Raw genomic sequence first — 288,358 nt, 5'->3', positions numbered from 1 at the left:
GAAAGAAGTACTTCCTGTGAGAACCAGTCCGCTAGGGTGCGCTTTTTTAAAACTTCCGACGAAACTTTTCAAATCCATCACCAAGTGTGAAAGTATACTTGCGTTACCGTAAAGCTCGATTCTCGAGCAGGCCCTTTGGGCCTGCTCTTCGAGCTCGCTATAAAACAAACTATCGATGTACGTCGGATCAGTTCGACTATCTATCTCTTTAAAGTACTGCCTCGCGCCTCTTATTACTAGGAGTATAGTATCACTGTATGTACAAATTCTCTCTGACACAGAGGCGGTCTCAAATTAATAAATTAAAATGCCTAATGTTTAGGTAACTGCAGGACATTGGGATATATTTATAAATAGCTTCGTTTAATAATTGGAAAAACCTTACACAGCGCCACCTGCCAAAAGTAGCATATGTACATGTATGTGTAGTAAATTCGCGCCAAACGTCACGTGGTCTATTGTTGACACTATTCCGTCTTCAAAAACTTCACATTTATACGCATTAAAAATGTTACTTTGACTGCAACTCACCTCTATAAACCTATTAAAATGCGTAACTAAGCAAAAAGTCTTCTAAAGCATGCTATTCATTTATGTTTCCTACTGATAGTGTAAGGAGGTCATCACTTGGGGTGACTCGCTAGGAGTTTGGTTTATTCTACAATTTAGATCAACGCATGTGAATTGGCACTCAAAATGCAATGTTGCCAAAAACAAAATTGTTGGTAACTTACCTTGTTCTTGACAAAATCCACTTCAAAATATTTTAATAAAAAAAGACGTCACACTGACATGTACAGCAAGAATGACATAGTTTTCACTGCGCATGCGCGAATAACTTGAAAGGCTGAAAATGATCAAATCCGATTCAATATAATGCAAATTCTACAAATATTGCAAAATATTAACCTGAAGGAACAGTATCAAATAATATCAATTCCATTATTGTTGCGATTACATGTTAGAATATTCACTTTCCGAGTGCCAAACGAAATTTTAACAGAAAATATGACTCGAAGGGAAAAAATTGTCAAAACCGAACCCATGGCACATTCTTAAACCACCTCTATATGCCCGGCCCTGATGGGCCGTGCAATAATACACATCCACAACAGTGTCGAGGAACGGTGATGAAAAAATCAATAATCTATCGGCTTATCAGTGGCGTTGTATTTCCTTAGTAGTTGCTTTTTTCACGCAGAATCATGAACACATGTTTTTTGAGCGTATTGAAGCTAGTTATTGGATTTCAGAATAGGTCACATGATCAAAACAAGTGTCGGTTTCAGAAGCGATCACGTGATCAAATCAAGCGTCTTTATTATTCTTACGCTTAAGAAGATCTATTATAATTTATATTTATAATGCAGTTTAGTTTTCTTCACATACTGTTGTTGATATAAAATGTGTAGATCTATTTAATCATATCTGGATCGAAAATATAATTGCAAAATGCAACATGAAAGTTATATTTGGTAAATACTTTGGAACTTGTTTTCTGTGTGTTGTCAGTTTGGTCATAAGCTCGACAAGAAAATTGAAAGACGGTTTGTTTAATCTGGGGGCATTGCCCCCAAAAACTTAAAAACTGGTGAATTTTGATATTTTTTGTTCTTTTTGTTTTAATTTATATTTTCTAGATAATATAAAGTGCTATCTTGAAAACATTTATTACAATCATGTCTTATTATTACATGTAACAGTCAGAAAAATATCAAAACCAAACCTGATCTACTTTAATAGATATTTGAAATTACCTACCCATACCCCATTGTAAATCTTACGTCAATTTTAGGCAAATGCCTGCCAAAATAAGGGTGAAAATTTTTTTCGCAAAAAGTAGAATATATATTGGTTTAATGGTACATTATTAGCCATATTTTAATTATTTAGCATTCATTTTTTGCAAAATTTGTTAGAAAGCAATATTCGAAGAAACATTTTTCAAAATGGCGGATATCCTGAAAAAGCGCTCGTACATCCTTAACAACAGCTAAACACGCAAAGTTGAAACGTAGGAATGTAATAAACATCAGGGACTGCTGGCATCGAGTGCTCATTAATTTTGAAACATGATCTACATTTGGCTGGAACATGAATAAAAGTTTGGCATGATGTATGTTTCTGTGAAAAAATAGTATACGGGGAAAATTGGTACCGTGAAGGAACTGATTTCATTTCAATATTATTTTTAAATTATCTTCCTTAATTTGGTATACTGTTTTAGATTGTTTTGCTTGTTTTTGTTGCGGTTCTCTGTCCAAAATATATCTTTCAATTCAAAATGACAGAGGTGGAGTTGAAATAAAAGAAACTAGATACAACAACACAACGAAATATTAACAGAGATTATAATTTGAAAAATCCAAATTAAAAAGATACGTAAATAGACTGGGATTATCTTAACTGGTTTAGATATTAGAGAGTTTGAGATTTCAACCTTCGCCTTCCCCTTCAACGTCTCTTGCGAAGTTAACGTATGAAGTAGAAGTCCGATTAAAATTCCTTGAGATTTCAAACATTAGAATGAACCTCACTTCTTTTAATCCGCCCATTCAATTTATTCGTAATTATGATTGTTTTTTTCCTGCATTTTGATACCAATTGTTCGAAAAGGCAGGAATTTTACAAGAGGTTTTAAAAATGAAAAAATGAAAATTAAATAAAAAACATTTCAATTAATATATTCATCGCATGGATATTAGAGCGATTACCAAAAAAATAATAATAATAAAATAAAACGATAAAACAATGTGAACAATGTAAAAACTCGTTAGTGTTGCTCCAAACATTTAGGTTTTATATAAAATTGTGTCGTAAAGTCAGTATACAATGCACGATTGTAAATCATACATGAGAGGAAATAAAAATGATTATTACATACATAAAATTATTTTCCATTGGATTTCTGTGGACCGCGATCGTGCAATATTTTTCCATATCATGACGTTGAACGCTTTCATATCGGACTAGTCCCAATCCGTGACTCTAGTTACCTCCCCTAAAGGTCTGTCCATTGCGGATCTCGTTTCTTTAGATTTTTGTTGCTATTGTGTGTTTGTTTAATTTGTAATTTATGCAACATTCTGTTTACTTTTACACCTTGGTTAATCTGACCTATTAGATACTGGCACGTAGTAATTTATCAGACTGAAATGAAATGAAAGTTATAACTAGAAAATGCTTTTGTAAAAAAGCGCATGTCTCCCCCAATGCAAAGTCCTATAGGCAAGAAGTCAATAGGGGTCAGGAGCGAAAGTCAAAGAGACACTGATGGTTGGCTGCAATAGGGATCATCTACTTGGCATGTCCAGTCATCCCACTAAATTTCAACACTCTTGGCCTAGTGGTTCTCAAGTCACTGTTCAGGCTCCTGTGACCTTGCCCTTTGATCAAGTGACCTCAAAATAAATAGGGGTACTCTACTCTGCATGTCCAATCATCCTATTAAGTTTCAACATTGTAGGTCAAGTGGTTCTCAAGTTATTTCCAAAAAAATGATTTTACATGAACAGGCCACTATGACCTTGACCTTTAATAGACTGACCCCAAAATCAAAAGGGGTCATCTACTCTGCATGTTCAATCATCCTATGAAGTTTCAACATTCTGGGTCAAGTGGTTCTCAAGTTATTGATCGGAACTGGTTATCAATGTTCAGGCCTCTGTGACCTTGACCTTTAACGGAGTGACCCCAAAAACAATAGGGGTCATTTACTCTGCAAGAACAATCATCCTATGAAATTTCAACATTCTGGGTCGAGAGGTTCTCAAGTTATTGATTGTAAATGGTTTTCCATGTTCAGGCCCCTGTGGCCTTGACCTTTAACAGAGTGACCCTAAAATCGTTAGGGGTCATCTACTCTGCATGACCAGTCATCCTATGAAGTTTCATCATTCTGGGTCAAGTGGTTCTCAAGTTACTGACCTGAAATGGTTTTCAATGTTCAAGCCCCTGTGACCTTGACCTTTCACAGAGTGACCCCAAAATCGTTAGGGGTCATCTACTCTGCATGATCAATCATCCTATTAAGTTTCAACAAGTTTCAAGTGGTTCTCAAGTTACTGACCGGAAATGGTTTTCAATGTTCAGGCCCCTGTGACCTTGACCTTTGATGGAGTGACCCCAAAATCAATAGGGGTCATCTACTTTGCATGTACAATCATCCTATGAAGTTTCAACATTCTGGATCAAGTGGTTCTCTAGTTATTGATCGGAAATGGTTTTCCATGTTCAGGCCCCTGTGACCTTGACCTTTGACGGAGTGACTCCAAAATCAAAAGGGATCATTTACTCTTCATGACCAATCATCCTATGAAGTTTCAACATTCTGGGTCAAGTGGTTCTCTAGTTATTGATCAGAAATGGTTTTCCATGTTCAGGCCCCTGTGACCTTGACCTTTGATGGAGTGACCCCAAAATCAATAGGGGTCATCTACTTTGCATGTACAATCATCCTATGAAGTTTCAACATTCTGGGTCAAATGGTTCTCTAGTTATTGATCGGAAATGGTTTTCAATGTTCAGGCCCCTGTGACCTTGACCTTTGACGGAGTGACCCCAAAATCAATAGGGGTCATCTACTCTTCATGACGAATCATCCTATGAAGTTTCAACGTTCTGGGTCAAATGGTTCTCTAGTTATTGATCGGAAATGGTTTTCCATGTTCAGGCCCCTGTGACCTTGACCTTTGACGGAGTGACCCCAAAAACAATAGGGTTCGTCTACTCCAGCAGCCCTACAACCCTATGAAGTTTGAAGGTTCTAGGTCAAATGGTTCTCCAGTTATTGCTCGGAAATGAAGTGTGACGTACGGACGGACGGACGGACGGACGGACGGAAGGACGGACGGACGGACGGACAGGGCAAAAACAATATGTCTCCTGGGGGAGACATAATTACGTCATGAGTTGGACTAATATAGGACGTGGAATGTTTTCTTAAAGTTGTAATGGAAAGAATCGCGTGACGTCCATGGCATCCACGCGCACGTTGCGACAACAAGTTGACGTCATTTTCGCGGAAAATATTAATGCACGTCAGTTTGGGTAGGGTCACACCGAGTTTCAAGACCGACTTTCTTTGTAAAATGTAAGAAATAAAGGGGGAATTAACCCACAATGTCCTTCTGTCAGGCTCTGGTTCCGTGCATTTAGAGAATGGCGTTATCCCATACGGCTAACAGGAAACGTCTCTCATCATGATATCATAGATCTGAAATTGTCTGATACTTCAGAAGAATTTTCCGTCTTACTAGTACCATTTTATGTTTATAATTAAAACTCAATTGTCGTAGGCCTATTAAGTGTCCGACAGAAGCAGATTGATTTTATTTGGATGTGAAAATAAATGTTTCACCAAATGATAATCGCGCGTAATTATTTATTTTCAAGTAAAATGACTGTCATGCCATGTGCCTCCATCCAGATTTCAGTCTTTGATGCCAAGTATGTGGACAGAGTAGATGTAAAAAGAATGAAGTTTCGACTTCCGTGATATCACATCTTCGGACGTTCAAAACTTCACTTCATACAACAAAAAGGCCCATCTGGTATAATCGATATCGCCTGGGGACACAAATATGCCGTAGAAGTTAAAGTTTGAACAAAATCTCAAAGTTTCTCAAAATCAATTGATAACTTCATACTTCCAGGTTCAATTCAATGTATTTAGTTAAAATGATTAGCCATACAAAACTTCATTATTCTTATACCTATTGATAGTGTTTCGCATCAAATTTAGTCTAATTATATATATGGATAATCAAATAACTTAATAAGCAGAAATACTGAAACTAAGCTTTTTATTTCGCATAGTAATAAAGGGAAGTCTTAGGCTTACGTGATATTACATGGAAAACTTCAGTAGCAACGTGTGATATAAATAAAATACACGCATATCAGTGACGTTTTACCCAAAATATATAATAGAGACGTTGAAGGGGAAGGCGAAGTTTGAAATCTCAAACTCTCTATTGACATGCAAGCGACGTATAAAAACAAAGGGAAGTAACTTTCAGAATCTTAATGTAAAAAATAAATTCTACACTATCTTCAAATTATTTCCTGGACACAAATCTTTGTTTGGAATAAAGGTATTGCTACTATTTTTCTTTACCTGAATTTAAAGTACACTTACGTTTGTATTTAAGTACAATATTTAAAGGTTAGAAATAATTTTACATTAACACTTTAAACAAAGGAAAATATTTACTTTGACTACAAGAGTCTCAAGGGTCTGTGAGTATTTTGTTCTTTTGTTTTTCTTGGATAGAGAATGTTTCATAAAGGTAAATAAACTATGGTCGTGTTTTTCTTTCATTAATAACATAATTCCGTAAAAGGAAATTATCAATTAGAGAATATTGGTGTTTGTTTTGGTCCGGATGCGTCAGCAGTTCGTATTATTGAATGCCGTAACAGCGCCACCACTACTGTATAGCGCCACCACTAGAGTTATAGCGCCACCACTTTTAAAAATCCTGGTATATTTCTTCTTACTCTAATTCTATTATTCATGGCGTGTGTTTATATAAGTATTTATCATTTCTACACTATTTGCATGTGCAGGTATGTTCTTACAGTGTGTCTATTCATCCGAATGGTGTTCGAATACTGGCCGATATGAAAATGTGCTACTGTCAGATTCGAGAAAATAGCTCCTGACACCACAATTTGCATATTTTTTTAATGAAATTACAGCCAACCTGTAGTAAAAGTGTTGTTACACGAAACTACATTCTCCGATTTTCAAAAAAAGTTCTATCAATAAAAATATAAGATGAAATATAAATTTTACTCACGTGTTTACAAGTGGAAACGGGCGATAGCTGCACCACGGAAATGTCGATAGCTCTTTTCCTGATCACCACAATTTGGTGGTGGCGCTAGCGTTTAGTAGCCGTGATGTTGTTTGTCATATAACTAGCATGTTTCGTGGTAGTTACATGTATGTTTACCCTTCTCAGTTACATATAAGATTTTAGTTACATTTGTGTCCGATTTATTACATTTATTCCGTGTCGTTCTTTCATAAATAGTTACAAATGTGCCCTTTTATTTACATTATTTATTTATTTCATTGTTGGGTTTAACGTCGCGCCGACACGATCATAGGTCATATGGCGACTTTCCAGCTTTGATGGTGGAGGAAGACCCCAAATGCCCCTCCGTGCGTTATTTCATCACGAGCGGGCACCTGGGTAGAACCACCGACCTTCCGTAAGCCAACTGGATGGCTTCCTCACTTGAAGAATTCAACGCCCCGAGTGAGGTTCGAACCCACATCGATAAGGGGCAAGTGATTTGAAGTCAGCGACCTTAACCACTCGGCCACGGACGCCCCTTTATTTACATTATGTTTCCCTTAAGTCGCATATGCACTTAAGTAACATAAGTGACCTCTACACACGACAGAAAGTAATGTTCGATCTGCAAAGTAAATCTACCTGTTTTTATGTGAGAAATGTGCGATTGAAATGTGCTAATATATTTTACCGCTTGATACAGTAGGTTCTCAGTAGGAAGGCTATAGTAGCGATGGGCTATACCATGTACAATTGCATTTTATTTCTGGCTAAATGATTTCTCGTCTCCTCGTAGCATCTACTCAATACTAAAAATTGGGCACATTTTGACTCCTATGTTATGAGTATATGTAAAGGTTGCTAGACATTCAGGACAAAAAGATAAAAATATTCAGTTCAAAAATTCAAACGTGTTTTAGCATTTTGTATTAAATCAAATTCCTATCAAAATATCTTGAATTTATGGGTGTTTATATTTTTTTAAATTATTTTTTTTCTATTACAGAGCAGTTCAACCTTCAGCAGGTGATTGACGAACCTACACATTTTACCGACGTACCTGTGTCTGTAATTGAACTTATATGGTGCCTGCTTTTTAATTTTGTCTTTTGGCAGTTCCTGTGATATGCAGGCTTCATAACCTCAGATCCCCTTTCTAAATTCCAGTTTGTTTAGTTCTGCTCATTGTTTTCTCGTTTAGGGCAAACCCATTATTTTAAATGGGGACCATACGCCGCTTTTCATGGAATTACACGCTAGTGTAGCATTGAAGGTTCCATGTGCACCGCCATATGAACACATCTGCGAATGTCTCTAAATTGTTTTTTGTACTTTTAACATGTGTAAATGTTGAGTTCTGCTCAAACCGGGGCTAGAGGGCGTGGACGGTAGCATGCATTTTAACTAGCGTCCATGAACAGGCTCAATCAAACCAAGCCTGCAACATTTTCGTTTTTGTTGTGTTGAGCGACCTGTGGAGTTTCCACTTTTTCTATTTTATAATGGTCTCCAATACTAACAATGTTCTACATTCTGGTGTTGATCATTTTCTTGAACAAGACCAGCGCTATCACTGTCCTGTCTATGGAATACTTAAATTCAAAAAGCCAAAACAAAACTTTGATCGACAATCAGGGTAAATATGATCAATTTCGCTCAGACATCTCCAACTACAACTGGACTATTTGTATTGACAAATATGCTTCTAATATTTCCTCCAAAGTTTCATCATTAGCAAAACAAAATATACCTACTGGTACATTACAGTGAGACCAAATGTCCAGCCATGGATTACCAGCACCATCAAGAGGAACACACGCACTAGAAAAAAAGGGCAAATCGAAAGGCGAAGAAGACACAGTCAGCATACCAATGGCAAAAATTTAGAACTCTTCGAAACACAACCAATCTTCTTATTCGCGAAGCCAAAATGATTACTTTTCTAAACTTGCCTTCAAGCTCAAGGATGGATCCTTTTCCACAAATGACTGGTGGAAGACTCTAAAATCCTTTATTTCTACACAATCGAGTAATACAATATCTCCCTTACACCATCCTATTGCCCAACAGCCTACTTTCTCTGACACTGATAAGGCGGATCTTCTGAATGACTATTTTCAAAAGCAGACTTTCATTGAGGATGACAACCGTGAAGTACCCGACCTCGGTCCTCCCATGTCTAAGTCTCTTCTCTCTGAAATAACTCTCAATCCAGATGAAATAAAGGAAGTGCTGAAGTCACTAGATGTCGACAAGGCTGCAGGTGAAGATGGCATTAATATTCGAATTCCCCATGAAGCATCTAATGAGCTTTCACTTCCTCTTTGTGATCTTTTCAATGCATCGAAGAAGTCCCAAATATATGGAAAGAAGCTCATGTCTGTGCTGTTTTCAAAAAAAGGTGATGCTTCCCTACCTAGTAACTACCGTCCAATTTCCCTTTTGAATACAATGGAAAAAGTTTTCGAACGCCTTATTTTTAAATACATCTTCAGTCATTGAGAGATATTCAATACCTCACACCTGCCAAGTCTTGTTTTATACCAGGTGACTCTACTGTAAATCAATTATATATAACACATTTTCTAAAGCACTAGACGATGAACTTGAAGTACGAACTGTCTTTTTTGACATAAGTAAAGCATTTGACAAAGTATGGCACAAGGGCCTTCTATCAAAACTCGTACCCGCAGGAATAAGTGGCTCTCTTCTAGCTTGGATATCGGATTATCTTTCAAACCGACGTCAACGCGTTGTTCTTCATCGGTGACTGTGAGAGCAGGTGTTCCTCAGGGATCCATCTTTGGCCCTCTTCTCTTTCTCGTTTTCATAAATGACATTGTTGTTGAGATTGATTCGTCTGTAAACTTATTTGCTGATGATACTAGTCTATATATGGTCATTGATGTGGCTACAAACCTTCCTCAAAGAGACATCCACAAAATTTCATCACAGGCAGAAAAATGGTTTGTAACATTTAACCCTTCCAAATCGGAGTCTGTCATTATCTCTCGCAAAATCAGTCAACAACACCACCCTGCTCCGTTTATGTTTGGTCAGCAGATTCTCGAAGTACCTGAACATAAACATCTTGGTCTCTTTCTTTCAAACGATTGCAGCTGGCATTCTCATATCGACTACATCACGAGTAAGGCTTGAGAGAGTCCATATTATGCGTAAATTAAAGTTCTCTCAGGTCATATATACCTCTTTTATAAGGCCAGTCTTTGAATATGCTGATGTTGTCTGGAGTAATTGTACTCAATATGACAAAATTCAGAACGAGTGCACCCGCATCTCGACTGGCGCTACAAAAGTTGTTTCTTTAGAAAACTTAAAGAACGAAACAAAATGGGAATCACTCGCAGAGAGAAGGTATAAGCATAAACTTATTCTCTTCTACAAAATGTTGAATAATCAGACACCCGACTACCTCTCCTCTCTTGTTCCCTTCTCAAATGAGCCTCGATACAACCTTAGAAACTCGGAAAATGTCCGTGGAGGTCAAGCCCGTACCACACTTCATTTTAATTTATTTTTACCTTCGGTAATTTGGGAATGGAATTTACTGCCACTAAATGTTCGACAATCTGCATCACTTTCTTCTTTTAAAAGTTACCTGAACAAAGACAAAAACAAAGTCCCATCCTACTACTATGTTGGTACTAGGAAACTGCAGGTCCTTCAAACACGTCTTCGTACAAAATGTGTTCTCTCAACTATCCTCTGTTTCAAAAAACATATCCCCTACATCTTTGTGCAACTGTGGTGAAATTGAGGCAAACTTTCACTTCTTCTTCGACTGCAGGTTTTATAATGACATTCGTACAATTCTGCTTGGCAGTCTTCAAAATGTTAACATAAACCTGGATACACTGCTATTTAGGGACCCAGCATTTACAGACCAAGATAATACTTTAATTTTCACTTTAATACAATTATGTGTATGAAACAGCAAGAGATTTGCCCAATGATTCGAACATATCCAATACACCGGTAATAAGTCATTGCTTTTCCTTTCCTTTTTTCTTCCTTTTTCAGTCAGTCACTATCATACATTTTGTAAAGAATTTCTATCGTTCGATTTTTGGTCATTTTCATTTTTATTTTATTCTCAATCATAGATATTCCATAATTCGGAAAATTTTAAAGCTCAGGGCAGTACAAACAAAATAATATAAATATACCAGACATAGGAGAAGAACTCTATAAGACATTGTCTTTTTCGTTCTAATCCTATCCATACAGATGTAATACATGTTTATATAACTACATGTACATTTATTGCGGAATAAATATGTTTAAGCAAAAGCTAGTGAAAATGCTGCTGCATTTAAAAGCGATTCAAATTGGGACCTACAGACTACTTTTAAGACTTTATTATTTTAACAAGAATATCGTGTGTAATGAGGTCTCTTGTATCATTTCGACCTTTTTTTACGATAAACTGCTTCGTATCGTAAATCACTTTGTAAATTTTGTTAATATAGCTAATGGTTGATAGGTGGATATTCAATAATGAGTAGGACTGTTGGCTTAGTTACAGGAATGCTACATATTGGCAAATTACGTCCACGTGTGGAGGCCAAATGTCTGTATAATCAATATTTATGCAGAAAGCCTGGTCCTTGACTTGTAGTCCGGCAGTAGTCTGTGAAGTCTTTGCCACTGCATGAAAACAACAAATAGCTTCTGGCCCCGCCCCCTAATTTTAGAGTTATGGCCCCTGAAAAAGTCAAAAATGCACATTTTCACCTTGTGACACGTCTAACTCAAAAAGTATTTGATATAATTTGATTACACCTTGCATGAGTCTTTATCATGGTATGAACTTGCGCACCTTCTATTTTTCATTTGGCTCCGCCCCCTATTTTAAGAGTTATGGCTCCTGAAATAGTCAAAAATGCACATTTCACCTTGTGACACGCTTAGCTCAAAAAGTATCTTACATAGATTCATGAAACCTTGCATGAGTCTTAGTCATGGTATGAACTTGCGCACCTCCTATTTTTTATCTGGGTCCGCCCCATATTTCTGGAGTTATGGCCCCTGAAATAGTCAAAAATGCACATTTTCACCTTGTGCCTAGCTCAGAAAGTATTTGATATAAATTGATGAAACCTTGCTTGAATCTTTATCATAATATGAGCTTGCGCACCTCCTATTTTTCATCTGGGTTTGCCCCCTATTTCAAGAGTTATGGCCCCTGAAATAGTAAAAAATGCCCATTTTCACCTAATTATGTGCCTCACTCAAAATGTATTTAATGTAAATTCATGAAACTTTGCTTGAGTCTTTATCATAATGTGACCTTGCACAGTTGGCATTCGTCTTGAAAATTTTAGCGTTTATTACAGAGTTATGGCCCTTGAAATAGCCAAAATAGTGGATTTTTGTTTGTGATGCTCATAGCTCAAAAGTATATTGTATAGAATAATGAATCCATTTCATTTTTTTTTTGTACCAGTGGGGGTCACACCCTGTGTCCTACAGACATATTCTAGTTTTCCAAGAATTGTCCCTAGATATGAAAAGCCAGTAAATTCGGGACAAGTTCTAAATATGTAATGTCTACAAAGACATTTTCTTCCCAGTGTCGAAGCCATTTAAATACAGCCCATGAACCGTTGAAATAGCAACCACAACCCAAATATTTATTGCCTGCAGCATCCGTAAATAGCTCAAGGACGTCATTTCCCGACCATTCAGATTCATTAAATATTCATTAAACTCTTCAAGAAATTGTAGCCAAACATATGCGTCCTCTCTCATGTCTTTGGAACCCTAATAAAGTGAAATTACTTCTTAACTTGAGAAATTCTGTCATAGAACCTACGAGTGAACGCCCTACCGGACGGTAAAGCTTTTGGTAGAGAATTTAACAATCCTGTAAGTGCCTGTAACTGTAGAAGCGTAACGTTTTTCACTTTCAACCAACGACAATAGGGCCGTTTTTTGCCTTTTCGATTTTATCCTGCGGTACACGTATCATTTGTTTAAACGAGTCAACATTCACAGTCCAGTATTTTCACCATTTGCACGTGCACCCACAGGTGTGGCATATCAATGGAAGGAGTATTGATTGTTCTGTCCAACTGACCGGAAATGGCATTAAAATCACGTGCAAAAGCACATTTAATTAGCAGTTAAATTACATGTAGTATATAAAATGGCTGAATCTAGCTTCATTTTTTGCGAAGAGCAGAGGGCGTATTGTAAAGATACGCTGACTGCTTGGCATCGGCGCATCAGAATTAAAGCCGACTTGGACAAAGTGTACGGGGACTGTGCGCTGCCATACGGTACTATTGCCCGATGTTTATCTCTCTTTAAAGAGGGGAGATGCACAATGGAGCAGATAGGAGAAGTGTCGGGCCTTAATTTAGAGACCGTACCATAGCTCTTCGCATACTTTGATTTTTCAAACTAAAGTGATTTTTACAAGTGCACCGGTTACGATAAAAAATGTAAACAACGGACTCTGTCTATGAAACTTTGAAATGAATGAATGACAGTCGATCTTAGTCATAATACTGATTGACAGTGAATGCTAATGACTCCATGTGTTGCAGAAAGGTATTTAGTTTGTAACTGTAATTTCCCATTAATTGAAATTCTCTCAAAACTGGTAAAATAATTACTTATATTTGGACAAATCTTATCGTCTTTGCCGTTCGGCAGCTGCAAAAAGGGCAAATATAAAATATTCAGTGTAAGTAATATTTCACTGGTACTGCCAGTTAGTAAGTTCATACTCTGAACAACACGTCAGAGAAATTTGGGCAGATTTGACCGATTATGACGTTGGCAGCATTAGATTATATTTTTTCTTTACACAAAAAATGCCGTTAGGTAACAAAGCGAATACGCCGATAATCCGGAGTTCACCGATTATTGTTCCAGTTCACGCAATCTAATCCAGCAGTTAATCTGCATAGCTATTAGCTACTGCTGTTATAGGGAAGTGGTAGAGTATCTGCCTTAGGTGTGAGAGGTCCTGGGTTCGAGTCCCAGTTAGAGCTTAACTATTTAGATTCTGCTAAAGCATAGTTTTTCTGTTAATAGACTGTTCCAGATGTTCTAAATTTTTAGCATACAGTATCATGGATCAGTATTTAGCAATCCAGATCAAAGTTGAATGTTAAATCAAATGCACCCAATTAGAAAATAATGACTATATTATGTCCCTTTGATGTTTATGCTCTCCATGTTCAAGAAGAGTTACATGTCCTTGATCACAAAATTTTCGTTATCATGAAAATATTAAATGCTCATAACTCCGCACTTCTGGATAAAATATTGTCTATATTTCTGTTTTTGAGAAATATATGGACATTTGTCTTCATTTCAAAGCTTTTTAACTTCAAACCTATGATTTGAAAAACTTAGGTACTATCTCTACTTAATTCGTCAGCGGTTTTTCTGATTTTTTAAAAAAAAACTAAACCTCTGTAAGGTTTGTGCACGCTGGATACCGCATTTATTGACCCCTGAGCAAAAGAGGGAGAGGGTAGAAAAAGCTTCCGCCCTGCTCGTCAAATATAAAAACAAAGAATCTAGGCGTATTGTCACAAATGACATACGGGCCTCAATGTATCTGTAGTTTAAATGCAGGTATTGCATCATCGTTTTGTAAATTTTTGAGTTATTGAGGTAAATGGCAGATTTTACGCATAAAATACCTCATGTTTTTCTGTATTTTATAACTTAAATTTCCATGTAAATTTTATTAAATTCGGTTCAGTAATAAGGAAGTTGATATTTTCTAAACTTCAGTAATCTATGTTTTTATCCCCAAAACCACTATAACGGGCCTTAAATTGTTCACATCCGCGCCAACGTAATCGGATTTCACGGCCAAGTTCGATAACTAGCCAAATCGGTCCAGGCGTCTTGGAGTTATGGCCCTTGAATTACCAAAAATCGGTCTTTTTACTCTTGTCCGCACTCTAATTCGAATATTTCTCATCCAATCTTCACCAAACTTAAACAAAATGTGTTTGACCATGAGACCTCGACCAAGTTCGATAACTAGCCAAATCGATCCAGGCATTTTGGAGTTACGGCCCTTGAATTATCGAAAAATCGACCTTTTTACTCATGTCCGCACTCTTAATCAAACATTTCTCATCCGATCTTCACCAAACTTGAACAAAATGTGTTTGACCATGAGACCTCGGCCGTTCGATAACTAGCCAAACCGGTCCAGGCATTTTGGAGTTACGGCCCTTGAATTATCGAAAAATCGGCCTTTTTACTCTTGTCCGCACTCTAAGTCGAACATTTCTCATCCGATCTTCACCAAACTTGAACAAAATATTTTTGACCATGAGACCTCGGCCAAGTTCGATAACTAGCCAAATCGGCCCAAGCATTTTAGAGTTACGGCCCTTGAATTACCGAAAAAATCCGTCTGTTTACTCTTGTCCGCTCTCTAGGTCGAACATTTCTCATCCGATCTTCACCTAACTTGAACAAAATGTGTTTGGCCATAAGACCTTACCCAAGTTCGATAACTAGCCAAATCCGCCCAGGCACTTTTGATTTATGGCCTTTGAATTACTGATTGGATCCACTCATCCAGACCATCTAATTGGATCCACTCGTCTAAAACATCTAGAGAAACAAACATTTTTCATAGGGGCAGTTGTGGGAGACATGCGCTTTTCTCAAAAGCATCTCTAGTTATTTTCAAATCCCTTGATAAATGGCAAAGTTATGGACCAGACAACTTCTAAGTGTGACCTTGACCTTAGAGCTAGGGTTCCGGATCTTGCGCATGAAACGTCGTCTCATTATGGTGAACGTTTGTGCCAAGTTATTTTAGAATCCCTTTGTTGATGGCAGAGTTACAGCCCGGACAAGTATTTACACGGACGCACGCACGGACGCATGCACGCAAGGACGGTCAGTGCGATTTTAATAAGTCCACCTTCGGGAGAATAAAAAACATAACAAAACATCACTATAAATGTGCATAAGACAGCAGCTGCAATCGGAAATGTTTTATATTTTCTTAAAGCACGGCCACCAGTTCATCAGACAGGTTTAGATAATTTTATCTGCTTGTTATTCTAGATTTTATTCAAATCGATATTTGAAATATTTCAGTTATGTTGCAAAATCGATGTTTACGCGAAATCGTGACGTAACTTTTAGAATGTCCAATTCGAAAATATTTACTTTTAAATGTATTTTAGCCAAAAAATAAAAGGCTAAAGTTATTTTCTGGGAGACCAATATGCCAGCGAATACAAAGTGCACTTTAAGTCAAGACAATTGTTTCAACAAGCAAGTATTTAAGTAATATTGAGCATTGAATTAATGGTTGAGTTTCATTCTTATGTTTAAGAAAGTTCAGCATGATCACAACACGGAGTATTACGATAAATAATGATAGTCGGGTAAGCTCTTTTGGTCAGGAAACATAACAATACCAGTATTTATGTAACAGACTGAAAATACTTCAGGCCTGACCGAGAATCGAACCCGGGACCTCTCACACCTAAGGCGAACACTCTACCACATCGCTATAAAATCTAGCTCAATAGCAAGGAAGTATAAGTGCACCCTTATACTCTACCCTACTACATACACACCTCCATTTTAAAATTCGTCTTCGAATTCAAGGAGTTTGAACCTCTGTGGGACGTTCCAAGGTGTCCATTCATATCTACTCGTAAGTTATTTACGTTGAGCGCCAAATGTAACAGACTGAAAATACTTCAGGCCTGATCGGAAATCGAACCCGGGACTTCTCACACCTAAGGCAAACACTCTACCACGTCGCTATAAAAGCTAGCTAAATAGCAAGGAAGTATAAGTGCACCCTTATACCACAGGACCATAAGCCAACACAAATATACATAAAAAAGACCCCCTCTATATAAAAAAAACATAGGGGGGGGGTCTTTTTTATATAGACTTGCGTTGGCTTATTGATAGAATTTCAGGTTCCTGTGCTTATACTCTATCTTACTACATTTACAACATATATTGGAGACTATTACAACTATATATTACAAACTGTACAATCGAAAAGTATAGTACACACAGCATAATGCATGTTGTTTGTCATAAATCTAGCATGTTTCGTGGTAGTTACATGTATGTCTGCCCGTCTCGGTTACATATAGGATTTTAGTTACATTTGTGTCCGATTTGTTTTCTGTCGTTCTTTCAAACATAGTTACAAATGTTCCCTTTTAATTACATATGTGTCCTTTAAGTCACATATGTGCGTTAGTTACATATGTGACCCCTACACGATAGAAAATAATGTTCGATCTGCATAGTAAATCTACCTGTTTTTATGTGAGAAATGTGCGATTGAAATGTGCTAATACATTTTCCCGCTTGATACCGTGGTTCTCATAGTGGGTAGGGTATGTACAAGCGCATTTTCTGTCTGGCTAAATATTTTCTCGTCTCCTCGTAGAATCTACCCCAGTACTAAAAATTGGGCACATTTTGACCCCTATGTTATAGTATATGTAAAGGTTCCTAGACATTCAGGACAAAAAGATAAAAAAAATATTCAGTTCAAAAATTCAAAGGTGCATTTTGCATTCAATCAAATTCCTATCAAACTATCCTGAATTTTGGGGTGTTTATTACATTATTTCCTGCATTATTTCTTTATTTCAGCATTAACAGTTAATTTAACCTTAATTTTCACTGCTTAAAAAATGCAGCCTTCAGATACTTTTCTAAGATTGAAATAAATCAGCAGTTTTCTTTTCAAATCTGGTGATAATGATTGTTCGTTCATTCCATTTTTTCTACAAAAACTCCTGTTCTGGCTTTGAGACCTTTCTCTACTACGAGGTACCGATGTAAAGAGTCAGTGTCAACTTTGATTGGGATATTTCTTGTGAACATACAGACAATGCAAAAAAAACTTGATGAGATTTATGTAGAAACAGCTACGTAATTCAATCTTTATACGGCCGTCCGTCTGTCCGCGCGTCCGTCATTTTTCTTGTCCGGAGCATAACTCAATAACCATTCAAGGTATTGACTTTAAATTTAGCTTATTAGTAGATGCTGATGAGACAATGTGCAGAGCACATGGACCAGGACGGTAGATCATAGGTCAAGGTCACAAATGGACCTCAAAGGTCAAATTTAACCATAATATTACTTGTGCGTAGCATAACTTCTATAACTTCTTAACTATTCAAGGTATTGACTTTAAATTTAGCTTATTAGTAGATGCTGATGAGACAATGTGCAGAGCACATGAACCAGGACGGTAGATCATAGGTCAAGGTCACAAATGGACCTCAAAGGTCAAATTTAACCATAATATTACTTGTGCGTAGCATAACTTATATAACTTCTTAACTATTCAAGTAATTGACTTAAAACTTGACATATAAGTAAGTGGCAATATGACGATGTGCAGAGCGCATGTCAACGGCCAAGGTCACATATGGAGCTAAAAGGTCGAATTAGTCCGTCCTATTTCGTGTCCAGAACAAAATTTGATAACCATTCAAGGTATTGATTGCAAAAGTGTGTGGTGATGAGATGATTTAAGAAGTGCAACATTCCTCATTACTCCCCTCCCCTACATCCCCCAATCCAAAAAAGAAAAAAAAAAAAATTTGTGCGTTAGTATTCTAGCGCATGAACCGATGGTCAAATGTCAAGGTTATAGCTAGGTCGAATGTGTCTATGATATGTTGTGTCCAAAGCGTAACTTAAGAACCATTCAAGGCATCGACAAAGCCACAAATTTAGTTCAAATCTGTCCTTTGTATTTTGTGTTCAGATCACAACTTCAAAACTATGCAAGGTATTGACTTTAGACTTGTAATACAGGTATGTGGAGATGGAGTAGTTTGAGGAGTGCAACAAGGCGCGTTACTTACCCAAAACTACCCTCAGCACACACACACATTAACCCAGTCCCCGCTTCCCCCGCCCCCTACCTCTCTTAAAAAAATCGCTTTCAGTTTTACATCTCCCTCCCGCACTCTTACCACCAAAAAATGTTTCTTTAAATTTTACTTCCTCCTCCTCTGATACAGAACTTTGGGCGTATATTACCCCGCTCTTGATGGTTATGTATTGTAGAGATCAACTACATTTTGTTACGTGTCTATTAATAAAATCACACTGCTTAATCGTACTTAAGTAGCAAATTTATGTAAGTCTCATTCCGGCGAAATTTGTATTCAATATAACTAAAACGGCAATCTTTACAAATGTGTCCCAATCCTTTACCTGTTAACTAACTTAAAAGATGAACAATTGTGAAGACTGATCACGTGACTTGTTGGTAGAGCATACCTGCTTGATTTCACTCTCTGAAAATGTAAAATTTCTCGGATTCAATAATTTTTCATCGAGATTATTTCGCTTATTTTACTGATAAACGTATGCCGAGTGTAACTGGACATTTAAAGTGTAAAACATATTGGACTAAACATAAAAATATGGACACAAATACACAGGCGCATGTGAGCACAGATAATGCAAATCAACATGGCAGTCAAACGGACACGTGGACAACTTTCAGAAGTAAAAGAAAAGGGAAGTCGACATCTTACATTTAACACAAAATCTTGTCCTTAAAATTGAATTTGTTGTAATGAACACCGATGAAAAATTTATTTCTGCAGTACAAAAGTATTGACCAAGAGGCGTGAAAGGGCAGAAATAAATTTTATAATCAGAGGAAGTGAGGAAGTTTATTCTGACCAGAACAATGAATAGGTACTCTCTGACTTCTTAGATCAATGCCTAGGACTTGACACTACCCATATCGATGTGGAGGAAGTTCACCGAATCGGCGCTCTTAAAAGAGATAAAAGTAGGCCTATCAAAGGCAGATTCAGTTAAAAGAGGGTTTGTTGAATATATTCTGTTCAAAGCGCATCTTATTAAGGTATTTTTTTATTTGCACCTGCTTCCTTATCTTCCAAACATTGACCTAACTGTAGTACCGAAATATTGTGCATTCTTTCATTTGGCATTGGAGGCTAAATCCACGATTCTGTCATCCCACTCATCGAGATATTTTTCCGAGTTTTTCTGTGACATTCTGAAATTCAAGAAGCAGAGTGTCTGTGATATATCTGTAGTCAAACCTATTCTTGAATTTCCTAATGAGCTCTATAAAATCAATATCTGGCTCTCTTTCAACTATGTTAGAGTAGAAATCACAGGCATTACCAATTAAGCACCAACACAAACGTTTTTTCCCGTTATTGTCCATTAATTTCTTCTACATAGGTGGTAAACTTAATGAAAAAGGACCGCCATTTACCGGTACCATCACAAATCAAAGCTTTTGGGATATTGAAAGATCTAACTCCTCCCGTCTATCCCGGTATTCAGCATTCTTATTTTCATTTTCATTCTCATGCTCCTCCCCACTACTATCAGACTGCAGTTTGCGATCTGGTCTTCTTGCAGGCCTTCTGTCTGGCCTTTCATTGGCAACCCCGGGTTGCCAACCCGCCTAGGATACATACCACCAACCCGTTCCTGTTCACTTTGTGGGGCTTGAATCGGATTGTCCGAATTATGCCTGCTAGTTAGTGTGTTGGTATATTAACAATGGGCTGCGGAGCTTACATATGTTTACCTACGGAGAGGCATTGTTTAGTTCCAATTTTATTGGAACTCCGCCTACTTGTGGGGAGTATACCAGCATCCTAAACGAATTAGGATACCCCGGATACTGTAGTTGCATATAACATGGAACATATTGTGGAGACATTGGAGGCCTTCTATATGACAAACCGTACATTTGCTTAAGTGGCATATTAGGCTTACCATAGACAGGTATAAGTTGTGACCTTGGTCCCATGTCTTGTGTAGTAGGCATGTGGATCATTACCAAATCTTTGAAAATCACCATTCCCGTTATATCTGGAATATGTGTTTCCTTTCAAAATGCCTAAGATCGTGAATATGGTATTCATCAGGATTTTGGTAGTCCCCTTGTAGAAATGACTGAAAATGTGTCACCACTGTGGATATCAGAAACCTGTGAAAAATGTGAATTGGGTAAAAAAAACCTGCTATCCTTGGTCATGATAGTAGCTTTGGTTTGTGACATTGCAACAAATGTTGATGTCGTTGCAGGATTAGCATAAGCGCCGGCAACATTTGTAATAGTTGTTGTTTTAGTTGTTTTAGCATTCGTTGTTACTGTAGGAGAGTATCAGGCGCAGAATTAATTACAGATGATGCTTCAATCTCTTCTTGGTCTGCTAAATAAAAAATCCGTCTCCTACTGAGTAATCTGCCTGAGGGCCATCCACTCGTGAGAAGTATGTAGCGAAAGTGTAAGGCGTAATAGATTTGTCTTGCCTTAACTTTACAATTTTCTTAGCGCGTTTTGCCCAATATGTTTAATCTTATATGGTTTTCGAAGGGAGACGTATTAAACTTGAAAAGTGTCCGATCGGGTCCTAAATAATTGTTGGAGTTTATAATCAGAGTCAGTAGAAGAGGTCTGGTCAGACATTTTTAATTTTCAGTTACTAGTAACAACCACAAGTATTACAAATAAGGTGTAATTTAACTTTTATTAAATGTTCTGGCTACAAAATTATTTATGCTTTTCCAAATGTATAGAAAAAACTATTCTCTAAGCAAGTACAAAGAGCAGTAATAATTTTGTGTATAGAAATATTTCAAACTTTATGGAAAATATATTCCAAGTATATGGGAAAAGAACAATATTCCAAGTAATTATAAGAGGCAATATTTTTATTTGATTGATAAATTTCTTAATGTATGGAAAATATATTCCAAGAGTATAGAAAAACAATGTTCCAAGTAAGTATGGAAAACAAAATACTTTTGTGTGCGCGTGGAAACAAATGCCAAATGTATGAAAATGTATTCCAAATATATGGAAAAAGAAAAATATAACTTAGAAATACATTAATATTAAAGATGAAAATGAACTCCGGTGGATATTAAATAATCATGCAAAGAACCCACTAAAAGAATTTAATAAATTTCTGCCATTTAAACAACACATGAATTATAAAATATTTTTTAAGAAAGTTTGAACAACATTCTCATGGAAGACAGACCACTCTACACGAGTTCAACCTGACAAATACAAGTTTACAGTCTGGTATTGAGACATTTCATGCTAATCAAAAACGAAAATTTTAACAAAGAGGCGACATGGTGCTTTCTTAATATTATCACTACCTGAATGTTCTTTGAAACAAATGTACAAGATGTATAAGACAGTATCGCTTCCTGACAATAATGCTTTTTAAACAACATGACTAGTTTTATAAGTTCCACCACTCGAACTCCAAACTCGAACTCCCGGACATCCAACTCCCGAAGAAAACGAAAGTACAGATACAACTTCTGATGTTCTGCTACTGAATTTCTAGAACTTGGAAAACATTGTATCCCTATACGTATATGACATTGACCAAAATACAAGCCCTGGTTCAATTCCGAAATTCGCAGAACATCGCTTCAAAAAGTTTCATAAAACATTGAATTGTAAGAAAGCATCAGACTGGCTTCAACACAAACAAATAAAAATCGCATCAATGAAATAAAATACCTTGCAAAAGAAGTCTTCTAAAACAATCTGAAACTTTCACTGAATAAATTGAATAAATTTTTTGATAATTGCAGGTTGAACAAGTGTCGTTACTCTATTTGCAACATTTATATGTGAATATTGTTTTACAATATAGTTTATACACAGTTAATCAATGTCTCCCAGCATGCATTAACAGATAAGTGCATTGCCCCATTACACTAGGTGAAAGGTGTCTAAGGTCATTAACAAAGAAATGTATTCAAGTCATTAACAGTGTTTAAGTAGTCGTAGGAGCAGTGCTGGTGTAATTTTTTAGCTCAGGTGAGTTTTTGTGATCGCTGGATGTCCGGCATCTGTCTGTCTGTCGTCTGTCAACTGATCTTTATGAAATTTGGTCAGAATGATTATCTTGATGAAATCTAGGCTGGGTTTGAAAATGGGTCATCTGGGGTAAAAAAATTGGACACTAGGTCAGATCAAAGAAAAAACTTGTGTATGCGATAGAGGCTGTATTTTTCAATTAATCTTCATGAATTTTGGTCAGAATGATTGTCTTGATGAAATCTAGGCCGAGTTCGAAAATGGGCTATCTGGGTTCAAAAACTAGGTCACTAGGTCAAATCAAAGAAAACCCTTGTGTATGCGATAGAGGATGTATTTTTCAATTAGTCTTCATGGATTTTAGTCAGAATGATTAGCTTGATGAAATCTAGGCCGAGTTTGAATATGGGTCATCTGAGGTCAAAAAGTAGGTCACTAGGTCAAATCAAAAGAAAACCTTGTGCATGCGATAGAGGCTGTATTTTTCAATTAATCTTCATGAAATTAAGTCAGAATGATAACCTTGATGAAATCTAGATCGAGTTTGAAAATGGGTCATCTGAGGTCAAAAAGTTGGTCACTAGGTCAAATCAAAGAAAAACCTTGTGTATGCGATAGAGGCTGTATTTTTCAATTAGTCTTCATGAAATTAAGGCAGAATGATTGCCTTCATGAAATCTAGGTAGAGTTAGAATATGTGTCATCTAGGCTTAAAAAGTAGGTCACTAGGTTAAATCAAAGAAAAAGCTCGTGTGTGCGATAGAGGCTGTATTTTTCAACTGATCTTTATGAAATTTTATCAGAATGATAGCCTTATTGAAATCTAGGTCAAGTTCGAATATGGTTTATCTGAGTTCAAAAACTAGGTCACTAGGTCAAATCAAGGAAAAACCTTGTGTATGCAATAGGAGCTGCATTTTACACTGGATTTTCATTAGATTTGGTCAGATTGGTTGCCTTGATGAAATCTAGGTCAAGTTCGAATATGGATACTCTGGGGTCAAAAACTAGGTCACTAAGTCAGATCAAAGAAAAACCTTGTGTATGCGATAGAGGCTGTATTTTTCAATTGATCTTCATGAAATTTGGTAAGAATGATAGCCTTGATGAAATCTAGGTCAAGTTTGAATATGGGTCATCTGGGGTCAAAAACTAGGTCACTAGGTCAAATCAAAGAAAATACTTGTTTATACTCAAGATTTTTGCTCCAGTTTTAATGATAATTGGTCAGAAAATTTATTTCCATGAAATCACTAGGTCACACATGTTTACACTGTTATAGTTTGTTTCTCATGTGAACGACCTAGGGCCATCTTGGCCCTCTTGTCTGTTTGGGAATGGGTGTCCAAAGAGTTTCAGGGATATATAGATAGGTTCCGCTGATCTCCCATAGCACCCCTACACCTCCATCTGCCAGCTGATCTCCCATAGCACCCCTACACCTCCATCTTCCAGCTGATCTCCCATAGCACCCCTACACCTCCATCTGCCAGCTGATCTCCCATAGCACCCCTACACCTCCATCTGCCAGCTGATCTCCCATAGCACCCCTACACCTCCATCTGCCAGCTGATCTCCCATAGCACCACTACACCTCCATCTTCCAACTTAAAGATCGCTCTGTCGATAATGTTAGTTCATACAATACATTACAAAATTGGTTGAATTTATCAAAAACATTTAAAAAGAGTGCTTTAATTTACGTCTTTGATCTAGAGAGGTATATTATTATTCAGCAAGTTGTGCATCTGTGGTTTAGTATAGAAGTATAATTTGGCCAAATTATACTTCTATACTAAATTTCTACCGTTCAGTTTTTTTTTAATGTATTAACAAAATGTTTACTTAACTTTTACTCTCCTTAATTTCAAAGTTTCCCAAACAGGAAACGTTACTTCCCAATTGGGAAACACGAATATGTATATCTACATTGCATTGCATTGAGTCAGAATTATCACGCCTATTCCAGTCTGAAAATTCGTTCTTTGTTGTTGTTATTGTTGTTTTCATGTTTTTGTTCAGATCCGTTTGAAGCTTTCAAGGAAGCATGCTATTGAATAAAATAATTTTCGGCCGGTATGATTTCAAGCAACTTAACATTTAAAACAAGAGCTGCATGTGTATGAGTATAAACTGTATATTTGTAAGAAATAAGTGTTCAAACATCTGGAAATATTATTTTGTTTTAACATCATCAAACAGGGCAGTGTTTTATTAGTGTTATTTGTGTAACTTAAGTACTCTATGAAAGACAATCAATTCAATATAGATCAATATAATGAGCTTCCCGATCGGGAAGTTAAAGTTATAATCCTGTTCAAATAGGTTATAATAATAATAACGACTTTATTTATAGTGGGTAACATATTTGGCTAAGCCAATTTACAATATGGCCCACAGAGATTCCATAGCGAATGTAATAGAAAGGTCATTTTTTCTACAGCAACGCATAAAACTTCCGTTAATGAAGACATTGGCTGGATAATTTTACTTGTAAATGGATAGATTTCGCCGATGGAGACGGATATACAAATGTTATGACACAACCGCCATCATTCGGATACGTCCGTAAGATTTCTGTAAGGAGTCGGAAACGGCTAATTTGCATACGCTAAATCTACTTTAAGAAACACAACAACAAATGTTAGTTATTCGGATGATATAAACCGGGCCCCATTAAATCGTCAAAGGATTTTAATTGAATTTGTAGCTTTAGGTGCTTTTGGTGGAAACTGATATAACAGAGGTTTTCTCAAATATCTGACACAGCAGATCTAGTTTATGTATTTTTTTTTTGTAAATATATTACAATTTATAAGAAAAAATAATGGCTAATGCATAGAAATTTTTCATATTAGAGTTTAGCAGAGGAACGGTAAGAAAGCAGCAGCAGGTCATCAAGCCCAGTTGAAAGAGGACGGGGGAAGGAGCAGATCTGGCAGATCAAGAAGTAGAGGCAATCTTGGAAGAGGGAGAGGCATGGTTAGCGACAGGAGGGCAGTAGTGACAGAACCAGAGGCAGAGGAAACAATCTTATAGAGACAGAAAGATGAAATGAAGGTACATGTCTGCTAATAATATCACAGGCTAGAAAAGTGTAATTACCCAAAACAAAATTTGATCTAGATAAAACTTACGACATTTATAAATATTTATAAATTTTATGCTAACCTTTCTTGTAGAACATAGGTTACATACAAGAAATTGGGACGGCTATGTATGTTGCGCACAACATCACAGAACAATCTGAAAAACATTTGTTTTGCATGCAACACGTGTTACTTACATTGTAGTTGGAACATTTTTTCATTGAATAGATTTTAATCTCGTAGTCTTATAGAATGAGGTGAACAGTGTGAATGTAGAAGAGTTGAGGAGAGTATTATGCAGAACGATAGAAGTGGATACCCGTGTTATGTTAGAGGTTTTACGGCCCGCTTCACGTCAGCTAGGAGGCTACCACGACAAACTGTGCGAGACTGGTGTGTCTGTAGTTTTTTTCCGCGAGATGCCAACACAGATTGAGCGCAAATGTTGCGAAAAAGGCAGATGTGTGTCGCAGCAAGCAAGACGTTCTAGATACATATGAAGGAAAAAGGTTACCTGTCAATAAACTCAGCACCATTAACTAAGTAGCTGGGGCACTGTCTTGAAATGACCTTCAAATATTACAGTATTATGAAGAAAACAAAACAATCATATTTTGTCATAAGATGTTTTGGTAAAAGTATCCTTGTGATGACAAATATGATAACTGTAACAAATTTATATATAAGAATTTATCATCAAATTTGGTTGTTCAAGCAATATCAGATGATCATTTGGTTGGATGATTACAGTTTGAAATTATACTTCTGGAAATAGTTTTTCTAAATGATCATAGTATATACATTTATTATTCAGAACTTTGATGTAGAGCGTCTTCCTCCTAACTCAGAAGTTGTGGGGTTCACATTTGACTTTAATTTCTACAGTCCCTTTTATCACACAAGTACTGGTTAATTTCCAGGAAGCAGTCATCAAGAGTATTTAACATAAGTTGTGAGAACCTGCTGTACAATCGATATTAACTGAATATGTTTTACTAAACTAAATTTATTTTTCAGAACTTCAATGTACTGATATTAGATGAGGGTGTGTTGGCTTTGGCACGGCTTTACAGAAGGGATGTGCTTGTTTTTGAGGACGATGTTTTGATGTGAGAAAGGCCAATAGGCACCAAGCCTACAGACAATTTATTTTCTGGACCTATGGACAGTTGGGTGCAGGTGACAGACGTGTCATTCCTTCTTGTTGTTGCGTCTGGAAGATCTGATCCTTTTTGGCAATATACGGGATTTGTACCATCTAGAATTGGATGAAAAAAAATGCTGCATTTCTGCATTTCTAGTTTCTCAACGTGTTTGTCTACAATTCGTGAAATTTTGCAAATTAAATTTTATTAGAATGGTTAAAAAATTGAATGGTAGAAATTTAGAAATATTTCTCAACTTTACAATTTTATTGATACCATGCATTTTCTTATTCAAAAAAGGGTGATTCTCGAACGGGAAACAAGCTACTATATTTAGAATCAAGTTTCCCTTTCAGGAGATAGGGAAAACCCCAGAAAAGTTGATGTGGCTTAAGAAAAATGATCCAATGATAAAACCATATGTGAAAACAATTAATTAATATGCTTTGAGTTAACTAAACATAAAAATGGTCGGCCTTTATTAAATATTGTACAAATGTACATAATTTTAGTTCTTTTTGCCTAGACATTTACTGATATTTTACTTCTTTCAAACCCCTAGCATTTCATCGTAAAAACAAAAAAGTCCGTTGTACCATTAATTAAAGATAGCTTAAGACAATTTAAATAACTAGTTTATTGAAAACATAGTTTGTGTCCCCAACCCCTCAAGTCTCAGTCACACTACACCGTATAGCACTAACGGACGTCCAACGTATAACACAATTTTCAATCCGTTCGTGTCCGTTCGCATGCGTTTCTTTCCCGTTTCTTATGCGGCGTCTGCTTTCCATGTCCGGCGATGTTCGTTCCATCCGGTGAAAGGTTTTGAGCATGTTCAAAATTTAGAACGTACACCACCGGACAAAGTTGTCCGTTAGATGTACGGTAGCAATGCGCTGATATGCGTTTTGTTCGTTACTTGTGCGTTCCCTATTCTGTACTTGACCGGTTCGCATCAGTTCTTGTCCGGTTCGCATTCGTTCTTATCCGGTGGACCTGATTCACGGCCGGACTCCTACCGGACATGCAACGGATGTAACGTATGTTCAACGGACAATAACCTTTCGTCACCGGATAACTTTCTGCCGCAACTTTTCTATTCGTTTGGCGTCCGTTAACGCTATACGGTGTAGTGTGACTAATTTATTTTCGGTGAACATAAATTTACGGAAGATAAAGATTATCGATTTTTCAAATAAGGCTTATTGGCAGAGGCGGTTAGTACCCTGTTGTTGGAAAAGGTCAAAGTTATAACTTCATTTTAAAAAAATACTGTAAAAATATGCATAATTGGTCTTACCGTTTGTTTCGCACGTATCAGAAAAAGTACCTGACTTAGAGTTAGAAATATTAGAGAATTGCTATGCAACATGCGGTTTGTGGGTGGGGGATTTCGCTCCACAAGACCTGAATAATGGTCCTTGACTTCGGAAAAAAATGGGTATGAATGTCAATTCTATACTGAATAACTGTTGTTTAAAGTACCTTTGTCACCAGTCACAAGAAAATAAACGTTTTCGGCAAATTCAGAAGATATGGCAATGCCGTTAGTAACGTGATTAGTCAATTACCACTAATGCATTATTCTGGACCATGGGTCGAGCTTCTTGTATAGAAATTACGAGAAATTACGGTATTTTAGTTATAGTCGAAAGCTGTTTCCAGATTTGCTAAAAATGGTTAAAACTGCTTTTATTTACATCAGAAATTTTCTTCAAAATACAATAAGACCAGACCAAATTGAAAAAAATTGAGGCGGTGAGCGAAAAAATAATTTAAATATTTTTTTTTGAGAAAATCAGGAGCGAGCGAAGAGCGAAAAAATATATTTGTCTTATTTTGGCTCTCGATTAACTAATAAAAACCTTAAAATAGAATTTACAGCCCTTTTACATTAAACAAACAATCACCAGGGATTGAGAAAACATGGGTACATTTTGGTTTGGGTACATTTTGACCTGCAGGCGCACAACAAAGCGAACTTGTGAGAAAAAAAAAGGTTATAACATTGGCATACAGTACAGTGTAATCAAATAATGTATGCGTTTGAAAATGCTGTTAGAAAATATGTAATGTACAACAATGCATAACCTTAAACCATAATCATGACATAGATACGTGACTTGAATATTTACTGCTATGAAAATGTAGCATTTTTAGCTTGACTTGTCGAAGTTTTTGATAAAGTGAACTTTTGACTTGAAACTTAAAACAGTTATATATTATCAAAGTCTTCTTCAGGAGAAACATTCCCCATAACTCTGGTTTGAATTTTGATAGAGTTATGCCCCTTTCTTACTTAGAATATTTTTGTTTTAAGTTTTATATAATGTCCAAAATCTCTGTTATTTTCAAAACTATTGACTATTATGCCCCTTTTACTGGCAAAGCTCTGATTCAGAGTCAGAGAAAAGGCGAGCGTGCTGTTTTACGGACAGCATTTCTAACTTTAAACTTTCTTAACGGAATAAATTTGTTGAAACAAAGTCTCAATTAAGGTTTGAAATGGAGATTAACTTGCATTAACATTATTCTACTCGAGGATTGGAAAATTTTAAGATCTAAATTGGTCTTAACACAACTACTAATGTAAATTCCTTACCCCACCAACTTACAAATGCTGATCATTTGGACAGGAAAACCAGAAAACAGAAAAGTGACATGCATCAATACTTACATACCTCTTCCCTTGTCTAGACCCAGAGGTCTATGTTTTTCTGAAAGACCTCTTTGAACAAAAGAATTCTCGTGCAGAGGTCTAGTTGTTCTGACCCAGACCTGAGCACGTGAAAAAGTGACATCTAGCATCTATTAAAAACATAAATATGTTTCAATAACATGCTTTTTATGGTGATTTTATCACGATTGCTCATGATTTCCTCATAAAATAGTCAGTGTCAAATAAACGGATTTTCAAGAAAAGCGTACATAATTTTATTAACATTTCTTGTTACTAAATACACCTTACATGTATGCATAATTAAAAACATAAAAACATAAATAAAATCCTAATTTCCATATAAAGCCGCAAAAGATAAGAGGAAAATATATGTATGTGAAATGAAAATGATAAGTCAACATTAAGATTAACCTCTCTACCACTGAGGCAGACAAAAAAGTGTTACAATTCACCATTTTCCAGCATATTCCACTCAAAACATTATTTTCAGTTGAATAAATTTGAGCAATTGTTTATTCAGCAACACAGATTTTAACAAACAAATTCAATTAATTGGTATCCCACGCATTTTTTTATGGTGAGGAATGGCAAAGAAATATATCCGGCAAATAGTTAAGAATGTTACTAAGAAGCAAATTATTTCTTTAGTCAAGATCAATTAACAGAAAACGAATGTTTTAAGTGTACATAATAAATGTATGTTAGAACAACTTCATATGTTGATAAATATTCATGGAAGGTTTTAATTTGTTTTATGTTTTAGGTGGAAGGTGGGGAGGGAATGGGGGCGGGTGAGGGTACAAAACTTCACATGTTGATAATAAATACTCATAGAAAAAAAGAAAAACAAAATGGGGTGGGGTGCATGATCGGGGTGCAGGGGGTGACTGGTTGGGGGAGCGAGGTGGGGAGAGGGTACAACTTTGCATGCTGATAAATGTTCATGGAACGTTTAAGGTTAAAACATGAAAAAAAAAAATTGTGGGGTAGGGAGGGGGACGAGGTGTGACCAGGGCGGTGGAGTGACCGGATACACAACTTCACATGTTGATAATAAATGTTTATTGGAAAAAATAAAAGAAATGTAATGAAATTCTACCAATTGGTTAGTTTGTTATGTACAAATATGTGGCTTATTAAACAGTTAAAGGGCAATAACTCTGAAGTTGCTAAAATATGTTATGAAGCAAACATTTCCAAATTTATAGTATCCTATATAGTTAACACCAGAGTCTACTAAGGGCCCTAACTCCGGTGTTATTTGGGCAGTCTGATTGAAACCTGACGGACCCCATTTCCCTGTTGTGGTGAACATGTACATTTTGTATAATAAAGTTTTACTTAAATATCCCAAACCACTTCCTAGATATGGCTCCGGACGGACGGATTTGTCTCAAATTATATCAAGTTTCTTCATGGACGCTTTCAGTAAAAGGTTTTAGAAAACAGTTTTGACAATGTCTTTTGGTGTTTTTTGACCAAAGTGTCAAAAATATCGATGTACTGTTTTTGTAGGCAGACGATTATTATCTTGCATAAACCTTTCATGTAATATTTCATAGGGTAACATATCTTTCCGGCCTTACATGTACCATTTTTCCACTTCCTACACTTATATAAACTAAAGTACGACAGCGATTATCACAACATAACTTTACGGATAAACGTAATTTTCTAAAAGTAACATTAATTCCTTACATGTATATATGTATCCTGTGTCAGGAAAGTCTGTCAAGATCTATATAGATCTAATGCCTGGTCAGAATCGTAACCGCTGGACATTTTGAGAAGGAATGACTTTATGTTGATCTTACAGGCATTTACCTTTGACCGATAACTATGTGGGGAACATTTCTGTATTCTTTCAATGCAATTAAGTAATGAAGCAGAATGCTTTATAATCGATCTTCATTGGTAAACCTTGACCTCATTGATAGACATGGGTAATGCAAGCAACACAAACAACTCAACGTCTGGTTATGGGGAACATGTGTGTGAATGTATATAAAATGCTTCAATGTATTTAGAAGCTAAGGAACAAAAACTATTTTTAATTTCAATAGTTGACTTGACCTTTGACCAGGGGACCTTCGTAGCCGGGTGGTTAATGTCGCTGACTTCAAATCACTTGCCCCTCATCGATGTGGGTTCGAGCCTCACTCGGGGCGTTGAATTCTTCAAGTGAGGAAGTCATCCAGCTGGCTTACGGAAGGTCGGTGGTTCTACCCAGATGCCTGCACGTGAATGAAATAATGCACGGGGGGTGCACCTGGGGTCTTCCTCCACCATCAAAGCTGGAAAATCGCCGTATGACCTAATATGAATTAAGGCACCGCCTAACATGCGGATTTATCTTTTATACATCCACTTACAAAGAAATATTCAACACTCAAAAGAAAGTGAAAGTTCGCTCTAGGTCACAATCAGGTAAATAGTTTTGCCTATATATTCTATATAAAACTGACATTTTTTTAAAGAGCTACCAAACATAGCTAGGCCCATTTCACAGAACAAAGCCTTACCTCATTTTAAAGATTTATGATAAAACTGATATAAAATGAAGAGAACGGTAGGGCTTATTATCTTCTACGAGAGATTTCTCTGGTCACATTTGTATACTGTAAAATCACACCAAAATCACACTGCTGTGACCTGGAAGTACTACTCAAATCAAATTCAAATCAATTCAAAATTTATTTATTGTCGGAGATATTTTAACAAGTTAACATAAGCTATGTATAGCTTTTTTACCGACACAATAGCTTTTTACCGATCATAAAATTGAGCTTCACTTCACCAAATACAACCTGCTCTCCCATTTTTTCTACTAAAATGTCAAAGATACAGCTACAATGAAATTTAAACAGAAACTAGCTTTAATTTAGACCTCTGTTGCTATGCCAAGTGAAAAATTAGTGTTCAAATACCTGGCAGCCATTACGCGACTAGACCAGATGGCTCCCACGCTGGTTCCTTTACTTTAGTTAGGCCTCTAACAGTGAAGTTTTATATTTAGTGTCATTATACCGCTTACAGCAAATATCATACTTCGCATACTTTACGGGAAGCCATGACAATGACGTCATTTACCGCATTCTTGCACTGGCTTTAGGATTTTTTTGTTTATTTGCACTACACGCAGAATCTTGACGGCCTTTACACTTCCTTACTGTTTTAAAGTGTTTTTCAATTGCATGTACAGTTTTCATTATGAAAAAAAGTAAAAGAATCATATTGGCGCGGTTTACGAATTTCTGTGACTGATTCGAGGTGTTCGGGTGTTCATGCAGACAACCAGTCTGCGTTGTGTAAACCGGAACCGGAAAACATCGAAAAAAATTGGAATGTTTCTCATTGCAGAGTTGGTGCAGCCGTTCTGCGCTTGCGCGGAATTATTATCAAATGGAACGCACGGCAAAAATACTCATTTTTTTGCATGTCCGCACGCATTTAGTGTATAATGTGCATAATATACTGACTAAAGATTAGGGTTAGAGTCACATGTTACAAATTATACATTTAAGTATTTATTGTTCAAATTTAGTTATCCGGTATATACGAGTCTGTGATATATCACGGGCGCACAACTCTGTATTTAGACACAGCCAAAAAATTGCCTATATGCAAACAACAAAGACGAATAACTGTATACGGACGTTACCGTCTCGGGGATTTTCATCCCCTATAATTGTGTTGGTGCGACGTTAAACCCAACAAATAACAAATAAATATGACATTTGGCCACCAGGTATGGGCCATGGATGCGACATATTGTCTGGTCACGAATAACATTTGCTTGTAGTGGTAAAAAAATCCGTCAATGCAATAAAAGATATGGAGTTTTACTTGACCTTAAACAGTGATCTTGACCTTTAATCGACATCATAGATCATGTGTTGACACATTGTCTATCATTGGGAATATTTGTGTGTAATAATAATAATAATAATGATATAATAATAATAATAGCTTTATTTTAAGAAGATGACATAGTATACATACAACTTATTTTCTATATGGCCTTCTGTATGTAAATACATAGCATCTACAACAATAAGAGTAACAATAGCACAATTTTTACGACAAACACACTAAAAAAAACTAGATTTGAAATGATTATACCAGGGATTGTACCAGAAGTATAAATCAGTAAAATTCATTTTGCATACATGTACACTCATCCATCAATATCATAAAATTTAAAAGCTAACATATGTTCCAAATAAATGCATGATGATTGTCGATCTGAAAAATACCATCAGAACAATATGTAGCACTAAGATAATCAATCAATGCATATAAAAGCTATAGAGCGGAAACAATTGACCTTCAATAGTGACCTGACCTATGACCTCTAAGAATAAGTCATGTACGTGCATAATCTACACTACATATTGCCCTCATCACATACCAAGTTTTATGAACCTAGCTTGAATACTTTTTGGGTAATTGCAGGATCCAGATTTGTAGAAGGACAGACGGAGGGAATTCCTAAAAAGGCGAATCAGTAAAAGTGAACTGTTCAAAGTCTTTATTGTAAATCGATATTAAAATTGGAGGGATGCAATATATGATCTGTGTGCGAGTTCAGTCGACTTAATTAACTCTGCTTGAGAGATGGTCCAGAAGTGTATTAGCAAAACGAAGGTTTTCGCTAGGACTATGTAATTAAGTAAAGGTGGTGAAATATACGACGATGTTGATCGAACTCGAGTAGGCAATGTATGTCAAATGACGTTGCTGGGGTAGAAACTTAGTTTTGTTTAGTTTAGTTAATCGAACAAACTCTATTTAGGTTAGAACTCGTCCTATGATTTCGTAGATTCTACTTGGAAAATAACGCTTTCAAAAATAAGACGACTTTTAGAAAAATCACTATTTAATATATTACATAGATCTATATACATGTCATTCAAATGCAACAAATGATATTTACAAAATATAGCACATTTTTCACAAAAGAAATAGTGTTCGTTCATCACCAGTTTTGAAACTGTAAACTTGACGCTAATTGTTGTTGTGCGAACGCTTGCATTGAAAGAGCTGCCGAGTTCGTCTGATCAGCCAAAAGTTTCTGTGCAGATGCAGAAAAGCCTTGCGATGATTTTCCCTGTGGACCACTAAAGGCACACCCTGACAAATAGCTTGACTGCGCCTGTGATTGATTCGTGTGCAAGAACGCGCTTGATGACGTAGTTTGTGGATGTGCATGTGCCATTGGCGGGAAAACGCGGGATTGCGGGTAATACATGGATGAAGCTGCTGTCGCGTTGTTGTATGGGTGGTAAGCGATGTGTGATGCTGTCATGGGCACGTACCCTATGTTGTATCTATATACAGAAGATGGGGCATGTTGTTGATTCGTATCCTTCAAGCTCTTCCTTGCCCGACGTCTCGCCTGTCGTCTGCGGAAATCTCCGTTTGCGAAATCTTCTATACATGCTGGGTGAATACTCCAATAGTTTCCTTTACCTAGAGAAAAGAAAATAGATCTATAAAAATATGATAGACATGTATTTGGTCATATCAGTTGTGTATATATCCCGCTAAAAAAAGATACGATCCGGTTTTCGCTTTCTCTAGTAAAACAGTGATCATTGATATCATCTGTCTTCCTGAATAACCGAGTATAGGAACTGTAGGAACTACGACGGTTAGTCATGTATAGTCATTATACATGCGAGAACAAACAAACAAAAAAGTCACAGTAGAAATGTGTTAAGATAGTATCTTAAAAAAAATAGTACCGTGAGTCTATTAATTAGCGTATTAGCCTCTGTCTACGTGTTCAAGTCATGCGTACGTGTCAGCATTTGATTACGTGTAATAAATTAACATATTCTGGCAGAGTAAAAATATGTTGGAAATCATTAATTTAATTCAACAATATGATTTGATACAACTGATGATGTTGTTCTTCGATCACGTGACCTTCCTACGTCACGTGACCTACCATAACCGGTCAGTCAGTGCTGAAGAAGGCAGTGAGACACTGTCGAAAACTACACTAGGTAAATGTTTGCTCTGAGTATGGAATTTCTTCATCAAAATATGATTTGAGTTTTACAGACTACATGTACATGTATGTTTAAATAAATATTGTCAAGAGTGAACTGAACCACAATGTTTATACCTTTCATTTCGATTAGACCTGCTAACATACGATTTTCGTTTATATAAAATAGAGCTATACACCTTTTTGCCCATAGAACATTTATGGGTACGATCCCATATGGACAGTAATATGTGAAAACTAAAAACTAAAAAAAACTAAAGACTTACCATTGTCAGCTCGTCCTGCTTTCACGAAGCACTCGTTCAGACTGAGATTATGACGAATGCTGTTACGCCATGCTTTTTCGTTGTTGTTGTAGTAGTCAAAGTTATCCATCACGTACTGGTATATGTCGCTTAGCAGCATACGTCGCCCGGGTGTACTAAGAATCGCCATGGAGATAAGGGCAATGTACGATTGTGTTGGCTTGTCGTCTGCGTTGCTGTCTGTGACCTTTGCCTTTGAACCGGATGCATTTTTCTCCAAAGAAAGGAGTACCTGTAATAAAAATTGGGATTACGTTTAGGTATGATGTCCCACGTGCTGTCAACACACTTCTGCGTCTCCATATTAGTACATTATAGTATCTAGTAACTGACGCTAAAATGTGATTAGCAGAGTGATTTTATGATTTTTCTTTTTTTCTATATTGAACCTAATTTAAATATTAATTTCCAAAAGAGTTCGCATCGTAAAACATTACGTGTGACTATTACCCTCTTACTATTTGGATCGAAATAGTAAGATAAGCCCTTTATTTATTTCCTTTTTTCCCAGTTATATCCAAATTTTCACTTCGTTCCATTTCAAAGACGATAATTATAACCATATTTCTGTTAATTATTTTTTTTTTGAGATTTTATTCAACAAAATCAATCAATCAATTGTCCGCCTCGGTCAAACTGAGCAGCAGGTGGTGCGGGTTGTCATATATTTCACTATGGGTTTTCTTTATTTTTCAAGAACAAAGTGTAAATCAGAGAATCGTTAGAAAATGTAAAATACATTACATAATTTAAGTCCGACCACAAAACAATCTTTCGGACATGTATCTCTTATGCCAAACAAAATGTAGGTAATGTAAGATTTAAAAACTTATCGATATTCTTTGGAAAACTACAATGTTCCTGTTATCAACCTAACATTTCTTTAGAAAGATTTATAATATGAAAATTTTGCTAAATATTTTACACCAATAGGGGTAGAATCGCTAGTTACGCGGCGTATCGATCAGCAAAATTGTTTTTGCTTTTTTTCTTCATGAAAAAATATATATGTTTTTCATTTTCTTCTTGATAGTTTTCACGTGTTTTTAAATTTTGCAGTTTTTTACCAGAATAATTAGAATATATGTTTGATAAGACAAAAGAAATAGAGTTATGATTATTTATAATAATCATTAATGTTTATAATTCCTTACCTCAGCAATCGAGTTGTCTTTCGATGCATTGTGAGTCTCTAACCGCGACGGCGAGTGGTCGGACTCTAGTCCGCTGTCCGTCGGTGACGGTGTCTGTCGACAGTTGTTTATCGGCGCTTTTTCCATATTGTCAGCCAGCTGGTCAGGGTTGTACATATTTAACCCGAGGTCATCATTTTCACTCCTCATGGCTTCTCCCGTAATAAAATCAATGCTGAATGGGTGCTGAGTTTTAGTATTCATGTTGATGTTATTAAAATGCAACGATAATACTCTAAAGTTTAAAATGTTCAAATAAAATCCGTTTACAAAATGTTTCACTTGCTCTGTCTTTTCCAATGGTCAATGAGCGTTTGTGACCATAATATCTGCAGAAACGTATATATACGGATGTCCTTTGACATGACGGTGTTCACCTTTAGGTTATTCACAGCTTGCGCGGCTTGGCAGATCCGCTAATCACAACAACTGACATATCTTACACTCGTCACTCCCTTTCTTTTACGGCAAGACACAGACAGCAATTTTAGCAGTTACCAACTTTATTTGATTATTTCATCAAACATATTTGCATTTGTTCTTTTTAATGGTCAACACTATCTGGCAGCTTATTTTGTCCTGAAAATGAAATTATTTATCAACCATATTTTAGGGAAAACGCATTTTGCACTAAATTGTATCAAAGACAAATCATTGTATGTATGTAACTGCATTTGTTAGTATTATTTTACATGTCTACAAGAAGTAAACAGAGTGAAAAAAAACTTCCAATATGACATCTGTTAATTACATACAATTTGGCTTTTAAACATTTACGCCGGAAAACACCATTTAGCAATAAAATAAGCTATATATTTGCAATAATTTTGTTCTCACTACGAAATTTAAAAAAAGAAAAAAACTAAAATTTATTTAATACAGTTGCATCCGTAATATAATATACCACAGCTCTTATTTGTTATTGTAAACAGCTCGTGAAATTAGAATATCCACATATATTCTTTATCTTGATTTTCAAAGAGGCAAACGGGAGTGTTAAAACCGTAATTCAATATATGTATTCTTAAATTCCGCATTGTTATAAAAAATGATGTGCAGATAATTCCAGTTGTAGATCCGTCCGTCCGTCCATCCGTCAGAAGCATGTATTTAATGCATTCCTCAAAAACAGAACTAGACCATCATAGAATTAATTTCATCTCTTTAAATTAGATTTGCAAACTTCTTGACCAAAGCGTTTTAGAAAAGAAAAACGCTCCTCAATGCAGATTAGAATTGTAATTGGGATACGATACCATAATAATAATAATATTGTCATGCAACATCCAGCGGATATACAGCCATTGTCAGTTGATAAAAATTTGTTTGTTGTATTGTGTAATTACTTTCATTATGTTGTGTTTGCCCTCGTTACAAACATACTTACGCACATCTCTAGATTTAAGTTTGTCTTTGCGATAATTTTCTGCGGATGTGAACGGCCAAAGGCAATTTATATTTTTATATTGCCAAAGAATTTCAAACCTTGAAATCTTGATGTTATTTGTTTCTAAATTCTTAATAATTGCGTAGGTTGCATACTCGTTATTAATATTATGTTGTTATTAAATTTAGTTTTTTATGTAAGGAAATGAGTAAATGCTGCTCTTTAATCTATACATCTTTTTGCCAGTTTCAAGCTGGAAAATTTATTCTTTATGGCCGTTGGAACGAGTTATGATAAAATGAACGTTTTTTAGCTCGGTTGCATCGGCTTTTACAATATAAAATTCTCGGTCTGTGACAAAATATATAGTTTACAATGACGCATCATTTCTGCTTTCCCGCCCTTCTTCGCGCAATATTAATTTACCATGAAGAAAAATAAAGTCAGACATGTTTATTGGCATATTTGTGAATATGTCACAAACTGTGAAAAACTCCGACAATCATTCGTTTACCTGTCACTACCCAATTTTCGATTCCCATTGTCTGATAAAGCAATGCACAAACAAATTATGATAGTCCCAACATTTCATTAAATCACAAAAGCGTTTGCTAATGTTTTATACAGTTTTTTATTGTGATATTACAGTCAAGTAAAAATCAATCAAACAAGTAATAAATACATTATATTTTCTGCTTTAGTGGTTAAAGAACTCGAAATATGTTCCAGTTAAAAACAGATAGATGTTCAATTTATAATCAGTATTTTTATACATGCTTTTCTGTGAATGGTCGAGAAAACCAACATAGTGCCAACATGTCTGGATCCATGCTGGTCGCAGATGCACTATGTTGGTTTTCTCATGGTGCGGCTCAGATGTTCTCCATATATTCTCCATGTAACAGTTGCCTGTTGGTCCATTAAAATAAATAACATCAACAAATGCCCTGTTAGCAAAACTGATCGGCGAAAAGTGTAAAAAAATAACCCTTTTTGATGATAAGAATATGCACTAATGACTTAAGTTCACCAATGTACATGATTAAGTCGCGAAATGTGCTAATGGACAGTCAGCTTCAATCGTTATTTTATTGCTAGTGGTTTGTAATGACCTAAATAGTTTTCCCTCTCTATTCTATATAAAATGTACAGTTATCAAAGAGCTGTCACTCATAGCTAGCCCCATTTCAGAGTATACAGATCTTTAACTTATTTTGCAGACTTATGAAAAGGCTGTGTTACACCTTAAAATGGTAGCAACGCATTTTGGTAGTCACTACCAAAATTCGGTCGAGTTTTGGTAGCGACAAAATGCATTGCAAGGGTACATATGATGTGTTAAGGATCATGGAATTGAACGTATTTAGGTAGTTTTTTTTTTTTTTTATTTGTCAATAGTAGGTTACAGCATATAGCATATATATAAGAAAATTCTATAAGTAGGTAATTACATAATGAGTTATTTGAAAAAGATTGTATTATATAGAACTCGTATAATGCCCTGACCCTTGCCATGTTAGATTTCTTTAATTCGAACAGTACTATGGAGATTACAAGATGTTTACCAAAAAAATCTGACCAATAGGCGTAAAAAACAGCACAGATCTTGATCAGACTGCACTGCAGTGCAGGCTGATCAAGATCTACACTGGTCTCAATAACAGAAACCAATTATATTAAACAAAACAAGGGTCAAAGCAATACCATAGTGTAATAAGTACTATTGAGCTACATAAAGGGAGATAATTCCTACAAGTATAATAAGCTATAGTAATCAAAACACAGTTATTCATCTTTCTTGTTTGTAATACCTACTTCTTATAACCTTAATAAAGAACAAAAATAAAAGATACCAGATCGGCATGAGAGGCTATGCAAAAAGCATGAGAGAAAAAAAGGGGGGTGGGGGAGAGAAGGGACAGAAACAAAGTAGGGGTTGGTGGTGCAGCACTGGGGAGATTTCGAAATGAGCTGTACATATGAAAAATCAGTTGTCTAGTGAAAGCAGAGCTAGACAATCACTCCATTTTACATTAAATTTGTTTAATTTGTTTTCTTTCTTAGCATTAAAATGTTCAAGTTTCAATAGCATTTCCATTTGTGTTTTGAAAATCTGAAAGCTTGGAAATATGTTTCTAGTTCTACATTGATATATAGTAAATTTCGCATTTAGTAATATGTTCATTAATGCAATACTAAATTTTTCGTTACCTAGAATAATATCTGTCTTTGACCATTCAGTGGAAATATTCGGACAAGTTTCGTTTATCCATCTTTTGACCTCAGTCCAGTATAGGTTACTATAACGGCAATCATAAAATAAATGTTGTAAAGTTTCAGTTTCTGTATTACAAAAAGAACATAACGAATCATTTCTTAAACCCATTTTTTGGAGAGAGTAATTTGTTGCAATGATTCTATGATTCAGTCTGAACTGAAACCATTGCAACTTTGTATCTTTAGTTGCAATGAAAGGGAATTTATATATATATTTCCAGTTAAAAAGCGCATTTAAATTTAATTTATCAGTCCATTTTCTCCTTGAAGAGAGGATTATTTTTGACCTGGCAAGTAGGGAAGCATAGATTTTTCTACATCTTTTTATTTGACTATTAATTATTTTTACTGCAAATGGTTGTAAAGGTGAGGTTTCCCTTCTTGCATAATGTGGAAATCTAACCTTGTCAATGAACTCTCTTATTGATGCGATGATACTTTGGTATTGTAAAAAGTTTGTTCTAACTTCATATTTATCAATAAAATCATTATACAACAGAAAATTTCCATTTCTATCTAGAAAATCGTTGACTAATAAAACTCCTTTCCTTATGAACATGGGATAGTAAAAACTAGCACCACCAATTTTAAAATTACTGCTGTGCCATACTGGCAGTGCACAAAAATCACTCCAGCTTTTTGGGTATTGATCATTTATTCGTATGATTCCTTTAAAGACATCATTCCAAAAGTAATTTCCAACAGTGTTTAGTTTATTTTTCATAAAATTCATCCCATATTTACTATAGGCTTGAAGAAAAGGGTAGATATCTGTAATAAGTTCAAAATATGTAGTATTATATCTCATATATCTGCGAAGCCAAGTCAGTTTTAAAGCGGTAATGAAAGTATCTAACTCTATCATTTTTATACCTCCATTTTCATAGGACTGAATAATAGTACTTCTTTTTACCTTATCCTGGCCATTCCATAAAAATGTATAAAAAGAATTTTGCAAAGTTTTTATGATGTCATTATTTGGATTTGGCAAACTCATAATAAGGTGATTAATTTTGGTAAAGCTAGTGTTTTTATGACTGTATTTCTACCTATTGGACTGATAACCCTTTTATTCCAGTGAGCAAAGAGCCTTTTAATTTCTTCAATTTCTGGTAAATAGTTAGTATTTGCCATATTTTTGAGGTCATTTGTGAAAGTTACTCCTAGTAATTTAAAACTGGGACTCCCACTGAAGTCCTAGTTCTGGACAAGGTAAAAACCTGCTATTTTTTAAAGATCCAATCAGAACAGCTTTTGTTTTATCTATGTTTATTTGTAATCCTGATATTCTTGCAAAGAAGTCTAATGTTTGTATTGTGTTTTTTAAGGACTTTTCAGTTCCGTCTAATAATACAGTCGTGTCATCCGCAGACTGTGACAGGAGAAATTCTATATTATTTATTCTTATCCCTTTAATATTTTTGTGTTGTTTCAATATTGCTGCTAATACTTCCGCACACAGAATAAAGATATAAGGGGACAGGGGGTCCCCCTGACGGCAACCTCGCTGGACCCTAAACCAGTCTGACAGGTGACCATTTATATTGACACAAGATTGTATATCATTATAAAACAATTTAACCCAGTTTATAAAGTTTTCACCAAAATTACAATACTGTAACACTTTGTACATAAAAGACCATGAAAGGGAATCAAAAGCTGTTGCAAAATCTACTAACAATAACATTCCTGGTATTTGTTGTTCTTCTGTGTGGAACATTACATCATACACTAGTCTTATATTATCTGCAATAAATCTTCCAGGAAGAAAACCAGTTTGGTCTGGACTAATCAAATTTGGCAAGACATTTTTTAATCTTTGAGCAATGCTAGCAGAAGCGATTTTGTACGAAACATTCAAAAGAGAAATGGGACGCCAATCTTTAATGTAACGTTTATCTTTATCTCCCTTTGGGATACAGGTTATAACCCCTTGTTTAAGAGAAACCGAGGGATCCCCCGAATCAAAGGCGTAATTAATTGATCTTACTAAGAAATGGCCAATATCCGACCAGAAAAATTTTAAAAAGGCAGTGGTAAACCCACTACTGCCGGGCGCTGTGTCATTTGACATTTTTTTAGACTATTCAGCATCTCACTGTATGTAAGATGTCCTTCTAAACCTTGTTTCTCATTTTCACTTAATTTTGGGATACTACCATTTTGTAATATATGGTCTAATTCTACTGTTTCAGTCTGCTGAATATAAGTTTTTATAATGGTTAACAACCTCATTCATAATTTCCTCTTGCTTTTACAGGAGAGCTCCTGATGTAGAGTACAAAGAGTTCATTAACTTAGAAACAAAATTCCTTTTTTCTAGACCGCAAAAGTATTTTGTGGGTTTTTCACCCTCAGCGATCCACTTAGCCCTAGACCTTATATAGGCACCCTGCAATTTTTTTGATCTCAGCTCTACCAATTCTGTTTTTTTACTCTGTAATAAATCAAAGTTAATATTATTTTGTTTTTCAAGGGTACTAATCTCTTTTATAAGTTTCTCTTGTTTATTATCTTCTTGTTTTTTCTTAAAGGAGGAGAAAGCTATACTTTTTCCCCTAATCTCCATTAAAAGAACCTCAAAAAAAAAGTCTATCATTTATGGGCAATATTAGATCTTCATTACTTATATTTTCTAATTGTTCTTGTGAAGATTGTTCTTCTGAAGCGTATTGTCTTTTAATCTGCATTATAAGTTGCTTAGTTTGTTCAACAAATTGAATATCCCTTAACAAAGAGTTGTTGAATTTCCAGTATGAGGTACCTTTCTTAAACTTTCCGAATTCAAAACTTAATAAAATCATTGAATGGTCAGTTCTATAGCCTGGTAAAATTGACGCATTACTCAAGTCTGTGTATAAATTACTGGAAATTAGGAAAAAATCTAGGCTTGCTTTTTTAATAGGATTTCTCTTAAACCATGTATACTGTTTTTCCTCAATGTTTTGTTCTCCCCATGCATCAATTGAGTTACATTCGATCATCATTTGAAGCACTGTTTCTCTTGCTTTAGGATTATTTACATTTATATAATTAAAACAATCAATGTCTGGGTTTAACACTATGTTATAATCTCCAACAATTAAACAATGATTTCCAGTTTCTACCACTTTTCTTTCAATATATTTATGAAAATCAGGGTCATCTTTATTTGGGCCATATATACAAAACATCGAAAGATTAACATCTGCAATACAAGCATGAAGAATAAGAAGGTTGCCATTGTGGTCGGTTTCCATACTAGAGAATTTATAGCTAAAGTTATTATTTATAAATATTGCTACCCCCCTAGACTGACTATTAAAGTTACTAAAATAACATTCATAGCCCCATTGTGCGCGAATGTACTTAATTTCTCTATCTGTAAAATGTGTATCTTGGAGAAAATAAATATTATATTTTTTCTCTTTCAGGTAATTTATAACATCTTTCCGTTTTCCCCTGTCACCTAGTCCTTGTGCATTCATTGAGACGAAAGTTATATTCTCAACCATAGAAAAAAACTAACATATCATGGATGAAAAGAAAGAATAATAAAAATACTCTGCTTCTTATGTAACAGCAAAAAACATATAAAAAACCCACAGTGCTGCACCTGAATAATAGTAAAAAAAATTAAAAAATAGCAAAAATTCAGTTTACAAAAATGTAGTTTGTTTTTGGAGTGAAAAAAACTGAGGGAAAGAACATAAATTTTTATTTATGTACGCAATACTTAGACATAAGCCTTAAAAAAGACAGTCTATCATGATGGTATATATAAAGACGGCTAGTAATAATTGATTTTGACTTTTTACCTTAACCAATAAAAGCCAAAAAAATCACAAAATATCTAAGAAACTAAGATACATGTAGGTGTCTGAAGATATTTTCCAATGTTTAGACATTATCTTTTGAACAAGGAAAGGAACAGCCTTTCATAAAGTTGTATATAAAAATAACTATTGGTAGTCAATTTTTGGATTTTTTCTTTTTTCTTTGCCTCAGCAAAGGAAACAAGAAAAAAACACGGAATATCCCGAAACTAAGATACCCGCAGGCTTCCGATGTTACCCTCTAGTGTTTAAACATAATTATAATCATTTTGATTTTTTTTTCTTTCCTCAACAAAGAAAACCAATTCACAAATACCTAGAAACTAAAATACATATAGGTTTCTCCGCAAAATGGGTATGTGCAGCTAGATCTATATCTCTTATTTTAATCCAACATTATCTTCCTTGTAAAAGAAAGGAATGACAAAAATCTAATGTTTTTGTTTTTGTTTGCTTTCTTCTCTCTTCCCAATTTCACAATAACGGAAAAAGAAAACAAAACACCTTCTGCGCGCAGAAAGAAAAAATCACATAACTCTTCAAGAATACAAAATGCTGACACATAGAAAACTCTTACTGCAAAAGTGTCTTTAATAGAGTATTTGCGCGCATTCTGTGCGCCAGAAGAAGAAGTCACATGACTCCTTCAAGAATACAAAAATATTTTTTACTTAATTTCGTAAAAATGGAAAAAGATACGACACCCTCTGTGCGCAGGGAGAAAAAGTCACATCACTCCTTCAAGAATACAAAAGAGAAAATTCTAAACATAAAAACGTCTTACTGCAAAAATATTCTTTAAGAAAAGTATTTACGCGTGTTGTGTGCGCAGAAAGACGAGTCACATGACTCTTTCAAGAAAACAAAATTCAAAACATACTTATTACATAGAAACGTCCTACTCCCAAAGTGTCTTAAAGGAAGTATTTACATCTTTTGGGTAATTAAAGTTAACTTTCTTCAGAAACTCAGAAAGGACAAGGGCAGCTGTAAGAGGCAAACGCGCGAAAACCCCCATCAAAAGTAGCACAGAAACAACCACTAAATTTTCTGAGCTATATCTTTAGGTTTTTATCCTCACAATGGCTGAAACACAAAGGAAGTATAAATGGCAGACTTTTCTGACTGCCTAATAAATGTACAAAAAAAATTAACATGAAAAAATATTAGTAGCAGCTCTCTACTACAACGCGTAACTATTTCAATAATGATGTTTGATAATACCACCCATCTAGATGACCTGTCCTTCTTGACCTTTAGAAAAGAAAAAAAAAAGAAAAAAAAAATCTTTTTTTTTTTCTTTCCCCTACCCTCTTTCTTTTTTCCTTGAGACCGTCCACGAAGATAAGTCTGAAGAATGAAAAACTACAGTCAAAATTGTTACATTGTGACAGTCCATAAAGATAATTCCGCAAAGAAAAGACTAGACTATTCTTTCTAAGAGAAACATATTTGAAAAAAGAAAAACCTACATAATATTCTGTGCTGCATAATAGAAAGGATTTTTATGCAAGCTCCGTAGCATTAGCTCCATATAACCAAGGTATATATCTTACACTCACTTTATGAGCTCTGTTTGATGATGTAGCAAATCAAATCAAAACCCAACACGTATCTTTGATTGAAATCTGTCATTTAATATCTAAATGACGAATTTGAAAACACAATTAACAATAAATGGTTCTGTTACAGCATCATACATAATATGTGATAGGTGACTAATTTTATCAAGAAAAGACAAATATTAACAATTGATATGCATCATCAAAGGTGGGGATCTAACCTTTATGCCAATAAGCAATGAATGATAGTCTTACATCTAGGAAAATACTGAAATACATATCCATTAATTAACAATGATCAGTATAATATTACGTTGAATGTCAGTTTTATGGTCAAAAAGAAATGGCACAATAACTAGCATAATAATAATAGCACGCTGAATGTCAGCCTTACAGTTAGGCCATACCAAATTGATTAATAGTTCTTCGGAAGATTTTCAAAAAAAATTGGAGCGAGCGAGCGAAATTTTTTTTTTTTCTCAATTTTGATTTTTTCAGAGGCGGGTAGCTTTTACATGGAGCGAGCGGGTATTTTTTTTTTTTTTTTTTTTTTGCAGTTATGATTATACATGAAGTTAACATTTCTTTAAGAATAACACAGAACTTAAACATTTACAGTGTGTCCAAGACAGTAGATAGCTTTTCTGTATATTTTAAAGACTACATGAATGGTTTTGCAAATAAATTCTTGCTAAAACTCACTGAATCACTTTGTTTTTATTTTGTATTTATAATTACTGAGGGATAAGTGTCTTATTTCTAATTTTGATTGTTCTACATTAATCTGAAGGCGTGCCCATTTAAAGGCAGAGGATGAGGAATATTTAAGACAAAACAGGCACCCAAGTGGAATAACATATCTTCTGAACCCCAGTTAGATGGCTTCGACACATGAGCAACTTTGTGCCCCTAGTGAAACTCCAAACGGTAGAGGTGAGGGGAAAGTAATAAATCACTTGACCAATGAGACCAAACGGAGTTGGGCACACAAATGCTTCGACATTGCTCGAATCCATTGGAATAATTTCTTAACAGATAAGCTTAGCTTAAGTTTTTGTGGTAGAGGTTCATTTCAGTCAAAAATGATAACAGACGGACAAAAAATGATTCCAATATGGCCACTCTTTAGAAGTGTTATTTGTTGGGGTTACAATACGACAGAAATTATTTTTTTATATCTACACAACCTTTTTGAAAAGCTAAACATTTTTTAAAAATGAATATATGCATTTTGATAGAATATCTGACTGCCGTACTAAAGAAGGTACGTTCAAAACGATTTGGGCCCGAGACAATTAATGTGATGGATTAGTCAGGATCTGTGAACAAACTTTTTTTTCAAGAAAGCACTGGCTTTGGCTCTAGATCTAAAATATTTAACTAAACACACTGATAACAAATGGTTTAAAAACTTTATCTGAACAATATTTCTATGTTTAATCCAAATATTTTCAATTTGAATGCCGTGCACGTCTTACAAGTCGGGCTTTGTTCTTTCCACTGTATAATTTGAACAATCGTAGAACGTGCCTACTTCATCACCTACCGGCACATCGACGGCCATGTGTGGCACTAGCACAGACACTTCGGATTTAAAACAAATGATGAACAACACCATAATTCCTGACTTTTTGAGTTTGTGTCATCAGCTACATGTATTACGAACGCATGGAATCCGATCAATATCACTTTGACGCATTAAAACTGCGATAAAACCTGTTTACCGTTATCATTCCGGACCGCGTAATCAGAAAAAAAAATTTTTCGGCGATTTTTACGACGTGCGGGCGGGTGAATTTTTTTTTCTTTTTCTCGGGAATGAAATCATTGATGCGGTAGTTCCGACGAACGACAAATCAATTTGGTATGGCCTTAAAAGTAATGATATCAATATATTTATATTTACATGTGAAGTATCAATACAGCATTTATAAATGTATCTTGAATGTCATGCTAACAATTAAGAAGTATGAGAAATATCTATTATAACAATGACTACCATATGTTGAACATCATTTTTACAATGAAACTGTAATGATATATCTATCAAGACACCAAAAAATGACTGGCACATGTTGAACTATCTACAACTATAGGTATACTGAGCATACCCGGGATGGGAGGGAGGGTTTGAAGTTCTTAATAATTTGCGCGTAAGCTTTTCGTGCTCCGCAATTGAATATTATTAAAACCCGTACCGTCCCGTACTTGCATAAATATATTTATTTTTCAATAAATCTGTATGTATGCAAGCTCGGTAGCATTAGCTCCATATAACCAAGGTATATATCTTATATCTTACACTCACTTTATGAGCTGTTTGATGATGTAGCAAATCAAATCAAATCCCAACACGTATCTTTGATTGAAATCTGTCATTTAATATCTAAATGACGAATTTGAAAACACAATTAACAATAAATGGTTCTGTTACAGCATCATACATAATATGTGATAGGTGACTAATTTTATTAAGAAAAGACAAATATTAACAGTTGATATGCATCATCAAAGGTGGGGATCTAACCTTTATGCCACATATTGCAAAAACATAATAAATGGATTTCATTTATTAAATTATTAGCAATAACCCCATCCGAAGAAAGTGAGTGTATCATTTATTTATCAACAGCTTACTCATGAGTTGTGTTACACCCTCTAACTAGCAGAAATTGTAGAAACTAGTATATTTAACATGACAAAATAGAGGTGAGCAACCCTTGGCACCATCACTCAAGCAAAGTATCAGTAACTCACAAAAACATGCAAAATTGCCTACTATTAAACTTTATGTAACATGATAAAATAAGTGCGAGAGACCCATGACCCCATCGCACCATTAGCAATGAGAATTATAAACATAAGAGAACTAAATATTTACTTGATAAAAATCATCCATCCCAAACAAAGGTGTATGATTTCTAAATTCCAATACTGATATTGTCTAAAGAGGATAACAGAAGAATACTTGTTAAAGTGTAACACTCTCTAACATGCAGAATTGTAGAAAATGGTATTTATATTTGACTGACAAAATAGAGGTAAGCATCCTTGGCACCATCACACAAGCAAAATATTAGAAACTCATGAAAAAAAAAAAAAAAAAAAAACATGCAAAATTGCCTACTAATAAACTTTATGTACATGTAAAATGATAACATTAGTGCAAGAGACCCATGACCCCATCGCACCATTAGCAATAAAAATTACAAACATAAGAAAATTAGATATTAACTTGATAAAAATAATCCACCCCAAACAAAGGTGTATGACTTCTAAAATCCAATACTGATATTTGTCTTAAGAGGATAACTGAAGAATACTTGTTAACATGATAATCACAAGTTGAGAGACCCTTGACCCCATCATATTTGTGACCATGATGTACCTATATTATTGGAGCTTTGACCCCATCTAATTTTTCTCCCATAGGAATGCGAATTTACTTTTTATAAGCGTTAGAAAACCACCTGCCAAAAGGTCTATTTTCTGAAACTCCCCATAAACCTCTTTGCAATGCCGCACCAATGCAGAAACTATGACCTTTGTAAAAGTCATTACTATAACCTAACCGAGTGAGTGACATTTGAAGCTTGGTACAAAAGAAATATCTTGTCACTGGATGATTATCAAAAACGAAAATAGTGGGCCAGATGGAGCGTTACTTAATGTATAATACGAGTACAATGCATGCAATGGGCACATACCTAATTCATAGTAACAACATGAAATATGCACTTTATGGGTCTTGCCTCGACTATATTTATAGCTTTTCAGAACCAAGTCAAAGCCATTTAGTTCGATTGAATGTTATATATACATGTTCTACTACTATAATATACGAGTCAGGAGAGGAAGAAGTAAATTCTCCAACTCGAAGGAAAACATGAAAGGTCAATAAATAAATGGCTGTTAGCAGTATACGTAGAAATTGCGAATTGCAAACTACGTCCATTGACCGTATTAAGTTATGCAACTGGCAAACGTGTGCCTGTTTTAGGAACTGAATTATGATAACCTTGCAATGCTTTTAAAATGCGTGTCTTAAAACAAAAAGATATATTTCAAACATTGTAGAACTAATCTTTTGACCAGGCATATAATACTTAGGTCCTGAGATGTTTACCAAGCCTACAACTGAATTGGAATGATTTTAAATGCATTTTGGACATAAATTTGACAGAAGCGCACCAGGTCCAATAGTTTTCACAAGTTCTACTGCATCATCAATATTTTGATATTGAACAGAACACAATTCTGATGGGATTCCAGCCTTAACAGTTGACCTTCTGAAAATGATAAATAATGTATTTCACGAAATTCACTGGGTTCCTGATTTGGTACTAAACCCAGAGTTGAGGTCATAAAGTTGCTAAAAGGTGGTTCATTCAAAGGACCCGGAACACGACCGCATCAATTTCAACAGTGATTTTATGCCCTCTAAATTTTCAGTCGCAGATTTGAAATTCCCAGGAAATTTATAAGAATGAGTACCTGTAAAAGGTATTTCAAAGCCCTTTTTGAAGCCATTCATCAAATATTTTGTTAATTTCAAGTCGTACCTTGGAGCCAGTATCGTAAGTTATCAGAATTAATTGGTGTAACAATATGAAAAGTAGCCTTATTTAAGACTGCAGGCACCTTGCATAGGGTTTCGTTATCAGTTCTTTGACTTGAAATTTGATTGCACCTTTTTAAAAACACACAATTCGTCCATGAGGACCGGGGCACTTTTGACATCTGTGCTGAAAGATGCACGATTTTCTGGCACTAGACCCGTTGTTAAAATCAAAGCACGGTTTGTTTTGGTAGGATCTTGCGCCAAGAAAGGACTGTTTTTGTTTTGGTTTAATTAATCCCATGACCAGTGCCTGGGTATCGATTTCCCCATATGAAATCGAAGCCAATTTGCTTCTTTTAAGACACTAAATTGTCTATCGTAAAAATGGCAGCGGAATCCCCCGATTGCTTTGCAAGTTTATGAACTGTGTCGCAATGTTTCATTAAAGTAGCAGCAGATGTTGGGTGTCTGTCTGTGTAAACACTTGTAAAAATATGAAATGTATTAAACCTTTGATCCAGCGTTTTTATACTGGTCGACGATTTAAAACTTTTTTGAACAAGAGTTCCCCACTGCCATTTTCGACTAAATGGTATTGATAATCGCCTTTATTTTATATGGAATCTAACTCCACAAACTGATCTGATACAATCTTAGCTTTGATTTTTTCATCAATACCAAGAAGAAGTGGATGCAAAAATGTGGCAGAATTTTGATTCATAACTGAAGCTGGCAAAGTCGGTGTTGGAGCAGATGTTGAAGTGCTTTGTGTGGATTCCAAAGGTATCTGTTCTTTTCCGAAGTTTTGGTTCTGAATAGTCAGGCGGTAGTACCTTCAAGTCTTTTAAAACCTACAACATACCTTGCGTAACAGCAGGAACAACATTTGATATAATTGTGTTCAAGTCTTTTTCTGATAAATTGGATGTGTTAGCTTCTAAAACCTGCTCAATTTGGTTTGTTCTTCGTTCGGTTTTAGCAGCTTCCCCAGCTGCAGCAGCCTTCGCTGTCTTGGTGGCATATGAAATAGAAAACCATATACGAGAGCATGTAAAGATCAACTTCCACAAGAAATACTGTATTTACAACAATCTCTTCTTGTAACATTTTAGAAGTGTATGGCAGTCATCCTGTGTTTAACCATACAGTAAAAATAATCCATCGACTAAATAAAGTAGTCCATATGACTACATATAGTCCATTTGACTATACGAAGAAGTCCATCTGACTATACAAAGTAGTCCATCTGACTACATCAATACGGACATAATATCTGAGTAACATAGACTTAGTAGCCCATTTGACTCCATGCAGCCCATTTGACTACATAAATGTAGACAGCTGTCAAGTACAATCATTTTTTGTTGTCCATTTGACAACTTGCGGTGTATTTGACTACAGATTGTCTGTAACCATTATTTATATAGTGGAACAGAATATAAGAAAATAAAGACAATGTGTCTAGATTTTATAATTCTAGTAGACCATTTAACTACATTTAAACTAATCGGCCACAAACGTATAAACAGATACAGACAATCTGTTTAGATTTTATAATTTTATTAGTCCAGTTACTTACATTTAGTCTTTTACTACAAACGGGCAGAACATTTGTGATATACAAGATCTGCCATGTTCATAAGCCTGCAGAAAGTCTTGTTTATCTAACTGAAATGGTTCTATCATATATGACAGGCTAATATACTTACTATATCTATACTTATTAAAAGAACACGTAAAGATCAGCTTCCACGAGATAATACTGTATTTACAACAATCTCTTCTTGTAACATTTTACAAGTGTATGGCAGTCATCCTGTGTTTAGCCATACAGTAAAAATAATCCATCGACTAAATAAGTAGTCCATACGACTACATATAGTCCATTTGACTAAACAAAAAAGTCCATCTGACTATACAAAGTAGTCCATCTGACTACACTGTTGTCCATTCGACTACATCAATACGGACAAAATATCTGAGTAACATAGACTTAGTAACTCCATGCAGCCCATTTGATTACATAAATGTAGACAGCTGTCAAAAACGATCATATTTTGTTGCCCATTTGACAACTTGCGGTGTATTTGACTGCAGATTACTTGTCTGTATTTTATAATTCTAGTAGACCATTTAACTACATTTAAACTATATAAACAAATACAGATAATGTGTTTAGACTTTATAATTCTATTAGTCCATTTAACTACATTTAGTCTTTTACCACAAATGGACAGAAAATTTGTGATATACAAGATCTGCCATGTTCATAAGCCTGCAGAAAGTCTTGCTTATCTAACTGAAATGGACCCCATATGGGTTTGGTTCTATCATATATGACGGCTAATATACTTACTACATGTATATCTATACTTACTGTTATATGATAATATAGATAACAAATGTGCCACCAATTAGAATACAGTATCTTCCAGTACATGTGTGAATTACATATCTGCAATGCACTTCAAAATCATTTCTCTCACATTGTGGAAAAAATTCAAATCCTAGGTTGTTGAAATGAACACCATCTATCTGTAAAATGTTAGCATTAGAATGTTTCATTCCTTTCAAATTCCAGTACGTTAAGTATTCCAAGTTCTTGCTTAAACACCCTGTTTGCTTTTCTCAATAATAATAAAATCATTGTATATATACGCTGGGATGTGGCGGGTGTGTTGCCTTAGAATAAATTGGCAAATAAACATGCTTCACTAATCAATCTTGAAAGAACAGGACATGGTTCGAGTTTGTTAAACAACCGCCACTAATTCCACAGAACTTCACGTCAATTGCCGAATCAACATTAAGTAAATCATATCTTTGCAGTTTATCAATATACGCCACAAACTGAGCTCTATGAGAATCTTCCATGAACAGCAAATACATCTCTAGCACCAAGTAAACTATATTACTGGGTCGAAAATGACCGAGTACGAATAAAGAAAATTAAAACCATACAAATACGATTGTCCAGTGTTGTACACTGCGGCGATGTCTGCAGCATAACATTACATTGTGTTGGACATCAAATTGTAGTAAAACATCAGAACTATACGTGCTAGAACCTCTTCTATTGACAATTTTGAAGTTCTTGATAATTTGCGCGTAAGCTTTTCGTGCTCCGCAATTGAATAATATTAAAACCCGTACCGTCCCGTACTTGCATAAATATATTTATTTTTCAATAAATCTGTATTTAATTTTAATATGGAACTATCTGACTGTCTAAAAAAATCTACATAAAAAAGAAACACAATTCCGCAAAGAAAAGACTAGACTATTCTTTCTAAGAGAAACATATTTGAAAAAAGAAAAACCTACATAATGTTATGTGCTACATCTCTGCATAATAGAAAGGATTTTTAATTTATGGAACTATCTGACTGTCTAAAAAAATCTACATAAAAAAGAAACACAATACCATATTAATAATAGCTTATGTTAAAGACAGCTGTCTATGACATGTGACTATTACAATATTAATACATTGTATATAGAAATAACAATTAATTACTGTCTTGTCATTTTTGACAGTTATGAGACAATTCTAAAAGGACCTAAATCCTTTTCATTTCCTTTATAACAAAAAATTGAAAAACACCCCTAGGGGGTCGTAAAAATCTTGACTCAGCTGAGATAAGGAATATAAAACATATTTGAACAAGAAACATATGAAATTCAAAATTTATAAAAGTATTCTGTACTACTAAGCTTTATCCTAACATGACTACCCTTACATGTAATATTATCAGATTGATTACTGACATGTCATTTTTGACAGTTAGAGGATATTTTGAGACTGTCCATTAAATTGGTACTCAAGACAGAAAATTTAAATGTCCGTAAAGATAGTTCAAAAGGGGAAAAAAACTTAACAAAATTGAGGATAGAAAAAAAAACCTTTTAAGAAAGCAAACATCTAAAGCCCAAGCTCAAAGTTCATAAAGATATTCCGGTTTATTGAGGTTTTATCCTAACAGTGACTACACAAATAAGAAAAAAAACAAATCACTCATTGACAAAATTTTTCTGATTATCTAAAATAATCTGCCTAAAATTAACATGAAACCACGTTAATAGTGGCTATTTATAATAGTTACCTTTGTCAGGTGACTATTTCAATAATAACTGTCTTTCTGACCAATCTTATGCAAACACCTTATAGCTATACATGTACACTGGTTTGAGCAAAAAGAAAATTTACATAATTTTTATGTAAATAAACACTGAAAGAAAGGAGAAAAAAAAAGGAAACAGGAATAAACACACCTGTAATAGCACTAAAGCACCTATGAAGTTTGTAGTATGTTGAGATTATTTAAATTCGATTAGTCATCATTGATCAGTCTCTCAGTAAAGGTTTTGACAAATCTGTATACATGTCAATTTTGATCTTTCTTCCGTTTTTCAGTAGTGCCACAACTTTACCATTATCCGACCAACAGTTTTTAACTTCTTCTTTCCCGGACAAAGTTTCCAGTAGTTTCGCGTTTTTAGAGTCAAATCCTCTCTGATGACTACACTTTTACCCTTTAGTTTCTTCCTAGCACCAATAATGAGAAACTTTTCTGTTCTGCGCAGGAATTTACAAATTACAGGTCTATTGGCGTCTACAGTAAACTTGCCCAATCTATGCGCCACATCTATAGAACTTTCATCTATCGTAATGTCTAGATTGTCTTTCAGGAACTTGACAATCTTTCCTGTTGTATCTGATGGAGTTTCGTTCTTGTTGACGTCTTCGAGCCCGTAAATCCGAATACTGTTTCTCCTTGTATATTGTTCTAGGTTATTTATTTGGAATTCAGTATATTTGACTCTATCTGAAGTACTCATGACCATCTCTTTTAAATCTTTGTTTTTTCTCTTTAATTGGTCATTTTCTTCTTTTATTTGCTCGATTTCAACTTCTAAGCCTCCCTGTGTGGTTCTTCTTTTTTTTACATCAGGGGCTGTACTCATTTTTTACATTACGCACAAAAGAGAGAGATAAAAGGAGGGAATATCTCCTATAAAAATGGTTGGGGAGGGAGTTCGGAGTTCCCCTCCCGAGATATAGTTTTCGTATAAAACAACCAGCAATAGTAATCCCTCGAATAACTCAAAATTGCGAATGTTGACAGTTTCCGCTCTCTTACTTCAGCAGTTTTTTTTGTCCAGTATTCACCAAACTTGGTCAGAATATTTATGGACATAACATCTCGCGCACGTTCGATAACCAGTATCAAAAGATACTTTCCTTAAGCTTTGGGATAGTTTTAATGTGTATTTGTGATTGTTCCTGCATTACGGGCGTATTCTTGAAAGGTAATATACAACCCGTCTTATGTGACCTTTTCTGGTGAATTTTAATCTCAAACAGTCTATACTTACTTATAGGCGTTTGTGAAACCTGTCCCAGGGTCATGCGAACGACGCATCAAATAATTGTGGTGAACAGTTTTGCAAAGTTTCTTCAATATCTCTCGTTGTATGTCAATGTTAGGGTTACATTGACCTCTCTCACATGTGTTCCAATGATCCTGCTTGACTGAATCTAGGGCCGTTATATTTTCAAGGTCTATAGGTCAAGGTCGGATGAGCGACTAAGTTCCATCATGACTCTCTTTGAAATAATATTGTCCATTCGTCTTGTAAATCATGAGATTTTTGCGTTGTATCCAATGCATTTTGGTACTACATTTTTGTAAACTACCAAATTGCGTTGAGTGAAAACTACCAAAATGCTTTAATACCATTTTGAGGTTTAACAAAGCTGATATAAAATAAAGAGAAGTAAAGGTTATTATCCTTCAAGTGAGATTTTCCTGTCACAATTGTTAGCTGACAATCACATTAAAATCACACTGCTGAGGTCGGGTATTACTACAGGTACTAAAATTCAGTTGTACTTCAATATATACAATCTTCATTTCCATTTTTCGATACATTTACAGTAAAATTTCTACAAACAGTTGCCTTAATTTATGCCTCTTTAACAACCCTAGACAAAAAAAGTGTTCCTTAACCTGTTTGCAATTACGCGACTCGACCACATGGCTCCAGCGCTGGTCCCTTCAGTACAGTTAGGCCTTAAGATGAAAATGGCGAGAATTATCAAAAAGGAGACGGCTGTAAACACGCAATTATCTCCATATCAGTATATCCTAATGTAGGTATAACGCATGTTTTTTTTTTCGTGTTATAATATCTGCAGAATCTCGAGGGATCGGTTGGTGCCTGAACCCGATAGGGCGAGGGTACCAATGTATCCCGAGGGATTCTGAAGATGTTATAACACGAAATGAACATGTTCTAACGCTATTCTAGCATAAAACACGTAAAAACGAAGAAATGAATATATTGTCCCTCGGCGTCATTGAATTTCTATGAAATGCACGGGAAATGTAAGCGTTGTTTCATCACGTTGACGTCATTTTGTTTCGATAATATAATATAATATAATATAATATAATATAATATAATATAATATAATATAATATAATATACCAGGTCTTTTAATGATGATTGATTTTGAGAAGGCGTTTGATACCTTATCGTTTGATTTTATTAATAACACTCTTGATTTCTTTAAGTTTGGTCCTATGAATGGATTTCATTGTTTTATACAGATACGCAAACTTCCGTGCAGTTAAATGGTTTTCTGTCTGATTTCTTTAGGATTGAACGTGGTTGTCGTCAAGGAGACCCCATAAGCCCTTACATCTTTATATTATGCGCAGAGATTTTAGCACATAAAATTCGAAATAATAAAGACATAAAAGGTATTGTTATAGACGGCGTTGAATATAAAATAAGTCAGTTTGCTGAAGATACCTCTAAACTCTTTGATGGAACAGATAAATCATTAAACTCTACTTTAGACATTTTGAATGAATTTGCAAAATATTCAGGGTTAAAGGTAAATTTTGAAAAGACACATGTTGTTTGGATAGGAACTCTCAAGTATACTACAAGATCAATTAAAACAAAATGGAAATTGAATTGGAACACACAAGCTTTTAAACTTCTTGGACTTACATTCCATATAGACTTAGAAAAAATGATTGAAAGTAATTTCAAAGAGAAAATTGACAAAATAAAGAGCAGCATTCAATACTGGAAGAAACGACAACTTACTCAAAAAATAACAGTAATAAAATCCCTTCTTTTACCGTTACTAACGCACCTTTTTACATCCTTACCAAATCCTTCAGCACAGAGGTTGCAGCAAATCCATACCTTATTCTATGAATTTCTTTGGCAAGGACCACCGAAAATAAAAAGCTCAGTTTTAGTTAAAAGCTATGCCGAGGGTGGTCTTAAAATGGTTGATACTGTAGTTTATAGGAAAAGTTTAAAACTAACTTGGTTATGTAGAATATTGACAGTTCAATCAAATAAAGATTATAGTCTAACAAATAATGTAGTACATTTTGAAAAATTGTTTAATTTTGGAAAAGATTACGTTGATATATTAGTAAACCAAATTAAAAACCCTTTCTGGAAAGATGTTCTGTGCGCGTACTCTCATTTTATTGATGTCCTTCCAACTGACACAATGACTAAAATTCTAGATACGCCGCTGTTTTATAATCATTTGATACAAATCGATAAGAAACTTGTTTATATGAAATATCTTTATCAAAGAGGAATAAGGTTTGTGAAAGACATAATAAATTGTTTTTGAAATTCATAATTCAGAATGGGAAGTAATCCATGGCTGGGTTTTTGAAATTAGTAATGACCCTTACTTACGAACAAACGTTCTGTTGTATAAAATGATGATATCCAAAACAGAATTATGTTCTTTTTGCAAATTAGAAAAAGAAACTTTGCTTCATTTGTTCTGGGAGTGTACCCATATACAATCTTTACTTGGAGATGTAACGGATATAATTAAACGCTTTGATGTAACATTTTACGTAGATAATAAATCTTTTATTTTAGGATAAACGAAAAAACAACAAGAAAGTTTTAACTTTTTGAGTCTAGAAATAAAAAGATACATATTTTTGTGTAAAAGAAAAGAAATAATTCCATCGCTGCAAGGGTTAAGACATTGCTTACTGAGTTTGCCTCTTCAATTAATAGAAAAACAGATAAAGCTTGAAAAAATAAAGCTCACTGGTCACTTATACAAAAGCTAATTTGTGAATAATTGTAAATAAATATAATTATATAAATACCATTATAATGAATTGCGTGTCTGTACGTGAATATGGTTATTTTGTCTATTTTATATATTAGTAGTTTATTTTTTGTACTATGTGTTGAGGTCTCAGACCATAAACATAATTACATAATTATCTTCCCTGAACATTGACATTGCAGAATCTGTTTTTCATATGTTCTTCATATATTTTACATTTAACTCATTTGTATGTGTGTATTTATAAGGTTAGCATGGGATGGTTCCCCGACCCACGTCTAACCATGTGACGGGGAGAATAAACGGGGTTACCCATGGGGGCCTCAAACGAAAAAAAAATGTAACAGTTCGCAATCCAAAGACAGCAAAAAGAATGCAAAGCAACAAAAAGTATACACTGAGAATAGAACTACATGTATGATTAGCTAACCTGTCATTTACTTTTTTTTGCCAGTATCTTTAATAATTGAAGGTTATGTTTTGTCTCTGAAATTCAACACACATTTAGATGAACATATTGTTAATAAGATATCAAAATTAAAAAAGAAATGAGCCGTGCCATGAGAAAACCAGCATAGTGGGTGTGCGACCAGCATGGATCCAGACCAGCCTGCGCATCCGCGCAGTCTGGTCAGGATCCATGCTGTTCGCTTTTAAAGCCTACTGAAATTAGAGAAACCATTAGCGAACAGCATGGATCCTGACCAGACTGCGCGGATGCGCAGGCTGGTCTGTATCCATGCTGGTCGCAAAGCCACTATGTTGATTTTCTCATGGCGCGGCTCAAATAAAAAATGGGATACGCAACTATGTAATTTACTTCCTTTTGCAACCACACCCCTTCAAGGTATTTGACTCTTCCCTTTTTACGTAAAGCATTATTATTACTACACAAATCTACTACGCATGCGTAGTTCGTTATATGCCATTTACAGCACGAGAGTCATCTTACACCATGGGACGTAAGATGAAGTTTTCCAGCACCAGTGAAATCACCAGAAAACCTAGTCTGGTATGCAAGAAAGATTTTTCTTTAACGTGGGTAGTCGACGAAAGTCCCAACCTGGAGCAACTTATTTCCAGCCGAGCCCACGACAGGCGTCATATTTACCTCCCAATCATCCAGTCTAAGCCAATACTGCTGCTGGAAACAGTACCCATTTGAGTAAATCACCCTGCACTGAACACTAGGCGACCGGGAATCGAACCCGGACCATTAGGCGTAATAGTCCAACCTGCTAACCACTGCGCCACTGATTCTCTTATAAAAATTGTGTTTAAAGAAAACGGACACAATACAGAAATGTAGATTTGACAAAAGGGTTTATTTTGTTCTTGTTGTCATTTTCTTCCCTGATTACGCTTATCGGTAGTTTGTAAATTTTTGTTTAGGTGTATTTTTCTGACTTTCCAAAAAATGGACTGAGATCAGGAAATGACAAAATTTAATATGATTTCATTATTTAATTCTGTTGAAATTTTGAAATGTTATCAATAAAATTTTGTCCTAAACGAACGTTCTTTCGGCAATTTTTGAGATATTTGGAAAATTACAAAAAGGCGGGATAGCTCTTTTGTTCAGTATATGTAGCAAAGCGACACTTTGTACATAAGTAAATTGTGAACAATCTCCCAAACTTTCAGTTTAATAGAAACGCTATTGTTGAAATTAGATTTGCCTCTTGAACACAAATCGTCCATACATGAAAATAACGTGCTAAATGCACTGTATATGCCAATCTTTTCTTAATTAACTGAAGCATCCTGCAAGGAATAAACACAAAACCCGAAAAGTCACTTAGTTTGAGTCATTCATATCTAAAATGATGCCATTAATGCGAAACCAAGTTGTGGAGAATTAACTTGTAAGTCAGGATTTAGATTACGTTCTTTGTAAATCTCACTTTGTCCAAAATATACAAATGATATGCACAATTTGCCTAAAAATAATGCTTATCAATCTGATCGTTTTATTTGGTTTTGAAGCAATTTGGCACAAAGTACATCTTTTAGCTCACCAGAGCACGAAGTGCTCAAGGTGAGCTATTGTGACTGTTATTGTCCGGCGTCCGTCGGCGCCGTCATGCGTCGTCAGTCGTCCGGCGTTCGTCAACATTTGCCTTCTTAACACTCTAGAGGCCACAGTTATGACCCAATCATTGTGAAACTTGGCCAGATTATTTGTCTTTATGATCTCTAGGTTAAGTTCGAAACTGGGTTATGTAGAATTAAAAACTTGGTCAGTAGGCCAGATCAAAGGAAAATCTTGTTAACACTCTAGATGCAACATTTATAACCCTATTTTCATGAGACTTGGTCAGAATTTTTATCTTGATGATCTTTAGGCTAAGTTTGAATCTGGGTCATGTGGATCAAAAACTAGACCACAATGCCAGATCAAAGGAAAATCTGTTAACACACTAGAGACCACATTTTAAGTTTGAAACTCATTAGAATTGGTCAGAATGTTTGTGTTGATGAAATCTCAAAGGAATTTTTATCTAGGTCACATGGGATTAAGAACTAGATCATCAGGTCAAATCAAAGAAAAAGCTTGTTTACACTCTATGGGCCACATTTTTTTTTAATCTTCATAAAACTTGGTCAGAATGTTTTGTATCATGAAGTCTTGTATGATTTTGACTCTGGGTTATGTAGGGTCAAAAACTAGGTCACTTGGTAAAATCAAAGGATATTGTTTACACTCTATAGAGGCTACATTTTTTGCTACCAATATTCACGAAACTTTGTCAGAATGTTTGTTTTTATGAAATCATGGAGGAGGAGTTCTAATCTGGGTCATGTGGGATAAAATACTTGGTCACTAGGCCAAATAAAAGAAAAAGCTTGTTTACACTCGGGCCACATTTGTTGTCCAATCCTAATGAAAACTGATCAGAATATTTGTCTCTATGCAATTTCGGATGGGTTAAGATTGGGTCCGGTTGGGTAAAAACTAGGTCACTATGCCAAATCGAAGAAAAAAAACACGAAAGGCCACATGTTTGCTCCAATCTTTATAAAAAAGAAAAAAAAAAATTTACAGATCCTGCATATTCCACGTTGGTTGCTAGTCATTTTAATCAAGATGACCATAGTATTGATGACTTCACATTTATGCCTATTGATGTGGTAAATAATCAAATTAACCGGTTATGCAAGGAAACATTCTGGATTCATAAGTTAAAACACTCAATCCTGATGGACTTAATTCAAAAACATTGTTTAATGTGTAATGAATTTTACATGTATATGTGTTTGTTTAATACTATTGCGTTTTTTCCTATTTATGGTTTTTTATATATACTGCTATAGGAAATCCTGTATTCTCATATCCGTAATGTACTAAACTTGCTATTTATTATTCACATTAATTTATGTAATATTTTAAAAAAACAGTAGATCTATACGTTTTTCCGCCATTCAACGTAACGTTTACTTCATGACGTCACGTCCGTTGTTTTATTATGTATTTATCCTGATGAAGGCGTAAGCGCCGAAACGTTGATAAAAGATAAATATTCACGTGTTGTTGTTGAATTTTACCATCGTCCTCCAATCTTTATGAAACTTGGTCAGAATGTTTATCTCCTTGAAAACTCACCCAGACAAGTTTGAAACCGGGTCATGTGGTATCAAAAACTGGGTCACTAGGTCAAACATGTTTGTTCTGGTGTGTTACTCTGGTGAGCGACCTAGGGCTATCATGGCCCTCTTATCTCATTAGAGGTCAGACAGCACAGAATGCCTGCGATATTATTTTTTTACGTAAATGAGCAAAATACAGAAAACGCTTCAATTCAAGAGACTTTCATGGTTCTTTTGCGCCCCAGGTGTAAAGCACGCATAAACGGTGCTCTTGCCCCATAGTATTTAAATTGGAGGAGTGGGGCATCGAACTCACAACCCCTGGTATCCTTAGTTACCAGTGATATTTGGTTCAACTAAAGGGAAAGCAATGTTTTTGTTGTTCTTGTTGTTTTGGGGGGTAGGGTAGGGTATGTAACGGCGGGCAGTTAACATAACCAGTGTTCCTGGATTATGTACCAGTACAAACCTGTTCTCCGCAAGTGACTGCCAACTTCCCCGCTTGAATCAGAGATGGGGGGGCGAATTATATCAGACACAATGTCTTTTATCAAATCGTCTTCGAGAACATGCGCCCCGCCCGGGGATCGAACTAACGACCCTGCGATCCGTAGATCTGCGCTCTCCCTTTTGAGCAAAGCGGGCGGGCTAGGGCTCATCTTTGTCCAATATATTTAAAAAACTGTCGATACAAGTGTTAATGTCCTAACTATCATCAACTGAATTCATTTAGCAGTTTTTTAAACTAACATGATCGGTTCTGAAGCAAGAAGTCAGTAAATCTCGCTCAAAAGATCTTGCGAATCTCTAACATAGTAAACTAAACTAAAGCCTTCGTGTATCGTATTAGTCCACATGACCATCACAGGCAAGCCTGATTACAACGATCAAATAAAAAAAAATTGTTTTTCGTTGAACATTACCTTATACATAACGTTTCATAACGATATTGAGCACATATTCAAATTACAATGTACTAAATTTTATAAAATTATCACCCGTTATATTATGTACTTTGTATATGGTATCCTAGGAAGATTTAGTCGTGCTAATCATAGATGCATAAGAATTATCAGATATTGGTTTAAACTTATATGTAGCAGTGATAATAAGTATAATAAAATTGTATATAGCATGTTTAGGGCTAATGTAGATGAACATCCAAATAATTACTGTCTTTATTGGGTTTCCATGATGTATGGCTTGCACAGGGAGTTGGTAAGTTTGATGTTTTCCTTTTTTTTATTGTTTAGAACACTCAACTCGAGCAACGTTCTTCAGAAAGATTATCGATTTTGATTTTCATTTTTTTTCTAAAATGTTGAAACGTACCGAAATTTAGGGTAGCGTTCAGCAGGTTAGTTTTTTATTCTCACAACCTTAAAATTCAGTCTTGCAGGTGGCACAGACCAAGAAGTATTGCAGTCAGATAGAAAATGCACTGTTTGTGAAAAAACTTGAAGATGAGTTTCACCTCATTTTAGAATGTTCATCCTTTTACGATTTACGTAAACAATACATCAACAGGTACTTTTGGATTAGACCAAGTATGTTTAAATTGAAGGAACTTACAGTGTAAAAATGAAAATGTAATTAAGCGTTTAAGTATACACATACTTAAATCGTTTGAAATTAGAAACACTATAAATGGCATATAATACTTGTTTGTAGCTATACCTTGTATCTGCATATGTTGAGTAAGATATGTTTGTAATATAGCGATGTAGTATTGTATCTACATACGTCCAGTAAGATATGTTTGTAATATAGCGATGTAGTATTGTATCTACATACGTCCAGTAAGATATGTTTGTAATATAGCGATGTAGTATTGTATCTACATACGTCCAGTAAGATATGTTTGTAATATAGCGATGTAGTATTGTATCTACATACGTCGAGTAAGATATGTTTGTAATATAGCGATGTAGTATTGTATCTACATACGTCGAGTAAGATATGTTTGTAATATAGCGATGTAGTATTGTATCTGCATATGTTGAGTAAGATATGTTTGTAATATAGCGATGTAGTATTGTATATTCATATGTTGTTCAAATATGTGACTTTGTGTTGATATAATCTCATACTCAGTTATTTAAAACTTGTGCAAACAAAAAAGAAATGACACTTTCTCCGCATAGAGTACAGTTGAACCATTAATCCTTCCTACTTTAACGCTACAGTTTTTGCTAGCTTAGAATATCCTATTGCTTTTTATTCTAAGCAGAATGTTTTTGCTTATACGTGCGTTTTTAAAAGCTGGTTTGTATCAACACAAACTCTTGTCATGTGACTTGCTATTGTTATTGTTTTATGTACATGTTCACATCGGCCTCTGAAATAAAATCTTCTTCTTCATAATGTGGCCTGTTAACGTACGAGCGTTCATGTCTCCACAAAGTAAAATATTAAAGTTATTTTCGTATTTTGAATAAAGGCAAATTATAAACATAGAATATCAACCTGCAAAAAACCATACAATGTCTGTTACTACTAATAAGCTTTGAAAATGTGGCAGTTGAGTCCAGTTAGTCCAGGGGTGTTCAAAGATAATCCGTCACAGATCTATTGTAAAGCAATTATTGGATTTCCCCTGTATAGGAAAATAAACAGTGTCGATTGTATTGAGGTCAACTGCCACATTATCAAAGTTTATTAGTATCATCTAGAACAACATAGCATTAAAAGAACGAGAAATATTTTAATTGGCATGTTGCGTCTGCCATAACGACAAATATTGGCGCGCTAATTTGTAGTTAGTCGTAGTATTAGCGCTCTTCAAACGCGCCAACATACAAGAATCGCGTGGCAGAAGTCAGATTTGCACACTACTATGACACGTGACCAGCGTCTGGCAGAAGTTGTAAGATTTTGAATACAGATGTAAACTTTTTGTTTTAATAAATGGAGAGCTAATTTAGAATACAGTTTACTTAGAAATAAAAATATTAACAGTTAGTATATTAGAAAAACATAGCATTTTATTACCGAGACATTTTTCTGGAGCGTTTTGAGATGTAAAACTTTCAAATTACTTCCCTTTTTTGATAAATAAGCTTGCAATACCAGTTGTTGTGTTGTACAATGAGAACTGAGAGTGAAAATGAATTTTATCATAACTCGTGCCAACACTTAATATGTGCTGACGGTACCTCATCAAGTAATTATCAAGTTTCCTTTAAATTGTTATAGCTTTTTGAAAACGTCAATGGTTTTGCATATTAGAAAGGGCACTGTGAGCAACTGGCCTTTCGGCACCACCGAGTGTTTGAACTTCCAATTTCAGTCAGTTTGAAAATACCTACTTTCATTCAATTTCATGGGATACATGCACATGTTGCAAGCGAATGCCAGCAATAACAATCAAATTTCTTCATTATAAAGATGTTCTGTGTTATAAGCTCAACTATTCATAGAATAGTAGAGCTACTGGACTCGCCCGTGCGCCGGCGTCCGCGTCCGCGTCCGCGTCCCGATTCGGTTAAGGTTTTGTATGTAAGCTGGTATCTCAGTAACCACTTGTGGGAATGGATTGAAACTTCACACACTTATTTACTGTGATAAACTGACTTGCATTGCACAGGTTCCATAACTCTATTTTGCTTTTTACAAAATTATGCCCCTTTTTCGATTTAGAAATATTTGGTTAAGGTTTTGTATGTAAGCTGGTATCTCAGTGCTCACTAATGGGAATGGATTGAAACTTCACACACTTGTTCACTGTCATAATCTGACATGCACAAAGCAGGTCCCATAAATATATTCATTTTGTTTTCAAAATTATGCCTCTTTTTCGACTTAGCAGTTTTTTGGTTAAGTTTTTGTATGTAAGCTGGTATCTCAGTATCCACTAAGGGAAAGGACTGAAACTTCACACACTTGTTCACTGTGATGATATGACATGCAATGCAAAGGATCAATAACTCAACTTCGCATTTTACAAAATTATGCCACTTTTTCAACTTATTATATGTTAGCTGGTATATCAGTACCCACTAATGGGAATGGATTGAAACTTCACACACTTGTCCACTATCATGAGCTGATAAGCACTATGCAGGTTCCAAAACTCTGTTTTGCTTTTTTACTAAATAATGCCCCTTTTTCGACTTTCGTATTCATTCAATTGACAAGGCTGTTGAATAGTCGAGCGTTGCTGTCCTCTGACAGCTCTTGTTTTTTTCGATGGTCACTTTTTGTTATTCCTTTAATTTCCAATCTTATGCAATATCAACTTTTCAGGAGATATTATCGCTAAAATTATGTTACTAAATACACGTCACAGTTCCTATATACCCCGGATGGCTGCAAATCAAAAGGGAAATAAGAAGATGGGTTGTTTTGGTAAATGAAAGTAAAGGCAAATTAGTATATGTGCATTTATAGTTTTTCTGATATTTCTTTCATAACCTAGGGGTATCATCCTCTGCAAGAGGTTATATTCTACGCGGAAAGTATTTACATCTTAATGTGCGTGTTCCATCCAAAGTACTGGTCTAATTCAAAACACCTATAGTAGACCAACAAGTGATATAGTTCCGTCAAAAACCGGTTTTATCTAAAACATCAATGGGAGACAAACAAGTGGAATAGTTCCATCCAAAACAACGGAGGAAAACCAACAAGAGTAATAGGCCCATCAAACACCTGTCTCATCCAAAACACAGGTGTGAGACAAACAAGAGAAACACTCCCATCCGGTCTCATCCAAAACACAGGCGTGAGACAAACAAGAGAAACAGTCCCATCCGGTCTCATCCAAAACACAGGCGTGAGACAAACAAGAGAAACACTCCCATCCGGTCTCATCCAAAACACAGGTGTGAGACAAACAAGAGAAACACTCCCATCCGGTCTCATCCAAAACACAGGTGTGAGACAAACAAGAGAAACACTCCCATCCGGTCTCATCCAAAACACAGGTGTGAGACAAACAAGAGAAACACTCCCATCCGGTCTCATCCAAAACACAGGTGTGAGACAAACAAGAGAAACAGTCCCATCCGGTCTCATCCAAAACACAGGTGTGAGACAAACAAGTGAAACAGTCCCATCCGGTCTCATCCAAAACACAGGTGTGAGACAAACAAGAGAAACAGTCCCATCCGGTCTCATCCAAAACACAGGTGTGAGACAAACAAGAGAAACACTCCCATCCGGTCTCATCCAAAACACAGGTGTGAGACAAACAAGAGAAACAGTCCCATCCGGTCTCATCCAAAACACAGGTGTGAGACAAACAAGAGAAACAGTCCCATCCGGTCTCATCCAAAACACAGGTGTGAGACAAACAAGAGAAACAGTCCCATCCGGTCTCATCCAAAACACAGGTGTGAGACAAACAAGTGAAACAGTCCCATCCGGTCTCATCCAAAACACAGGTGTGAGACAAACAAGAGAAACAGTCCCATCCGGTCTCATCCAAAACACAGGTGTGAGACAAACAAGAGAAACAGTCCCATCCGGTCTCATCCAAAACACAGGTGTGAGACAAACAAGTGAAACAGTCCCATCCGGTCTCATCCAAAACACAGGTGTGAGACAAACAAGAGAAACAGTCCCATCCGGTCTCATCCAGAATACTGATGAGACACCAACAAGTGAAATAATCCCATCAAAGAACGACTCGCTTTGGATGAGAATCTTCATGTAAGAAAGCCTTCCAGATGGCTTACGGGAGGTCGCTGTTTCAACCTAGTTACCCACCCAACGTTTTCCTACATCATTTAAAGGTGGAAAAATCGTCATACGATATGACGTAATTGACATGGTTCTAAACCCAACAAAAACAAAAAAAAATCTTATACCAAATTTTGCATAAGTTATTCAAACCCAATTAATAGGATAATATATACCATATACAATGGTTTAAACTTTTTATCTGAAATAAAAACATTCTGTTGATAACGTAAAGCACTCTTTGAACATAGAAATTAAGCATTATATCCAAATTTTTGGAACTTGAAAGCTTTGTGCATCAGAAGCACAATTAATTACTTAAATAAAGTACTATAACAGACACAGCAATCGTTAGCATTTTGGTCATGACCTTGATCTTAATCCATTATAACCTGAAAAGTTATCTCGGCAAGAAGATTAAATGGAATGAGAGACCCTTTAGGTCAAGTGGGGTTCGGACGCCCATAAAGGATTGAAATTTGTGGAAGCCATCCAGTTGTTTTAATAAATGTTGGTGGTTATATCTTTGTACTTGTACCTATCTTACCCTACAATGCCTGGTATTGCACCTTTGGTCTTCATCCATCGGTAGAAAAACTGGGTAGTCACCATATGACAGTATGGTGTTGAACTTAAGGGAACAAATAAAACAATAGGATGGAAAAATCTCGTCCTCGGCCTATTTTAACCATGACATTTTTGTATTAATCCGACGCGAATTGAAGCTATGCGCGTTGATTCAATAAAGTGAATATAAAGGTAAAGATTTATCAAAATAAAAGATATGGCGATGTTATGTACTTAGTGGACTGGCAGACATACACATGAAATGGCAGACATATAATGGACTATCAGCATTCCTATAGCTGTTTCTGCTTCGAGATTGAGACAAAATGACCTGCAATATTTCTATGTTTACGCCATGTATATTACATCAATAAGTGAAAGATTTTACTTCACAAATAAGCGTACCGCCAAGTTTGCAGCCATTTTTTAACTTTCGCAATAGACTTTTAAAATCCTAATATATTTGAACTTTTTACATATTATATGTACTAACTCATCTATTCACAAATGATTTATAACTACATACTTATGTGCAAGGTTCCCGAAAAAACACCCAACCTTGTAATATAGCCACATGTTCACAGTACAAAGAGCTGTCAAGCACTGTGGTGTATAAAAATAAGATGGAGTACGCAGGGGCAGTTTTACCTTCGTCAGTGACATAGCTGCAAATCGCCTAAAACGTTGGACGTTCTTTGGTGATTTTACGCACCGTCACTGTAAGACTGATTGCAGTTTTCTTTGTGATAACCATTCAAAATTGTGCATGAGCTGATCAAATAATAAATTTTAGAAAACTTCAAAATAAGATAATTGAACAAAATCTAGCTATTTTTTCTTGTAAAACCTCGATGGGTTTCAGATAAGATTTGGTCTCTGCAGAGTCTGAGATGTGATATTTTCAAATTTGATAACAAATTTTACTAGAACTGCAAGGTTAAATTCCAAAAGAGACTGACCATCATTACTGAATAATCAAATGTAAATAGACATTAACTTAACATTAATTTTGACATGCAATTAAATTAAGTTTTATTATCAAACTAAGCAGAGTTTCAAAATGTTTTAGAACTCAGACCTTTGCTTTTCGACCCAAGAGTGCAATTAAATGTCGTACGAAAGGAAAATGCTACATATATGTTAAACCTTTAGTCGGAAGAAAGAAAAATCAATAGGTATTAGTACTTGTTCTATAACACGTGGAACTTATGGTGTTGTTATCACTATGCAACGGCTATCGATCCATCAAAAGAGTGCGTCAAACTATATCGATCACCCAAACGTTATACATGTACATGCAGTGGTCTCTCATAGGTACCCGTACCTTCTTTACCTATGTCCCAAATCATATGGAAATCTTAAGACACTTTTACTGTTTCAATTTAATTCATCCTTGTTTTCTGTTTCTTTCTTTATGTTTTATGCGTATGTTAATCATATACATATACATGTACATAGATCTATATACACTGCTATGAAGGTTGCGTTTTTGGAACTTGGCTTTACATGTAAAAAGTTTTTTTTGCATCATGGTCTATACCCTACATGATATTCATTCGACCGATTTTTGTCAGGACATATAAACGATGGCCCTTCCTTATAATTATTATTTAACTTTCTAATCCTGATCGAAGGACTGCTATCAGAACATTCCTTCAAAATACCCGCAGTTGACATAACTGTTTATTTTTTAATGTTCCATCCATTTTTGTGTGATTAAATGTAGCAGTCTGTATGTAATATTGGCATATACGAGAAAAATTCAGTCTCAACTGCCTTCATTAGAGTAAAATGACGTCCCTCAGCGTATATGATTTTTTAAAGGCCATTTCATATATACAGCCAACTGAAACCAAACCAACAAAATAGAATGCATTATTTCAAAGATACGCGGAAATGGAACCGAGAAGTAAACAGAAACTGAAACAAAAACATGCACAAATTGAAATCCTACTTAGGTTACCTAACTCAAAATGAAAAATGTAAAAATTGAAAAAAGTAAGGTTTTTTCAACAAGCTAGTCGATAATTTCTTTGACAATGTAAAACAAAATCTATTTAAAAATGGTCCAAGATCTTCATGCAAATCCCAAACAAGAATCGACATACTCTCTAAACTTCTTCTCTGTTTATGCATGGCATGTTCCAGTTTTATTCCAGATGCACACCGGAGACGTCAAAGTTTTTCATTATAAAACGGCAACGGCGTACTTTTAGTGGTGAGACAAAATTTATATTGGCACGAAATGCTAATACAAATTATGAAATGCTAAAACCACTAGCTGTTTTGCCTAGACATAACTCGATTATTAGCACGGCACGCGACGTAATAAATAAACAATAATTGTACACGTTTCCGATTATTGATTTTGTCACGTATATAAAAAGGAAGATTCCAATAAGAAATCATGTTTATTTTCATTTAAACACGACAATATTGACGCCACATTGACATTTTATTTGGCGCAATAACCTTAGAGCTACCAGCACATTTTATGCAATCTCGCCAGGCGTACGTACGTTTTTGACAACATAGAAAACAATGTCAGATAGCTTTTTCGGAAGTAAAGAAAATGAAAGTAAACATTCTAAACTTAAAAACGAAAGTCGCATTTGCATTGGTCTATAGTCAGGGTTTTTTGCTAATGCGTTGTCAATTTTCAGCACTTTCTAACGATTTGAAAATACCTGGGCTTTAGCACGACATGTCAGCTTTTCATCTACGAAAAAATATTTGAATATTCTCTGAAATGGGTCTAGCTATGTTTGGAAGCTCTTTAAAAATGTCAGTTTTATATAGAATATATAGGGAAAACTATTTAGATGGTTGTGACCTAAACGGTTGGGTGGGTGGAGGGACGACATATAACTGAATCGGAGTGTTTGATCATATTATTTAAAGCGTGGATATTACATGTGTGTCTTTTCATATTGTATTTATTAAACGAGTTGAATAAAATAATAAAATGCGAGGCTCTGCCGAGCATTTTATCAATTTTATTCAATATGAAGATTTGCGCTCTACTAAAATTAAAAGAAGTCTTAAAATCTCAAAGGACTTTATATTCTTATTAACATTTTGACTTTATGATTTTGCATGGTAGAGGTAAGGTTAGAAGGATTCATTCTTACGGAAAAACGGCTCGGAAAGTGAGAAACAGGATGGTTTTAAATAGCGACTCACGTTTAATATATTACTTGATATATGCATTTGTATTTGATGTGTGTTCAGACGCGTGTTTTGATAAGCGGTATAAATATCATCTTAATGATCGCAAGTGCTATGAAACTGATCCATTTGTGCTCGAAGTCCATTCATTATTTCCTTTTAATTCATATATCAAAGATAGAAATTCATTTAAATCATACTTTCAAAACCGAAAATGTGTCATTCCGTCCATTCTGCGTAAAACAGTTAAGGTAGGAGGGTAAACTTAGATTCGAAAATTTTGGGCACGGGTAGTCTTACATGTAGCCAGTCGCAATATTGCACTTCCCTTATGAGCAGAATCAGAGTGGCCATTTCATAAATTGCGTGCATGTTTTGTGCTTTTAAATAATGGCAAGATCAGGATTCTCATACAAGAATAAAGAAAGTTATCAAAACGATAATTTTACACCATCCATGAAAAATAGCATGCCAAAATCATCAATTTTGCACTTTTTGAACAGCCTGCAATGATCCCGCTGCAAGAACAATACCCAATTTTATTGCATTTCTCAATTTAATAGTCCTTGCTGAACTTCAGGATATAAACGGAATGGGGGCCCATCCAGCTCGTTTTTTTTTTCACAAAATAGCGAAAATGTTCCGGAGTATCAATCAACAAGCACAGAACCCTTCCGTGATTTGAATTTTCCGCGAAAAGGCGCCTCACTGATTCATACAAAGCTACCAGCAGTTAGTTTTACAACTGACATCAGAATTTTACATGTGTCGGCTGTATAAATTTTCTAAAGAATTAACAATCATTATCTCTCACCTTAATTTACAGACATCCAAAATCACGAAGTTCTAATAATAACAAATATTGACGGGGGCCAAAATTTGAAGTGTACCCTGCTACCTTAAGATTTTTCAGTTAATGAACAAAAGAGGGTTTTACTAGTTCTGAACTTTTATATGTCTTTCGCAAATTAAACCAAATAAAAATGTTTTCAATAGCATGAAAAGAAGTCTGTATGAAAGAGTCTAAACTTGCCCACCTCTAATGCGCAAATTTAGCTAAAAATTTACAAATTGTCGCCACGAGACACAGAATGTAAAATACATCCGTTTTTACCATTTTTTGGCATGATTTGACGTATTCTGTCATTAGAAACGATATAAGGGCAATTTTGCATCATTTTGCGAAAATAAAATGTCCTCATCCCCTGTTTTCCTATTTCATGGGGTCCCCACCGTCCGAACATCCCCTGATTGACGAAATGCATAGCTGGTGGGCCAGATATGCGCTGTGTGGGTTAATAATGATAAAAATGTTGTTTTTAGTGTACCAGAAACCTGTTATTTGAGCTAGAATCTAAAAAAATCGTATGCGTGTATATTGACTTTTATGCTTTTATGTGTCCTCACCGTAACGTTTTTGAGCTGCAGTGCCGTCAGGTAGCGTTTTAAGTCCCCAGAAAGTTTAGAATATCAAAGAAGAGGTTATAAACTATGTGAAACCGCACAAATCTGAGAGTTCTTTCGAAATTTAATTTTGGCAGATTTCCCTTAACGTAGCAGGGTACACTTAGATTCGAAAATTTTGGGCACGGGCAGTCTTACATGTAGCCAGTCGCAATATTGCACTTCCCTTAGCAGAATCAGAGTGGCCATTTCATAAATTGCGTGCATGTTTTGTGCTTTTAATTAATGGCAAGATCAGGATTCTCATACAAGAACAAAGAAAGTTATCAAAACGAAAGTTTTACACCATCCATGAAAAATAGCATGCCAAAATCATCAATTTTGCACTTTTTGAACAGCCTGCAATGATCCCGCTGCAAGAACAATGCCCAATTTTATTGCATTTCTCAATTTAATAGTCCTTACTGAACTTCAGGATATAAACGGAATGGGGGCCCATCCAGCTCGTTTTTTTTTTCACAAAATAGCGAAAATGTTCCTGAGTATCAATCAACAAGCACAGAACCCTTCCGTGATTTGAATTTTCCGCGAAAAGGTGCCTCACTGATTCATACAAAGCTACCAGCAGTTCGTTTTACAACTGACATCAGAATTTTACATGTGTCGGCTGTATAAATTTTCTAAAGAATTAACAATCATTATCTCTCACCTTAATTTACAGACATCCAAAATCACGAAGTTCTAATTATAACAAATATTGACGGGGGCCAAAATTCGAAGTGTACCCTGCTACCTTAAGATTTTTCAGTTAATGAACAAAAGAGGGTTTTACTAGTTCTGAACTTTTATATGTCTTTCGCAAATTAAACCAAATAAAAATGTTTTCAATAGCATGAAAAGAAGTCTGTATGAGAGAGTCTAAACTTGCCCAACTCTAATGCGCAAATTTAGCCAAAATTTACAAATTGTCGCCACGAGACAAAGAATGTAAAATACATCCGTTTTTACCATTTTCTGGCATGATTTGACGTATTTTGTCATTAGGAATGATATAAGGTCAATTTTGCATCATTTTGCGAAAATAAAATGTCCCCACCCCCTATTTTCCTATTTCATGGGGTCCCCACCGTCCGAACATCCCCTGATTGACGAAATGCATAGCTGGTGGGCCAGATATGCGCTGTGTGGGTTAATAATGATAAAAATGTTGTTTTTAGTGTACCAGAAACCTGTTATTTGAGCTAGAATCTAAAAAAATCGTATGCGTGTATATTGACTTTTATGCTTTTATGTGTCCTCACCGTAACATTTTTGAGCTGCTGTGCCGTCAGGTAGCGTTTTAAGTCCCCAGAAAGTTTAGAATATCGAAGAAAAGGTTCTAAACTATGTGAAACCGCACAAATTTGAGAGTTCTTTCGAAATTTAATTTTGGCAGATTTCCCTTAACGTAGCAGGGTACACTTAGATTCGAAAATTTTGGGCACGGGCAGTCTTACATGTAGCCAGTCGCAATGTTGCACTTCCCTTATGAGCAGAATCAGAGTGGCCATTTCATAAATTGCGTGCATGTTTTGTGCTTTTAATTAATGGCAAGATCAGGATTCTCATACAAGAACAAAGAAAGTTATCAAAACGAAAGTTTTACACCATCCATGAAAAATAGCATGCCAAAATAATCAATTTTGCACTTTTTGAACAGCCTGCAATGATCCCGCTGCAAGAACAATGCCCAATTTTATTGCATTTCTCAATTTAATAGTCCTTACTGAACTTCGGGATATAAACGGAATGGGGGCCCATCCAGCTCGTTTTTTCACAAAATAGCGAAAATGTTTTTGAGTATCAATCAACAAGCACAGAACCTTTCCGTGATTTGATTTTTCCGCGAAAAGGTGCCTCATTGATTCATACAAAGCAGAATGACAGAATATCAAGCAATACAAGAAACAAGAAGTGGGGAAGTGTGAGAGCTGATCGGACGTTTATTAAGAAAACAAGAAACTGAAAGTAGAAAACAAATATGTTTTGGTGGGATTTGGGTGTGGGATTGGGGTTGTCGTGGTCGGGAAAGGGTGTTATAGACGCGATAGTATCATACTAAGAGACAAAATCAAGAGACAATACCCGTATAAAAACAAGCTTTAAGATTTCTTTTACACTATTTGTAAACAAAAACTCAATGACAAGACCATGTTTTTTTAAAAAGAACCTTAGTGATCTCATTCGTGGGATCCACTGTAATTATGTATAAAAATCTACTCTTCTACGTATATGTACAAGAAAATAGTATAAAAGTCCCTTTTTGTAGAACATTAAAATGTTCGGTTAAAAATCGTTATTATCATTATTGTTTATAGTGCTTTTATGACGTCCGTTGGGCTTGGCCCAACAACACATGGTTAAGCTTCACTATTAAAGACTGAAGTTAATGAATTTAAAAAATGAACAAGCAAACAAAAAACAACAATTTAACTGTTTGTATATGTCTTAATTCTGAATAGACAGTGTATTCTTGCATGCAAGACAGGATTTCCCCGTGTTTTTGCCGGTGCTAGAAAAACACATCTTACACCTCGGGGTAAAAAGTGACTCGCGTGTTTAAATTTATGAATGAATGCGTGAATTCATACGCATATAATAAATTAGTGCTTAAAAGAAAAGCAATTGTTTTATTTATTTTCTTCTATTAATTGAAGAATGCAGCATGCAACAAAAGAATCTATCACTAGTTGAAAGTGCTAACGGATATGTCTGGATCTCGGGTAACTGTTTCGCGGTAACTTGGCAGAGCCTCGTTACCGCTTAAACAGTTACCCTCGAGCTAAATATTTCCATCCGCACCTTCAACCATTGAAGGATTTTTATATCATTTAGCGTTGGTATTGTGACATAAAACGATGGTTCAAGTTCATGCGACATTTAATATTTAAGGTTCGACATAAGGCGGCAGATGGCAGTGGTGGCGGCATAACTATAAAATGCACGCAGTTCATTGCATGCCAGTCAGGATTTTCCCGTGTTTTTGCCTATGTTAGAAAAACTCGTCTTACATCCCGATAGCCTAGTGGTAGACAGCCCGCTTCGAGTGCGGGAAGTCGTGGGTTCGATTCCTGGCCGCGTCATACCGAAGACGTAAAAATGGTACCAGTAGCTTCCTCGCTTGGCGCTCAGCATTAAGAGGGTAGTGCTAGGACTGGTCAACCCGGTGTCAGTATAATGTGACTGGGTGGGATATCATATAACATGTCTATGGCGTGGTATTCCAGTGAGGCAGGACTATAAAGTTGGGCATTGTGCTCACTGCTACAAGTAGACACCGTCGTTTATATGACTGAAAATTGTTAAAAAAGACGTTAAATCCGAACACACACACACACCATACACCCCGGGTGTAAGATGACTCACGTGCTGCAATTTATTAATGAATGCGAAAATTCATATGCTACTATAATAAAATAATGCTCTAAAAAGAGTTTTTTTTATTTAATAATATGCCATGCAAGCAAATTAATATGTCACTAGTTGATGGTGCGAATGGAAATATCTGGCTCTAGGGTAACTGATCTGCTAGTTGATGGTGCGGATGGAAACATCTGGCTCTCGGGCGACTGTTTCGCTGTTATTCGGCTTACCTTCAGCCAGAGAAAGATTCTTACAAAATGGACCTGCAATATCAATATATTTCAATTTTGTTGATATTCTAACGTGTTTAAACCTATTTTGTTTTCTGTATAATAAGATAGATAATGCATGCTAAAGAGGGTGATATGAAAAAATGTCACCCAAAATGTCAACAAATGTTTCTACAATAACAGTTAAATAAATTTAATTTAGACCTCTGTGGCCAACCCACGTGAAACATTCAAAACGAAACCCTACAGATATGAGTGCATGGATGAGTATATTATTAAACTATACACAAAATAAGTAAACGAACTATAGACTTAAAGATAACTTAGATTAACTAAACAAACAGTTCGGTATCGCCGTGGAACTTCCATTAGCAAATCCACTACTGGGGTGTATAAACCTTTTAGCACATACGGGAAAGGTGCTAAGGTAAACAAGTCGGCTGTTACCTATGAGCAACCACTAAATATTCAGCATATAGCTTAATGTATGTCCTGCAACGTAAGGCACTTGTAATGTGTTCGTCAAGGGTATAAAACCTAACCTTGCCATAGCATCCATTGAACTTTTCAGTTGTAAACCAAGACTTCAGGTCAGTTGAACAGTATTATTCAATATTAACCATTTTCAAAACTTTTTGAAAATACTGGCTCCAAAATTGTCAGTAGTAACATCTGTTTCATAAAATACACTAGTAAAATTAGAAATATTCATATTAATCAACATATGGATATTTCTTTGAAAATATACCTCAGTGTTTTATTAGCACACACATTTACAATAACCAAACAATGAATGCTTGATGGCCATGCTAAAGGTAAAGATAAAGGGAAAGGTAAGCTTTATTAAACGTCGCAACAGACAACATGAGCTATAAAACTCATGTCCGACAAACATGCTATCCAGTGACAGATACTTGGGATTATTTCATCTCTTGGTGCAACGTTTAAATACTATATGTCAAACAATAGAGCTACAAGAATTATTTTTCACGTCTTTTGAATAATGCGTCCACGACGAATTCCAACCCCTGAACTTCCGAACTCAAAGTTGAGCTATTGAGGCGGTCTATGAGCTATGGTAACGGTTTGTTTGTTTGAAGATATAATTTGAATATGTGCATCTAACCTCTATGTTATGAAAATATTACTTAGAAACAAACATTATTGTCTCACAATTAGCAGTTAAAAATGTTAGTCCAAACCGCAAACATGTAAAGAGATTAAGTTATCCAAACCGGTGTACACTTGTTTGGATTGAGCGACAAACATGGTATCCTGTAACAGATACTTACCTAAGATTATTTTACCTTCTGGTAGAACCCTTCAAATACTGACTGCCAAACAAGCGAGCTACCAGAAGCTACCGTTTTTGACGTCTTTGGTTTAACGCGGCCAGGAATCGAACCCTCGACCCCCGCACTCAAAGCTAAGCTATTGGGGCGGTCTGTGAGCTATGAAGGAGGTCTGTTTGTCGGAGAATATTATTTGAACTTGTGCCACTAGCCTCTATGTTTTCCATGTAAGCTTAGAAACAAACATTATTATCGCAAAATTAGCAGTTAAAATGTCAGTCAAAATCAAAAACATTAAAAGACATAAGATCATTCAAACCGGTGTACACTTGGTATCCAAACCATTGCATTTTTGTTTCTTACACACTCCTTATGTGTCCTTTTGAATCTTTAGGCACTTCGTTAGGGGGCTATTCAATAAATACCCGAAAAAACTCTCTTATTTCTTAATGTAGCATCAAAAATTAAACATTCATATAATGTAGATTGGGGAATACTTGGTTGATATGTTTAAGTCAAATTCTCTTCGGACAACTGATAAGTAAATGTTAGTCCCTATGGCAACGTCGTCATCTGAAGTTATCTGACGTTATCCGGTCCAGTTTTGTCTCGTTTTCTATTTTGCATTCACTAAAAATTAACTCTCTCTTCGCTTTTTTAAGCTGCTGTTTCTTTAATTGGATGAATCAATATCAGTGTGTTTGTAGTAAGGTGTAGAAGTTAATGGCAAGAAACAAGACGAGGAGACATGTGAAAGGCAGACAGAACAGTTGCAAGAATCCGACATGTTATAGTGTGATCTAAAGTAATCATCAGTCTATTCGTATAAATACATATGACATCGCACTTCTACGTCAACATATCAGTTGAAACACACAAAAAACTGCGCAAAATGTATAAAGTTATCTTTTCCCACCAATTAGATGTCACAGAGCAATATTCATAACAAGTGCTGTGCTGTAAGGGGCTGACATTTACTTACTCCCAGAAGAGCACAGTTAGTACTGTCTATGAAACTGTTGAAATTAAGGGAACGTGGGTTCGATCCTTGATTGAAAAAAAGACATGTTTAAATAAAGAACTTAAACAAAGATCAAACTTGCGCAAACAATAAAATTACAGTTTTCATATTTAACACTGAAGTATAAAATACCATTTTCCAAATCGTTCGATCAAATTTTAAGAACTGTACGGAGAATTGTCAGACTCCATAAATACACGGATTATCTTTCAGTTCAAACCACGAGTAATTTTTGGTGGCATGTTCCAGGAAGACAACATTGTTAAATTGTTTTTTTTTTTAATAAAAACCGGCCCCTACTCCACCAGATTTACGTTTACAGACTTCCTTGTTGATATGTTTGAAAGTATAACCGTTTACACTTATGCTGTCAAAATTGTCTGATTTGGTTTCTGTAATGCAACAAATATCAAAATTATTTACAAAATTAAGAAAATCTTAAATAATCAACCTGGAAGCTGAACCGCAAACATTTATAAAAGTGAATTTAATAATTTTTTGAATGACAGGATAAACAATAAACATGATAAACATGATCATTGTCGACATTGGTGACAGAATTGTCTATAGACCATATCAACGAAGAATCACGTGGTCTGTTCCAGGTAAACAGATAAACTGTAGCTGAACCCTAGGCAGTATTTACAATAGCAATACACTGGCTAGTAGGAGAGTGGTTTTGATAATTAGCAGTTAAACCTTAGATAAATTCCTGATAAGCCCAAAATAAATAAACAATTTGCATCATCAAAAAATTTACAACACTTGTTTTCTGCATTTATTCACATGTTTACTGCATTTCTCACAATTTCTAGAGTTTCCATTCCATCATTGTATTAAAACAGAAAATGACAATTTCTGTTGAATGGACTAAAAAACTGTGTGGCATTGATCTGCTGATGCGTCAAGTGTGGTGTGCTGTGTGTTACGTGCTTGTCACCTTCCACTTTCAGCCTCCACCGCTGGCTAGCCTTCTGGTGAAAAAGGAGCCGAGTGCGTAAGTCTTCCCTGCCAGTACATAGCCTCTCTGCAGACAAGCCCTTTTGCAGTGCCTCCGAGTTGGCGCTACAAGGTAACTGAGCACCTTGCGGCCTCAGGCAGAACTGCAGGGGTCTCGGAGGAGGTCTGCCCCGAGACATGTGGCATGCCAGGCCCACCGGTGGGGCCCTGATACCTATGAACAGACCCCCAGCTATGGGACAAATAGCTCCTGTGTTCCCAGGATAGGGTTTTAACTCGGTATCAAGGATGAGGTAACCCCGAAAGAAACCTAGAGAGTTGAAAACAGAGGTGTTGGGCCATTGGCACTCTCTTAACGAACCACAGCACCATGCAATATCGCTATGACTACACAGCCATCCGGTATTCAACAATGTGGTGCTTAATCTCTGAGGTCCCTCCAGGGGGATTCAGTGCCGGGCTCTGAGCCTCGACAGAGTCCACCCACAGCTACTGGGGGTCCCTCCTTCAATCCACAACATGCAAAGAGAAGGAGGAGGAACATACCAAGGAGAAGAACCAATCCGCATCAACCTTTCAGGCTGATGCATTAGAATGCGGAGGCTGTCTTCAACAAGAAAGCTTAACTTGAGCATATCCTCCATGAGAAAGACATCAATGTCTGTTGCATTCAGGAAACTCACCTACAGCCGGAGAAATCCTTCAAAGTCAGAGGATACCAGTGTTTTCGCTGTGACAGAATTGGCAGACGAAAAGGAGGCATAATGACATTGGTCAGGAACAACATCAGCACTGTCCAGACCAACACGCATATGGATGACTCTGAGTTCCAAGTTCTGAGCCTCACAAAGAACGAGTTCAATTTGAAACTTGTGAACATATACTCTCCAAGCGACAAAGCTCTATCCCTTGACAAATTTACAACTGATGAAACCAGGTTCATCATTGTAGGAGACTTTAACAGTCACTCACAAAGCTGCGGATATGACCACCTGGATAAACGTGAAGAGGAAGTGGAGACCTGGCAAGATGATAACAAGCTAAACCTCATTAACAAGCCAGATGATCCCCCAACCTTTTACTCCAGAAGCTGGCGAACAACATCAACCCCTGATCTTGCTTTATGTACTGATGACATACATGGACATGTCAAGCGGGAAGTCAATGAACAACTAGGAGGTAGCGACCATCGCCAAATCCAACTTACTATGGACCGTATTGCCTCTAATTCACCTAACATCCCCAGATGGAACTACAAGAAGGCCAGGTGGACCTTTAACCAAAGTCTGAGTGATGAGCTCTGTAAAGACAATAGAGTGGAAGGTAGAGACATCAACCGGATTGTCAAAGACTTCAACGCCAGTATACTTAAGGCTGCTTACAGCGCCATTCTAAGGGGAGCAAGAAAGGACTATAATCACTACTGGAGTGATGAGTTGGAGAATCTACAGGCAATGTTATCAGAAGCCAGGGAGGAAGCAGAAAACAATCCCTCACAAGAAAGCAACCTCTCTCTAAAGCAAGCCAAGGCCAAATTCCTCAGGCACAAACGGGAAGCACAGAGGAAGAGCTGGAGAAACAAAATAGCCTCTCTCAACCTAGAGCGAGATGGCCAAAAGCTGTGGAGATTGACGAGACAGCTGAACGATGAAGAAACAGAAAGAGGCTCAGTAACTTTGGAAGAGAATGGTGAACTGTTGACGGGTAAACAAGCGGCAACACTTTTGCCTCTAACTACAAAGATGTTTCCAACATTCCCATCAACAGGGAACGGCAAATGGAAGCCCGAAGAGAAAAAAAGGGAAAGACAGACAAGCCAAGTGACACCAGAATGCATGAAGCAGAGTCTTAAACTGCATGAGCTACAGACAGCTCTTAGGCAGTTGAAGACAAAGAAGTCTCCTGGACCAGATGGAGTCACAAATGAAATGCTGACCCATCTAGGCACTGCAGCAATTTGCAAACTCCTGGAAATTTACAACTACAGCTGGACACAAGGACTGCTTCCACAGATATGGAAAGAGGCAGTCATGATCCCCATCCACAAGAAAAGGAAGGATCCAAAGAAGGATGCAAGCTATCGCCCAATCAGCTTACCAGCTGTGTTGGAAACACCATGGAGAGGATTGTGAATGTACGTCTAAAGTGGTACATGGAGACTAACAACCTATTTGCAACGCAACATGCTGGCTTCAGACAATTCCACTCCACTAAGGACCAGACCACTTATCTATCGCAAGAGATAGAAGACGCTTTCCAATAGCAGAAAGTTGTGCTATACAGCAGTGCATCTGACTCAAAACCTGCAGAGGGCGTTTGACAAAGTCTGGACGTGTAAAGGACTACTCCTCGATCAATGTGATGAGGGTACTGGGAGTAGGAGGCTCAATGCCATGAGGTGCAGGCATCTAACTCTTGGGCTGAAGATTGGTATGTATCGATCAATACAGAGAAATCGCCCACCACACTATTCTCCATGTCGTCAAAGCAGAGGGCGGGTAAAATCAAGATGGGAAATACTTCGCTGATTGAAGCAGATGAGGCTAAATACCTCGGAGTGACCTTTGACAAACGGCTAACCTGGAAGCCCCACATTAGTCAAGCAGAAGGGAAGGCCCGTAGGAAGCTTGCCATGATGCGCAAACTTGCTGGAACAACGTGGGGAGCAAATGAGCAAATACTCAAGACAGTATATCAGGGAACAGTGAAACCCCATTTTGAGTATAGCTCAACTGCCTGGTCCACTACTGCCAAAACTAACCAACAGGCTTTAGACAAGGTTCAGAAACCAAGCACTGCGGATTATGACAGGTGCTACAAAGTCTACACCAATCTCCTTCATGGAGAAGCTAACAGGCACACAGCCGTTACAAGACAGAAGACATGCAAAGGTTTTGCTTAAAGCAGAGAGGTTCAGGTCTTTTCAAGACCATCCCATGAAAGCGAAGCTAGATGGCTACACAAAAAATCGGCTCAAACGTAGCAGCTTCGTACATGAGGCAAAGAAACTCAACCGAGAGTTCAAAACTGAGCTGAGCATACCAACGACTCCCCTAGGTAGTGAAGACATTATAAACCCACTAGCGAATGATCTGTCCTCAGTGACTGTGAGACTTGCTGTTCCTCATCTTGACCGCGGGAAGCAAGAGGATGGAGGCATTCGGAAGAGCCTCACACTTGCTATGATCAATGAAGACTATCCTCCGGAATAATGGACTCATGTCTATACAGACGGATCAGCCACATGCGCCGTCAAAGATGGAGGAGCAGGAGTTTTCATTCAATACCCATATGGCAAGAGAGAAACACTACATGCAGCCACTGGAAAACACTGCAGCAATTACAAGGCAGAGACTGAAGCACTCATGAAGGCCGTCTCAATGGTTGAAGACTCGGCAGAAGAAAGCTCCTCAGTCGTCTTTCTCACAGATGCACTGCCTGAGTATAACCTGCAAAGTAGCACTTCAGTGGATTCCATCCCATTGTAGACTTGCAGGCAATGAAGAGGCAGACAAACTGGCTAAGCTAGGAGCTCAGTCAGAACAACCAACAGAACCTGTGAGTTACAAGGAGAAAGTCACCATCATCAAGGCACTAACGAGACCAAGGATGGAGGAAGATGCTTTTCATCTCTTTGATCGGTCTGAACAAGTGATGATGGTCAGGCTCCGCTCAGGGCACAACAAGCTCAATGCTCACATGTACAAGAAATACAGACTGGCATCATCGCCAGCTTGTCCATGTGGTGAAGAAGATCAGACTGCGGAGCATATACTTCAGAGATGTAATAGGCATGACCAGGAGCGAGCTGCGACTTGGCCGATAGATACCTCAATCCACCAGAAACTGTATGGAGGCATTGAGGATCTGCGGCAAACTACAAGTTTCATCGAGGCTACTGGTCTGACAGTGTAGTCGCGAACGACGAGAAGAAGAAGACTAAAAAACTGTCTCGGACACCAAAGTTATTTTCTATTATTCAAATTCCTGATTACAAAAAAAGGAAAATGGTAAAAACAGGGCATTTGATAAAGGATATGATTTCTTTATCAAAAGTTACATTCATGACGCATTTGTGTGTAAGACAATTAACAAGTTCCATATCAAAGCAAAATGTTGGAGAAACCAAAGGAAGAATGAAAAACCACATGAATTGTTTACAGAAATAAATTGAGCACAATTTTACATTAATGTTGCAGTTCCATACTTGAAAAATACAGACATAAACTAATCAGGTTCATCATGTGCTGTAGTAATGACAGGATCCTGAAAATTAGACAGCAGACAATAAACAGTCCAAATTTGGTTGACAACACCAGCAGATTTCATCGGTAGCTTTCGGCCAAATATGCGGAAATTTCGCACTTCCAGTTGCTCTTTCGACGTTTATGCAGAGTTGTGCAATAACATGTGTGTCTTGAACATCACCCATAGATAATGGTTTCCGTTTTCCCAAAATATGGTGGTATATTCAGTCGAAGTCCAATTTCAGACAGTTCGTTTCCAATGGTAAAACCTTTATCTGCCGTAATGGCGTCACCTTGTATTAAATCTCATTTTTCCATTTTTAGTTTTAATAGTTTGTTGACATAAAGTTTTGTCTGATATACCTCCTGTGTACAGGTGAGACATAAACATGATTCCACCTCTGCTATCCACACCAATAAGACTTTTAAATGTATTAGTTGTATAATCCGAATATGTCTGAGATTTTCTTACTAATGATGATGGCATTTCAATGATTAGTTCTGTACAATCAATTATGAGCATTGTACTAGGATATTACTTTTTAAATTCAGGTGTCATATACTTAGAAATAATGTCTCGATGAGGAAATATCACTTTGGAGCCGAATACAAAGTACATTAAATTCACCAAAGTATTAAATATCTTTGTTACAGTCGCCATTGAAATGTGAAAGCGCATGATTAAATCCTTATTAAGTAATCTCAATCTTAATTTCATTAATGTTAACAAACCCTCATCTTCAAGCGACAGATTGTGTAATCTGAATGGTTGCTTTGAGTAATCTTCTTCATCATCACTGTCCATGCTCACACCTTCTTCATCATCGGAATCAAAATAATCAGCACCACATGTAAATTGATTTGGATTGCGTCTATCACAATAAATTATTTGACTCCTGTCTTTATTTTGAACAAGCAGCTGTAGAACAGTATTGAACATAAGTTAAGTTTGGAAAAAATCCTGTGTAGAACTGCATTAATTTCGGGTATGAATTAGTAACGTTTTTCAACGAGAACTGAAATACAGATGGTGTTGCACTGTGTAACAGGGTTCCTCTTGGTGTGTTATAGTTGTCAAAAATTATCTTCTTTTTTGAAGTGTTTGCTGCAAATTCTTGTTGATTTTTATAACAAACTCGTCCTTTGATATTTCACCCGCAAGACGTGTTCTTTCCTTCCAAGCCTATTTAAATATGATAACATTATTATCTTTTATTGTTATCCGGTGTATACATGTAATATTTTTAGATAGTGCAACATAACTATACATGATACAATTTGATAAATTTATACGTTTTACTTTGATAAAATTTTGCTGGAAGTTAGTGTTAAAATGTATAACTAGTATATTTCATTATGTTTCGGCTGTAAATAAAGATAAAACATATGTTTTGTTGTTTTAAATCATTTAGAAATTGATGCATAGATACATTTCCTTTATAACCAGAGCCTTTACAATTTGGCACACAGCAATATTACACTATAATAATTAGTATCCTGCAGTTGTGTAATTCATAGAATGTAACTATACTGAGAGCTCAGCTGATAAGCCCCTTGGATAGTTTACCTTCATAAGATCACGTGACTCTCTACGCTGATATCGTCTATAGGACTGTTGTCATTAGAAAACGAAATCGGGACACTGATAAACTGTCGCTGAATCATTATAACTAGTGAATACCTCAGAACTTTCATTAGCAAAACCACCACTGGGGTGTATAAACCTTTTAGCACATATGGGAAAGGTGCTAAGGTAAACAAGACGACTGTTCCCTAAGAGCAACCACTAAATATTCAGCATATAGCTTAACGTATTTATGGCACATCATGTCTTGTACATATATCGTTGAACGAGGATGTTCCTTTGTGCAAGTGCTATCACAAATTGTACTTGTAATGTGTTCGTCAATGGGTATAAAGCTTAAACTGGCCTTAGCATACATTGAACGTTTTAGTTGTAAACCTATTCTTCAGGTCATCTTGAAGTGTATTATTCAATATATACCCATTTCAAAAATTCTCGGAAATACTGGCTTCAAACTTGTCAGTAGTAACATCGGTTTCATACGGTTCTTTGCATTTGCTTCCTCTCTCCTTTTACCATGAGTAAGTTACCGTGCCCACCATAATTTTGTCCGCCGGCCGTCCTTTAGCGATGCCCGACTGTTGTTTTTTCCTGCTTCTGCGTGTGCGTATAAGTATCTGTGCGTGTTCGTCATGGGCGGTGCCCCACAGAGATTTTACCATGAGTAACTTATCTTGCCCACCATAATTTTCTTCTGCTTGTGTATCTATGCGTGTTTGTCATAAGCGGTTTTTTCTTGCTTGTCTATTTGTTTATCTGTGTAACATTAGTTGTATGTGTGTGTGTTTGTCTTTTGTACGTGCGCGTCTGCGACGTGGTAGGAGTACTATGTTTAAGGAACGTGACTTTCCCTGTTTAATATTATTCCTTGCTCCTCTTTCCCCCAACATCCGACCCTTTTATCTACCCCTTACCACCCAACCCCCTTTTTCTGTATTTTGAATATATTTATGATGTACTTGTTGTTGGATGTCTACTATATTTTTCCGTTACAGCTTCTTTTGCTGTCGGCTTACTTTTCGATGAATGGCTCCATGGCTGTGTTTTGGGTACTCTGAGCTTCCGGGAAATCTAACCTTACCTTTAATCTTTCATAAATTACACTAGTAAAATTATCAATATTCATATTGATCAATTTATGAATATTTCTTTGAAAGTATACCTCAGTGTTTTATAAGCATATAAATCTATAATAATCAAACAATCAATGCGTGATGACCATGCAAAAGGTAAAGATAAAGGTAAAGGTAAGCTTTATTAAACGTGGCAACAGACAACACATGATATGCGACAAACATGATATCTAGTGACAGATACTATCTTGGGATTATTTTACCTCCTGGTGCAACGTTTAAATGTTATATGCCAAACAATAGAGCTACCAGGACTATTTTTCATGTTTTTTTGTATAACGCGGCCGGGAGGAATCCAACCCCTGATCTCCCGCACTCAAAGTTGAGCTACTGAGGTGGTCTATGAGCTATGGAAACGGTTTGTTTGTTTGAAGATTTAATTTGAACATGTGCATCTAACCTCTATGTTTTCCATGTAAATTACATTTCTTAGAAACAAACATTATTGCCTACAAGTTAGCAGTTAAAAATGTTAGTCCAAACCGCAAACATGTAAAGAGATTAAGTTATCCAAACCGGTGTGCACTTGTTTGGATTGAGCGACAAACATGGTATCCAGTAACAGATACTTACCTGGGATTATTTTACCTCCTGGTAGAACCCTTTAAGTACTGAGTGCCAATAAAGCGAGCTACCAGTAGCTACCGCTTTTGACGTCTTTGGTTTAACGCAGTCAGAAATCAAACCCCTGACCTCCCGCTCTCAATGCTGAGCTATTGGAGCGGTCTGTGAGCTATGAAGGAGGTCTGTTTGTCGGAAAACATTATTTGAATTTGTGCCACTAACCTCTATGTTTTCCGTGTAAAATAAGGAAACATAACTTAGAAATAAACATTATTGTCTCAAAATCAGCAGTTGATATGTCAGTCCAAATCACAAACATACAAAACATTCATGAACATAAAACATTCAAACCGGTGCACACTTGTTATCCAAACCATTTCATTTAAGTTTCTACCACATGCCACATGTGTCCTTTTCAATCTTTAGGTACTTTGTACGATGGGTATTCAATAAATACCCGGAAAAGTGCTCTCATTTCTTCATATAGCATCAAAAATTATGTATCATATAATGTAGGTTAGGGAATACTAGTACTTAGTTGATATGTCTAAATAATATTCTCTTTGGACAAATGATTAGTAAATGCTAGTCCCTATGGCAACTTCGTGTGACGTTATCCGGCCATTTTTTTCTCTTTTTCTATTTTGCATGCACTAAAACATTAACTGCCTCTTCGCTATTTTTAAGCTGCTGTTTCTTAAATTGGATGAATATCAATGTGTTCTTAGTAAAGTGTAGAAATTAATGACAAGAAACAAGACGAGGAGACATGTGTAAGGTCCAGGTCCTCAGGTCGGGCAATTCTGTAAAATATATTATTTTGTACTTATTGACTGTTGCAACAGAAACAATAATAAATGAAGTGCTATATATGACTTCATGTTCAGTAGTGTTTACAAGGTGACTTGTTCAACGCATCACTTCCTTTAATAGTGGCTATCAACAAGGCCGTATTAAGTATTTGGAATTCTGTTTGTGCATTGAGATCGCAGAATCTGCTAGGCATTCAAAAGTTTTAGATCTCGAGTTAGTAATTAGTGTGTTGCTTTAGTGGAGCGAAGTCAAAACTGACTTAAGTACTATAAAGATTGTTGTTCATCTCGACGAATTTATGAAATTAAAATGGCTGTCTAACTCAATATTTTGCCCTTCGGCATTTACAATAAATCGTTATTGTCCGAAGTCCGTGCATGCGAAACATTCGAAGAAGACATGACATTTCGGAAGAACATTTGCAAGAATCCCACATTTTATAGTGTGAACTGAAGTAGTCATCAGTCTGTTGGAATGATACACAAAATACCGCGCAAAATGTATAAAGTTATTTTTTCCTAGCAATTCGATGTCACAGAGCAATAATCATAACAAGTTGTATGTGCAGTGCTGATCTGAAAGTGGCCGACATTTATTTATTCCCAGAAGAGAACAGTCAGTACTGTCTATGAGATTGTTGAAATTAAGGGACCGTGTGTTCGATCATTGATTGAATAGAGACATGTTTGAATAAAGTACTTACACAAAGATCAAACTTGCGCCAACAATAAAACTATTTATAATTCTTTGACAGTCATTTTTGACTAAGCCAAGGTAAACGCGTACAGCAATTAATACACCGAGAAGTGTTTTCCAGTAACAGATAGTTCACGTCATTCTTTCAGAGTAAATTTAACACTTGAACTTGACCTCTCTTCTATAGGTAAATACGAGTATTGTTCAACAGATTGTTCAATGATTGAATCTAGTGTAGCGTGTTAAAGTATAACGTATGGAAGGGACTGTAACTATGGATAAACCGGCACGATCTGGACAATAATAAAACATAGCCGAAACAAACATTTTGTTATACATGTGTTTTCTTTCAGCTGGCAGAGATTGCTAGAAAGTCAATGCATCAGATGAAAATAATTTCATGAAAGCCGGCTGTGAAAAAATGCGTGTGTACGTTATGGTGAAAGAAAAAGTCAAAAGCAAAAAAATCAGAGTGGGATTAGCATTGCAAGGGCATAACATGACATTCTACAAAGTGAATACCTTAGTACAGGTATCTAAGATGCTACAATGGTCTGTTGGGTTAAATACATAACGTCGATCATTTGAAATTGATCTTGAAAAAAAAGTGGTTAATTTTAGTTTATTTACATGGTTTTTAATTTTCCCACGACTTCTCGGCGATTCACTGCAAAAAGTATTACTGCGCTGGACGAACGGCAACTCTAATAATAAACGGGAGACAACATAGATTACAGCACGTGTATAATTTTTTTTTTAAAAACTGTCGATGTTTATAATTTCTTATCAAATAATGAATCCTATTCAGAAAATGCATCTTCAATATCTGAAAATTATTAATTTCTATGGACCTTTATCAAAAATATTACTTACAGTGGACTATTTTACAAATCGAAGTCATTTCCGCTTTAAGTTTTGAGGCACTTCCGTTATACATTTTGACAACAATAACAAATACAAAATAAATTAAAAAATCACGTATAAACCGACTGCTACTCAGATCCATGTAAGTGTATTTGTTATTACAACATTATACTTGTTCATTACGTTATAAGATAAAGTTTTTCTTGAACTGCATTATCAATTAATTATGTTCAGATGGTATTGCATTTACAACTTGTCTGGCCCCGATTTTTTACGTGAATGACAGCAGTCTCGTGCAGCTTGTGGAAACAGGGTTATGAAAAGTATGGTGGAGAATTCAAGGACACATTGTAAATGGCATAAAAATGAGATAAATTGTATTTTTGTTGAGTTTTGACCATTGACATTCCTATCGTGTATTAGCAAGCTATGTGAATGAGATTTGAAAGTTATTTTGCGCATAAATTATTCACATTGGTTCAACCTCTCAACCAAATTCCGTACCTTATTTTAAAGATTTTTAAGAAAATACATTTTCAAAAGTTTGTTGAATGTGTTTTGATATTTAAGTGCATTGTATTCCGTGATACCAAGTTAAAAATTAATAATGGAATCATTTCTAGGCCCTCATTGGAAGCAACTCGACTTCTGTAACAATAAATGTTTAATGTATTAAGGGGAATACACTCTTTACGTTTTGGAATGTGGCCTTCCTTGACCACCATATCTTTTCATATGCACTACTTTGAAAAGAAACTAAATACTGTGTTTTAGCTTACATATGCAAAATGAAAATAAAGATAGTGAACTTATTTCACTTTTTTCTTTAAATAAGATATTGATAAATGTTTGGACAAGGTAAAGTGCTATTATTTTCACACACAAAATATTAATTGTTGACTTTGAATGTACACAATAAGTCGTATGTAATTCAATAATTACTTTCTTATTTTAGTTTTTTCATCTTTATTTTAGTGAGTATTCCTTTGTGTACTAATAACAGTTGAAACAGTATCCATTTCATGTACCAAAACTTTATTATTTTTTGCAGATTAATTTTATCATACCCCACCCACTTTTTTTCTTATTTCGAAGTCTGCGTCCCCTTAAATGCCAAGAACAGTATGAAAGTGGAAATGAGTTACTATGACCAGTGTTTAAATGACCAGAACACTGTAAAGCTGGAGCTGATTCATTATCACTAGTGTTTTAATGGCTAGAACACCGTGAAACTGGAAGTGGGTCACAATGACCAGTGTTTATATGACTAGAGTTTAAATGATTTGAGTCATGATTTGCCAGTGTTTATATGACTATAGTTTAAATGATTTGAGTCATTTATGGAGGTACCCTTATCCCCTTATCCCCCTCCCCCAATATCCCAGATAAGATCTTTAAGCCCAAATGCTTCCGGGTCAGCTGTAAGATCAATCTTGAACAGATCATCTGGCGAAGTTAAAACGACATGTTTCTTCTAAAAGGTGCAATGGACGTTACTATTTATCTCATGAACACTAGCAATTTCTTCGCTATCCTTAACAATCTGCCTCAACCTCATCCGTAGATTTCTCACGTCTTCCGTGATATAAATGCCCTTTTTAGGTTTTTAATTATTTAAATGTTTCTTCAGCAACCTTGGCTCTAGAAACGAAATATCACTTAATTCTTCTTTGCAAACTTTTCGTTACCTTTCACCGTATAAAAAAAACCTAATATCACTAATACAAAAAGGTTAACTATCCTCCAACTCCAGAGATTGCTGCGAAAACGACCAATCATCGTCGAGTTCATCATTATCGGTATCCGGTGCAGAAATCTGACCCTAAGCTTCCAACGAATCCATTGCAGAATGATGGTTCATCACTTCCAGTTGCGCTATGTAGTTTAAAAGACTAACTACTTGCCGTGGGAATAGAGCATTTTCATCGTATGTCCTATTGTGGATTCTGATACTCTTACGTCTAGTATATTGTTCCAACTTGTCATTATCAGAAGGTTAGCTTTGTGTAAAAGCTAGTCAGTGGCCCGTTTGTTATGATCAACAAAACTGAGACTGAAAGTTCTGTGAAGTACTAGTATACCATCGAGCAGTTACACAAGTAGACACACTGTTCATTTAGAAAGAATATCTTTGGATTTATGTATTACAATAGCTGGTTCTCAGCTTGCCAATGCAACTGTAATTTAGGCAATTTTATTGTTTTATTAAAATCGGCTAAATATTGGGAAATAAATTTTTCAGCCTTTAAAATCTAGAAGATTTCATTTTGTTTTGCCTCCTCTGATCGCTTTTATGTTGTTTAAATCTGTTGGTCTTAATGTATTGTATATTCACAAGTGTATTTCTGTAATTCCAGTTTTGTTGTAGTCAGATTTATTTTTGTTTGATTGTATGTAAGATTATTTAGAACCCATATAACTGAAGAAACATTTGTGTGAACGGGCCCTCCGTAAGGACTTTTATTTACCTAACATACAAAACTTTTGCATCTATTTAAAAATACAGTACAGTAATAAATTGAGGTTATAAATGAGGTCATAGAAATTTCGCAATGTGCCGTAACCATGCAAACGGCTACTGAAGCTGGTAATCGCGGAAACTCAAAAACTTTCCTTGGCCATATTTCAAAAGGTAGTATTGCTAGAAACTTTATTTTTTCCTGTTATCATTAATTTATGACTACCTATTATTTGCAATGATTATATTCTAAATATTTCATGAAAATTCTTAATAGTCGTCAGCTCGTGATTTTTTACTAATTAGCACGTGCATTTAATTGTGAAACAAAAAAGGTGATTATTTTTAATCAGGAATTTTTTTAATTAGTTACAATTATGGCTGATTTTTGGAGGGAAAATAACTTATAGTACACATGCAATTAAAATTCTAAAATTTTTGATACATCAGTTTAACCACTGGCACGAGAACAGAATGAAAATGCCTCTGTACATGTTATACCTTACCCCTAGGTATTCTATAAGAACCATGGTCATGAAGGGGAAAATATACTAACCTGTTTCAATCGCGCATTTCATACCTAAAACACGCAGTTCGGTAAATGCGTACTATGGATATCAAACAAGTGGTAATTTATCTTCCATTGTGTACCGGTCACATTTCTTCAATACTATTTATTAGCTCACCTGTCACAAAGTGACAAGGTGAGCTTTTGTGATCGCGCGGTGTCCGTCGTCCGTGGTCCGTGCGTCCGTGCGTGCGTCCGTCCGTCCGTAAACTTTTGCTTGTGACCACTCTAGAGGTCAAATTTTTCAAGGGATCTTTATGAAAGTTAGTCAGAATGTTCATCTTGATGATATCTAGGTCAAGTTCGAAACTGGGTCACGTGCCGTCAAAAACTAGGTCAGTAGGTCTAAAAATAGAAAAACCTTGTGACCTCTCTAGAGGCCATATATTTCAAAAGATCTTCATGAAAATTGGTCAGAATGTTCACCTTGATGGTATCTAGGTCAAGTTTGAAACTGGGTCACGTGCCATCAAAAACTAGGTCAGTAGGTCTAAAAATAGAAAAACCTTGTGACCTCTCTAGAGGCCATATATTTCAAAAGATCTTCATGAAAATTGATCAGAACGTTCATCTTGATGATATTTAAGTCAAGTTCGAAACTGGATCACGTGCCATCAAAAACTAGGTCAGTAGGTCTAAAAATAGAAAAACCTTGTGACCTCTCTAGAGGCCATATATTTCACAAGATCTTCATGAAAATTGGTCAGAACGTTCAACTTGATGATATCTAGGTCAAGTTTAAAACTGGGTCACGTGGAGTCAAAAACTAGGTCAATAGATCTAAAAATAGAAAAACCTTGTGACCTCTCTAGAGGCCACATTTCGCAATGGATCTTCATGAAAATTGGTCAGAATGTTCACCTTGATGATATCTAGGTCCAGTTTGAAACTGGGTCACGTGTGGTCAAAAACTAGGTCAGTAGGTCTGAAAATAGAAAAACTTTGTGACCTCTCTACAGGCCATATTTTTCATGGGATCTTTATGAAAATTGGTCAGAATGTTCATCTTGATGGTATCGAGGTCAAGTTCGAAACTGGGTCACATGCGGTCAAAACTAGGTCAGTAGGTCTGAAAATAGAAAAACCTTGTGATGTCTCTAGAGGCCATATTTCTCAACGGATCTTCATGAAAATTTGCGAGAATGTTCAGCTTGATGATATCTAGGTCAAGTTCGTAATTGGGTCATGTGCGGTCAAAAACTAGGTCAGTAGGTCGAAAAATAGAAAAACCTTGTGACCTCTCTAGAGGCCATATTTTTCACGATATCTTCATGAAAATTGGTGAGAATGTTCACCTTGATGATATCTAGGTCAAGTTTAAAAGTGGGTCATGTGCCTTCAAAAACTAGGTCATTAGGTCAAATAATAGAAAAACCTTGTGACCTCTCTAGATGTCATATTTTTCAATGGATCTTCATGAAAATTGGTCAGAATTTTTAATCTTGATGATATCTAGGTCACATGTGCTCAAAAACTAGGTCACTATGTCAAATAATAGAAATAACGACGTCATACTCAGTTCAACACTGGGTCATGTGGGGATAGGTGAGCGATTCAGGACCATCATGGTCCTCTTGTCTTAGAAAAACAACGCGTAGTTTATAGTTTTTTTTCAACGTTACACAAAAAACTTGCTTGAACTACCCTGGTGAAGTTCCGTTCTAGATTACAAAACCATTCTGATTGGCTGTGATGAAAATGTATGTCAATCGTCTTTTCACTACACGTGTTCGCTAATATGTGAAAATGCAGCATAAATGTGCAAAATGAATAAAATAAACAGAACAGATGTAGACCAATGTATGATTTCAAATTAAAAATCAGATACAAAATGAATTTCATTCATCATTTCGAGTTTTAGTGTAAAATTGTGATTTTTTTCTAATTCTGTTTTTGTTTGTTTACATTTTGCCTAACATGTGCACACTGCCGTGACCTCTAGACCGGATGTTCATTAGGGAAGGTCAAGCAAGTTTTTTCTGTAACGTTGACGAAAGCATAAAATATGTTGATAATCTCAGCAATATGGAATATTGAGACAATGTGACTGGTGCACGTTGGAAGATAAATTATCGCTTGTTCAATATACCAGATGTCCATTCACCGTACTGTACGATTGAAACGGGTCAGTATATTTTCCCCTTCATGACCATGGTTCTTATAGAATACCTAGGGGTAAGGTATAACATGTACAGAGGCATTTTCTTTCTGGTCTGGTGCCAGTGAGTTTAACATGATTTGATGCATTAATGTAGCGAATTACATGCAATATAGGTCTTTAATTCGCTTTAATTCCTTTTTCAATACAAATATGGACAATGAAGTTAAGGAATAACTCATTAACTCTCGGCTTGGAATATTTAACGTATATCCTATTAAAAAAAAAAAAAACAATGTTAATGAAATAAATTAATGGCAAAATGTAGATAGATTATGTTTTTTTCGGCGACACTGTCTTTTATTAGCTGTCAGTATTATATAGATACGGTCAACATATAATGCATGCTTTAAATTTTTCTCCTTTTTAATTGATTTTTTTTCCTGCTTCTCGATTTCGAAATCAAGTATTGTAGAACTGATAGTTCTAAAACTTTAAAATAACTAAAAACGTTGTATATAACTGGACTATTCTTCATAGTCCAGCGGTACCATAAAGGGAGTAAAGGCCTCAATGTGTGTAGGGTGGTTCTATCAATGTGGTGCTTTAGTTCGTATGCATGTATCTATGGAAGTCCGATGCGCCATACTAATTGCCATATGCTAAATACCAAATATCAATGCAAAATGCCAAATAACTTATGCTAAATGTTTTGAAAACGAAATGACATATATAACTATGGAAGGCTGGTGCACCATGCTAAATGACAAAAAGTTAATGCTAAATGCCAGTTTCTAAAGCCCGCCCGCTTAGCTCAGTAGGTAAGAGCGTTGGTCTACGGATCGCGGGGTCGCGAGTTCGATCCTCGGGCAGGGCTTATGTTCTCCGTGACTATTTGATAAACGACATTGTGTCTGAAATCATTAGTCCTCCACCTCTGATCATTCATGTGGGGAAGTTGGCAGTTACTTGCGGAGAACAGGTTTGTACTGGTACAGAATCCAGGAACACTGGTTATGTTAACTGCCCGCCGTTACATGACTGAAATACTGTTGAAAAACGGCGTTAAACCCAAAACAAACAAAACAAACATAATGCTCAATGCCAAACATTAAATACTAAATGCTACTTACCAAATGCTTTATGCCTATCGAATACCGTCGTTTATATGACTGAAAAATTGTTGAAAAAGGCGTTAAACCCGAACACACACACATATGCCTATCGAAGACCAGTGCGACATTCTCATTACTATCTCCTGTAACTCTTAAAGAGTTTTGTTTGTTTTGGGTTTAACGCCGTTTTTCAACAGTATTTCAGTCTTATAACGGCGGGCAATTATCCTAACCAGTGTTCCTGGATTTTGTACCAGTACAAACCTGTTCTCCGCAAGTAACTGCCAACTTCTCAAAATGAATCATAGGTGGAGGACTAATGATTTCAGACACAATTCGTTTATCAAATAGTCACAGAGAACATACGCCCCGCCCGAAAATCAAACTCACGACTCCGCGATCCGTAGACCAATGCTCTACCTACTGAGCTAAGCAGGCGGTCTTAGAGAGTGGCCATTTATATTTGTGATGTGTTGGTTTTCTTTACTGTTTATATGTTTCCATTGCATGTAAATGGATGAGACTGAAAAATAAACTATATATACATAACTTTGTCTCCGTTAAATACTTTTGGTCAAAACAGTTTACAACAAAAGTTTTGGTCCCGTGTTCCCACAACAGGTGGAACATGTTATTGCTTCAAATCAGACCGGTAGAACATTATATGTTTTCAAATAATTAGAAAAAGTTACATTCGTTAGTTAAAGTGATATGCCATGAATTTACAGATGGAAGACCTTATAGTGGCACAACATGGAATCACATTTTCGACCGAACCTTATTCCTATAAAACATATTTCTTTTTGAGCTTTATTTTCAAGAAAGATGTAATACCAAACATATTACCATAGTCCAGTTCTATATTTCAATAAATGTAATGAGTACATACATTTTGTTAGTATTTGGTCCAATATACCTTTTTTAGTATAATTTGGTATGCAGAGTTCAAAAATATATGTTGACCATCTGGCAAATGATTTTTTACAGGTCAAAATGGCGGACACCAAAATGGCCGCCAAATTAAGACTTTATTCAGTGCAAATATGTTATAATACCTAAATTAACCCAAAATATGCAGTGTTTTATTACAGTAATGTGTAACATGGTTATAGATTGAATGAATAACACTTTTTTAAAAGACAAATTGCTTTTAATTTCAGTTTGTATCTACTTATGAGCAATAAAAAAAATAAAAAAAAAACACTAAAAATGACATTTTTCGCCAAAATAAAATGGTGACTAAACAAGTAATGTTGGTTATCATTGCAAAGCTATGTTCTGTTGATTTAAAGCCAGTTTGCAACACAAAGGCTAAATCCATAAAATGTCCAACATATAACTTTTTTTTAATCATACCGGCAAGTCATTGGTCTATTAGAACCTTTGGTATTTCGCTTTAACAGTCGACATTCAACTGTTAATTTGCTTCCTCGAGTTCATAAGCTGTTAATTCTTTTGACGCAACAGCCCGGTCATTTTACATCAACACCTGAAGATGGTACAAATTAGTTTACGCCAGGGCTGTATTCTGTCTCCAATTTTGTTTGACTGCTTTATCAACGATCTAGCTGTACAACTGAAATCCCTAGATCTGGTAATAAGTTTAGACAATGGAACAAAACTATCAATTCTGCTCTATGCAGATGATATTGTTTTACTAGCTCAAAATGAAATGATCTTCAGAGTATGCTTAAATTTGTTGTCAGACTGGTGTTCCTCAAATAGTATGAAGATAAATTTTAGTAAAAGTAATATAGTTCATTTTAGAAATCCATCTTGTTCTAGGTCAGGTTTTGATTTTAAATGTGGCGATCAATCTGTAGGTCTTGTTGATAAATATCAGTACCTTGGACTAGTATTAAGTGAACACCTTAATTATGATTTGACAGCAAAGTATGTTGCACAGTCAGCAGGTAGAGCTCTAGGTGTGTTAATAGCTAAATATCATAGTACTGGAGGGATGCCATTCCATGTCTTCGCAAAACTATATGCTTCTGTTGTATGGCCGGTCATAAGTTATGGTGCGTCTATATGGGGCACAAAGCAGTTCTCCTGTATTGAGGCTATTCAGAATAGGGCAATGCGTCTGTATTTGGGAACTGGTCGGTATACTCCAACAGTAGCAGTAGAAACTGGCATTATAGAGTGACATCTCTTATAAATGAGTATGATTGAAATGAGTTTGTAAACATGGATGTTCCTTTGCCTAAGTCTAATTATATTAATAAGCTTAAAGATGCATGTTTAAGCAAATATATTAATAATTGGGTAAATATTATTAATGCCGAACAAGGAACTAGTGGCATTGGAGGGAATAAGCTTAGGACTTATAAATACTTTAAAAATGTTTTTGAAACTGAAAACTATGTATCTGCAATTTTGCCGTACAAACACAGGTCAGCACTTGCTAAATTCCGATGTGATGTGGCTCCTCTACGTTTAGAAACAGGCCGGTAAGAAAGGTTGCCTGTTAATGACAGAGTCTGTCCATTGTGTCTCTCCGGTATAGAAGATGAAAAACATACCATTTTGTATTGTCCAGCGTATGATAAAATTAGAGATGAATTGTTCAGAAAAGCTATTTCTTACGAGAACAGTTTCTGTAACTTATCAGATGTTGACAAGTTACGTCTTATTCTATCTGATCCAAGAATGATACAGGTAACAGCAAAATCCTGCTTTCAAATATTAAATAGCAGATATGGGTTTATAGGAAATCATTCGTTTTCTACAACTGTACTAGTTCACAACTCAGGTACACTTACTGTTTAGGTTATCTGGCTGCAGGTATATGATAAGTAACACGAACAGGTTTAAGTCTCCCGTGTTCACCCCTTTATATGAACAGGCGTTATCAAGATCGGTGCAGTTTGCTTTACTCGCGTATGCATCAGTTTGCGATAGATTATCTTTTAACATATTGGGATTCGATCCTTCGGAGACAAAGCCATTATGACGCCTATTTCATAAAATTTCCTATTATAAAAAACATATCCTGTAATAGCTTTTACAAAAATGAATCAAGCTGGGGCTGGACTGATGGTGGACTGGGCTGGGCTGGGCTGGTTTATGTCTTTGATAAAAAATCACTTGTTTTTGTTGTTTTTTTTTAATATTTTAGGTAGCGCGAGGAAGTTGTCTGCTACTATCTAAATACAAAAGTTTCATTTTAGTTTTATTACACATACATAAAGCACGGTGGTACGTTTTGGACGCACACTTTTGTTTCTTTTTAATTAAATTATCTCGAGCGATCGAAAAAGGTGGCGTGCGATCAAAATCAGATGTCGTTCGTTCGACATGAGATGTCGTGTGCTCGAAATAAGATGTCGTGCACTCGAAATAAGATGTCGTAATCTCAAAATAGGATGTCGCGCAGTCGAAATAAGATGACGTACGCTCGAGGTTAAATGTCTTGCTCTCGAGATAAGATGTCATGCTCTCAAGACAGGATGTCGCACGCTGGAGATAACATGTCGAGAGCTCTAGATAATTTTATCTTTTAACAAGAGAGTTATGATGGTCCTAGATCGATCACATGAGTTTCACAGTTTCGTCGACCTAAAATATTTTACAACACGACAATGCGACACGACGCACGACAACACAATACGGCTCACGACAATGTTACACGACGCGCGACATTCATGTCGCGTGTTTTTGTTGACCGTCTGATGTTCTAGGTCAAGGTACAACATGCGATACAACGGCGACAATACGAAACGACGCTCGACACAACGCCCGACACACCATTTGACTGGCGGTACGACGCGCGACTTGACCTAGACAGGACTCCGTAGTATTCCATACCTAAAATCATGTTTGTACTGTGGCGAGTACCGCGTCGAGGTTCTAACCTTTAAGTATCAAATCATTAACGAATGCATTGCGCATCACCATTGAAAAGCAAACATGCAGTTTAGAACAGTATGTCTTTTTAAGCCCTTCCCATAATCCACACAATGCATACTCACGCATGCCCGCACGCACGCACCTTATCTTAACTTGGAATCAAAATTATTGAAAGTAATATTTAAGTTGTAAAGATTGTTAACCTTTCCTTACTCATTGCTTCTTCTTTTGCTATGCGATGGTGGACAAATTCTTACGATATTTTGCGTTAAAGGTGCGACATACAGTGGCCAATGATTTTGCGACATTTAGCGGTGGCTGCGACATATAACGTCAATCTTGCGACATAACGCTGATTTCAATATTTAGCGGTGTTGCGGCATTTAACGGTGCTAGATCTTTCATTATTGGCGCTATCAGCACTACTGTGGGTACCATGAGTACATCAGATCTAGCATATAAATGTTCTTATATATGTGTTTCTTGTACAATATTTCTTAGTCCCTAATGAAGTGAATTGCTTCTTGTTACTCTGCCCTTCCTCCACGCCCCCTCTGTTCTCAGAAATGTTGGTCTCAAAAATACGGCTAGTGCTATTCAAAACTTTGGCCCTTAAGTCATGTCAGATTTTTTTCTCCTTTAACAGTTAGACGGCGTGGAACGTGCAAGATCCGGGCACCTTACAGGTCAAGGTCACGTTTAGAAACCAGTGATAAATCTACCATTTTGGGAACATAAAATGATCCTGTCTAAGCCGAAAATTTCTTGGAACAGAATCGCGACAATACACGTTTGTTTTGTGTATAAACGTCAGCAGAAGCCCTTGGTATATGTTTATGACCAAGATCCACCCGTGTATTGACGGGAGAAAAAGGCGATTCACTTGCTGAATACATGATTTTTAATTTTGAAATGTTTTGTCAGTGACGAATATTTATTCTTGCGCAGACGAACATCTTATTTCTTCCATATTAACCTTTTTTGTAGCATAAAAGATTCAATCAAAGCCATAGTACAGTGCTCCCTCTCTACAACAAAACCCTTTGGGAGACGGGAAATTTGGTTGTTGATCAGAGGGATTTGTTGTAGAGAGGTAAAATAAAGAACAATAAGCATATTTTGGAGTGAGTAGCGAGTGTTGTTGCAAAGCTGGAATTGTTGTTCAGGGTGCCGCTGTAGAGAGGGAGCACTGTATGTTTTGCTGTATCATTTACCAACCCGTGACGCACTGCCCACTCTCCTACAGAGCCGATAATGTGCTAACTCGCTTCTTCCTCGAGTCAAGTCAACAGTCTGGGGAAGTATCAGTCGGTAAGTATTTATGTAAATATTGAAAGTTTGTCAATATGGTCGTATTTATCCGTACTCGAAATAATTATGTAGGTACTTCTTATGTCTGTGTCGCAAACATTCCTGCGGGCTTCTGCAGACGTTAATGCACACAAAAAACCCGCATTATTCCCATATAGATATTGTGAAGTGTTATTTGATCTGTCCGTCTATTTGTCAATTACTGAGTCTATCAGACACAAAAGATTGCCTCGAGGAACAATGTTTAAAATGTCCTCTAACAATGGGTAAAAGCAATCCACTCCTATCCTCATTTTTCCCCTATAAAATACTTTTTTCAACTGCGTTATGCAACTTGGTTAATTACATTTCCTTTCAAATCCTAAGAGCTGTATCTTGAATAGTTTTAAAGGGGTATAAAGGTATTTATTAATAAGCATTAAATGTGTTTTGTGCGTTGATACGGGTAGATACTTCTTTCAAGTCCAGGAAACGCTCTTGCGATTTTTTTTCGAACGACGCTTTTTTGTTCATGCTTTTGATTTGTGAATGGCGTACAATCTCGCGGAAAGGGTCGGTGTAATGAAGTATTTCGACCCCAATAGAATAATGACCCCCCGGTCATTATTCTATAGAAAAAGTGACCCCCCTGGTCATAGTATTATGACCTCCAGATCATAGTACTATGACTCCCCCACGTGAAGTAAACTGAACCTCACGAAGAATATTGACTCCCATAAAAAATACGACCCCCGGTCATTTGGTCCAATTTAGTGATAACTCATGTATCTAAGGCCTAATTGCTGCATTTTATGCCCCCATTCGGGGGAGGGGGGCATACAGATTTGCCCATGTCCGTCCGTCCGTCCGTCCTTCCGTTTGACCATTAGCCCCAGATACCATCACTTGACACAGAAATCAGAGCATTCCGCAACGGGAAAAGGGATTCTATTTCTAGACGCTGTATCTTGGTGTATACATTTTTTTCAGGAAAATAACAATTCACAATACGTTCACAAAACACACCGGTGTCAATAATCCCTGCAAACTTCGGTATGAAGAAATTCTTCAGAAGAAAACTGCACAAGAAACTGCTAGCATAGAACTCAGTATTAATAGAAGTTGCAATACTTAGCAGTGGCAGTAAAGTACGGTAGCGGCAACAATAGAAAGTAGTAGTAGTAGTAGTAGTAGTAGTGGCAGTGGTAGTGGCAGTTGCAGTAGTAGCAGCAGCAGCAGCAGCAGCAGCAGCAGCAGCAGCAGAGGAATAAGTGACAGCAATAACAGCAGCAGGAGAAGAAGAGGTAGATGTACAAGACGTATTAGTGGAAGCAGGTATAGTAGTATCAGTAGTAGCAGTTGTAGTAGTAGTAGTAGAAGTAGTAGTAGTAGTAGTAGAAGAAGAAGTACATGTAGTAATAGCAATAGAAGTAGCGGCACCAGTAGTAGTAGTACAATCAAAATGTTAACTGTTGGCAATGGAGGGTATTAGAGTTGTAGATCTAGTAAAATTGTCCGTTAGGTTTGGTGGGGATCACTTTTTAATAGATATTATCGTCGAAAGTCTTTTTAGGAGCCGGTGTTTTACACGGAAAGAGTAACTTTTTTTAATAGAATAAAGTCCGGGAATCGATATATGAGAGTTCGAATGTAGTAATTTCGGCAGTGAGTATTTTACATGGAAGGAGTCACTTTTTCTATAGAATAATAACCGGGGTCGTTATTCTATGAGATTCGAAGGGAGTCATCTTTAGGGAGTCAGTATTTTACTTGGAGGGGTCAGTTTTTCTATAGAATAATGACCGGGGGGTCGCTATTCTATAGAGTTTTCAAAGGGAGTCAGTTTTTTATAAGGGGAGTCAATATTTTACGGGAAAGGAGTCACATTTTCTATAGAATAATGACCGGGGGTCGAAATACTTCATTACACCGGCCTTGATATCATTTCACTATTTTTGTTTAAACGAAATTGTAACATTGCTGTATTCGATTGCCATTTAAACAAAGAAGAAAGGCATAGTCTGTATATTCGGCAATAAAGAACGGTTGACACGTGGACCGGTAAGGGAGCATTAGGACGTCAATTATGACGTCAAATTTCCATATGATGCCCGGTTTATTACTACTTGGATTAGTGAAGTCCAGCAAAATGTTTCGACCATGTAAGAATGAAAACGATCAAGGTCTTCCTGTGGTTTGTCGTCTAATTTACCACGGTCCATCGTTCACATCCTTAGATAATCGATTCCTCCGCATCTGAAGTCTGAACCTGGATAAATAAGGCGAAATACGACTCGAAGGCCTTGATTTTTTGTTAAATAAACGTTGTTTTTTTTTGTGTTTTTGTTTTTTGCTTTTCCTCAAAAATTTATAATTACAATTCGAATGGATCATTAAAAGTGAATTGTCATGCTAATATATAGTTCAGTAATTGTGTTGGCATCACTTTTATTTGATCATAATTTAACAATGTAAATAGATTTTACTCCACTGCACAATGTAACTTGATATATTCAGAGTCAATTTTCCATACCAAAACAATGTATAAAACAAATTGCATTTATGACTGTAGGCAGTGCAAAAAGCGTATAGATTCTATATCGTGTTTTCATAATATAACTTGAAAAACCGTGCATCTATGGCATGTCAAACGTTGCTAAATTATATATGTATGTTATTATTATTGTATGTTTGTTGTTGTTATTCAATGTCGTGTCATTCATATTCTAAAATTTGCTATCGTTATTGTATATGTCGTTATTCTTATGGTATTTTCGATATTCTTATGATAAAAGTCATTATTGTTATTCTGTGTTTCGTTATTGTTATTGTATCTTTGATATTGTTATTCAATGTCGTGTCATTCATATTCTAAGTCTTACCATTGTTATTGTATATGTCGTTATTCTTATTTTATGTTCGATATTCTTATGGTAAAAGTCATTAATGTTATTCTATATTTCGTTATTCTTATTGTATCTTTGATATTGTTATTCAATGTCGTGTCATTCATATTCTAAGTGTTACCATTGTTATTCTATATGTCGTTATCCTTATTGTATCTTTGATATTGTTATTCAATGTCGTGTCATTCATATTCTATAAGTGTTACCATTGTTATTGTATATGTCGTTATTCTTAAGGTATGTTCGATACTCATTGTAAAAGACGTTATTGTTGTTGTATATTCATTATTGTTTTTGTAAGCTTGATATTCTTATTGCATGTGCGATTTCCCGCGATATAAATAGCACAGCGACGCTATACAAGTACAATCACATAACATAGAATAAGAATGACACGTTTGGTAAATAGAATCGTCAGATATCGAACAACAATGATGACTTTTACCATAAGAATATCGAACATACAATAAGAATAACGACATATAGAATAACAATGGTAACACTTAGAATATGAATGACAGTTGGATTTCTCATGGCGCGGCTCATATTTTTATTTTGTCTATAGGTCTACCATGCCTATCAATAGCACAAAAATGTTTTAACATGCCACTTTGGATTTCACTGAACGGCCGAGCATGAGAAATAAAGACGCGAGGATGGAATTGAAAAACTGGTATTATGTTATTTGAAAGAATAAAGGCAATTATTAATTTGTTTAATGTAGTCCCTTATATAGGAGGTTGTCCTCAAATTGAAATATGTATAATTTAAATCATTAATTGCATTGAGGAATAATGTTTTACCTTGATCGAACGGTCACAAAAAATAGTGAGCATCAGTCAGTACACAAACATGTATTCATGGTATTTAAGAACAACCTTTTAACAGACGGTTATCATCCGAACCTTTGTTCAATACGATTATAAACAACAGTAACCAATAATGAAAATGAGTTAAATGGGTTGCGCGCATCTCCGCTGTCCCCACCTCTATTACGATCTCTATGGCTGAAACAATGATACGCACTCGAGACATGTATTTATTTTACGTCAATGCTAACGAGTATTTTCAGAAAAAAAGCTGAAAACCTGAAACGGAAATAACTTTAATTTGAAGTAAAATGTTAATTCAGGGTCTTCCGTACAAGAAAATACTACAAGTTTTGGACAGAGTTTGTTTTAATTTTCTATGTCTGTTATTCAACAATAAATATGTCTGACGTCGCTAACTGTGAGCAAACCCCTAAATGACGTTTGTATGGACGCCGCCATCTTGAAATGGACGTCGCGTCATTTTACAATGCAAGTCTATGGGGAAAAACATAAAATCTTGATTTTTAACTTCATTTTACATGTTTTCAAAAAAATGAAAAAGGTGCCTAGAGATATTAACCGTCTGGTATTAACGATGTCATTTTTGACAATTTTATGTACAGTATAAATAAATTATCGGAGGTCCAAAATTAGGTGGGACAGACTACAATAAATATTTCATTTATAAATAGTAAAATCTTACTTACATTTAATTACTAATTCAGTCAGTTCCATTACAGAACTGATATACGCACGTCATTCTGGATTTTGTTGGGCGACGTTTTGCGGACGACATTTTACGGGGCAACGTTTGGCGGGATGACATTCGGCGGAGCGGCGTTTTATTTGGCGAGCGGCATTTGGTAGCTCTCAAAACGACGTTTTGCGGGGAGATATTCGGCGGAGAGAAATTCGGTGGGGTGTGTTTGCAGCGACAGAACGAAAAAACGAAAGGGCAAAATTCGTCTACCATTTATATTCGCAAGATGGGGAATTCGCATATGTACGAAGAATTTGTTTCTGTAAAATTTACACTTCAATAACGCAAATAATTTTCGCATAGGATACATAAATGTGTGACAGACATGGTAATTTGCACAATTGTCCTACTTCATTAATATGTAGTATTAAGTGCAAATTGATTTTTGACAGTTTTGACATTTTAATTCACGACAGAATATTTCTTAAGCATCATAGGGAATATAAAGGTTATGAATTATAACAAACTGATAGGCCTAAACATTGAAACGTTCATACTTTCACGCGATTTTCCGAACCGTCACCGTTTAAGTTTAAGTTCAATTTAGATCATCGGAACGCTAATAGTACTGTATTTCTTGACTATTTTTATTAATTTTAGTTTATAAATGTATGTGTAATGATGATGAAAACGAAACTTTTATCATCCGTGGTGGACAATCCGGACAGCTTAACTTTATGTATTTACCACATAATACAGCAAGATTCCCCTGAATTTTACAGTATGATAAAAAGGGTAACCCACAGCATAAGACAGAACTACGCTGATGTGTTTTCAAATATTAATTCAACGAGGGCGTCCGCATCCGCGTAAAATGTTCTACATCTAAGTATTACTAGTTAAAATTCTGCCCGAGCGATTTGTAATTATTAAAGACCTTTTAACGATGCTATTGGTTGCCCTGATGTTTTACTGGATGTTCTGATTTTAATGCGCATGCGCTCATTAAGTGTGGTAAAAGAACGCTCAACAACAAGTAAACTTACATAAAATCATCAGTATATTACGAATTGTTTTGCCACAATACAGATCATTTTAATCAAACAATTTATTATACAGAATGCTTTGATCAAAGATAGGTATGTATTATTCATATCTTACCTGAGAAGACGCGCGGCTTTATTCTTATTTTCGTCAGAAAAGAACAAGCATTCCCCCAGTCTATTTCCACACGCAATACAAACGTGTTCCTCACATTTAAAATGGCATATTTTCTTTCATTTTATCTGTAAAGGGAGTTTTTTACATAGAACTTACTGAAGCATATAAGATGTCTTTGATGTGAAATAATTAGTACGCACTCGGATTAATATATCACTTGGCAAAGCTGTTTTGTAAATCAAAAATAAATATATCACACGATATTTAAAATTTTAAAATCTATAAGAATACTATGGAACTTTGATGGACATTTCCTTTTAAAACGATATTCATTGGATATAAAAATTTAAATTCGTTAGATCTGGATCAAATCAATGACCTAAATTACAACTGGAATTTATTTACTGAAGGAAATTACTTAATATATATCTAATGTTTGCCTCTAGTGTTTATATGCTGGATCATTTTCATCGAAAATGTATCGCAAAAAAAAATAGCTCATCGTCTAACATCAGATAAAGAATGCAAGTGTAGAACACACCTCCCCGCTATCCTCCGCTATCCTCCGCTACCCTCCCCTTCTCTGTTAAATTTGACCGCTGCGGTCACCGTCCCCACCACTTTGATATTGTTAAATTAAAATTTTAAAATTTAAAGAGTCAATAGAAATAATGAAGAAAAAAAAACAATTTTAATGATGATAATTATCTTTTTGAATACGGAATGAATTGATCCCCATTTGGGTATAATAGGATACAAAATCAAAGGCGGGACTTTGCCCGTGTTTGTTAAATTTAGCATGGGGGACTGTGGGGGCTGATAGATGTGCGTATGGGGTGGGGGAACGGAATAAATCTGTTATCCAGTCGAAAATCTTCAGTGCTTAAAGTTCTATAATCCATACTTCAAATTCTCTTAATTAAACTTTTAATTTTTAATTTTGACCTTTAATGATATTACTAGTATCACGTAAGCTAGTTGCGACAGGTGGTAAGTTCTGTCAGGTCATGTTAGGAAATCAAACATAAGCTTTTTAAATTCATGGAAAATATCAATTTCTCATTTTTTTAACCTAAATTTGTTGAGATAAAAAACCAAAATTGCTGAAAATAGTTTATTGCATGTTCATTATGAATCCCTAATCATCAGTTTTGGCTTGACTAGTTAAAATGTGCATTAGTTGAAGTATCTCATTTATAACAAGGCAGCTGCGGGTGTGCAAAGATCTACATATATTTTCCTTTGTCCTGCGGTGGCAACTTTCTATAAAACAGACTCATTATTGATCGAATAGACTGAAATGTGATATAACTTTAACGTAGTTTATATTGTGCAGTCATGTCTTCTTGCTCTACGTAGAGTGCGCATGCGCGAAAAATTACTTCCGTTGCTAAGGATCTGGCGATGTGTAAATCCATCTATATCTAGTTTCCGCGACTCCTGAGTCTTTGCATCATATGAAACACAAACACATTTGAGCAAGTCATGCACCCTTTTTACTTAAACTCGTAATTAGTATTTCTAAAATCACCTGATATTTCTTGTTAGTATTGAACGACCGTGTACTATTTTCAAATAAAAACCCACTCTGTAGGTTTTATTTCGTTATTGATGTATGATTTAATCAGTTCTATATACCCTTAAATATTTCAAAACCCTTCTAAATATCCGTCGTTCAGACTCGAGGGATTAATTATTATGATATTTTGAATTTACTACAAAATGCTATCTAAATTTGGTTCCATTGATTAAACCCATATTTCAACATCATTGTAAACTAGTCAGTCCAGTTCTTCTTTGATTCAATCGTTGTTGTACTCGTTTGTAAAATGTATCTTGTGATAAATTATGAAATGTTGATACGCGAAGTCTTTTTTGTGCCACTTGTTTTTTTTTTTTTTTTTTTTTTTTTTTTTTTTTTTTTTTTTTTTTTTGTTTCTATTGTACTACATATTGTAGTATGCTGTTATTTACTACTTGTTTTGCCTATTTTGCTTATTTAACTGCTTTCCAAAAGCTTGCTCTGAGACGTATGAGAATTTGCCTATTTCATTTGTTAAAGATGTTAATTAATTTCAAACATGTTAAGACGCCTCCTTAAATTTCTGTATATTCTTACTAACCTTATTCAATAGGAATGTCTCATGTCAAGTGTCAATGTTACATAAATTAACTTAAAAGCAGGCTACTTTTAAGTCAATTTATGTATTATTCAGTCATAATTTAGTGTCTATATGTAGTTTTTTACCATATAGATACAGAATAAATACAGAATGATATACAATGTTGCTGAAGAATTTGTGCAAATTGTTTGCTATTATATAATCTGATCATTCATATGGGTTTTTTTTATCTCTTGCAGCTGTTTATATCTTCATGGTATGTAAAAGATTATTTTTTGTTGTAGACTTGCCTGATCAAAATAAGACTTGTTTATCTTACCTTTACGTTTAAAAACACGCGTGTCTCCCTATGCATTCATTTTTTTAAAATAAAATATGGGTATTTTCAAAAAATTACATATACTTCCACATTTCACAAACTAGTAAAATCCGACCAGCCGTTAGAGAAAGATGCACTAGCCAGGTGTTATGACAAAAACATCTAAGGACAAAATCTCTAAGCCTGCCCGTTTAGCTCAGTAGGGAAAGCGTTGGTCTACGGATCACAGGGTCGCGAGTTCGATCCCCGGGCGGGACGTATGTTCTCCGTGACGATTTGATAAAAGACATTGTGTCTGAAATCATTAGTCCTCCACCTCCGATAATTCATGTGGGGAAGTTGGCAGTTACTTGCAGAGAACAGGTCTGTACTGGTACAGAATCCAGGAACACTGGTTAGGTTAACTGCCCGCCGTTACCTGACTGAAATACTGTTGAAAAACGGCGTTAAACCCAAAACAAACAAACAAACAAAACATCTAGCTATTGAAAAAACCGAAGCGGAAAACAACACTTCATAGTTCATATCAATTGTTGCTGCAAACTTTCACCGAATCCGGCCATGGGTAATGAAGTTCGGACAAATATCTCTGTGCATACTTTATGTATAAAAAATCAAAGTGTCGTAACTCAGTTAAAGGCCATTGTTCCTTCTCGAAGGAACACTTAGAATCGGTAAGTCACACTTGACTGAGCAACTGACCTCTGAAAACTGTTGTCATTACAAGCTGGCCAATCAAACTCCTTAACCTGAGAAATAACCTATGACGTTAAAATTATTCTTTCTTAATTGAGGCTGAACGCGCTCCGCGGATTACATATTACTTAACCCCAGGATGGAGGATGGAAAAGTGGCGTTGTTGAAACATGCTAAATATCTTATTTTTCAAAGATTAACATACGTCGTTACCTTATTTGTGAAAACAAACCCCATTGCGGCCCTCTCATTGTGCGCAACAATTAGCAATACGTAGTATTGATATGTAGTATAAACGCATGGAGGAGTCTAGAGATTTATGACAGATACTGCTAAATAATAGCCATGAATTACTTGATCAATGACCACTAAGTTTGTTACAGTGCGAGGACGTACACTGTAAGCGCGTCAAATCACTACATTAAGATGTTAAACAGAAAACAAATGAAGCGAATATATATCAATAAGGCAGAATGCGTTCGATCCATTGGTTCCACACACTGATGACCAATATTTAAAACAGACATTGCAACCAAATTTTTACAAGATGTTCATTGTATATTTATATAGATGTGCCCTAGAAGGAACTTTTGCTATGCTTTAACTTGTTTAACTGTAAAATTTATTAGTAAAATATGCTAAACTAAACTCGGTATTTAACATTCCTATAGTTTCAGTTACAGAGGAGTCTGTACAAAAAATATTTTTAGTATATTCTGTTAGAGATTTAATTTATAAACAACAAAACCCATTACTTAGAGTTTGATATCTGTCTGTATAAATTATGTATTTTATTATTTTTATGAAATTTTACCAACACCCCCCACCCCCATCCCCCTTAATTTGAAGATATTAAAAAAGTGGATTATTTACTAATTTTACATGTGCACAGTTTTACATATACATTAATTATATATCAATATATTTCAACAATCTTAACCAAAAGGCAAGTTTTAAAACTATGGATCGAAGCTTCCAAATTCACTTTTCTAATCGACCCTGGTTGCGTAACCAAGATAGGCAATATAGTATATATTATAGGACTGATATGATTATTATTACTATATTATATGATATAATAGTTCTTATAATCATGTCAGACCTGAGGGAACATATGTTCATTAAATTTATACATATGCTAGAATAACTCTCTCTTGGTTGGGCAACCACGATAGTCAAATCAAATTTTAAAAATACCCTCAGTGAAAATCTAATTTACCAATGTACAGATCTATACTAATTAACACTTTAAGCCTTTTTCTCCGATCATTTTTATCAGAGTCTTCAAAACACAACATCAATGCATAATCACAGCTTTATTTAAATAAGGAAACAAAAATAAATCATTATGAATATTTAAATTCTGGATTAACAAAATATTTAAAACTTCCTCTGACCGTAATTTCAATAGAAACGAGCACGATCTTGGTAAGTCTGCAACATTTGATTCGTTGTCTATGAACTTAATTTCGAAAATAATCGAAAAAAAAAATTTGTAATTGAAGTCTGCTCTAAATACTCAATGCTTTTACTCTGTTTATCGGCTGATATCCTACAGTTCCGTTTCATTCATCCGTGTGGTAAGGATTTAGACGTCATGCGCCGTAATACTTTGTCACTGGTCTGCGCGTCAACCGTTCTTTATCGCAGAATATACAACACTTCACTTCCTTTCTATGTTTAACTGACAGAAAAAATCGAGTCGTGTTTCTCAACAATCCAGATCATGTTAGAATGTATAAATATCATATTTTACAAACGACTGGTAGTTTTTTAACCGTAATAAGGAGTCTGATCGTATGAGTCTTGCCAGTATTGTCCATAATTTTGAGATGATAAAGAACTGAAATGTCGTTCTAAATACGGATAGCATTCTGGCCGATTGCTCTCTGTATTACCACATACATTTACGTTTACGTTGACGTTAACTGTGGACTCCGCAGGAGATGTCACATTATAGTTATCACGATTAAAACATCGTCCATAATATGGTACGTTAGTACCGGAGTACGTCGTCTCTGCTTTAGCAGAGTCTTTATAATCAAGATTAGACGGATGGTACACTGATTTTTTGCAGTCTTCAGGCTGAGGACAAGTATTTGGGTACCAATATTCGTAGGATTTCGCTGGTTCTACTCCCATTGCTGCCAGGAAATTGGACGGCACGATCGTTGAAATCATTGGAACATAACCATCGTGGCAATTGTTTTCAGTAGACGTCGGCGTTGGTGGTTTAACAACTTCAGGGCTGTTTGAGCACAAACGTTGTAAATCTTCGTCACATTTTCTTACCTGCCGCCGGGCCCTCCGACGGCGATAATCGCCTTTTGAAAAGTCTTCGATATTGGCCGGATGTATCGACCAGTAGTTTCCCTTTCCATTTTCACTCCTTCCGCTTTTCACGAAACATTCGTTCAAACTTAAATTATGCCTGATACTGTTACGCCAACTTTTGTCCTTCATTTGATAATATGGAAAATGTTCAGATATCCAGTGGTATATCTCAGACAAGAGCATTTTCTTTGAATCCGAAGACTGTATAGCCATAGAAATAAGAGCTATATAAGACAAACCTGGTGATTTCAAGTCGCTGTCCATATTTAATTCACTGTTCAAACTGTTAGCGCTTTTATTTCCATCCATTCGCCTTTTCTTTTGCTTGTTCACGTGACCATCTTTACAAGTCTTATTGTCTATCACTGTATCTCCAGATTTAAGCGCGCCTGATGACGAACCTCCAGTACCTACATCACAGTCTATGGCTGAGCTCAGAGCCGGTAAAATGAGCTTTTCTTGGTACATATCTGATATTCTGTAACGAACGAAATGCAGTTCCGTAAGTTATTGCATCTCTGCTATGACGAAACATTGAAGACGGTTTAAAATGCAAATATTATAAAATGCCAAAAGTTTTAGGTGTAACTGTCGTCTGATTTAAGGAAATTTACATTATGCAGCATTTAAGCTTCTAAACGGGAGCAAAACGAGATCAATCATAATTAATTAAGTAATTGTAAATATGTAAAACTGTACAACCCTCACTTAAATGCAATTTAATTATGTATTCACCACGTAGGTGGTAATTATGATAAATAAGAAAAAATGTTTATATATGTTTAGTTCATTGCACCGATATGTATAAGATTGTGACGGTAAAAGACAAAATGCGTCTTCGAAATGAATTGTATCACCGCAATGTATCAACATATATATTTGAATGTATGACTCAGTTTTTAAAAAATGAAGAAAATATAACTACTTTTCAGGCATAAACATATCAGAGGATGCAATGGACGAACGATTTCTGTTGTTGTTGTATAGTTATTGATAATTTGTGACGTAAAAGTCCAGCACAGTGTGTATTTAATATTTGAACAAAACATCCGGCCGGATGGTGAGAAGAGACCTCAAAACTGACAACGTGTAAGTACAAGTACATGTAGATAAATGCGTGTATATTAACTTATTTGTAGTCGTCACCGTTAGTTATCTGCAAAACTGGCAACGGTATTCTCGTGGAACTTTATAAGATCAGTAAGCAGAGTGGAACATTGTCCAACCAACCGTCCTATCAGAATTCTATCATCCTAGAAATATTTGAGGCCGGGAATTGGGATAGTAACCACCGCGTTTATATTTCATTTCACGTACTGACTGTTTATGGATTTCCATGGTGAAATCTTTTATGAAAATCACATTAGCGATGCATTCCATTTTATATTGTTTTGCAGGCATCAATGATTATTTAGATCACAGATATTTCGCTGTGTTGTTTAGTTGTTGTTGCTGATGATGATGTAGTTGTGTTTGGGTTTTTTTGCATTTATAAAAGCCTTTACCAAAGTACGTATTAAAGATTCGAACCAGTTATGTAGTTTTTCTGTTATATAAATACATTAAAAATGTTAGATTGGTAAAATCTTTTGTTTGTCATTAAAATCTGAAAAAAGCCATGATCATAAAAATAAAAGTTAACACGTATACATCAGTTGAAATGTATAAACTTTATCCTATTTAAATGTCCGATAACATCAAATTTCAGAGTATGTATTTCCTCTGAAAATATCAAATATAACATAAAATGTTTTAATATTTATTTCATCTTATGACATAAGGCTGCTTCAAATGAATCGTTATAGTCATCAACAACACTTAAGAAAGAGTCATGAATATTGTTATATTTAAAAGATGTACAGAAAAAAATCTACCTTGTTGTTAACTGAAGTCTCCTCTAAGATCCGTAAATGTGAAGAGTGTCTAAATTTTGAAATAATTTTAATACGTGACCAGTGTCATATTCGTCGGTATATTTACGAGTTCAGTATGGTTTTCTTATGCGGTTCGGTTCTTGACAAGTTAATTCAGGCCAGTCTAATATCTATGGGAAATTGCTTGTCTAAACTGAAATATTAGAACTAAGGTGCAAAGTACTGTTAACATGCCAATATTTTTGCCAGATTGGACGTATTTGTATACGGAAAACGGGAACGCTGTGCTATAAACTGTGATCCATACAAATAATAAAAAAGTTAAGATTGAAATTATGACAGTTAATATATTTGTAATATCTTTCACGATTCACCTGTATTCTGTAATTCGAGTGAAAAACAATTTCTCCTCATAGTTTTTTTTCAAATCTTAATGATATACAACATGTACTGCAAAACAAAATAACGAATTTACGCTTTAGGAAATTTTACGCCCTCTCATTATATTTTGTAAATATATTTCATATTGCAACTAGTATAATTATGAAAGTTCTCGCATATTTAGAAAAGAGGGGCCTCCGTGACAGTGATGAAGCTCGTTGACTTTGAATCACTTACTCCTCTCCGATGTGGGTTCGAAACCGCGTTTGGGGTGTACAATTCTTCATGTGAGAAACCCATCCAGATGGCTGACGGGAGTCTGGTGGTTCTACACAGATGTTCGCTCGTGCCTGAAAGAATGCCTGGACGGGCACCTGGGTCATCCTGCACCATGGAAAACTAGCCATGCATAAAATGTGTTTTAATGACATATTCAGAAAACGATATTATAAGTTTAAATTGGTATTGTACTGAATTTCAAAAACGAAAGAATTTCATTGCACTGCACGAAAGTCACGTGACAAAAGCGAATTGACTTCTTTGGGCTGTGTTATATTAGAAAAAAAGGTAATTGTGGTTTGATATCTGATCATTTATCAGAAATAATTCAATATCTACCACTCAGTATCTTTACAAATCGAGGGCTCAGAGCGAACTAGTCTAGGCTCAGACCGAACTAGTCTAGGCTCAGACAGAACTAGTCTAGGCTCAGACAGAACTAGTCTAGGCTCAGACCGGACTAGTCTAGGCTCAGAGCGAACTAGTCTAGGCTCAGACCGAACTAGTCTAGGCTCAGAGCGAACTAGTCTAGGCTCAGACCGAACTAGTCTAGGCTCAGACAGAACTAGTCTAGGCTCAGACCGGACTAGTCTAGGCTCAGAGCGAACTAGTCTAGGCTCAGAGCGAACTAGTCTAGGCTCAGACCGAACTAGTCTAGGCTCAGACAGAACTAGTCTAAGTGTATATAGATATAGAAGCAGATAGACTAGCTTCGCTCTGAGCCCTCGAAATGGTATTTGCACGTTATTTCTTTTTGTTGTTCTTGTTATTGTTGTTGTTGTTATGTTGTTGTTGTTGATTTTTACAGCTGTTTTTGTTTTTCTTGTGGATAGCAGTTAAATAAATGCATTATATTTACGGTGCGTATTCCTAGAAATTTCTTAAAAGTGCTCCTTGTAATATGAAAGATATTGCAAAAATATCAAGGGGGTTGTTATAAGTTCCGATGTAAAAACGACATTTTATTGTCGTGTTTGATGTTTTTACTTGATTTACCCATTATGTTTCCGACATTTAACCAGCTTTATTTCTAGTATATAATTTCCATGTGTACATACGAGGTATACTAGATAGGTATAAATTTTCGAAACATCTTTGTACATTGCAAACAGGTTCAAGTCCATTGTCACGTTTGAAAAGGCATTTCCACAATATTTTCACTGGTTTATTTTGTGAATCTTAGTACGAGAATACGGAAAATAAGCACAATCCCTTTCACGCCCATCCTCTCCCGTCTACAAATATGTAGTCTTTACAGCAATAAGTAAAAGCCCGCCCGCTTAGCTCAATAGGGAGAGCGCAGATCTACGGATCGCGGAGTCGCGAGTTCGATCCCCGGACTGGACGTATGTTCTCCGTGACAATTTGATAAAAGACATTGTGTCTAAAATCATTCGTACTCCACTTTTGATTTGTGTAGGGAAGTTGGCATGTACTTGCGGAGAACAGGTTTATGCTGGTACATAATCCAGGAACAATGGTTAGGTTAACTGACCTCCGTTACATAACTGAAATACTGTTTAACCCAAAAACTAACCAACAAACAAAATTAAAGAAATAAGCATGTTACAGTGTGTGCCGGCTGAACCTATTTTTTCATATTATTAGTTACACGAAACATATGTGCACTGAGTTAGTTCTAAAAAGCAGGAAGGAATGTATATTTTTAATCGTCTTTACTAAAAGCCTAAAAGTTTGTTTGTTTGTTTGTAATTGTTTTTTGTTTTTGCTTTTTTTTCTTTTTTTTTTTTTTGTTGTTTTTTTGTTTGTTTTGTTTTTTGTTTGTTACTAAACGTAATATATCATTTCAAATGTATACAAATAAAATGTTGATAGACACTTTCATTTTTCTGGTGTACAGAGCATTTGTTGGTTGTCTGAACTCGCCGGGATTTTCCTCAGGATGTATGCACGATAAGTGGCGAGATTCTAATTCAAAATCAGAAGTTAATATCAAAAGCAATACTGGTGTATATAGAATTAGTTTAAAATGCTTTATGACCCTTACTAGTTTAAACACAGCAAAAATGCGTTTTCGCCGAATTATTTTCAGTTTTTCCATAGGCATTGTTCTTAGTACGCCCACCACTGCAATCACATGGATCGTGTTGAACAACATCCCCGTCTCACACCAGTTTTGCTGAACGGACAACCTACTGATACTTGATTCTTCTTGTCTTTCTATTCATTTACATATTCATTGACCCATTCGTTTATTTATTACTTTTTGATTTATTCATTTGTTTGTTCTAATATTCATCTATTCATATAAGATTAACTTACGATTGTTTATTACTTGTTAATTTATTCTTACGTGTTATTTGAAGAGGCGCGCCTTAATGACGCCTTTTCTACCTTGAGTGTAATCATTCAAAAGTCATATACATAGATAGTTTACATAATCGGACATTATATTAACACTGAAGGAGGTATATGATTTTTTCCTATTCTGTGTTGGTGCGCCGTAAAACCCAAATAAATAAATAAATAAATTCTCAAACGATCTTTGTAGTTTCCTAATAAAAGATGCACCTCCTCATTCAAAATAGATATCTAGACGCTTAAAAATCTATTTATGGAATATTTTGCGGTTGCGCAATAGCATGATGGATTATCTTCAGACATTTAATAAGTTCATCTTGAGCGGCTTTCCTAGAATTGTTCATTTATTTAAACTATGACCAAACAGATTTATCTTTTATATCTTTGAAATGGTACTCTTTTCTGATCCAGACACGATTGTGCGTACTCGGTAGTCTGTGATTCAATGTGATGAATAATGATTTATAAAAAAAAAATGTTTTTGCATTTCATGTCACACCGACATTTTAAATGGTGGAGAGAGACTGCTTCCGATATTAATTTCAGGTACGACCGGGCACATTGGTAGAGCCACTCCTTACGTGAAATAATTAAACATTCTTTTCGGGCTTTTGAATCCACAAATGTGCGAACAAGTGATCCGAAGTAAACGCTCTTAACCGTAAACGGCCGTGGAGGACCGACAGAGATATGTTTTGTGGCAGATGAAATCATTTACAAAATGCGATGTAGGAAAGTATTTTGGCATGAAAACTACTGTGACCTGTTGCGAAAAACAGCTTTATTTTCCATAAGTATAATGCCTAATATTTTCCATATCAATACTTGTCATAAACATTTTCCTACCCTATAATTTAATTTCCAATAACGTGTCGATAACTTGAGACAAACATTACTTCACATCGAATCTGAGAGACTTTTTTTGAACTTGCGACATTAGGAACAACGGTCATATCAGGTTATTTTAAAGTATTCATTATCAGTAAAAGTGTTAATTGAATGAGAATTCTTGAACTATGGATATTAAATCAGAGAAAAAGAAAACGCGTGATGTTAAGTACTTCGCTGTGGCACAGTGGTTACGCAATATGCCAGATGAAAAAGATCATAACCATAACGCCATGCCAGATCGTCGGGTTTCGCAGATAGATGCTCAAACGGACATACAGGCAGAAAACTTTACAAATATTACGATTAACTTGGAGCAAGCGTCCGATATTGATAAAAATCACCAAGTATTGCCGTGCAGTGGAAGTAGTTTAAATGCATGCTCCACAAGACCACTTCGGTTATACGGGAACAAATGTTCACTAAATGAGTCTGATAAAAAATCAAGATCAGGTGCTCCAGGAAGTGCAAGACGCGTGAAATTTGATATGAACTCTAGAAATGAAATCGCGCATGATAAATCAGACGATGCCGAAAAGCGTGTGAAATTTTACGACGTCGTCATTCGAACTGCTGAAGAAGATAATGCTGAACTTAAAAGAAACATGACTAAATTTCTTTTAGACCCATCGAGGAAAGACAGAAACAGCGTCGCTGACAAGAAACCTAGCAGTAAATATGTCGTGAAAACAGGTGAAACGGAAGCCCCAGTAGATACAGGTAGGAATATTTAAGACTTTCATATAGGTAAAGGGTCGGGCCATAGTTTAGGTCTTTTCTTCCGTCTTTCGGTACGTCGTTGGGGATTTTAAAGACCGAATTCAAAATATTGTTCCATTTCTTCTATGAAAAAAATGTACCAAAAGAAAATGTGCAGAAGACGCATTGTTTCAGCTCGTATTACTTAAACTGGTGACTTATATATGTATATTGCATCTAGATAAAAATACACGTAAAATAAATGCTGAACTAGGAAAAAATCGTTAACTTGACAAATATAAATACATTGACGATTGGATTCTTTTGTAAGCCACGGTGTATATATTCCAGTATCTCGACGACCTACTCCCGTTGACGACAGAAGTGTGCGCAGTAGAAAATCGTCTTTTACAATTAAAGAGTTCGACGACGTTATATTTGACAATCGAACACTTCGCACGATGACACCGGGTCAGACCTCACAAAGAGCACATTGTAAGTAAAAACAAGTTTCATAACCATTTCCGCTATCCAAAGAAAAATGAGAAAGCTAATTGTGAACAAATATGGAACTGAATGGAAAGCTATCAAAAATATTTCTTCCAACGTAACTATTATACCATTTCATGAAAAATACAAAAATACTATACGCAGAATAATATTCCTTTTATAAAGTTGTTTTAAAGGGTATTCATGTATATTGTCATGAACTAATGTGTATTGTTTTACTCCACCAACCAAAAGAAACAGAAAAATATAATTTAATTGAAGAAATCTTTATATGATAATTGGTATATAATGCGAAATCGCTAAAACATGTTTAAAATAATCCTTTCAAGAAATTTACATTTATTGAAGCTTCTTTTTTATTTAGTGACGTAAAAAAGGAAAGTGTAATATGATATTTTATAGCAATATTACGGTGCCCCTAAAGTGACATGTTACACACCTTTTTTCCAATTAGGTAATGTGAGACTTTTTTTATTTCGTTTAAAAATCATTTCATTTAAACGAAATAATCATTTCGTTTAAACGAAATAATCATTTCGTTTAAACGAAATATTCAATTCAATTCAATTCAATATATTTATTGCATTAAACATGTTACACACATTTATAGCAACACAATACATTAAATACAATGGAAGACATGGATTTCCTAAACAATATACATTTTTTGCAAAACAGCATAGATGTTTGTGGATATTAGAAAAAGGTTCTTAGTTTCGTGTCAGATTGGCATAATATATAAATTTACTCAAGTTCTGTATAATTTTCCGATTAGTCACTGTTAGTAGGTTGATAAACTTTTGTTTGGTGGGCCAAGTATAATAATAACGTTTTAAATATTTAACTCTAAGATCTCTAAATCTAGGACAGATTAGAAGAAAATGATATTCATTTTCGATTATTTCATTGTTACAATATGTACAATTTCTTTCGTTCCTTGGTACATTGTTGTAACGCCCGCGTTCTATTGCTAAGTCATGTGATGATGTACGGATTTTCGTAAATGATATTCTGAATTTAGGCTCTTGTATAATGTCAAGATATTTTTCTACTTTAAATTCATGCTTTAATAAACAATACGTTTCAAGACGAGGAGAGTTATTAATTGATGAGTACCATTGTTGGTTATACATATCTATTATTCTTTGTTTTATTGTATTGAAATTAATAAGCATATTAAACTGGTTTTGCCAGATGTAGGTTAAACCGTGGTCATCAAGGATAGTTCTAATTTTATGGGCCCAATTACTGCCGTTGTAAGTGTCACCTGCCTCTGCATCGTTCTTCAACATATTGTATACTTTAAATAATATTAACTGATTGTCTAGAGTTACTAATTTTATCCAGTATTTAATTAAAAGTATTTTTCTCTGAATAATCATTGGTGTTCTTCCTAATTCTCCATGTTTGTGGAGCGTTTAACACATAGGATTTTTCTACAAAATTTAGTATGTACAATCTCAACGTCTGGTCCGGCATGGTGGCCCCACACCTCGGCGCAATAATTAAGGGTTGACGACACAAGAGTATCAAATAAGTATACTTTCTGAGAAACTGTTAGGTCCAACTGATTATATACTGTAAATAAATTATGAAGCGAGAATTGGGCATGTTGTGCGATACGTTGCTGCGTGCGATTCCAATTACCGTTTTTAAACAAATTAACGCCAAGATTCTTAAATGACTGAACAATTTCAATAAGTGAATTATAAATGTAAAAATTAAACGATGTATGACGCCCATTTTCAAATATCATTATTTTCGTTTTATTTACATTTAATCGGAGTCCCCATGCATTGCAATAAGTTTCAACATCATTTAACAATGACTGTAATGTTTTGGGATCATGAGCAAATATGGCCCCGTCATCAGCAAATAGTAGCAAAAATAGTTTTATATCTTCAATACTAACAATTCCATTTATATTACTATTTATATTTTCTAAAATATCATTTAAGAAGAAAAGACACAAGATGCTGCTTGCAGGATCTCCCTGCTTTACCCCGATATATGATGTTATAGGATCTGAGTTTGTAGATTTATAACGGATAACAGACTTAACAACTAGATACATCGATTTAATAGCTGTAACGAGTTTTGTGCTTACGTTTGATGTTATTAAATTTTGCCATAACATTACTCGATCAATCCGGTCAAACATTTTTGCCCAGTCTAAAAAAGCAACATAAAGTTTCTTTTTCATAGATAGCGTCTTTGATATAATAGCATGGAGGACAAATATACAATCACTAGTGGATTTCGATTTTTGAAATCCATATTGGTTATCTATTAGAGCTGAATTTTCGTCTGCCCATTTTGTCAACCTAGTAATTAGCATTTTAGAGTAGATTTTAGACAAAATATTATTTAATGTAATTCCACGAAAGTTTTTAGCTTCATGCGACCCACCTTTAAAAATTGGTACTATAATACTTTGTTGCCAACTTTGTGGGAAAACACCATCAGTGAATAGTTTGTTATACATCTTAAGCAGGAAATCGGAAATAATATCAAATGAGTGTTTGAATACCTCAGCTATCAAATGATCAGTACCTGGACTTTTCGAATTATTTTGAGAGAAAACTGCATCTTTTAATTCCGATTCTGTAAATAAACTATCTACTCTATCACTATGTATTCTATCATGTTGTTGTTAGTATTTGTAGTAGGTGTAGGTGGCGCTCCGTATAACTCATTAAGGTGCGTGTACATGTCGTCTATAGTAAGATTGTTTGGGTCCCTATTAGTTTGTCTATATTGCGATTTATATGTATAGAATTGTGATCCGAAAATTCTGTAGGTTGCATTATATCAAATAGCGTAATTATATCGAAGTTCATTTGATGCGTTAACAAATAATCAACTGTTGACGATCCATTATTATTAATAAATGTGAATTCGCCTACATTTTTATCACTTAAGAGACGACCGTTACATATTAATAAGTTTGTTGATTTGCATAGTTGTATTAAGCGCTTACCATGCGTATCTAATACTTGGTCTTTATTTACTCTGGGTAAGGTATCATCATTAGCTAAAAGATCATTATCATTGTCTAAAAATCTATCATATGTTATAAAATCTGACTCATTTGATGTCCTCGAGTTAAAATTTCCAATAACAAAGACTACAAAGAAATCATTTCGTTTAAACGAAATAAAAAAAAGTCTCACATTACCTTATTGGAAAAAAAGTGTGTAACATGTCACTTTAGGGGCACCGTACAATATTCATGAATATACATACGGATCAAGTAAGCTTAGCACACGGCGCCAAGAAACGAAACCAGCATTTTTAACCATACACATGGTAATAACATGTGAGACTGAATATCGTTTCTATAATGAGTAGAAAGAATTTTGTTTTTCGTCCACCCCTTTAAACAGAGCAATGCAAACATAAATAATCATATTCCAATAAATTAGACGTCGAAGAAGTATATATATAATGTAGGGTACTTAATATTTTTCTGAATTAAGATTGTCCAAATATGAAGTGGTTGGTGCTGTCCAACAAAAAACAACACATATTATTAAAATGAATAGTTTATATTTATAAGGAAAATAAATGGATTTTTCAAAGTCACCCTTGTTTTGGGGCGACACCGTAAAATGCTAATACATGTACCAAAATGTGCTTGTTAAACGCCAGGACGATTTGAATGAAAAATAGAACAAAGAAAATGTATACAATGTATTATATAATTAAAGCTGTTTGAAATTGTTCTAAGCAGAAAATAATTTGAATGTATAAAATAAACATCGTTATGTCATTTTGCGTCTTATTTGCTTTGCCATGTAATCATTTTCCTGGATCTGAACAGTCTATATTATAAGAACCTTTCACTGGTTGCGGGTAAAGATGGAAATATCCGGCACGAGGGTAACTGTTTAGCCGGTAACGAGGCTCCTGCCGAGTTCCCGCCTAAACAGTTACCCGAGTGCCGGATATTCCCATCTTTACCCGCTGCCAGTGACTGATTCTTTTTCTTGCATGCCTTATTCTTCAATTTGTAGAAGATTTTTTAAAAAAACGAAGGTTTTTCTTTAAGGCGCTATTTTGTTATAGCGTTATAGTAGCGTATGAATTTACGCATTCATTCATAAATTATAGCACACGAGTCACCTCTGGGTGTAAGATGAGATTTTCTAGCACCGGAGTAGCACGGGAAAATCCTATCCGGCATGCAAGAAATGGTAGATATACATGTACATCGTTCTAGACTTTATGAGAAATAAAAGAAAAGGATCTTCATTTAAAAGTTTTATCTTGACAGGATACTGAATTGGTGGTAGAGGCTTTGAGCGATAATCTGGTCATTCTCCATACTTTCATAATAGAATGATTCTCATTTCATTTTTCGTTAGCTGGTTACCAGTCTACAAGATCCGGATGGTCCCCGGGTATTAAACGTGTAAACAGACAGAAGCCGAGGACAGTGTACCTGAAATATATGACTGAAACACAAGAAGTGCAGGTAAAAAATAATAAAAAGTAAACTGTTCAAAAAGCAAAAATAATTATCGTAAAGTTATAGTTTAGTGCGCCTGTAGCGTAGTATAGTGGCCTGATCGTTGTACCTGAAGTCTGTCTTGAAACACAACACTTGTATGACAGTTCAACATTTTTTATTTCTTACGGAGAGCAATGCGCAGTTAGTTACAAATGTTCAGTCTAATTTCACAGATATTATCAGTGTTCAACTAGCCTTTTAAAACAGCTCTGTTAACAACTTTATAAACACAAGTTCTTAATATTAAATGTACTTCAGCCTAGCCTTTAACAATGATAATAGATTTTTAGCAGGAGCAGGACGACCATGTCCCTTGCCCGTCACCTGGGCAGCCCCCTTCTTTTACAACAGAATATATTGAGTATATATAGGATAATACAGGAAAACATTGCAGACACATTTTTCAACTTCCGTCAACTTAGTAATTAATACACGGATGTGACCCTCAAGGGACAAGTCAAGCTACTGAAGATTGTCAAATCTTGTCTGACTTGTCAATTTATGAAATGTACAGTTTTTTATCTTCTATAATTTTTAAAGTCTTAAACTTCTGAAAGAAATACCCGAAATGAAATACAAAACAGCTAAGCATTACACTACACGCCAATACATGGAACTTTCGACGGATTGCACCAAAAGCGTCTCATTAGTAAAAAGTAGAATTTCTATGTTCGTTGGCGTGTTAATGTTGACACCATTGATTTATTGTAGTAGGGAAGCAATTTTGGAATCTGCATTGGATGAGACCTGACCCTCGGACCGCAGTATGAGTTTTAGCTTTGAGATAAGAGTTTCATTTTCAGCAAAATTAATAAAATATGGTTACTTCATGCATTTCAAAGTTACAGACCTAACAAAATCACACCCTTGACCCACCAGGCCACCACCCCATGACCTTTAGAATAAGGATTCGGGGTCTTGCTCGCGACATGCCATATTCATGTAAAAAATTCTATATACAAATCTTATAATAAACGAATGCAAACTTGCAGAGTAATTAGTATTCTTTGTCAGCTTTATAGCGTATTCTATCCTCCGAAGAGGGAAATGTCGGTTGCGAAATCGTGTACATTACTTGCCGTATAGCGACTAGCATCCAGTTGCACTCATTTGCACTCTTCTTGTGACTTTTTCTTTTTGGATTTCCTTATTGCAGCTTCCTCGGCATAATCGATTTATGCATAACTGTTATCGTTGTATTGTATGTTTAACTAAATCGTTAAACAATGTCTAATTTCATTCGAATTTGTCAAAAATTTCCATAGGTAGAACCAAACAAAAAACAGGTGTGTAGTTAGAAAGGTTGTTGCGTATATATTATGTATTCATACCTGAATGACCTATGCTCTTTTGCTATATGATAAGGTCAGCGCCAGATAACTTGACTTCGAGAATCATTAAGCAGAGTCATAACACATGTTTTCTTTCTTTTTGCACTTTTTGTAGACACCAGTTATAAAGGGGCTTGTAATAGATGTAGTGGATAATCAAAAGCCCAGTGTCGTAAGGGCATCAAAGAACGCAAACATACGAGAAGAATTTGCTCTCAGACAAAGGGTGGAAGGATACAGAGCCGCTTGCAGTCAGAATATAAATGAGGTTAATCTTGCACAGAAAAAACTTTGCGCCAATCTACTGAATATGAAGAAGAAAATGGCAGCACGTGCTAAAGCAGACGACAAGATCATTGACGACCCTTTATCTGTTAAAACTCTGTCTGAAGAACTATTTTTGCAAAGTAAAGGTTATTTTCCTGAGACAAGACCTGGATCGAGGGCCTATAATTTTCCGCCACTCACTTATCCAAAACGCCGATTACTTACCATAAGTTAGATTGATATTACGTTGAAATTTCACGGGAATAAAATGTATATATTATTTGAAGTCATATCTAATTAGAAAGAGCATGGCGAAACATTGAAACTGGCAATAAATATGAAAATTCAACTACAAACAGAAAGGGTATGGACAATATAGTAGCATTCAATGTAATGAAACGGCAGTCATTGCTGGCACAGTGATGACATCATTTATGTATTATTTGGGCATTACCATATGTGGTTAATCAATGAATAATTAGTAAATGAATGATATTTTGTTAGACATAGCATATTGTTAGTTTTAGTTTGAACTTAAATAAAATTCCGTATTTTATTGTATTTAACATAATTTTACCATTAATACCTTATTTCATCAATTTTTAAATATTTTACCAGGCCCCTAGTATGGCATGTTTTGAAACGTTAATATTCCCTTTTCAGATTGATTTTACCGAAGTCTCTATGAGATTAAATAAAAAAAAATACGTCTCGCTTTTTTGTTTCATTTTGCAAACCGAACTCTCGAACCGCAACCTCCTCACCACGTGTTCGAGCGAACGAAGTAGAACAGTATGTTACACTGAACAAAGTTAAAACAAAATATTATAAATGGCCCATTCATTAATATCAAGTTTCAGTTTCTCCCTTTTTCTTAATTTTAGAATATCTGATGATATAATAAATAGTGTTCACCATTCAAAAGCAAAATAAGTGTCTAATTTAAAGATTTACGATCACATGAGGCTTAATATTACCATCCGGACATAATATATTATAATATTTATTTGTTTTATAACAAAGCTTCTATTTTGGCTACATGTACGACTAAATTCACAAATAATAGAGTAAAATGTGCGTTATTAAATATCACTGTTTGTCATATATCATCCTTAAAGTTATGCCTTTTTGCCTATTGACATGGTATCTAATTGACTAGACACTGTAACAAATATACTTAAGAAAATATATTTAAAACTTATCCAAGTAGTAGGGTTGCTTAATTACTTTATTCACATTCCACAAGCCGCTTTGTTCTTTCAAGCAACAATGTCAGTCAGATGGTTTGTAAACACTCGTTAATTCTAGCTATCTAAGACTTCCCAAGCCGGAAAGTCACTTTACTTCCTATGGCTGTGTTTGGGGTGCTCTGTGCTTCCGTGAAATGTACCCCTACCTTTTATTTTTAAAATGCAACAGTAATACGACAAGGAATAAACATTCCACCTTCTAGTATTTTCCGTTTAATAAAAGAAAAAAATGGTTAGTAGAAGTACATCTATGCATGTAAAGCTATTCTATTTATAAAATCATCAAAAATAAGGCCGGATACAAACTTATACTGATTCTATTGTTCCTCTGACTACTCATTATCAGGCAGCATGTTTAAGTATAACTCCTAAGAACCATATTTTGTTTCGTACGCTAAATAATGTTTACAGAAAAGTCCACCTGTGATGTGAACTTTCCTGTTATACACTGGCGCCCCTCATTGCAAATCAGTAGGGCACACTGTCTTTTAATATATGGAACAAAGTCAAAATAGATACCATCATAAAGTAATGCAAAGCGCTTTCAAACTATATTATGAAATTCATACAGACTAGAACTGGTTTAAATATCATCTGGGATATTTTCAAAACTGGCAACCAACAGATTATCGACGATGAATTGCCTTCATGCCAAAGTGCCCATATATTCAATCAGCCTTGACCCACTGCATAATCATAAAGCGCCGATGACTCATGAGCGCTAAGAAAGCCCAACAAACCTTCGGATTGGGAAAAATATGTAGTTATTAGGCGTAAAACAGAGACAGCTTATAGAACAGTCTTCTGAAACTATACCAGATTCAGAAAGGACAACTTTGGTATATCTCCTTTGAAGAAATATGGCATCACCTACAACATAGCCAAGAAGAAAGCTGATTTTTTACCTATGTTCTCCAAGGAAAATGATACTTCTCATCCCACTCTGTCATCTGGTAAAATCCCATCAGCTAACACCATCATCATCACAAAGATAGGCGCATTAAAAATTGTATGGGGATTAAAACTGGACGACGCTGCTGGCCCAGTCAAAATATCCTCAAACCATTTAAGGCCAACCAAGGCTTAATAGGTTCTCCCAAATGTCTGTCGGCCAGGATAAAATACAGTCGGACTGGGAACTGCCCAAATTGCCTGTTTTCAAGAAGGACAACTACTCCAACCCTTCTATTCTCCAGTCTATCCAGAGCCACTACGATATGCAAAATTAGTCACACTCTTGCTTATGTTACCACGGATAATACACAATGACAATCAAGATCTGCCAACAATTCAGCAGTTCAACCAAATCTCCTGCAGCAAACTTTGTTACCACGTGCCTTGGCATTCCGTATGGGGCGCCTAGAGCCGAATTGGACACACTGACACATATTCTACACGCCAAACTTTGTTTTATAAGCTTTCCGCAAAGATATTGTAAGATGTAAAATCATCCTTTTTGATTTATTCGTTCAAAAGGCACGGTTCATAAGGAGATACAATGTACATGGTATCATAAAACAAAATACATGCATTACATACATTTGATTATGAATGTAGCGCTACATACACAATTAATTTAACGATAAAATACATTTGATGAAGATTTTCTACATTTGATGTAAATTTCTATTATTAAAAGATAAAATATTTTAGTGGAGATTCGAATTGAATATCTTCATGTCAACTTTAGGAATCTTAGTATTAAAAATATGGTTTAAAATGTTAGGGGTTTAGTTAAAAGTCTACAATTATCATAGGGATAATATCATTTGCACGTCTTTGATATGATGCGTTGACTATAAATAATATAAATAAACAATTCAGCTTGTGTCGAAAAGAAAAGCATTTTGACAAGTGTCGAATATCTTCCGAGCTCATATTTAAAAACAAACAATTTGTCTTTTGTATTGCTGGGATTGAAGGAATAATCTCAACTACTGCTGTTGTTTTCTCAGTTTATTGGACAGTAACAATATAGAACTGAGAAAACCCCTAAAAATATATAATATAAGAATGAGGAACATAAAACGCGAAATACGATACAACAATGCAAAAGTTGAAATACGATGTTTTCACAACACCAATAAATCAGTCGCATTTATCACCAAATGGGCTAATACTAATATAAATAAATGACAAGGCACGTCTATGTAATGTGCACTAATGAATATGAATAAATGAAAATAGAAGAGATTTCTCTGTGAATGAAGATGTCACTCATGAAAATATTGAAAATATGATCATTGGCGGAAGTTAGGAAAAGTCAAGGCCCAAGGACAGAACCTTGGGGTACCCCTGACATCACAGGTAGTACATGTACACTGATTGGTGACCTTCTACAACAGTTGTGTTCGTTTTAAGATTTAATCCACATGACTGTTTTTCTGTCAATAGCTAATTTCAATAGTTTACAGACCAAGAGATGATCGACTTTGTCAAACGCTTTGCTAAAATCCATTACCATGCAGTCTGTCTGTTTACCAGTTTCACGGTAACGTCCTTGACTAAAAGCAATTGAATGAGATTCACAACTGTGATTTGAGCAGAAACCATGCTGGAAGGAATTAAACAAGTTTTTAATATCTAGAAGATTCATGATATTTGATACTAAAATATGCTCCATCAATTTGAATGTAATGTAGTAAGAGAAATAGGTCTCTAATTGCTGGCCTTGCTGCGTGGGTCCTTTTTGTATAGAGGGGCAACGATATCCGTTCTCCAGTCTAGCGGAGCTCTGCCAGTACCAAGAGAAGACATGTAGATTTTAGTTAAATATAGGGCAATTTGTTAGTTTGTTTCTTGTAAAAGCTTTAGTGAGATTTGTAAGATTTGATCTGGGCCTTGTGAGGATTTAGATCTTTAAGAAGCTTTTCTACCCCTTCATTTTCAATGGTAATATTAGGCATGATATCTTGTAAGGGTTGGATTTTTCCTAATTCAAATATTGATTATTCAGACAAAAATTTCAGACTTAAGGGTTTAGGTTTTGAAAAAAAAACAGACTCAAGTTGTTCATTTAGTATGTTAGCTGTCTTTGTTGGACAAGTATTTGTTATTCCGTCAGAATTCAGCGGTGCTATTCCACTTTTTCATTTTTCTTAGGTTTTATGAAAGAATAGAACTTCTTATTTTTTCCTTTGTTTGAATCACTGGTAAAGATGACATTGTTTAAATAATTCCAGTAAGACTCTCTTATGTTTTACTGTTTTTCAGACTTTAAGACTGACAATTCATTTTTCAGTTTTGTATAGTTTAGATTTCTTTTTTTCTCTCTATTGACTCGACAATATAATTACTGATTATTTCTTTCGTTAGCTGGGGAAGATCACTTTTTGGTTTGGTTTCTTTTGTAGGAATATATTTGTCTGATAATTCTCTAACCATTTTTGAACACTATCCATAGATGGCTTGGGTCTGTATCAGACAGATCTTTCAAAGAAGTTTGATAGCAGATACTTAAATCTACATTGAACTGTTCCAAGCTGGCTTTGTAAAATAGATTTATCTTTCTTTAAGTCTGTAAGGGTTTACCAATTTGCATTTTTATTTCGTAAAATAACATTTCATGGTCAAATGAACCTATATTTGGATGAGCTTTTGTACAATGAACTTCGCTTGGTTGGTTTGTGATAAATAGATTTAGAGTATTAAAGTTTCTTGTTTGTACCTGAACAACATGTTCCTGATTAAAATTAGTGAGACCGTCTTGAAAATTTTCATAGAGGGACCTGAATTTACATTGGTCAGTGATTAAATAATTTGCACAGTCAAATGGTGGCATATTAAAATCACCCAAAATCCAAATAATACTAGATCTAGGATTGTCCTGATTGAGTCCCAAAGATCATTTAGACTTTTTCGTCATTTTCAGAAGGTTTGTAGAATGATGATACATATTTCTTTTAAGTCTGGTATACTGATCATAACTCATACAGTGTTTGAATCGCATATAAGTTCTGGCCTTTCTTCGCAGATGAACCTTTTTGAGACTGCAAGGAGTACACCACCTCTTTTGCTAGTTTGTCTGTTATCTCGAAACACAAGATACAGTAGTCAGAATTATCTGGAAAGATTTCAGATGTGTGTATTTATGGCTTCTGTCAAGTTTTCGTACAGGCAATGATATCATGTTTTACCTACTTTATTTCTAATTGATCTGCCTTATTTGCTTTACCTTTCTTTATTTGTGATAAGGAGTCTTTCTTTGGGGTAGAACTATCCTTTGTGCATGGTACTGAATTTTTATTTAAGAGGTATTTTCAGAATGTACAGTACATGGTTTACCTCTGTGGTGTTGATCAAGACACTGCATGTCGTTATTTGTATCAGACAATGAGTTCACGCGTTTATCTTTCTCTTCTGTCTTCCATAATCGTCGAACCCCTTGCGGGGACGTAGACGTTTTGCGCGTCAAAATCAGAAAGAGAAAGAATATAGTGATTAAAATTTAGAGTGGAAGAAACTAAAAAAAAATAACTTTGGTGAAATAAAAGGTTAAAACTTGAGTTTGCAGAATAACTAGGGCGAGACATGTTCAAGGCTGCAAACTTCGGCAGTGAACTGCTCTAGGGTAGGGAGGTGGGCGACACTGGAGGGGGGGGGGGGGGAGGAGGAGTTGGTTCCAATGGTACACCGTTCTCGGAAAATAAGAAAACTTGTAATAGTCAGCGGTTACAGTAATTAACCTATAACTTAGGGAATGGTCATAGCGGACACATCGGGTCATTGGGGTAAGGTAATCTACGATTGGGATAGCAACCAGATCATGATGAATCTTATAAAAGAGTGATAACCTAGAATCTATACGCCTTAAATCCAGTCGACGAAGGTTTAGGGAGTGTAGCATATCTGTTACACTAGAAGTACGGCCGTAGTCAGTCTTGATCCAACGGGCGGCTCTCCTTTGGACGCTTTCAATTTTGTCTTATTGGGTTTGGCTGTGGGGCGACCATACCTCGGAGGCATATTCAAGCTGGGGTCGGACTAGAGTCTGGTAAGCGATGGTCTTAATGGGTTGGGATTTGACCTTAATGTTTCTTCGTAAGAACCCTAGGGTTTGGTTAGCTTTTTTGGTTTACCTATTTATGTGATTGTCCCATGATAGGTCATTTGAGATGTCCACGCCTAGGTATTTAGTTGGACTCTATGTAGGTAATACTGGGTAGGGATAGGATGTTTCCTTCTATTGGCGTGGATCAATTGACATTTGGAGGGGTTGAACTCCATATCCCTCTCCAACTCCCACTTTTCTAGAAGTTTTAGGTCATTTTGGAGAATGACAGATTGGTCTGCAGATGACAATGTTAGATATATTGCCGTGTGATCTGCAAACAGACGGACTTTGGAACTGATGTTTTGTGGGAGGTCATTTATGTAAGCTTGGAAGAGCAGGGGACCCAGTACAGACCCCTGCGGGACACCTGATGATACTGGGATGGCATCAGAGGTAGTGCCATTTAGGACTACTGATTGGATCCTATAATCTAAGAAGCCTTTGACCCATCTTAGTGTGTTACCTCTGACTCCATATTCATGCATTTTTAGTAGGACTTTCTCATGGCTAACTTAGTCGAAAGCCTTACTAAAATCTAGAAGTATAAGATCTACTTGTTTCTTATTGTAGACTGAGGTGACCAGATCATTTACTAACATAACTAATTGAGTAACGCATGACCTTTTTTTTCCTAAACCCATGCTGTAGGTCATACAGAATACCATGGTTGGTGAAGTGCTTAACAATTGATGAGGAAACAATGTGTTCAAGAACTTTGTAGAAATTGGCCTAATATTTACTGGATTTGACCTATCACCTTTTTTTTAAAATGGGGGCAACATATGCGGATTTCTACTGGGATTGGAAGTGAACAAATGCATATGCATACTACATAAGGTAAGCGTGCGGTACATACCGATTACCATAATTTAGACGAATTAAATTTGGTCACATGATTTTGTCACATGACACAGATATGGCAGACGGTAAGCCTTGGTAGCTAATGTAGGGAGGATATGTATTTTATGTCTGGAATTCTCCCACAAGGCATATATTTGAAACTTATTTTTTTATTTTTCTAGATCAATTACCAACCTCACTGGGTCAAGTCCCATAAATCTGGCATGTATTTTGGGCAAATTATGCAGAACAAATGCAGATATTAAATTGAAATTTCGCATGTGCCTTCGGGGTTATAAAACTACGGTAGTTGATTACATCAAGTCCCATAACTCTGACATGCATTTTGTTCAAATTATGCCCCCTTTTGAACAGAAAACTTCTGGTTAAAGTTTTGCATGCAAGTTACTTTCTCCAAAACTAATGCAGATACTGGATTGAATCTCTATCGGTATAGATATTTTAACATTTGGGGTAACATTTTCCTGCTTCTGGGACAATAATTCGAATAGTTGAGCATTGGCTGTCATACAGACAGCTCTTGTTAGATAAATTCTTCTCTTCAAGAAATAAGAGCTTGCTCTTTAATTTTTATTATATAATGAGTGATATAGTTGAATAATAGTGTTTTACTTTTTTGGAAGTCTGTAAAAAAAAAAAGTGGGAAAACAGTAAAAAAAAACACATCGGAAATAAAGAAAGATATCAGATTTGTTCTGTTTTCTCACATTTTCTATTCTTTCAAACATCAGTTGAGAATAAAGTTGTTTATAACAGTGTTCGAAATTCACGGTAGTCCGACAGCCCGTGGCTACCAAATTTCAGCTCGGGCTACCGATTTTCCACAGGTACAAGCCCGACTGGGCTACAGAATTTTCCTCATTTGTTTAAAAAAAACATGCTAATTAAACGAGTACTGCATCGTGATTTTCCAGACTGAGAAACGCTTATGGAATTAATGGTTTTTGCACTCTAACGTGTTGACAATCAAACACAGTGTCAAAGACGTAACCGCAGCGCTAATTGGCTGAATACAATCACCTCTAGCGTAACGGATAATTTGATTAGCTTTCACACTTCCCGCGAAAATCTCACAAGTACCTGCAGTAGGCGGAGCTTAAATTATGCTATCAGCGTGTGTGTAAATGTGTATTCAGCACTCGGTATTACATCTTACAAATTGTCAACCGTCCGAGTTGCAGTAATTGGCGAGTGCGGATCCTAAAAAATCGGGCATAATAGTTTAGATTTCGTTTTGGCAAGGAGTGTCATGTCCGATGCTTTTGGACTCTGACGATGCTGATCTGGACTGGAGTATTTCGAGTTAAAATTTTTCAAAAACATGGCAAACATGTACTGTATGTCTTTTTTATTACTTCAAACATGCATAGAGATGTCTGTAAAACAAGATGTTATATGGTGCAAAAATTATGTATTTTAAGGTGTTAAAAGTTCGGGCTAGTGAAATTGGTGTCGGGCTTGGAAAATTTTTAATTGGATTCAAATCTGAATTTCGTACACTGTTATAAGTCATATTTGACTTAATAATTATGAAGTGAGGTGTTTTTTGGTTCTTCAATGTGTTTAGTAAGAGTTATTGTGAAATATGTGAGTCGTTCAAACTAACTAACCGTGATAGGAAAAGCCATATTATAGTTTTTCCTGTGATATCATGTTTGGGAAACATCTGTTTAAATGTTATTTTAAATCCAAATTTTATTGTGCCGCCCAGTCATACACTACCACCCCAGAAAATGGAACTCCCAACAAGAGGACACTGCTTGTATATAGTATATCAATTTCAAATCTGCTGAAAAGAATTTAATCAACAGCTTTTGTCCATTTAATTGTCGTTTTTGCATTGACCTGTAGTTTCCTTTGACCTGGTTTTCTACTTCTATATTATCAGTAGAAAGTACCCAAATATTTACTTAATTTGTAACATTAATAAATAAAGCTATACTGGTACTGATGATTAACCCGAACAGAAAATGAGGTTTTCTACCTGTAACTTTTTTATTTCTGCAAATTGAAATCAATGGTCGGTATCAAAATAAAGCTTAACCTTTGCTGAAAACTCTACATAATTCAAATTTATATTTAGTAAGCAAACTACACAAGTGAGGGCCTGAAAGGGGTATGTAAAAAGGGGACTTTATGAAAGTTGACTGATGATAAATTCGAACCCTTTGTCATTTACAAAATTTTCTTGGTATTATTATATTGAAACTTTCCCCAAAAAGCTGCAACAGTCATTCCTGATCAAGTAATGAAAAGTTAACAAATGTCAGGCCTTCCTGTTTCGACAGTGAGCATGCGCAAAAAACACCCTCTTCCCCAGTAATTTTGGATAAAAAAAATTTATACAAATTTATGTAAGTCATTTATTTATACAGAATATTTACCAATTTTGTTTTTGTTTACACCAGTTGGTGTTGTAAGTGGAAACTATTAGATGGTGTGTTCAATTTTATAAATAACCGATTGCAATCGAATATTTCCAAGGTGTTCGACTTTATCATCTGTTCGGGTTTATCATCAGTACCAGTAGTAAGGTTTTCTTGAGGTATGACTGCTTACTTAATATAATGCACACTTTATCAGTAGTGATTGAATTAGCACATTAAGCTTTTCCATATACAGCATACATGTAACTAAACCTGGTACAACATGATTAAATTAACACGTTTAGTTGATAATATGCAAGACTTCTTAACCTTTAGCCGCAGCTGGGGGCGAGGATTTCTTTTTCTTGGTAGTGAGTTTCGAGTTTAAAAAGTGAGTTTCAAGTTGAAAAAGTGAGTTTCAATTTGAAAAAGTGAGTTTCGTGTTTAAAAAGGTAGTTTCGAGTGAGTATCAGTTAAAAAAGTGTGTTTTGAGTAAAAATGCAAGTATCTAGTTAAAAAGCAAGTTTCAAGTTATATTTTAAAAAATTGGGTTTCGAGTTAGAAAAGTGAGTTTTCAGTGAGTTTCGAGTTAAAAAGTGTGATTCGAGTTTAATAAGGTGAGTTATAAAATACATACATTAAATTTGAAGTATTTGACGTTCAGTCAAATTATCCCAAGTTAGAGCCCAGATATTTCTGTCATTTCTTGTGTTATAGGTTATATTTGTTTATATATGGATTTTTGTGTTTGTTTAATTTATTTAGGTTAGAGCACAAAAACATGTCATGCTTAATAATTAGTTATGTGCGGTCTAAAACTAGGTCAGTTGGTCTAGAAATAGAAAAACGTGACCTCTCTAGAGGCCATATTTTTCATGGGATCTGTATGAAAGTTGGTCTGAATGTTCATCTTGATGATATCTAGGTCAGCTTCGAAACTGAGTCAACTGCGGTCAAAAACTAGATCAGTAGGTCTAAAAATAGAAAAACCTTTTGACCTCTCTAGAGGCCATATTTTTCAATAGACCTTCATAAAAATTGGCGAGAATGTTCATCTTGATGACACCTATGTCAGATTTGAAACTGGGTCACATGCGGTCAAAAACTAGGTCAGTAGGTCTAAAAATAGAAAAACCTTGTGACCTCTCTAGAGGCCATATTTTTCATGAGATCTTCATAAAAATTGGCGAGAATGTTCACTTTGATGACACCTAGTTCAAATTTAAAACTGGGTCACATGTGGTCAAAAACTAGGTTAGTAGGTTTAAAAATAGAAAAACCATGTGATCTCTCTAGAGGCCATATTTTTCATGAGATCTTCATGAAAATTGGTGAGAATGTTCACCTTGATGATGTCTGGGTCAAGTTCAAAACTGGATCAGTACCCTATATAGTTATCACTAGAAACTTCTAAGGGCCATAACTCTGGTGTTACATGGGCAATCTGACTGACACTTGACAGACCACATTTCCCTGTTGTTGTGAACATGTATATGAAGTTTTATTTAAATATTCCAAACCACTTCCTAGATATGGCTCCACACAGACGACGCCAAAACTATATCCCTCTGCTTCGGTGGGAGATAAAAAAAAAAAGAACATGCGCATACATTTAGACGGGGTGACCCCTGCACGTGAAGCTTGGCTGTTGGCAAATGCAAATGCGACTTTAGTTTTCAAGTTTAGCTTGTGTACTTTCATTTTCTTTACTTCTAGGGAAAGCTGAACGTCATCTGATGTCATTTTCTGTGTTGTCAAAAACATATGTATGCCTGGCAAGATTGTATAAAAATGTGCTGGCCGTCCTTAGGTTAAAAGGGATATATGCAAATTTTCATTAAGTGGAATTAAAAAGGATTTTGTAACAATTTACTGAGTAATCACCTCAGGGCTTTTAGCATTCCATGCTAAATAAGATGCAAAGATAAGTCCTATAATTGATCAGATGCAGATTCATAATTCATTTTAGAAGTACCAGCCCATTATTGGCTCTGATTTGGAAAACAGTATATATATAAATATTCTAAACACACCTTTTCTAACTAGAACCTCATATTTTCTTACTGAAAACTCACTATTATAACTTGAAACTCACTTTTTCTGATCAAAACACACTTTTTAAACTTGGTACTCACCTTTTTACTTGAAACTCACTTTTTCCGACTTGAAACTCACTTTTTAAGGTGATGTCACTTTTTGAATTTCCGGTGAATAACAAAAAACCAAAGAATATTCACTTGTTTCCAAAAACCGTTATATCATGATTCAACCAAATAGTTTCCTTTGTCTACCAGAAAGGAAGGATTCTTATATCTTAATATTGAGATTTGGTGCCTTTATATCAGACAATAAACTAAAACAACACACATTCATATGTGACATCGGTGAGCTCAACAAAGCAATTTCAAGCACAAATATTAATGTGGAATGTAAAGTAAGTTACACATTACAATACCCTTACAGAAGAAAAAGGCCTGCTGTGTACTCTTGCTGTGTACATACAGCGTATATGATGCGTACATGATGTGTACTGAAATCAAGGGCTTTAAATAGTATGCAGGATATACACCGCACATACACCGATAGTACGTTTGTAGTACACTTTTGACATGCAAATGAGCTCTGCCGTGTACTACTTGCTGCGTACATGCTGTGGACTACATAGTACACAGGATGTACGCTGGAGGAATTTAGTATGCGGGAAATAGTACGCAGCATGTACGCGGCACATACACTTTTCACATGCAAATGAGCCTGCGGTGTGCTACCCCTGCGGCGTACATGCTGTGTACTCCTGCTGCGTACATGCTGTGTACTCCTGGCCCGAGTCCTGCCACGTACATGCTGTGTACTCCTGCTGCGTACATGCTGTGTACTCTTGTGGCAAAACTGCTGTGATAATGTAAATTCCTTACCCCACCAACTTTCATATGCAAATGCTGATCATTTGGACAGAAAAAAACAGAAAAAAGATAAGTGACATGCATCAATAAGTATTTACCCTTACCAAAATAATGTAGATTGATGTTATCAAATAAATTAGTATGCTTTTCTTCATCCACTTTTCAATGAAATAAATCAATTTTTGTAGCATGTAATTTGGTAAACATTTGAAGAAAATGGCATAACTGCATCAAGGGGAAACAACTTTAATGCAACTAAATATAAGTGTTATGATTTATTATAGACGAGGTGTGCATAGTATGTATTTATTTTGATTAAAATCCATCTGAGAACAATCTAGGACTGGAATTATATAAGCATTTATACACTTTTACGTCCGTAAAAAGTAGCGCACCAAAAAATTTTGGATTGATTTTTTCCAATGGGGCGAGCGCAATTAGCCAAAAATGTTCTGAAAATATACGAGCGGCAAATCCGATGAACAACTTTTTAATTTGGTGAGGCCTTAATGAGTTAACATAATGAGCATTAAAGCCTTTATAAAACATGATAGAATGGTGTTTTGCTTAAGAGTATTCAAATAACAGTGAGAGCTATTAACTCTTCTCATTCGGGCGCTGTTGAGGCATTATCTTGGTAATTATTTCATGTATTACAAAATGTAATGCAACAAAGTTCAAAAAAGGCTTTTCAATTATCCAAGTTAGAAAGCTCCAGGATTAATTCAAAATGAAAAAGAATATATTTTTACACTGCATGCAAGGTGCAGCTCAGAAATGACTAAGATGTAAGTTTCACAAATGAACATTGCAGATAGTTTGGCAAATTTTCATTGTTCAGAATACCGGTAATCTGAACTATTCTATGCTATTAAGATAAAAGTTACTCGGAAATCAAGTTCTTGCTTCCAAAAAAAAAAAAATGTACAAATCCTTCCTGCATGAAGTGTACTTCAGACTTTTACCTAAAAAAATTCAAAGTATAAACACCAAAAGAAAATGAAAAAGTTTCTCCCCCGTATATGAAGTTTACTTCAGACTTTAACTTATAAAAAAAAAACTAAGTATAAATGCCAAAAGAAATTGTACAAGTCTTTCCCGCGTATATGAAGTGTACTGCACAAATTTCAAAGTATCTGCGGTGTACATGCAGTGTACTATTTTCTTGTACAAGTCCCTCCTGCGTACATGCAGTGTACTCCTTAAATTTTCAGAGTCTGTGCTGCGTATTTGAAGTGTACCAGTGACCTCCTGCGTACATGCTGTGTACTCGTCGAAATAGTACACGGCATGTACGCGGCATGCGGTGTATGTAAAATGTACTCCTCTGGCGTACTACTGTGTTCACGGCATATACACAGCAAATACGCAGCATGTACGTCACAGAGGCTTGCTTCTGTAAGGGTATCCGTCCAAGATACTTTCAAAAACAATGCATTTGCAGAATAGAGAGATAAAATTAATTTTGACAGCTCGTGAAAACTAATGACAAATTTTGACAGGTATATGATGACTCATGACCTAATTAATTTTTTTCTGTTATTTCTAACTTCCAGTTTGATTTTCATAAAATGAGTATTCTTTATTGTAGCTTACAACTCATACATTAAAACAATAAAAGAATATATTGTTACCTCACTGCTGTTTTGTCTATCCATCTCTCGTACGATTTCCTATTGTTTCAGTCATTAGTCAGTAATTAGAGCAACTCACAGTGTTGCAATCATACAAAACACATCCCTTATTTTCACATAGATATTGAGGATTTATCTAATGAGCACATGTATTGGAAACACAATTTCAATACCGACTGCGTATTGTAATAATGCTAAACTATCTCAGCCGTGACGTCTCCTTAAACTGAATACTCACATTTTAACTCGAACTCACTTTTTAAACTCAATACTCACATTTTATCTTGAAAATCACTTTTGCAACTCGAAACTCATTTTTTTTTACTGGAAACTCACTACTCACCAATAAATAAATCTCAGTGGCAGCAAGTGATTTTGCCTTTGCAGCCAGTGCAGACCAGGATCGACCTGCATGTCCTAAATTTTGACACCTATCAACTATTTCATGATTTTTTGTGCCAATGTGTCCACTGCTAACTGCATCTCTTCTGCATGTGTGTATTTTTTTTCACTATGACTGAGGTTCAGTGTTATTATAATTTCTGGTCCTGTGACATAAATTTAACAACCAATAGAAAATTATCAGTAGATTATAATACTTAGAAATACAACTTTTTTGCTTTTCATTCATACTTGAGTCAAATAGATTTTGTCAGTTAACAAAAGTGAGTTTCAAGATAAAATGTGAGTATCCAGTTTAAAAAGTGAGTTTGAAGTCAGAAAAAGTAAGTTTCAAGTAAAAAGGTAGAGAACTATTGAATCTGCCAATATGTAACTACTTTTTTGTGTGCGATTTCCCTCTGTAAACTTACTCCACTCTTAACATTACAATGTATCGGGTATTTTATGAAGGTCAAGGTCACTTGGGATAACTCCCATCAATTTTTTTCTGAACAATTAGTTTATTCCTGTGACCAACAGTATTTCTGTTTGTTTGTTTGTTTTGGGTTTAACGCCGTTTTTCAACAGTATTTCAGTCATGTAACGGCGGGCAGTTAACCTAACCAGTGTTCCTGGATTCTGTACCAGTACAAACCTGTTCTCCGCAAGTAACTGCCAACTTCCCCACATGAATTATCAGAGGTGGAGGACTAATGATTTCAGACACAATGTCGTTTATCAAATAGTCACGGAGAACATACGCCCCGCCCGAGGATCGAACTTGCGACCCCACGATCCATAGACCAACGCTCTTACCTACTGAGCTAAGCGGGCGGGCTACAGTATTTCTGAGATATTAATTATATATTGAAGGGTTATTGCAAAAGGTACCATAACCTTTTTTTAGTTATTAGTTGCTGGTACCTTTTTTGCATTAATAGGGTGTTATAGTGATAGAGCTCTGTAGTTTAAATGAAAAGGAGTTTCCCTTGGTTTAAATTTTAATTTTCAGATTTCGAGTACTGACCGTACAGCCAGTATTTTACCTATATTGACCAAATTGAACGTAGACCAGTAGTTTTTGCCGTACAGTACCTTAATCTATGAAGTATTAGAGTATTAAACAGGGCAGTTTTGACTGACCAATGTTACTTCCAGGGAGAAAAGTGCCAGTATATTAATCCTACTTGGTGCTGTTTAAGAGTAAATAATGTTTTAGCTGTCTTGTATATGACCAATCTAACTGGTGTTGTGATATATATACCTTTCTACATTTCTAGGAGGATAAGCTGTCGTCAGGCTGGACAGTATAATGGATACAAGATTGTTAACTTGAAGACATAGGTTGAGGTTGTCAGTGTTATGGACAAATTGATAGGGAATAGGTAAACTTTCTCCAGTATTTCTTTAATTTCAAAGTTACCATTCATTGCCAGGGCTTTACCTGCCAATCAGCAGTGTTGCCAAAGTAGACGATAAATAATCTCTGGGAAATAAAGTTGAATATCAGATGACTAAAACGCAGATTGGCCAAAATTACAAATAATTTTTATGTGTGTCTTAAAAATTTAGATGCCTGTTTAGGCAAAAGGTATTGAAAACATTTCAAAACATGGATGTACATTAATGTTCCCTAACAATATGACTTGGTAGACTGTACGTCTGAGATACTGTTCCCTCAACATCTGATTCATTTAAGAAAGTTACCGGTAAGTAAATTGAATGCAGAGAGAAAGTAAATTTTAAGTAAAGTTACCTGATATTTACACAATTACAATGAAGTTCCAACCTACATTTACCACATAGTAACTGTTAAATATAGTTTCTCATATCAGAGAACCTTATTATAGTTATACTGCACCAATTCAAAGATGATTCCTGTCCACATCTAGTTCGTATGCAAATGTCAAATATAGTTCGCTATAGCAAAAGGTTTGCCTACCCTTTAATTCATAGATTATCCCTCTTGAACAGTATCCTAATTTTTGGACAAGTCAAGTTATGTGACTGAAAAATTTCGATAAATATCTAGAGCAGTTTTGGGCATATGGCTGTGAAATTTCATAGGATGGTTGTCTGTGGTCAGGAGATGACCTATTGTTTTTGTAGTCAGTACTTCAAGGATCAACGGCACATTGAATTTGAGACTGAAAACAGCTTCTTATCAGTTACTGGAGAAAGCTTGGGTCTATGGCTTTCAAACATTATAGGATGATTGCCTGTAGTCAGTAGATGCCCCCTGTTGTTTTCAGCTCTCCTGAGCATAAAGTGCACTGGGTGAGCTATTGTGATCACTTGCCATTTGTTGTAACTATGTCTTTTGGTCATTTGTCAACTCACACTTTTCTTCAGACATCATCTCCTCTTAAATCATTTGGTGGAAGTTCATAAAACTTGACCTGGATGTTCCTAGCATGGTCCTCTACCAACTTCGATCAAAGAATTTATTCCAGTTAGATTTGTTTGCCATGGTACTTTAAAACTCTTCTTCTTAGAAACCACTTGCCAGATTTCAAAATAATTTGACAGAATGTCCCTAGGGTGACCATCTATCAAGATTGTTCAAATATTCTGATATACCAGTAATTCATAAAAAAAAACATGGCTATCAGATTGGAATGGTCACTTTTCCCTAAATGTATATGATGGGCTCTTTGAAATTCTTCTTGCCAGAAACTGCTAGACTTATTTTGAAGTAATCACCAAACTTGGTCTGTAGCTTCCTTTAAGATCCTCATTCAAATTTGTTCAGATGGTTCCTGTTGGCTAAGTTATGGGGCTACCAGAGCTTAAAATAGAACAAAACCTTTAAAGAAGTTATCCTCAGGTACATGTACCACTAAATGGCATAATAGATCATCACTAAACTTGGTCTATGACATTCTTGTAATGTCCTCTCTCAGAATTTTATAAAAATGGTTCAGCCTTGTCCCTTTTAGAGGCTGCCAGAGCTAAAAATAGAAAAGCTTGTGTTGTATTACTCACATTTCTCAGGTGAGCGAAGTAAGGGCATCTGTATAATGGCCCTCTTGTTTAAGTAATTAAGTTAAAGGTCAAGGACACAGTTTACAAAATTACATACCCAGTTGAAATTGTATGGTTTTGTCCAAAGTAGTATTTTCCTAGGGATTTGAACTTTTGAAGATAGGATCAGTGGGAATTTTAGTAATGATTGGGATTTAATTTTATGGATTGAGGCAACCATGGAATCCTTAATAATTAGTCCCTTACAAGTATTAATGATTTCGTAGTAATCCAGACATGAAGATATAAAGAAAACAGCTTGAGGACCACACTGAGATTGCTCATGTCAGCCATGGTTCATTTTGCATTGTGATTTGGAAAGTGAAACATCTATATGAATGTTACATTTAACAACAAGTATTCCACAACAGTTTTTTTTTTTGTCAGTTCTATAAATATTGACCTAGCTATATCATCTGGCACCTATCTTAAGATGGCAAAGAATGGAGTAGATACCAATGAAGTATGATTATACTGTAAGGTCACAGGTCTGTGTTTCATTATTTCAGAGTTCATGCATTATGTGGGCAAAGACTGGATTACATCTTTAAACATAGCCAATCTATAAACAGTGCAGTTCACAAACAGCGAAACCGTTCTATTAACAGCACAGTTCACAAGCAGGTAAACAAACCCTCTGCTTTAACAGGAAACAGGACATTTTGCACTATGGTGAACATTTCTTCTGCTACAGCTGGAAAAAGAGCATTTTATACCGAGATATATCTGCCAACATCTGGAAGAGTAAGTTCATCTGTAAAATTGACAGAAGTTTCTTCAAGACCACCAATGTCTGACGAGACATCTAAAATGTCAGAGAAGTTTAATATTCGTCTGGCAAATTCTTGTCAGTGCTCAAAAACACTAGTCATTATTTTTGGATTTTATGGTGCTCCAGAAAAGGCCATTGGCAATTACTGCAGACTTTATCATGGGTATGGATTTGATGCAATGTATGTGCCCAGCTTCCTCAAACATTTTGCATGGCCGAATAATTCATTAGAGCTTGCGACAGATTTGCTGAGTTTTGTGAATAGGAGTTGTGCAAAATATGAACATATCTTAATACATGCTTTTTCAATGGGAGCTTACAACTTTACACTTTGTATGAGTGAAATGTACAGAGCTCCTGAATTGTATTCTAGCATTGAAAAAAGAATTGAAGCAGTTGTGTATGACAGTTTGACAATTGGTACATTAAAAAATATGGCACATGGAGTGGGAATGGGACTGTCTAAAAATAGAGTATTACAGACAGTAATCCCACTATCAATGTCACTCTATTTCAAACTGACCAATAAGTACACTGTGCAGGTTTATGAACATTTTATTGACTTGTTTAAGCAAAAACCTCTGCAAGTGCCAACATTATTGTTCTACTGCAAAAATGATCCAATGTCGGAATATGATGTCGTTGAAGCTCTAGTCCATGACTGGAAAACAAAGTTCAGTTTCAGTGTGGTGAACAAATCTTGGGAAAAATCAAAGCATTCGGCACATTTTCTTGTCCATAAAGATGAATATTCTAAGACGTTAGATAATTTCTTAAAAGGCATCCCGGGTCTGCTTAAAATAGAGTCAAAAATTTGAAATACGCACAAATAGTATTTTGATAATGTATGGCAAAAAGGTAAATCACTTTGCAATGAATTAATTGAATAAGTGTGAAGATAGGACAGTCACCTTTGCAATGAATTAAATGAATAAGTGTGAAGATAGGACAGTAATCTTTGGGATGAATTAATTGAATAAGTGTGAAGATAGGACCATGAAAAAAATCATTTAATATGAACACGGGACAACTGTTACAGTTACTTTCAGTGAGGAATTTTCAAATACAAATGATGTAGGATGGATTAAAATTGTCAAAAGCTGTGGAATTGTGAAATAGCTTTCTGCGACTAAAAAGCAAAAATTGATTTATTTTCAAATAAATGGAACCTAAATATTGAAAATTCAATCAGCAGTATTCAAAAAGTACTTGATTGGTACTCATGAAAATATTTAAAGACTACAATTAAATTTAGAACAAAAACTCATAGAAACTAGATGAACTTGTATATATTGTCATGTGCTTTCAAATTTTATTATAACTTTGTATTCACATTTTGCTGTCACATTCCCTTGAATGTTTATCAATATTGGACCTTTTAAGATTTATTTTGATTTTTGTAGCAAACTCTGAAAATATGGTTTCATCTGGTTTGTCATATATACCCATACCACCAGGAAAGTCTAAAATGTTTAGACACATTCTTTCATATTTTTCTGTGAACTCATTGTGATTGTGCCTGGCTTTTGTTAAGTCAACATTGTGCCAAGTCAATTCTGTATGCAGCATGTTTTAAGTGCACTGTATTGTGAATTTCAAAGCTCAGCTCTGCTATGCATTCCTGTTTCAGGGCCAGATTATATTTTATCAGTATAGGGGCTGATCTTAGAGCATAGACGAGTCATCTTGACTAATCTGCAAAGTGGATGTTAGGGTTTGTCCAAAACACTTCCAAATCTGAATCCACTTCATCAAAGTACACTGTCTCTTCACTGTCACTGTCAGCAAAGTCACTGCTGTATCTAAGTATGTTTCTTTTAAATACATGTATGTTTCTGGCTCTAACTTGGGGAAGACTTTTAAGGTATTTGCTTGGAATGACTATTGTTTTGCCAGTCCATGACAACTAATCTTAATTATTATTAGTATACCAGATTTATATAGCTGATCAATTTCACGTTCAAAGGCGCTTTACATAGTTCAAATGCAGCCACACAGGGCGCATAATTCATCCTCTACTAGTACAGACACAGAGCGATCTGACCAGAGGGACAGAGTGAGACAAAGCCCCCACGACAGAGAGATCAGAAATCGGATACAGGGTTGTCCGGCTAACTTAGCCTAGCTTGTTGCGAATAGACAGCCTGGTTCTTTAACGTGCCCAGTGTATAGCACTGATACACGCAAGGATTGCCTGGGTTCCTGACCAGTACACCTCTAGTTGGGTGGGAAACACTGATAAGCATTTCTGAAAATTCCAGAGTAGCTGCCGGGGATCGAACCCCCGACCTCAGGATTGGAAGGCCAGTGTGCAAACCACTGAGCTATCCGTCCACTTAACAACAATGCTGAATATAGAAAGCTATATATGTGTATTAAGGAAAGATCTGAATGAATATTAGTAACCAGTATTAAATGGATACTGAGTAACCAGTATTAAATGAATACTGAGTAACCAGTATTAAATGGTTACTGAGTAACCAGTATTCAATGGATACTGAGTAACCAGTATAAAATGGATACTGAGTAACCAGTATTCAATGGATACTGAGTAACCAGTATTAAATGGAAACTGTGATATATAGATATACAGATATTTTTTTGTCTATCATTAGTATCATTAATACACTTTGTTTCTGTTTTGGTTAGAAATTCTCTATTGCAAGGAACATCTGAGCCGTGCCATGGGAAAACCAACATAGTGGGCTTACGACCAGCATGGATCCAGACCAGCCTGCACATCCGCGCAGTCTGGTCAGGATCCATGCTGTTCACTTTCAAAACCTATAGCAATTAGAGAAGCTATTAGCGAACAGCATGGATCCCGACCAGACTGCGCGGATGCGCAGGCTGGTCTGGATCCATGCTGGTCGCAAACCCACTATGTTGGTTTTCCCATGGCACGGCTCATCTGTCTCTACGTAACATGAGTAAATATAGGTTTTGTACACTTAGCCTCACTGATATGACTTGTCAGTATTGTATTTGCCCCATATAATCATGTTTATCATGAAATAAAAGTAATGAAATAATGGAAATTTAGTTAGTTAAATGGTTATAGCACACAGCAATATAACGATATGGCAGGTAATACAGTTGCATAGACGAATATGCACATTACTTGAAATACCAATGACTGAAATGTTACATCCCAGATGGTCATCTAATACCACTCTACTGCTTACCACATACTAGCTGTATATGTTGTCCTGATTCTACTTTCCCTGTTCAAACTCTCTCAGACTGAATTAACAGTAATATACACTTACTAAATGACTATGGCAGGCCTAAAGTGGTTATTAACACGACCATGTGCCAATGTAGGTTTAGGACTGCTATTAACATCTAAGATAAAATGTATCATACATTTTCACTCATTACAGTTTCATTCATGAAAATATTGCATCTGCTGTACATGTTATGAAAAAAAACCACTGAAAATAAGTTAACACCCCACCTTCAAAATATTGTCTCAGTATTTCACATACATTTCTTAAAGACATTGTTCTGACCTTTACATGTATTACTTCTAGGTTATGGGTAAAACTGTTCAGTGGTCTGTTCTTTAACACTTACCTGTTTCATTTCAAAATTTGTTAGAGCTTTCACATGAACCAAGGGTTCAGGGTGAGCTTTTGATATTGTCTGATGGTCCTTTGTTAACTTTTCTACGTAAACATCTTCTCCTCTGAAACTTCTGGCCAGAATTACACCAAACTCGGTCTATAGCATCCTGGCAAATTTGTTCAAATGTGGGTACTCGACAACATCCACTACATCAACATAGAGGGAAGTAGCTGTACATCATTGAAGAACGAAGTGTTCCGCAGCTTCGACTGCCCCTTCAAACTGATGTTACATGCTGCACCATAAAATAGTCCTATGACCAACATGTATTTACACTGTACATGCTGTAATCCTTTTTACACTGGAGAGCATAAGTGGGACAAGTTGGATGGAGGATTATAGGGGCCACTGGAGCTATAAACAGAACCTTTTATGCCTTTTAATGACTTCTTCTCACAAACCGTTTGTTGGATATTCTTCAAACTTGGTTTTAGAATCATTGTAAAGTCCTCTCTTAATTTTATTCAAATAACTGCACTTGGCCCCTTTAATGGGCTGCTAGAGGTAAAAACAGAAATACATTAAAAGACTTCTTTTCAGGAACTGCTTGAAAGATCATCAACAAATTTGGTCTGTAGTATCATTATAAAGTTCCTCTTCCAAACTTGTTTAAGTACAGGTGCTTGGTCCCTTTTAGGGGCCATTAGAGCTACATATAGAAATACCTTTAAACAACTGTCTCGTGAACTACTTGTTTGATATTCATCCAACTTGGTCTGTAGCATCAGTGTAAAGTCCTCTCTCATTTTTAGCTCATCTGATTTTTTGAAAAAAAATGATGAGTTATTGTCATCACTTGAGCGGTTGTCGGCGTCGGCGTTGCCTGGTTAAGTTTTATGTTTAGGTCAGCTTTTCTCCTAAACTATCAAAGCTATTGCTTTGAAACTTGGAATACTTGTTCACCATCATAAGCTGACCCTGTATAGCAAGAAACATAACTCCATTTTGCTTTTTGCAAGATTTATGGCCCCTTTTGTACTTAGAAAATATCAGATTTCTTGGTTAAGTTTTATGTTTAGGTCAACTTTTCTCCTAAACTATCAAAGCTATTGCTTTGAAACTTGGAATACTTGTTCACCATCATAAGTTGACCCTGTACATCAAGAAACATAACTCCATCTTGCTTTTTGCAAGAATTATTGCCCCTTTTGGACTTAGAAAATCAGTTTTCTTGGTTAAGTTTTATGTTTAGGTCAGCTTTTATCCTAAACTATCAAAGCTATTGCTTTAAAACTTGCAACACTTGTTCACCATCATAAGCTGACCCTGTACAGCAAGAAACATAACTCCATCCTGCTTTTTAGCTCACCTGAGCACAAAGTGCTCGGGGTGAGGTATTGTGATCGCTCACCGTCCGGCGTCCGTCCGTCCGTCCGTCGTCCGTCCGTCCGTCCACACTTTCCTTTAAACAACATCTCCTCCTAAACCAACAAGCCAATTTTGATGAAACTTCACAGGGTTGTTCCTTGGATGGTTGTCTTTAAAAATTGTTCAAAGAATTGAATTCCATACAGAATTCTGGTTGCCATGGCAACCAAAAGTAAAAACTTTAAAAATCTTCTTCTCAAAAACCAGAAGCCCTAGAGCTTAGATATTTGGTGTGAAGCATTGCCTAGTGGACCTCTACCAAGTTTGTTCAAATCATGACCCCAGGGTCAAAATTGACCCCGCCCCGGGGGTCACTTGATTTTACATAGGAAAATCTTAAAAAATCTTCTTCTCAAAAACCAGAAGCCCTAGAGCTTAGATATTTGACTTGTAGCATTGCCTAGTGGACCTCTACTAAAATTGTTCAAATCATGACCCCGGGGTCAAAATTGACCTCGCCCCAGGGGTCACTTGATTTTACATAGGAAAATCTTCAAAAAATTTCTAAAAATAAACCAGAAGGCTTAGAGCTTAGATATTTGACATGTAGCATTGCCTAGTGGACCTCTACAAAATTTGTTCAAATCATGACCCCCGGGTCAAAGTTGACCCCACCCCAGGGGTCACTTGATTTTACATAGGAAAATCTTCAAAATTTTCTAAAAATAAACCAGAAGGCCTAGGTCTTAGATATTTGACATGGAGCATTGCCTAGTAGACTTCTACAAATTTATTCAAATCATGACCCCCGGGGTCAAATTGACCCCGCCCCATGGAATTACTTGATTGTACATAGAAAAATCTTCAAAATAAACCAGAAGGCCTAGAGCTTAGATATTTCATATGTAGCATTGCCTAGTGGACTTCTACAAAATTTGTTCAAATCATGACCCCCGGGGTTAAAATTGACCCCACCCCAGGGGTCACTTGATTTTACATAGGAAAATCTTCAAAAAATTTCTAAAAATAAACCAGAAGGCTTAGATCTTAGATATTTGACATGTAGCATTGCCTAGTAGACTTCTACAAAATTTGTTCAAATCATTACCTCCGGGGTCAAATTGACCCCACCCCATGGGGTTATTTGTTTAGCTTTAGCAAAGAATTTTTTTCAAGAAAGCAATTAAACTCAGGTGAGCGATATAGGGCCATCATGGCCCTCTTGTTTCAAGATTTATGGCCCCTTTTGGACTTAGAAAATATCAGATTTCTTGGTTAAGTTTTATGTTTAGGTCAACTTTTTCTCTTAAACTATCAAAGCTATTGCTTTAAAACTTGCAGCTCTTGTTTACCATCATAAGCTGACCCTGTACAGCAAGCAACATAACTCCATCCTGCTTTTTGCAATAATTATTGCCCCTTTTGGACTTAGAAAAATCATTTTCTTGGTTGAATATTATGTTTAAGTCAAGTTTTCTCATAAACTATCAAAGCTATTGCTTTAAAACTTGCAAATTTTTTTACTATCATAAGTGGACACTGTACATCAAGAAACATAACTCTATCCTGCTTTTTGCAAGAGTGATGGCCCTTTTTAGACTTAGAAAATCATGGGTAGGACAATATTTCTATTATACAAAAAAAATCAGATGAGCGTCAGCACCCGCAAGGCGGTGCTCTTGTTAGCTCATCTGATTTTTTGAAAAAAAATGATGAGTTATTGTCATCACTTGAGCAGTTGTCGGCGTCGGCGTCGGTGTTGCCTGGTTAAGTTTTATGTTTAGGTCAGCTTTTCTCCTAAACTATCAAAGCTATTGCTTTGAAACTTGGAATACTTGTTCACCATCATAAGCTGACCCTGTATAGCAAGAAACATAACTCCATCTTGCTTTTTGCAAGATTTATGGCCCCTTTTGTACTTAGAAAATATCAGATTTCTTGGTTAAGTTTTATGTTTAGGTCAACTTTTCTCCTTAACTATCAAAGCTATTGCTTTGAAACTTGGAATACTTGTTCACCATCATAAGCAGACCCTGTACATCAAGAAACCTAACTCCATCTTGCATTTTGCAAGAATTATTGCCCCTTTTGGACTTTGAAAATCAGTTTTCTTGGTTAACTTTTATGTTTAGGTCAGCTTTTATCCTAAACTATCAAAGCTATTCCTTTAAAACTTGCAACACTTGTTCACCATCATAAGCTGACCCTGTACAGCAAGAAACATAACTCCATCCTGCTTTTTGCAAGATTTATAGCCCCTTTTGGACTTAAAAAATATCAGATTTCTTGGTTAAGTTTAATGTTTAGGTCAACTTTTTCTCTTAAACTATCAAAGCAATTGCTTTAAAACTTGCAGCTCTTGTTCACCATCATAAGCTGACCCTGTACAGCAAGCAACATAACTCCATCCTGCTTTTTGCAATAATTATTGCCCCTTTTGGACTTAGAAAAATCATTTTCTTGGTTGAATATTATGTTTAAGTCAACTTTTCTCATAAACTATCAAAGCTATTGCTTTAAAACTTGCAACAGTTTTTCACCATCATAAGTGGACACTGTACATCAAGAAACATAACTCTATCCTGCTTTTTGCAAGAGTGATGGCCCTTTTTTAGACTTAGAAAATCATGGGTAGGACAATATTTCTATTATACAAAAAAAATCAGATGAGCGTCAGCACCCGCAAGGCGGTGCTCTTGTTGTTCAGATAGGGGCACTTGGGCTGCTAGAGTTTAAAATAGAATTACTTTTAATGACTTCTAATGAACCGCTTGATGGATCTTCATCAAACTTTGTCTGTATAATCATTGAAAGGTCATCTCTCAAGTTTGGTCGAACGGGGGCACTTTAACCCTTTTAGGGGCCACTAGAGTTAGAAATATGGTCCTCTCTCAAATGTCTCCACATGAAACTCCAGGGATAAAAATAGGAATACTTTTGAACAGTCTTCTCATGAACTGCTTGATGGATCTTCATCAAACCTGGTCTGTAGCATGTTTGTAAGGTCCTCTGTCATTGGGCACTTGGCCCCTATTAGCGGCCACTAGATGTTTACAAAGAAAAACCTTTAAACAACTTCTTCTCATGAACAGCCTGATATGTCTTCATAAACAGCTTGGTCTGTTGCATCTTTATAAGGCATCTTTCATTTTTTTTTCAAACGGGAGAACTTGGCTCCTCAGAGCTAAAAGTAGAAACACCTTTAAAAGACTTCTTCTCATGAACTCATTGGTATATCTCCATTAAACTTGATGATGTAGAAGTATATGAAGGTCCTCCCTCAAATTTGTACAAATGGTCTTTATGTTTTTGTATGCTAAACACAGATATTTATAGTACCATTTATGATTGAGTGCGTTTTACTTATATTTGAGGTAAAATAAACAAGGTCAGATGAGCAACTCAGGGCCACCCTCTTGTTTGAAATACGGAAGGTTGTGAAAAAGAATTGTATTCAACAATCATGATGTTAGGTTTTTGAATCAGTGGTCAAGTCTAAGAAAATAACAAAAATGTAAATTTAAATAATATTTGCATCTCACCAGAATGCATAATTTTATGAAGTTCAAGTAATGTTCTCATTCTGTTCAAGTATAATTTTGTTTTCCTACTCAGTGGTTCATAGTTACATAACCACTTCGATTATTGTTTTCACATTGTGTATGATGTCTGCATCATAAAAATCCTAAAAAAAAATGTATTCAAATTACAGGTCAACATCTGAATGACTGATTTGCCCAGTAGACATTGAAATGTGTTTTTCTGAACTGAATTAAATGTTACAAGATTTTCAGCATTCATTCCAGGTACTATATAAATATTTCAGTACTTAATTAAATTCCATGTTCCATATATGTATGTGATAATGATGTTTATTTTATGTGTATGGATGATAATTGATACACTGATTAATCTCAGATTAACACTAAATAGATACCTAATATGTGATATATGCGCATTGTCATTTAATTAGCCAGATCACTTATATAATTTCTTGTGGTTTGATATTCAACACTGGTATGTTGATAACCAGGAATGATGTTTTAGAAATTCTACAACGTATACACTGTCAAACCTGTGCTAAATACCACCTCTGAATTAAGGCCACTACTGTAAAACCTGTTTATAAAGGTCACTGTTAGCTCGACTAAAGGAAGGTTAAAGTTTTTATGCACTTTCTCTGTATATCTGTAATTACTTGATGGATTTGTTTCAAACATAAAATAGTTATTCCTCATCATCACCCACATCATATGGCAGAAGGGATATAACTCTCACACCAATAGTGCATGAATTATCCTCCAATTTTACATAGAATTTCAGGTTAAAGTTTTCATTCGCTTTCACTTTATCTCACTAAATCTTAAAATAGTTGTTCTACCTTATCACCCACATCATATGACACAAGGTCCATAACTCTGGCACCAATTTTTCATGAATTATGCCCCCTTTTTGCTTAGAATTATACTTATTTAATGTTTTGATACATTTTATCTTTATCACTCTTTAAACTTATACTTTTTACACAGAATCAAGCTATTGTCCAGTATCTTCATCCACATTGGAGTCATTAAACACTCCAGTGACAGCTCCAGCTTCCTCAGATGTGCCCAGTTTCACTTCCCAGCATCAAGCACGCTGTCTTCTGTGAACCTCTTGTTTAATTTCCTAAGTGGGGTGGGGATGAGTCTTCTTGGGCAATAATATAAACATCGCACACTGATTCACACTATAAAATTGGGTCTTTAACACCTAGATCTTTGAAGTCTTTAACACCTAGATCTTTGCAGTGGTCGAAGAGATGGCAGTCTTCATTAGCACAATCTGGGCTAAAGACTTTCACTGTATGGTTCCAATAAACAGGGATCATTGTTTATCAGAAAGTTACATAACCTAACAATGCATAGATCCGACCTGTCAGTCAAATCAGTGATGTTGACCAATAAGATAATGCATTATCCTTCAATACGTTATCTTTGTTGCTATAAGCCGGAACGACTATACAGGGACTGGAATACGGCATTCATCTTAGTTTATCTTGTCGTCCAATCGAAGCATATGTCATAGGTTATTCCGCCATTATCCACACGCTTACGCCAAGTCATCTTTTCAGTGAATGTCCCTGAAACCATTTGTTGTATTTTTTGTTGGAAACAAAAGTTCTACCATGAGATTATATGCTAATTGCCTTGTTGATTCATGGTATTTAGATCAAAGATTTTATGACTGATAAAATTAGCAAGGCATAACTGTAAACTGTTGCCTGAAATATTTTTTATCATATTGCTTTGTTCTTCACCATTTGAAAGTGTGTTAAACCTAGTAGCCTGGCTTATAAATCCTAAAATATGGCAGAACCTTGCACATTTTAGTAGAGACTTAAGATAATACATTTCTTTAAGAACAATACCAGAAGATAAATTCTGGATATGGAACACTCGAAACAGTCAACCATGAAAGCCTGGGCAAACTGTTTTATGACGTCAGCATTAGGACAATTGAATTCGTAAAGATAATTTGTTCAGGAACATATAAAATTTTATGGCCTTTTTCTAAATTTCTTATAATCTGGTATCAAAACAATTGGGTTATGTAGAGCTTCTCAAAGTTACATTATTCTAAGAAATATTAAAGGAAGGTTACTTTGTGAATAATTTGTATGAATAGGGATAAATTATCTAAAACGACGTATCACAAATCGTAAACTTTACATCCTTTTTTCAAACAAAGATAAACTTTTAATAAAATAGTGTTGTAGAAAAGAGGAAGCATGTGTTCATAATTAGATTGTATCGCTTTAGAATTCTTCTGACTCTAAATGTCTTTTCTGGTCATTTTAAACTTGTCCACACATACAGGAGAGATGCATCATAATTTGCTCATTCTAAAAGTTGTATATTTCTTTCTTGTGGATACGAACTAAACCTCGTATTCATGTAATAATCAGTTCATACGTAGATCTTAATCCGAATTAAACACTTTTTTTTATACTTTTGCAGCGATATGTTACTTGATATAACATAATGAAGAACAATGTAGAGTGGTTAATTTCATGACTATTTCACAACAGAGCTAGTCTAAGGGATGGCATATAAAATATTAAGAAAAGCAGACCCTTTATAATTGTTAAAAAAACAAGGAAGGTATATATAAAACTGAAAGAAGAAATATTCCCTTAAGGAATATTTGTAGGGATATGTCAGAGAGATTTTGTTTGTACCGCGATGTTGCATACAGCTGGAAACATGCACTTACCAAATCTTCTAGCGTAATACTTAGACTTTTTCAAATACCTTTCAAATTACTATATGCACATATTTTTACTCATTTAGAAAAGTATATTTTTAGTTAAATGTCAAAATTACAGCTAATTGAAACAAGCAATATCAATTATACTTTTATTCACATCAAGGCCTCAACCCATTTAGAAGCGGCTCAATAAAGAAGTTAATATACATTTGTATTTATTTATCCAGCTCATATTTTATGTTATTGTAGTCATTTAAAACACTTGTTTTTTAAAAGTGGCATACGAGATAATGTTTTGACACGAACTAATGTAAGTTGATCCTGATAAGGTAAAATATCCTGAAAGAAGGTTTGTTTTGTGTGTGTGTGTGTGGGGGGGGGGGGATGGGGGAGAGAGAGAGAGAGAGGGCGGGGGGTACTCATCCGAATATACTTTTTATCTGATGAATGAAACTGAACATTTGCACTGAAACGATATCCTTACTAAATTTCATTTTTGGGGTATTTTTACCTGTCAGAGATACATTATTCTATTATATAAATTAATGAGAGAAAAAATGTACGATAGAAAAAATGTACGATTGCTAAAATGTTTTTATAGTGTAGCGACTTTGATCTTAGACTAACATATTTATATCAAACTGCATTTCCCCAGTGAGATGATATCCTGTGCTAGTCTGTCGTATGACTGTAGACAAAATATTTATAAATGTACTTTTACATATGTTTCTAAGTCAACAAAGTACATTACTATTTGGACAGGCTACCTCATTATGTATATGTTAAAATTGCTTCTGCATTATAAACGATAAACATAATATGTACCATTGCTACGACTTTACGTAAAGGTGTAACAATTGCGGTATGGTAAATGTGTATGTTACCGGATGTGACCAATGGGAAAACTGCATTGTGACACCACATCAATACATTTGCTGTAGGGTTCCCGGGAAGAATAACTCCCAAAATATGTAAAATTAGACTGAATATATATTAGTAGTAGTTATAAGATATACATCACCATCGTGGTTTAGAAATTTATATTTTGGTATGAAATACATGGTTTTTATTTAAAGTGCGTGTGAAGACTACCGGCCTCTATAAACTAAACATGCCCAAATGTTTCATACCCAGATGTGAACCACAGCCTATTTCTTAATGAAAAGGAATGTAAGATGAACATATTAAGCATTTTTTACACAACTTAATACTCTAAAATGATTGCATTTGATGAAATGAAATAAAATAAATAACTCTACCAAAGTTAATTGGCTTTCCAAAATGGGGCTATAAACATCACAATGTTTGGATGTACGATTGCTTACAGACATCGCGTCTTCATTCTTTTGTGAATACACTAGACATTAGTCATAAGACACTTTCATGATGATGCATGCTAGTATAAATATAATTAGGCCATCAGTTGAAAAGTTTATTTTAAAAAAAACTTTTAAGTAATGTGAAACTGAATCAGTGTAAACAATGTGAAAGAAAGAAAAATAAAAAATGTATTTATATGATATAAATTATAGCAAATCAGCAGTTTCCATTTTGGTATAATTACTACATGGATGCATTCGAAATACGCACCCCTAAACACTTAAGGTATAGGTCCATATTTCGGAGAAAAAAGTTCGAACGTCATCAAATCATAGAAAGAAAGCATTGTTTTACATGAAAATTTAACAGCATATAAACATTTATATTATTCAACAAAACCATTGTCAATTTATTCATGTATGTATTGAATTCCGGAAAGGGACTGCATGAAGGGGCCACACTTCTGGACAGTTCAGTGCCTTTAAAAACTCACCATTTTGAAAAAGCTGTTACATGTCTTCGTTTTGATGCATTTGCAACATCGTGCGAGTGTTTAAACTTTACATAACTAGGTAAAACATCGTTTTTGACAATTGTTTACATTTATTTCTTTACAAATGACATTCTTATTCAAAGGGGGACAACTCATTAAGACTATTTTAGGTATCCAACTCTGTGGGACAGAACATTAAAGCATGTATTGGGCAGATAAGATGTGCGTTAAGGTGCTGTTCATTTACTAAAAAAATCTGTTATTTTGTGATATACTGCTAAACCTTAAAGAACGAATACGTTTTTATTTACAATATGGCCATAGACCTTTAGGATGATAGGTCAATAATTACTCTGTAAGACTTTTTCATGTTTTGTGTGATTAAATTATGTTCTAATGTCAATTTTCTTTCAATCTAAAAATATTCATCTGTCAGATATAAACACAGTTTGGTTAACGTAAGAAATAAATCGCGGCTTAGTACTTTTCATTTGAGTATGTCTTTTATCGCGTTAGTTTGCAAAAATATACAGAATGATACACACATCATGCCGTTACAAAGAGTAAAACAGCTTTGTTAGATTTATAGAAATATTTCACTTAAAGTATTACACCCATGTCTTTGTATAAATCACGTTGTTAACAATATCGCATTTTAATTAGATATATTAAAAAATTGTTCAATTCTTGCGCATCTGAGCTCTGAACTGTGATAAATCAGGTGAAAAACCACTCGACGGCCTTCTTTATTTTTATTCTTACATGGTCATTGAAATATTATGACAAAATTTTGCTGGGCTTTATCTATCCAAGTAGTAATATATCGGATGTCATCCGACCGTTTGACGTCATAATGGACTTCATAATGCTGTCTTACCGGTCCGCGCGTCAACCGTTGTTTATCGCAGATTCTAACACAACCGAACTCATTTTCCTAGCTCATTACTGTGTATTATTATACTTCAATACATTTTGACAAAGTGAGCTATTGTGACCGCTTGATGTCCGTTGTCCATCGTCCATCGTCTGACGTCCGTCAACTATTTGTAAAAAAATCTTATTCTTGAAAACCACTGGGCAGAATTACACCAAACTTCACAGGAATGATCCTTGGATGGCCCCCTTTCAAAATTATTGAAAGAATTGAATTCCATGCAGAAATCTGGTTGCCATGGCAACTGTAAGGAAAAACTTTAAAAATCTTCTTCTCAAAAACCAGAAGCCTACAGCTTAGATATTTGGTGTGAAGCATTGCCTAGTGGACCTCTATCAAGTTTGTTCAATCATGACCCGGGGTCAGAATTGACCCCGCCCAGGAGTCACTTGATTTTACATAAAATCTTAAAAAATCTTCTTCTCAAAACCCAGAAGCCCCTCGAGCTTAGATATTTGACGTGTAGCATTGCCTAGTGGACCTCTACTAAAATTGTTCAAATCATGACCCCGGGGTCAAAATTGACCCTGCCCAAGGGGTCACTTGATTTTACATACTGGAAAATCTTCAAAAAATTTCTAAAAATAAACCAGAAGGCATAGAGTTTAGATATTTCACATGTATCATTGCCTAGTGGACCTCTACAAAATTTGTTCGAATCATGAACCCCGGGGTCAAAATTGACCCCACCCTAGGGGTTACTTGATTTTACATAGGAAAACATTAAAAAATCTCAAAAACGAGAAGCCCAAGAGCTTAGATATTTGACATGTAGCATTGCCTAGTGGACCTCTACTAAAGTTGTTCAAATTATGACCCAAGAGTTAAAATTGACCCCGCCCTAGGGGTCACTTGATTTTACATAGGAAAATCTTCGAAAAATTTCTAAAAATAAACCAGAAGGCCTAGAGCTTAGATATTTCACATGAAGCATTACCTAGTAGACCTCTACAAAATTTGTTCATACCATGACCCCCGGGGTCAAAACTGACCCCGCCCCAGGGGCCACTTGATTTTACATAGGAAAATCTTCAAAAAATTTCTAAAAATAAACCAGAAGCCTAGAGCTAGATATTTGACATGTAGCATTACCTAGTGGACCTTAAAAATTTGTTCAAATTATGTCCCCAGGGTCAAATTGACTCGCCCTAGGGTCACTGATTTACATAGGAAAATTTTAAAAATTTAAAAATAAACCAGAAGCTAGATCTTAGTATTGACAGTATCAGCGAATTTTCAAAATCATCAATCTGACCCGGTCAATTGACCTGCCATGGGTACTGATTGTACAAAGAAAATCTTCAAAATTTCTAAAATAAACTAGAGCTTAGATATTTGACATTAGCTTGCCTGGACCTCTATAAAAAGTTTTCAAATCTTGTTTTTAAAGTTACTTTAAGAAAATTTCAACAATATTTTCTCATAATTCTTTTCATTGATTTTTATTATGATCTTTTGACCTTGAAGACTTGTCCTTAAGTGCAATTATAACAGGTGAGCGATATAGGGCCATCATAGCCCTCTTGTTGACAATTATATATAGGAGATTTAGATATTTCATAAAAGAAAAATCGGATCTATGCATTGCATCATTATGTCAGAAAAGGAAACAGTGTAACTGTTTTATTACCACATTTTTGTCTAAGAAATATGTGAAAAGTTAATAGTTATTATATAAATATTGGCATGTTTTTATGAAAAGAATTATGTTTGCTGTTGATATTAAGTGTTTAAAAGATACTTGTGTCTTTTGTCTTAAATATGTTGATATTATGGCCACTCAAAAGTTTAGCAGGTTTGACCTGAACTAAACAACCATTCTAGGTTGTTGACCAGCTAAATTGTAGGGAAGAAATCAGCTGAACAGAAAAGACCAGGCATGTTCTCTAAAATCTAAACCGTGACCACCTAAATTCAATAATTTAAGGAAAAAAGTTGGCACTCCTTCCATTGATACTATGGAACACTACGACAGACAAAATGTACTACACATCACAGACAAGTGGTATCTTCCATTACTCTAAGACTGACCATAATTATAATGAAAAATATCAAACAAGTAACAAAACAAAGCACAGCACTGTAGTCACCAGAATCAGCAGGCATGACAGACGAGTGGTATCCTCCATTATTCTATGGATGACTGTAGTAACAAGGAAAAATATTCAAGGGGTGCAAAGCAAAGCAAGGCAAAGTACTGTAGTGATTAGCAAACAGGGAGCAAAGTTATGTATCACTTGGGCATGCATGGATATATACTATTTGTATTATGTTACATTCCAGTTACTGTATATTTATGATAAAATAATTTTACCATTTCACCTTGAGCACTTCGTGCTCTGGTGAGTTATAATGTGATCATCCTGTGTCTGGGGGTGTCCAGCATCCATCAACAATTTGACTGTTAACACTCTAGAGGTCACAATTTTTGCCAAATCTTAATGAAACTTGATAAGAATGTTACCCTTAATAAAACCTCGAATCATTTTGTTTCTGGATCATCTGGGGTCAAAAACTAGGTCACTTGGTCGATTTATAGGAAAACCTTGTTGACACTCTTGAGGCTGCATTTTCGACCTCATCTTCATAAAACTTTCTCAGAATGTTTGACTGGCAATTTTAGGTCAAGAATAAAACTGGGTTACCTAATATCTTAAAATAGGTCACTAGGTCAAATCATAGAAAAAACCTTGTTAACACTCTTGAGGCTACATTTTCCATTTTCCATTTGATCTTCATGAAAATTGTCAGAATGTTTGTCTCCATGAAATATGGGTCAAGCTCAAAACTGGGTAACCTGAGATCATAAACTAGGTCACTTGGTCAAATCATAAGAAAAATTTGTTAACAGTAAACTTAACACTCTAGAGGCCATTCTATTGTCTTCTAATCTATGTCAATGTTGTATCTTAAATTAGGTTAAGTCAAAATGGTATTGACTTCTATACTAGGTCACTGAGTATTCATAGAAAAACTAATTGTAACATGTGACAACATTGTTGACTTGATCTGTGTAAAACTTGCAGAAGTGTTCTAGAATTGATCTAAAACTAGTAGGAAATAAAAAAAACAACTATTAATTCAGAGGTCACTTTGTCAAAAATGAAAATGTTTCTCTGTATGAATATAGGTCAAATTCAAAACAGGGTTGTAAACCTGAGATCTAAAACTAGGTCAAATCTTTTAAAAACCTTGTTAACATTGTAGATGCCACATTTTCTACTTGATCTTCATAAAACTTTTCAGAATGTTTGTCTCTATAACATCAATTTCAAGTTCAAAACTGGATTGTGTAAGTCTAAAACTAGATCACTAGGTCAGATCATAGAAAGACATTGTTAACATTCAAAAGGTCACATTTTCTACCTGATCTTCATAAAACTTGGTCATAATGTTTTTTTTTCCTGTTTAAAATTAAGATAAATTTGTAACTGGATCACTTTTGATAAAACTGGGCCATTAGATCAAATCATAGAAAAAAACTATTAATACTATAGAGACTACTTTTTTAACTTGATTATTACAAATCTTTTTCAAACTGTTTGTCTGTATGAAATCTAGGTCAAGTTCAGAAGCTGGATGTCTGAGGTCAAAAAGTATGTCACTAGGTCAGATCATTGAAAAACTTGGATAATGACCTACCTGATTTACATAAAACTTGGTCAAAATGTTTGTCTCTGTGAAATCAGTTATTATATTAATATTATGATAGTGGCATATATTGTTTATATCTGCTATTTTTATGCCTGATTGTAAAACGCCACGTAAGTAATTGAAAAATACACTGCAACTTCGAAACACCCGAACTCTTACATACCGTACGGCTGTTAACAGAAAATAGACACGGCCCACGTATGGTATGGTATTGCATTTTGTAAAACAAGGAAGTAGTTTTTCGCAGGAACTCTAATGACAACAAAACTCAACTTCGACATGCGTTGGTATTTACGTAGAATACAGGTAAATAGAATGTTTAGCGAAACTTTGATTTTGTAACTGTCAATTATGAAATTTAGCTTACAAATTACATCCAGTCAAGTTTCAAGTTTATTTTGAAGTCAAGGCCCTTAGCATCGGAAGGTGATCGGACAGCGATCGGACACATACTTGAATAAAGTAGATATAAATGACAATATTTGCGCTCAGACACAAGGGCACTTTAGAATCTTCTAGGTAAATGCATAATTGCAAATCAGTACTGTATGGTTAATAAGTAGGCTTTTAGTTTGTATATTTATAATGGGGGGTGCTGCCACACCCCGCATTTCTAAACTGGAGGAAAATATATATGCTACCATATCGATATTAAGATGCCAAATAGAGAATAGCTAGACAGATTCTAAGTCTAGCCACAAACATTTATTTAACAGTCAATAATGACCATAAATTTTGGATGGTTCAGCAACTTTCAGAAAGGAAGTGGCTATTCTTACAGTCCCGTAGGAATAGCCTTGCAGGCTATTCTTACGGCTCTCCCATAAGAATAGTGTAAAGCCTGCAGATGTCTATTCCTATGGCAGTTTTGTATTACAATACCTTGTACTAAAGTCTTTCAACTGATATATTTTCAACCGATTTCAGGAATGACATGTAATCTCATTTGGTCATTGTATTACAAATAAAATGCAAGGTCTGAATTGATGCAAACATATCGAGCTGATGTGTGATAAACATGTTTAGATTGGTAAGAGATTTGTACTGTTGTGAAAAATTTGCATGTATATACACGAAATATAGATCAGTAATTCTCTAACTGCATGGTTTAGTCGAAGAAACTTAGCCAATATTTTTAGTATTTCAATATTAATAACATATGTATAAATTTTACATCTTCATCTGTACAGACAAAGACCTATTATATACAAATATTGGCAGCTTTTCTAAATTTTACCAAATCACGCGGAAGATGGGCCAAATCTCACAAAGTCACGTTTGCAAATATCTCGTGTTCTATTAAAGAAAGAAAAAAATGAAAACTATCATGCAATAGATCAGGTTGTTTGTTAATGTAACAAATCGAAGTAATGAAATGTTATAAAATGTGTTATACTAGGGGAAATCACTTCCCTTTTTTGTCTTCTCTGGATTTTCTTACCGTAAAAGTTGGGTGAAATTATACCAGTCAAATGTATTCAGTTTAATGTGACAACTATCGTAGGAATAACCACCTGCGGACTTTTCATAGTTCATACGGGAGAGCCATAGGAATAGACACCTGCGGGTTTTTCACTATTCTTACGGGAGAGCCGTAAGAATAGCCTATGAGGCTATTCCTACGGGACCGTAAGAATAGCCACTTCCTTTCAGAAAATAATGTTGATTATAGCTTATTATAGAGGTTTAACTTGAAGTAAGGACATAAAATATTCACCGTACAAGGGAAGCAAAACGTTTTGACAAACTAAAGTGCATCAGTTATGCATTTAAAGGGAATTCCTATAGTTTTTTACGCGCATCTTTCTGCGCAGCCGACACTTTCTATGGAAAACTGAACTGAAGTCAACATTTGTTGAAACATGTTACAGACAATCTTAAATATGAGGAATTTTGAATGAAAACATTTTTGATAAGTTATATCAGTAATCAAATGTTGATACTGGTTTATGTTGTATTGACAAGTATCATGCCTGACAGGTATCTTGCTATTTTTGCGGTCACACATTAAACCGGAATCCACCTAAAAACTGGAATACACCGAAATACACTTTGCATAACCGGAATACACCTGTATTTTTTAATTAAAAGGTATTTTTGAAGTGTTTTAGATATAATTCAATCATATTTATCATAAATAATTAACATATTTTTGTGGTTGTGTTTTCACATCGCATTTTAGTACAAAGACAGTGTTGTTCATATAATGTAAGATAAATGACTTAGTACTGATAAGACAATATCACCTTTCAGATTATTTAGTATTCAATTATAGAAAGAATTAAGATTTTTTTAAACTTTTAGCAGACATACATGTAATCCATTTGGCCAGGTTCGCGCCATTTCCGTCCGAACAGGTGTTGTATTCTAGCGGTCTTAACATAAAATTTAGCCCATGGTGACCCATACATTTTTAGCCATTTTTATGCTCACAATACAAGTATCTATACACAAGAAGAAAAAGAAAAAATTCTATGAAAGAGTTTTTTCAAAATTTAAAAAAAAATATTCTTCACTATGGGTATTTTTCATTGAAAAAAGTTCACAAAAGTAAATGTGGAACAATATTTTTTTTTCATTTGTACCCATTATTGTAAGGATAGAGTATTACAAATATGACTATAATATCAAATAAGTATATAATAAAATCTGTAAAAAGAAAAAACCGTATTGTGCTGTCTAGATGTATATTTTGGTTGGTATTTATAAAAAAGCAGAAAATTATGAAAATGTTGAAAAATCGCTGGCAGTTTCAGCAACAGTGGGTGTGTTCAAAACAATTTTTCACAAAAACAAGCCTGGTGACCTATTGTTTTTATTTGTTCATTGTTTTCAGCACAAATTTTCCTATCATATATGTGACTTTACAAAAATTCTATGAAAGGAAAAAAACTATAGGAATTCTCTTTAAATTTTATAAGGACTTTAATTACTCTTTGCATCAGACATTAAACTTAATACTCATAAATTTTATTTTTACTCATGACATTAGTGTCAGGAAAGCTTAAAATATTTGGGTCGAATAAGCCAAGTAAATTTGGTCCGAATCAGCCATGGTCCGAGTCAGCCTGTATTTTGGGCATCTGACATAAACATAAAAAACAATGCAACATACATGCAACAGCATGGCATATGAAACAAGATGTCATTATTATGAACAGTGTACAAGGAGGATGAGAAATTTTATTAAGGTAGTGGACCCGGAATCACAATTGGTAAACTATAAACCCTCTACAAGCCGAGAAAAACAAGCAAACACTCGGTTATTACCCAGTTTTATTACGGATTCATCACCCCAACACTAGCAAATTATCTAAGACTAGACATAATATTTTTAAAAGAAAAATTGCCAGTTTAAGTAAAGTCGGGGATGAGAAATGTTATTAAGGTAGTGGGCCTGGAAACACAATTGGCAAACTATAAACCCTCTAAATAATCTGCACCCAGATAATGCCGAGCCACCAGGCTTGGGGTAATTGAATACAGTAGTGATTACTCAAATGCAAGTATTCAAATGTATTTGATTATTCACCTCAATCTGATTACATGTAATTTAATCAATTACAGTGAATTTTCTTCCTGTAACTGTGATTACTTTTGATTACTCTCTGATTACTGAAGGAATAGTATGACATAAGGGTATAAATACATAAATTTACTACATGTATGTAAGTGATTATCTAATATGTTTGATTCCCTTCATCTGGAGAATATTCCAAATAAGTTTAATGTAGTCAAAAACATTTCCCTAATCAATTGAGAGGTATGATAAGTGTACTTTGCCATCTTATTATAGTTGTAACTTATTTACAAGTTTATTAGGCAATCAATGTATTATGCACAGGTGGGAAAATACGACATTTAGCAGTTAAAACAAACAAGTTAAACAATCACCCTTGGTAATTCAAACATGACTTGCCTGAATTGTGATCGGAATGCTATTAATATTATAATGTATCCTTCAAAATGCAGATTTTTGTGAGCATTTAATTGCAACCAAACAGTCTTTTCACCACTTTACTGAAAGATGTCAAAGTGGGTGCTTGATTATTTTGATATACCCAAGGGTTGTTCTGGGCCCATAAAGGCCAAATGTAAAATGTGCCCATCCACAATTTCTGGGAGTACATTGTCAATATCAAAGGTGAAAAATGGCAACAGACAGCAAATGTTACTTGGTGGAACTCAAACTGACAATTGATAAGTTTGGTCTTGAACATTCCTGAAGAAAAGCTGAACAGACTTGACACAGTGAAATTAAATTCATATGAACGTAAGCTTCTAAGCGAACTGTGCACAATTTTACAGTCCTTTGAAGAAGCAACAATTCGAATACAAGCAGATGTGAAGGGAAACGGACTGTTTAACTATTCCCATCAAAATTTGATTAAAACAAGATACGGACAAAATCTGCTCCAAATACAACAATAAAATGACTCAATCGTTGAAAGCATCATTGCAGGTTGCTTTCTAACTATGACAAGGCAGTCTGAAAGACAGCTAAATCCCCCGCCACTGCTATGGTTAGTGAAAGGGTAAACCTTTGACCTTTTAGCTTTGACCTTGACCTTGATCCGGCATGGCTAACTCATAAATTCTGCACATCGCCTTGATGAGGTGATCATTTGACCCAAGTTTGATGAAAATCCTTTAAGGGGTTTAGAAGATATAGAGCGGACACAAAATGGAAGGCTCAAACCTTTGACCTTGAGTTGTGACCTTGACCTTGAGCCGACAAGGCTGACTCATGGCTCTGCACATCGTCTTGATGAGGTGATCATTTGACCCATGTTTCATGAAAATCCTTCAGTAACATTGAACATGGTCAACCATTACCTTGCTTTTCACCACTGCTTTTATTAGCTTACCAGAGCACAAAGTGCTTTGGGGGAGCTATTGTGATCATTCACCATCAGTCTGTCTGTCTGCTGTCGGTCCATTTTTAGCTCATCTGATTTTTTGAAAAAAAATGATGAGTTATTGTCATCACTTGAGCGGTTGTCGGCGTCGGCGTCTGCGTCGGCGTTGCCTGGTTAAGTTTTATGTTTAGGTCAGCTTTTCTCCTAAACTATCAAAGCTATTGCTTTGAAACTTGGAATACTTGTTCACCATCATAAGCTGACCCTGTATAGCAAGAAACATAACTCCATCTTGCTTTTTGCAAGATTTATGGCCCCTTTTGTACTTAGAAAATATCAGATTTCTTGGTTAAGTTTTATGTTTAGGTCAACTTTTCTCCTAAACTATCAAAGCTTTTGCTTTGAAACTTGGAATACTTGTTCACCATCATAAGCAGACCCTGTACATCAAGAAACATAACTCCATCTTGCTTTTTGCAAGAATTATTGCCCCTTTTGGACTTAGAAAATCAGTTTTCTTGGTTAAGTTTTATGTTTAGGTCAGCTTTTATCCTAAACTATCAAAGCTATTCCTTTAAAACTTGCAACACTTGTTCACCATCATAAGCTGACCCTGTACAGCAAGAAACATAACTCCATCCTGCTTTTTGCAAGATTTATGGCCCCTTTTGGACTTAGAAAATATCAGATTTCTTGGTTAAGTTTTATGTTTAGGTCAACTTTTTCTCTTAAACTATCAAAGCTATTGCTTTAAAACTTGCAACTCTTGTTCACCATCATAAGCTGACCCTGTACAGCAAGCAACATAACTCCATCCTGCTTTTTGCAATAATTATTGCCCCTTTTGGACTTAGAAAAATCATTTTCTTGGTTGAAAATTATGTTTAAGTCAACTTTTCTCATAAACTATCAAAGCTATTGCTTTAAAACTTGCAACAGTTTTTCACCATCATAAGTGGACACTGTACATCAAGAAACATAACTCTATCCTGCTTTTTGCAAGAGTGATGTCCCTTTTTAGACTTAGAAAATCATGGGTAGGACAATATTTCTATTATACAAAAAAAATCAGATGAGCGTCAGCACCCACAAGGTGGTGCTCTTGTTCTTAAGATGACATCTGCTCTGAAACTACTGGTCAAAACTGCACCAAACTTGTCAAGTTTGTATGAATGTTTCAGCTGTGCCTTTTTTTCTTGGCCACAAGAGCTGAATATAAAAAAACTATAAATAACTCTTCATCAAACTTGGTCTATAGCATGGTTTAATATAAGGTCTTCTCCAAATTTTAGGCACAGGCTGTTCTCCCTAGCCAAAAGTAGCTATATTGTCCTCGAAAATTGTTATATTTCCTGAAGAGAAGGTCATAATGTCTCCCCTCATAGTGGGGGAGAAACATTGGTTTTGCCCTGTCCGTCTGTCATACTTCATTTCCGATCAATAACTGGAGAACTATTCGACTTAGAACATTCAAACTTCATAGGTTAGTAGGGCTTATGGAGTGAACGACCACATTTTTTTGGGGGTCATTCCATCATAGTTCAAGGTCACATGGCCCTGAACATGGAAAACCGATTCCGATCAATAACTTGAAAAAAATCGCCTGACCCAGAATGTTGAAACTTCAAACTAGGATGATAGGACTTACAGAGTAGATTACATGTATTGTCTTTGGTGTCACTTCATCATAGTTCAAGGTCACAGAGGCCTGATCATGGAAAACCATTTCTGATCAATAACTTGAGAACCACTTGACCCAGAACTTTCAAACTTCATAGGGTGATAGGACTTACAGAGTAGATGACCCCTAATGATATTGGGGGTCACTTGACCAAAGGTCAAGGTCACAGGGGCCAGAACGTGGAAAAGTGTTTTCAATCTATAACTTGAGAACCACCTGACCCAGAACATTGAAACTTCATAGGATGATTGGACATGCTGAGTAGATGAACCCTATTGCATGTCACAATAGTCAACCATCAGTGTCTCACTTTTCTATAAAAGCATCTTTTAGTTATCCCCCGCCGATGAAATCGGGTGGGGGTATTGAAATGGCGCTGTCCGACCGTCATGTGCATGCAGACGTGCGTCCATCCGCAGCCATTTCTCAGTAACTAGCTGGTAGAATTTCGTGAAACTTGAGATAAACATGAACTAACATAACATACTGCAATGATGCCCATCAAGTTTTTTTTTTTTGATTGGTCAATGAGTTATTGCCCCTGATTTAATAAACAGTGCCCAAAAATGTCTGTCCACAGCCATTTCTCAGTAACTATCAGGAAGAATTTCAGAAAACTTGAAGTAAACATGCACCAACATACTGTGATGATGACTGTCAAGTTTATTTGTGTTTTTTTGATTGGTCAATTTCCAGAAAGTGGTTTCATTTATGATTTTATTTTAATCAAACCTGCACACAACTTGTATCACCATAAAATCTTAGTTCCTTTCTTGAAACGGCCAGATCCAATCATGGGTTCCAGAGTTATGGCCCCTGAAGGTCCAAATTTAGCTATTTTGACCTTGTCTGCTTCATAGCAGCCTCATTTTTGATTTGATTTTTACCAAACTTGCACACAACTTGTATCACAGTGAGATTTTGGTTCCTTTCTTGAACTGGACAGATTCCTCTATAGGTTCCAGAGTTATGGCCCCTGAAAGGGCCAAAATTAGCTATTTTGACCTTGTCTGCACAATAGCAGCTTCATTTATGATTTGAATTTAACCAAACTTGTACACAACTTGTGTCACCATAAGATCTTGGTTCTTTTCTTCAACTGGTCAGATTCCAGAATGGGTTCCAGAATCATGGCCCCTGAAAGCTATTTTGACCTTGTCTGCACAATAGCAGGGTCATTTATGATTTGAATTTAATTAAACTTGCAGAAAACTTGTGTCACCATAACATCTCAGTTCCTTTCTTGAACCGATAAGATCTCATCATGTGTTCCAGAGTTATGGCCCCTGAAAGGGTCAAAATAAGCTTTTTTGACCTTGTCTGCACCATAGCAGCTTCATTTATGATTTGATTTTAACCAAACTTGCACACAACTTGTATCGAACCAAGATGTTGGTTCCTTTCTTGAAATGGTTAGATTCCATTATGGGTTCCAGAGTTATGGCCCCTGAAAGGGCCAAAATTAGGTTTTATGACCTTGTCTTCACCATAGCAGCTTCATTTATGATTTGATTTTAACCAAACTTGCACACAACTTGTGTCACCATAAGGTCTTGGTGTCTTTCTTGAACCGGCTATATCCCATTATGGGTTCCAGAGTTACGGCCCCTGAATGGGCCAAAATTAGCTATTTTGACCTTTTCGGCATAATAGCAGCTTCATTTAATATTTGATTTTAACCAAACTTGCACACAACTTGTATCACCATAAGATCTTGATTCCTTTTTATACGCCCGAAGGGACATTACGTTATCGCCTCGGTGTCTGTCAGTCTGTATGTCTGTCGGTTAGCAATTTCCCTGAAAGGATTTCAAAGAAACCTGACACGAATGTTCACCTTATCGAAACAATGTGCAGAGCGCATTTGGATGGCTCACTTTAAGGTCAAGGTCACACTTAGGGGTCAAAGGTCATATGACTTTGTTTTGTGTGTATATTGCTCTGCATTTGCGTCGATTGTAGCGTTCTTGTTTTTATTTGGCAGCTCCTCCTTTTGTTGACCTACAATAAATTTTTTCAGTTACTTCCCTTTTATGTTACTATAAATAGCTTATTAAGTAACTTTATTATTGTTGGCCGTAGGGAAAAACAAAGACCACTTTTCTGTGGTACAACATGGATGGTACCTCCACTTTTTAAGTGTATTTTGACATATCTGTACCTTGTAAGAATTTTTTATTTCTTTTTAGTTAAATTTCGCCCTTTCGCCCATTGTTGTTCCTGTCCTTTGGACTTCATCAGTCAAAATTTTGCTCGATGTAATCCTTCGGGCATGAAACTACTGGCCTGATTTGAAAATAATTTTATTTGAAGTAACTTTAAGGAAATTTCAACTAATTCTTTTGATTGATCTTGATTATGATTTTTAGCTCACCTGTCACATAGTGACAAGGTGAGCTTTTGTGATCACCCTTCGTCCGTCATCAGTCTGTGCATGCGTGCGTCAACAGTTTCTTGTCTGCACGATAGTGGTTTCATTATTGATTTTATTTTAACCAAACTTGCACACAACTTGTATCACCATAAGATCTTGGTTACTTTCTTCAACTGGCCAGATCCCATTATGGGTTCCAGAGTTATGGCCCCTGAAAGGGCCAAAAATAGCTATTTTGACCTTGTCTGCACAATAGCAGCTTCATTTATGATTTGATTTTAACCAAACTTGCACAAAACTTGTGTCACCATAAGATCTTGGTTCCTTTCTTGAACTAGCCAGATCCCATTATGGGTTTCAGAGTTATGGCCCCTGAAAGGGCCAGATTTAGCTATTTTGACCTTGTCTGCACAATAGCAGCTTCATTTATGATTTTATTTTAACCAAACTTGCACACAACTTGTATCACCATAAGATCTTGGTTCCTTTCTTGAACTGGCGAGATTCCATTATGGGTTCCAGAGTTATGGCCCCTGAAAGGGCCAGAATTAGCTATTTTGACCTTGTCTGAACAATAGCAGCTTCATTTATGATTTGAATTTAATCAAACTTGCACAAAACTTGTGTCACCATAAGATCTTGGTTCCTTTCTTGAACTGGCCAGATCCCATAATGGGGTCCAGAGTTATGGTCCCTGAAAGAGCCAAAATTAGCTATTTCAACCTTGTCTGTACAATAGCAGCTTCATTTATGATTTGATTTTAACCAAAGTTGCACACAACTTGTATCACCACAAGATCTTGCTTCCTTTCTTGAACTGGCCAGATTCCATCTTGGGTTCAAGAGTTATGGCCCCTTAAATGTCCAAAATCGGCTATTTTGGCTTTTGCAGCCATAAAGAGACTTCATTTATGGTTTTATTTGATACAAACTTCCAAAATATCTTCAACAACAATAAATCTTGGATTCCATGACAAATCAGATCTAGTTGTAGGTTCTAGAGTTATTTTATATCTGATTACCTCCCCTGATTGTAATCAAAATGGATTTATATCAGTAAGTACTAATAGGACTTATTTGAAATTTTATTATTGTTATTAGTTGGACTGAGACAATCAGGGTAGATAACTATGGACTGATTTTATGTCAAATTACCTCCCTTTATTTTAAATTAAAATGGGTATATCTCCATAACCAATGAAGATACTGATCTGAAATTTCATTTATGCCAACATACATGTATTTACTTGGCAGATCTTTCTTTTGTTCACTTACAATATTTTTTTTTTTTAATTACTTCCCTTTTACGTTACTATAAATAGCTTATTTTTAGTAACTTTTTTATTATTGGCCATAGGGAAAAACCGAGACCACTTTTCTGTGGTACAACATGGATGGTACCTCCAATTTTTAGGTGTTTTTTGACATATCTATACCTTGTAAGAATTTTTTTCTTCTTTTTGGTTAAATTTCTTCCCTTTGTTGTTCCTGTCCTTTGGATTTAGATATTTTTTCTGAGGACCTTCTTGTCTCAAGTGCAATGATAACAGGTGAGCGATATAGGGCCATCATGGCCCTCTTGTTTGACATTCTTGTCCTTAAGTGCAATGATAACAGGTGAGCGAAATAGGACCATTTTGGTCCTCTTGTTGGGGTCACTCCATCAAAGGTCAAGGTCACAGGGGCCTGAACATTGAAAACCATTTCCGATCAATAACTAGAGAACCACTTGACCCAGAATGTTGAAACTTCATAGGATGATTGGTCATGAAGAGTAGATGACCCCTATTGTTTTTGGGGTCACTCTGTCAAAGGTCAAGGTCACAGCGGTCTGAACATTGAAAACCATTTCCGATCAATAACTAGAGAACCACTTGACCCAGAATGTTGAAACTTCATAGGATGATTGTACATGCAGAATCAATGACCCCTATAGTTTTTGGGGTCACTTCGTTAAAGGTCAAGGTCACAGGGGCCTGGTCATGTAAAATCATTTCTGGAGAATAACTTCAGAACCACTTGACCTAGAATGTTGAAACTTAATAGGATGATTGGACATGCAGAGTAGATGACCCCTATTTATTTTGAGTTCACTCTGTTAAAGGTCAATGTCACAGGAGCCTGAACATGGAAAACAATTTCTGATCAATAACTTGACTGAACATGGAAAACAATTTCTGATCAATAACTTGAGAACCACTTGACCCAGAATGTTGAAACTTCATAGGATGATTGAACATGCAGAGTAGATGATCCCTATTGATTTTGGGGTCAGTCTATTAAAGGTCAAGGTCACAGGGGCCTGGTCATGTGAAATCATTTCTGGAGAATAACTTGAGAACCACTTGACCTAGAATGTTGAAACTTAATAGGATGATTGGACATGCAGAGTAGATGACCCCTATTTATTTTGAGGTCACTTGATCAAAGGGCAAGGTCACAGGAGCCTGAACAGTGACTTGAGAACCACTAGGCCAATAGTGTTGAAATTTAGCAGGATGACTGGACATGCCAAGTAGATGATCCCTATTGCAGCCAACCATCAGTGTCTCTTTGACTTTCGCTCCTGACCCCTATTGACTTCTTGCCTATAGGACTTTGCATTAGGGGAGACATGCTCTTTTTTACAAAAGCAATTTCTAGTTATTTTTTTTTTCAAACCTTCCATGAATATTTATCAGCATGCAAAGTTGTACATTTCCTTCACCCGATTCCTCCACCCAGTCATGCCCACCACCCCGATCATGCATCACCCTGCCCCCACCCCCACCCCCATTTTTTTTTTTCACTTTTGATTTTCCATCAATATAATCAAAATGTGATGTTTTGTACCCTGACACCCGGTCACCCCCGCTGCCCCCCCCCCCCCCCCCCCCCCCCCACCAGAAAATAGCATTCATTTTCTGTTAAATTGATTTTTGACTAATGAAATTATTTGCTTCTTAGTAACATCCTTAACTTTACCGGATGTATTTTTTTGCCATTCCTCACCACAGACCCTTTCGGCGGCGGATACCAGTTCATCAGATTTGCTTGTTTTCGCTTGGAATTTAAGAAATGTTCCCTAATATGAATACTATTAGTGAATGATTTTACAAAAGTTCAGGTGTTAACTAATATCTACAATATTCAACCGCAATTACGCCCATGTTGCTTCAAATTTACAACTTGTGCAGTTGTTGTTATCAACTAACTGTTATGTCATGCTAACTGGTGCCAAAATCATAAGTACGTGGGTACTACGCATATAATCATTTGCATTTTACCCTTTTTGGCATTTATCACGCTATATTTTCCCCTTCTGAAAGCCACAGGTTGTTTTGAAAAATAAAAAAGTCACTGCTTGTATTCATTAAACTTGATCTTTAGTATCATTAATTTATAAGGTCATCTCCCAAAGTTTTGGGGCCGCTTATTAACTGAGAGCTGAAATGGAAAAACCTTTAAACAACTTTTTTTCATGAACAGCTCGGTGGATCTTCATCAAACATTGTGTGTAGCCTCATTATAAATTTCTTTCCCAGTCCTGTTTAAATGGGGATGGCTACAGCTAAAAATAGAAAAAACCTTTAAACAACTTCTTCTTTTGGATTGCCCGGTGGATGGAACTTGGTCTGTAGCATCATTGTGAGACCAGCTCCCAAAATTACTCAAATGTGGGTACCCAGCCCCTTTTAAGGGCCACTGGAGTTAAAAATAGAAATTCTTTTAAACGTCTTCTCCTGAATGGCTTGATGAATCTTCACCAAACTTGGTCTTTAGCATCAGTATAAGGTTCTCTTTCAAACATGTTGAAATGGGGGCACTCATCCCCCTTTTAGCGGCCACTAAAGCTAAATATAGAAATTCCTTTAAAGAACTTCTTCTCATTAAATGCTGGATACAGATATCCATTATAGAGAGGACCTTCCAAAACGCACTCGGCCTGCTCCAATGTTTGAATGGTTTGTCATCTGTCACATTTCACTGCCTCTAGAATTTTCAACACCTAGAGCATATTATGGTCCTCTTTCAAAGTTGCATACTTTCTAGCCTGTTTAAGTTCTGAAACTCAGATCTTGGACCATTATGGCCCTCTTGTCTTTTAAATCAATAACACATTTCCTGTTCCCTATTTTTGTCCTAATTTCCTTAATTCTTACAGTCTTTGTAGCTTGAGGCACATATAAGTATATATAGTAATGATAACACATAGATGTAGTAAGGTAATGATACCTTTTTTGTACGAAAAGCTAACATCAGTATTTTTATACCTTTCTGTTGTTCGTATTTATGAATGAAGAAATAACTCATTATAGTTGTTAAATGTGTTTCTGTTTCAGGTATTGTGAAAAAATGTTGTGTATGTAATGGGTGCAGGTGCATCATTGGAAATACCCGTGAAAACAGAAAATACATCAGCTTCCCCATTACTGTCTACTCCATCAGAAAACAGTAGTGGTTACCATAGCAACATAGAAGATTTGGACACATTAGCAAGTATGCAGTCTCAGACAGCACAGACTAACCAAAAGATAATGCCAAAGCGACCTCTTGCTTCAAGACCCTCAGTAATTATCGGGGCTGTAACAAAGCAACAGCAAGAAAGGGAAGAAGAACTAGAAAATAAAAATGTCAAAAAGTCACCTGAACTGAAAAAAGTATTTGAGGGTTTTGAACAATGCAAAAAGTTTTTGCTAGATCAGTCTAAAAGAAATGAAAGGTATTACGAGCCACTCAATAAAATGCTGAAAGACAACGTAACCGAAGCATTTTCCAAGTTTGACAAAGATGAGCAGCGTATGGTGATGGCAAATAGACTAGCAAGAATAAAGTAAGATTCCAGTTATTATGCCTGGTGTTTTTTCTTCTTATGTTTAATTTAATATAGCAGTTTCAGTTGATTTTCTGCAAGCTTTGGTTTATTGACACCACGTACAACAATAAACAGTGACTTAGGAAAAGGAAAAAATTGCCAATGACTGTATATTTCTTAAGATCTTATTCATTGTGCAGATTACTGCTGAAGTTTAACAGTAAGTATGTAAGTAAGTAAAAAATTAATGATGATGAGTGAAATGTTTTCAAGTGTTTTCCCTTACAGCTAGTCAGTACAACCTTCCTACATGTAACTTAAAACCAGACATGAAAGAGACCTTGTTGCTGAGGTCAAGGTCACTAAGTTAGAATCATATGTCTTTTGCCACCATGGATTTGAAACCTCACTTTAGTCATCCAGCTGCCATACTGCAGATTGGTGATTCTACCCAGGTGCCTGCCTCTGTATGAAATAGTCCCTGTAGGGGCACCTGGGTTCTTTCTTCCAACAGACTCTGGAAAGCCACTGTTTGACTTAAATTGTGCTGTGAAGTTAATGCCAACAAATCAGAGATCAAGTGTGATCAAAAACTTATTTTTGATTAATAGACTGGCAGCTAAGTGGTTGGTTTACAGACTGCTTGCTATATCGTTCCTTAAGTTTGAACTGCAGCATTTTCATTAAATGTTTCAGCTTTGTTCAGGCCTTGGTTGGTTACTACAACTTTGTCTATGATGATCTTGATGTTGATGGAATAAGCTATGGCTTTGTTGATGAGGCAAATCAGGTGAAAGAGAAGAAGAACAAGGATCCAGGGGACCACGGCACACTTCTGGTTCTAACCATTAGAGAAATACTATGGAACTTCTCTGACAGCAGTCATAAATTCTCAGAAATGATCTCTCAGACTGATTTATTCACGAAACTTGTGCATGACCTTGAAATAATAAAAGAAGAGGATCTTCAAGATATGGCGGTAGCTTTTTTTCCTTTTTTTTTTCTCTTTTTTTTTTGAAGTGATATTTTCACAGATTGTTCAAAAATGAAGGTGTTTCAAAAACAGAATTAAGAACAGATATGTTTTAAAGTAAATTGAATATTATTAACTTAATGACATTTCTGTAAGGCCATGAAAGAATTCCTGTGTTAGGTTACTTGAAAAAATAAATAAGCCTTCAGCTAAGTTGATAAGGTCACTTATTATACACCCAAAGGGACGTATTATGTTATACCCACAGTGTCCGTCTGTCGGTTTGTCCATCTGTTCGTCTGTTAGCAATTTCGTGTCCGCACTGTAACTCTTTAACGCCTTGAAGGATTTCAAAGAAACTTGACGCAAATGTTCACCACACTGAGACGACATGTGCAGAGCACAGGTTTTGGATGTCTATCTTCAAAGTCAAGGTCACACTTAGGGGTCGAATGTCATATCAGTTTGTTTCGTGTCCGCTCTGTAACTCTTGAACTGCTTGAAAGATTCCAAGGAAACTTGGCACAAATGTTCACCACACCAAGACAATGTGCAGATCGCATGTTTCGGATGACTCACTTCAAGGTCAAGGTCACACAGGGGTCAAATATCATATATGACTGCTTTGTGTTTATTGCTCTGTATTGCAGTGCTGTTGTTCTTATTTGGCAGATCCCTTTTTTTTTGTTTACTTACAATATTTTTTTTTTTAATTACTTCCCTTTTCTGTTACTATAAATAGCTTGTTTTGAAACTTTTTATTATTGGCCGTAGGGAAAAACCGAGACTACTTTTCTGTGGTACAACATGGATCGTACATCCAATTTTTAGGTGTATTTTTACATACCTGTACCTTGAAAGGATTTTTTTTTTTGGACTTAGAATTTTTTTTGGAATTTCTTCCCTTTGTTTGTCCTTTAGGCTTCAACAGTCAAGTTCTTTAAATTTTGCTCCCATCCTCTTATGTAACCCTTCAGGCATATATTGCCCCGCTTGGCAGAGCTGTTGTTTCATTCATACGGTAGTAAAGGCCAGTATATATATTGTTAGGAAAAGCTATTTTTAAAAAAATATTTATATTATCAGATTATTAATCCCCCGCCGTGGCGGAGGGATTATAGGAATGGTCTGCGTCCGTCCTTCCGTCCGTCCGTCCTTCCGTCCGTCCTTCCGTCTTTCCGTCCTTCCGTCCGTAACAAAATCGTGTCCGGTCCATATCTCCTAAACCCCTTGAAGGATTTTCATGAAACTTGGGTCAAATGATCACCTCATCAAGACGATGTGCAGAACCCATGAGTCAGCCTTGTCGGTTCAAGGTCAAGGTCACAACTCAAGGTCAAAGGTTTGAGCCTGCCATTTTGTGTCCGCTCTATATCTCCTAAACCCCTTGAAGGAATTTTATAAAACTTGGGTCAAATGATCACCTCATCAAGACGATGTGCAGAACCCATGAGTCAGCCATGCCGGCTCAAGGTCAAGGTCACAACTCAATGTCAAAGGTTTGAGCCTTCCATTTTGTGTCCGCTCTATATCTCTTAAACCCCTTGAAGGAATTTGATAAAACTTGGGTCAAATGATCACCTCATCAAGGCGATGTGCAGAACCCATGAGTCAGTCATGCCGGCTCAAGGTCAAGGTCACAACTTAGGGTCAAAGGTTTGAGCCTTCCATTTTGTCTCCGCTCTATATCTCCTAAACCCCTTGAAGGATTTTCATCAAACTTGGGTCAAATGATCACTTCATCAAGGCGATGTGCAGAACTTATGAGTCAGCCATGTCGGCTCAAGGTCAAGGTCACAACTGAAGGTCAAAGGTTTGAGCCTTCCATTTCGTGTCCGCTCTATATCTCCTAAACCCCTTGAAGGAATTTTATAAAACTTGGGTCAATGATTACCTCATCAGAACGATGTGCAGAAATTATGAGTCAACCATGCCAGCTCAAAGTCAAGGTCACAACTAAGGGTCGAAGGTTTGAGCCTTCCATTTGGTGTCACTCTGTATCTCCTAACCCTTGAAGGATTTTCATCAAACTTGGGTCAAATGATCACCTCATCAAGAACTCATGAGTCAGCCATGTCAACTCAAGGTCAAGGTCACAACTGAAGGTCAAAGGTTTCAGCTCTGTATCTCCTAAACCCCTTGAAGGATTTTCATGAAACTTTGGTCAAATGATCACCTCATCAAGACGTTGTGCAGAATTCATGAGTCAGTCATGTCAGTTCAAGGTCAAGGTCACAGCTAAAATCAAAGATTTTACCCTTTCACTATCCATAGCAGTGGCGGGGGATTTAGCTGTCATTCAGACTGCCTTGTTTATCTATTGTTTTAAATATTCTTTGATATTCTTTGATGTGTTAATTGTTGCCTTTAATAGTGTAGGCTATTGCACAATATTCAGTTGTTGTTTTTGAAGTTGGTGATGTCCTGTCCTTATTGGTATAATCATAAACAGCATTCTAAGTTCAAGTCCGGCTGGTCAGATTACTCTATATCTCGACTTTTATATGTAAAGCATGTTTGAACATGTTAGTCATGGAAATATATATGCATAATTGTCTGTTTCTATTTATTTTTAGGATTTTGAAGACATGGATCTATTTGCATTCAATTCTGCAGTTGGAATTCTACATAACTGTGCCAGAAATCCTGACATTGATAAACAAATATTTCGTGACCTTAAAGTGACTAAGTTGTTGTATCCATTCTTAAGGTCAACTGTGTGTAAGTATTATGTATCGCCCACAGTAAAATATAACAGCCTAATTCCCAGGTGTATTTGACCTCATACTTAAATAATTTAATACAGTTTCTCTAATCAGGGTTCTCACACAGCTGTGGATGAACTGGTTTTCCCATGCAGAAATGCCGTATTTATATGACTAGCGAGTGATGCAGGCGTCCTCACACTGACAAAGTGATCATATGTGTTACCTTTGGTACTTGCAACAGACACCATATCATTATATCACACTATGTAAAAACTATCAAAATATTCTAGTCAACCCTTCTCTAGAGTACTTATCAGCAGGTATCAATTTGGTAGTTATTACCAGATGCAAGAAACACAAATACTAACTTTATTACTAATATTCAGAAGTGTTTTTCTTGATCTTTTCTATATGTTTTAGTTCACCTGAGCCAAAAACTCATGGAGAGCTTTTGTGACCACTCTATGTCTGTCGTGCGTCGTTCCTATGAAGATTGTTCAAATTATGCCCCTGGTGTGAAAAGAGGACCCGCCCCGGGGGTCCCAAGTTTTACATAGACTTATATAGGAAAAAACTTCTAAAATCTTCTTGTCTGAAACCACAAGACCTTTGATACATGGTTTGTAGCATTGCCTTGTGGTCCTCTACCAAGATTGTTTAAATTATAACCCTGGGGTGAATAGAGGCCCCGCCCCAGGGGTCCCAAGTTTTAAATAGACTTGTATAGGAAAAAACTTTATAAATCTTCTCGCCTGAAACTGCAAGGCCTAGGCTTTTGATATTTGGTTTGTTGCATTGCCTAGTGGTCCTCTACCAAAATGTTTCAAATTATGCCACTGGGGTGAAAAAAAGACCCTGCCCTGGGGGTCCCTAGTTTTACACAGACTTATATAGGAAAAAACTTTGGTTTTCTAACAAGATTGTTCAAATTATGCCCCTAGGATGAAAAGAGGTCCCGCCCAGGGGGTCACTTGTTGTTTGAGTTATATAGGAAAAAATACTTCAAAAGTTATCTGATCATATTTCCTAGACTGTTTAATTATAATTACCTACTGACCTACTTTCTTGTTTTTAGCTCACCTGAGCCAAAGGCTCAGGGTGAGCTATTGTGATCACTCACCGTCTGGCTTCCGGCTGTCTACACTTTTCTTTAAACAACATCTCCTAAACCATCAAGCCAATTTTGATGAAACTTCACAGGGATGTTCCTTGGATGGTCTTCTTTAAAAATTGTTAAAAGAATTCAATTCCATATATAACTCTGGTTGCCATGGCAACCAAAAGGAAAATCTTTAAAAATCTTATTGTCAAAAACCACAGGTCATAGGGCTTTTATATTTGGTATGTAGCATCAATTAGTAGTCGTCTACCAAGTTGTTCAAATTACTGCCCTAGGGTCAAATATGACCCCGCCCTGGGGGTGACATGGTTTACATAGACTTATAAAGGGAAAATCTTCTTGTCCAAAACCACAAGGCATAGAGCCTCAATATTTGGCATGTGACATCATCTAATGGTCCTCTATAAAGATTGTTCAAATTATGCCCCTGGAGTGAAAAGAGTCCCAAGTTTTACATAGACTTATATAGGAAAAAACTTAAAAAATCTTCTTGTCTGAAACCAAAAGACCTAGGCCTTTGATATTTGGTATGTAGCATTGCCTTTTGGTTCCCTAACAAAATTTTTCAAATTATACCCATGGGGTGAAAAGAGGACCCGCCCTAGGGGTCTCAAGTTTAACATAGACTTAAATAGGAAATTTTGTTTTAAAATCTTCTTGTCTGAAACCACAAGACCTAGGCCTTCGATGTTTGGTATGTAGCATTGCCTTGTGGTTCTCTACCAAGATTGTTCAAATTATGCCCCTTGGGTGAAAGGAGACCCCACCCAAGTTTTACATAGACTTATACAGGGGAAAAAAATCTTCTTGTCTGAAACTGCAAGGCCTAGGTTTTTATCCCCCGCCGATGAAATCGGGAGGGTGGGTATTGAAATGGCGTTGACCGTCACGTCCGTGCATCCGTGCATGCGTCCCTCCGTCCGCAGCCATTTCTCAGTAACTATCAGGTAGAATTTTATGAAACTTGAAACAAACATGCACCAACATACTGCGATGATGCCCGTGAAGTTTTTTTTTTTTTTGATTGGTCAATTTTCCTTAGAGTTATTGCCCTTGATTTATTGAAAAATACCAAAAAATGTCCGTCCACAGCCATTTCTCAGTGACTATTAGATAGAATTTCATACAACTTGAAATAAAGATGCACCAATATACTGCGATGATGCCCGTCAAGTTTCTTTTTTGATTGGTCAATTTCCCTTAGAGTTATTGCCCTTGATTTAATGAAAAATCCACGTCTGCAGCCATTTCTCAGTAACAAGCTGGTAGAACTTCATGAAACTTGAAATAAATATGAACCAACGTACTTTGATGATGCCTGTCATTTGTTTTTATTAATTGGTCAATTTTCCTTAGAGTTATTGCCCTTTAATTGTTTAAAAATCTACAGATTTGTACATAACAAACCAACCAATTGGTAGAATTTCAATAAACTTCTTTCATTCTTTTTTCATGAACATTTATTATAAACATGTGAAGTTGTGTACCCACACCTGGTCACCACCTTGCCTTGGTCATCCCCTCCCCCCCCCCCCCCCCCCCCCCCCCCCAAAAAAAAAAAAAAGAATTTTTTTTCATTCCTTTTTATTACTTTTTTTTTCAAACCTTGATCAACATGTGATGTTTTGTACCCTCACCCAGTCAGCCCCCCCCCCCCCCACCACCACCACCAATTTTCTGTTAAATTGATTTTGACTAATGAAATTATTTGCCTCTAAAGTAACATCCTTAACTTTTTGCCTGATATATTGTTTTGCCATTCCTCACCACAAACCCTTTCGGCGGGGGATACCAATTCATCGAATTTGCTTGTTGATTTTTGGTATGTTGCATTGCCTAGTGGTCCTTTACCAAGATTGTTCAAATCATGCCTCTGGGGTAAAAAGAGGCCCTGCCCTGAGGGTCCCAAGTTTTACATAGACTTACATAGGAAAAAACTTTTAAAAATCTTCTTGACTGAAAGTTCAAGGCCTACACTTTTTATATTCAGTATGTAGCATTGCCTAGTGACTGTCTAACAAAATTGTTCAAATTATACCCCTGGGGTGAAAAGAGGCCCCACCCTGAGTGTCACATAGTTTTATATGAATTTTATTGGAAAAAATACTTCAAAGATTATCTGATCATATTTCCTAGACTGTTTAATTATAATTACCTTATGACCCCAAGTAAGTAGGGGTCACTGGACTGTAACCTTGACCTACTTTCTTGTTTTAAGCTCCACTATTCGGTGTTATACTTAGGTTATTTTTAAGGTTAAAGTTTTTCGGCAACCTTTGTTTTTCTGTCATATCTTTGTAACTATTGCTTATATCTTACTGTAAGTTCACATTAACATTGTCCAGCATACAAACAAAATATATGCAGGGGCTGGGCCCATTATACCCATTTCAAGGTCACAAAGTTGTTATACTTGGAATTATTTTCATGTTAAATTTTTTCGAAATCTTCGTTTATAGACATACCTTTGGTACTTTAAAAAATAGTGACTTGAAATTAAAAATATTGTTTTATAATCATCATCTGCATGTGTGGTTACAAATCCCATAACTCTAATTGTATTTTTGACAGAATTATGCCCCTTTTGTACTTAAAGTTTTTTTGCAATCTTCGCTCTCTGGATATAACTTTAATGCAATATAAGATAAAGACTTGAAACTTAAAATGTATCTTTATCATCATCGTCTGCATGTGTGGTAACAAACCCCATAACTCTGATTTTGTTTTTGACCAAATTATGCCTCTTTCATACTTAAATCTTTTAACAAACTTCGTTTTCTGGACATAACTTTGGTACTACCGGTATATAAGATAATGACTTGAACTCAGAATGTATCTTTATCATCTGCATGTGTGGTAACAATCCCAATAACTGATTTGTGTTCTTGACAGAATTATGCCCCTTAGTGTATCTTCCTTTTAAAGTAGAGGTCTCTTATTGAGACATAAATTCATTTTACTGTCAAATCGTCGAATAGTGGAGCGCGCTGTCTTACGTAATATTTTTTTACAGATTTCAAAATCTTTACCTTGACCCACACTCCTAATTTTCTTGTTTTTAAAGCTTTATCTAGGAAATTTGTTCAAGCAAACAACTCTACTCAGGTGAGCAATATAGGGCCATCATGACCATCTTGTTACTTAAACGTCTTCTCCTCTGAAACTGCAGGTCAGAATTACACCAAACTTGGCCCGTAGCATCCTGGCATTGACCTCTTTCAGGTTTGTTCAAAGATTCACTTTGGCCTTTTATCTTCAAATTTATTGTAATAGTAACGCATCTTTTTGTCAGTCAGGGCAAAATATAGAAATAACCTTTCAATGACTTTCATTTTAATGAAGTTCTTAAAAGATTTTATCAAATATGGCCAGAAGCAAGGTCAGATGGTCAAGGTCCACTTCAGATGAGCAACATAGGCGCATGCAGACCTCTTGTTTTTTTTGGTTTTTGGTTGCGGGTTTATCCCGCTACCAAAGTTAAGTGTATTTCTGACAATCATGTAGCATCTTTATATGATTCCAATTCACATCCAAAGGAATTTGTTCATGTGCTACACAAAGTAGTCCCATTCATGAACAATGCGGATGAATTATTAATGATCAAGCAGTTCTTATTCATCCTCTATCCATTCACACTGGTTTTATATGCAACCAGCAGTCCTGATAATTATCACTTAGCAAGTTAAGTAGTTTCCTGGAAAGGTGATGCAACTTGTATTGCACGTATTTCAGCACATGTCAATAAGCGTGCTACAAATTTTCCATCAGCTTTCATGAAAGTTTTAGTCATAATATGACAGTCGCATTATTTAAGCAGTTGCCTCAAGAGTAACATCAAAATATCAAATTTATTCAACCAAAGCAAAATATATAAATGTATATTATTCAGGTCAATCTTTTTGGCATCAGCTGTAAAGAAACCTAAAATTGTTCTTTATCTTTACATCTGTAAAGTCCTTTGGATAGACTTAAAGCTACTCGCCCACAGTTTGGGTGAAATTTTTCAACATTTTCATTTCCACCAAGTTTGGCATAAAATGTATATATGACACTGAAAAATGATAAAGTGGGTGAAAATAAAAAGTAAGATATTGGTAAAAATGCAAGAAAATATTACTTTTTTGCATTATTTCAAAAGCATTGCAACGGTTTACTACATTTTCCACAATATTTTTGGTTATTTATAAGAATATCTTACAAAAATCTTATGTCAATAAGTTTGTTCCACTAGTCACTTTGAGAGAACTCACTTTTTATAGATTTTTCGGAGAAATTATTTATCGCCGAAAATGTGTGGGTTAGTCCCTTTAAAATATTGTGAAGTCATTATTTCATGGGCATAAAATGTCATTGTTTTTGGCAAAAGTAGCTGTTTCACTAGGATAATTTATGAAATAGTAGATTTTAGATGTTAATTATACAGTAAATGGAAAATTTGTTTGTGCACGATTTACACAGTCAAGCGTCCCATGAAAATGAATCCCTTACAAATATGATTGATTTCACAGTGTATGAAATTTACAAAAATCCATATGAAAATTGTCTTGATTTACATGAAAGTTACAATTTTGGTTATACAATGATGACAAAGAAACAATTGCCTGACATACAGAAAGGAGAAATTGTGTAGTTTCTAGATTATACTAGTTTCTTTGAGTTTGATAAACTGCCTCCGAAAAACAGTTCTGCTGGTTCAGAGATTAGAAAGCTTAATTGGAAGACAGTCTTGCTATTGGACAATTTAAGAATTGAGCTCAGAATCAACCAGTCATATGCTAGAGTTTTGAGACTGGTTCTCGAACTTAATTTTGTAACTTTGGGTCCAGGTAGTGTCATACAAGGATGTGCGATTGTGACACCAACATGGTCTGAACAGTTGGTAGCTGCATTGAGCAACTGATACTTAGAACCTTGATTTTTTTTTTTTGGCTTAATTGAATAGGCACTTGAAACATCAGCCAGGAGCCTCACTTTGATCTAAACCTTTAAAGGTGGACACCTCAATGGACAGAGGTCAGGTTTCTGATTATTTCTCACATATGTGACAATGATCATGCCTAATGTCAGCAATTATATAAAAAAAATTTATTAAATGTTCATATTTGTTTTAGATGTAAAGATGATAACATTGTTGGCACTTGGAAACATTGTAACAGAAGAAGAGGTGTCTAAATTGGCAGCTGAAGAGGATGTTATAGACTTCCTCCTGAAAGCAATCGTCAAGGCACTGAATGCGCCAGACAGAAAAGAGCATGGGTTTCACTTGACAGAATTAGTTGACGGTCTAGCCGCTATTGCGCAGAGTGATACAAATAAATCAAAGGTTGTGTCCAAGGAGAATCTGCTTGCCACACTTGTGAAAATAATCCAGGGAAAGGTTACCACAGAGGTTCTGGCATGTGTGAAGTTGGTGTGGCAACTGGCATTCTTATCAGCTAACAAGAGTGCAATTAAGGTATTACATAAAGTAATTTAAAGGGAAAAAGACCAAAAATGAGTATGATATAAATGTCCACCTTAAGGAAGTTTTGCATGTTTGATAAACAGGAAGTGATGGTGTAATGCCATTTATCCGGAAATATGCTCGGTATTGTCATTACTGAGCCAATACCTTGTGAAATGTAACATTTTCATAAAAAAATAGTTGTTTTTTTTTTTCAGATTTTACAATTTGGAAAAACCTACACTTTTAAATTTCTGAGATTAAATGGCTAGGACTTCTCGGTATCTTGCCTTAAACTCACTTGATCACCTTGCAGATAAGTAAATCGTGTTCTGCTTATACTGTGAAATCATTAATATTCGTGGGGGACTAATTTTCGTGGATTTCGTTGTTGAGTCAATCTGCGAAATTTAATCCCAACGAACAAGTAAAATTCCCATTCATTTTATGTTCGAAAGTTGAAATCCACGAATTCATATCCCCACTAAATTGCCATTTTGAACGAAACCATGAAATTTCATGCCCACGAAATTAAATGATTTTACAGTATATACCTGAATCATTCTGACATAACCCTGCTAAAGCAGCTGTTTGTATTATCATCAAACTTGGTTGGAAGGTTCAATGTATTCCAAGGATAGTATTGCATACTGTCTTACATTTTCCTTTTGGATTATTTTTGAAAGTGCCATAAGCCTTTGAAATATCTAGTAAGTGACTGGATGACTGCTTTGAATTTTTTTTTTGACAGATTTCAATTAAATTATAATGTGATATGGCCAGACAATGTGCATTTAAAATTACTAAATAAATATTTCAAGTATCCAATGTACAGTGCTTAGATCAGGCTATTTTAAAAGGATATATTTCATGGTGCCAGTAGTATCCCCAACACTCCTTTCTGCCTTATAAATATAATACACCTGGCAGGGAGCAGGTGGTAATGTTGTCAAAAGTGGAACACGGCAATCATGTCATTTACTTTCTTCCATCCTTTTATCTCTGCAACTGAGGGTCTATCTGTACACTTCCCATATGTTACTCTGATACTGTGCAGCTTTTCCACAATGCAGCCTCTACAAAACATAGCACTACAGAAGTGCATGTACAGTCTAGAACATGATTGATTATATATATATATGGACAACGCAAAGTATATAGACAAGAAGCTCAGAACGTATAAATAAAGGAACAGAGTGTGGCAACACTTTGAAACAGACATTTACATGCAGGGCCATAAAACAGAAATTTGCTGACTGAATATCATTATTTAGTAATTTTCTGACATTTATAAGAATATTTTGAAACAAAAGAAATTTCATCCTTTTTTCATAAAAGTGCTATCAGCTAGAATAAACATACCTTCACTAAATATATAAATATTACAACTATAACATCGTTTCTGAGGACATTGTCACCTGCAGTTATTCAGCAGTAATGTACTTTATGCCTTTCTCAGGCTGTCAACTGATTCCTATATTCCTAAATTTTCCTATATTTTGGATCAAAATCCTATATTCTGAAAAACCTCCTATATTTCCTATATTTTCCTATATTTTGAAAAATATTCCTATATTTTTTCATAAAGTTCTTGCCGATGAATAAAAGAGTAAATCTTGGTTTGATACTGCTTTTGGATTCTTTATTTTATAGGTAAGAAAATTCCCATTTCTGCCACAGCATCACCATCCTTAAGATAATTAGTTTTGCTTTTCTTCATCATCTGTACGGTCACTTTGCAAGGCAGTGAAACAGGACATGGGTCTTTCAGGTAAATCAAAGTCTCATTCAGACATTTTCTTTCAGATACTCCCCAATGATGAAATACAAGGCAAATCTCTGTGATCTCTGACATCAAAAAAGTATAGTAAAGATGACAAACTGGTGCAGAAGTACCATGTCTGTTTTAAATATACAGTTAATGCAGTTTTACCAAAATTCAAAGTTTTCTTTTACTGAATTGTCAACAGGAAGATTTTCTCAGAGACTGAGAACACTGCCGCGTCACTGCCCAAAAAGTGTTGACCAAGGGTGACAGCCTCTGGAGCATCTAATAAACCAGCTACTGTAGGTTCAAGTGATATTGAGCAGAGGCAAATATAACATGTATTCACAAGTCACCCTTTGAAACATCAAGTCACAGAATCTGAGCTGTTGTGGTGTTTTAAAGTAGCAGCTGCTGATTTTTCATTCAGAACATGTGATGGCCTTGACAAAGTGTTTCAGAAAGATGTTCAAGTGTGATATTGCTGATCGGTTTTCTTTGTCAAGGACAAAAGCATCATACATAGTTTCAGAAGCCATAAGACCATTTTTGACAGAAGCAATTGTGAAGGAAGTTATAGATGGAAATTTAGGGTATGTTCTTATGTTTGATGAAACTACTACAGCACAGCAATGTAGACAAATGGACATACTGATAAGATTTTGGAGCAATATTGAAGGAGAAGTGTCTGTGAGGTTTTTGAAAGCTTTTCACTTTGGCCAAGCAACAGCTGACATTGTAAGTGAAGCTTTCCTTAAATTAGAGAATGATTTTGAAGTAGACCTACCCATGAAGAATTTGATAAGTCTCTCATCTGATGGCCCGAATGTCAACAAATCCATTCACAGAAAAGTCAATGAAAGTTTGAAAGCAGATGGCAACCTGGGTTTGCTTGTCTTTGAACCCTGCAACCTCCATACAGTGCACAATGCTTTTAGAAAAGGTCTGAACTGTTTTGGAAGTGATGCAGAAGAGTTAACTTTTGACATGTATCAGTTCTTCAAGCAGCAGCCAGTCAGAAGAGAAGATTTTAAAGACCTTCAACTGGTGTTTGACATGGATGAGAGCCTGTTCCTAAGACATGTACCAAGCAGATGGTTGACATTGTTGCCAGCCATGACCAGAGTATTAACAAACTAGAGGGTAAGTGTGGATTATTTCACTGTCTAATTTCCAAAATCAATGAAATCCAAGTCTGCACGAAAACAGCTTGAGAGCAATGAAAGGTACAGAAGAATATGTTGTGGGCTTTGTATCAGTCTTCTGTCTTGTCTGGATTGTGATGCTGTTGAAGAGAATGGTAGACATTCTAGACATTGATTAAGGTAGAAACAGTCAGACAGTAAGTGTACAGGTAAGAGTTGATAGTATATGTACCAGTAAATGAAAATATATGTTGTTGAAAACTCCTATATTTTGCCTCAAAACTATCAAAAAACTCCTATATTTGTTGTGAAAATATTCCTATATTCTTCCTATATTTTGGAGAAGACCTGGTTGACAGCCTGCTTTCTTGTTTTTTCTCAAGTCACATTGGCGTGCCTGGAAAGAAATACATGGGAAGTTTCAATAACTCACTGCACTCTACAATGTGGTATAGGTCTCAATATTTCTTAGTACTATTTCTCACGTCCGACTGTATCCCCAACAAATGGCCATGCACGAAACAGTTTCTCAACATCACTCCAGCTGTGGTGAATGGTCTGACATTTAGAAAATAAAACTTGTTCCTATTTCCTAGATCTTTACTAGGAACTCTTCGTAAATCTCATTCCTGCTGAAAGCTTTTTTCATTCCTATCAGTTAACAGTGTTGAAGGTTTTAGATATAGATCTATACTGTATATGTTACTTTTTACTGAAATATTTTAGTGAAAGTGTATTATATTGAACATGCATGTGTATTGGTAAAAGATGCACATAATGCTGCTGCATGTGGTGTACAGTCATAAAATCACAACATGCGCAAGTAGCTGCATTTTAATTTAACTTTTAAAGGAGTTCATCACAATATTTTGTGCGCAGCTCAATCGCGCAGCAAGCGATAACCACTGTAAAGTTCAGGATTCGCCGCCGAAAGTGCATGTTGGATATGCAGCGCACTCGCGCAAAAAATATCGCATGTACTGACAATATAGGTCGTGCATCCATATTTTACCTTTAAAAGTAATGGTGTTTTATTGGAGGAGTAGTCGTAGGAAGTGCTCGAATCGAATACATTGTGGACAGCCAATTTGAAAGTAAACTATTTCGTCCAGTAATGATGCAGCGGACTCCAAGTCAAATAAAATTCCAGAAAATCTTAACGTAGATCTATCTCCTTCAAGTTCAAATGTGACTTCCTAAAAATGTTATACTTTTTGTGCCCCATCCCGCATTTTACGTAGTAAGACCAGAGTTCAAATTGTACATAAAGGGTCTAAACAATTGTGTTTCATGTACCTCAAAAGTATATGCACCAAGAGTTATGAAACCATACAAGAATTAAATTCAGCATGGGAAGTTGTGCACCAGTGCTTTTATTTGAGGTTTCACTCAGTAAAACACAGATTTATGTCCCTTGACGTGGTCAAATATATACGTAAATGGCATGTGAAAGCTTGTGTAGCACGTATCTCAAAAAGTATTTGACCTAGAGGCATGCAACCTTAAAGGAGCATTATTTCGCATGTGAGTAAGAAAACTGGTTAAGAAACTGATAATAACATTGTGCAATTTGTTTTATAAGAAAAAAAATGTTCATAATATTTAGGTGGGTGGGGTAATGAAAAAATACTTTTGTGGGTGGAGTGAATATTTTTTAATTTTTCTTGAAAACAAGCACGGGTTGATATTATTTTTTTGGTTTAAATTGTTTTGTCTTAGTTCTAGCTTACATAATATAAAATTTGGTAAAATTCTGTCCGCTAGATTTTTCATATCATTAAGAAATACTTCGTGTTTTTCTCAGTTTCAGATACTTTCGACATCTGTCAAGAGTAATGTTTCTGAGTTAATAAATCTATATGTTGACATTTTATGCATAGTTATACTGGTTTCATTAATTGTGATGCATAAACAGTAACATCAGAGTGAAACTTTGAATAAATGGTTGTTTGCAGTAGTTTTATTATGACATGTTTGTATTGTTTCTTGAGACAAAAATACCGATTTGGTGTTCTTAATGAACTTTGAATATCGAAAAAAGAAGCATGGGTACCTATCATTTTTATTTTTTATTTAATCTTGTCATACATCAATCTATGAATATGCAAAATTACAAAAAATTCTGTCCGCTAGAAATAATTGTGAAAAACATCTTTAATACATTTAATTTTTTTTTCAGAGTGGATTCCTAAATGCTGTGTTAAATGACTTGGGAAACCTCGTGAATTTGTCTCCACAATTTTCATTGTTATTTCCAATGTTTACAATTTCATGTGACAACCCTTGTATGTTGGATTGATTCAAACCTAATTAAAAAAACAAAGTAAAGGGAAATAATTAAAAATTTGTATGTTATATTAATTGGTATTATTGTAATATAATTACAGAAAGATAAAGAGCTGATGAAAACTTTAGATTCACTACGGAAAGATGCAGACTACGACATCAAGACAACAGCAAATAGTGCTTGGTTTGTTCTCGTTGACCAAGATGAGAGACTGCATCATGAGGAAGGTGAGTAGGGGTAGGCAGATTATAGATTGTAAGATTTCACTGGTTGCAGTTTTCCATGTGAACATTGAGTGCGGGGGTAACTGTTGGGCTGAGTTACCACCAAGTTACCTGAATGCTGGAAACTCCCATACTAACCTACTGCCTGGGATTTTTTTTCCTTGAATACCATATTCTACAAATAGAAGAAATAAAATCATTTTTTCTGATAAAAGCATTTGGATTTACACATTCATTTATAAATGGTTTGTTGTCGAGCCCGCTTGCGGAAGCAAAGACATAGTTGTCCAAATGGCTGTTCGGTGTATGTGCGTCTGTCTGGATTTGTTTGTCCGGACCATAACTTTGACATGCATGGAGCAATCTCGTTTATATTTGGCAAGAGTTTTAACCTCAGTGAGACGGAGTGTCATACGCAAACTGCAGTTCCTATCTCAAAGGTCAAGGTCACACTTGGAGGTCAAAGGTTAAATTCAGTAATGACTGTCCAGAGCATTTCTTCTTCATGCATGGAGGGATTTTGATGTAACTTGGCACAAATTTTCACAACCATGTGACGGAGTGTCATGCGTAAGAACCAGGACCCTAGGTCTAAGGTCAAGGTCACACTTAGAGGTCAAAGGTCATATTCAAGAATGACTTTGTCCGGAGCATTTCTTTTTCATGCATGGAGGGATTTTGATGTAACTCACCATCATGAGATGGAGTGTCATGTGCAAGAACCTAGAATTACTTCCCTTTGTTCTTACTATAAATAGCTTATATTGTAACTTTTTATTATGTCTCCCCCATATTGTTTTTACCCTGTCCGTCCTTCCGTCCGTCCGTACGTCACACTTCATTTCTGAGCAATAACTGGAGAACCATTTGACCTAGAACCTTCAAACTTCATAGGTTTGTAGGGCTGCTGGAGTAGACAACGCCTATTGTTTTTGGGGTCACTCCGTCAAAGGTCAAGGTCACAAGGGCCTGAACATTGAAAACCATTTCCGATCAATAACTAGAGAACCACTTGACCCGGAATGTTGAAACTTCATAGGATGATTGGTCATGAAGAGTAGATGAACCCTATTGATTTTGGGGTCACTCCGTCAAAGGTCAAGGTCACAGGGGCCTGAACATTGAAAACCATTTCTGATCAATAACAAGAGAACCACTTGACCCAGAATGTTGAAACTTCATAGGATGATTGGTCATGAAGAGTAGATGACCCCTATTGATTTTGGGGTCACTCCGTCAAAGGTCAAGGTCACAGGGGCCTGAACATTGAAAACCATTTCTGATCAATAACTAGAGAACCACTTGACCCAGAATGTTGAAACTTCATAGGATGATTGGTCATGAAGAGTAGATGACCCTTATTGATTTTGGGGTCACTCCGTCAAAGGTCAAGGTCACAGGGGCCTCAACATTGAAAATCATTTCCGATCAATAACTAGAGAACCACTTGACTCAGAATGTTGAAACTTCATAGGATGATTGGTCATGAAGAGTAGATGACCCCTATTGATTTTGGGGTCACTCCATCAAAGGTCAAGGTCACAGGGGCCTCAAAATTGAAAACCATTTCCGATCAATAACTAGAGAACCACTTGACCCAGAATGTTGAAACTCCATAGGATGATTGTACATGCAAAGTAGATGACCCCTATTGTTTTTGGGGTCACTCCGTCAAAGGTCAAGGTCACAGGGGCCTGAACATTGAAAACCATTTCCGATCAATAACTAGAGAACCACTTCACCCAGAATGTTGAAACTTCATAGGATGATTGAACATGCATAGTAGATGACCCCTATTGATTTTGGGGTCAGTCTATTAAAGGTCAAGGTCACAGTGGCCTGTTCATGTAAAATCATTTTTTGGAAATAACTTGAGAACCACTTAATCTACAATGTTGAAACTTAATAGGATGATTGGACATGCAGAGTAGATGACCCCTATTTATTTTGAGGTCACTTGATCAAAGGTCAAGGTCACAGGAGCCTGAACAGTGGCTTGAGAACCACTAGGCCAAAAGTGTTGAAATTTAGCAGGATGACTGGACATGCCAAGTAGATGATCCCTATTGCAACCAACCATCAGTGTCTCTTTGACTTTCGCTCCTGACCCCTATTGACTTCTTGCCTATAGGACTTTGCATTGGGGGAGACATGCTCTTTTTTACAAAAGCATTTTCTAGTTTATTACTGGTCGTAGGGAAAATCAAGACCACTTTTCTATAGTACAATATGCATGTTAAATCCAGTTTTGAGGTGTATTTTGGCCTATCTCTACTGGTAAGGATTTTTGTTTGGACTTAGATTTTTTATGCCCCCACTTTGGTGGGGGCATATAGATTTGCCCTTGTCCGTGCATCCGTCCTTCCGAGAATGTTGTGTCACGCCTAGCTCCAAAAGTATTTGACGTAGAGTTACAAAACTTTACAGGAATGTTGGTCAGAATGTGTAGTTGTGCACCTGGGGTTTCGCATCCGGATTCATTTAGTTGTGTATGAGTTATGGCCCATGACTTTGTAAAAATTGGTCATTTTAGTGCTGTGTTGCGCCTAGCTCCAAAAGTATTTTACGTAGAGTCACAAAACTTTACAGGAATGTTGGCCAGCATGTGTAGTTGTGCATCTGAGGTTTTGCATCCGGATTCATTCAGTCGTGTAGGAGTTATGGCTCCTGACTTAGTAAAAAATTGGTCATTTTAATGTTGTGTTGCACATAGCTCCAAAAGTATTTGACCTAGAGTCACCAAAGTTTACAGGAATGTTGGTCAGCATGTGTAGTTGTGCACCTGGGGTTTTGCGTCCTGATTCATTCAGTCATGTAGGAGTTATGGCCCCTGACTAAGTTAAAAATTTGTCATTTTAATGTTGTGTCGCGTGTAGCTCCAAAATTATTTGACCTAGAGTCACCAAAGTTTACAGGAATGTTGGTCAGCATCTGCAGTTGTGCACCTGGGGTTTCGTGTCCGGATTCATTCAGTCATGTAGGAGTTATGGCCCCTGACTAAGTTAAAAATTGGTCATTTTAATGTTGTGTCGCGCGTAGCTCCAAAATTATTTGACCTAGAGTCACCAAAGTTTACAGATATGTTGGTCAGCATGTGCAGTTGTGCACCTGGGGTTTCGCCTCCGGATTCATTCAGTATTGTAGGAGTTATGGCCCCTGACCTAGGAAAAAATTTGTGTCCTTTGTCATATAGTGGCCTCTGTGTCCCATGGACACATTTCTAGTTTAAAGATTTACTTCCCTTTGTTGTTATATAAATAACTTGTATTGTGACTTTTTGCAATCATTTTTCATTTGGCATAAATGTTTGCCACAATGAGACAGGGTGTCATGTGCAACTCCTAGTCCTTTTGACAGCTAGCGGGCTCGACATGTTGCCCGTGGGCATCTGGTTTTGAAATAATTTACAGCATGAGTGTCTTTGTACATGCCAGGGTCTAGGATTGGTTTTGCCAGTAAGGGTGACAACACCAGAAACTGGCTCTTGATGTGTAAGCAGGGCACTAGACAACTTTTGGGGACAGGTACCCATACCCTTAGGAAAGGGAATTTTTTATCATTTTAAGACAAAAAGGGGAAGTTTTTAGCCATATGTATGTTACTACTTTTCACACTTATTGTACCCCCCGACAACAAAGTTGTAAGGGGGGGTATACTGGTTTCAGGTTTGTCTGTCTGTCTGTCTGTCTGTCTGTCCGTAGACGCAATCTTGTGCGCACCATCTCTCCTTATCCCCTTGACAGAATTTAATGAAACTTCACACAAGTAATCAGTACCAACAGTAGTTGTGCACGGGGCATGTTAGGTTCTTTTAGAAAAAAAATTTGCAGAGTTATGGGACTTTGTTTTTTTTTTGTTACTATACTATATACATAGACACAATCTTGTGCGCACCATCTCTCCTCATCCCCTTGACACAATTTAATGAAACTTCGCACAAGTGATCAGTACCAACAGTAGTTGTGCATGGGGCATGTTAGGTTCTTTTAGAAAAAAAATTTGCAGAGTTATGGGACTCTGTTTTTTTGTTACTATACTATATACATAGACACAATCTTGTGCGCACCATCTCTCCTCATCCCCTTGACACAATTTGATGAAACTTCATACAAGTGATCAGTAACAACAGTAGTTGTGCATGGGTCATGTTAGGTTCTTTCAGAAAAAAAATTTGCAGAGTTATGGGACTTTGTTTCTTGTTAACATACTATGTACATACAGTCTGCATATGCAATCTTGTGCGTGCCAAATCTACCAAACCCTTGCACACAATTTAATGAAACTTCACACAAGTGATCAGTACCAACCCTAGTTGTGCATGGTGCATGCTACATTCTTTTAGATAAATATTCTGCATAGTTATGGGACTTTGTTTTTAGCTCGACTATTCATAGAATAGTAGAGCTATTGGACTCGCCCATGCGTCGGCGTCCGCGTCGGCGTCCGCGTCCACGTCCGCGTCCCGATTTGGTTAAGTTTTGTATGTAAGCTGGTATCTCAGCAACCACATGTGGGAATGGATTGAAACTTCACACACTTATTCACTGTGATAAACTGACTTACATTGCACAGGTCCCATAACTCTATTCTGCTTTTTTACAAAATTATGCCCCTTTTTCGACTTAGAAATTTTTGGTTAAGGTTTTGTATGTAAGCTGGTATCTCAGTAACCACTTGTGGGAATGGATTGAAACTTCACACACTTATTCACTGTGATAAACTGACTTACACTGCACAGGTCCCATAACTCTATTTTGCTTTTTTACAAAATTATGCCCCTTTTTCGACTTAGAAATTTTTGGTTAAGGTTTTGTATGTAAGCTGGTATCTCAGTAACCACTTGTGGGAATGGATTGAAACTTCACACACTTATTCACTGTGATAAACTGACTTACATTGCACAGGTCCATAACTCTATTTTGCTTTTTTACAAAATTATGCCCCTTTTTCGACTTTCGTATTCATTCAGTCGACAAGGCTGTTGAATAGTCGAGCGTTGCTGTCCTCTGACAGCTCTTGTTTGTTACTATACTGTATACATACAGTCTATATACATACAGTCTACATAATTATGCAATCTTATGTGCGTCAAATTGCAATGTACTGTGTCAGTGCATGCGGGTGGTACATTCATCACCTTTAGTGAAAGCTCTAGTTACTACTGTTTTTAGTCATTTCTAACTAACGTAACTATACTGCAGCAGTAACCTTCCTTAGAGGCACTATAATATAACATGAAAGTGAGTTCATATCTAGTTTTGTTAAACAACCTATTATCAGGGGAATTTTCTTCTGAGAAAGGGGAAAAAAACATATTATTTTATGAGGGGAATGGGGCCCATATTCGGCCCCAAAAATGGCTAAACGAGTGCCCTGCTTAGTAAGGGAGGGTACTTTAGTTGGTCCAAATAAAGATATTTTGACTTGTTGGGGGTATTCAAGCTGGTCCTTAGTATGGTATCCCTTAGTCCCAGTCAGTGACTCTAGCTACTTTCCCTGTCTTTCCGTCCACACAGTCACAAGCAACAGCTATTTAAAACCGGTGTAATTGAGGTACATGTATTTCAGTCCTTCAGATATGATTGCTAGCACAATGATGATTTAATGGCGAAAAGAAAATTATTTCTGAAATACAAATTAATCTACTTGGTTTTGTGTAATATGCTGTTAGTCATGTTATGAGCACTTTGCTGGACCTGAAGAAAGTCACCCACTGACCTGTATTATTGATTTCTTTTGTGCCTGTTCTGTAACTCTTGAACTGCTTGAAGGATTTTAAAGAAACTTGGCACAAATGTTCACCACATCGAGACGACCTGCAGAGCGCATGTTTCGGATGGCTCGCCTCAAGGTCAAGGTCACACTTAGGGGTCAAAGGTCATACCTTCGGGCATGTATTGCTCTGCATTGTGGTGCTCTTGTCTATAGATTTTATGCAGAATATGCTAAAGAACGTTTCTGTTCACAAGATAAATGTATTACCTACAGCAAAATGAAATATTTCTTTCGTTTCTTATAATCTGGAGCTTACAATTTATGCTGGAGCTTACAATTTATGTTCGTATGTGAATCACTATCTATTCACTCGTTTTCAGACGTGAATGTGTTGGACGTAATATCAGACTAAAATGAAATGAAAGTGATAATTATGTCATGAGTTGAATTAAATGACACTCTTCCATGTTATCCCCATCCTAACCAAAAGATAAATTTACTATTTCTTGGTATTATGTCTTAGATTCCTGTGTCATCATTTACTTTCATCCCCCCCACCCCCACAGGCACACAGTGTCATTACCAACATATATATTTTTAGTTGAAACTTAAAAATCGTCCTGTCAGAAAACACTGGCACTATTTCTAAACAACTTTGCAGATATTTTCCTTGCATGACCATCTACCAGAATTTTTATGACCCCCTTCGAAGAAGGAGAGGTATATTGTATTGCAGATGTCAGTTGGTCGGTCGGAATGTAGACCAATCCGTTTCCGGATGATAACTCAAGAACGCTTGGGCCTAGGATCATGAAAGTTGATAGTGGTCATCACCAGCAGATGACCCCTATTGATTTTGAGGTCTGTATGTCAAAGGTCAAGGTCACAGTGACCCTGAATAGTAAAACAGTTTCCGGATGATAACTCAAGAACACTTGGCCTAGGATCATGAAAGTTGATAGGGAGGTTGGTCATCACCAGCAGATGACCCCTATTGATTTTGAGGTCTGTATGTCAAAGGTCAAGGTCACAGTGACCCTGAATAGTAAAACGGTTTCCGGATGATAACTCAAGAACGCTTGGGCCTAGGATCATAAAAGTTGACAGGGAGGTTGATAATGAGCAGCAGATGACCCCTATTGATTTTGAGGTCAGTAGATTAAAGGTGAAAGTCACAGTGACCCTGAACAGTAAAACCATTTCCGGATGATAACTCAAGAACGCTTAGGCCTAGGGTCACGAAAGTTGATTGGAAGGTTGATCATGACCAGTAGATAACCCCTATTGATTTTGAGGTCAGTATGTCAAAGGTCAAGGTCACAGTGACCAGGAACAGCAAAATGGTTTCCAGGCAGTAACTCAAGAATGCTTGGGCCTAGTGTCAGGAAAATTGATAGTTAGGTTGGCCATGACCAGCAGATGACCTCTATTGATTTTGAGGTTATTAGGTCAAAGGTCAAGGTCACATTGGCCAGGAACAGTTAAACCGTTTCTGATCTGCTTGTCCAAAACCATAGGACCTAGGGCTTTGATATTTGGTATGCAGCAAAATCTAGTGATCCTCTACCAAGATTGTTTTAGATTATTTCCCTAGGGTCAAATATGGCCCCACCCTGGGGGTCGCATGGTTTATATAGACTTATATAGGAAAAAACTTTGAAAAACCTCTTGTCCAAAACCACAGGGCCTAGGGCTTTGATATTTTGTATATGACATCATCTAGTGGTCCTCTGCTAAGATTGGTCAAATTATTCCCCTAGGGTCAAATATGGCTCCGCCCTGGGGGTCACATGGTTTACATAGACTTATATAGGGAAAAACTTTGAAAATCTTCTTGTCCAAACCACAAAGACTATGCCTTTGATATTTTGTAATGTACCATCATTTAGTTGTTCTCTACCAAGTTTGTTCAAATTATCCCTCTAGGGTCAAATATGGCCCTGCCCCAGGGGTCATATGGTTCATATATAGACTTACATAGGGAAAAACTTCATGTCCATAACTTACATCATTCAAATTTGGAACACATGTATAGTTTTGAGTGGCAAGATGAACCTTGACATGAGTTGACCTTGATCTTGACCTAGTGACCTACTTTCACATTTCTGTAGCTACAGCCTTCAAATTTGGACCACATGCACAGGTTTGTGTACTGAAAAAAACTTTGACCTTGTTATTGACCTAGTGACCTACTTTCACATTTTTGAAGGTACAGGCTTCAAATTTGGACCACATGCAAAGTTTTTTGTTCCAAAGTAAAATTTGACCTTGATTTTGACCTAGTGACCTACTTTCACATTTCTTAAGCTACAGCCTTCAAATTTGAACCACAAGCATAGTTTTGTGTACTGAAATGAACTTTGATCTTGAGGTTGACCTAGTGACCTACTTTCACATTTCTGAAGGTACAGGCTTCAAATTTGGACCACTTGCATAGTTTTGTGTTCCGAAATAAAATTTGACCTTGATTTTGACCTAGTGACCTACTTTCACATTTCTCAAGCTACAGCCTTCAAATTTGAACCACATGCATAGTTTTGTGTACTGGAATGAAAATTGATCTTGAGATTGACCTAGTGACCTACTTTCACATTTCTCAAGCTACAGGCTTCAAATTTGGACCGCATGCATATTTTTGTGTTTTGAATTGAAATTTGACATTGATTTTTACCTATTACCTGCTTTTACATTTCTCAAGCTTCAGCCTCCAAATTTGAAGCACATGCATAGTTCTGTCTACCGAAATGAACTTTGACCCTGAAATTGATCTTGTGACCTGCTTTCACATTTCTCAAGCCACAGCTTTCAAATTTGGACCACATACACATTGTTTTGTACCGAAATGAAATTTGACCTTGATTTTGACCTTGAGCTAGTCTTGAAATTTGGAACATTCGAAAATGGCTCAATGGATGGCTCCAAGATCACTCTGTAATCTCTTGTTAGGTTAATAGGTTAAAGGTCAAGGTCAGATTAAACCAGAATGGTAGAACTTTTGTTTACAGTGAGCATATAATTTCTGTTCCTTGTGCAATTACTGAATGCATCAAGGGGGGCATTTCGTGGTCGACGAGCTCTTGTTAAAGTAAGCTTTGAATCTTAGGTGAGTAACATAGGACCATCATGGTCATCTAACTGCCCTTGAAAATTATAAGAGCTATAGCTTTGAAACTTTGTATATATGTAAGATATGTAATGATTTTAATCTTTTTTATTGCTGGTTTTACAGAAATGAAAAAATCTCACAAGAAAACAGCAGATACAGGGAAGGCTGCAACAACACCAGGAGGGAAACATATAATGATTAGTTACTGCTGGAAAGACAAAGAAACTGTTCTAAAGGTACTTCAGAGTTTTTCAGTTTTGAATTAGTTTTTTTACTTACATAGCTCTAATGCACTGACTTTTTATATGCCCATTTCAAAATGATTGCACAATTGTCACCATCATGAGACAGAGTGTCTTGCGCAAGAACCAGGTCCCTAGGTCTAAGGTCAAGATCGCACTTAGAGGTCAAAGGTCAAATTCAAGAATGACTTTGTTTGGAGCGTATCTCTTCATGCTTGGAGGGATTTTGATGTAACTTGGCACAATTGTTTACCATCATGAGACGGAGTATCTTGCGCGAGAACCAGGTCCCTAGGTCTAAGATCAAGGTCACAGAGGGCAAAGGATACAAGAATGAAAACTTTGTCCGGAGCATTTCTTCTTCATGCATGGAGGGATTTTGATATAACTTCACACAAATGTTCACCACCACAAGACGGAGTGTCATGCGCAAGTACCAGGTCCCTAGGTCTAAGGTCAAGGTCACACTTAGAGGCCAAAGGTCAGATACAAGAATGACCGTCTGGAACATTTCTTCTTCATGCATGGAGGGATTTTGATGTAACTTGGCACAATTATACACCATCCTGAGACAAAGTGTCATGTGCAGGTCCCTTTGTTGTTACTATAGATAGCTTATATTGTAACTCTTTCATTACAAGTCGTAGGGAAAAATGGAGACCACTTTTCTGTAGTACAACATGCATATAACATTCAATTTTGAGGTGTACTTTGACCTATCTCTACCTGGTCAGGATTTTTTTTTTATAAAGATTAACTTCCCTTAGTTGTTACTATAAATAACTTCTGTTGTAACTTTTTTATGATTGACTGTAGGGAAAAACCAAGACCACTTTTCTGTGGTACAGCATAGATGTTACTTTCAAATTTTAGGTGTACCGTGAAATCATTATTATTCGCGGGGGATTAATTTTCGTGGTTGAGCTCAACCACAAATTTAAGTCCCAACGAACAAATTGTGCCGACGATACAGTAATTTTTAATTGTACGCAAAGTCGCCAAAAAAGACAACATAGCCGTTCGAACTGATCTGTAGTTGTGTACATGCGGCAGTACTAACCTGCAGCTTTCATGTAGTTTATGGAGGTTCCATCAACGATAAACATAGGTATGCGTGGAAACAAAACCGACTACATGCATGTATTTCATTTAGAAATGTACCTGTGGTTTGTGACATGCTTGTCAAAGTAAAAGTAGATACTGAAAATAGAAGTTTGACGTAGCATCACGTGCCAACTGACTATAATACAGCTATTATTTGTTTTTTTCGGCCCCGCCTTTATTTTTACTAACATGTAGTAAAATATTACGACTTTGGAACTATTAAATATTATAAAATGCTAGCGCGTCCAATGCATTAATACCTAATTCACATTACACATTTCTCAGCATGAAATAACACACGCACAAGTTCAACAGCTTGTAATTTTAGATGCAGATGCGCATTCATTTTGAAAAAAAAATCGGACAAGTTTATAATAGTTTATGTAAGGATTACTATGGTTATACTAGTAATACGGAATAAAAACATTATCTAAATCTGTAATAGTTTGTTTTAATTGGCAGTACAAAAAATAGTTCTTGTTTACACGATCAAATGATCAATGGTCAACTTTATATTTGTTTCGATTATGAATGCTAATTGTGCAAGGTGCTACGGTTTTGACACTTTTTGATTGGTGCTGACTTTTTTATTGAATATTTCACAAAAGTTTTCAAATTAGGGGTCGTATAATTATAGATAATGCGGTCGTTAATTGGCACATGATCACTCGCAAATCTCCCGCGGCGTAGATTGCTAATTCGGTATCCATAGTAGTGCTGTTTGACATGTGTATGTTTCACATGTAAGGACAGAAGTACTAGTAGATCTATTCCTGTGGAAAAAAAATTTTTTTCAAAAATTGAAAATCCACGAATTTACGTCCCCACAAAACAGTCGTTTTGGCCAAAACCACGAAATTTCGTGCCAACGAAATTAAATGATTTCACAGTATTTTAAGATATTTCTACCTAGTGAGGAGTTTTTTTTGTGGACTTAGAAAAACAAAAGAATTACAATAATTACTAAACAACCACAAAATTAAAATTCCATTTGCAAATACATGTGCTAGTGTAAAGAAATTTGCTTTGACTGGCATATATTTTGACATTATGGCACTCTTGTTAAAGCTAAATTTGCTGTTCAGTTACACAACTTCTGGGGGGGGGGGGGAAGCAACAGTATGTAATTAAATATCTGCAAAATTTCATATATACTGTGAACAGAAACAACTTTGCTCGAAATGTTGTACTCTTGTTTTATGTTCAACTTAAACATTTGCAAGTTAATAAAGACTACCTGCAAATAAAGATAAGTTTCTCCTCTCAAGGTTGTTAGAGACATGCTTCACTTCTAATGTGTCACTAAGGATGAGTTTTGACTGCCAGGGGACTGACCTTGTGGTTAGGACCTGCTAATTTGTTTGTTCCAGCAGCACTAGGCTTGTGTATTAGGATTGGTTATTCTGTCCAAGTGTGAAGTCTTGGGAAATTTGCCATGATCATCAATTCTGACTACTACTAGTACACATATTATATTACCAGTACCTCATCTGGCATTCAGTAATTCACAGAAAGATTATCACATTGTTACCTACAGTTACAAGCCTGAATTTATAGTAATAATTATAGATAATAATTTTCATAATGAGTGCAAATAAATTCTCTTGTGTCTCCTCAGATGACCTTTAAGCAGGGATTCTTTAAATTGCTTTGAAATATATTGACCACAGCTTGATATTAGAGATTTGACACTGAAAAGGATGCAAGACTGGAGTGTTTGAAATTGTGAAATGTAAGAGAAAAGAAGATATGAAAGGCAGTTTGAATTAATTTCATAAGGATATGAAAGGAAAAGCATTTAAATATATTTTGTATTCATGACTCTATAAATATGCCCATTTAAGGCATACCCAGGTAAAAATACAGTAAACTTCTGAAGTCAGAAAAATATTGATATTTATGATCAAGTTTCCAAGAGTAAATAATGGTACAGTCTCACCTGCCCTAACAGTACCTTTGGTAAGTGACAGCCTGTCATAAATGGCCAACTTAAATCCCTCCCAACCAAGTTTACTCTGTAAATTATTTCCATTAAATGGTTACCTGCCTAAAGAGGTCAGCTATCAAGTGATTTTACTTCCAACTGCATATTTTGTCCTCTATAGACACTTCACACCTTTTTTCAGTCAATAATTGTCTAGGTATTGATCTCAGTCAGTGAAGTTCGGTCACTTCACACCTTTTTTCAGTCGATAATTGTCTATGTATTGATCTCAATCAGGGACGTGCAGTCACTTAACACCTTTTCTCAGTCGATAATTGACCAAGTAAAGGTAAAGGTAAATTTTATTTACCGTCCCATTGTAAAACAATGGACATAAGCTCTGTAGCAGTTTTAAGCGACCCTGTTTTAAGAACAGTTAAAACCAATTATACCTTTACCCATTTACAGCTGGGTCGACTTAGGCAATCATGATAAAGTACCTTGTATAAAGAACACACCGCAATAGAAGAAGCCAGGAATTGAACCCGGGGCCTTCACCTCTGTGGGAAAACGTTTTATCCCTTCCAACCAATGTGTCAAGTAATGGATCGCAGTCATTGAATTACAGCCACCAACAGAGGTGCTAAATACAAGTTAGTAAACAAAAGTTTTCTCCATAGATAACAGTAATATCTGTGGTGGGAGACATGTTGATTTACTCCTGTCTGTCTGCATGTCTGTCTGTCACAAATCTTAATTGTCCGCACTCTAAGTCAACATTTCTCATCCCATCTTAACCAAACTTGAACAAAATGTGTTTGCCAATAAGTCCTCAGCCAAGTTCGATAACTAGCCAAATTGGCCTAGGCACTTCAGAATTATGGCCCTTGAATTACCAAAAATTGCTAAAAATCGCTGCCAGTGCCCTCACTTTTAAGTCGATCATTGGTGCATGGTTGATGCCAGTATTCGCACTCTAAGTCATTGGTGCATGGTTGACACAGATACATAACTATTCAGATGATTGCAGTTGTGGGAGACATGTGCTTTTCTCAAAAATATTGATTGAAAAAAAAAAAATTTGTTGACGGGTGCATGATCGTGGTGGTTGGGGTGACTTGGTGGAGGAGTGGGGTAGGGGGAGGGTACAACTTTGCTTGTTGATAAATATTCATGGAAGGTTTAAGATTTAAAAACAAGAGTGCCAGAATGTCACAATATACACCCATCATAACAAAGGGAAGTTAATCCAAAAAAAAAAAAAAAAAAAAAAAAAAACAATTCTTAGTCCACACAAAAATCCTTACCAGGTAGAGATAGATCAAAATACACCTAAAAATTAACATGTAATATGCATGTTGTACCACAGAAAAGTGGTCTCGATTTTTCCCTACAGCCAGTAATAAAAAAGTTACAATATAAGCTATTTATAGTAACAACAAAGGGAAGTAATTCTAAAACTAGGGACCTGGTTCTTGCACATGACACTATGCCTCATGGTGGTGAACATTTGTGCCAGGTTACATCAAATCCCTCCATGCATGAAGAAGAAATGCTCCAGACAAAATATCGACCTTTGTCCTCTAAGTGTGACCTTGACCTTAGACCTAGGGCGGTGGGGGTACACAAGTTCACTTGTTGATAATAAATGTTCATGGAAAAAAATGAAAGAAGTTTAATGGAATTCTACCAATTGGTTAGTTTGTTATGTACAAATATGTGGATTTTTAAACAAAGGGCAATAACTCTGAAGTTTCTGAAGAGATCCTGACAAAATTGAGTGTGTGCTACCACATTATGGTTATCTAAATTCAGTGTACGTTTCATAGTTCTAGGTCAAATATGTCACAAGTTATGAAGCAGAAATTGCCATATTTATAGTACCCTATATAGTTAACACTTCTAAGGGCCATAACTCTAATGTTACTTGGGCAATCTGACTGAAACTTGACGAGCCGCATTTCCCTATAGTGATGAACATGTATTTGAAGTTTTATTTAAATATTACAACTCACTTTCTAGATATGACTCCGGACAGACGGACGGTGCCAAAACTATATCCCTCTGCCTTTGGCGGGGGATAGTTAACTCGTGTTTAATGTGCAGGTGTCACCGTTTTACTTTAAACACAAAATTCTTGTTCAGAGCATCCCATAGTAAAAAAACTCACATTTTATGTTCAGGTATTTACTGGTAATAAACTCAAGTTTCATGTACAGGTATTTCATCTTTTGCATATTGATACACCAAATTCTTGTTCAGAGCATCTCACATTTCAAGTACAGGTGTTTATTGGTAATAAACTCAAGTTTCACAAGTCATTTACTGTTTTACTTCTAGATACACCAGATTCTTGAGAATGAAGGTTATCCAACATGGATAGATGTAAAAGAGATGAATAAATATGCAAACTTACTGGAGGGAATGGCACGAGCAGTAGAGGAAGCCTATGTTATTCTTATCTGCTTCTCAGAACAATACAGAAACAGTCAGAACTGTAGAACAGGTAAGTCATACAAGAACCACATGTTGCACAAGTTTTTAGCTCACCTGAGCTCAAGTTTTTGTGATTGCTCAATGTCCGGCGTCTGTCTGTCGTCTGTCAACATTTAGCTTGTGTATGCGATAAAGATCTTCATGAAATTTTGTCAGAATGATTACCTTGATGAAATCTAGACAGAGTTGGAAAATGGGTCATCTGGGGTCAAAAAATAGGTCACTAGGTCAACTAAAAAAAACTTTGTGTATGCGATAGAGGCTGTATTTTTCAACTGATCTTCACGAAATTATGTCAGAATGATTGCCCTGATGAAATCTAGGTCAGTTTCGAATATGGGTCACCTGGGGTCAAAAACTAGGTCACTAGGTCAAATCAAAGAAAAACTTTGTGTATGTGATAGAGGCTGCATTTAACACTGGATCTTCATGAAATTTGATCAGAATGTTTGTCTGGATGAAATCTAGGTAAAGTTTAATTAGGATCATCTAGGGTCAAAAACTAGGTCACCCAGTCAAATTAAAGAAAAACCTTGTGTACACAATAGGGGATGCATTTTACACTGGATATTCATAAAATTTAGTCAGAATGATTGCCTTGATGAAATCTAGGTCAAGACAGAATATGGGTCATCTGTGATCAAAAACTAGATCACTAGGTTAAATCAAAGAAAAACCTTGTGTATGCAATAGAGACTGTATTTTTCAATTTATCTTCATGAAATTTGGTCAGAACAATAGCCTTGATGAAATTAAGGTCAAGTTTGAATATGGGTCATCTGGGGTCAAAAACTAGGTCGCTAGGACAAATAAAAAAAAACGTTTTGTATTTGATAGAGGCTGTGTTTTTCAATTGAGGTTCATGAAATTTGGTCAGAATGATTGCCTTGATCAAATCTAGGTCAAGTTCAAATGTAGGTCATCTTGGCTTAAAAACTAGGTCACTAGGGCAAATTGAAGAAAATACTTGTTTACACTTAAGAGACCACATTTTTGGTCCAAATCTTAATGAAAATTGGTCAGAATATTTGTTTCCATGAAATCACTAGGTCGAACATTTTTACACTGTTATTGTATGTTTCTCAGGTGAGTGACCTAGGGCCATCTTGGCCCTCTTGTTTATAGTAAGAATCTATCATACATTTTTGGAGAGACAGCCCACATGCTTTTCTGGGTGGCCAGAGTTAAAAGTAGAAAAAAAAAATAATTTACTTTTTCTGATGACCTGCTTGATGGATCATTAGGAAACTTGGCTTGTAGCAGCCTTGTATGGTCCACTCTCTCCAGTGGTTCCACTTGGCCCCTATCAGGAGCCACCAAAGCTAAAAATAGAACCTTTGAACCTCTGAACAACTTGTGAGCGATTACTTGGTGAATCTTCACCAAATTTATACCTGTAGTGCCCTATTATGGATCTTTACTAAACTTGGTCTGTAGCATCCTTGTATGGATTTGTCAATTTGTTCAAATGGTTTTGCTTGACTGTCTGTAGCATTCATGTATGGCTCTCTTGTTCAGATGGCTAAGCCTGACCTCATTTAAGATCCACAAGAGCTAAAAGTTGAAAAGCCTCTAAACAACAACTTCTTGTATCTTCACCAAACTTGCTTTGTAGCACCATTGCATTGATCTTTTGCAAGTTTGATGTAATTGTTCCACTTGATAACTTTAAATGTTCTTAATAGATGTTGACCAGACTTGGTCAGAAACAAGGTCACTAGACCAAGATCCTTCTTCGGTGAGCAGCTTAGGCCCATTTGGACTTCTGTTTATACTAAATCATTTTATCAAGCATTTTCAAGGGGCATGTGTCATACTGTGTTGACATCGTTCTTCTTAAAAATAACATTCTCGCATACCAGAGGTCTACTATGATTCCCTAGTTGAACTTTTGGCACATCAGTCGTGGACTGTTACCTTTTTCCATTGTTAGGAAGTACCTTGCTCACACCTTGTTTGAAGTTTTAATTCGGTGTGCCAAATAATGGCAAACATTGATTGCCTGAAACCACTCCTAGTAGTAATTAGAGTAGGCATGCTCACCAAATAAACCAAAGGAATAAATCAGAGGTTCATCTTGGAAGTTTGTCGAACCTCTGATGGATGAGAATGAAAAATACATTTGAGCCACACCATGAAAAAGCCAACATAGTGCATTTGCGACCAGCATGGATCCAGACCAGCCTGCGCATCTGTGGATCTATGCTGTTTGCTTTCAAATCCTATTGCAATTAGACAAACCATTAGCGAACAGCATGGATCATGACTGGACTGCGCGGATGTGCAGGCTGGTCCGGATCCATTCTGGTCGCAAATGCACTATGCTGGTTTTCTCACGGTGCAGCTGTTTTGTCAAAATTTAATTGGCCTTATATGATTTCCTTCAGAGGCAGACTATGCATATGCTCAACAGAAAAACATTGTGCCATTAAAGATGCAGCGAGGGTATAAGCCTGATGGTTGGCTTGGAGCACTAATTGGTGCCCGGCTGTACATAGAGTTTTCACCTCACTATCCATTTGATGACCAGATGAAAAAAGTTCGTGATCAAATTGTGAGTAACTTAATCTGCATTTTATATAGTAAATAGTCACTGATTTCCTTGTTGTATCAGTGTACAAAATTAAATCCTGGCAGTTGAGTTTACATTTATCTCATCTTTAAAATTTTAAATATGTGAATGTAAGATGCCATGAAATACTGGCTGCCATTTCCAGTACAGTTTAAAGGATTTCACTATAATACAACATAAAGAAGTTTCAAGAGTTGTTTAGGTAAAAATATGTCTTCAAGTAAACAATGTTTTTTTGGCTAAATTTGGTAAAATGAAAAATAAGAACTAATCCTTTTCAGCAAATATTGCTTATACTTGGTACATGGAATTAAACAGAATAAATACATGTGTTGTATTTGCTGGTGTTTTTCTGTCAAATTTATTCAAGGCATGTCCATTGCTCAAAATTTCAGGCTTTTGCAGGAATACTTAGTTACAGGAGGAAAAATAGAATTATTTGGGAAGCTCAACAAAGAAATCTTGCTTTTAGCACTACCTTGAGGTTCTCTTCTCAGGGGACAAACTTGGCCTTTAACTTTAAGTTTGCAATCCCGCATAGTATGTAAAGTCTTAGAAAATACCATGATAGACTAAAGAATCATGTCTAAAGTAATGACTAAAGTTGACTTATTGCCGCTTTGTAGCTGGTAGGGGTTGAAACTAATAGTAAACAAAATGGAATAAAAACAGACTGAATGTTCTCATTGCATAGAAACTTGATGATGAACCTCCTCCAGTGGTGAGAAAACCAGATGTACCAGACACAACATCGTCAGCAGCAACACGGGTACGAGTCTGGACAAGATCACAGATAGATTCTTGGATAACTGAACACAAGTTACAGTAAGTGTAGTTCTTATAATTTATCTTCATTCACATGTTAAAGGAAGGTCGTAGAACTTCAGTTCAAGTAGACACATGTATTTTACCATTTGCTTATAAACTCACCAGAACCAAAGGTTCAGGTTTAGCTATTAGTAAGGACGAATGGATGTCTGTGGTCCTGGCATCAACATTTTTACTTAAACATCTCCACAGAAACTACCGGTCTAAGTTACACGGAACTTTGTCTGTAGCAATCTATGTATGGATCCCTCTGCACTTTTCTTCAAATGGTTCAAACTGATTTCTTCTATGGCCTACCAGTGCTGAAATAGAAAAAAGCTTAAAACAGTTCATTCTCGTGAACTGCTGGGAGGATTTTCACCAGACTTAGTCTGTAACATCCTTGTATGGACATCTCTCAAGTTTGTTCACATTAGCTTCATTTGATCCCTTTCAGATGCTGCTGTAGCTAATAATACAAGTACTTAAAATGATTTCTTCTCATGAACTACTTTATTTATGTAAATTAAAATTATAGCATCCTTGTAATTTATTTAATGATCTCTCATAACTTTTTTCAAATGGGCCCACTGGGCCTCTTTTAGGGGCTACCAGATCTAAAAATAGAAAACTTTAAACCTTTAAACAACTTCTTTCATGAACCATTTGACATATATTCACTGAACTTGGTCTGCATCTTCTTTGTTTGGACCTGCCACAAGTTTTTCATTTGGTTTTGGTTAATATCCATTAAAGGGTTGCAGAGCTTAAAATAGTAAAACCCTTTAAATGGCAGACCTTCTTTTCTTGAACACATTGATGTATCTTAACTAAATTTGATGTGAAGATTCCCTTTTAAGCACCTCTCTCAATTTTTCAATTGGACATGCTTAACCCTTTTCAGTAGTTGCTTGAAATAAAAATAGAAAAATGTTAAAATGCTCCTCATGAACCTTCACCAGGCTTGACCTTGTAGCAGCCTTGTGTAGACCATTCTCAAATCTGTTCAGATGTTTCTACTTAACCCCTTTTAGGGGCTGCCACACCTAAAAATGGGAAAACTTGGAGCAAGGTCAAAAGATTTGGTTGATGAATGATTTATTACCTCATTGCCCCTATATGTAGATTTTAATTATTCATATATGCTAAGAAAACACATATTGCAAGTATTTAATTGATATCCACAAAGGTGATGCTCCATAACAGTTATAATCACACAATCATAGGCACTTTTATTATATACCTATATAAATTCTGTAAATTCGGATAACACTTGGCGCTTACACGCCTCGTGAGATCGGATCTGACAAAAATCCACTGGAGACGAATACAGCATCCCAGATTGAGCTACTGTTATAATAACCCTATTATATTACGTAAGTACATTATTGCTGACAGGTGTTTAAAATGATATAGATCTCATGAGGTGCAGTTATTATAATTATTATTATTAATTAAAGGGGAAGTGCTTTCAAACAAGTGAAGAGAATGACAGGAGAGCAGTTAGAGTTCCTTTACAAGGTCATGATTAAGGTATGACTGATTGTTGTTTCTTCAGTTTTAAAACCAGTATATTAATTCCACTGAAAACTGCAAAGGCTTTTTTTCCTCAACAACGCACTAACAACTTTCTCACAAGAAACATTCTCTTTAGTGTAATCATTTAGTAGAGAATTTCCTCAACGGGGTACTCAAACACATTTGTGTATAAGACTAATTCATCCTTGCTCAATGGTTAACATACGAAAGGAAAGTTACCAGATATTAAAGGACATTTATACTGTAAGTAAGGAGCCTCCTCGGCCAAGTGGTTGTGGTTGATGATTTTGAATCATTGCTCCTCTTCTCAATAGAATCAGACTCAGCTTGTCAACTTGTGTAGAAATCAAGTAGACTTCAGGGAATGTTGTTGGTACTAACCATTTCTGAAATAATACCCAGTGAGACACCTGGGTCTTCCTGCACCTTTAAAGCTAGGAAGTGATGGTATGACCTGTAAAAACAGAAAACAAGACACTGAGTAACATTGAGAACTTCCAGTGCAGAGGTTTTTCACACTTTCCTTCTGCCACAGGGTTCAATGCTCCAGAATGTGAGGAAACCTTTCAGCTGGCTTGTTAAAGGTCAAAGGTTAACCAGGTGCTAGACTATAGCTGAAATCGATCCTTGCAGGTTTTCCTCCACCAATAAAGCTGGAAAGGTACCTGATAACCTAATCTGTGTCAGTTTGACTAAAATTATGATATATCATTGTTAATCTCTCTGTAGATTACAAGAATACTATGAAATTATTAATATTAATAGCAAACCTATTTTCACGGATTTCATGATTGCATCAATTCAAAAAAGTTAAATCCCAACAATCATACATAGTCCCATTTTTCATATCTCCCAACAGTTGAAATCTACAAAATTGATATCCCCACAAAATAGTCCTTTTGGCCAAAACCACAAAATTTCGTGTCCAGAAAATTAATTGATTTCACAATATCATAACTTGTAGGATTTTTAGCTCACCTGAGCACAAAGTGCTCATGGTGAGCTATTGTGATCATGCTGTGTCTGTCGTCCGTCCATCGTCAATAATTGTGTTTAAACAACATCTCCTCCAAAACCACTGAATGGATTTTAATGAAACTTGGCCTGGATAATCCTTGGGTCAGGTCCTCTACCAAAGTTGTTCAAACGGTTCCGCTTGGTTTGCACATAGGGGCCGCCAGAGCTAAAAGTAGAAAAATCTTCAAACGACATCTCCTAAACCAATGGTCCAATTTTGAAATAATTTCACACAAATGGTCCTTATGTCACCCTCTATCAAGATTGTTCAAATTTTACCGATTTGTCAAAAAACATGGCCGCCAGTGGGCGTGGTCACTTTTCCCTATATGTATATAGTGGAAACTTTAAAAAATCTTCTTGTGTGAAACTACTGGCCAATTTTAAAATAATTTTACACAAATCCTTGTGTGACTCTTTACCAAGATTGTTCAAATTATTCCAAATCGTCAAAAAACATGGCCACCTGAGGGCGTGGTTACTTTTCCCTAAATGTGTATAGTTGAAACTTTAAAAATCTTCTGTGAAACTGTTTGCCCGATTTTAAAATAATTTTACACAAATAGTCCTTGTGTGACCCTTTACCAAGAATATTCAAATTATTCCAATTTGTCAAAAAAATGGCTGTCAGGGGGCGTGGTCACGTTTCCCTATATGTATAAAGATCTTCTTGTATAAAACTGTTAGCCCAGTTTTAAAATAATATCACACAAATGGTCCATGTGTGACCTTCTACAAATATTGTTCAAATTTTTTGATTTGTAAAAAAATATGGCCGCCAGAGGGCGTGGTCACTTTTCATCAACAATTTCTTTAAACAACATCTCCAAAACCACTAAATGGATTTTGATGAAACTTTACACAAATGATCTCTGGGTAGCCCTCTTTAAAAGTTGTTCAAATGGTTCCAGTACATTGAACATATGGGTCTTTTTGGTTAGAAATAGGTTTTCAGCTATCAGACTTTAAACATCTTTTTCTCTAGAGCTTTGCTATTTGGCATGTGATATAAGGGTGTGACTGTCTACCATAGTTGTCCAAATTATTGCCCTAAGGTCAAAAATGGCCATGCATCTGTGTGTGACATGTACTTATTATAGGCTTATATATAAGAAACTTTGAAAATCTTTTTCTCTGAATCAATAATAGCTAGAGCCTTGATACTTGGCATGTAATATCAGAACCATAATTGTTCAAATTATTGCTCTAAGTTCAAAAATGTGTGCAACATGTATATAATGTAGGCTAACATAAATGAAACCTAACTTGGTACTTGTACCATTACATTACACAAACACACTTGAAGCCTTGTACACAGGTGAGCGCTTTAGGGTCAGTGACCCTCTTGTTTCTTATTCCAGTCACCAGACACATTCTACCGTTGGTTAGAGATGAAGTTGGAGTTAAAAACACTCGAAGATCTTATGAAATTTGACAGAGCTGTCCAAGCGTTAGGGAAGCATGTCAGTCATTGACAGTGAGCACACTAGATGGACTCCCAGAATGTTCAAATCAAAATATGCTTCGATATTACACATGTTCTATTTATAGTATGTTCCATTTATAGTTTACAGTATATCTGGTGTTGGTACGAAATATGAGGTAGTACAATAGTTGATATTTGTTAATAGACAATAAGAGTTTACGGTCCAAGTTTGTTTGCTAAGCTCAAGGGGCCTGTCAAAATTTGTTAGGGCCATTAATAGTCTGTACCAACCAAGTTTACATTTCTCCTGTACATAGTTCTGACTTAACATGTAAACACATAGGACTATGATCTTAACAGGTATTCCATATTGTTTTATCATTGTTATGTGTATTAATCAAGGAAAACACAAAAACACTGTAACAATTTCTGATTAAAGTATTATTATTATTGTCGTCACTTGATTGTCGGTGTCAGTTAAAATTTTTGTTTAGGTCCACTTCTTCCCAAAAAACTATAATATCATTTTTAGCTCATCTGATTTTTTGAAAAAAAATGATGAGTTATTGTCATCACTTGAGCGGTTGTCGGCGTCGGCGTCGGCGTCTGCGTCGGCGTTGCCTGGTTAAGTTTTATGTTTAGGTCAGCTTTTCTCCTAAACTATCAAAGCTATTGCTTTGAAACTTGGAAGACTTGTTCACCATCATAAGCTGACCCTGTATAGCAAGAAACATAACTCCATCTTACTTTTTGCAAGATTTATGGCCCCTTTTGTACTTAGAAAATATCAGATTTCTTGGTTAAGTTTTATGTTTAGGTCAACTTTTCTCCTAAACTATCAAAGCTATTGCTTTGAAACTTGGAATACTTGTTCACCATCATAAGCAGACCCTGTACAGAAAGAAACATAACTCCATCTTGCTTTTTGCAAGAATTATTGCCCCTTTTGGACTTAGAAAATCAGTTTTCTTGGTTAAGTTTTATGTTTAGGTCAGCTTTTATCCTAAACTATCAAAGCTATTGCTTTAAAACTTGCAACACTTGTCCACCATCATAAGCTGACCCTGTACAGCAAGAAACATAACTCCATCTTGCTTTTTGCAAGATTTATGGCCCCTTTTGGACTTAGAAAATATCAGATTTCTTGGTTAAGTTTTATGTTTAGGTCAACTTTTTCTCTTAAACTATCAAAGCTATTGCTTTGAAACTTGCAACACTTGTTCACCATCATAAGCTGACCCTGTACAGCAAGCAACATAACTCCATCCTGCTTTTTGCAATAATTATTGCCCCTTTTGGACTTAGAAAATCATTTTCTTGGTTGAGTATTATGTTTAAGGCAACTTTTCTCATAAACTATCAAAGCTATTGCTTTAAAACTTGCAACAGTTTTTCACAATCATAAGAGGACACTGTACATCAAGAAACATAACTCTATCCTGCTTTTTGCAAGAATGATGGCCCTTTTTAGACTTAGAAAATCATGGGTAGGACAATATTTCTATTATACAAAAAAAATCAGATGAGCGTCAGCACCCGCAAGGCGGTGCTCTTGTTTATTATATGCCTATATAAATTCTGTAAAAAATCGGCTTGTATTTCACAATGAAATATGAACAAACATACAAAAATTCCGTATTGTACCTTTTAAATTCGGTATTGTACCTTCCGTATTGTATGCTGCCGGACTATTTTTATTAATATGCATGACCCGACACATTTCTATAAATCGCGCACATAGAAAGTTCACTAAGTTCCATTTAATATCGATAAGCATTGAAGACTTCCTTCAAGAACAAAACAAGAATCAAAATGGTAAAGGTATATAATAAAAGGGTCATTATAACAGTAGCTAGATCTGGGTCTTTGTATTCGGCTCTCATGGATTTTGCAAGGTTGGATCACACTCGGCGCTTGCGCGCCTCATGAGATCCGATCTCGCAAAATCCACTCGAGCCGAATACTGCATCCCAGATCAAGCTACTGTTATAATAACCCTATTATACTTGGTTACAAGCAAAATCAAGCCTTTGTATACTCAGATTTTACTTGTGACACATAGGTAAATACTTGGGAATTTAACTGATGGGACTCATGATTTACTTTTACACAGTGTATCTAGTTTGACTTAAACAGAATGAAGCAGGAATATTGACAGGAAAAAGTCTTTAAGATAGCCAGAATTTGAATATAAGTAAGGTCGAAGTACCAAGCTTCAGCTGTGATATGTTGTATGATAAAAATATATGTATTGCTGATGCATGGAACGGGACTTTTTATTTTAAATACATATATACACTTGTAATTCTGTGATACGCATTCATATGCAATTTTTTTCTGTGATGACAAAAAAAAAACATCCATGTTTAAGAAATTTTTGTGTTTACTTGACTTCATGTTTCATCTGTGTATGTTCATTCATGTCTAAAGGGCCAAACAGAATATATATTTTTGTTTTCTGTACAAATTCATGAACAGTTTTTATATACATTATATTTCTGTGATAATGTTAAGAGATGCCAAAAATAAATGTTTGTTTATGTATGCTTACACAGTGACCTTGAGACTGCTAAATGACTAAAGAATCCTTCGGTCTACAGCCATAAAACTTCATAGGATAGAGATGAGTTCCTTTGGTCAATAGGTCACCCCAAGTGTTTCTTGTGTCTGTCTTGTCAAAGGTCAATGTCACAGTGACCTTTAGTTTTGCTCAGTAACTAAGGAATGCTTTTGTCTACAGTCATCAGACTTTATAGGATGATTGCCTTTCTGTGGTCGGAAAATTAAAAGTCAGTCACAGTGACTTCTAGAAAAGAATTCTGCTTCAAGAATATTTTAGCCTACGGTCATCAAACTTTATAGAATGATTGTCTCTGATCAGTATATGATCCCTATTGTTTTAGGGGTCAGTAGATCAAAGCCACAGTGACCTTGAGACTCAAATGGTTCCTGCTCAGTATCTAAAAAACCCTATGATTACTGCTTTAAGACTTCATATGACAATTACCTGCGGTCAGTAGATGACTATTTTTATTTTGGGGATCAGTAAGTCAAAGGGCAAGGTCACTGTGATGTTGAGACTGAAAACATTTTCAGCTTGACTAAAAAAAGCATTTGCCTACAGTTCATAGAGGGACTGCCTTTGGTCATTAGATGACCCATATTTTGTTGGGGATCAGTAGGTTAAAAGTCAAGGTCATAGTGATCTTTCAACTGAAAATGGGAGTGGGAGTATATGTGTTTTACAAACAGCTCATGTTATTTATTTCTTTGATAGTAGATCTACTGTCTTTTAGTACCTGTTTATATACATACAATCTCAGCCACTCAGGTTTTTTTTTGCTGTTATATCATGCCATCATCTTGTAGTTTTTTAACGAGTTAAAATATCTTTAATCAATCCAATATGTTCAGCAGTAGTGTACATAGCCATGACTAAAAATGTAAGATCTGATTTTTAGGGAATATACTTTGATTCTGACATGTAAAACAAACAGATTTCCTGCTTTTCAAAGGATCCTTATAGATATTGTTAGTGATCTGAACAGCAGTCTTTAAGTGCCATGTGGCAGCTGTAAGAAGTATCCCTGTACTTGAAGTCAGTGTTTTTATATTGCTGTATTCTTTGGGATCATGGAATCCATTTAATTTTACTAAAGTAGAATTCCACTGCACATGTAATTACCTCTTATGAACAGACTAAATCAAACTGAGTCTGCTGTTACCCTAATTGGTTGTGTTCTGTGCCTAGTGTACCTATCTTGTAGTTCCTTAATGGTGAAAAAAACATTTTTACTGTGAAATTACCACATATATTTCACAATTATATTTCAGTAATTCACTTAAAAGACAGTAATAAATTCTCCGTACATGTTAAAGCACCAAACAGTGTCAATAAAAGTCAATGAAATAAACTACATTGAGCTATGGTATTGTGGCATTATGATGCTACATGGGTTATTGTATGACTAAATATTGGTAAAAACCATTGAAAAATAGATGTTTTGTTTGACATCCATTTTATGTACATATATGTTAACATCTATTTCTCACTTGAACACTAGACTTAATTTTCTCTTAAGAAAATATTGCATCCTAATTGTATGCTCTTAGGGAAGGGTATTCTTTAACTTACTAATTCATGTGGAAAACTGAAAATTATAGCTTCATTTTGTTTTCTCTTGATTGCATTGAAATAGTTTTTTTTCTGGCAAATATTTTTTCTGCATATTTCAGTATGCTTTGTTATTTTTTCTGCGTTTTCCACCCTTTCAAAAAGAGCGGGTATATTGTTGTTTTTCTCATGTTGGTCTGTCCATATGTATGTCTGTTGACACTCTGGATCTGATCATTACTTGTAGAATGCTTTGTCCTAGAATAGGCAATATTCATAGGCTGGTTACCTGTAGTCAAAATATCACATCTGTTGTTTTTAGGATCAGATCAAAGGTCAAGGTTGCAGTGATGTTTTGACTGAAAATGGTTTATCATCAATATGCAAGGAATACTTAGGTCTATAGGAGTCAAAATTCATACGGTGATTACCTGTGGTCAGTAGATGACTCAGTAGGTGAGTGACCATAAGACTGAATATGGTTTCCAATCAATAACTGAAGAATTCTTGGGCAGGATGATTGCCTCTTGTAAGCAGGTGGTCTCTGTTGTTTTTTAGGATCATTTGATCAAAAGTCAGTCACAGAGATCTGAATACCTGACAGTTTCTGGTCAGTTGTTGTAGAAACAAGACAAAATCTATTTCATTTCTTTATGTTTTACGTATCATGAGTTTCATCGGACATTATACATCATTCGACAGTTTATGTTTACAAGACTTTATATATATCCGGTACATCATATAGGGTTGCTCTAGTTCAAATACTATTGCGCTTGTTAACAGATGTATGCATTTATAACCATTCAGTGTTATGCTTTTAACTACTATGAATGTATATCAAAGAAAAGATAGGGTTTTATTCCTTTTCACTGATATATCTAACCCCTTTTAATGTTTGTTTCGTTCCGTTTCGCAAAATACCAATACCTGTGTGGGTAATGGTACTTTGCGTAACGGAACGAAACAAGACAAAACATGTTTCATATTTGATGTTTTGCATATCATTAGTTTCATCGGACATTATACATCATTCAACAACTAATGTTTATACAGGGTTCATGTAATTTACTATAATATTTTGATTTTTTATTTCTCCCCATATGGTGCCCCTCGTTCCGTTTCGTTTCGTTCCGTTTCGCAAAGTACCAATAGCCGGCATAAGGTCTCATACTTCATAGCATGTGAGTCTATAATCAGGGGATGACCCTTATTGCTTAGTACCTCATTAAGTCAAAGGTCAAGGTCATAGCGTACTGGTGACTAAAAAATTACACACCATAATATAACTCCTACAGGCCATCCTGAAGCTGTTGTGTTTAAGTTAAGCCTGTTAAGGATATTGGAAGGATATACAGTCTTGTATATGTTTTTAGCTCCACTATTCCGAGAATAGGGGTGCTATACTACTCGCCCCCGGCGCCAGCATGAGCTTTCTAGTTTAAAGGTTTTCGGCAACCTTTGTTTTTCTGTCATCTCTTTGTTACTATTGCTTATATCTTATTGTAAGTTCACATAAACATTGTCCAGCATACAAACAAAGTATGTGCATGGGCTGAGCCCCTTATACATAAGGTCAAGGTCACCAAGGTGTTATACTTAGGTTATTTTTAAGGTTAAAGTTTTTTGGCAACCTTTGTTTTTCTGTCATATTTTTGTTACTATTGCTTATATCTTACAGTAAGTTCACATAAACATTGTCCAGCATACACACAAAGTATGTGCAGGGGCTGGGCCCATTATACCCAAGGTCAAGGTCACCAAGGTTTTATACTTAGGTTATTTTTAAGGTTAAAGTTTTTTGGCAACCTTTGTTTTTCTGTCATATCTTTGTTACTATTGCTTATATCTTACTGTAACTGCACATAAACAGTGTCCAGCATACAAACAAAGTACATGTATGTGCAGAGGCTAGACTCATTATACCCATGGTCAAGGACACCAATTGTTATACTTGGAATTATGTTACCCCTCAGAGTAGTAAGGTTTTTTTATATCTTTGTGTATCTTCCTTTTGAAGTAGAGTTCTCTTATTGAGACATAAATTCATTTTACTGTCAGATCACCGGATAGTTGAGCACGCTGTCTTTCGGACTGCTCTTAAAAAATTGTCATACATTTATTTTGAGTGTTTTTTTAATGCTTGCTTTTGTAAAAATTTGCCTAGAGCTAAGCTTGCCATATATGTTTTAGTCTCCTTATTTCCTTTAATTATATAATCTTTTCTTTTCACAGCTTCTTAAAAATTCACTGTCATGCTCCAAAGGGTTTGTAAAAAGAATCAAATATTTTAAATTTTATTGAGTTAAACCTTAGAATGTATTGTGTGAACTAATGTTTGTTCTTTTACAAGGTTTGTTTTTTGTTTTTGACATCTGTATGTATTTGTTATTGCTATTTGATATTTTTATATCATTTTAAAGAATACCAATAGTGGTAATATAAGAGGGCGTTTAGGGGGATGGGATTGGGGGCAGGAGGGTCACATAACTCCTACATTTTTCAGGAGATTTGGCTCAATTTGATCACTGTGAAATGAACTTACATATATTAACAGGACATGAATGTACCTGCCCTGGTTTAAGACTTATAGTCCTATTTGCAAAATGCTTTGTATTGTGCGAAAGTAATACAGTCTTTATCTGGAAAACTCCTCCAACAGTAAGTCTTGTCAAAGGATTTAGCCGAAACAAAAGAGATGTCATACTATAAAATGACTATAATGTTTTTTATATACCGTTTTTAAGCAGTTTAATTTGTACACATAAGATCTGACTCACATCCCTTTTTCAGATGCCATCAAGGTAACATTCTTGTGCCATATTTGTAAATAAAGTATTTATTTTCAGTCTGGAAATTTTTAATTGTTACATAATATACTAGTACATTTGTATACATTTACAAATAATAAAATGATGCAAAAATACTTTCTCCATTTATCTATGTGCTTCCACTACAGTAAATTGAACATGTTAATTTTCTCATACAGCAAGTCTCTGAGAATTCATGTGTTTCTTTTACTGACAATTATTCTGACAGTGCACCTTGAAAGGACTGAAATATTGAATATATATACGTTTGCAACTGTAAGTGATGGAAGGGAAGTAGCATATTATAAAAGTGGACTAAAATATAGTCAAAGTTCTTTCCCTTACTTATATTACCTGACAGGTACCACATTCTGCTAAAATTAGTATAAGAGTCTGTGTATAGGTCTGTACAAAAAGCACAGTAAAGAACCAGGAAACTTTTGGAATTGTGTCATCTGTAAACTGCACTATTCTCCAAGAAAAATTACTACAGTGTTTCAGAAGAACCCATACAGCCGCCCATATGGGCTACTTGTTGCAGCTATAAATAAGCTTACATACAAACAAATTGATGGTATCCACCATCACAAGGTATGACACGGCTGGGGACAGAATCCACAACCTCCCATCCTTGAAGTGAACGCTCAGCTGTTAGCTAGGCTACCGAGGCGGTAAAAATGACTCCGCAAAAGTGACCGCTGGATTTTAAAATACAAAATAATATCTATAGCAGAGTCATATTTTAACATACCAAAATACTAAGAGCTAGGTTATATGTCTGCAAAATTATTTCATGAGGGCATTGCTCGAGTAAATTATACATGTGGCATATAGCCGATTCGTATTGTTAAGATATATGAAAATATTTCGTTTCTGCCTTTTTGTTTTTCTTTCAATTCCAATTTGTCTTATTTTGATTCGGAATGCTTATATAGTAGATCAAATTTGATAGTGCATGAATGGCGGCAGAAAATTTGCTGACATGACATCAAAATTCCATGTTTTAACGGAAATGTGCCAGGATTTTTCGCAGTAGAGTGTACGTTAACAACACCCAAAATGACCGTACATACAGCTTTGCCTTCTGTTGCAAGATTTTCCCCTAAATCTACATAAACAGACTAATAGAAACAAGGCTTGTTCTTTGAAGGCACTGACCTCCAGATTTTTGGTAGAAAATTATCTTTATTATGAACATTAGAACATGAGTTTTTGCATCTTAAAAATGCTAAATCGAGACAAAAAAGTAACCTGTCTGAGTCGGAAATCGAACCCGGCCGCCTTGGCAATAAAATTTTTCATGCGTTCTTGATCAATGCACTGTGGAGCAATAAAATATTTTTGCAGGTTACCTATGGTACCCCGTTACAAATGATGGTAAAATTACTAACAAGAGGGTCATGATGACCCTGGATCGCTCACCTGAGCAATATCAGCTACATGTTTCAAATGTCAAAATGATGATTTTTAGAAATTTTTTGGAAGATTTTCCAATGTACAATCAAGTAACCCCTGGGGCGGGGCCAATTTTACCCCGTCGGTCATGATTTGAACAATGTCTGTAGAAGTCTACTAGGCAATGTTACATATCAAATATCTAAGATCTAGGCCTTCTGCTTTATTTTAAGCAAATTAATGAAGATTTCCCTATGTACAATCAAGTAACCCCTGGGGCTGGGTCAAGATTTGAACAAAATTTGGCAGAGGTCCACTAGGTAATGCTACATGTCAAATATCTAAGCTCTAGGCCTTCTGGTTTATTTCTAGAAAATTTTGAAGATTTTTCTATGTACAATCAAGTAACCCCATGGGGCGGGGTCAATTTGACCCCGGGGTCATGATTTGAACAAATTTTGTAGAAGTCTACTAGGCAATGCTACATGTCAAATATATACAGATCTAGGTTTCAGAAAAATTTTGAAGATTTTCCTATGTAAAATCAAGTGACACCTGGGCAGGGTCAATTTTGACCCTGGGGGTCATGATTTGAACAAATTTTGTAGAGGTCCACCAGGCAATGCTACATGTCAAATATCTAAGCTCTAGGCTTTCTGGTTTATTTTTTTTTTATTTTGAAGATTTTCCTATAGAAATCTATGTAAAACCAAGTGACCCCTGGGGCGTGGTCAATTTTGACCCCGGGGTCATGATTTGAACAACTTTAGTAGAGGTCCACTAGACAATGCTACATGTCAAATATCTAAGCTCTAGGGCTTCTGCACCATGGTTTTTGAGAAGAAGATTTTCCTATGTAAAATCAAGTGACCCCGGGGTCATGATTTGAACAAATTTGGTAGAGGTCCACTAGGCAATGCTTCACACCAAATATCTAAGCTCTAGGGCTTCTAGATTTTTGAGAAGAAGATTTTTAAAGTTTTTCTGTTCGGTTGCCATAGCAACCAGAGTTCTGCAATTCTTTGGACAATTTTTGTAGAGCTTCACTCAAGGAACATTCCTGTGAAGTTTGGATGAAATTGGCCTAGAGGTTTATGAGGAGATATCGTTTAAATTAAAAATTTAAGGACGACGGACTGTGAGTGATCAGAATAAAAACAACTAGTTCTCGTGTGTTTCCAGAACATATGATCTGTCAGTAACTATAAGTTTCAAAGCCATCTTAAGAAATATAGCAATAATTTCGTGATATCTATTTTGGAAGATCTGGAGGTCAGTGCAAAATATAGCGTTGTAACAGTCCATACCCATGTTACCAAGATTCACGACGATAGGATCATAAATGTGGCCTCACGAGTGTTAGCAGGTTTTTCCTTTGATTTGAGTGGGAGACCTAGTTTTTGATTCCACATCACCCAGATTCAAACTTAACATAGGAATCATTAAGAGAAATATCCTGACCAAGTTTCATGAAGATAGGGTCAGAAATGTGGCTTCTACAATGTTAACAATTAAGCTTTTCCTTTGACTTGAACGGGTGACCTAGTTTTGACCCACATGACCCAGTTTCGAATTGGCTTAGGGATTATCAAGGTAAACACTCTGACTTAGTTTCATGAAGATAAGGTCATAAATGAGGCTTCTAGATTGTTAACTAGCTTTTCTTTTGATTTGAGCGGGCAGGGTTGTAGTAATGCTAATGCATTATTATTTTCAAGTAATGATTAATGCCACAATGTTAGCATTAAAAATAATGCTAATTTAATGCCAAAGTTAGTAATGCTAAAGCTAATGCTTAGCATTACTAAGGCATTATTTTCTGTATCACTGGAAATCCCAGGTTCAAGTTAACTTGGTGTGAACCAGATCAGATAAAAGGTAAAGGTAAGTTTTATTTACCCTCGCTTGGTGAAACAATTAACATAAGCTCTATAGAGCTTTCCTGCGACCCTATATTAAGAACATTTAAAACCAATTATACCTCACCCCCAGCATTTTGCTGACCAAACCAGTACCCATTTACAGCTGGGTCGACTGAGGCAATCGTGATAAAGTGCCTTGCCCAAGGACACACCGCAATGGGAGTAGCCAGGATTCGAACCTGGGGCCTTCACCTCCGTAGGAAAGTGTCTTAGCCCTCTTGACCAATGCGTCCAGATCCAGAGATATACCAAAAACCTCAATCTGAAGGACATAAAACACAATCCAAATGTTCAGGTATGCACAATATTCAGCCTAAATACTGATAAAATTTAAATCATATATGGGCTATCTAGTTATGAAACATTTTTGAACATACAATTTTACTTAAAACACTAGCACTATTTGTTTGTAACCAATTAAATTTTCAATAACATTCACAGTGTATCTATAATGCAAATTAATGCATTGAACTATACATTTAAAATCCGGGAGAGCTCCAAAGCGCAAATTCATAATAACCATTTAAGTGTGACATAATCATTTTTGTTAATCAAAATATCAAACAGAATCTATTGTTATTCTTTGACACCTTTTTATCAATTAACAGTAAGCCACTGATAGTGATGTTAAAGACCTAAGCACTTAAGGCAGCTAGCTTTTACATGTCATGTCAAATTAGGCTGTTAGGAAGTCATTAAACAGGTACTTGACTTTCAACATAAGTGTTTTTTTTTTTATAAAGTAATGGTAATGGTAAAAGAAAAAGTCAGATATAAGATAAGAAAGTCATGCATGTATTTAACTATAGATTACCTACAGGTAAATACTGTAAAGCAGACTAAACGCTCAAATCTTTGAGCAGCTCATGTTCATAAAATGCAACAGTGATAACCTATAATACACTAACAATATCAAGCACTGGAGACATAGACAGATACAAAAATACTGAAAAATTTAAATGCTGTGTTTCTTACGGTGCTGTTGGATCATTTCAAGTATTTCGTACAAATTTTATATAATCCCTAGTTGGTAGATTTGATTCATTACAAATGATTGTCATTTGTTGCTGCTATGAAATAAACAACTAAAATGATTAATAAAAAACAAACAACAAACAAATAGTGATTCGATTATAACATGCAATGATTCACAAAAAGTAATGCTAATGCACCCTATGTAATGCTAATTTAATGCATTATTTTGACAAAAATGAGTAATGCTAATGCTAATTTAATGCTGATTTTGTCTAAGTAATGCTAATTTAATGCATTACTTTTGCAAGTAATTATTAACAACCCTGTGAGCGAGTACCTAGTTTTTAATCCACCCAGATTCAAACTTGGCATAGGAAACATCAAGATAAACATTCTATAACCATGTTTCATGAAGATAGGGTCAGAAATGTAACGTGGCCTCTACATTGTTAACAAGCTTTTTTCTACATTGTTAACAAGCTTTTTCCTTTGATTTGAGCGAGTGACTAGTTTTTGAATCCACATCAAGATAAACATTCTGACCAAGTTTCATGAAGATAGGGTCAGAAATGTGGCCTCTAGTGTTAACAACCTAGCTTTTCCTTCTTGACTTGAGAGGGTGACCTAGTTTTTAACCCCACATGACCCTGGAGTGCCGAACTTGGCCTAGGAAATGTCAAGATAAACATTCTGGCCAAGTTTCATGAAGAAAGGGTCATAAATGTGGCCTCTAGAGTGTTAGCAAGCTTTTCCTTTGATTTGAGCGGGTGACCTAGTTTTTGACCCTATATGACCCATAAGAGGTCATCAAGACAAACATTTTGTCTAAATAAAGAGACCTTGGGTAGACCAATTTTACATTTTGATATTTTACGTTGTCTACCTAGAGGATAGCGGAGGCAGATATCAACAAGTCAAAAAAATATTAACGATATTCAACTCTCGAGTACAATTATTTGGACTAGACAAACATTCTGACAAATTCCCATGAGTTTCAAGCTTAAAATAAATGTCTCTAGAGTGTTAACAAGATTTTTCTTTGATCTGGCCTACTGACCTAGTTTTTGACCCCACATAATATATGACCCATTTTCAAACTTGACATAGAGACATTCTGACCAATTTTCATGATAAAATCATAAAGATCCTCTCTACTGTACAGTAGAGTGTTTACATGGCAAATGTCGACGGACGCGCTCACCTTGAGAACTTCGTGCTCTGGTAAGCTAAAATGAGCAAAATTCTCATTATGTTGGAGACTGAGAACCAAATGAATTTGTTTACAATGTACACTCCCTTGAACTTGAGTCACAGGTGAATTGTGCTGTGTGCGACTGGGTGGTTATTGAAATGATCATAGTCAACAGACGCTCATTGATAAATTGTTCTGAATGAGCGCCTAGCGTCACAATCTTCCGGAACCAGTCAAAAAATTTGCACCTGAATTCGGTCACATCAAAGGAAAATATAAGTTTTACTGGAAAATACTCAGCTGGAACAAAATGACCCAGTTTCATTTCTTGTAAGTTACTGAAAAGTGTGCTTGAATTTTTTGTTGTTTTTTCTCCTGCCGTTGTGATTTACGAGGCAACTTTCTACCTGAAATGTTTACCTTTCAAAATTGTGAAAATGAAAATAATATGAGGGGGAGGGGTACATGTATATAATTCATTTTGAATGATTCATCAAAGCATATTGATATAGGCATTGATAAGAAGTCAAGATAGTATTCTTCTTACTAAACAACCATGGCAGAACTAAGTATGAAGATATGTAGTGAAGATAAATTATCAAGGTTCAGATTATCAAATTCAATTTGGATACTTTTGTGAACACTATTCTGTAGATTGGATACATGCTCTCTTACCTGATGAAGTCCTCTTTTTCTGGTAGGCAAGAGATTTTTCTGTATTTTAAGTGGAGATTTTAAACAAAGTTATACATTTTCTTTTAAACCACCTCACTTACGCAGTACGTGGTAGTGTCCGCTTCGAGTGCCGGAGATCTAGTGTTTTTTCCCTGGCCGACTTGTACCAAAGATATGGAAAATAGTACTGGAAGCTAAGAATACTTGCATGGCACTCAGCGTTTAAAAGGTTATCAGATTTAGGTAAAATAAACACATGCAACTATTAATAGTTTGTCACACAAGAGCTTTTTAGGTTGTGTTGTATGTTGATTATATTTGACGTTAAATATAAAGCCAGTGATTTTTAGCTCAACTATTCAAAGTATAGTAGAGCTATTAGACTCACCTGTGCGTCCGCATCTGCGTCCCGATTTGGTTTAGTTTTTGTATGTAAGCTGGTATCTCAGTAACCACTTGTGGGAATGGATTGAAACTTCACACACTTATTCACTGTAATAAACTGACTTACACTGCACAGGTTCTATAACTCTGTTTTGCTTTTTTACAAAACTATGCCCCATTTTCAACATAGAAATTTTTGGTTAAGGTTTTGTATGTAAGCTGGTATCTCAGTATACCCACTAATGGGAATGGATTGAAACTTCACACACTCGTTCACTGTCATCATCTGACATGCACTAAGCAGATCCCATAACTCTACTTTGCATTTTTTCAAAATTATGCCCCGTATTTCACTTAGCAGTTTTTGTTAAGTTTTTTTCTATGTAAGCTGGTATCTCAGTATCCACATATGGGAATGGACTGAAACTTCACATACATGTACTTGTTCACTGTCATGATCTGACATGCACTCAGCAGCACTGTGCAGGTCCCATAACTCTACTTTGCATTTTTTCAAAATTATGCCCCTTTTCTGACAGCAGTTTTAGGTTAGGTTTTTGTATGTAATGTATTAGCTGGTATCTCAGTATCCACTAATGGGAAAGGATTGAAACTTCACACACTTTTTCACTGCATGATATGACATGCAGTGCAAAGGTTCAATAATTCTGCTTTGCATTTTTACAAAATTATGCCCCTTTTTCAACTTAGCAGTTTTTGCTTAAATTCTTATATGTAAGCTGGTATCTGACAGTACCCACTAATGTGAATGGATTGCAACTAAATTCACACACTTGTCCACTGTCATGAGCTGGTAAACACTGTGTAGGTTCCATAACCCTGTTTCCCATTTTTACAAAATTATGTCCCTTTTTCGACTTTTGTATTCATTCAATTGACAAGGCTGTTGAATAGTCGAGCGTTGCTGTCCTTCGACAGCTCTTGTTTTATTTTGGCCCCATTATATATCCCCAGCCCAAAAAGTATGTTGTTTTCCCCTATTTCTAAGAAAACATCCCCTCAAAAAAAATTACGTATCCTTACAAACAAAACCCTTTCTAGATGTACATGATAATATACTGTACCATTTAAAACATGAGACAATGTGCTTTTAAATCATTTTCTTTTTTAGTGTAACATATTTATGAAAAATATTGCTTTTATCATGTGATTTTACCCAGTTTTAGTGGTTATGGCGCAATTTTCCCCTCTTTTTGGGCCCAAGCTGCCACAATTCCCCCAAAACTTAAAAAAAAACACTGAAAGCTTACCTTTACCTTTATGTTGGAAGTGAGTCTAGCTGTCAAGTAACCAGATTGCTAGAACATACTTTAGTAAGGATCCAGAAATATTTTATTGATTGGGTGACCAGATTAGAACCACGAGGCGCATAGCGCCGCATAGGAGCTGGTAAATTTCTCAGTTACAGGGCACATAAGTTTTATGTTTGGTATATAATAAGACATCATTACCATCATGTGTAGCATGAAATTTTCAGCAAGGTCATACAGCAAGATCAAAGGTTCAGAGACATTGTTTTGTGTGCACTCCAGATCTCTTTAAAGCTCCTTAAAGGCAAATGAAATTCAGATACATGTAGTTTGGCACAAATGGTTGCTTTAAAGATGATACTTGTAGAACAAATATCCAAGAGAAAAGAAAGTGTACAAATTTATGTCTTTAAGACTTCTAAAAGGTAGTGCTCAGAAAAAGCAAATGGGCCTCCTGTTTTACGTAATAAAAAGTATTTTTTCCCCTTGACTTGAAATAGTTGGCATCCTTGTTAAAAGTTTTGCATACAAACAGTTTTGATATTTTTTAAAAAAAACTGTTTTGTCAAAAATTTTAATGCTTTCAAACAAAACAGATGTTTTCAGCATCACAGGACAAGTTATGTAACTCTTGCTGTTATGTTGTCAGAATTATGCCCCCTTAGGAAAAAGGAAGGCATTAAAACTGCAGTTTTTCAGCATTATTTTTCAGGGCATTCAAAAGGCAGTTTTAAGTAGTTATTTGTCTTCAAATGCCTGCATTAGCATATTTAATAGAAAAGCAATGAAAATCCGGTGAAAATGCAGTTAAATTGGCCGAAATATGTAAATGAGCTAAGAAGTATAATGATGTCACAAAAAACTGCAGGATCAGTTTTATGCAGATAAATGACATCATAAAAGACTGCAAAAAATACTATACTTCTTGTTTCAACCATTTAAATGACATCACTAAAAACTGCAGAATAACTGTTAAACATTTCAGATATTTGAAATTTTGAACTTGCATCAACTTGTCCAAGGGGAGTAATTCATTCTTTACTTTCTTTCGTTTGTTATCAATTATTTAACTATTTAGGCATCGTTTTGTGTAAAACATTGTATTTGAGCAGTTATAATCTATTTTTACATTTTCACATGCTTTAGTTTTCACTGTGAGCAGCCATCTTTTGCGCTGCATTATGGGACATCAGGAAGCAGTATTTAGCAGTTTTTTAAAACTACTTTTCATAAAAGATGCTGAAAATACTGCTCTTAGAAAATAACTGTATTTAAGCCTGTAAAACTGCTTTTTGTGAAAACATTTACAAAAAACTTCAAAATAACTGCAGAAAACTGGCCACCACCAGTTTTTCAATCCTCCAGTTATATGCAGTTTCTAAAAAAAACCTGCTTTTTACTGATCATTTCATGCTGGAAACAGTTCTAATAACTGGCAAAAAAGGCAGTTTTTTAGAAAAACTGCTGTTTCATGGCAAAAAGACTGCAAAATTGAGCAGTTTTTTTTCTCTAAGGGGGCCCTTTTATCATAGAAATCTCTTTTAAAAATTACACTCCCTACTCAAATACTTTCAAACTTCACACATGTCTTCAGTAGCATGAGATGATCTCAGATCTCATTTTAGTAAATTAACTTGGCATTTTTTGGTCAAAATTATGCTCATGTTATCTTTTTTGAGTGTGATACATTGTATGTTGGTAAACGTGTGGGTGAATAGTCAGTTATCAGGACTGCACCTGTTTATTTTGTTTCAAAATTTTTACTTAAACGTCTGCTTCTCTGAAACTATCGGATACTTGTCTGAAGTACATCAAACTTGTAATGATCATCTACTTGATGGATCTTCAATGAACTTGCACTATATTGTATGGTCTTCTCTCAAGTTTGTTAATCCCCAGCCATGAGTGTAGGGGGGTTATAGGAATGGTCTCCGTCCTTCCGTCCATCTGTAACACTTTGTGTCCGCTCCATAAAACTTGAACCCCTTGAAGTATTTTCATGAAACTTAAGTCAAATTATCACCTCATCAAGACGATTTGCAGAACTCATGAGTAAGCCATGTCGGCTCAAGGCCAAGATCACAACTCCAGGTCAAAGGTTTGAGCCTTCCATTTTGTGTCTGCTCTGTATCTCCTAAACCCCTTGAAGGATTTTCATGAAATTTTAGTCAAATGATAACCTCATCAAAACGATTTTCAGATTTCATAAGTCAGCCATGTTGGCTCAAAGTCAAGGTCACAACTCAAGGTCAAAAGTTAGAGCCTTCCATTTTGTGTCTGCTCTGTATCTCCTTAACCCCTTGAAAGATTTTCATGAACTTTGAGTCAAATGCTCACCTCATTAAGACAATGTGCAGAACTCACAAGTTGGCCATGTTGGCTCAAGGTCAAGGTCACAACTCCCAAGGTCAAAGGTTTGAGCCTTCTATTTTGTTTCTGCTCTGTATCTCTTAAATCCCTTGATTTTCAAATTTATTGATGTCGTCATACATGAACTGTAAAATATACTTTACAATGCCAGTGTTTCCACCCAATACCATCAACCCTTTCACGATCCATAAAAGTGGCGGGGGATATAACTGTCTTTCAGACTGCCTTCGGTTGTTCAAATGGTTTCACTTGGACTCTTGTAGATGCCACCAATGCTAAAAATCGAACCCCATTTAAAAAGCTTCTTTTTAACAAGCATCCTATCATGATCCACTCTCAAATATGTTCAGTGGTTCAGCTTGGAAACCTTACAGGGACCATCAGAGTTAAAAGTAAAAAAAATATTTAACCAAATTCTTTTCATAAACCACTTGATGGAACTCCACCAAACTCAGTCAGTTGCATCCCTGTATCATCCTCTCACTTGTATTGAAATGGTTCAACTTTATCCCATTTATGGGCTGCCAGAGCTTAAAAACAGAAAAACCTGTTGAGAGATTCTGCTCTACAAGTTGAAATCTTGCAAATTGTCAACAGGTTGGTAATGGGTAATGATAAAAAACTGGGCAACTTGACTTTCTCTTTAACGTCAGATTAAAGCGTAGTGGGGAGCTCCAGAGTGACTATTTCATTCAAGCCACCCCCAAGCTCAAGCCCTGTTAGAGTGGTTTGCCACCTGATTTATTACAGTTTAGAGTTCAGATGCGCAGGAGTTGAACCTCAAAGGCATTAGCCTGAGTGGTTAAATATCATAAGAAGACCTTGATTGTTTTCATTCCTGCATGTTCAATGAAATATGTTGATAAATTTATGCTTGGCTTCATTTATTCAAGTAGTAATGAATTGGACATCATGCAGCAATTTGATGTCATAATTGTCGTCATAAGAGCTTTCGTACCGGTCCGCGCGTCAACTGTTGATTGTTGCAGAATATACAGAGCTCGACCTCTTTCTTTGTATAACTGGCAGTCAAATTGTGCCATGTTAGAATGATTCATTTATTGATATGCCAAGTTCGTTTTTAGCTCGACTATTCGAAGAATAGTCTAGCTATTCTACTCACCCTGGCGTCGGCGTCGGCGTCACACCTTGGTTAAGTTTTTGCATGCAAGTACATACAGCCATCAATTAAAGGCATATAGCTTTGAAACTTATTTTTTCTTTTTCTAGGTCAATTACCAACCTCTCTGGGTCAAGTCCCATAACTTTGACATGTATTTTAAGCAAATTATGCCCCCTTTTGGACTTAGAAGATTTTGGTTAAAGTTTTACATGCAAGTTACTATCTCCAAAACTAATGCAGATATTGATTTGAAACTTCACATGTGTCTTTGGGGTTATAAAACTAGTTGATAGCAGCAAGTCCCATAACTCTGACCTTCATTTTGGCCAAATTATGCCCCCTTTTGGACTTAGAAAATTCTGGTTAAAGTTTTGCGTGCAAGTACATACAGCTATTTCTAAAAGGCATATAGATTTGAAACTTATTTTTTCTTTTTCTAGATCAATTACCAACCTCACTGGGTCAAGACCCATAACTCTGACATGTATTTTGAGCATATTATGCCCCCTTTTAGACTTAGAAAATTTTGGTTAAAGTTTTACATGCAAGTTACTATCTCCAAAACTAATGCAGATATTGATTTGAAACTTCACATGTGTCTTTGGGGTTATAAATCTAGTTGATAGCAGCAAGTCCCATAACTCTGACCTTCATTTTGGCCAAATTATGCCCCTTTTTGGACTTAGAAAATTCTGGTTAAATTTTTGCATGCAAGTACATACAGCTATTTCTAAAAGGCATATAGATGTGACCGTCGGTTCGGCGGCTCCAAATAGTTGCGGGGAAATTATGCTCAAGTGGTAACTGACCACCGAAGACCGATCAGTCAACAGATATTTTGGAGTGGGGTCATTGCCCCTGTATGGTTGCACAAATGATGAACTCCATGTTTCAGTTCAGTAATTAATTCTTTTATTTTATGATGGACACCAATGTGTAGTTTATTGTAATGTTATTTCAATATTTTAGTATAGTCCAGTATTCCAAATGTTATCAAAGTTCTATGTTCAAAATAAGTTAAAGACAAACACGTCCAAGACAAGCACCAAAGTTAATTCTAATGTCAAATTATTGTAGATGTTTCTTAATCGAAATTTCAAAGAAGACTGATTTTTAGTTGGAAAACAAATTATAAATTTCCAAGGACAATCTCTAGGGTAACCATATTAGCCAATGAAGTTTTAAAAGTAATTTTATATTTAAACCAATGAAAATTATTGTAACAAAAAGGTGAAATCATTTACTTAAGAATTTAGAAGTTTACTTAAGAACATGCTTGGGCTTCACACTTAATCAGCCAAGGAAGCCAAGGTGTTTGTTAATAATAGTCCATAATGCAAAGTGCTAAAAGCAAAATCTGTTTTATAATCAAAATTGTTTAGAAAGTGATAAAGTAAAAATTTCTGACATGTTTAAGCAGGAAAAATAATAAGTTAAGTAACATATGTCAAATCAAATAATGTTACAAAGGAGAAAAATCAATTTTGAATAATTCTTACTTAATTCACAAAATATGAAATTGAAATTATTAAAATTTTATGAAAGAATTTGGCTGATTTTATAGCCTGGTTACACATTACCCCTCTTTGAAAAAATGATTGTCCTCAATCATAAAATTTACTGAATAACAAATATAACAATAACAAATAGCATGAATATGCTGTAACAAAAATTGCATACAAATCTGGTGAAAGACAATAATACTCATACAACTCATTTATACAGTGACCGGTCAAATTCATACATCATACATTCATTCATTTACACATCTTTTTTTATTTGTATATATTTTTTTTTATTATTTGTATAATATTATTATGTAATATCAATAAAACAAGTTAGAGCTCTTTAATTAGAAAAATATATGGTATGTCTATGAAGGAAAACAAGTTAACTTCAAATTTTCTATAAAATTACTTGTATCTTGGCGATAACTAGTAACAGATCATAGAAAACTTTGCAGTTGTCGAAAGGACAACAATAAAATGCAAAAATATTGAAGTTAAAAAGTAAAACAACAATAATGTTTATTGTAGCCTCCATATACATAAAATTGTCTATAGTTTGTGGCTTTATCGCAAGTATGGCATGAAACTTGACTTTGAATAGCCATGTGATTTTGGAATCACTAAAGTAATATTGTAACATTAATTGCGTTACGTTGTGTAATTGCTTTTGCAACTTGTCCGATTGTGGATAGATTCTAAGTATAATAAGTAACATTAAATAATAATCTACCACGGAAGTATGGTTATCTGCTCATTGGCAGTCATATATAATGTTTCAGTTTTTGTGTAGTATGCACATTGGCATTATAATGTTGGTTTTGTAACTTCATGTTGTGGACTGATGCAAGTATATCATGGAACAGTAATTGTTCAGCCACAGTTAGTATGGATGAGTGAATCTTTTAGTTCACTATGTAATATTTTTATAAATTCATGTATAATTATACAATTTCAATACTGAACATTTTGATTTGTGAGAGACAGCAAGTATGACATAAAACTTTACAGTTGTCATCACCATAAGTATAGTGTAATTACATTTTGTTGTTTGCTTCAAATAACATAATTATAATAGTTTGAAATATTTTTAGTATATTGGCAGTGAGTGACTTCCAGTATCCATAATATGTAACATATTTTGGTCCTCCTGCACTATTTGAAGTTGAAGATTCAAGTATTGTTCACTGTCCTTCAGCTTTATATATTTTCACTTGTGTTCATTGACACTTTAATATTTGGAAGCCCATAGTATAGTGTTCTTTGTCCATATTAATAATATCTATCTTGGTAAAGTGAAATTAGAACATTTAGTGGGACATTGCCTCACGCACATTGAAACAGTTGAACCTCATTTTATTTGCAGAGAAACCTGTTTATTCTATCAGAACAGCATTGCTCATTTACCTTTTGGTATATGGTAAAATTAGATATTGTAAAAATTAAATTAATTAAAATGCTTACATATCTTAGAGAAAATATCATTGACTTTTCTGAAAACATCTGCCCTTATCATAAAATAGTACTGTTATTATTAAAAATTTAACTGCAATTTATTTTGTGCTGGTAACAACAAAATTGACTGTAGAGTACAGTTCAGCTCACAAAAATATACATTAATTATTATGCGTAAAACCTGAATTATTATTTAGAACCTTTGTTTGATTTGAAAATTTTACCAGGCTGCTTGATCTTGGCTGCCATTCTAAACAAAAACTGTCTAACACACTTGATTGGAGCTTGAGAAAATGGAAGCCATACGGGTTCACGAGAGTCAGAGAGATAGACCTTGAAGTATGTTGAATCAAGGGGATCTGATTCATCATTTGTCATGACGGCTCTGATCATTTTGGCTTCGGCTGGTTTTCCATCATCCAACAAAGCTGTTGTGCTCTGCCACAATTCATGGTCTATTTCTTGTAGGCTGTCAAACAGTGAGTTTAGGTATGGTTGAAGTAGTTCTTTTCGTTTTGATATTCTGAAGGGTACACCTTGATGAGAAATTTGATTGTTGCCATAAATAGAATAGATTTCTTGGTTGGATAAGTCGTAGGTTTCACCATATCCTACAACAGTATCCTTTACGGGTTTAATACGGTGTACTGGAGTGGGCAGTCTGTCGAAGAATCTGTGTTGCTTCAGCAGAGGACGCTTTCGTTTCTTTCCACTCATAGTTTTGTTGATGTGGTACTCTCTAATGAAGACATCAGGGATGGAAGATGCATATTCCCAGGTGCTGGGTTTTGTTTGGAGCCTTCCATTTGATTCTGTAGTAGAGAGTATCCTTGCTGCGTTTTGATGTAATGATTTTTTCTATGTCCTCTGCTGAAAATTTGTGTGTTGGTGTTTGTGCTGTTGTGGATGTTTGTGCTGTTTGTGGTGCTGTAGTAGTTTGCATGTTTGATGTTGCTTGCTGAGGATCTTCTTGTGTCTGGTTGGGCTCATGAGGTGGTGATGGTGTTTCCTGTTGTTGTGACTGTTGCTGTGTTTGTGCAAGTTGTTGCTGATTGTGATTTGTGTTGTTTGTGTCTTGATTGTTTGATGATTTTGACCGTTTGACCTTTGCTTTTGATTTAGGATTTGCTGGTCTTTTACCTTTGTCCTGTGCATTAGATGTGATAGCGTCTGTGTGTGTCTGATCATCTGTGTGTAGTTCTTCTGCACTCAAAGGTTCTTCAAGATGTCCATACCCTTCAGGTGGATTTGTTGGCCTGGACTCAGGGTCATGGTAGGGCTTGAGGCGAGTTGCATTAACAAGTACCTTTACTTCTTTGTTGTCACTACAGCGCCTCAGCTTGTATGTGTTGTGCGGACCATTAAACACAATGTAATATGGTCCTACCCATTTCTTATGCAATTTAGGGGCCATACCTGGAGGAACCTTTGTGCAAAATAACCATACTCTGTCAGCTGGCTTGTATTTGGGTTCTTGAGACCTTTTGTCATATTGTTCCTTATACTTGTCCTGTGCAAGTTTAATGTTTTCTGCAGCTATTTTCCTGGCAATGTCAAGGTTATGCAGAATCTGAGAAAGATGAGTCTTGAAAGAAGCAGAAAGAGTAGTTTTTGGAGTGAGGGCTGTGTCTATAGGCAGACGCATCTCACGGCCGAAAAGTAAGAAGAAAGGAGAGTGTTGAGTTGATTGGGTAGCAGGAGTCATGCGATATGCCATCATAATTGAAGGAAGAAGTTCTGGCCAATCATCCTGCTGTCCCTTACAGTAAAGGCGAAGAGACTGAAGGATTACACTGTTCATTCGCTCCACAGATCCATTAAGTAAAGGCCTGTAAGAACTTGTGTAGAACCGTGTAATTTGGAAAAGTTCACAAAGTGCCTTGACAAGCTTCGAAAGGAACTGCTGACCTCTGTCAGACACAAGGACATTAGGGGCTCCATAGCGACATATGACCTCCTTGAAGAGAACGGCTGCCACTTCAGTAGCCTCTTGTGTGCGAAGTGGAAAGGCTTCGCACCATTTAGAGTAGCTATCCACCACAAGAAGTACATACTTGTATTTGTCCTTTGTTGTTGGAAGGCCTCCTAAAATGTCAATGTGCCATCTCTGAAAAAGGTCAACAACAGGCATAGGTTGAAGGGGTGGTGGCTTGCCATGGATGTCCCTCTTCACCTGCTGACATTGGTTACATGACTGTATGTATTTCTGGCAGTCCCCGAACATGGTGGGCCAATAATATTTTTGTCTGAGTGCAGCATATGTGCGCTCAAATCCCTGGTGCATGCCACCAGCTAGACTGTCATGATATGATTTCAAAACATCATCACGCAGAATAGATGGGACACACACCTGTGTAATAAGTTTCTGGTCCTTTGGGATGCCTTTTGTCCTAGGTGTATATAAATGTAGTAAAACACCATGTTCAGAAAGTTCATACTGTCCTGCCTCAGCTACTACCTGTTTTGCTTTCTTAGGTTCGTCTGGGAGTTCCTGTTTTAATTTATAATTGAAAATGTTTCTGTAAAATTCATCATCCCTTTGTAGAAATATCAGGTCCATGTTTTGTGTAATAGGGTCTTCCATTTTCTGTTGTGTTTGGGAGTCTTCTTTGTTTGGTGCTGTCTCAGTGCAGGCAGTGGCTGGAGCTACAGATGGAGTGGGAACATTGTCATGACTGTAAACAAGTGTCACAGCTGCCAGTTCTCTAGACTTGGTGTCGGAGACCGTACAGACCAGTTCACTTGGGTCACTTTGTTCCTTGCCACTTTTCTCATTTGCTTCATGGTAGAGGCGACGCGAGAGTCCATCTGCATTTCCGTTAGCACTAGAAGCCTTGTGAACAATCTCGAAGTTGTAGCCCTGAAGTGTCAGAGCCCATCTACCGAGACGTCCTTGACAGTTCTTAATGTGCTTCAACCACTTCACAGAAACGTTATCTGTGTACACTGTAAAGAAGTTGTTGGCAAGGTAGGGTCTGAAATGTTTCACAGCTTCTACCAGAGCCAACCCCTCCTTATCTGTGATGTGCCATCTTAACTCATGGCCATGTAGAGTTCTTCCGCCGTATGAAATAGGATGTTCAAGACCATTATCATCCAATTGTGACAATACATAACCAATGGAATGATCAGAACTGTCTGTTGCTAGAATAAATGGTCTGTCAAATCTAGGGAAGGCTAGAATAGGCGGAGAAGAAAGAGCTTTCTTTAAAGTCTTAAATGCATTTTCACATTCAGGTGTCCATTTGAATTTAGAGTCCTTTTTAAGAAGCGCTGATAGGGGATTTGCAATTTTGGCATAAGATTTAATGAATTTCCTGTAGTAAGAAGTCATACCGAGAAAAGATTTGACTTGTTTCACATTTTTGGGAGTTGGATACTCATCAATGGCTTTGGTTTTATCTGGGTTGACTTTGATACCATGTTTTGAGATGACATGCCCAAGATATTCAATCTCACGGGTTGCAAATTTGCATTTTGCCGGCTGAAGAGTAAGATTTGCTGAGCTTAGATTAGAAAAGACTTGAGATAAGTGATCAAGGTGTTCTTCAAAGTTGTGAGAAAAGACAAGAATGTCGTCAATGTAAACAAGAGCAATTTTCCAGTTAAGATGTTTCAAAACTTTGCACATTAGATTTTGAAAGGTGATAGGAGAGTTCATTAAGCCAAAAGGTAAGCGAGTCCAAGTGTAAACAGATTGATGAGTGACAAAAGCGGCCTTGTGAGCTGTTTCTGGATCAAGAGGTACTTGCCAAAAACCACTCTTAAGGTCAAGAACAGAGAAAATTTCAGCCTTAGCATCAGCAATGGTATCAAAGACGTCAGATATATGGGGAATGGAAAAGACATTGGTTCCGTGGTCTTATTCAAATCGCGGTAATCAATAGTAAAGCGGTATTCGCCATTCTTTTTCTTAACAAGCACCACAGGGCTATTCCATGGTGAGTCAGACTCTTCAATGAAACCATGGTCAAGCATTTCTTTGACCTGCCGCTCAGTTTCACGGCGCATATCAGGACTTTGTCTGTAGGGAGCTTTCTTAATGGGCTTAGCATTTCCTGTTTCAATTCTGTGGGAGAATAGATTTGTGAGACCTAATTCAGAGAAGTCCTTTGCAAAAGACTTTCTGTTTTTACCAATGAATATTAAGAGTCTTCTCTTCTGGTCAGAGGTGAGGTCAGAGTCATTAAGGCTGATTCCAAGATCTTCTGCAATTTCAATATAGTGCTCGTCAGTTAGTGTGTCAGTATGAATAGAATTGACAGATGTAGAAGCTTCAGAATTTTCAGAAGTAGGAAGATCAGTAACTTGCGTGACATTAGCACAGTTAATTTCAGAAAGAACAGAAACTCTAGCATTAGATTTTAGAAAGACAGGAAGAGCAGTTGGATTCATGAGACGGTACTGTATTTTCCCATCCACAACTGTAGAAAGACATTTGCCTCCTGCCAGTTCATCTTTTACTAGATTTTGTGGTGGCTCACACAGCACAGTCGCACCATCCTTAAATTTGTTAGTTTTTAAGGGAAGGATGAATTCTGAGTGTGGAGGTATGACATGCGATGTTAGCGTTTTACCAAAATCAGTTTTAGCAAGATCTGGTGAAATTAAAGAGATAGTGATTTGGTTAGTGTTTTCCTTGTTAATTGTTATACTGTTAGACTGGAAGTTCAGCTGGAATCCTTCTTTCTTCATAAAATCTCTTCCAAGAATGACTGGTTCATGAAGTGTCGAGAAGACATGGAAAGTGTGTTGAAAGGGGAAACCATCAATAAGAAAAGAAAGATTGATAGTGCCTAGCACTGAATGGATCTCACCACATACACCATAAATATGAGCAATTTGGGCAGGGTCATACTGAGGGTCTTTAGAAAATTTCTTGACAATATGTTCACTAATACAAGAAATTCCAGCACCAGAATCAAAGAGTGTTTGGTACCGTTTTGAATGGATTTGAATAAAAGCCCTACAGTTTTGGTCTAGAGAAGAAACTAAAGAAATAGTGGGTTTGACCTCACAATCATTGGTAATGTTAGCACAGGTTTGTTTAGAGCACTGCCAAGGAGCCTTATAAGAAGCCATTTTAACTAGAGCACTTTAAGTCTAAATACTAATACAATGGGGAAAAAATACAATCTTTACAAAAATTTACTTAGTCTAGTGAAATAAGTTATAAATGCTGAACTGTTTGAAATAATGGTAAGTGAAAAATACTCAACTTTAGGTTAAGTTGTTTTAAACTTTAATTGTAAAACTTGTTTTCAAGTTCAAAACTGTACAAAACAATAGATTTTTCCAGCACTTGGAAAATGTGTTTTCAAAATATAGATTATAAATAAATTTTACTGAAAAATGGTAAATAGCTTTGAAACAACAATTTAATGTAAAAGTTTATTATATGTGTTCAAATTTTCTACTTTCTATCGTGTAAATACAACAAAAATAGGTGAAATTGAGCAAAAGCTGTTCTGAATAGAATAAAGTAACAAATCAATTGGTTAACAACAACTGTTTCAAATACACAAGAAACAATATAGCACTAAATGTTGAAATTTCACTTACCAAAATGTAGCACTTTAAGAATTTTCAATTGCTATTATACTGGTTGTTACATCATCTGTTGTATTCTGGCTTCTTCTGGTCTTCTTCTGGATGACGGCTCTTCTTCACAAGTGATAGCTCAAATGTGGCCAGTCTCTGACTTCGGTAGGTTCCTAATGTTAGGTTACGGTGGTTTGTTTTGAATGTTTTTGAAATATTAGCCCTGATCCCTCAATTACATTGGCAATTCTAGGATTGTCTGTTGCAGTTTATTTTACGCCGTTTTATCCCCGATTCAGCTTTATTCAGCACTTCTTTTCCTAGTTTTGATGTTCAAGTCCAAAATAGCACTTTCACAAGATTCTATAATTCTTATTCGAAGTTTAGTCCATTTCTCATATGTTATGATCGTACTTCGGATTCTCTCACCACAAATCTGTGACCGTCGGTTCGGCGGCTCCAAATAGTTGCGGGGAAATTATGCTCAAGTGGTAACTGACCACCGAAGACCGATCAGTCAACAGATATTTTGGAGTGGGGTCATTGCCCCTGTATGGTTGCACAAATGATGAACTCCATGTTTCAGTTCAGTAATTAATTCTTTTATTTTATGATGGACACCAATGTGTAGTTTATTGTAATGTTATTTCAATGTTTTAGTATAGTCCAGTATTCCAAATGTTATCAAAGTTCTATGTTCAAAATAAGTTAAAGACAAACACGTCCAAGACAAGCACCAAAGTTAATTCTAATGTCAAATTATTGTAGATGTTTCTTAATCGAAATTTCAAAGAAGACTGATTTTTAGTTGGAAAACAAATTATAAATTTCCAAGGACAATCTCTAGGGTAACCATATTAGCCAATGAAGTTTTAAAAGTAATTTTATATTTAAACCAATGAAAATTATTGTAACAAAAAGGTGAAATCATTTACTTAAGAATTTAGAAGTTTACTTAAGAACATGCTTGGGCTTCACACTTAATCAGCCAAGGAAGCCAAGGTGTTTGTTAATAATAGTCCATAATGCAAAGTGCTAAAAGCAAAATCTGTTTTATAATCAAAATTGTTTAGAAAGTGATAAAGTAAAAATTTCTGACATGTTTAAGCAGGAAAAATAATAAGTTAAGTAACATATGTCAAATCAAATAATGTTACAAAGGAGAAAAATCAATTTTGAATAATTCTTACTTAATTCACAAAATATGAAATTGAAATTATTAAAATTTTATGAAAGAATTTGGCTGATTTTATAGCCTGGTTACATAGATTTGAAACTTATTTTTTCTTTTTCTAGATCAATTACCAACCTCACTGGGTCAAGTCCCATAACTCTGACATGTTTTTTGAGCAAATTATGCCCCCTTTTAGACTTAAAAAATTTTGGTTAAAGTTTTACATGCAAGTTTTTATCTCCAAAACTAATGCAGATATTGATTTGAAACTTCACATGTGTCTTCGGGGTTATAAAACTAGTTGATAGCAGCAAGTCCCATAACTCTGACCTTCTATTGGCCAAATTATGTCCCATTTTGGACTTTGAAAATTCTGGTTAAAGTTTTACATGCAAGTTTCTATCTCCAAAACTAATGCAGATATTTAATTGAAACTTCACATGTGCCTTCGGGGTTATAAAACTAGTTGATAGCAGCAAGTCCCATAACTGATATGCATTTTGGTCAGATTATTCCCCCTTTTGAACTTAAAACTCTTTTGGTATTTAACCTTTTTGGGTAATATTTTCCTGCTTCTGGGACAATATTTCGAATAGTCGAGCTTGGCTGTCTTACGGACAGCTCTTGTATGATATTAACCCTTACCCTGCTAAATTTCTATAATGAACTTGTCCATCTTCAAATTTGGACAGTATCATTACCGGTAACTGTTAAAAGGGGTGCTTACCAAGAATTTACCAACTGAATGGCGAACAGTGCAGACCATGATCAGACTACACTGGTCGCAAAGGCAGAACCAATTGTGTCCAGCATAGTAAGGGTTAATTATGTTTGGATATCATAAACATAATCATTGATGCATTTAAAGATATTACAAAATGATTAATTAGATATTTATATTCCAATCATTGATATCTTAAAATCATTATTCATTGAGTTTAAGATATCATCAGGTAGAATTAATGAATATAAATTAAACATTAAATTTGTCAGTTTTGTGATAATGTCAAATAAATTTTAAGTATCTTAAATTCAGTTTTCTTGATATAATTAAATGAATTATTTGATCCCCAAAAGTAAAGATTATTTTTGATATCTTAAATTAAATTTTGAAGGTTCTGATCAAGTAATGGATTTGGTTGAACATTTAAGAAATTATCATTTTCACTTTAATATGTGTGTTCACTAACTGCTTAAAATGTGTTAAAATTTCACTGTATATATTTTGATTTTCCTATCCTAGTTGCCCAACCAAGATAGAGCTGTTTTAGCATGTAAGATTTACTGTATTTGTCAAATATTTACATTCAATTTAACAAATTTATTTTTTGCCGAAATTCATTAGAATTGCAAGTTTGTAAAAAAAAATTACCTCCCTTTTCCTGTCTTGGTTGCGCAACCAAGATAGATTGAAAATAAATGAACTTGGAAGTTGGTTCAGATTGTTTAAATATTCCAATATCTACATTTTGTATCAGATGCAAATGTAAATTTAGAAATTGTATTGAAATAAAAAGCAATAGTCCTTGAATACTTTTATATTAAAGGGGAATAATTACAAAATTTCACAGAAAGCAGTAATACTTACGTTTCTGATTGGGATCTATCTCTATGAAATGGGTCTTTTTGTTCTTTAAAGAAATATTTAACACATTAATACAGAATGTACTAAAAATTAAAAGTGTCATAAAAAATTTTGCTTAATTTTATGACACAATTAAATAAGTAAGTAGGATATCATTAAATTGCATGAAGAATATGAAAATCTATTACTGTTTAGAGATGTCCAATATTATATTTTGTGATTCTGTTTTTTATATATTTTCTTAAATCATTTTATGGTATCTTTGAATCACTTTATGATATCACAAAGTACATTTAATGGTTTAGTGATATGAAATACTTTACATTTTAAGATGTCTTAAGATACACTTAATGATATCTTAAAACAATTAAAGCTATCATATTCAGAAACTGTTCATTGAATAGTATTAGTAAAATTTTGAAGAAAAAAATGCAAGGGACATAATAAATAAAGACATGAAAGGTTAAAGTATGTATATTATATCCCTTCATATAAATTATGTATGCAATCTATATTTTAGTGCTAAAATTTTAGAAAGAGCTTTAGAAAGAGATGGAATAGTTTTTCAAGGGGTCTTTTAACACTGTTGACACATTTAATGCATCTATATAGTTAAATGGAATTGAACACTTATTGACACAAGTTGTTTTAGATTTTAGAGCTTTTTCCAGAGTTAGGGTATTATGTTTGTTTTTGCAAAATCCTTTTAGTTGGTGCACTCACCTGAGAATTCTAAAGATGTTATGACATGAAAAAACTGGCTCTCATACATGAAACTAATGATCATGCTTGACTGCAGACATGCTCATGCATTTTTCTATTGTTCTGTCATCTGTCAGGTCAAGACCCCTAAGATCCCTGGTCAGCTGAATATATTATTACTGTAACTGAGAATGGATATTGTTTGCCTCACATTTATTTCATGATTAGATTTCTGAAAGGAACTGGGGTAGCAGCAGCAATATCTGACTGTCATAATCAGCATTTTCAAGATTTTTCTACACTTTTTAATTATCAGGCATATAAGTGAAATAGAATAATTGCATGTTTTATCCACTTAAACAAGGTTTTGTTGAAGGTCACTGGTCATGCTCTTCTGCACAATCTGACACGAGGTGGACACTGTATCAATATATTTTCACAGATGCCCATGGTGACTTTGAACGAAATAGTTTGGCCAATAGCCACCAGGCACAATAAAAGTTTAATTAACGGTGAAATAGCGTTTATACTAACCTGCTATTTGATCCTGTTTGCAGATTTACATTTTTAACAAAGGAAAGGTGATCAGATAGTTTAAAAAGGATTAAGGTCATTTTGAGCCTTCAAAGTTCAGTACGGTCATTGATCTAGCTTCCACCAAGTCACACTGAACTTACATCATTACATAATTTATATATGTAGTGAAAGTAATAGTGGTAGAGTGAATTTAGCATATTCATATTTTTTGTGAAAAGCTATTGTTACACACGGAAAGCCTGTAGCAGGCACTAAACCATTTCTGCTTTCTATTTTGGCCAGTCGGACTGTCTGTCTGTCTTTTTGTCTGCAATTTTGTTTCCATGTAATTATCTAAGAATGCTTTTACCTATGATCCCAAAACTTTATAAGCACATAGCTCATAGGCTATGGACGACCCCTATTGACTTTGACAACAGTGGGTCAGAGGTCATAGTCACAGTGACCATTAATATGAAAACTCTGTTTGCTCAATATCTTAAAATACCTTTACATACAATCATCAAACTTGACAGCCTTATTGCTTATGTGCAGACCAGTAGATTGCTCTTCTGATTTTAGCTGAAAGTGTCGAAGGTCAGACTCAAAGTCACAATGACTTTTAGTACAAAAACAGTTTCCTCTCAATACTTTAGGTTTGATTTGACCTATGATCCTCAAACTTTGCAAGCCAATTGCCCATAGGCAGTAGGTAATCCCTATAGATTTTAATGCTGGTTGGTCAAAGGTCATGGTTACAGTGAGTTAGTACAAAAACTGTATCTGCTCTGAGTCAGTATTTAATAATGACTTGACCCATGACCCTCAAACTTGGCAGGCACATTGCTCATGAGTATGGAAGGACCCTTATGATTTTGAGGTTAGTAGGTGAAAGGTTAAGGTATGTGTTGGTACCAAATAACATTCCTAATGGATTCCTTTTGACTTTGAGGTTTCTTAGAGTTCCTGGCCACTGTCATTTTATGTGATCAGATAGAAGTATTATTTGATTGTGCTAAGTCATCCATTCATCTATGGGATTCAGTTTGCAGTCAGTAACTTCAGAATATTTGACCTATGATTCTCAAACTTGATAGGCACATTGCTTGAGACTTGCGGTGTTTTTGTTTTTAAAAAATCAGAGAGGTGCTGTCATCACTGGATCTTCCTTGTAAGGATTAAAATTAAACAATTGTTCAGTCACCAAAAAAAGAAGTATTTTATTAGTCCCCTACTGGTTGAAAACCAGTTTCGGGGACTAAAGGAATGCGCTTTTCCGTCATTCCGTCCGTCCGTCCGTCCGTCCGTCCGCAATTTCGTGTCCGGTCCATAACTCTGTCATCCATGAAGGGATTTTAATATTACTTGGCACAAATGTTCCCCATGATGAGACGACGTGTCATGCGCAAAACCCGGACCCCTAGCTCAAGGTCAAGGTCACAATTGGAGGTCAAAGGTCAACAGGGCTTTTTTCCTGTCCGGTCCATAACTCTCCATCTATGAGGGATTTTAATATTACTTGGCATAAATGTTCCCATGATGAGACGACGTGTCGTGCGCAAAACCCGGACCCTAGCTCAAAGGTCAAGGTCACAGTTGGAGGTCAAAGGTCAACAGGGCTTTTTTCTGTCCAGTCCATAACTCTCCCATCATGAAGGGATTTTAATATTACTAGGCACAAATGTTCCCCATGAGAAGACGACGTGTCATGCGCAAAACCTAGACACCTAGCTTAAAGGTCAAGGTCACAATTTGAGGTCAAGGTCAACAAGGCTTTTTTCCTGTCCGGTCCATAACTCTCCCATCTATGAAGGGATTTTAATATTACTTGGCACAAATGTACCTCATAATAAGACGATGTGTCGTGCACAACTTTCAAACCCTAGCTCAAAGGTCAAGGTCACACTTAGCAGTCAAATGTTAACATAGCATGAACAGGGTCTGTTTCGTGTCCGGTCCATAACTCTGACATTCATTAAGGAATTTTAATATCACTTAGCACAAGTGTTCCCCATGATGAGACGACGTGTCGTGCGCAAATCCCAGACCCTAGCTCAAAGGTCAAGGTCACAATTGGGGGTCAAAGGTCAATAAGGTTTTTTCCCTGTCCGATCCAGAACTCTGTCATCCATCAAGGGATTACAATATTACTTGGCATAAATGTTTCCCATGATGAGACGACGTGTCATGCGCAACACCCAGTACCTAGCTTAAAGGTCAAGGTCACACTTTGAGATCAAAGGTCAAGAGGATTTTTTTTCCTGTCCGGTCTATAACTTTGTCATGCAAAGCAGGATTTAGATATCAGTTGGCACAAATATTACCCTGGATGAGACAACATGTCATGCGCAAGAACCAGGTCCCTAGGTCTAAGGTCAAGGTCATATTTAGAGGTCAAAGGTCAAATTCAAGAATGACTTTGTACGGAACATTTCTTCTTCATGCATGGAGGGATTTTGATGTAACTTGGACCAAATGTTCACCACCATGAGGCACCCTTGTTTTTAGAATTACGTCCCTTTGTTGTTACTATAAATAGATTTTATTGTAACTTTTTTATTACTGGCGGTAGAGAAAAATCGTGACCACTTTTCTGTGGTACAGCATGCATGTTACATCCAATTTTTAGGTGTATTTTGACCTATCTCTACCTGGTAAAGAGTTTCTTGTGGACTTATATTATATAGATTTTTTTTTTTTTTTTTTTTTTTTAAAAGATTAATTTCCCTTTGTTGTTACTATAAATAACTTACATGATAACATTTTTAGCTCACCTGTCACAAAGTGACAAGGTGAGCTTTTGTGATCGCGCGGTGTCCGTCGTCCGTCGTCCGTCCGTGCGTCCGTGCGTCCGTAAACTTTTGCTTGTGACCACTCTAGAGGTCACATTTTTCATGGGATCTTTATGAAAGTTGGTCAGAATGTTCATCTTGATGATATCTAGGTCAAGTTCGAAACTGGGTCACGTGCCTTCAAAAACTAGGTCAGTAGTTCTAAAAATAGAAAAACCTTGTGACCTCTCTAGAGGCCATATATTTCATAAGATCTTCATGAAAATTGGTCAGAATGTTCACCTTGATGATATCTAGGTCAAGTTCGAAACTGGGTCACGTGGGTTCAAAAACTAGGTCAGTAGGTCTAAAAATAGAAAAACCTTGTGACCTCTCTAGAGGCCATATTTTTCATGAGATCTTCATGAATATTGGTCAGAATGTTTACCTTGATGATATCTAGGTCAAGTTCGAAACTGGGTCACGTAGGGTCAAAAACTAGGTCATTGTGTCTAAAAAATAGAAAAACCTTGTGACCTCTCTAGAGGCGATATTTTTCATGGGATCTTCATGAAAATTGGTCAGAATGTTCACCTTGATGATATCTAGGTCAAATTTGAAACTGGGTCACGTGGGGTTAAAAACTAGGTCAGTAGATCTAAAAATAGAAAAACCTTGTGACCCCTCTAGAGGCCATATTTTTCATGAGATCTTCATGAATATTGGTCAGAATGTTCACCTTGATGATATCTAGGTCAAGTTCGAAACTGGGTCATGTGGGGTCAAAAACTAGGTCATTAGGTCTAAAATAGAAAAACCTTGTGACCTCTCTAGAGGCCATATTTCTCAATGGATCTTCATGAAAATTGGTCAGAATGTTCACCTTGATGATATCTAGGTCAAGTTTGAAACTGGGTCATGTGGGGTCAAAAACTAGGTCAGTAGATCTAAAAATAGAAAAACCTTGTGACCTCTCTAGAGACCATATTTCTCAATGGATCTTCATGAAAATTGGTCAGAACGTTCATCTTGATGATATCTAGGTCAAATTCGAAACTGGGTCACGTGGGGTTAAAAACTAGGTCAGTAGATCTAAAAATAGAAAAACCTTGTGACCTCTCTAGAGGCCATATTTTTCATGAGAACTTCATGAATATTGGTCAGAATGTTCACCTTGATGATATCTAGGTCAAGTTCGAAACTGGGTCATGTGGGGTCAAAAACTAGGTCATTAGGTCTAAAAATAGAAAAACCTTGTGACCTCTCTAGAGGCCATATTTCTCAATGGATCTTCATGAAAATTGGTCAGAATGTTCACCTTGATGATATCTAGGTCAAGTTCGAAACTTGGTCATGTGGGGTCAAAAACTAGGTCAGTAGATCTAAAAATAGAAAAACCTTGTGACCTCTCTAGAGGCCATATTTCTCAATGGATCTTCATGAAAATTGGTGAGAATGTTCACCTTGATGATATCTAGGTCAAGTTCGAAACTGGGTCACGTGCAGTCAAAAACTAGGTCAGTAGATCTAAAATAGAAAAACCTTATGACCTCTCTAGAGGCGATATTTTTCAATGGATCTTCATGAAAATTGGTCAGAGTATTTACCTTGAAGATATCTAGGTCAAGTTCGAAACTGGGTCACGTGGGGTTAAAAACTAGGTCAGTAGATCTAAAAATAGAAAAACCTTGTGACCTCTCTAGAGGCCATATTTTTCATGAGATCTTCATGAATATTGGTCAGAATGTTCACCTTGATTATATCTAAGCCAGGTTTGAAACTGGGTCATGTGGGATCAAAAACTAGGTCAGTAGGTCTAAAAATAGAAAAAACCTTGTGACCTCTCTAGAGGCCATATTTCTCAACGGATCTTCATGAAAATTGGTCAGAATGTTCAGCTTGATGATATCTAGGTCAGGTTCATAACTGGGTCATGTGCGGTCAAAAACTAGGTCAGTAGGTCAAAAAATAGAAAAACCTTGTGACCTCTCTAGAGGCCATATTTTTCACGAGATCTTCATGAAAATTGGTGAGAATGTTCACCTTGATGATATCTAGGTCAAGTTTAAAAGTGGGTCACGTGCCTTCAAAAACTAGGTCATTAGGTCAAATAATAGAAAAACCTTGTGACCTCTCTAGAGGCTATATTTTTCAATGGATCTTCGTGAAAATTGGTCAGAATTTTTTATCTTGATGATATCTAGGTCACATGTGCTCAAAACTAGGTCACTATGTCAAATAATAGAAATAACGACGTCATACTCAGTTCAACACTGGGTCATGTGGGGATAGGTGAGCGATTCAGGACCATCATGGTCCTCTTGTTATAATCAGCCAAAAAAATTCAATATGAAAACAACTATAGGTTTTTATATATATAAATTTTAATCCAAGTGTTTTGTTATTACATATTGTATATATAGTACAACATTGTTTATACATCATTGACAGATATCAGTTCATTATGTTATACTGCAGTAGAGAAAATTAGGTGCCTTCCAGTAGGGGACTTTGTATTGCATGGCAATACTTCATTCACTTGTTATAATTTAGATGATTCAGTTTCATGGGCAAATTATTCATATTATTCTTAAATGTCCCCATGTCTACATTCATTAATAAATTAGTTCAGAATATCAAGTCATCCCTCTGATGAATATTGAGGACTGGCCTGGCAGTGGTACCATGTTTTTGATTATGTATGTTTTGAACTTTTAGGATATTTTTCATTTTTGAGGTCTGAAACAAGCAGGTATTTACATTTATAAAATATTAAAGGTGTCCAAAATTGCGACTAGGTGATCTTTCCTTTATTGATCTTATGTGATGTAATTTAAGCCAACGGCCATAGGTGAAAAGGTCATAACCGTAACTTAAACTGTATATTATTTAAATTAGTGGCTATTGGACAAATTGCTATTAAATATAACGCTGACTAAAACTAATAAATGTCCCAGGTGTATATTAGTTGATAGAACATTCAGTTACACCATTTATTAATTTATTGAAGATTGGATGTTATACTTCCATATGAAGATGAAGTTTAGGACAGCTTCATCTGTATGCCTAAGTGTTTTGTTTATTTTGAAGGATTAGATTTTATGTGAACAATTTGTCTGAAGAGCTGTGCAAAGTTCTTGCAATGTATTATACAGTGTAATCAGCAATGTCCATAAAAAGTCAGCGTTAAACTTCTGCTAATAAATACTGTTCATGTGTGACGTTTAGCCTTTGTTTATTCAGTGATTGTCTTATAATAGCAGCTTAAGTTGTTACTCTGTCAGCAATTGTTGGTGTGTGACCGTATATAAGTATATAAATGGATGATAAACGTTCCGTCAGTGGTTTAAGTAATACGCGCTGCACTGGACGGTGGCAGGTTGGTCACATGATCAGCTGGATTTTACTGTAGCTTTGCAGTGCCATGTTGGTGGTTGGTGGTCTTGAATGACTGTGTATTAAGTCGAACAAATGAAAGCTGACATACCGTTATGGAACGTTGCCTAGAAAGCAGTTTTAATTTATAGTTTAGAATATTAAAAAAAAAAAATAATTTCTTTGTTAGATGAAAAATGGACTCTCGGAATTGTGTTTACAACTAAATATTTTCTGTTGTTTATACTGAAAAATGGACTAGAGGGTTACAGACTTTAGTTACAGAAGCTGTGTTTGAGTTTGCTTGTCATCTAAGTTGTACTAAACTGTGACAAAATTTAGACTTTGGATACTAAACTATATTGCAAAGGTAGGATTATTGTTATCTAACTCTTGTAAATATTCTAGGAAAAAAAGATAAAGTAAACATTGTGAACAATAGCAATAGAATTTAGAAATGTACAGGTTTGCAGTACAAAGAATGTTATCAGTATAGCTAAGATTTATGATTTTCATTTTTTTTTGCCAATATGGAGATATATTTAAGGTAATATTTAAGATTGAATTGCTATTATAAATAAATTGCTAGGTTATAATCAATTCCATTCTGACAGGCAGAATAGGGGGGTGGGGGGATTTTTTTTTATGAGTGGAAGTACTCTGTATGAAAAGTTAAGCACATTAAGTCATGAAATGAAACTTTTTCTTAAAAAAAAAAACTCAGTCAGTTGATTAATTTATAATTAAAAAACAAAAAGTGTAAATTAACCCTACATTTTTAAAAAAAATGTTTTTAAAGATTTTTTTTTTTTTTTTTGAAAAATAGGGGGTTGTCTGGGCTGACAATCAAACAGTTAATTTAATGTTTTTTTTGTTTTTGTTTTTTTTTTTTTGGCGAGAATTTTTTGTGCATGTACTACATTTCATTGTGAAGTTGCCTATATCATCATTTACAAGGACCTACATGTATTTTGGCAAGATTATAATGGCGTCTTTCTGTTTTGCAATTTGATATGTGTTATGGTAAAAAAAAACATTGCGTCAATCTATATACAAATATATTGATAAAACTGGTAATGTAGGGAATACTGCTTGATCGGTACTTGCTATATTTAACATTTTGAAATCAGTGATTTAAATATAATGTTTACATACAATAATACAGGTTACGTTTTTTAGGTTTTGAAAGACAAAATTGGACTTTTGAAATAAATACTTAAAATGTTGGTATTTTAGTTAAATATGGTGAAAAGGATAGATGCTGAAGGAAGAAAAAGTGAAAATTTTCCTTTTGTAAGAGATAATTTATTTAAAATCATTGTTCAACCAAATTTTGATACATGTATGCTTAAATTCAAAAAGATCATAGTAGTCAAATATTAACATTGTGTTTACCTTGAGGTATAAGTCATATAAGTTTGTATTTTTGTTTTGTTTTGTTTTTTGTCTTTATGTTACATTACTTCAAGAGAGATTTCTGATGAGCTCCAAGTTAGAGTAAAAAGATGAAGAAGTTAGAAGCCAATGTACTTTGCGTATTTTCTTGCCGTTTTGTTACATTTGTATACCTATTCTTTGCTTCAGTCTTGGCCCAAATATTCTGTTTTACACTTTCATATAAATTGTACCTCTTCTTCTATATTTCTTTTCAGATGCGAGAATTATACGAATATTCAAAAATTGTTGAGCTGATGGAGGAGTATAAACCAGCGAAGTTGAAGCCCTCGGCTCAAAGAACGTCAGTACGCTACAAACCAATTAAAGACAGAGTTGAATTACCAAAATCTCCTTCAGTAAAGGAGTTCACAAAAGTCGTCTCTGATGAAGTCTACCGTCAGGCTGCGTCAAAGTCCATCGTAGTTGATTTGTCATCACTAGAAATATACAGAAATGACTTAACGAAGAAAGTGAAAATGTTGGACGTAAAGTTATCATTTTCACATCAGGAAGATTTCCAGACGCATACAGTGAGATTAGAAAAGCAACTTGTGCGACATGGGAACAAATGGACTTGGGTCAATGAGGACGGCAGTAAAACTGTCGTGTCCTTCCCATACTTACCCGGGGATCGAGTAAATCTCAATGTTGGCATATTTATTCACAAAACAAAGAAACACGGAATATTTGGTAAAGACACAATAACGACGCAGGCGGGAACAGCTGCTGACTGCATAGTGCTTGCAAGAGACAATGGGGCTGGGCTTGGACTCCAACTAGGAACCCCTGTCACACAAAATATCAAGTTAAACTTTGATATTAATGGTAGAGGGCATAAATTAACAATGAAACTTAAGCTAGACTTAAAAAAGGAATCCAAAGGACAGCCTATGATGTGGCTGCGACCAAAGTCTTCAAATAAACGTTTCCGTAGCCTCAAATCTGCATATGATCTCTTGTTAGAATTACCTCCAAAGGACAAGGATGAGGACGGAAGAGTGAAGATGTTTGTTTACAATAACCAAAGGTGGGTACTATCGAAATTGAAAAGTTTTGAAGAAATGAAGGTGTATTAATATTTGTTTTCATCAGAATTAAATACATTATATGATTTTTAATTAAGTATATGATGTGTACTGTAGTGTTGGCTGAGTTGCTCATTCAGTGAATCTAGAAAACTTGTTTTAATATCCATGAACAGTTAGTAATAAAGTCTTATTTATAAAAGGCAGGGTGATATAAACAGAAGGCAAGGTCATATATTATATTGTGTGGGAGACAAAATAAAGCTGCAGAAAACAGTCCTTGTACTTGATAGTATTAATTTCTGCTTTATTTCATAATGGCAAAGATTTTCTGATGTCAAAAAGTACTTATTCACCAAGATTTGCAAAGACCAAGTAACCTAATAATGTTCTATTAATAATTTTTACATGTGCAACAGATTTCAGAATGTTGCTATAAAGCTGTAATCAACACAAGATTTCTGTATTCCTCTAATGCTTAATCCAGGATCTTGTGTAATCTATTATTGCATTTATGATTAATAATTAGAATATACAGTTAGATATTCGTAAAACCCCAATCATAAAAGCAGCTGTGACCTAGGTTAAACTTGATGCAGCATTGTCACATGGTAATCCATGTGAAGGTATGTATGAAACCCTATATCCGCATATATACATAATAATATTATTGTGAATGGAAGTTGTCCAAGGACTATAGCTTCTGTGATATTGATTTACCAGCTAGGACAGAGGATATGACTGTCTGTTTGATATATTCTGATGTATTCAGCAGTCATATTTCAAAACCACCTTTTAATGGGCATAATTATTATCAGGTTTTGTTGTATCAAGTTTCATTACCTGTCTGTCAGTTACAAATAAATTTCATAAGAAGAATAGAAAACGGTGTCAAGGCTATCGCCCAGAAAAATATCTAGGACACAAGAGGTTTATTAGGGACATGTTCAGCACAGGGAGCTTTGCTTCAGCCTTGCCTTAGCGTAATATTGCCTGTTGCACACACAAGTTAGTTTTATTTAGCAGTTTTGAAATGTCCATGTATTCACCTTATTGACTGATTTTTCATTGGAAAAGAATGAATGGGCCTAGAGAGGTTTTTTTTATGCAAACTTGTATATGGGGTAGACATTTTTCCACCACTGTTCAAAATTTAACATTTTGAAACTACAGTAAATGGTGACAACTAACCAAAATCCTTTTTTGTAAGTCTATTTTCTCTTTCATGTTTGATTCATTTCATTTCTGTACAAAGTGTAGATCTATGCATATTGTTACTGTGCATATTGTTACTGAAGCCTGAATAGATTTAAATTATTTGTAAACATTGAAAAGTATTTATCAGCCATGTTTTGGGGTTGACTAGATATGTTACTTCCTAACTTCCCACAATTTTGTACAAATGTACACAATAACATTTGCACCTGAGGTTAATACATTTTGATCTATATGACACCTTTTTCTGATTCATGCGACAGATATTTCATGTAGACCACTGGGTAAAACTTCTCATCAGGAAACCAGAAATATTGGTCACATTGTTAACATGCAATGAATAGACAATGGTTATTGTTGGCCTTTACAATAAAGGCTTTTTAAAGTATAAGAATCAAGGTATGAAGGGACATACAAAACCTAGTAACACAGAATAGAAGTAAGATTCAGGATTAATTTTAAATATAAAGACATAAAATGTACTTTTTAAAGCATCATGATTTATTGTAATTATTAAGTATCATATTTGATGGACATTACTCATAAAGACACTTCCTTTAAAGTTTATGGTTAGACCATTAAAGAGGTGAAATCTGACAGCTGATTTAAATTACTGCAGGAGCATAACCTGGTATAGAGACCTGCCTCATGATTTATAGCTTATTATTAGTGGTGTATAGCCCTGCATTTAAATAATACTTCCACAAATATGTGCAAGAAAATAATTTAGCTTGTAGTTAGGGATGCAAAAAATGATTTTAATAAGGATCTGGTAGACTTCAAGAAAAATACAGTTAGAAGCAGACTTGTTATAACAAAAATTCATTACATGTTTATCATAAATTGAGCCGTGCCATGGGAAAACCAACATAGTGGCTTTGCGACCAGCATGGATCCAGACCAGCCTACGCATCCGTGCAGTCTGGTCAGGATCCATGCTGTTCGCTAACGGTTTCTCTTATTGCAGTAGGCTTTAAAAGCGAACAGCATGGATCCTGACCAGACTGCACGGATGCGCAGGCTGGTCTGGATCCATGCTGGTCACAAACCCACTATGTTGGTTTTCTCATGACAAGGCTCAATTATGCAAATTTTGTACAGAATTAATCATTATAAGATTTCCTTTACATGTCAGCGGCTTGATGGAAAACTGTCGTTACATGTTGTCTTAAATTAATAAGTTACCAGATTTTTTCATTCACTGTTAAGTCATTTGAAGATTTAATCACTTTAAGTTGACAAAATGAGGTGTAATCTAAAGTCTTAAATTAAACTTGACAGCACATTCTTTCCTGTTGGGTTTCCTTTTATAGAAAATGCAGACCAGATATAATGCAAGTCGGAGGTCTTTAAAATTAAAATGTTGTAGGTAGAGAGATTTCATATGAACCACAAGAATGTGTTTCCGCCTACAACTTTCAATTCATTTTGATGAGAATAGGGTGTATGCGACAAGAAAGAAATGGCATTTATTTGCATTTAAATTGCACTGAACAGTATTGGGAGAACAAAGAAGATTGCATACAATGCATGAACTTGTGCATTGTTCACTGTAAAAATGAACTATGCAAAGTTTAGTTCTAATGATTTCTGTCCACTCCACAATTGTTTAATAAACTTTGCAGCTAATTTAAGAAAAGTACTGGTGATTAAAGTAAAAATCGCAGAAAACCTCCCTCTTAAGCAGTCATTTGAGAATTTTACTTTCAACTGAAAGAAAAAAGATTTTTATTTTGTATTTCTGAAAAGTTTTTTTTATTTTAATAAAAAAAATGATATATTTATGTTTATATTCAAGTTCTCAACACAGAGGACTGTCATTAACTGTTTACATCAGAAAATGAAAAGGAGTTTACGTATATTTAATGTTGGAATGTACAATACGTTAAAAATATAGTCAACACTTTTGACAGACTTTGCGGCTTATGCAACAAATCCCTCTTACTGCACACCTACAATGTTGTTTATTACGAGTATTATATAATTTGCATGTCATTTAAGTATAATCTTTCATTTAATCTTAAAATGTGCTGCGTAATTTACCTAAATGCAGCAAAAGAAATAATCACATTTGATAAAAGTTTTCTACGTTTTGTAAATGATAGGTGACATTAGATCCATTATGAAATTAATATTGCCCTTTGATTTGTCACACATGCTAAATTGAAGACGATACTCCATTAACTTTAATATGTTAGTTTTTTTGTTTACCCCTTAAATATTTTGTCCAATATTCCAGTATTTACTTTTAGATGTATAATAAATACCTTGAAAAGTTTGTAAACATGTGCACTTTAATATTGTCTGTAAGGAGCTATGTGGCAAAATTCAGCATTTTTATTATTAACCTTGGATGTATCTTAATTAACAAGGAAACGTACATATGTAATTTAGTGCAAATAATTAATGACTTGTGTTTATGAACAACCTAAGTGGACCAAAATCTTGAATGTACTGTTGGTGTGCCACTAAAGAGAAATTTGGTGTAACTGTGATTCTCTTGGTCTATAGTCCCACCCAAAAAGATGCTACAGTCTGTCTGTAGGACAGCATGACAATGGGTGGGTTATGGGCTGAATTACCTTGCTGTGTGTCTAACATTTTTGGTTAGGTCTGATTTGTGTTTTAAGTATTAATTCACTTATAGATGTATATTAGTTAAGGCCCTTGATAACTTACAGAGCTCGTTGTTTACAAAGTACCTGTATATAGCTGTTGTACTTGCCCTGGTGTCCACGTTCACAACTTGGTTAAAGTTTTAATAAACTTTCACTTTATCTATGTAATTATTTGAGGATTTGTATCGCACTGAAAATAGGTTTTCCTTGTCATCACCTACATTATGTGACATAAGGGCCATAACTTGCACACAACTTTTCTTTTCATGAATTATGTCCCCTTTTTACTAAGAATTTCAGGAAAGTTTTAACGCACTTTCATTCTGTCCCTGTTATTTGAATCAAGCTTAAAATATCTGCAGTTCTTCCACATCATCACCAAATCACATGACACAATTCAAGATCTTATAATTATAGCACCAGTATTTCATGAATTATGCCCCCTATTCTCTCTTTTTCTGTTATTACTAATTTATTTAATTGGATTGTTCAAACTTAAAATCACTGTCATATATATCTTCACCCTCATCACATTACACTAGGGCCACAACTCTTGATTCAGACATTTCGTGAATTATGCCTTCTCTTTTACATAGAAGCACTTTCACACTTTCACAAGATTCATTACTCAAGCAGAAATATTGCATGAATTATGTCCCTTTTATTTAGAAATTGATGCATTTTCACTCTATCTCTGTTATTATTAAGTTGTCCCTCATCATCATCGACATTGTGGGTATTAATCACTTCAGTGATAGCTCAGATATGTACTGTTTCCCTACCATGCATGGTAATACAGTCTAACCTGTACTTACGGTCACCTCTGTTTAGCAGTCATTTTGTGACGCCCAACAGATTTTCAGAATTGCCTAGATTTTGAATTGTTGTTGGCATACATGTTTTTATTAAGTTGAATGCAGTGTGTTAGATATTAATGCTAGCAGCACTCTTGCAAATAAACCAGTGTCCTGTTTATGGCACGGAGTGTGGTTGGGGTTGTATGGGACATCTGGTTTTTAATTAATTGTATCATTCAAAGCTCTTTGTTTTACCTCCCGCCAGATTCTAGCCCTTTCATTGGTTGAGTAGTGTCATGTGGTTGCCCTCTATATTTCTATAGAAGGTCAGTGGGTGACCCTACATGAGAATTGCAATTCAAAATTGCGTGATGTTGACCCTAAAATTAACATTATTTTTTTAAAAATTCAAAAGGATCCTACTACCACCTTCAGAGACCTTTCGAGAAGAATGTGGTTAATAAAACAAATCAATTATTATGTCTACCACCACACAGTGGTGTGGGAGACATATTGATTTACTCCAGTCTGTGTGTGTGTGTGTGTGTGTGTGCGTGCGTGCGTGCGTGCGTGTGTCTGTCACAAAGCTTGTTCGCACTCTAAGTCAAACATTTCTCATCTGATCTTCACCAAACTTGAACAAAATGTGTTTGACCATGAGACCTCGGCCAAGTTCTAGTACTAGCCAAATCCGCCCAGGCACTTTTGAATTATGGCCCTTTAATTACTAATTGGATCCACTCATCACATCCATCGAGAAAAACTAGAATTTTTCAAGCTTGTCCGCACTCTAAGTCGAACATTTCTCATCTGACCCTGACCAAACTTAAACAAGATGTGTTGACCATGAGACCTCAGCCAAGTTCGATAACTAGCCAAATCCGCTCAGGCACTTTTGAATTATGGCCCTTTAATTACTAATTGGATTCACTCGTCACATCCATCGAGAAAAACTAGAATTTTTCAAGCTTGTCCACGCTCTAAGTCGTACATTTCTCATCTGATCCTCACCAAACTTGAACAAAATGTGTTTGACTATGAGACCTCGGCCAAGTTCGATAACTAGCCAAATCCGCCCAGGCACTTTTGAATTATGACCCTTTAATTACTAATTGGATCCACTCATCACATCCATCGAGAAAAACTAGAATTTTTCAAGCTTGTCCCCGCTCTGAGTCGAACATTTCTCATCTGATCCTCATTAAACTTGAACAAAATGTGTTTGACCATGAGACCTCGGCCAGGTTCGATAACTAGCCAAATCCGCCTAGGCACTTTTGAATTATGGCCCTTGAATTACTGATTGGATCCACTCATAACAGCCATCGAGAAAAAATAGACATTTTTCAAGCTTGTCCGCACTCTAAGTCGAACATTTCTCATCTGATCTTCACCAAACTTGAACAAAATGTGTTTGATCATGAGACCTTGGCCAAGTTCGATAACTAGCCAAATCCTCCCAGGCACTTTTGAATTATGGCCCTTGAATTACTGATTGGATCTATTTATCATAGCCATCGAGAAATACTAGACATTTTTCAATGTTGCAGTTGTGGGAGACATGCGCTTTTCTCAAAGCATCTCTAGTTGGGTTTGTTACTGACCCAATAATTAATAGTAGTGTCTAAAATGGGTGAGAAAGGGTCACTGGCAGTGACTTGAAATTGATGTAGTATAAATATAGACTGCCATAAACTATAAATATAAATGAATAATAATTAGCTATATATATTTACGTTTTAGGAGCGTTTGGACAGGAAACACGTTAATTAATGGTCTTGATATAATCATGGCTAAACACATGTGTCAACTGCTCATCAAAAATGTTACTATTTTTGTAAGATGCTTACTGAGGGAAAAATTTTTATGGCTTATTCAAGCAGTGCATTGTGAATGCGGAAATAGAAAATGACACATTTGTCGTCTGTCTCGCTTTCTACTGTAAACAATGGACTATTCAGATACATAGGGACAAGGGTAGCCTTTTTTGTAATGCAGCTTCCTGTCTTTAAAGTTTTGATGTATGATGATTATGCCAAAATATGAATGTTTAATGTAATATTTAAGTAATAGTAGAATGTACTATTGCTTAATGTGCAGTGTTTTCAGTACTTTGATAGAAGACCTAAAGAAAATGCACTATAATTATATTATGTTCAAAATTCACTCAAAGTCCGGCAGTTGCATTGCAGATGTGTTGACAGTCAGCTGAAAGCTACTTTGGTTGTAACTTAACATCCTCATATTGTCTCTGTCATTAGTTGTTGTTGTTTTTGCAAGAAGTAGGCTTAAGCGTGATTCACATGAGCATCAGGTCGATATAAACACATTGAACTAAATTTCAAGTTTTGTTTTGCAGATTAGTGAATTACCAGAGAACGCCAGTGTTAGAGTGTCGGTCAGTACGTCCAGCCAGCAGTGAAACAGACATTCCTACTGGCATAGAGTTGCGCCAAGTGAACAGTGGACAGCTCTTAGCTTACTTAGTCCCAGTCGTTAAAACAGTTGATAGAGAGGTAAAATACTAAGACTTTCTCAATGCCAATTTGTTTTACTGTGGTTCAAAATACCCGTGTACACTAATAATATTAGACTGTGGGTTTATATAATGATATGGCAATTTGATCAAAGTCATCATGGTAACATATACAAAGTCCAAAACTTAACTTTTTAAGTAATTATTGTCTCATTAAAATAATTCTGAGAAATTTTCTTTAAAGAATATGAGTTTTTCCCAACTGTGATTCACTTCCTAGACAAATATCACAAAGCAAAATGTTTTTTGGAGATCAGGAGCACCTGATGAAATTAGTCTTGTTTGCAAGCAGCAGGAAATTCAAGTTCGGGTTTATTGGTGCAACTGTCTTACGTTTCATATAAATTATTATGGTTTGACTGTCTTTTCTTTATTCGGGTTGGATTTCAAAATAGATGTTAAATGATTTCGGTTGTGTTAAGGTTTTTCAGATATACATGTATACTGTTACAAACAATGTGAACCATGATACCCAGGTATAGCTATTGTTACTGAAGAGTGAATATTTATTTTGAAGCATTTTCTTTCGTGTTTGTTTTGGCCAATTAAAGATAACCCTTACAATGTGATGTTTAAAACTATGTTCTATTTCTTCCTTTCTGCTCCAAAAAGTCCAGAAATAGGTATAATAATTATACCAGTTCATGTTACCGGAAATTGATAGTCTGAGGCTGACAGAATGACAAATTATATGCTTTTTGAATACAATTGAATATAGGTATGTAGATGTATTTACAGGAGGCTTAGGTCAGTAAAACTCATTTGGTTGGACAGCAAGTAATTAATTTAATGCATTTTCATGAAATGGTTATTTTTAGAATACTTTTATAAACATTGATTGTCAAAATAAAGATATGAAAAGTGCATATCTTTACAGTTTAAGTTTCATATGTCTTTAATCTTTTTTTATGTTTTCATTTCATTTCATCTTATTAAAGAAATAATTGTTGTGTCAAACAGGTAAATGTTGCCTGCACAAAGAATTGAAAATGTGGTATATCAAATGTCATCAAATACAATAACTGTGATACTTAAGAAAGGTTGCATAAGCCAATAAACATTTCGCCAAGACATCATTTTAAGACATAGGTTATTTTCCTTGGAGTTTTTGTTGAATGTAGGATTGTTCCTAGATATTTTCACAAAAACAAAAAAAATGCTAGTCCAAAAGCTAAGTCATATGACTGACCAGGGTTTAATTATCTCCAAATCCTTATTAACCTTTAGCCTGCTGAATTTCTAAAATAGACTGGTTTATCATTCAGTTTGGACATTCAAAGGGAGTAGTCACTGAAAAATTATTGACTGAATAGCGAACAGTGCAGACCACGATCAGCCTGCATGCGGATGTGCAGACTGATCTTGGTCTGCACTGGTCACAAAGGCAAAATTACTAGCCACCATCAGGCTAAAGGTTAAATGGGTTTGAATGCTTTATCTTTAATTTGTATTGAAACAAATCACCGTGGAGATCATATCAGTGTTTGAAATTACTTTTGTCTGATGTGGTTTACTGTATGTATTAAATAGGAAATCTTGAGACAATGTACAAACAGTTCTGTTTACTGAACTAATACTTTGTTCAAGTGTACCGGCACATTTTCATATCTAAGGTACAGTGTAAGCAGGTAATTCTGTCTACCCATCCTTCAAATTTTAGGATATCTTGAAAATATCCAGTTTGTTTTATAATTTGATAATTTATCAAATTTAAGCAGTATACAAGAAAAAAAATCATAATTAACAAGCTCAGAAAGGGTTGAATGTCCTGATTGATCGAGTATGAATTAGGGACTTACAAACTTATGGCTGTTAAAATATTTGATATTGTTCAATGATGAAAGATAAAATTGCCTGAATGAAATTTTAATGTGTCAGTTTTTACACTTACTGTTTGATTGTCCCCATTTACCTTGAAAAGTATGTCATTATTTCATAATTCTATCTATACTACAAGATTGCTGAAATATTTGGTAGTAGTTAGTATGAAATGATAGTGGGCTCCTGTCTGGTTTTATGGCCGTGGTGGAATGTCCCCAGCAGGCCAAACTGACAAAACCTTGATAAGAATAAAGCAATGATCTTCAAAAATTTTGCTTTTCTTTGATAGAATTTTAGAATCTGACATTTGCAATTGCCCTGAGTTTCTTCCTTAAATTGAGAAAAAGCCAGTCCTTCAGTAATGTTTAGATTATTAATTTTACTTTAGCATAATTATTATGAGAATCAGACTAATTTTTCTTTGTCACAGCAAGCAGTGACATAAGGCTTATCAGCCCATAATCAGATAAGGCTAGACTTAATTGATATTATAAAAGATTAAGTGGTCTCAAGCAGGCTATAAAGGTGTATTTAATATAGTGTTTGGGGAGTATATACTATTGTTCTTGTATATTTACAGAGTTATAGATACAGGCTGGCTGTACTGGTTGTCACTGCTGAAGGACCTCACTGTCTTTGCTCAGCCAAGTGGAAAACCTCAGGTATCAAGATTATTTCACATGTCACCTTTATTGCCATGTACCTAAGGTTTCTGATATCAGACTAATGGTTGATGACTCAAGTCTCATTAGTTTCGAATTCTTTTGTATGAGGAAGGAATTCATAGGCTTGGTGTCTAAAACAATTTCCAGAGAGATGTCTGGGGCCAATGTTCAGCATTCAAGTTCTAAAGTGAAAGCTTGACCAAAATGATATTGATGGGGAAATTCAAACCAACAACAACTATATTGCTGACAAAAAGTCTTACAAAAATGCATGCAATTTAAAACGTAGTTTTACATTTCAAGGTTAAGGTCTTATATTGAAGTTGCCTAATCTGAATGGAGGACAAAATACTTCTTGCAAAATTTAACATGAATAAACAAAAAACAGAAATGAAAAAAATGAAAACGCTGGCTGGAAATTGATATCTTTAAACTGCTGTATTCTACTTATAACCTATACATATTACATGTCCAAGATCTATTCCATGATACTGTGATAAAGATAGTAGCTGTATAAAGGTAATCAGAGTAAGAGGACCAATAAAATTGAGGGTTGAGTGCAATACTGCCGTAACTCCTATTAAATAAAGAAGGAGTTACGGTAGTATTGCACTCATCTCTTATAATATCTAATTATTATTATTATTTTAATTTACTGTACTTCTTTCATAATATAAGGGATGAAAAAGTCCAGACTAACTGACAACTGGAGTCCAGACAATAATTTTATAAGGAAAAAAGTACTAGATTAAAAGTTTTATTGTATAGTATTAACAGGGATATTTTATCTTGAACAATCCTTTTTATACTATATGTTTAGTGTAACTGAGCTGTAGGAACAGCAAACAATATGAATTAGGATCTAGAAAAGCTGCAATGAAATATCACATGTAGGTAGACACTAAAGTCTTGTTGTATTTGGGCATTAAAAGGTTAAGTTTTTAACTCGTCATTTATTTTTTTTATGCTAAAAACGGCCAAAATCTTGAACTTTACAGCTGGTGTCAGGATAATATTTTGGGTATAAATGATACTCCTTGATCACAGAAATTTGAGTATGAATACATGCAGTAAAGCGTAACTGTTTTCTTTTATGTTCGTCATATCCCTTGGTATATTTGAAGTGTTGACCACTGATTGACCACGTATTTATCAATTCATGTTACCCACTTCATGAAGTTCATTGACCTGTTAGCCAGCTGGTTATAAATTATTTAGATGCAAGTGGTCATCTGAGTTGGTTTAGATGTTGCTTGGCACATTATGCATTTTGCAGTTACAGTTGTTTGCTACATCATTTTTCCTTATAAGAAATTTTGAAATCACATACCGGTACATGTACTATGTATCGTGATGTTGATATTATGGTTATATCTAATTCTACGAAATATCTGAAATAGAATGAGGTCACAACCACAAATGTATCTTTAATAGTACATGTATAATTATCAAAAGACAGGGCAGATCATGTGCATGTCAAAAGCTTGTCAAAATTTTTAATAGTGACGTTATCCTTATATATTTTCTATTGTTCATTGTAAACAAGGTGAAAGTGTCCTTCGTTGTTTTTACTGACATTAAGAAGATGGTTTATCATATAAGACACATAATCCATACTGTTATTTTATACACCTGACTGATATATATATAATATAGTTTATGAAACCATACAAGACACAGACTTTATTTTTGGGATATGAGGTGGATGGGTGGTGCTCTAAACTGTGTTTCAGAGTTAAATGAAATAACAAAGTTATATAGACTGCTTTTTATTCACAGTGGAAATATTTGTAATTGCCCAGTTGTGTTTCTTATTTATAACATATGCAGACACACACATATATTATTTACTGTTTTATACCTAAAGTTTACAACAGAGATGTTTGGGTGGTGGGGGATTTATATGCTGTTTTTTAAAGTAGATTGTTGACATTTTTGGTTTATTACTAGTCCCTAGACTTTTTATGCCCCCAAAGGGAGGCATATTAGTTTTCAACTGTCCGTTCGTTCGTTAACTTTTTGCATGAAGGCACTTTACTCGCGAACCACTGATAGTACTCACTGAGTACACGACCCCTACTGACTTTGGGGTCACCGGGTCAAAGGTCAAGGTCACATGGGCCAACGTTAACATTTTGCATGAAGGCGCTTTACTAGCAAACCACTGCACCCAGGACCTTCAAACTTCAAATGCTTATAGTACTTATTGAGTACACGACCCTACTGACTTTGGGGTCACCAGGTTAAAGGTGAAGGCCAAAGGGGCCAATGTTAACTTTTTGCATGAAGGCACTTTACTCGCGAACCACTGCACCCAGGACCTTAAAACTTCACATGCTGATAGTACTTATTGAGTACACGCCCCCTACTGACTTTGGGGTCACCAGGTCAAAGGTCAAGGACACAGGGGCCAACGTTATTTTTTTTGCATGAAGGCACTTTACTCACGAACCACTGCACCCAGGACCTTCAAACTTCACATGCTGATATTACTCATTGAGTACACGACCCCTACTGACTTTGGGGTCACCAGGTCAAGGTCACCAGTTTAAAGGTCAAGGCGCTGTGGGGGCATTTGTCACCATTAGTGACAGCTCTTGTTTTGAGTTGCAACCTAGACTTTTTATGAGCTCCAAAAAAAAAGATTATTATTTCTAAGATCATAATGCATAATAAACAATTGATGTCAGTCTATAGAAAGGTAGTCTGCATTTGTCTGTTGGTCTTCAAGAATGCTGCAGTCCTGACTTGTGTTTTCTGACCATGTTGCCTTTCTATCAGATTTTTTCCTATTTAATACTTACTGTAATAAGAAGAATAGAAGTAGCATTTTCACTAGTTGAATACCATACAGATACCTTTAGTCATGCAGGCTATGGTTTACTTCATTTTCACATAATAGGTATAATGAGCAGGATGTTTTTTTCAGTGTACATCATTTTTCATGTTGGCAGTATTTTTTCTGAAGTGTCGTATATTCCATAAACATAGTTAATCATGTAAAGGTCTGTGACGTAGACACTTGCTGTAACATTAATTTGTGACTTTCTTACAAATAAAAGTTTGCTACATTTTCTACTGTGTTTACATTACTTAATCAGAATGATGTTTCTTGTAAAAAGGGAAAATAGAGCTGTAAACAGAAAATGGGGTGAGGGGAGGGTGGGGGTTGAAAATATAGCTAGTGGCTGTAGCATATTATATATTGCTGGAATCTGGTAAACTAGCAGATGTTAAAATGTCCTAATTTGTCTTGGTCTTTAACATTTTGTTGTGTCATTGAAACTTTCATATTGCATTCTCTAAGGAGGTATGATTTGATTTATAATATAAACATTTCATTGAATACATGTATATTGTTATGATTGTAAGGTCATTAGGACTGTCTCTAGATTTACATCAAAGTATCTAACTACTTCCATTTATCCAAGTAATAACTTCATGCCTTCGTATACATAATTGTTTATTTTCAATGTTTAATATGGTTCTTAAGGATGGTTGACATGTGTCGGGTTCCATGCAAGTCAGCAATGCAATATTCCTGCAGTGTGGTTACACATCAATGTGTTGCGCCAAGTAACATACCAATGTTTCAAGCTTAGTTACACATGAATTATTTCTTATAAGCCAAAGTTCCTTTTAGATAAGTTTAAATTAAGGATTGAAGTAGGATGGGCATTGACAGGTGCACCACCTGTTAAGGTTTAATGGGTTCAGATGCATATCAGAGTTACATTCAGATATTTTGTTTCTTATAAAAAAAATAGCACTTTGCACAAAAGTACTGGTATATATATTTTGAATATGTGCAGTTTTGCACTTCATAGGTAAATGATAAGTTTAATGTTTAGAAAACTGATACCGGTTGTAGAGATTTCATATTGCTGGTCTATAAAAAGGACTATTTTTGGGTGGTTATTTATTAAATATTTGTTATTTTCAAAAAGATGATTATCGAAGGAGAATTGTGTCAAACTCCTTTACAAAAGATGGCCAACATGAAAATCTTATTATGCTGACACGACAGCTGATCCTAATTATATGGAAAAACTTGTCAGAATTTTAAAAAAAATGCATTTGTCTGGGTTATGTTAAATATTAGAGTATCCACCACTTTGAATATGAAATTAAAATGTTTAAACTTAATAATAAATGCTGATTTTTTAAAATTTCAGACAAATTTGACTACAAGATCTATATGTTCAAGAGTGGGGAGACATTTGGACAGAGAATAAAATGGTCTTCAAAAGACTTCCTAGACATAAGCTACGCTATAGTCAATAGTACAGGCCATCAAATCATACTGAAGACAGAGTCTGAGTCAGTCATTGAGGACATCTGTATAGGGTTGTCACTAAAACAGCTTGTGCGCTGGAGTAGCGAACCATTACCATGGAGACAAAGTGAAAAAGTTCCAATGATGGACTGTCAGAAATATCTTAATAACAAATACAGCAGCCAAGGGAACAAAATATCAGACTTTTCCGGACGTGACATTCAGGCCCATATGGAGGCCCTGCCACAGTTTCTTGAGTCTCATGAACTCATGATCTTCACTGACATTGAAGAATTTATCACTGAGGATGAAATTGACGGAATCAATAAGATTGAACTTACTCGTACAGGAAGTAACAGTAGTTGTGATAAAGACAGTAATCCAAAACGCCGTGGAGATTTGAACATCGAGGATCCCGATGACCTCGAGGATGATGTTGAAACAACAACGGCAAGTTCAAGATACAGATTTGAAGGTGACTGGGACAATCTGACAAGTTCAGGTTTCATTGACGACCGATCAGAATACACAGGTGGCGGTTCCTGGGTTGACTCTGTATTGTAATGTAACTTAGAAACTAGGGGAATTTCTTGCAAAAGTCTGGATGAGATCTTCATGGAAAAATTACAGATTGTAAACGATTGGCTAGTAGAATTGTCACCCACCAAACAGCTTGTGCTATTTTTACACTGTATTAAAATGCTAGAGTTCGGGTACAAGGATTTTTGTATCGAACAACTGCTAGAATCTCTTACGTGTTAAAGTGGCAGAATATTTGTGTGAAATGAAACAAGATGTTATGAAATGACACAGAGAATGATTTCAGTTGCTTTACTCAAATGCTTGAGATTATGTAGCACTAATTTCCAGTATAAATGGCTGATGAAAATATACAACATAACCTGTGTGTCAGTGTTACTTAAAATACATGGCTGTTGAAAAATTGATAGGAAGTTGTAGAACAGATGTTTCTGAGACATACAAGACACAGTTGGACATGGGACTTTTTGAGGGTTAAAATATTTGGTGATGTGTTGAAAGTAAATTCTCCTTTGAGTACGATCTCTCTGAAAATATTTTTGTTGTTTTTATGACTTTACAAAAACAATAAAACATTTTATTGTATTTAAAAACAGTGATTAAATTTATGCCTTTTAGATTGGCCATAAAAATGCAGATGTGATAAAGTTTAATTACATAACTGGGCATAGTTGACCTCTGTTTCTTTGATAAGAAACAAGATTTCATTTATTGTATGATTTAGTTTTACTTCAGTTGGTTCTGATAGAATAAAAAGAGTGTGGGCAGTTTAAGTGTAAGGAAATTCAAACATTTATTTAAAAAAGCACTTAAATAAATGGATAATATGTCCTTCATATATGCTGTTTAAATGCATAACCATTTAATGCAGCATAAAATCTTTGAACAAATTATTTAAAATAGGGCCGTAATTAAAATACTGTATGTTTGCGTTAACGCAGCCCTAATTTTTTGTGTGGGTATGTGGTAGGGATTTTCTTTTTGCATATTGCCATATAGGGGAAAAAAATCCATCTGACTGGCCAGAAAAAAAAGTTGGGTCCCAGTGATTTTCACAGGTAGGTTGTGTTACAGCAAACAAATATTTTTTTAATGATAGCCTAGTGTTGAACAATTAATCTAGTTTAAAATCCTTTACCTAACGTCATATAAGAGTTAGCTTAAAATAGTCCCAGTGTTATTTAAACGTACAAAAGGTAGATATCTTGTATGTCTCATTAGCACTAGAGTATCTTCTAGGGAAATTGTACTGGTATTATAGCTGGTCAGTGTTTAGGGAAACATATGTTTTGTTTAGGAATTATGGATATTTGTCACTTCAGTCTAGCAAGAAAAGCCTAGGTCAATACTTTCTGAAATTAAGATGCTTAAATTGTTTAAAGCTTACAGTTTGGATGAAATTTTTCAGCATGTTTATTTCCACCAAGTTTGGCATAGAATGTACATATGACACTAGAAAATGATAAAATGGTAGAAAATAGAATTTAGATATTGGTAAAAATGCAAGAAGAACGTAAATTTTCTGCAATATATCAAAAGTGTTACAAGGGTTTATTACCTTCTGCATAATATTTTTGGTTAGTTATAGCAATATCTTGCAAAAATCTTATGTCGATAAGTTTGTACCACTAGTCACTTTCAGAGTACTCACTTTTTATGGATTTTTGAGAGAAATTATTTTTTTGCCTAAAATGTGTGGATTAGTCTCTTAAATAGTTTGTAGTGGTGTAGTCATATAGTATCCAGCTTTCCCTTCAGTTTTGTTTTCGATGAAGGATCCAATGACTGAATCCATAACTAATTTACATAAACATTTTAGTTCACACATTACCCTATTATGACTGCTGATTAAGATCTCAGGTTAAGGTATTGTAACCATGACTGACAAGCTCTCAAATACAAAATGTATTTGGGCAATGTTGGAGTCACACATGTAGATTGGTTGGTCATTTGAACATTCTGTCATGTTTTTCTGAAGACTTATCCCCATAACTTTTTAAAGAGATTTCAGGTAACAGCAAAATAACTGTTCACCATGTCAATACAGTGAAATACAAGGACCACATAGACCACATTTTATGTTAACTCTGTATTTTCTAAACTGCTGGACAGATTTTCATAAATTATCACCAAAATGATGAGTAAATTGTTTACCTTCTCAGTATCAAAGCAGGGTGTGTGGGTATTAATCACTTTCAAAGAAATTTCTTATATAATTTTCTCTAAAAAAAAATGTCAGTATCGCACTGTATTCATTTTTGTTCATTTTATTCATACATTCATTACATCATGTCACATCCAACATCAAATTGTACATAATAAATCCATTTTCAAACGCCTTTAATATAATGGATAGCTGCATATTTTAAAGCCCCAACTTTTACTACCCTGGCAGTAAGTTTTGTAGGAGGAGCCTATCAAATAACAACGCTACTCTAGGCTGTCTGTTAGCTAAAAATAGCTCACTTTAAATGATTCACAGGCAAATGTAAACAATGGTCAGTTGAAGAAGAAATTTGAACTAGTTTGCATGTTTTGATGGTAAAAAACTATTATTATCCATATTGTGCATCCATATCAGTATCAATCCTATGAAAAATTGAGTCAAGACTAGCATTCCTGATTTTTAATCTTGTTTATGTAAATTTAACAATGAAACTCAAAATCAAACATTCATTTAACTAAAATTCTGTCATTGCTGGCTGGTCCATTAATTGAGATAATCTAGCAATAAATGTAGAAATAATAAACTTTTAAGTCTGGGATGCAGAACAATACACGCAAATTAGCAAGTGCTGCTGTGATAAGGACTAATAAAAATGATAAGCTATTTGAAATTATATTTATCACTGTATGTCTGTAATTAGTAGTTCCCTATTTCTTTAAAACATTTTTATGATATGACATATAAAAATATAACTAGAAATGACTATGATATTCTGTTTGGTTTAAAAATTCAAAATTACTTTCTGGAGAAGTTTTGCAATGCACTCTAGCTAGGTGTTAATTCCATTGATAGGAAACCTTCTGATGATCAGGTTTGTTGATAAAATTAACCACGTGGGAATTGTTTACATTCTCTGTTCCTCTAGGGTTCATGACCTCATTAGCTCCTCCCGGCAAATTCAAATTTTTGGCAGTTAGGTTTAAATAATTTTTTGAAACTATACTTCAACATTTTTTGTTTTAAAAAATAAAAACACCAATTGATAAAGAATATTTCAATGTGTATTTATGCAATTTTTCATAACTTTTTATTCAGTGGTTTATTTAAAATTTTGAAAAAGGGCTCTCTGATGTGAAACATGCATAATTTATATAAAAACCTGCCCCGGCACCATCTTGTGGCTTTTATATGGCAGTTGGGGGTTTAACTTCTTCTGCAATCTATTTATGACTGACATTTACTTTTATTGTACAAGTGCAGACATTTTATATGACAGTGCAGTAAAATCATCACTTAACCATATTCAGTTCACAATTTATTATGTTAAGTTTATTATTAATTAGATACAATTCATTCATTACTTGCGAAATTGGTTTGTATGAAAATGATAATTAACAAGATCTGCAGTTTACAAATTTGCAATGAAATGATGTAATTATATTTTTTTATGTGTAGCAATTTCACTGTTGTAGGGAAGGATGCAATATTTTATTTAGTGTAATGAGCCGCACCATGAGAAAAGCAGCATAGTGCATTTGCGACCAGCATGAATCCAGGATCCATGCTGTTCACTTTTAAAGCCTATTGCAATTATAGGAACTGTTGGCGAACAGCATGGATCCTGACCAGACTGCGCAGATGCGCAGGCTGGTCTGGATCCATGCTGGTCGCAAACACACTATGTTGGTTTTCTCATGGCACGGCTCAGATTTGATTTGGTTGTAAATTGCTTAGTTATGAATTAACTAATGTTTTATCAGTTACACACTTCATAAGCATTACAAATATATACAATTGTTGTTATTTCTTACAACTAGATAATATTTTAATTTGTATATATGCACATGTATATTTGTATAATAAAAGAATTAGAGTATATAATTTTATTTTAATCACGTTTTATAAATCCACTCAAAAGAAATTTCCTTACTAAGTAAAGTGTAAGGCAATGTGTTCTCGAATTGGATCATGTGACCCAACTTCAGCATACATCACTTCCTGTTATGTCACATGATGTGCAGATTCGTACACAGTGTTATTTCATCAACTGCTTGGTCTGTCGTTTTAATATATTGTGAAATCAGTCTTTTGTGCGGATGGAAATTTGTGGATTTTAGATGTTTAAAGATACAATAAATGGGGATTGTATTTGTTTGCAACTACAAAATCCATAAATTTTGGTCTGCAACCCTTATTCATTTATGATTTTTCAGAAGTCTCCCCATAAGCAGTCAATCAATGTGCAGATTCTCCCTGATCAACCTGTGAGTTGTGTTAAGATGGTAATACTTCATGTTATTTATCAGTTTGAGTTTAAAAAGCTTTCGACAACTTCTGCACATACGTAGGTTGCTGCATTGGCCGAGTGGTGAATGTCACCGAGTCCGAATCACTTGCTTCTAAGTTTTGTTATTAAAAAAACAGACTGCAAAATTGTATTTGATTAAGGTGATGACAACTACATGAAAGTAAAAACAACAATTTGAGGAAAGTATATACTGTTACTATAGCAACATAAAAATATGACTTGTTCATCCTCTAGTTTATCATATATGTCAGCCTTATGCTCTCAACTTACATTCGGTTTTGAAGTATTGTCAAAAAAAGCTCATTTAAAATGCATAATTGCAGGAAGTTATGTAAAAATAGCCATAGACAATCTCTTTCATTACCTGCCACTATCTCTTTCATACGGTATCTAAATACAGGCGTAACAAGAGTATGTAAACCCTGCCTGATCCTATTACTGTGGTGTATCTTTGCAAACATCTATACTCTAATTTTGGAAATAAAAAATGTGTATATTTATAATCTGAAAGCTCAAAATGAATAATAAACAATGGAAGTTTTATGAATTATAACTAATCATTATACATTTTTAGCTCACCTGTCACATAGTGACAAGGTGAGGTTTTGTGATCGCGCAGCGTCCGTCGTCCGTGCGTGCGTCCGTCCGTCCGTGCGTAAACTTTTGCTTGTGACCACTCTAGAGGTCACATTTTTTGTGGGATCATTATGAAAGTTGGTCAGAATGTTCATCTTGATGATATCTAGGTCAAGTTCGAAACTGGGTCACGTGCCTTCAAAAACTAGGTCAGTAGGTCTAAAAATAGAAAAACCTTGTGACCTCTCTAGAGGCCATATATTTCACAAGATCTGCATGAAAATTGGTCAGAACGTTTACCTTGATGATATCTAGGTCAAGTTCGAACGAAACTGGGTCACGTGCCATCAAAAACTAGGTCAGTAGATCAAATAATAGAAAAACCTTGTGACCTCTCTAAAGGCCATATTTTTCATGGGATCTGTATGAAAGTTGGTCTGAATGTTCATCTTGATGATATCTAGGTCAAGTTTGAAACTGGGTCATGTGCGGTTAAAAACTAGGTCAGTAGGTCTAAAAATAGAAAAACCTTGTGACCTCTCTAGAGGCCATGCGTGTGAATGGATCTTCATAAAAATTGGTTAGAATATTCATCTTGATGATATCTAGGTCAAGTTCGAAAGTGGGTCACTTGTCATCAAAAAGTAGGTCAGTAGGTCAAATAATGAAAAAACCTTGTGACCTCTCTAGAGGTCATATTTTTCATGGGATCTGTATGAAAGTTGGTCTGAATGTTTATCTTGATGATATATAGGTCAAATTTGAAACTGGGTCAGTCGCGATTAAAAACTAGGTCAGTAGGTCTTAAAATAGAAAAACCTTGTGGCCTCTCTAGAGGCCATACCCTTAAATGGATCTTCATGAAAATTGGTCAGAATGTTCACCTTAATGATATCTAGGTCAAACTTGAAACTGGGTCACATGCCATCAAAAACTAGGTCGGTAGGTCAAATAATAAAAAACCTTGTGGCCTCTCTAGAGGCCATACTTTTCATGGGATCTGTATGAAAGTTGGTCTGAATGTTCATCATGATGATATCTAGTTCAAGTTTGGAACTGGGTCAACTGCAGTCAAAAACTAGGTCAGTAGGTCTAAAATTAGAAAAATCTTTTGACCTCTCTAGAGGCCATATTTTTCAATGGATCTTCATGAAAGTTGGTCAGAATTTTTATCTTGATGATATCTAGGTCAAGTTCAAAACTGGGTCACATGAGCTCAAAAACTAGGTTGCTATGTCAAATAATAGAAAAAACGACGTCATACTCAAAACTGGGTCATGTGGGAACAGGTGAGCGATTCAGGACCATCATGGTCCTCTTGTTTGAATTTGTATTTTGAAATCATGTCATCCAGGCTTATATAATTGTACTTATTTGGCGAAGTGAGAAGAAAGCATTTTCTATGACAAACAAGATCTCATTGCTTCACATATGATTTAGTGAAGCTTAATAAGGCTCTGTATTCATAGGGTTTTTCTTGAAAAAAATCTACAGGGTGTTGTTGTCACTTGATCGTCAGTCTCGACGTATGCGTTGGTTAAGATTTTTGTTTAGGTCTACTTTTTGTCGAGCCCACTTGCGGAAGCAAAGACATAATTGTCCAAATGGCTGTTGTGTATGTCTGTGCATCTGTCTGTCCAGATTTGTTTGTCCGGACCATAACTTTGACATGCACGGAGCAATCTCGTTTATATTTGGCATGAAAGTTATCCTCAGTGAGACGGAGTGTCATGCGCAAACCGCAGGTTCCTATCTCAAAGGTCAAGGTCACACTTGGAGGTCAAATGTTAAATTCAATAATGACTTTGTCCGGAGCATTTCTTCTTCATGCATGGAGGGATTTTAATTTAACTTGGCACAAATGTTCACAACCATTTGTGATGGAGTGTCATGCACAAGAACCAGGACCCTAGGTCTTAGGTCAAGGTCACAGAGGTCAAAGGTCGGATACAAGAATGACTTTGTCCGGAGCATTTCTTTTTCATGCATGGAGGGATTTTGATGTAACTTGGCACAATTGTTCACCATCATGAGACGGAGTGTCATGAGCAAGAACCTAGAATTACTTCCCTTTGTTGTTACTGTAAATAGCTTATATTGTAACTTTCTTATTACTGGTTGTAGGGAAAAATCAAGACCACTTTTCTGTAGTACAATATGCATGTTACATCCAATTTTGAGGGGTTTTTTGACCTATCTCTTCTGGTTAGGATTTTTGTGTGGACTTAGATTTTTTTTAAAGATTTACTACCCTTTGTTGTTACTATAAATAACTTATATTGTAACTTTTTGCAATCATTTTTTATTTGGCATAAGTTTGCCTCAGTGAGACAGGATGTCATGTGCAACTCCTAGTCCTTTTGACAGCTGGCGGGCTCGACATGTTGCCCAAGGGCATCTAGGTCTAAAAAAGTATAAGAGCTATAGTTTTGAAACTTTGCAGACTTATTTATCATCATTTGTTGAGAGTGTTTGTCAAGAACTATAGCCCTCTTTGCACTTTGCACTTCAGAGCAATAGCTTTTAAACTTTGTAAACTTATTTTTCATCATGAGGTCAGTATGTAGTCAAGAGCCATATTCCTGATACATATTTTTTTTACAGAATTATGGCCCTTTGTATAAAGAAAATAAGAATTTTTTGGTTATTTGTTTTGTTTAAGTCCACTTTCTTAAATACTATAAGAGCTATAGCTTTAACTTTGCAGACTGGTGTATTATCACGAAATGAGAATGTTTGCCAAGAACCATAACTCTGATATATATTTTGTAAGAATTTGTACTGGTACAGAATCCAGGAACACTGGTTAGGTTAACTGCTGGCCATTACATGACTGAAATACTGTTGAAAAATGGTGTTAAACAAACTAAGAAACTTTTATTTGCAATTAAATTGCTTATAAAAGGCAGGTTTTCTTGGTGAATGACTTCATTGTTGTTACAGTTAAATATTGCCGTGGTACACTACTCCTGCATATAGTTTACAGTCTTGGCCTGCGTGACAGATTTTCCTCTGACGCAATTAATACACCTTTTAGGTAAAATTGACAAGTTAGGTCAACAGCTTATGTCAGTTATAAGGAAGAAATTACATTGTAATTGTATAAGCTATTTTTCTGTCGATTCATCAGTTTCATGTAAATCATGTAAATTATTAGCTTATTTATCAACTTTATTATATAAGCGGTGGTAAAGCCCGCCTTTTTTGTTCCTAATTAGATGATAAATGCATGGTAAGAATTTGTAAATGATCACACTTTCAAGTGCAGTGTAATCACAGTTTCATCCTCTTGTCAGTCGACAATTAATTACTATTTGTAGGCAATGATTCTAACACAAGACGGAAATATATGCATCACGTCTGACATTTTTCATTTTTCTTATTACATAACGTCAGAAGCGGTACAATTAAGGTACATTCATATTCATGTAAAAGGTCATGTCATTAAGTTTGAGTGTTTTGTTTTATGATTCATTTATTGATGCTAATTCCTTTTTGCATCAAGTACATGCATCAAACTGTGCATTATTTGTTGAAACTGTGCTAGAGTTGAAGTATCATTTAGATGTTGCAATCTGTACAGTCTATGCTAAAATAAGGGGTCATAGTCGATGCAGAATTTTAGATTTGGCTGTAAGTAAAATTATGCAAAATACATAAAGATATATGTAGAGGGACAATGAACAGTCTACTTTGGAAAAGGTCATTTCATTTCAAGGTCATGTCTTTTATTTGGTTTAACTGGAAATATTTTACAGTTGTACCAGCCTTAACAACCATCTGTATTAAGCAGCCACCTGCTTGAAACCTTCTCACGTTGACTTTTTGTTCTCATTTCAATTTGTCTTAAGCATCTGCCTGCCTTAAACAACCACCTGTCCCAAACTACCTGCCTTAAACAACTACCTGCCCCAAACTACCTGCCTTAAACAACTACCTGCCCCAAACTACCTGCCTTAAACAACTACCTGCCCCAAACTACCTGCCTTAAACAACTACCTGCCCCAAACTGCCTGCTTTAAACAACTACCTGCCCCAAACTACCTGCCTTAAACAACTACCTGCCCCAAACAGGCATATTGTATTGAATCATTGGCTGGCTGAAAATTAAAAGTTTCCCTGTAACATCCTGTGGATTGCATTACAGAAGTTTTATGCATTGTTTTGAGTCTGAATAATACCTAAAGTAAAGTGCACAATACTCTGATATTATGTTTCGTTAACTTTTTTTGTTTTCCTTTAATCATAATATCCACTGTATTTGTCATGGTATTTTTATGCCCCCGAAGGGAGGCATATAGTTTTTGAACCGTCTGTCCGTCTGTCAGTCTGTCGGTCTGTCAGTCTGTCCGCAATTTTCGTGTCCGGTCCATATCTTTGTCATCGATGGATGGATTTTCAAATAACTTGGCATGAATGTGTACCACAGTAAGACGACGTGTCGCGCGCAAGACCCAGGTCCGTAGCTCAAAGGTCAAGGTCACACTTAGACATTAAAGGATAGTGCATTGATGGGCGTGTCCGGTCCATATCTTTGTCAACCATGGATGGATTTTCAAATAACTTGGCATGAATGTGTACCACAGTAAGACGATGTGTCGCGCGCAAGACCCAGGTCTGTAGCTCAAAGGTCAAGGTCACACTTAGACGTTAAAGGTCATTTTTCATGATAGTGCATTGATGGGCGTGTCCGGTCCATATCTTTGTCATTCATGCATGGATTTTAAAATAACTACGCATGAATGTGTGGCACAGTAAGACGACGTGTCGCGCGCAAGACCCAGCTCCGTAGGTCAAAGGTCCTAAACTCTAACATCGGCCATAACTACTCATTCAAAGTGCCATCGGGGGCATATGTCATCCTATGGAGACAGCTCTTGTTTACACTGCTGCAAATAAGCATAATATTTTGCTGTAACTAGATACTGGACATGTTAAATCAGATTTTAATATGAAAGCTAGGCTGGGCTATTGTCATTTAGGTGAAAACTGATTTTTAAATATTTTATATCTGCATACAATAGAGTTCTTTCACAAATCAGCTGATGCCAGCTGGTCTTGTTTTTAGCTATTCATTATACGCCCGAAGGGATGTATTATGTTATGACGCCGGTGTCTATCTGTTCGTTAGGAATTCCATAGCTGCTCTGTAACTCTTGAAACCCTTGAAGGACTTCTAAGAAACTTAACACAAATGTTCACCACATCGAGATGACATGCAGAGCACATGTTTTGGATAGCTCGCTTCAAGGTCAAGGTCAGACTTAGGGGTCAAAGGTCATATGATTTTGTTTTGTGTCCGCTCTGTAACTCTTGAACTGCTTAAAGGATTTTAAAGAAACTTGGCACAAATGTTCACCACATCGAGACAACATGCAGGGCACATGTTTCGGATGTCTTGCTTCAAGGTCAACATCACACTTAGAGTCAAAGGTCATACCTTCGGGCATATATTGTTCTGCATTGCGGTTCTCTTGTTAATAAATGTAATTACAACGGTTCATTTGGGCAGACTGCTTTTAAACAAGATGTTTGAAAATTCTTCTATAAAATAATCTATATTCCAAACTCAACTCACAGCCACATAGCCTGTTACTTGGTAAATACAATGTACTTAATTGAATTCATTGCATTGTTATTTTAATTAATTTTCATAATTTTATAACTTTTACACTATAATTTTATCGCTGCATTTTACTATTACTTCAGCAGTATTTCTAAGTTTGTTTATATGACTAAGGACATTTTGTTTTGCTCATACCACCTGTAATTAATGAATGTTATATGAATATGCATAATGTATCACTGACTTGACTTTGGTAAACCTTTTTGTGTAACAAAAGGTTTAGTTTTGTAAAGAAAATATATACACAGCAGTTAATATTGTCAAAGTCAGCGGCAGAACTTCTTTTCATATTTGAATATGTACATTCTGGTGTCATTTTATTTCACTGGTAATGCACTATGCACAATTAATGTGCAAATAGCACAAACATAAACCTCTGCAGCGGATGTATTTCCTTGTCAACAAAGTTAATTTAGCATAGCTGTTAAATTATTCATATTACAAATGTACTTCTTTTATGATTTTAATGTGTTGCCTCGACCACACCTTATACATAGGTTATTATGATGTTAGATTGGGAATCTAGACACCCTAAGTATTGACAGAGTGATTGATGATTGATGGAGAGTTTTCTTGAATTTAATTGTATTGTACTCTTCAGCAAGAAATCAGCACTATTTTTAGTGAACCTGCGTCTGAATTGATTAATGTTTAAAGTTTAAAATTTAGACTTAGAATTGGACGAACCAAAATTTTGCTGTGTTGTCTTTTGAAGATTATAAGAATTCTACATGCCTGCCAGTGTAAGACAGGGTTTTCTGTCTCCAAGTGACAGTGTAGAATGAAAAAATGAGAGTAAGGTTTTTATTACTGTTGTCCCAAAAGTTTGAAAACAAGCTGTCATTCACAAGCAGACATGTAAGATAATTTTTCTTGCTTATCACAGTCAAAATAGAATGCGATGCTAAATAGTGTGTGTGTGTGTTCGGGTTTAGCGTCTTTAGATCTGGATATTTCCTAGCATAATGTTTCCAGGTATGACATCATAACAATGCTAGTTGTGACACTTAAGTTGCACACTATTTTAAGACCATGGTTTTTCCTAGGGAAAGGCAGAAATATCAGTCCCTGGCATATGATAAGACAAATGTATACTTTCCTGCTAGTAAGGTTGGAAAGCTTAAATAATACAAATCCAATGTCCCAGGTTACATAATCATAATCCAAAGTTAAGTGCCAACTTGTGCAGCGAGCAAGATCAATGATAGGAGAAAGCCATTCATTCCTCATCAATATCAGTAGAAAGCACTTTAAAAGCAGACAGAATACCGATGAGTAGTGAGTTGCAAAATTAGTTAGAATATACATGTACAGTACTGTTATAAATCATAAGAGGAAATATTTAAAAATGCAAATTCTGATTAAGTACTCCATCTTTATATATCAGTTTTACCTGTGAAATATACCAGTAGATTTCTTTTTCAAATTGTCAAAATGCATATCAAAATTTAAAATGCATTGTCACTGTATTAGTGCTTGTAGATTGGACGGAAGTTTAAGGATTTAGAGAAAAAAGGATTTTTTTTAGATATTCCGTAACTACTACATAAACTACTGGTCAACAGTACACACTTACTCAGACCAGCAAGCCTTTCAGTAAATGCTGAGATCAGAAATATTGATTTTTTATTATAATATAGACAAACTACCAGTATGTCTGTGAAATTAAAAGATATACAACAGTTATCATTTTCATAGGTTATATGGAACTATTTTCAGTCAATAATAAGATATTGCCATCTGCAGAATTCAGTATCATGCAATAGTGTAATAGAGCCTGGAGTAAATATTTTTGACTATCAACCTTACAAGTTATTCAGTAAGTATACTACTGGAGACATCATTAGGAACTACCAGTCTCTGCAAAATTTTGCAAACACTGATAAATAAGTGTTGTTATTTTTCTGTTACTTCATATGAAAATATTGTTACTGCTTTACCATTGTTATATATGTTGGTACATTTCAACATCTCATCAAAGATTTGTATATAAAATATCAAACTCATCAGAATGTGTTATATCAGTGTATATAGTGTACAGAGAATCCAGAGAATCGCAAAAATCGTTATAAACAGGGATGCATTATTATAGAATAGTTTTGTTTAAAATATAAAAACAATGTTTTTGCATTTATTTTTCTCTCAATTTGTTATGAAACTTTATTTACATTATAATAATGAATATATACACAAAAGTGTTGCCTGAAGGTGAAAGAAAACGGAAGAATGGTTGTCACAACTTGTGTCATTAATCCATGTATATTGCAACAACTTATTCAACGTGTTTTATGTAGAATTTCTGTAAGGTTTTTTATGCACAGTTGTCAAGTTAAAAGACATAGCAGTATATATGAGAAGTCTTTGTCTTTACATAGGTACCGGGTCATGTTTACATAATGTATTTTGCATGCAAATATGCACATTAACCTTTACACTGCTACATTTCTTAAATGGAGTGGTCCATCATTCAATTTAGGCAGTACCACTAATTATTCAAAGGGATTTTCATGGACTGCACTGGCCGCAAATACAGAATCACTTGCCGCCAGCAGGCTTAAGGTTAAATAAGTTGTTTCTTAAATTTAGTTCCACTGTTTTCGCCAAGACTCGCACTGCATGATGAATTGAGAGCTCAACATAAACTGTTGTAAGCTATGAGCTGTAACAGTTCTTAATATTCTACAAAATGGTTGGCAAAAGTGTGGTTATGTGTGAATAACTGTATTTTGTATGATACGGTTGCAGGGGGTTGGGGTAGGAGTATGAATGTTTTTAAAACAAATTGTTGAACACTTCATTGTTGATATCTGATTCACCATCTATCTATGTTGATACATATAAAGTACATTATATTTATCTTACCAGTAATAGTGTTTATTTATGTTTATTTCATATTGAAACACAATACACAATAGTTACTGTAATTCTCACAAACACATCAGTCTATAGAACATGACATGTTGCGTGTGAAATGTTAACGTATGCTGTGTGAATGCATGATAGAGAATATGTACCATTATTTGTTAATTTATTGTACATTGTATTACTTGTTTTACTGCTGTATCAGAAATGGTCTACTCTTTTGTATATTATGTCATAATGACACTCTTGCTATAAAAATCTTAGATTCTTTTACATGTCTTGTTTTCCTTAAAATACGTCCCTAAACTTACTGCTTTTGGTCCAGTTGTCTGTCTGTCTATCCACCAAATCCATGGCTGTCCAATATGTTTTAATCTTTCCCCCACCCCCACCCAATTTATGTGGGGACATACAGCATTGCTGCGAGTAGTTTTATTGCAGTTATGGCCCTTTGATAGTTTTCGCTATATAAAGGATGACACAGTATGTGGTGGCATCCATGTCCTATGGACACGTTTCTAGTTATTTTTCATGTTCTAGTTATTTTCTCAGATGATTTGCAAATGAATTGGCATGAATGTTAACCGTAATAGAAAAATTTGCAAAATGCAGTTTTCAGTTATACATTCCATTCAATGAGATCAAGTAGGCAGATTTTTTTTGTGTCCCCTCTGTATCTTTTATACACTTTGAAGGATTTTTAAATTACTCTACAAAAATGTTTAGAATAATGAAATCATGTGCAGAATGCGACTTTCATGATCAAGACTAACCTCAGAGTGTGCCCGTGGATATTACTTGCAGATTAATCCTTCTATTAAGTGAAACTGTGTGGGGAACATGAAAATTTTCGAAAGCAGTCTTGTCTGAACTGCCAGCCTAGTCAAGAGAGCAAAGGACTGGCAATACAGAGGGTGCAAGTTCACTTCAAAGGCCTAGGACCAAAAGGTACTGATACATAACATATTTGAACCAGTTTTGTACTCTAACACTGATAATATTTTCAGTTACCAGTAATCGTTGAAAACAAGCTACAACTAAATCATCATCTAGGAACTTTGTGATTATTACTGAAAATTCTCTAAGAATTTATGTTAAAAACAGATAAAGCAGCTGTCAAAATAGAGAATATTCATACTTCATATTGTAAGAAGTGCTATTTTATAGACTGCACATGAACTAAAACAGTCAGAGCTATAAAGGAAGGTAATCAAAGACTGTAACAATAGACTGAATAATAACTTTCACATGTACAAACCAATGAATCACATATATAAGTGTGTGTTGTGTTTGGGTTTAGCCTCATTTTCAACATTTGTTCAGTCACATTATACTGACACCGGGTTGACCAGTCCTAGTACATACTATCCTCGTATTGCTGAGCACACCAAGGAAGCAACTTGTACCATTTTTCATGTCTTTGGTATGAAGTCACCAGGGAGCGAACCCACCACCTCCAGCACTTGACACTAAGCTACCTATGTTGTTGATACTCACATGAGAAAACAGTCTTAACTGAAAGACAATACATTTCATTTTCATAAAACATGGTAGATAGAATTATTCTTTTTCCCAGTATTAAACTGAATACCTGGTATATCCTCTCGGGGTTGTCAAGTTATCTGGAAAAATACTATTCCTATATTGACATCAAATACTTTGATTGGATTTTGTATTTGGTAATTTATCTAAAGCCCCCATCACACCAAACTAGTTCTCAAAACGTCCCAACCCATCCTAAAATATTGTAAAACGGGCTGCGATCTGCCTAAAACGTTTGTACTTTGGCCGGAACATATCCATAGTGCGATAGTAGTTAGTTCATAAACAGTTCTCGATATGTCCATCACGTCTTTATCTGGTCTGAAGTCCGTTTATAGTAAGTTCAGTTCGGAAAAAATTGCCCATTCACCTCATGTGGACACCGTTTGTAGGCAGTCCAAGTCTGTCTGTAGTCAGAATAAAAGAAGTTCGTAACTAGGCCTACTTCGTTCCTATTAAAAGCCATCGCGTTTTGCCCAGTTCTCCTTCTCGTTTGTCTCTTCAACCTCTCAAGACACACAAAAATCCACAGCAATTAGCAAGTATCAAAGTGACTCGAAAGAAAAGTGAAGTTAAAACAGTAAAAGACCAATGTCTCACAGAAGCCGATACATAGTCTCCCGAGTCAGCCCTTGAAAGTGAAAGTCGAGAGAATTAGCGTCATAATTCATTCCCTGCACCTTCTCACGACTCTGTCTCCAAGTCCGAAGATAAAGCTGGACAGAGTAAGAAACAAAAGAAGAAAAAAGCAAAGACATAAACTTGGCTAAACCTTGTGCCTAAATCTTGAACCTGTACGGCAACATCATGATTGTATTGATACCCTAATTTGTATAATTGTACTGAGACAAGATCGACGTTGTAGGAACTGTGAATAAACGTAATAAACATACTAAAAACGTGTGAAACGTACTGAGAACGTATTGCAAACTCTTAGAACTTTTTAGAATCGTTTAGAAACTATTTAGAATATTTAGAAACGTATTGCAAACTTAGTATTTTATTTTGATCGTATTCAGACGGAACAACGATGCACTCAGGATGTAATGCGGTCGAGTTTAGTCTTTCTGCGAACAGGTTAAATGAGCTACAAATGGATCCGCTTAGTGTTCACACATACTGAAATTGACACCCGATCGCATTACGTCATACCACGTCTCTGGTACAATCGCAGTACAGCGGTTCAGTTCTTAGTACATCCATCTCGTTTTAAATACATTCTCAGTCCGTCTAACTGTAGGACGGAATGATCGGCAGAAATTTTTGAGTAAGCTCAAAGTTTTGGAGCACCATTCCCATTCAACCCCATCCGAGCCAGTCCATAAAGTTCTTGCACTGACTGTAGAACGTCGCTACTAAGTGTGTTCCGTTGCCACACAGTTTGAGCACGTTCGGCTACATTTTTTAGAATGTACTGAAAACAAGCTTGGTGTGATGAGGGTATATTTATAAACAAATCACAATTCTGATGGTTACAGTTAAACTTACTTATATGCTGTGCAATTGAAAAAAAAAACGGCGTAATACAGAAAAACAATTACCTGTAGTTGAGTATTTTTTTTTTTTTTTTCATGAAAGTCATTTTAATTATTAATACTTTTAAAATATCCTGCATTCTGCATCAAAATAAATTTTAATGGCTGTTAATCTGTGATATTCTGTACATTTCATATTAATCATGGTTATTTAATTAAAATTATCTTTAACTGAAGCATAAATCCTAAAGTTAACTGATTATAGCTATTTAAGTGTCTTAATTAATATATAATTGTCTCAATTAACATCAATTTTGCTTTAAAGTAAATAATTACCAGGACTGACTTCAATGTTAAATGTTAATATACAAGTCCACATTGTGAAAACCTGACCTGACACCTAGAACAAAGACAAGCTGTTCAGTTACCGGATGTGTAGAGACAAGTCCACAAAGTGTTCTAAATTTTTGGGTGGAGCTAAATCTATACCAGATTTCAGAAAGGTCAGAACGTAACCTACTTGTAAATATCTCTGTTTATTTAAATGTTAAATGTTTCAGTGGAGTTAAAGGCACTGACCTCCAGATTTTGGCTAAAAATGATCTTTCTTTAAAATTGAAGTTTGGTCATATTATGAACATTAGAACATGAGCTTAGAATCTAAACAAGAGGACCATGATGGTCCTGAATCGCTCACCTATCCCCACATGACCCAGTGTTGAACTGAGTATGACGTCGTTATTTCTATTATTTGACATAGTGACCTAGTTTTTGAGCACATGTGACCTAGATATCATCAAGATAAAAAATTTCGACCAATTTTCATGAAGATCCATTGAAAAATATGACCTCTAGAGGTCACAAGGTTTTTCTATTATTTGACCTAACGACCTAGTTTTTGAAGGCATGTGACCCACTTTTGAACTTGACCTAGATATCATCAAGGTGAACATTCTCACCAATTTTCATGAAGATCTCATGAAAAATATGGCCTCTAGAGAGGTCACAAGGTTTTTCTATTTTTCGACCTACTGACCTAGTTTTTGACCGCACATGACCAACTTTCGAACTTGACCTAGATATCATCAAGCTTAAAAGTCTCACCAATTTTCATGAAGATCCATTGAGAAATATGGCCTCTAGAGAGGTCACAAGGTTTTTCTATTTTTAGACATACTGACCTAGTTTTTGACCGCACGTGACCCAGATTCGAACTTGCCCTAGATATCATCAAGATGAACATTCTGATCAATTTTCATGAAGATCTCTTGAAAAATATGGCCTCTAGAGAGGTCACAAGGTTTTTCTATTTTTAGATCTACTGACCTAGTTATTGACCGCACATGACCCAGTTTTGAACTTGACCTAAATATCATCAAGTTGAACATTCTGACTAATTTTCATAAAGATCCCATGAAAAATATGGCCTCTAGAGAGGTCACAAAGTTTTTCTATTTTCAGACCTACTGACCTAGTTTTTGACCGCACGTGACCCAGTTTCGAACTTGACCTAGATATCATCAAGGTGAACATTCTGACCAATTTTCATGAAGATCCATTGAGAAATATGGCCTCTAGAGAGGTCACAAGGTTTTTCTATTTTTAGACCTACTGACCTAGTTTTTGACCGCATGTGACCCAGTTTCGAACTTGACCTAGATATCATCAAGGTGAACATTCTGACCAATTTTCATGAAGATCCATTAAGAAATATGGCCTCTAGAGAGGTCACAAGGTGTTTTTCTATTTTTAGACCTACTGACCTAGTTTTTGACCGCATGTGACCCAGTTTTGAATTTGATCTAGATATCATCAAGATGAACCTTCTGACTAATTTTCATGAAGATCCATTTAAAAATATGGCCTCTAGAGAGGTCACAAGGTTTTTCTATTTTTTAACCTACTGACCTAGTTTTTGACCCCACGTGACCCAGTCTCAAACGTGATCTAGATATCATCAAGGTGAACATTCTGACCAATTTTCATGAAGATCCATTGAAAAATATGGCCTCTAGAGAGGTCACAAGGTTTTTCTATTTTTAGACCTACTGACCTAGTTTTTAAACCCATGTGACCCAGTTTCGAACTTGACCTAGATATCATCAAGGTGAACATTCTGACCAATTTTCATGAAGATTTCATGAAAAATATGGCCTCTAGAGAGGTCACAAGGTTTTTCTATTTTTAGACTTACTGACCTAGTTTTTGATCACATGTGACCCAGTTTCAAACTTGACCGAGATATCATCATTATGAACATTCTGACCAACTTTCATAAAGATCCCATGAAAAATGTGACCTCCAGAGTGGTCACAAGCAAAAGTTTACGCACGGACTGACGGACGCACGCACGGACGACGGACGCCACGTGATCACAAAAGCTCACCTTGTCACTTTGTGACAGGTGAGCTAAAAAGCCAAATCAAGAAAACAAACATGCCCAAGTCAGGAATCGAGCCCAACATTCTAGGTCAAGTGGTTCTCAATTTATTTTCCAGAAATGATTTTACATGACCAGGCCCCTGTGACCTTGACCTTTAATAGACTGACCCCAAAATCAATAGGAGTCATCTACTCTGCATGTTCAATCATCCTATGAAGTTTCAACATTCTGGGTCAAGTGGTACTCAAGTTATAGATCGGAAATTGTTTTCCATGTTCAGGCTCCTGTGACTTTGACCTTTAACAGAGGGACACCAAAATCGAAAAGGGTCATTTACTCTGCATGTTCAATCATCCTATGAAGTTTCAACATTCTGGGTCAAGAGGTTCTGAAGTTATTGATCGGAAATGGCTTTCAATGTTCAGGCCCCTGTGACCTTGACCTTTAACGGAGTGACTCCAAAATCAATAGGGGTCATCTACTTTGCATGTACAATCATCCTATGAAGTTTCAACATTCTGGGTCAAGTGGTACTAAAGTTATTGATCGGAAATGGTTTTCAATGTTCAGGCCCCTGTGACCTTGACCTTTGACAGAGTTACCCCAAAAACAATAGGGGTCATCTACTCTACATGGCCAATCATCCTATGAAGTTTCAACATTCTGGGTCAAGTGGTTCTCTAGTTATTGATCGAAAATGGTTTTCAATGTTCAGGCCCCTGTGACCTTGAACTTTGACAGAGTGACCCTAAAAACAATAGCGGTCATCTATTCTTCATGACCAATCATCCTATTAAGTTTCAACATTCTGGGTCAAGTGGTGCTCTAGTTATTGATCGGAAATGGTTTTCAATGTTCAGGCCCCTGTGCCCTTGACCTTTGACAGAGTGATCCCAAAATCAATAGGGGTCATCTATTCTTCATGACCAATCCTCCTATTAAGTTTCAACATTCTGGGTCAAGTGATTCTGTAGTTATTGATCGGAAATGGTTTTCAATGTTCAGGCCCCTGTGATCTTGACCTTTGACAGAGTGACCCCAAAAACAATAGGGGTCGTCTACTCTAGCGGCCCTACAACCCTATGAAGTTTTAAGGTTCTAGGTGAAATGGTTCTCCAGTTATTGCTCGGAAATGAAGTGTGAGGTACGGACGGACGACCGGACGGACAGACAAGGCAAAAACAATATGTCTCCCCCAGAGGAGGGGAGACATAATTCTTATGTGTTTCCATAACATATTATTTGTCAGTAACAAAGTTTAAAAGCCTTCTTAAGAAATATAGCAATAATTATCTGATATCCAAAAATTTTCTTTCTTTATGTTGTTGTTGGATCTGGATGTCAGTGCCCTTAAGGGAATTTAGACCTAGTTTTTATATGCAGTTTGGTCCAAGTCACATACTAGTATGACACTGTTTTGTTCCGTTAGAAAGGAAGGCATTAGCACTCATTTAGCTCGAAATTAGGTGACCCTAATGCAAACTATATTTAACAAAACTTTTATGTATAAGCTAAATATCTAAGATCCAAGCACTTCAGACAAGAATATAGCTTTGTTTCAGTGTTTTAAAGCCCATGAAAACTACAAAGAGAGATTTCTATTTTCATTTTCTTATTACATTTTAGAGTATGTGAAGTCCTCTCCACACTAACAATTATGCTGTTTTTACTGTCTACAGATCTTCCTCTTGTTTGAGTGATTTATAACATACCAGCAAAAATGTAGTTCATTGTGCCAAGATGATGTTAAGTGGTATGCAAGATTCTGTTTTTGAATATTTAAATGTCATTACACGTCATAAAACACCACTTTAACCTGCAATCTAGAAATCTTAGCCAACCAGTGAGCCAGCCCACCTGTGTGCTTAAGTGTTTATATTTTATTTTCCGACCATTAAGAATTTTTATATAAATTCTTCCGAAAAAAAAATGCTATGGATTTGAGACATATGAGTACTGTTCATGATGTAAGTACCAGTATAATGTCAGTTTCAGTTTTGGAAAAAGTTAACCCATCTGGTTTGTGTTTGTTTTCTTGTTTTGATTGTTGTTTTCATCACAGTGATACAGAAACAGCTGGTAAATTAATAAAGCCATGTTGTGTGCTCGATTCCCGGTCAGTGTAAACTTTTACTTGACCTTTCAATAGTGACCTTGACCTTTGAGCAACAACCATGGGTCACGTGCGCAGGAACATTTCTGTGTAGTAATAAACAACGCAATTAAAAGTTATGGAGTGGAAACAAATTTCTACTTGACCTTAAAAAATTGTGACCTTGACCTTTAACCTACACGCATAGATCATGTACATTCATAATCTTCATATTGCCCCCTATTCACAAACCAAGTTTTATGAACCTAGCTTGAAAATTTTTTGCAGGATCCAGATTTGTGGATGGACAGATGGACAGAGGGCATTTCTATAGTCCCATCTGGTGTTCCACCGGTAGGGGACTAATTACCTTAGGCATTCAGGCTTCAGAACATGCCTTACAGTCCAGTTTGTGCTAATGATCAGTCTGTATTCAACGTGTGTGCACAGCTAATGTCAAAACTTGAAATAATCTGTCAAAATTTACTTTTGATGCCATGTATTTGAAAAACACTTACTTAATAGCTTGTTGTCAACAGCCAAACCTCAGCACCTATATTTAGACTATGACTGGTACAAGTTCAAAAAGTGTATTTCATTATATAACTCCTGAATTTGTTTATTCAACACCATATTTTGCTGGGCTAAAGTAAGAATTTGAAAAATAACAAAAGTTGTCACTATTGATGACAAATGCCCCCCGAAGCGAGCCCAAGAATGCTACAGTTGTCTGCGCAAAAACAATTTAAATCACACATCATTTTGTGACCTTGACCCAAGAGACCTGGGTCATAAGCGTGACACACCTTCTCAATATGGTTAACATTTGTGTCAAATTATTTCAAAT

The 288,358-nt window shown here is 35.7% G+C and overlaps 7 protein-coding genes and 1 long non-coding RNA gene across 13 annotated transcripts; 4 read left to right on the top strand and 4 right to left on the bottom strand.

The window, feature by feature from the left end:
- Positions 1-34,224: 34,224 nt before the first annotated feature.
- LOC123565394 (forkhead box protein fkh-2-like) lies at positions 34,225-37,303 on the bottom strand. Its single transcript, XM_053549122.1, has 3 exons — positions 37,061-37,303; positions 35,868-36,144; positions 34,225-35,057 (listed from the first exon to the last, which is right to left on the bottom strand). Exons 1-3 carry the CDS (start codon positions 37,301-37,303, stop codon positions 34,564-34,566), a joined length of 1,014 nt encoding a protein of 337 aa, XP_053405097.1. The 3' UTR covers positions 34,225-34,563.
- Positions 37,304-76,712: 39,409 nt separating this feature from the next.
- LOC123565936 (uncharacterized) lies at positions 76,713-78,687 on the bottom strand. Its single transcript, XR_006689291.2, has 2 exons — positions 78,488-78,687; positions 76,713-76,909 (listed from the first exon to the last, which is right to left on the bottom strand). It is a non-coding gene; the product is annotated as an uncharacterized LOC123565936 (long non-coding RNA).
- Positions 78,688-111,452: 32,765 nt separating this feature from the next.
- LOC123566523 (forkhead box protein D5-C-like) lies at positions 111,453-114,496 on the bottom strand. Of its 2 annotated transcripts, none has more exons than XM_045360702.2 (2): positions 114,358-114,496; positions 111,453-112,961 (listed from the first exon to the last, which is right to left on the bottom strand). In XM_045360702.2, the coding sequence occupies exon 2, from the start codon at positions 112,949-112,951 to the stop codon at positions 111,923-111,925; it is 1,029 nt and encodes a 342-aa protein (XP_045216637.2). In that variant the 5' UTR covers positions 112,952-112,961; positions 114,358-114,496; the 3' UTR covers positions 111,453-111,922. The 2 variants fall into 2 exon arrangements, with proteins under 2 accessions (XP_045216637.2, XP_045216636.2); XM_045360701.2 differs by lacking the exon at positions 114,358-114,496 and adding an exon at positions 113,409-113,524.
- Positions 114,497-119,308: 4,812 nt separating this feature from the next.
- Positions 119,309-126,210, top strand: LOC123565778 (uncharacterized). Its single transcript, XM_045359565.2, has 3 exons — positions 119,309-119,421; positions 123,804-123,913; positions 125,396-126,210. The coding sequence occupies exons 1-3, from the start codon at positions 119,388-119,390 to the stop codon at positions 125,780-125,782; spliced, it is 531 nt and encodes a 176-aa protein (XP_045215500.2). The 5' UTR covers positions 119,309-119,387; the 3' UTR covers positions 125,783-126,210.
- Positions 126,211-132,739: 6,529 nt separating this feature from the next.
- Positions 132,740-146,511, top strand: LOC123566524 (uncharacterized). 2 transcript variants are annotated; one of them, XM_045360703.2, is made up of 3 exons: positions 132,740-132,837; positions 141,276-141,380; positions 143,529-146,511. In XM_045360703.2, exons 2-3 carry the CDS (start codon positions 141,358-141,360, stop codon positions 144,607-144,609), a joined length of 1,104 nt encoding a protein of 367 aa, XP_045216638.2. In that variant the 5' UTR covers positions 132,740-132,837; positions 141,276-141,357; the 3' UTR covers positions 144,610-146,511. The 2 variants fall into 2 exon arrangements, with proteins under 2 accessions (XP_045216638.2, XP_045216639.2); XM_045360704.2 differs by having other exon boundaries at positions 132,755-132,776.
- Positions 146,512-161,582: 15,071 nt separating this feature from the next.
- Positions 161,583-219,735, top strand: LOC123566525 (uncharacterized). Its single transcript, XM_045360706.2, has 12 exons — positions 161,583-161,682; positions 174,613-175,103; positions 175,782-176,064; positions 178,635-178,779; positions 184,998-185,341; positions 190,627-190,753; positions 199,695-199,807; positions 205,182-205,347; positions 207,725-207,891; positions 208,604-208,734; positions 210,177-210,249; positions 212,634-219,735. Exons 2-12 carry the CDS (start codon positions 174,640-174,642, stop codon positions 212,745-212,747), a joined length of 2,127 nt encoding a protein of 708 aa, XP_045216641.2. The 5' UTR covers positions 161,583-161,682; positions 174,613-174,639; the 3' UTR covers positions 212,748-219,735.
- Positions 219,736-225,292: 5,557 nt separating this feature from the next.
- Positions 225,293-280,292, top strand: LOC123566527 (uncharacterized). Of its 4 annotated transcripts, none has more exons than XM_045360709.2 (5): positions 225,293-225,433; positions 251,203-252,014; positions 259,002-259,158; positions 261,580-261,661; positions 265,840-280,292. In XM_045360709.2, the coding sequence occupies exons 2-5, from the start codon at positions 251,203-251,205 to the stop codon at positions 266,502-266,504; spliced, it is 1,716 nt and encodes a 571-aa protein (XP_045216644.1). In that variant the 5' UTR covers positions 225,293-225,433; the 3' UTR covers positions 266,505-280,292. The 4 variants fall into 4 exon arrangements, with proteins under 4 accessions (XP_045216644.1, XP_045216645.1, XP_045216643.1 ...); XM_045360710.2 differs by lacking the exon at positions 225,293-225,433 and adding an exon at positions 225,678-225,800; XM_045360708.2 differs by lacking the exon at positions 225,293-225,433 and adding an exon at positions 249,517-249,920.
- On the bottom strand, positions 237,547-238,968 carry LOC128558877 (uncharacterized). The gene has a single exon (XM_053549121.1). It carries the CDS (start codon positions 238,966-238,968, stop codon positions 237,547-237,549), a length of 1,422 nt encoding a protein of 473 aa, XP_053405096.1.
- Positions 280,293-288,358: the final 8,066 nt, after the last annotated feature.

This window comes from Mercenaria mercenaria, chromosome 8, assembly GCF_021730395.1.
Source record: "Mercenaria mercenaria strain notata chromosome 8, MADL_Memer_1, whole genome shotgun sequence".
NCBI lineage: Eukaryota > Metazoa > Mollusca > Bivalvia > Venerida > Veneridae > Mercenaria > Mercenaria mercenaria.
The sequence above is the reverse complement of the archived record's forward strand: the minus strand, read 5'-3'. Positions and strand labels throughout refer to the sequence as shown.

Excerpts from the sequence above, each read along its gene's own strand:
- LOC123565394 (XM_053549122.1), bottom strand. The coding sequence starts at position 37,303 with ATGAATACTAAAACTCAGCACCCATTCAGCATTGATTTTATTACGGGA. Across the intron at positions 36,145-37,060 it reads AAGACAACTCGATTGCTGAG|TTACAGGTACTCCTTTCTTT; the intron begins GTAAGGAATTAT and ends TCCCAATTTTTA. Across the intron at positions 35,058-35,867 it reads AGCAGGACGAGCTGACAATG|GTAAAGGAAACTATTGGAGT; the intron begins GTAAGTCTTTAG and ends TCTTTTCTCTAG.
- LOC128558877 (XM_053549121.1), bottom strand. The coding sequence starts at position 238,968 with ATGGCTTCTTATAAGGCTCCTTGGCAGTGCTCTAAACAAACCTGTGCT.
- LOC123565778 (XM_045359565.2), top strand. The coding sequence starts at position 119,388 with ATGACACCGGGTCAGACCTCACAAAGAGCACATT. Across the intron at positions 119,422-123,803 it reads GACCTCACAAAGAGCACATT|CTGGTTACCAGTCTACAAGA; the intron begins GTAAGTAAAAAC and ends ATTTTTCGTTAG. Across the intron at positions 123,914-125,395 it reads CTGAAACACAAGAAGTGCAG|ACACCAGTTATAAAGGGGCT; the intron begins GTAAAAAATAAT and ends CACTTTTTGTAG.
- LOC123566527 (XM_045360707.2), top strand. The coding sequence starts at position 250,793 with ATGGTGAAAAGGATAGATGCTGAAGGAAGAAAAAGTGAAAATTTTCCT. Across the intron at positions 259,159-261,579 it reads TTAAAACAGTTGATAGAGAG|AGTTATAGATACAGGCTGGC; the intron begins GTAAAATACTAA and ends GTATATTTACAG. Across the intron at positions 261,662-265,839 it reads AGCCAAGTGGAAAACCTCAG|ACAAATTTGACTACAAGATC; the intron begins GTATCAAGATTA and ends TTAAAATTTCAG.
- LOC123566525 (XM_045360706.2), top strand. The coding sequence starts at position 174,640 with ATGGGTGCAGGTGCATCATTGGAAATACCCGTGAAAACAGAAAATACA. Across the intron at positions 175,104-175,781 it reads AATAGACTAGCAAGAATAAA|CTTTGTTCAGGCCTTGGTTG; the intron begins GTAAGATTCCAG and ends TAAATGTTTCAG. Across the intron at positions 199,808-205,181 it reads ACAAAGAAACTGTTCTAAAG|ATACACCAGATTCTTGAGAA; the intron begins GTACTTCAGAGT and ends TTTTACTTCTAG.
- LOC123566524 (XM_045360703.2), top strand. The coding sequence starts at position 141,358 with ATGGACAAATTGATAGGGAATAG. Across the intron at positions 141,381-143,528 it reads GACAAATTGATAGGGAATAG|AGTTCATGCATTATGTGGGC; the intron begins GTAAACTTTCTC and ends TCATTATTTCAG.